The following is a 257,569-nucleotide window of genomic DNA, read 5'->3' as shown; positions in this document are numbered from 1 at the left end:
GTGGGCTGAAACCAGGACAAGGAAAGGGAACACAGTCACGCCTTGTGTCATTGCTTTTGGCAGTGTGTGTATTTGTGAACAACTGTTTTCAAGGATGCAAAAATGAAATGAAAAATGAAATTTCATCAGAAGTCTGACCAACGTTGACAGAGGCAGAGGTCAGTGCTGTGGCAGTAGATGTTGAATCTTCATGCCAGTACCCGTTACATGTTGTTGCTGTGTGACAGATGGCAGCAGAGGGGCAGTCTGGCAGAATGGCATCTGATGTGGAAGTGTCTATGAAGCAAAGGCGTGTCACTGAATTCCTCCATGCAGAAAATATGGCACCCATTCGTCAGTGCTTGCTGAATGTTTATGCAGACCAACAAGTGGGTGTGAGTGCAGTGATGCAGCAGGTCGCTTCTGCTGATAAAAGGTTTTATGGGAATGGCATGCAGGGTCCTGTTCTCCCTGATGAAAATGCAGAGCTAATAGTGGTGACTGTGCTGAAAAATGATGTTTTGCAGCTGAGAATTTGCTCTATCAAACAGTGTTACTGTACTTATTGTATCTGTTGTAGTTTCCATGGAAATCAATGAGTGGCATCATTTTTTGGAGCAAAATAATGTGCAAACCAGACAGTTCCTCTTCGCCCACTGTGACCCAGGTAAGCGAAAGGGTTGAATACCCATGAAGTATGGCTGTGTGAGTTCTTGAAATGTGACTTGATTTGTCTCAGTTCTTAGCTGTTGGCGATGCTGGGGGTCTTAATCAAAATCAATTTATCATCATCTTCAAGTTATCAGTTCTGGTCTGAAGACAAAATTGCAGGGATATCATGCCATGATTTCTGGAGTACCATGTAAACTTGCAAAATACAATGTGCTTGGGTGTTCAGGATATTCATCAGAAGTCTTCCTATTTAAAATATACAATCTTTTTCTTAAATGGTGGTGCCAATATGAAGTCGTTCTTTTGTAGTGGAAGAACAGTATCTCACTAGAGATAGTATAGATATATGTTCATTTTTAAAATGTTCGCTCTTCAGATCATGGAGTAATTTCTAGTAAATCTATGCAGTCTTTACTAATTTTGTATTCTGTTCTAAATACAGTTCTGCATTCTTGAAGTTGATACAACTTTTGTATTAGAATTTTATTCCAAAGATGCAAAATAGCTTGCAGTATTAAGCAGAAATCAAAGTAGTAGCCATTTTCCTACTGAGTGTTGTCTGGTGGCTTGTGCTCATTGCTAGTTTGGTGCCATCATAGAATAATTGAGGAAAAAGCAATTTTTTACATCCTGCTAGCAGTGTGGCTTGCAAGATCTCATTGTCATAGAATCAAGTAATGTTTGATCTTGGAAAGGGTGTCAGATCGAACTCCCCCTGCTCAAAGCAGGGTCAACAGACTCACAGAGTCAACAGGAGCAGGTTTCTCAGGACTTTGTGTAGCTGGGTTTTGGTTACCTCCAGTGTAGGTGAGTCCACAACCTTTCTTGGCAACCTGTTCAATCATCGTTATAGTGGGAAAAAAAATCGTGTGTTTCTCTGATTTTTGTTTTCTAATAAGAACATATATTCAAATCATTATTTAGATTATTACATGCTCACCGATGCTTGCATTTATTCATCTTAATTTGTTACGATACAAATAATATATACATATACAAATAACATATACAAATAAACATATCACATTGATGAAGCTGTTGTTCTGGATGGCACAAGTAGGCCAAACGGTCAGAGCATGTGAAAATGAGAGTGAGAGTCACTCTGTTGGAATGAGCATTCAGTGCTAATTATAGAAGTGCTGTATATTCTGGCAAATGGCGAGAGGGCAGAACGTATGTTGGACACCCTTGACCAGCGTCAGAAGGGGAAGCTGCGGTTGTGTGTGTACCTGCATATGAACGTGTTCCTGCTTAATGTTTGTCTTCTGTTTCACGTCTTCATTCTTCTTAATTATTTTATGGCTAATGTGTGACTTCCTGCCCCACATCCATCATTCAATTCATCTCAGTCAGTTCCACAGTTAGGACAGTTTGTATTCACTGTGCATTTTCCCTTCAGAATACTAGTTTTAAAGTAATTTCTTCTGTTAGCACAGTGCTTTCCTTCTAGAACTTGTTCTGTTTACGTTAATTTTAAAAGACAAACTGCATTGCTGAGTTGTGTGTCGGACAGCTTCTGTGTTTCTTTTCTGCTGTACCTTTTATAAACAGAAGGTGGCAGATATTTCTTTTTTGTTCTGGAAAATATGCTGACTTCTGCAGTGTTTAATGATTCAGCCATTGTGCTTTGGCATTCTTGCATAGAATGGCAGTGAAGGCTGCAGTTGGGTTGAGGATATTTAACCTTATTTTTCAGATTATTTTTTTTTTTCCTATATTTAGTGGAAAAAAACCACTTAATCATAAGGAATTCAGTCAGGTGGCCTTTCTTTCCCATCACAGGGCAAGTAAACAGGAAAGCAGTTGGGTTTGAGTCTTGCTCCTGATGTTTCAGAAACTCTTTATGATACCTGCTGATGAGTGGTCCATGTGTATAGGGAGTGCTGCATTTGCCCTCCCTGAAGCCTGTGTGTACACCGCTTATTAGAAGCGTGAGTGGGAACACAAAGATACTTTTACTAGCCTTTTAACATGGATGTGCTTGCTGGGCTACCTCTGGGGCCTTGCTGGTTGGAATGCTTTTTGGAATGTCCCAGGCTCTGAGCCCAACCCCGCCCTGGAATGTGAGGTTAAATGTTGGCGGTACAAATACAGAGTTTGAATATTGAAATCCTAGAGTTCTCCAGCGCTGCAATTTCAGAAAGCTGGCAAGTGAACCACATGTCAGCTCAGCTGCTCTCTGATTCAAAGAGTAAGCATGCCTTGGGTTGCTGGGGGAAGAGGGGGGAGGTAGGATGTTTTTTGTTTTGGTTTGGTTTTTACTTACCCGTTATGACCTGCAGAAGGGCATGCTTTGCAGACGTTAACTGGCAAGATTGCAGGAGGTCCCAAACAGGTGTGAAGTTGAAAGAAGCCTTCATTCACAAAAGTGTTTTATCAACACTTCTTTAAACATGTGTACTCAGAGCTGTTGCCTTATTAAGAAGTCTGCCTGTATTTGAAAGTATGTTTCTGAGATGGCCCACAAGGCTTGATTCCATCTGTACAACAGTGCACGAGGTCAGCGTTTCAGACTTTTTATTCTGAGACTGTGATGACGAAGCTGATGAAAAACATTAAAAGCAGCATGCGAGCCCTTTGGTGAGGAGGGAGTGCCTTGTGTATTGTTAAACAGCAGTTGCCTAGGTCAATTAAGGAGAAGAAGTGATGAGCTCCAGGGGGAGCCTAGTCTAGTCATCCTTACTCAAAGGAGTATTAACTTCTGTTTTTACGAGAGGAGGCTTAAAAAATATACACATTTGTGGTGTTCACTTGGCTTCCAATTGAAATTCTGCTGCGGGAGTTAATGTGAATCTGCCCATTAAATATCCATTAGGTAAATAAATAAATGTTTTTCCCTTGCTCTGGCATGGTGGGAGAGTCTCTGCTTTCCTTTTTTAGAAAGTTGTTGTCTGACAGATATCCTCTTGCAGGAGGATACAAAGCACTGGAGTGCAAGTCTGACATTTTACTCATATTGACTTAATTTTCCTTGATGGTCTCCATGTATTTGTTGGTACTTTGGTTTGAAAGTTTGTTTGATCTGTACAGTGGGCTTCCTGCTCAAGTGTTTGGTCAGTGATTGTGACTGAAATAGTTTTATTTTATCCATGGTTGTAAAAATAGATTTTTGATCAGCGTTCTGTGGGGTTGAGCTCCCAACTGAATCTGAGTGCAGATCTTCTATCCTGTTAAACTGTTTTGAAGTTATTTAAACATTTTGCCATTCCTATGAAGTTTTTTTTTGTTGGTGGTGGTTTGTAAAGTTGCTTCCCTCTGTGATGGTCGGATGCTGCATGTGCCACACATGTCTGTGTACTTGCCACTGCTGTGTGCAGGTGTTAGTGAGAACTGTTAGCATATCGTCATCGGGCTGTAAGTGAAACTTCTGATAAAATGCTTTCCCTCAGTGACGTTGGAGAGAAGCCAGTCACAAAGATATTAAACTGAAAGTTAATACCTCTTCATCTTTTTCAGTGTTGGAAAATATTCTCTTTTAGAGTTAGGAAACAAAAGGATGCTGATCAAGGTTCATTAAGAAGTTTCTCAGTGTCTCACGTTACTTGATTCAATGTGTGCTTATCTACTTAAGAAATTAACTGCTACAGTTGTCAAGTTTCTCATGTAGCAAAGATTGGAATACCTCTTAGTACTTTATTGTCTCAAGTAGCTCTCTGAATAATTATAAAATCTAAAGCAAATATTTTGGCATTTATGTATCTGCTCTAGTTGCATACTCATATAAGTCCCATGCAGCATACAAAAGTTGAAATCATAATTGTTTTCTTCTCACTGTGCTGAAATAAAGCAAATCCTGGACCCTAGACAGAACACAAGTAAACATGTCTGGGTAGATGTACCCATACGAACCACAAAACCCATGAGATCTTAAGGGTGTTAAAAACAATGTGGGACAGTTTCACTTCAGCAGTAGCATACATATACATATATTCTCTCCTCTGTATGGCACAAAATGCCTTTTGGTAATTTTTCAGAGGTTAATTGAACATTAAGCATTATGGTCATTAGGTGGGAGGGAATGGCAGATCAAGTCTTTCATACTGCCATAACAATGGTAAGATTTCAGTAAATTCAGGTTTAAGCAAGTAAATCACTGCTAGACTGTGATGCCTACCTGTCATATCAGTGAGTTGTTTAGTATCTTATTGCCCTGTGACATTATCTTATTACAGCTAACACCAGCCTGCATATTTTGCGCTGCCTGAGCATGGAAAACAGTTGCACTGCTTACAGTGTTTATAGTGCTTAGGCTATATAAATGCTGAGTTGTGAATACTGAATTAGCAGAGATTTAATGGACTATCTTCTCTCTTGTTAAGTTTTATGAGTAAGCCAAATGTTACAATATAGACTGTAAAGTTTGTTGTGGTTTGTTCACCAGTATAGGTGATATATGGAAGCTGCAGCACGATCTGCGTTCACATCCTACAATGGCAGTTGTGCTACCAGAAGTGAGGAGATGAGTAGAGCAAGTAAAAGGAGAATGAGTCATAGGCATTTCACTGCACAGTACGCACAGTTCAGTGCATTTACCTGTAGAGTCTGTCTTCAGAACCATTTTCTTCATGTTCATATTCATTGGAATGGAACCATAGTGCAAAGATTCTCCATCCTTTGTTAGAAACAAAGATTCACATTTCAGATTATGCCTGATGTTACTGTTCTATGGAAGCAAATGCAGCTCCAAGTATGATGGAGGACAGCTTGCATCTTGTTGCTTCTTGTGGAGAGCCACTCTAAAGACAAATGGATTTGCTTCACCCTCACTTGGTGTGGTTTTTTCATACATTTTAATTTAAAAAAAGAAAAGAAAAAAAAAAAAAAAAAGATGAAAAGGAGATTTTCCAGAAAGGGCTGATGTATTTCCATGAAAGGAAGAGCTAACCTCATCCTGTTAGAAAACATCTTGCATTTTCACCTATCGCTGCTAGATTGCCATGGTGCTTACCATTTCTCTCTCAGCCCAGCCTGTGAACTCACCAGATCACCTGGTCGGAGAAAACATTTCGCCCACACAGTTCACACTGTTCTCACTTCCCCTGTGTTTTAGAACACTACACGCAAGCTGTCGTAGTGATACCCTACATGGCCCAGCAGAACAGATGTTTCTGTGTGAGTGCATGTACAAGAAGGGAACTCTCTCCTATACAAATTTCACTTTTTGGGGTGGAGTCAAATCTAGTCCTCAATCCATGAAATTTCTACAGAGGTAACATAGTATCTGTCCTGTTTTAGGCTGTTCCAATCCTTTAATTGTATCCTTGCAGAATAGGTACCTGGGGACAGTGGAAAATGTTTCTGTTCTGAAGCCAGAACTTGCACCTAGGTCTGTAATTTATCACTCCTGGTTGAAATGTTCTTTAACGCATGTATGGCCTAGTCTTTTCCTCCTCTCTGCAATAGTTTTCCCCAGTGTGAGTGCATGACAGAGAGTACCCATGAACAAATAGGAGGGATATCCTTACCTTAGTATGAGGTGGTACTCTGCTTTTGAGCAGCCCTACTTAGAAGGACTTGAGGATCCTGGTAAATGAAAAACTTAACACGATCCAGCAGTGTGCACTGTTAGCCCAGGCCAACAATGTTCTGGGCTGCATCTGAAGAGGGGTGGCTGGCAAGGAGAAGGAGGTTGTCTCCTTCTGCTCTGCCCTTGTGAAGCCCCATCTGGAGCACCACATCCAGGTCTGGGACCCCAGCTCAGGAAAGCAGCTCACTATATTCCATCCTCCATTAGTAAGTTTGGTTGTCTTTTCTACAACTGTGACTTAAAATGATTCTGGCTACATACAGCCCAGCCTTTAGACAAAAGTCTTTTGTACATTTTTAAGATTCTTTGGGATACTGATAAAAGCTGCTCTTGGGTTATTGAGTTATTCTTCACTCCAGTTAGTGTGGGACTGGGAAAGGGTGTCCTGGAAGGGTAATTCAGAATAGTTTCTGGTCTCGGTTGTTTTCTTAGTTTCACTGAGGTGAAGTTAGCTTTTGTAAATACCATTCTTTTTTCCACTTCAGTATTTAGAGAAGGCATGTCAAGCTCAGCAATGCTTTTATCTGAACATAAATAGTTACCATGTTAATCCCCAAATTTCCATTGCAAGCCTTTCTTACATCCCTGGGTGAATGAAAATGAATATTGCGCTCAAGTTACCAGTGCAGTACTGTGCAGGTGTTGACTTCTGTTCAAGAAGGCGTGTAGCTGGGATGATGAGCCAATTAATCTGTTGGCTTCCTATCTTTGCTTCAGTAAGATTGCTTCAGTAGTATGTATCAGGAAACAGTACAAATATCTCTTCGGTTTTTGTCTTGTACCACCTATTAAATTCAATTAATGTTGGTACCAGTTGTCACAATGCTATTCCTCTAACAACTCCATTTATACATATGCAGACAGTAAAGAGGTTTTAACTGCAGTGGAGTAAGATGCTGGTTACAGTCCAGTTCTTAGCATGAAACATCCTGTTGACAACCTTAGCACAAAGATCAGTAGCAGAGAACGAAAAAAGCAATTAAAATAATAATAGTCCTTTTAGGTACAACATCTCCTGTTCAGCACTCAGAATTAAGTGATACAGGGTCCTGTGGAGTTTGTGTGTAGCTGATCTCCTAAAAGAATGCAATAATTTTCATACTTTGACAATTCTTTGCCATTTAGCACAGACAACAGAGAGATGAGAAGGTACAGACCAACTGGATGTGCAGTTATTTGGTAAGGTTCTGTATGAATCTTGGAATGGAACTGAGAAATACCTTGTATATTTCTGCCTGGTACACTTCTCATCTATTTATCACTCAGTATTTTGTAGTCAAGTTCTTAACTTTTGCACAGCTGGTAAAAGCTATCAGATTTATTCTGTTAATTTGTGTAGATTCTCCATTAAACAACAATATATAATATCAAGCTCTGTTAGCAAATTATATGTGTATTATAAACACATCCACAGTACATAATGAACTGCTGTAGTTTTACACAAAGTGAGCACCGGGAGGATCTTCCTTGAGAAGTGAGGAAGTTGCATGATCTGTCATTAGCTTCCTCCTAACGAGAAACAACTATCTTCAACCACATCTTTTAACTCCCACACCATTGTGGATATTGAGATACTAAGCTTGGTTTATTTTAAAGGTCATCATGCGAGATCTAACACACAGTTTCCAAACTATAAACAAAACATAGCTCCACAGGAGGAAAATGCAGATTATCAAAAGTGAGTGAAACTTAATACCAGCATCTAAAAATAGCTTCTCTTTATGGCTTAAAAACCTTAGCAATTATGCACAGGGTTTGTTTTTGTTGTTGTTGTGAGATAAAGTTAGGTCTGTGTGAAATGCAGTTTTATTTTTAATATAATGGCAACATCCAAAATAGGCCAAATGCTAAGAGAGTACGGAGCATTCACTGTGAAGAATTTACTGTCTAAGAGAATGAACATGAAAGGCAGAGCAGGCAGGATATACTATAAACAGAGGGTAGAAAACAGGGAGGAGTAGAAAGGTGCCTGACCCATTTTTCAAAAGGGTAGAGGAGAAGATAGAATGCATCTGTTTGTGTTTTTTGCTTTCCCTGTGAAAACAGAGGTTGGATGTGGAAATAGGCAAGGAAGCTGTGGTACTCAAGAATGGATTCATATCATGTTGGAAGGAAGAAAATATGTGTGTATAAAGCTGCTTAAAGAATGTATTGTTGGATAAAGCATTTAGAAGAAAGTTGAAATCGTCGGGGATCTGGAAATGGGGTTACATGAAACAGTATCAGTGTAATGGAGTAATGATTTAGTGTTGCCCTGAATGCTTGTACTGGTGGTTTAAACATAGTTCTGAGATGTTGGTAATATCCTGAATTCAGTTCTACCCACTGCAGTAATAGTGACATCGTTTCTTTTATATGACTCCTCACAGTAGGTTATTTCAAATGGAGATCAGCTTTGATTCAGGTTTCTGCTAGCTGTAAAGCTTTAGATTGAGTTATTTAGGAAGTCTGAAAGGCTGTGTAAATTAGTTGGATTAAAGTAGGATATTTTGGGGCTGGACTCAGTGATCTCTGGAGGTCCCTTCCAACCCCTACAATTCTGTGATTTTTGGATCTAAGTTCTCACAAATTTAAGAGCTACTGAGGCTTGGAATTTTGCCTTAAGCATTTTTTTTTCTGTTAGAAGTTTTAAAATTCTATGCTTAAAAGAAAGGAACTGGTTTCCAGTGCTTCATGGAGACTGCAGAAGACTGCTTATGAAACATTTTATACTTTACTGTGATGGGACATGAACTGAGGGATGCCAAAAAGGAGTATTGAATGACCATCAGTTAGGGAAGTTGCCTTCTGTCCTTCAATCTTGTGTACTAGAATGACAGTGTTTGAACTACGCTGCCTGTATGTTCCTATGAGTAATTATTCCAGGAAAAAAATAACAACACACACTTCTCAAAGAAGCTTAAAGCTACTAAATAAGCAACTGTAGCATTTAATTCAAATACACAAACACTTTTTTAGAAAGAGAAAAATGTGGAGGCAAGGGGCTGTGAAAGCTGACTTGACATCTATTCTGAGCTCTCTCATTGTGCTATGCAGACTCACCAACAGTTTCACCCCTCTACTGTTCCATTCCTCTGATGCCATAGACACACAGAATGCTTTCAAGGATCCCATACTAGGTTATGGTTCAAGGCAAATTATCTTATCCTTGCCTTTGGTTTCTTAGTGCAACTTCTCATGCTCTTCACCACTTCCACTGCACCAGTACAGATGCTTGCTATGGTTGCTTTTAATTTTCAGGTGAGTCAGTCCCGTGGTCTGATTCACTCTGGGACCACACAAGTAACTGTAGTGGCACAACAGCAAGGATGGCACTTAGGCATGAAAGGGTGTGCAGTAGCAGAGAGTCCCTTATGGGGGAAATGAGGGACTGCTGGAGTCAATAGGCATCATCTAGGAAAGATCAGGACAGCCACAGCCTCATTATTCTAGGCCCAGAGAAGCGTCTCTCATTGGCCTAGCATTTGTACATCTTAGCTATGTGCAGGGTTGTGATTATTCAAACCAATTATAATTCTTGCATCAAATTATTGCTACAGATACTGAGAATCGTGGCAATAAAAGCCCTTCCAAACAAGAACACTGTCCATTGGGAAACAGTTTGCTCTGCAAATTCCTGAGAACAGCTATGATGAATGTTATTTCCATGTCATTGAAGTTCCATTGTTAAAAGTGATTGGCTACTGTCAGATCAGCTAGGCCAAAACAGGCTTCAGAGCCAGACTAACTTCTCATGTTCTTTCTTCAGTTTTGTAGGACATTGTGCACCACTGCTATGAAATATGTGCTGCAGGGATTTTGCCAGCAACAGCTAATACAGCTGCCTTGTAGGCCAGGCTGGCCATGCCTGCATGAGCTATAGCTCTGAAAATGCCAGCAGCGTGCATATGTTGTAGTAGTGGGAGAAACGGATGGGTCAGTATCTTCATTACCTAATAGCAAAATAGCTGTAATTCCGAGAGAGGATACATCTGCTTTGATGCACGCACATGGCAGAGGTCTGAATTCAATGGAAATCTCCATTTCTGAGGATAGATTGTGATTTTGGGGAAGGCTGTATCATTTAAAGCCCAGACATGTTATTGCTTCTTGTCAGCCCACAATAGGAATCACGGCAGCTGAAAAACTATCTAGTCAAATATGGTATCTAAAATCAAATTATTTGTTGGGTTCTTTTTCTTCCCCCATCATCTCCTGAGAAGGAAGAATATTTTCAAATTGTTATTGAATGAGCAGCACATTGTATAAATTAGTTTAGGGAATAAGTGCTTTGGAAAAGGTTTGCATCAGTGCTTCTACAGACTGAAGTTTCAGGTACAGCACAGTCAGTTTTACTGTTGTCTTGCAGGGTTGGTTCTAGATAGGTAACCCTGGGCACCTCTTTCTGCTTCCACAGTCACCCTCTTAGTTTTGCAAGTGCATCTGTGCACAGCTGTTTGACTGCTTGGACTGGGGGAGGGGGGAGCTGCTGTGGGCTAAAAGCAAACCAGCAATATAGAATGTTCTTGTTGGGTGGATTTTTGTGATAACAGAGGGCCACTGCCGTCAGAAGTGCTCATACTCTTCGTCCACTGTGACTTTGAGCCAGGCTCTGTAGTTCCAGGGCTATCCAGGGCCCCACAGTTCACATTACCAGATACTTTGGACAGTGTCTCACTCCCCAATGAAAAGATGAAAATAGATACTTTTTCAACACAGAAGTGGCAGCTGTAAGTATTTAAAGGGTAGATATTGGCAACTATAAATGAGCTGTAATGGGAGCTAAGTGGATACTTGCAGGGCTAGCAGACAAATAGCATTCTTGCATAAAGTGAGTTTTCTTTCCTGGTAGTAAGGCAGTCAGAGCTGATTCTTGACTGATTCATCTGTAACAGATGCTGTGCTATTCTATATGCACATAAGGTAGCATATATAAACATATAAAATTGTTGCAGGGTTAGTCTGTGACAAACAAAAGCTGTAGCAATTCAAAATTTGGTTAGGAGATTACATTTGTCTCTTTTTTGCAGCAGATTCTGAGTTAACTGGTTTTAATTGTAAAAGATTATTTTAAAAATAGAATTGCCAGAGGCAGAACTTTACAGATCATTAAAATATAAAGACTTTTTTCCAAATGGTCATCAGTTTTTCTCTTTAAAGAGACTGCTATTCCTACCCCTATGGTATTCCTTGGGTTTCCTAAGTGAGATTTTGATCCTTTTTTCATTAGCTAAACCGTAGCATTCATTCACTTTGACTGGGGTATTAATAGCCATGGTAACTGTCAGTGAGAACTCTATCCAGTCTCTGGAGTAACAGGAGCCAACAAAAAGGAACACTTTTCTTTCATTACTTTCCAATGGTTCTCTGATCATTTGCCACAAAAAGCAGATTATTTTGACAGAACCAGGTTAGGGAGTGGCTGCATTTGTAGTCTGACTGGCAGATCTGAGAGGACTGGCAACTACAGGGGGGTGTGAAGGAGTTCTCCTCCTAATACTGATCAGCCATACAAGTCTGACCATGACACTGAGTTCAGCAATGCTCCTTGCCTGTTCCTTCTCAGATCTTGTGATCTAATCTCAAGATAACTTGTAACATCAGTTCTTCTTTCAAAAAAGGAGGCCAAATTTTCAGTTTATGGTCCATATGATTTCTGAATGATGAATGTGATGTTCTGATAGCTTCAGACTGGCAAACAAGCTGGATCCTTTGCTGTACTTGGCTCCACACTGAGCCTACCCAAAAGAGCATGAAGGATGGAAAAATGTGAGGAGAAGGCAAAGGTTCACTGGAAAGTATTGAAAGAAAACTTGTTCCAGGATCCACAGTAACCACTCTTCAATTATCTCTGATGCTCCTCCTGAGGATCTGTTATTTTCTAAACTAAAAAAGCAGTGACATCTTCTACAGTATCTTTCTGATGATTCCAGGTACTTCTTAGAGCTGATGAGATAGGTGACAGGTAAACTAAATGTTGTTATCTCTGAATCATTTAATGTATATCTGAGAAAGTGTATAAACATGATGACATTATTCAGTCTAAAGCTGTGGGGCAGATTGGCAGAAAAAGAAAAATTAAAAACCAAACTCTACGGCTGGCTCCAGTCTCCATGTTCCGACCACATCAAAATAAGCCCAGATAAGATAGAAGTTCCTTTAAAAGGATTTATATGTTTTAGTTTTCATTTCTCTCCTGGCTCTGTATTTTTTTATCTGGAGAAGTAAAAAAAATAAAAACCAGCAAAAATTAAAAGCAAAAAACCAAGCATGCAGGATGGCCAAGAATCATTTGTAAAGGGAAAGATTTGGGAGGGAGGAGCAAAACAAAAGTGCCTCTCTGTTTCCTAAAGCAAAAACATATTCTTTGGAAACTCTTTGACAGCATATAAGTTGATCATTGTGTGAAAGGTACTCTGTCTAGTCTAACTGCTCTTTAGAAAAATTAACCAGGGTCTGGCAGTATCACCAGGGAAGTGAATATGACCTGTAAACTGATCAAGAGTTAGGGATTACCTCCTCCCTTATTCCAGAACAAGTACTGTATTATATGGAGTAATATCCCAGCCCAATATTCATAAAAGCTGGGAATAAGCAGCTGCTTAACAGTCCTTTTCTGAGTCTTTTAGAGCCTTTAAAAATCTGCCTATGATTTTTTTTTCCCCTACAAATGCCTGTATTGTGTAATCTGGTTTGGGGATAGGCAAACATACTGGATCTTGCAAGTCTGGAAATTTATGTGTGGTTATAAAATAGTCTGCATATTTTAATATCTAATTTTCCAATGAACTGCAAGAGTCAGTAACAATGAGCTTGTTCATAAAACTGCTGTATGCAACTGCAATACCATCTGAGGTGGGAGGGAGAAGGAGAGACCCCCTTGAAGAAAGAACTTACTGCATGGTGAGTTCAGCTGCGTGTGAGTCCTTTTAAGTGGGCATCTCTTTGGTCCTCATAACAAGAGTCTGAATTATAGGTGGATGGGGTTGTGTTGGGTTGTTTTTGTTTTTTGAAGAAAAGGCAACATTATGTAGTTTGTGCACAGAAAAAAAATGCAGCAGATTCCTCAGGGAGTTTTGAATACACAGCACTGAGACATCTGTCATCACTGCTGACAAGAGGTATTTGTCAAACAATGTCCTATAGATATTTACTAGCCAGTTGACTTGGATGTCTTTGACATTAGACTTCTCCTGAGGACAGCTAGACCAAGGAAGTATTAGCCATACCTGTATGTATACATAGCTGTATGTATGATAGAGCATATTCTTGGCTATAAAGCGCTATTTCTCAACACTGTCACTGCCACTAGCCATGTGTTTTTGCCAGCAATGAACAAGAGCCTGCATGCTGAGCTCGTAAATATCTGCACCAGCAGAGGTGACCACTGTTTCACAGCTGCTGTGATGGTGGTGTTGCTAGGAAAACGTTGCCCACACAGTCCTACTTTCACTGTGCTCACGTTCACTCTTTGGTCTCCATCTCAGTTCAGCATGCATCAGTGAATGTCAATGGGGAATAGCAACTTCTTAGGCATGGAGGAATTTGATTCTTCACCTTTGCTTCATACACATTTCCATGAAGCTTCATTTGCAGGTAATGCTATATGAACTTGGTCGTTGATTAAACCTGAGTTATTTTTCAGGTTGTTTAGGTGGAGCATTTTGGGTTAGTGCTTTGTACCTAAAAATCAGAAGTTGTCTCGCATGTTGACTATAAAATAGAAACAGTGATTTCTTCTTTAGCTGCTGTCTGACAATTTTACCATCTCCAAAAAGGAAACGTTATAGAATTAGTGACTCAGCTGTAATTTAATTCATACTGTTTTAAAATAAATCCCTTCTGCTTTTTTAACTAATAACAGTAACAATTCCTGGTAAGGGCTCTGAATTGCACGCAGCTTTTCAGTTTTCACCAGAATTTCACTATACCCTACCATTGTCTTTTTCAGTAACAAAAGACAAAGTCATTTCACATAGGATGTCTCCCTCTAATCTTCTATTTATAGGCCAGAATTTTCCCCCCACAACTTCTGAAGACAAAACACTATGTGAGAAGTTGACTACTCTGATCATATTCCAGCTGAGAACAGAAATAAAAGTGCCAGCAGCATCACAAATAAGCCTCTTTCTCACGAGACTTACAGCACTTATTTCTTGACTGAAAGCATTCAGATGAATCTCCAGGCTCTTAGATGTTTATCTGAACTATACCCACATTTTTTAACCTTCTGTAGCACTTATTTCTATCTGAGACCAAAAAATACATCTATCCAAGCCATGGCTTAGAACAACAATCATCCCTAGAGGGACACATTGTTTGTTTTCAGTTAGTGATATGAAATGTGGGGAGGGGGCACATTTCTGAATTCTTGTTTAAGTGGTTTAAAGACTCCAAAAGGGAATACAAACTTTAAGTAAGTTTCAATCTGTTTTTCCTCATGATTTACAATTGCTTATCACTTATTTCTAACAGTGATCCACTGAAGTGATTATCTTTCCCTTTACTTGAATGCAGATTGTACCTCTATAACGAAGGCTAACATGAGAAAATCCAGTACCAAATATTTCAATTGCCCTGGCTTTGTCACTTGCAATAAGGTTCAGTATTTACTTTTCAGACTTGCTTTCTCCTAGTTCCACAATCGATCAATCTCATCACCTTTTTTTTTCAGAAGTCACACTGTAGGAGTGTATTTGCAGCATTTACCTTGAGATAGCATCAATTCATTTGTAAGCTTGTTCATAGAGACTTTTACTGGCATTGGTGAAGAATATGGATGCATCAGCAGTGTGTTGGAGCATTTCTCTTGAGCTATTGCCCCTTGAGGGCAAAGCGCAATTCCTGGTACTGTTACATTGCACAAAGCATTTGGCAGCAGTACTAACTTGAGATGTCCTTGGTCTGCCTTGCTTATGGCAGCCACTGCACCACCCCTGGACAGCTGTGCTGACACAGCTCATTGTGGGGCCACACTTTGGATCAGATCATGGAACTTATCCAACATTGACAACCTCTCTCCACCAAAATAAGGAATGAAGCTGGGCTTGTTCCTTGATCTGGCTCACAGGTGGTCCCACAAATGGCTGTGCCAAAATAGCTGAGCAGATAACATGCTTCCATGGTGCAGTGAGACCAAAGAAGCCATTAAACTGGTATTGCCTGACACCATATCAACATGTTCTGATTAGTCTCAAAGTACAAACAGATGTAATTATTAAATTTATTTCCTAGCGCTTGTAATTGCAATTGACCTTAATGGCTAGGTTGGTGATTTTACGTGACTAAAGGAGGTTTTGAGGCTTAGATTCTGTACTTTATCATTTAGTCCACATTCATTCATTCAAATTGATTGAATTGCAAGAAGATCAGTACCAAATATATCCAGTTGGCACTAATGACAGCCCGATCAACTGGTGCGGATCAAACATTGCCTCTTTTGATAATTATCTGTTGATTGCTAAGTTAATATCATTTTTTGTTTCTAATCTGGTGCAGTAAAGATATGTGTTTAAAACAGCAACAAAGGTCCTGCAAATTGGGTCGGGTCTGGCTCTGTTCCGTAGATTAGAGTATGCTCTGGCATTCAGTCAAACTGAACAGATTCCAGTGATTTCTGCACCGTGTCTGACTTGTGCTGGCTTCTCTTCTAAGCCTTGTAGGTCAGAAACCTGTGATTGTGCATTTGCTGTATACAAAGTCTTTCATACGTCTGTTGTAGCATCACTGAAAAATAGGATGAAAGCTCCAGCACACACCCAAAAGCCACTACTGAGAACTGGCTCTGGGGTGCAGGCGGGTGAGTTGGTGAGGACAACCGAAGTGACAAGTTATAACCACGATACAGGTTCCATCCTGATTTTCAGTGTAGATATGTGTTCAGAGGTAGCTAACAAAGATCTGCTGATTAAGCTGTCTGGGCTATCATGGCAGATTTTAGCTGCAAAGGGAGTGTTGCAAGCTGTGTAGGTGGCTGTGAGAGGCACCCTGCTCACCCAGCCCAGCAGCAACCTGTGGGACATGCACCCAGAGCCCCAGAGGCGAAGGCGGCAGGCTGAGCTGAGCTGAAAAAACCTGCTGCTTCCAAGGGAAAGTGATCCCATTCCCACCCTGCACTGCCTCCAGCAGAAAATTAACATAGCAAAAGTAAGTGAGACAGTTTTCATCTGGTTTTGTAAGTGAAGTCAGTTGTCTGATGGCCATTGTGGGGAAGGTGAGCAGAAACCATTCATCCTGTGGCACAGAAGTGTAAGGCCACTGCAGCTAACTTACTGCACCTTTACTTGGTCCGTTTTAACCAGCAGCTTCTAATAAGTCATGCTGGGTGATTTGTGACTTACAGCTGAAAGATGTTACTGTTCCCTTCTCAGAGGTATCAGATTTAGTGAAGTTTTATCCATTTAATTTACTGGCTGCCATGGACTCTAAAGCTAATTATAGTTTAAGTCACCATTTAGGCTGTGAACAGCGGTGCTCATATAAGATGGTTACCAGTGACTGTTGGACAGCTGGTGGTCCCAGGGATTTTGTAGCCCCTTGCATCAAACTTGCGTGAAACTGAGCTCACTGAGGTCCCTCCCCTGTGCCACTCATGCTACCAAATAATGAGCCAGTTCAGGGAACAGAGACAAAAAGTTGCTTTCTTTGGAGAGCTGCTTTTAACTGGCTCAGATCCCTGAGCTGATTTCCTGCACAGTGCTCACATCAGCACAAATCTCTGAGCAGCTACAGGGAGGGTGGAGAGTCAGACTGTGGCAACCGTGCCTTAGGTTGGCTGAAGGTGTAGGAATACATCCTAAACTGAAGCAGGAAAAGTAGAAAATCTTTTCTTTAAAAATACTGTTTTAATGTGAACTGCAGAGATGTTGAGTACAAATAAATTTAAATCCTGCTTGACTTTACTTTAACTTTTGAGTCATATTTTGTCCGGTTATATTGGAATAGATTTCCCAAAAATAAATTCTTCCCACCCTTCCATTTAAAGACTGGCCATTCTGGTGATGTTAGGGGTTAATTAGTTCATTTTCTCAAATGTATTTCTGGGATATATTCCCTTTAGCAACTTCGACCCATAACCTCATGTTCTGAGAGTTACTTAACCTTTGGTCTCGTACCATTTACTGGCAGCCATTCCTTTCCTTTTAGGATCTTTCTTATTTGTGATTCTTTTAGCAGTATTAACCACATATAGCTACTGTTTCCTACCACTAAGCCTCGGTGAATTGATGTTACACTTAATTAACAGAAGAATTTATCTCACAACATTACTGACACCAGGATCACTCTATGTGAGTTCTAAATGTTGACACAACATATTGTAATATATCTTGTAATCCCAGATTAAACTCCTATTAAAATATTCAAGAAGTTTATTTTCTAACTAAAGGATTGCTACAGTAAAGAGTTAACTTTGCCTGCGTATGCTGTATGAGGTTCTATGCCTTAACGAGCTTGGATTTCTTTCAAGTTTTACTCTAACAGTAACGTTCCTTGGCTTGCATTTGTTTTCTACTCTAAGTCATTTTAAAGCTTAATTTTAAACTCTTACAATCAATTTTATAACAACCCCAGTATAATTTGTCAGGGCATTCCCAGTGGCAAGAAGAATTAAAAAAAAAAACAACACAAAGAAATCCAGTAAGACTGTCTTTAATACTCTGAAGGTACATAAATATAAACTTTGAAACTATTTTTAGTTTGATCTTTTCTCCGATTCACTGGTACGTCCCAATTGTTTTGTACCAAGCACAGTCAGAGCCTGGTAGCCAGTTGAACTGGGTTTACAACTCTGGAAGCTGCTAGACAAATAACTTTCATGTGCTGTCTTGACTGGAAAATATTCATTTCCAGTTTACGGCCATACTGTAGCAGACACACCCGTCCCTTTATGATAATAAATATGAAACACTATTCTTTGAAAAGCATCTTTAAATAGTGACTTTTTGGAAGGTTCTACTGTAAAAAAAATAAAAATTAAAAAAAAAAATCACAAGCATGAATTACACTTTTTCTTAACGTAGGTAAAACTTGGTGCAAACAGTTTCCCGTTTGGTGCCTCTGGTGTTTCTGAAGGCTTTTCCTTTTAATGGTCCTTGAACAACTGTATAAACCCAGAGGATTAGAGTCTGCCTGCAGGAGAGCACCAAGAAGGGCAGCTGTTGCTCTCTTCAGCATTTTTTTGCTGAGCGAAAGCATGTCAAAGCCATCAGAACAGCTTAATGCTACTGCATGCTACAAAAGTCATGCATTACAGTGATTGTGGCTGCATACAGTACTGCTGACTGCTTCCTGCTGAATCCCTGCCCAGCAGAAACCACTTCATGGCTGATTGATTGTTTCTTGTTTTTCAATTGAGCAAAACTGGAGAAGATGTATATGTTTAAATTCAAATGGAAAACTAGCTAGCAGATTCCAGAAAGTTTGCCTTTTCTTCTCTGTGGGTACATTTAGTTCAGCAGAAGGGTTTAGTAAGTTAATGAAGAAACTTTCAAGAGGAACCAGCACCTCCCTGTATTTTATACTTTTATATGTTAGTTTATAAATACTAGAAGTAATTTTTCCAAAAATAACTTTGTCCCATCCTTTTGTTTAGAAACTTGTCCTTTTGGGTGGGTTTATGGGCTAATTAGTTTCTATTTTTAACTGTATTTATGGGACATTTTCACTTAAGTTGCTTCAGCCCACTGCCTCCTTCTCTAGGAGGAACTTAACCAAAAGCACACTATTGCTCGCTCACTGTTGCTAACAAACACATTATTCCTCATGAGCCTCCCCTTGATTGAAACACTTTTCTTTGCAGAAAACATTTTGGACTGTTCAGGACTGCAGACTGAACAAGACTTGGAAGAGATACATGTTTGGTTTTATTTCAGTAGGAAATAGGCTGATACTTATTATGACTAGTTGGTGTCCTGTAACCATCCGGTTCCAGTGACCAAGTTGTAGTCATTACTACTGTAACCTTATGAAAGCATGTCCTCTTTTGGCCTACCTTCAATTTCAGAATTTCTGATTTTACCTCAGTTCCAGCTGTCTCAATGGCTGACCAGATAAAAGTCTTTATATACGGCACCTATTTTCTTCCATTTATTTGCCATGGTTCTATGGTGGGCACTTTTGGCATTGTTTACACACAAATGTATTTACTTGTCTCATTACATCACTCTCCCTCTTGTACCATTTTCCTCTTCTATAATCTTTACTCACACCTTTCCGTTGTTGCATTAAAACCCTTATATTTACTGTCTGTCTATTTTATATTTACAATAGGATAAAAGGTAAATTCTATACTAGCAGCAGATAATTTAAGCTGGAAAAATCATCCATCTTTTTAATAATGTTTTGTTTGGCTTTTATTCTATACAAATTCAAAGACTAAAGAGAGAAAAAATCAGCAGAGCATTGATCTTCAAGCTTTTTTTCCCCCCTTGTACTTAGATGAATTCCCAGCTGCAGCATCTTTCTTGCTGTCTTCTTTATTTCTCTCTAATGGTCAAATTCCTTTATCCTGATTTCCACCCTAACATATTAAGTCTATTAAAAAAAAAAAATATATATATATATATATATATATAGCTTTTAAACCTTGTTATGTCCCTCTCAAAGAACACTTCCCTCTTTGCCATGGAATATTTCTGAGCTTTTTTTTATATCTTCCCCCATCTTGCAATCTTTTTCCTCCAGATAGATGCTTTATAGCAGCTGTGGCTAAAACTCTGGTTTGTGTTAGTCCTCCATCTGTAGAAAAGGCTTTGAAGATGGTTTGCAGAGTACATGGCATCTTTTCATCTTCAGGTTCATGGCTGAAGCTGTATCAAATCCATTCTGACCAGTACCTCTTTCCAACTACTAGTTTAGCAGTTAGTCAGGAAGCATCAACGGAACAGAAACACCTCTGGTACCATCATTGCAAATGTCAGTCTCCCCACTACAGAGTATCACTGGAGTTCATGGAGTAGAGCCTGGGTTCATCCATAAGTGGCTGCCTGAACCAGAGAGTTTCTGCTTTTCTTTGGTGGTGTTGACCTGGCATTCTTCACAAACCAACCCTATTTCCCTCTATGTTTTAAGGAACTTAATTTGTGAAGACCAACACGTTTTGCTGTGCTGTGTTCCCTCGTGGATGTTATGTATATAGTATGTAGAGATTTTCTGATAACTTAGTTTTGGTCCAATTTTGCACCAGTAACAGCTGCACAGAACTCACAGAATTACTTAACCATCCTATAGTGCATTGAATTCAACAAATTTAACATCTTCTCCTACCAGTTCTCTCTGAAAATATCAGTTCTGTAGCTTACCATTAATTACTGACCATTGATATACTGGTTCTTGGAGTACAGGAGCACCAGGTCTGGCCTCCAGAGGACTTTGCAGAGGTCAAATATTAATTTTTGCATTTGCAGACAGATGATTTGTGAGACGCACAGTGAACCCAGGCTGCATATTCAAACATTTATGGCCTTTTTGATAAAAGCAAAAAGACTGATCATATGATTTGTTTTTATCCCTGACCAGGTGGCATCCTTGGGATAAAACTGCCAGTATGAGTATGTGTTAAAAATCCATTTTATTTGAGCATCCATTAAAGCTCAGGTTTTCTGCTCAACGTAAGTTAACAGTTAACCCATTCTTATGCATATATGAGAAATGAAGACATAGCAACTGCAAATACAGCAACAATAAATTTATGTTAAAAGCATGAACCTTTACCAAGTAATATTCTTCCGGACCTGACCTTGCTAATTGAATGCCTTTTTGTCCAGATTGGAAGAATACTAAGTATTTAATCAGTCCTTGCTCTTTATTTATTTATTTATTTATTTTATTTTTATTTTTTTTTTTGCTTGTTCTGCTTTCCATTCATTTTTAATATGCAGCAGTATATCCCACAGTCCAGTCTTGCATGTAAGGAGTCAGAGGACCCACAAAGCCTACTCCTGGGAAGGGGTTATGGTAGAAAGCTAAGGACCGGGACTTGCAGCCTCATATCTGACAACTGCTGCATTGAGAATTGATTCTGAAACCAAATCAAATAGTTAAACCTCCCGACCCGTGCTCGGTCAAAGAAGCATCAACCCTCTTACATGCAATCTGGTCAGCAAACCAGGCAGAAACTCAATCAACTCAAAACTGACTGTCAGTCCTGCTTTTATTCCAATGCAGAGGAAAAAAGCTAAATGCAAACCACCTGGCTGGCCTGTCTGACTTCATACTAGCATGGATAACAGCAAAAAGACACGCAAGCACCTGCCACAGCTGGGACATGGCAATCCTGTTCAGCACCTGTTGCCTCTCATCTGAAAGCTGTTGTATCCAAATTAAGATTCTGGGTCAGAAAGCTCATTAGGCGCAGACCAAGCAAGTGGTGCGTGCATGTGACCTGATGACTGCAAAATGAATCCACTTCCACAAAGCTGAAAGCCAGCAGTCCAAAAGCCAAACTGTCAGTGAGCCTTTAAAGCATTCTGTGCATTAGAGCCTATTGTTTTTTGTTGGCTTAGTCTGACCCAAGTCAAGGACAAAAGTAATTTGCACAAGGTTGACAGGCCCTTTCGCTGAAGAATGAGCCCTGCAGGCTTCATGCAGGCAGTACACTTAGACCAAACAGAGCCATGTCATAGGATTATCGTATTATGTATAGATCCTATAGAGCTAACTAGAAGCTCAGAGTCTGGGGTAATTTTGCTACGATAGTTGTGTGATTGTCCAGTTTGGCTGCTTGGCTGTTCAAGCAGCATTTAAGAGCTATTTCAGACTTCAAAGTTCTTACGCAGAGGTGTGTGCAATCTAAATAAAAAGAGAGGGTACAAAAGTTGTGCTGTCCTTACCTTAGAGGGGAAATAAGGCAGTGTTTGTAGTGAATATACAGAGAGCAAATTACTTCTGTCCTTTGGGGAAGTCTGAAAATTAGCCTATGAGAAATTGGAAGGTTGGAACAGTACCGATATTTTCTAAGTCCCAGAAACAAGAGAACTGTCTGCTGGCTGACAAACATTCAAAAATCAAAGTTGAGATATGCAAGAGTAAGTAGAATGCCCCCCTAGTCTTTGTATCAAGCCTAAGAGCTTTTATGAAACCTCATTAGAGCTTCCACAGATATTTATCTTCTGCAATCATCACTGTGCATTAAAGGATTTTGTTCTTTTTCTGGTAGCAATCTCAATTGCCATCTGATTTCACTCACAAACCACTTTAGGTTTAGCAGTAAGACTCTAAGGTACCTGTGAAAGCAATCACTTCAGAAGCAAATACCTGTGCCTGGAATGGCCTTATGTCTTAATTCCAGTAATAATGCTGCTGGTAATTTTATTTTTCTTTCACTGGATGATCTGAAAGCAAAACACTGTGAACAGAAATTCTGTGAGGAGAGCCATGCAGCCAAGTGCCAGACTGCCAGACCCTCTGCTCTTTTTAATGTGTGCATGATGGTAACTGCCAAATGAGACTCCAACTATAAAACTATAGAAATATAAAGTGGCAGAAAACTTTATGAAGCAATGTGTGCAGAATGTTAAACAAACAATAAAGCAAAGCAACGATCGCTCAATGTGAAATATATATTGAAGAAAAATATACTGCAGGGTGCTACTATGACTGCAGGAAGTTGAGGGGAGGAATGAAACTTCTTGGGGTAAACTGTAAAATGGTTAAATGAGACTCTATGACCTCGTTAAATTTTTACGTAGGTGTTTTTTTGTCAACACACACCTTGTAGGCAATCCTTTCTTTCTTCCTTTCCGCTTTGAAATCTTGTTGTTACAAATACCCCATTGATTCAGTGCTGAGGGTGAGACTGAGGTAGGAGTGCTGCAATCAGACAATCGAGGCACAGTGAGTCTTAAAAGGATGACTGCAAATTTTCCCCGAAAACTTCAATTTATCCAAGTTTGGTCACACTACTCCCTTTTACTCTGTTTTCTCCTATTGTGTATCTGATGCCTGCATAAGGACAACTCCTAATTTTCCTACAAAGCTTTCCAGTGCTCTGCAATCTACTTTTGTTTTTGTTTTCCTTTTAATTCCCCGATGGCAGAAGTTTCACATTTCACCCAGGCACTGGTAATTAGCCAAGGAAATTATTCAAAATGCCAGATGTCACATATTAAATATAAATAACCTATGTGACCTTGTGTGCAGAATGCAAGACCCTTTTCTATATGGCTGCTGAATTTAACTGTCCTGAACATTGCCTGCTTACTGAAATAGTATCTGTCTCCTACATAACACTCCTCTGTGTGCTTAAAAAATGGATTTGCCTTGCTAGCTGTGAGAGAAATAAAAGCTACACTATTTTGTTTGGATGTCATTTGCAAATGAATGCAAGTGTTTAAGGATATATTTGCAGTGGTTTTATATATACATATATATATATATAACATGTATATATATCTCTCCTTTCCTGTACTCATGCTTTTTTCCAATATTAGCTGTAAAAAGCATGACCATAGATGCAGCCAAAGAGCACTATCTGCTGATTCCAGGAGTCCTTCTCTGTGCTTTCTCATCTGCCCTTTCCTTGCCACACTGGCGTGTGTGGCTTCTAAACAGGTCCAGATCCGACCACAGAAGGGAACGAGATCAAGCATCTGAAATACAACCTTATGCGTTATATTCCTAATTCGAGGCTGTTTGGTTTATTTAATCATGCAGAACAAATGCCTGGCCATGCTTCTTCCAAAGCCTATTCTGGCTACAATTGCACAGCTGGGTTTGATTTGCTGCCCATAGGAAGGGGGAGGAATCCCTGCTACTCCAAGACAAATACAGATCTGGGATGTGGCTGCAGCTCAGAATTCCTTGCTATACAGCATAGGATGATGCGTGGAAAATAAAACACAGCACAATGCAGCCCTCAGGTTTTTGAAGCAGAAAGTCACAACACGCCTAGAAAATAGCCCCAGTTTGGAAAGGATTCAACTACCACAGGAAGCGTGCTCTTTCTTTCCCAAGGCACGGGCAGTAACTCCAGCTTCTGAGCACATCAAGGTGTATCCCCATCTGGATGCAGTAATACAGCCAGAAAGCAGCGAGGAGAGGAACCCTCCTATGCATATGAAACAAAGGAGTACACAAAAGCATTCCCTCCACACAAAACCACAGTGAAAGGAGGCCTCCCTGGTTCTGCTGCTGGCTGAGCTCTGGGCAGAATGCATGTGCCAGGTTGGCCATCCGTGCCGTGGCCTTCAGCGTGGGGCTGACCCAGGTCCCTGCAAATTGGTGCAAACCCACGTCAGTGCGCTGAGGGCCGCTGCCAATGTGGTCATGCCCCGATTACTCTTTGGCTGCATGGAGAGGTTTGAAGGTGTTTTAGGTTTGGGGAATTCAGAAAGGATATGTGTGGTGGGGCAGCAGGGGGAGAGAGTGAAATGAAAGATGTGGTGGAGAAAAGACAAAGGACTGGCAAGAAGCACAAGTTCTGAACTCAAAGAGCCAGATATATCTGACTTTGGAGTAGAAAGCCTCATGGAGATCATTGTAAATAACCATTAATTGCTTAAAGTGCAGCCTTACTTTCTACAAAGCCTGTAAATTGCTCCTCTTGGCTCGATGGTCATGAGATAGCAGATTGCTCTGCTGTATTTCAGGGTATGAAGTCCACATGGCCTTTTTCCCCTATTACTGACAGCACTCACTGATGACCTGAAGCTACCACTTGTTTCTGGATACCTGCCTCAAACAGGAGAGAAAGGATTTGTTTTGCATCTAAAGGAAGAAGGCAGTATTTTACATATTCAGCATGCTGATTAGAACTTCACGCAGAGCATCTTATCAAGGAACCTGGATTGCATTCACATGGCCCCTTACAGAGAGAACAAATTTGGTTGTATTTTTCTCCAGGGACATGCATAATGAATAATCTCCTGGTACAGCAGAACAGGAAACAGCTACGGTTACTCCACGTGCTGTAATCTGACACAACCATTATTTAACAATAAGATGAATTCTGATATATCTGCCTTGAAATTGTGAGAGGTTGCCCAAAAATTTTCAGAGAAAAATCAGCTACGAACAATTTTATATATCCCACATCATCCCAAAGTGTTCATTGCAGACCTCTTTTCATTCAGGACTGCACGAGGAGTTTTTTTTAACCCTTGGTTAATCCAATTACACATTCTTTTCCAGCCTGCCTTGCTGCGTGACCTTGGCCTTAGAGGTAAGAGGAGGCTGCAGCCAGGGCTGAGCTTATGGTGTGGGGCTGGGCTTCCTGCAGGAGGCACCCAGGTGCACCCACGGCCTCAGCAACGAATGAACAGCAGCTGCAGCCCCACTTGCATTTTATGGGAAGGAACAGCTATTGCGTGGAGAGCAACAACATAAAGGATGCTGCATTAGGATAATAAGAGAAAGAAAAACACGCGTGTTCTTCAGTGCAAATCACTGAGCTTCCCTCTCTCCACACCAGCTTTCTTCTCTGTCTCTCTGACTTGTATGTAGCCTACAAAGAGAACATCCAGTGACAAATGCAGGAGTGGGGCTGGCACAAATCTTATTTGGATCCACCCCAACAGTAACAGAAGGCAGACAAGATTGCTGGAGAACCCAGTGCAGAGCTACAAAGATGATGGGGGTCTGCAGCATCTCCCATACATTAAAAGGCTGAGAGCCCTGGGGCTGTTCTGCCTGGGGAAGAGGAAACTGAAGGGGGGATCTCATCAGTGCTTGTTCATATCTAAGGGGTGGGAAGTCAAACGGATGGGGCCAGGCTCTTTACAGTGGTGCCCAGCGACAGAACAAGGGGTGACAGGCACAAAGTGGAACACAAGGAGTTCCAGATAAACACAAGGGAGAATTTCTTTACTGTGAGGGTGACTGGAAAACTGCAGAGGTCCCTTCCAGCCCGTACAATTCTGTGAAGATCACAGTCTGAAGAAGTTCCCGTGCACTGGAACACGTTCACTTTGTTATTTGTGACCGAGACGGCGTGATTAACGAGGTGGTAACAGCCAGACCTTTGGTTTCACGCGGCCGTGCGATCACAACAGCGGTTCTAGTGAACTGATTTTAGAAGTTGGCAGCGGAGCCTGGTTCCTTAACGCCTGAAAGGCACAGCGGGGCTAATTCCGGAAGTTTATCAGTCTCTAACGCAAATAAAACTGCGAACACCCCATAACTGACCTTCAAGACCACACGGCTGGGTACGAGCAGGACTTGAGTTCCCATCCGTACCTACAGCACAGACCTACAACCTTCCTGATGAGAAACTCAGAGCGGAGCGACACGTGGCAGCCCGCCCCTCACTGTCCCGCTGGGCGGTGCCTCGGCTCCCTCCAACCAACTACATCCCCCGTCGCTCCCCGCGGGGCCGCCGCCGTCTGACGTGTCCCGTTCCCCCCCATTCCCGTCCTTCGTCGCCCGCTCGTTGCAGCGGGTCACGCGGCCGCTCGGTGCTGCCCACGTCACGGACAAACGCCGAACGAGGGGGCGCGACTGTGGGAACCGCCGGGACGGGGCGGGGCGGGGCGGGGGCGGGGCCGGTGTCGTCCCGTAGCGGGCGGCCTCCGGCTGTGAGTGACACAAGGCGGCCGAGCCGAGGAGCAGCCGCTCTCGCCGCCGCCTCCTGCTCGCTTCTCCCCCCCCCGCCGCCGTCTCGCCCCCTCCCCTCAGCCCCGCGCGGTGCCATGAGGCGGCACTGACGGGCGGAGGCGGCCACAGCGCAGCCCGGCGGGGGGAGCCCGGCGCGGCCCTGTAGGGCGACGGCGTCCCGCTTTGGCTCGGCGGCCAAACCCATGACTACGGCAAATTGCGGAGCTAACGACGAGTTCGACTTCAGGCTGATCTTCGGGGAGGACGGGCAGCCCGGGCCCGGGCCGCCGCTGGGCCCTGCAGGTGCGGAGCCGGCCGGGACGGGACGAAGGGGGGGGCGGCTTCCTGTTTTCCTCACGGCGCGGCGGGGGGCGGGGAGCGGCCGTACCGCCCTCAGCCATCGGGACGGGACCGGCCGGTCCCACCGCCGCCGTCATCGGGAGGGGAAAAAAGACCCCACAACTCGGGCCGTGCGAGGCCGCCGGGTCCGGAGGGCGATAATGCGGAGCTGCCGGCCGCGGGACGTTGTGTCGGTCCGCAGCCATGTTGGGCCGCCTCCCGGCTGCGGTAGGAAAAGCGCTCCGCTCTGATCCCGCAGAGTCGGCTTTTCCAGGAGTTAATTCCAGCTTTTTTTTTTTTTAATGCTGAGTTTTATCTTATAGATCCCTTGGAGAGAAAAAAATAAAGATTTTCCTTCTTTATTTCCAGCTTGATGGGACAGGAACATTAAAAAGCAGATGGTGCTTTTGGGAAGGAGAGCTGAGTTTTGCTAGCCAAAATAAATGTATAATAGACCAGATGGGCAGGATGCGTGCAAGTCAAACGGGAAACAGTGGGGATGCTCATAAATTACAAAGAAAGAAATAATAAATTTCTTCATTCCAATTTCTGCTCCCTTTTCATATGATGTTCGTACTCTAAACTGTGTTACTCAATGAGGGATCGATGAAAATGAGAAAATACTGCTTGGAAGACAGGGCATTAGAGCAGGCACGGAGGTGATGGGTCAGGGGTCCAACTTGATGATCCTGGAGGTCTTTTCCAAACTTAACGATTCTCTAATATTTGTATTTTGGTAGCACTCCGTAACAAATGGTTCAGGTCCTGCCCTACACAGAGGGGAATCTTCATGCTTGATGTGTTATGTCTGACTCTAAGGCAAGTTTGAAAACATGGCAGTCGTAATTCGTTTGCTGTAGCAGTCAGTAAGAACTCGTGTGCCTGCATCCCTGGCTGAGGAGCTCAGTGGTTGGTGGTTTGCAGGCATGGACTGGAGGTGGAAGGGTTGGGAAGGGTTGGGATCAGTCATTGCCTCCTGGAAGAACTCCTAGAGTTCAGCTGTTGATGCTCCCTGTGTGTTGAGGACTGGATTCTGTAAGAACCAAAGACCCCAATTGGAAGTCTTTCATTTTCCCTTCATATAATATATGAACAGAAACTTTATATCTCCTGAAAGAGATTATCTAGACCATATATTTCATAGCCCTATATCGTTAGCTCCAGTGATGATGGCAGTTGTGTGGCAAGATAAGCTTATAAGGGTATGTTTTTCCTAATGGAAGGTCATATTAAAACATGGAGGCCACAAGGGAAGGTGCTTAATTTGAAATAAGTAATGTTCACATTGCCAGGTCTCTTGGGGTCACCTGAAGACAAGTCTGTGTGCTTTGTGCTGTGTCTCTGGATGCTTGGATCGCATCCCTGTGAGAGAAGTGTTGGGTACAAAGTTCTTGCATAAATAGCACAGAAATCAACATTCATGCTGAGGCTGCTGTAGTGTTAACTTCTAATTGTTCTGGGTGTATATGCATTTATAAGGTGTTTTTATTTTTGACTTTTTGATCAAAACTAAGAAAATACGAAAGGACAGCTCACGTAATGTACTTCTGATTTCTGAACCCCTGCACAGATGCTGATCTCAGGCTGGAGATTACCTTATTTTGGGACTTCGAAAGGAGAGAAGGAGAAATTAAAGCAGCCTGTTTTCCATGTTAATACATAGAGTAATTTCATTGCTTTTCAGGACACTAGAACCAGAGTAGTTAGTTTTGTGCTAAGGGGCAGAAAAAGAGATGGGTGTTGTGCAGCAGTGCTTGCATGCTCAGTCTGGAAGTTGCAGTTTGTGCTGATGGGGGAGAATGCATGAAGGATGGTTCAAAGGTGCTTAGAAGTCTGAATTCTGATGCTGCAGTATCATCCATGCTTCCTTGAAGATCAGAGGGATTGCTCATTTCATCTACCTTGTGTGCTGGAATACAAATTTGGCTGTGTTCAGAAGCTTCTCAGGTAATTGTAGATGGTGATAAGGTACTGAGCACCTTCTGTAGCACCTTCCTCTTTGGTAGGTTAGTTGTCCCAGAGTAGCAGTGAGGGTTTGCTTTCATCTGGCAGCTCTCAGCAGCCAGCACAGGTGGTGGAGTTGTGGGGATTGATGAGCTTTGTCTTCCTGCCAGAAGAATCCAGGCCTTCAGTCAGTGATGGAGCACACTGAACTGAATCCCTTTGCTGCAGAGCTGTTCTCTTAGTTGCAGGAGCATCTGATTGCATCTTGTCGTGTTCTGTCAGTTGCACTGAGGTCCTGTGCAGCCTTATACAATAGACTGTTGAGTAAGTGGTGAAAGAATTCTTTCTGATGCCCCTACCCTGCTCGCCCCCACGATTTCAATGCAGTTTGGTGTAATTTTGAGAAGTTCGAATTTGGAATTTATTGGGCACTAAGCAAATAAGCACAGTGGTGGTGTCCATGCTCCTGTTAAAGGCTCATCTTTGTTGAGAATGAAGTTCACTGTTGAAATACTGAGCTGTGCAAAAGGGAGCAAAGACAAGTTGCTCTGATGTTTCTTTAGCTGAATTTGTGTTTTTAGAGTTTATCTTCTGTTTCAAAAACTTGGGTGTTTTTTTTTTTTTGTATGAGGGAAAGGCTCTTTAAAGAACTCAGGGTGTGTAGCACTGAGCTGGGAATTCAGGGTCTTGTAAAGTTCTGTACCATCCAGAATTATTCCTTGTCGGTACGTGAAATGTGTGGTGGTTTCAAATCAGAGGCTGCAAGCTGTTCAAGAAGCAGGAAAGGAATTACTCAGTTAGGAAATACAGGCAGCTGAGTGGTTGGTACTGCAGTTCAGAGCCCTGAAGAAGCTCTGTCAGAGTGAGAGGCAGGGTGAGGCTTTGGTACCCGGAGGGATGGAGCAGCATGGCTCCCTGAGCCCTCAGCCTGTTGTTCTTCAGTTATGGAGGCAAAGAAATTCCTGTTACCAGCTTGCTCTCCATATAGGTAGTCATCCTTTGTTGCTTTTGGTTTATTTTCACCGGATTTGATTGCTTTACTGCAAAAAGCAAAAAATTTTCTCCTTGGACTTTTTGTTCATAATATCTGTTTGATTTCCTTGGAAACTGTGAAAAAAGCTGGGAAAAAAAACAAAAAGAGAAAAAAAATTCTGCATATTTTCCGTGACTTGATATTTGGTTAAGTAACAGTGTTTAGTAATCTTGTTACTGGTACATTATTTCTCACAGTCCTCCTTACCTCCCGAGAAGAAAACAGACGGAGCTGTGGGTTGTTTGATTTATTTTGTTTGTTTGTTCTGTTTTTGTGTCCCAGTTTGGAGATGAATTTAGTGACAATTCAGAATGCCTTTGTTAGCTGGAGCCTGGCTCCACTGGGGGACACTATAACTGGACTTGGCTCTTCTTGTTTCTGTGCTACTTCTCGTCTAGCTTAGAGCCATTAGCTTAGTGGTTCAAGGCTGTGCCCAAATACCAATACATGTTATGCCAATGTGAATATTAAAGTAATACCTTATTTTCTTTTTGAAGGCTTCTGTATTTGTCCTTCTTTCCCTGTGAGCACCTTGGAGTTCCTTGGGCTGCTCTGCAGGTCCTGTGTGCTGAGTGCTCCAAAGTGGTGTCTACCACTGGCCTCAGGAACTCAGCAGTTCTCTGCAGCAAAAGTGTGCACTACATGAGAGTCTCTTAACTTAGAAAAATATCAGAACTGATGTTGTACTGAAACTATACTGTAATACTAGTCTTTATAGCTTTGCTTTGATCTCTGATATCTAAAGTATCCTCCACTTCTTCGACGTGTATTTGTGACACTGCTGTCAGAGGCTGTTGGTAGAGAGTAGGCGACAGGCTAAAATGTTTATAGAAGTTTGCAGTGTGCTTGAACTTTGTGTTCCTTTCCCTAAGATGGTGTTTAAGGTAGGCAGAGCTAAGAAAGTCAACTTGTGGTAGGAAAGAAAATGGTCCCACAATTAGACGGGGTGGAAAATGGAGGGCTGAATGCTGGCAGTCATTGCACACTCAAGGTGTGAGCCGAGTGGCAGTTGCTGTTGCTGACATCCTTTCTGTGACTGAGAACTTGTGGCCCAGAGCTGCCACAAAATCTGCTTTCCTTCGCCAGGAGCAACTCCTGGGATGTGACCTGCTGAAGTCTTTTTCACAGAACATCTTTCTACACACCTGTAAAGCCCTTTTAGTCCATTTAGATTTGGTTGTCTGTGGGTAGGGGAGAAAGTCTTTGCACAGGATGGTAACTCTGAGGTTAATGGCTATAATTTAAGCCATCCATATAAATACAGCAGTCCATGTGGGTCTGTAAGTGCTTGCTGTACAAAAGCGAGCTCCTGAGTTAATGCCAGCATCAGCTGGTGCAAGAAAGAAATGAATGAACAAGTAGCTTGAGTCTGTTTCTTTTTTCCCCTAGAGGTAAACCAAAATATTTGTTTATTAGATATTGAGCACTAAATGTATTTCAGTAGGCACCATCAATTGAGGGGAAATGTAATTACTGCCATGGTTTGATTTCACAAGGTGGTGATTTCTGTGATGTACACGTAGCCGGCCGATGCGCGGGGCACGATGCAAATCACGCATGGGCTGCGGTTATATAACGTGCTGGTGGAGGGCAGGGGAGCCAAGCAGCTGCAACTGGCTGAAAGCATGAGGGTCTGTGACATGGAGATAGCAGAGAAGTAGTGAGGAAGCACCCAAGGAAAACTTGCATTAAGATGAAGTCTGGTATCAATTAAGTCAGAGTTGCCTGGGCTACACTGAAACAATAATCATGGGAGGCTGACACATTTGGATCTGTTGCTGCTTTTCTGTGTTACGCTTGCTATATTCTCCCCTATGTGAATGAAGCTTGACCAGAATGAGGCCATTCAGCAGACTACCCAATTCTCATGCGTGCTATTGCAAGGCAGTTGTAGTTGCATGTGGTCTAATGCCATAACTCTCATGGTTTGGCATATGGTTTGGCTCACTGCATGGTGCATCAAGGCACGTTAATGCACAAGTTTCAGAAAGATCACTAACTTGGCCAAATGTCACTTATTTCATGTGAGCATTCATGCTCATGTGCCGCTCTCTGTTCCCCTTCCTCCCATCTGGGTGCTGGGCACAGTGCGAGTCAGAGCAAATGCTGAGAGCTGGGATGCAGAAGATTGTCTCGGTGTGAAAAACATTTGTGCCAGTGCTTGTTTCTGTAGGAAATGCTGGAAATAAATGTACTTTCTTTAAGGAGAAAGTAGCTCTCTACTTAAAATGTGACTGTCTTTTTTCCTTTTATTCTTTCCTGCTGCAAGCAGTTGATCATATCCCACTAGAGGACTAGTTAAGTAATGTTGCTGTTGAACAAGTGAGAAACAAGAGTAGTTTGGGCCCTGGTCAGTAGTAAGCAGCAGTTTGGCTGTTCACAGCAATAACGTAAATACAGGAGTTGTTGCCTAAAGCTGCCCTAGTGGGCCAGGGAAGTACGTGGAGCAGTGCTGGCAGTCAGCCCAGCCTGTAAAGCAGCATCCAGGTCCGTGCATTTGCCCAGGCATGCCGTGTGGGGTTCAGATGACAGTGGAATTTAAGATGAGTGAAACGATCGGTAGGGCTGGGTGAAATGGCAAAGCAGGAGCAGGCTTAGTCCTGAGTCAGAGTTCTGTTCTGCCTTTAGAACACCCATCTGTATGGGTTTTTGTGAAAGGCTGGGGATGTAGGTTGTACCAAACCTTGTAGAGCTGTTTGGTCTGAGGACATGCCAAGCTATCGGTGAGCAGGCTGGCTGTGTGCTGGCTGTATGCGGGCTGTATGCGGGCTGTGCTGCTCGGCAGTTCACTGCACAGCTGAACTTAATCATCTACTGCTCCTCTGGCTGAATATCCCACCGACATCGTGTGCTGTGGATTCCTTTCAGGCAAAGGATGATGGAGTGATGGAAATTATTTTCCCGAGGTTTTGAGGAGGTTTAGTTTTTGTTTTTAGGCACTTGGGGAAATGGGAAGAAAAAGAAGTCTTGTCTGGTTTGGTGTTTTTATGTTCTTTTTTAAGCAGGAACAAATACTGCGTAAAAAACAGTTGCAGGTGAACACATGGGCAGGTACCTACAGCTGATTCACCACCCCTAGAAATGGAGAATCTCCTTGTTAGCCTTTGTTTAATAAATTGCTCCTTAGGTTATTCATCGCTTCTAAAAGAGAGAAAGACTTCTAAAAAAAAAATTGTTAGTTGAGGTTGAATTTTCTGAATCTTTAGCAGTTTTGTTGAGGGAGGAATTCAGAATATTCCTTTACTTTTAGGTCCCTTCTAATCTAGATTTTTGTTCTTTAGATAAGAGCTTATTCAGAACTGCAAGAGGCAAAAACCTTACATTGGTTACTTAACAAGAATCCATGCTCTGTGACTGTGAACTTTCATTTTGAGAAGCCAGTGCTGTGGGAAGGAGTTTCTTCTTTTTTGTAAGTTGTTTTGTATTGTTTTGAGCAAACAGAAAAATGAGAAGATCACTTAAAGGTAAATGCAGCAATGAGCAGCCACTGTGCTGTGCCACAGGGAATGCACGTTGTGATGGGGTGTTACCTTCTATCTGAATCGGTTTACAGAGTTCTTGCATCACCCAAAATGAAACCTACCCCAAAAACAGAATCTCGAGCTGATGGTGAATCCAGGATGCTGTTATTAACTGTGACAGTGGTTTGCTGCTGTGGCTGACTGCATAAAGGGCTGTAATAATGTCTATGATCATTTATAAGCACGCATATGTATTTTAAGTAAAATGTAGCAGTTCCATAAGTCACAGACACAAAGGAGCAGCGGGGATGGAGTAGCGACACAATTACAGAAGGCTTTAGTGGAGTCATTTGGGACTGCCGTACTCAAGCGACAATGCCAGAAGGGAATGTGTGGTTTGAACCACTGAGAAAACCTGCCAACATTTTGTATTGTGTACAGCTTCTTTAAATTAGATCAGAGTTCCTGTGTTTCATGGGTGTAAACTATCAGGTCTAGGTGTTCAAGCAGCAGCTGCTGGTACCTTTTGTATTGCTTAGCATTTCTGCTGGCGGGGGGAGGATTTGTTTTTAAGCTGATTAGGTGCGGTGTTTGGTGAAGCCTTCCCTCCTGCTCGAATAAACACAAGTTATTTAGGACTCTACAAATAAATATGTAAGTTCCAGGGTTTGCGTGTGGCACAGTTCTCCTGTACAGTGTGGGCATCACCTGGAATTTTGGTGTTCTTTCTCTGCCTCTGTGTTCACGTGGCTGTTGGGTTGGCTTCACCTGGCTGTTCCCCTGAGCATGTGCTGGGCTGTTAGATTCTCATTTCTGCCCATTATACCACATCAGTTGGTTAACAGTGTGAATTCAGGGGTTGCTAATTCTTCACTGTTGTGAGCGCTTCTCATTCTAGCTTGTTTCAGTCTCTCTTTGAGATCTGCGTATGCAAAGTTTGCATGTTAGTGAGTTGAAGCACTGAGTTGTCTGTAGGGTAGTGTTGCCTGTGGTGAAATGAAAGGGTTTGCCCTCTGTAATACTGCAGGACAGCTGTAGAAGTACAGTGTGGCTTTGCTGAGGTGTGAGATGTTCCCAACCTAGTTTGCTCAGATCCCATCAATACCAATCTCAGCATCCATGTCGTGCTCTGTTTGAACAGAAAGGGACATGCCTCCAGTTCTGCCTCCCCTTCTTGTACTGTATAACTTAGCCTCTCCCTGCTCAAACTTTTTGCCTTCAGTTCTTGTGTTCTTTTCCAGCAAGCTTTCTCAAAGGCCACAACCTATGTCATTATGCTGTCCTGTAAGCTAAGATACTTGTGTTGGGTGTGTTGTTTTTATTTTGCTGTGGCCTTACTTAAGTGCTCTGGTTCTGAAAAGTCAGCTTCTCTGCAGTGCTTGCTTTGGAACTGAGGCGGACAGTACACCTGGAAGTCTCAGTATAGATCAGGCTGCTGTCAATAAGCTCGTGGATGTTAGAAGTTGATCAATGGCCAATGCAGTCACGCAGGCAGTTAGGTGATAATTTCAGTTTCTTGATAGAGCATTCACCCTTTATGAAGTCTTTTAGGTTTGCCCCTAGAATTGAGTTGTGTTGTGAGTGATAAATCAGGTTATAATACCAACAACCCGGACAAACCTTTAGCCAGCAGCTATAGCACATAATTCCCTTTTTCTCCTCAGTCACTTACTGTCATTCTGTCTTTATCATCACTCATTGTCATGTGGTCAGGCACTGTGCAGCAGTTTTGGGGTGCTCAGTTTTCTCTTGGTCCACACATACCAGATGCTCAGGGACTGCAGGGCTGAGTTCTTCCACAGCATCTGGTAACTGAACAAGTAAAATACTCTACTTCATCTGGAGAAGTGCAGTAACAACTATGTGTTATTAACTACTGTGTGGAGGTACTGTGCCATTTAAAGAGTCTCTGAACTGCTTGGGTCTTGTCGAGCTGACTTTCAGTCTAACACAGGATGATGGTTGAGACTTCAGACTGAAGAGCAGCAGCTTCCTTTGAGATGTGAGGATCTGGTGCCCTAAAGCGGGATGTGCTCTTGAGTGACACACCCATGGAGAGAAAATGGGAGGCAAAAGGCAGCCATGGAACTTGGAGATTTTTACAGCAAGAAGTAAATATTTTTCTTTCACCTGTTATGAATATTAATGGATAGTCCTTAAATACTGAATCACAAACTTTAACAAGCTTTCACTTAAAAGCTTGCTTCATAATCAGCAGAAATACCAGGAGAGGTTGAGAAGGCACAGGTATAAACAGTGCCTCGCTCTTCCGGTTTCTGTTTTCTGTTCTTGTAACTGAGAATGACAGTCCTATTGAAGCTTACTGCTACAAGCTGGATTTTCTTGCCTGCTTTTTACATTGGTCTAATCAGCATCTCTCAAAGCACTTTGCAGAGAAAGATTAGGAAGACTTGTATTTTAAAAACATGGAAGAAAATGGCAAACTGAGTTAATCTCAGTTGAGAAACAAGTATGTAACTTTTTGGAACATACTTATAGCTTAAGTATAGATGCATTTTATTTTGTGTTTATTTTAGTCTTTCTTATGTGCCAAATAAAAGTTAATGACTTGTTTCCCTATTTGGAACTGAATTCTGTTACGTTAGAGGGAGGCTTGATGTTTGTTACTCACATGGGCAGCCATTCCAGGTTCAACGTTGTACCAGGCTGTGGCCTAAGGCTTTGACTGCACGTTACGCCTGTATTTGGTAGTGCAGCCACCTGCGGATCCTGTCCTGGTTGCTTGTTTCTCCATATGTCCTAAGGCTTAATGTTACTGCACTGTAAATCAGATTGCCAAAATCATCTGGGTTAAAAATATGGCTCTTCTCCTTGCCCTTCCCCCTTTGTGTGGGTGGGTGGGCAGTTACTGCTGAAAAAACCTAAGGTGGAGCTCCACCCTGCCAGCCTGCCTGTTCTTTTTTTAATGCAGTGTCAGTTGTAAACATTTGATACGCTGTATGATTCTCTTGCTTCAACTGCTGCAGCTTCGTTACTGTCCTGCGGTTCCACTGAGGACAGCTCATTCTCATCCACACTGGAATTTGGAAGCTTCTACTGTAGAAAGGATTGTTTTTCTTTCACATTTCCATTGTCCTCGCTTAACATGAGAAGATGAGTAAAATTGGCAAGTGAAGTTTTGATGGCCATGACAAAGCTGCCTGTGGCGTATGTGACTGACAGAAGTACATTTATTTTTGTCCTTTTTGAGTAATCAGATATGCATGAAACAGAGCACAGAATCATCGAACAGGGAGAACTCCTTTACAAAAACGAGGTTGATGTAAATCATCTCTTTCCTGAAAGCTTTGCACTACTGTTCTATGTGTTTGTAAGCTCGGAGTGCAAAGAGGTCTTTTCCGTCTGCTCCGCATTGTCACTCTAATTGTTTTAACAATTTATGCTTTTTTATTACCATATTTGGTGGCTTACTAGTCAGTTCTGCTCCTTTATAAACCAACACGTGGCTGTGTTTCTCAGGGTTTGTTTTTTTTTGAGTTGGGTCGTTTTTAAGCTGCCTGCTAGAACTGATTAAGCTTGTCAGAAGACAGGAATTGTCTCTGGAGAGCTAACAGGTTGCAATGGAAAACTGGAATGAAATATCCAACTGTAGAGATTTAATATGGTTGTGTACCAAAAAGAACTCTGATCAGCTCTGGTTTTAAGTGCACAATAGGAAAACTGTGGCTCTTGAGTATTTTTGGTTCTTTGTGAAGATTGAGACTCTTCTTTCACCCCAAGAAAGAAGATGCAACTTAGCAGATACTGACGTTTTAGAAACGGAGCTATATACATTTTGTGTTCATTTTAGCAGCTATTTTTGTGGCATCATTGTAATACTGTAAAGTTTGAAAAGAGATGGTGGTGCCTGACTTTGGCAGATCTGTGTAAGGGAAACTTGATCACAGCCTGAACCTCTAATTAACCATCTGAGGCAAGTGACGAGTCAGCTGTGGGAGCACAGGTGAAGGTAATTCAGCTGTGCTGCTGGAAGGGGGGAGCTTGATTCCACCTCTCCTAGATCCCATTTAAGGGCTGACCACCACTATGGCAGCATCTTGTTCTGGGGATCACTCCTTTGTGGAGTTTTTGTGGTGAGCATCCATCTTGACTGAAAGCCTCATCGTTGGTGAGTCTTTCTTAGGTACTTTATGGCTATTTACTCTGTAATTACAACTATACACTTGTGTTATTCCAACTATACAACCTGAAAAACTGAAGAGGTTATCATTTTCTTTTTGAAGTTTGGGAACGGAGATTATGTGACTTGCATTAGAGCACAGATGATGGCTGTGGTGGTGCTCAAGTCTTTCCTAATACTATTTAAAGGACTCGATTACTGATCCTGTATTCACAGTGGTATTTTTATAAGACCTAGGTCGTGTTGCACTTGCTTAGTACCTTATGACAACTCGTATTGTCTGAAACCTGTTTGTTTGTGGGCTTACAAACCTAGGATAATGAAATGGTTTGAGTGTATTTGGCACGGGGCTTGTGTTCAGACATTTGATGGCAATTGACCTTCCTTCTGTGGAGAAATCTGGCTGGTTTCACAGCTGCACATAAGCTGTGCCAGTACGTGGCTGAGCAATGAGCAACTGGTGGGCGAGCATAACGAGTCCTGAGCGTGCAGTCTGATGCAGCAAGCAGTGAGCAAAATGCACTTCAGAAACAGTTGTTCTGGGTATTATTTCATTATATTCCCTGGTTATGTTGAAGCGTAGTTAACAGCTTAGTCAGAAATGAGCCATTGGTGTTCTAACACTGAATGGAAGCTGCCATGCACCAGCCTGCTTCCAGACGGTCACAAATGTGTGCTCTGACTGACAGCCTGCCCGGCTCCTGTCGGTGAGGGGTGGCACAGACACCCGATGTCGGATTGCATTGCAGGTCTGCAGCTTTATATAGCTGTTGTTCGATTCGTGGATGGGGGAGATATGCTGCCTTTTATGTTCTCTGTAGTAAATGTGTTCTCAGCAGGGTGTAGAAGAGGGCTTTGCTGTACTGCTGAAGACTCCCTGGCTTGTGTGTGTGTGGCAGTGTTAAATGCCTCAGTAAGTTCAAGCAAAGCTGAGCTGCCTTCTGCACTGGCTGCCCAAAAGACCTTCCATCGTAAAACAGAATTAGTTTGACGTGGTTTTGTTCCTAACTGATGCTGACTTCATGTTTTGTTTCCCTGTCTTCTTTTTAAATGCTAACTGGAACAAATTACTCCTGTAACTGAAGTTACACTGATTGGTCTGTAGTTCTTCAGTGCTCTTTAACCTTTTATTCAGTCCAGTTTTCTTTACCCTGTATTACTATTAATTTTGCTGATTTACTTGATTGACTTCATGAAGACAAGACATTTAACATCTGCCCTTTCAAGGTCATGGCGGACTTCTGATATGGGTGGCAGTGCTTTTTTTCAGTCTTTATGTGCTGCTGTATATATCTACCTATCATCTTGTCCCCGTGTGTTTGTGGTATTTTTTAATGCTCAACTTTGCTAATGTGATTTATTTAATGTTTCTTGAGCAGTTCCTTCATAGATTTTAATGTTGGTGAAGGCCTCGTGACCAGGCTGACTTTCACCTTGCTCCCTTATCATGATTACTGGGATGCAGTAGGTCTCCTATTAAGATTCCTAATATCCATGACTCCATTTCTGCTTTGAGATGCTTTGTGTTTCCATTTTGCCTTATACTTCTCTTTTCTGAGACTTCTGTGAATTTGTTTATTCTCTGCTTTCTTGAAGCCCTGCATTGGATTGTTTTTCTGAGCTATTGTCTCCATTTTATGGATTGTCAATCTTTCTCTTCCTCCCCACCCCCAACTAGTTTCTTTTGCCCAAATTGTATTTGTCTTTGTAGGTTGACTTTCCTTTTAGTTAAGGGGCTCATCCAGATCAAATTCTCCCTACAGTTAATACGACCAAAGGAAATTGCTGGTAACTCATTCAGTGGAATTGATGAGACACATTGTGTAAGTCCTAGTGTTGTTGCTTTTATAAGCAACTAACAGATTGTTTTAACACACGGCTATAAGGGGAGAGTTGGAGGATGGTCCCAAACTAAGATCAAGCTGCCTGTTTATTGATGTTGTCTGTAGTGGTGACTATAGACTTAAAAATACATTGTTTCCATGGTCATAAGGGTGCTGTTGGTGGGGGTGTCTGTTAGTTTCATAGGCCTTAATCCAGGTTTCTGGCTTCCTGTTTTTGGAGCGTGCACATGGGGTAATGGGAGAAGTGGTGCCAGCTCAGTAGAGGCAGTTTGTCATGGAGCAGGAGCAGCAGAGCCGGGCTCAGGGACACACCTGCCTTTCTCCTGAGGCCCTTCCCAGCCTGCAATGATGTTCCTGTGCTCTTACAATCTTTCCACCTCAGCTCTGTGAAATGCGAGTTCTGAATGTACCTGCGTGTTTTGTAAATCCCAGTGGCACTGGAAGAGAAGCCTTCTTAAATATTGTGAGATTTCTTGATTGTTTCTGCAGGAGAAATAATTAAGGCTCTTTGCATTGCTGAGAGTTTTAACCCAGCAATGTACTGCTGCTGTCCCTAATGCGGTTTGTGACAGTAACACACAGGACTGTTGTTTTCCTATAATGTTTTTAATATTATTTCAAAATTTCTTTAACTGTGTGTTTCTTTTCTAACTCTCAAGTAGCTGTGTAAATGCTTACTAATTTAAGTCATCCTTCTATCGGGATTGCCTTTTTTCTTTCTTGGCCAACTGTCCTAATACTAAATTAGGGAACAAAGACATCTGTGACCCTGCATATGAATATACCAGTCAATGTGGAAAATCTGTGACTAATTACTGTTTGCCTTTCATGTTCTGTGGTGGGAAACAGCAGAAGATTTTATTTTTCTTTCCTCCCAAATAAATTTAAGATCTTCATTGTGGTGAAAAGATAGAGAAGTGTCGTTCTGACAGTGTTCAGTGCAGTGACCTTTTGGTAATTATTTGTGTGACAGGCAAGGCAGTCCCTTCATAGTGTCGTGATGCTGTTAGTAAATGCATATTCATAAAGCAGCACATAATAGTGTTGTGGCTTTTTTTTGTGCTCTTAGAGCACGTAATAATGGTAATGCCATAGTTATATAAAGAATGTTACGTATGACTATGTAATGTCACATCTAAAATCACATAGTGCTGAATATTACTCTTAAATGAGTTTTTGTGCCTCTTTCAGTATACAGAGTTACAGTCTGTTCCTTGGTAGCGTTGTGCTTTGTCTCCACTTGAAAATGCTTTCTTCTTGTCTCTGAGGAAATGCTTTCTTGTGTTGTTTCTGAATAATGTCTTTTAGTTAATTTTATGCTGATTGCTCTAAATGAAACTTAGAATAGAATGACTTGATTAACATCCTACATTTTTCTTTTCATCATGGAGAAGGCTAAAATACATGGCTTCCTGTCTGGGTACTTTATTTGATTGTGAGAGTAAGTGTATTTAAAATCATCTTCATTTCAAGTTGCAAGGCAGCAAATTGAGGGGCAGTATTAAAACATCTAGGGTAAATGTGCATCTTTTTTAATGAGCAGAAATTTCTGCTGAGCTGTGAAAAAAGAGTTGGCTGGAGGGATCTTTTGCTTGATGATAGCTTGTAATGAATCTTCAAGTCTGAAAAGATTGGGCAAATGTTGATATCCTACTTGGAATCCCTTTCACAAGGGAAAATAAATGAATATAGGTGGTCGTGAAATTCCTCTAAGCACTTCTGAGACAAATGTCTCATTGGCACTTAATACTGGGAAGCAGAGCAAGAGGATCTGCTTTGGTTCTGTGAGACGAAGCTGCTGAATCCATCGCAGTTGCGTGCTTTCCTTAGGAATATTTCCTATGTTTCAGTTAAGTTTGTGAGAGTTGAGACTCTTCTGCCTTTTTTATGCTGGATGGCTTTTGCTCAAACTTTATGAGACTTAAAAAAAAAAAAGCTGGTCTGTGAGATGGGAACCTGACAGTTTTCTAGGCAACCAAGAAGACCTTTGGGATGAGATTCTTTGTACTGTATTTAATAACGTTTCTTGCTAGGCCTTGTTGTGTTTATCTGTCATCTCCATTGAAGTTTGAGTCACTGAAAGATGCTTTCTGATGTTAAGAGAGATAAATCTTATGCATGTCCTATTCTGGTGCTCATAATTATTGATGAGATTGCAGAAAGTGTTGTATTTGTTCATATTCATGTTAAGATGATCAAGCATCTGATGATGATACAAGAATTAAGAAGTGAATAAATTTCAAATAGTTGTGAAAGATGATGATTGAGATGAGCATTCCATATTAGATCGTTTCAGGACTTTAAACCTGTGTTCTGTGTTTATTACATATTCAGCTACTGAAGATGCAGATAAATGGCAGAATCTGGTTGAAAGCAAGATTTATGAAAGAAAGCTTAAACTGTTGTATAAATATATAAATGGGATGGGTCTAAAATAATTAGCTTTTTTTTTTTGCTCGCAATGTAATGAGTAATGACTAAGGTGTTGAAAGCAAGTCGTGTCTGGGGAACAAAAGAGTTTCGTAACATTTTTCAAGTAAAGTATTCTGATTCAGCTCTTCTTTTATATTTTTTTTTCAGATCTTGAGTCTGATGACTGTGCATCCATATACATCTTTAATGTAGACCAGCCATCATCTTCTGTAAATCAGCCAATTTGTATTCCTCGCCATGGACTGCAGTCTCACTCCTCTCCTCTGTCACCACCTACAAGACTTCAGAGTCATAAGAACTACGAAGGAACTGGTGAGGTACCAGAATCCAAATACAGTCCACTAGGTGGACCCAAACCCTTTGAGTGCCCAAGTATTCAGATTACTTCTATTTCACCTAATTGTCATCAAGGGATTGAAGCCAATGAAGATGAATTGCACACAAATGGCACAGAAAATGAGTATATGGAAAGACCTTCACGGGACCATCTCTATCTTCCTCTTGAGCCATCATATAGGGAATCATCCCTTAGTCCAAGCCCTGCCAGCAGCATTTCCTCCAGAAGTTGGTTTTCAGATGCTTCCTCTTGTGAGTCCATTTCCCATGTTTATGATGATGTAGACTCGGAGCTAAATGAAGCAGCTGCTCGATTTACCCTTGGCTCTCCTCTGGCCTCTCCTGGTGGTTCTCCAAGAGGTCCTAGCGATGAATCTTGGCAACAGCCCTATGGGTTTGGGCATGCCTTGTCACCTAGACAGTCTCCCTGTCATTCTCCTAGAACTAGCATTACAGATGAAAACTGGCTAAGCCCCAGACCAACATCAAGGCCCTCCTCAAGACCTACATCCCCCTGTGGGAAACGACGACACTCCAGTGCTGAGATTTGCTATGCTGGTTCTCTCTCTCCTCACCATTCTCCAACTCCATCACCTGGTCATTCTCCCAGAGGAAGCATAACAGAAGACACGTGGCTAAACACTTCCATCCATAATGTGCAAGGTCTTAATTCCGGCCTTTCACCGTTTCAGTGTTGTACAGAGACTGATATTCCTCTTAAAACAAGAAAGACCTCAGAGGATCAGACTGCTACTTTGTCTGGAAAAATAGATATCTGCCCTGAAGAGCAGGGCAACTTATCATCTTCCCTTGAAAATGCAGTAGATGACTGCTCTGGTTCACAACACAGCTTGAAAAAAGATTTGCCCGGAGACCAATTTCTGTCTGTTCCTTCGCACTTTACTTGGAACAAACCAAAGCCTGGTCATACTCCTATATTTCGGTAAGTTGTAAGAAAATATCCAAGTCCTTCAGAAGGTTTCTTTCCAATGCATCCTACGTAGGCATGCTAATGTGCTTATATTTCTATGATATATAAGACTTCTAAAAGAAGACTTCTTGGAGGCAGATAATTAGAAAAAAGCGAGTTGGGACTTTAAATGTCCTTCTGTTTCTTTCTTTAAAAGAGTACAGTAGATACACTGTAACATAGGAACTGAATTTACTTAAATACAGGCTGTTTTTGTTTGTGCACAGAGCCCAGCTAAATAAAATGACTGTAGCTTTTGTGTGTGCTTATGTTTTAAGTAGTTGCATCTAATCTGAACAGTTAGCATTTTAGTGTGACTGGGGTGCATGAAAAAAAGCATGGCTAGCAGGTTGAGGGATGTTATCCTCCCCCTCTGCTCTGTTCTGGTGGGACCACATCTGGGGCACAGGGTCCAGTTGTGGTCTCTCCATTTCAAGAAAGAACTGCTGGAGAGGGTCCAGCAAAGATGGGCCTGGAGCATCTGCCTAATGGGGAATGTTGAGAGCCCTGTGACTGTTCATCCTGCAGAAAAGAGAGCTGAGAGAAGGTCTTATCAATGCTAGTAAATACCTAAAGGATGGGAGTCGAGTGGATGGGACTAGGCTCTTTTTGGTGGTGCTCTGTGACAACAAGGGGCAGTGGGCACAAACTGGAACATAGGAAGTTCCATGTGAACATGGGGAAAAGCTTCTTTACTGCGAAGGTGACTGAACGCTGACACAGGCTACCTCGAGAGGTGATGGAGTCTCCTTCTCTGGAGATATTCAGACCTGCCTGGACACTTACCTGGGTAACCTACTGTCAGAAACATGCTTTAGCAGCAGGGTTGGACTAGAAGATCTCCAGAGATCCCTTCCAGAGCCTACAATTCTATGATTCTTAAAAGAAATGTTACTGCTCATTTTATAAGTCTGTGACAACACAAAAGAGGTGGAGGTTTCACTTTCTTTTATTTTCACTTGCTTCTTTGGGTTGGTGGAATTCTACAAATTAGGACAGAGAAAGTAGATCTGCATGTCATGCTGAGTGCCAACTAGAAGGAATTCCTTTCTGAGCTTTGACTCCAACGGTATTTTCTAACAACCTGGTGCTGAGTTAGTCAAGTCTTGTCCCAGGTTACTTTATTATGCTGATTCAGTAGAAGGAATTAGTTCAGCTGGAGGAAGAATTTACTTTCCCTCCTTCCCATTCTGTTATTTTTTTCGGTGTAGCAGGTCTGTGAGAGAGCTTATAGGACCACAGTGCAGTGTAGGTAGGGTAGAAATGAGAACTGAAGTAGTATTGTTGCTGACTGGGTAGCTATTGCAGTCACTCAGCTAAAAATTATCTGCCTTCTTCCTGAACCTTTTTGTTGCTTTGCTGGGTTTGAAAAGCAAGGGGTAGAGGGGTGCTGGAAGATGAAGCTATCCTTCTGGTTTTGTGTAGATGTTTTCTAATAATGTTAGGTTAGTGTATGTAAAACAATTATCCGTACAAAAACACGCCATAGGCTTAAATGTTGGTGTTCCTTTACTAATGTGTACTGATTTGAAAATAAGGGGTTGAAATAATGTCATTCTGTAGAGGCTGTGCTTAAGATTAGATCTTCAGGGATGTAGTAGATGAATATATCAGTGTAGTGAATGAAGCAGTTTCTTAGCAGGCAAAGAAAGCAAAAGCAAGAACTAATGATCGATTTCATCCAGAATGTCAGAATTTATTTAAAAGCTGGTACTTGTCAAAAACATAAAATAAGCACGCATGCAGAAGAAGGTAAAGACCAAATCTCTGGACAAGTAAACTGAACAAAACAAGCTGTGTACCTTTGCTGCTCAAAATATACCCTGATTATTGAATTAGTGGAAATGGTTACATTAGCAGCTGTATCCTCAGTGAAATGTTAACTACTTCGCATTTGCAGCCTGTTCCACTGGTGCGGTGAGACTGTGTGACTTCAGGATATCCTAATGTTTCATCCTAAACTATTTTGATTTTGATGCTCACAAAGTAGGGAAGCTCATTTCACTTCTGTTTTATGAATAAAAATGAAATGAAGGGAAATCTCATTGAAGTAGTCTATGATAGTAAATAAAAGCAGGCACCTCAGTAGTCATAAGTTAGATACTAATTGCAATTATGTGCTTATATATTGCACCTAGATAGCTCTGAACGTCTATTCCCATTTATTTCTGTGAAAGCTGCAGCAGATAGAGCACAGTAACGCTATTGGGTAGAACAGATTGTCAGCTACTAGACATTGTTTTTCAGTATAGTCACCAGCATTTGCTGTGCATTGTGACCTGTGATGAACAAGAGCCTGCATGCCACGCTCATAAAAACGTACAGAATGTAAGAGAATATTGGTGGGAAGGTTCTGTTGCCATATTACTAGCATCCACCTCTGCTGTTGTGGGCCAACATCATAAAATAGGGGGCATTACTTTCAGAACGGTCCTTACATGCACTATGCATGGCATGATATTAATTGTAATAAAGCTTGTAAAATATGTAATTATAAACTGAAAAATTGCAAATGGACAGTTAGTAGGACATCAGTGAGTCATGCATTTTTTTATTTAAAACAAGTTCAGGATAGTTCTCTTTGGTGGTAGATACTTAATGGCAACTTGAGAGTGTTTACCTGCACTTCTGTAGCACTTACATCTGAAAACTACGATTGCTGACAATGTTACCTACTTTTTCAGGAAAAGAACCTGTAACAGTAGTGGCAGATAGTAAAATACTTGCAATAGTCAGTTCTGTCCCCTAAACATTTCTGTTGTTGGTCTGGGGTGGAGAGAGGAGGAGAGGAGTTGGGTTGCATTTTTAGCATAACTATTGGGATCTCTGTGATTCTATAGAAGAATAAATTTTCCGGTGTGAGTGGACTGCAGGCAGACTTACTCTGTATGTAGTTATCCATCTGTTTATTGTTGGATGGAGATAATGCTAGTTGTGCTGTGATAACAAACCTTTAAAGTGAAAATGTTTGTAATATGGCAGACTTTCAGGATAGATGCCCACTTAAGTGAGGTGAGCAAGAAGACTTGAAGCCACTTGAATTTGTAATAAAGGAGGCTGTTGCTTTACTGTTTACACACCATTAATAAATCCAAAGAAATTCACAGAGACTTTAATATGTGACCTCTGTGCAATACATATGCTTCAGCTTTCTACTTTGTTCTGATGTGACAGAATATGGATTTTACTTGATGGTATGCTGTATCAATACTCTAAAGCACATTTAACTGTTGGTCTGCTAGTAGTAGAACAGTTGAGATCCCAGCGTGTGTCTTTAAAAATTTATTACTAGGATTTGTGATTAATGAGAAGCAGGAATATATTCATACTGAGTTGCTAAAATGAGCTTTTATTCCACCTGTATTCAGCAACTTTCTAGTCACGGATGCCAGCAGAGCAACAGACTAAAACTGAGCTAATCACACCTGTTTCAGCTGAGGGAGAAAGGTTAGCAGTTGCTGTCTGCACAGAGCCCCAGCTGTCTGTCCAATGAATTTCCCAGGAAGACCGCTCCAAATGGAAGATAACCATTTTAAGGTTTTAATAGAATTATTTCTTATGGCTGTCACTGGCCCCAGAACACTGCATGTAGGGTAGAAGGAGAAATAAGGGGTAAGTCAAGTGAAAGCAAGCAGTCTTGTTTCTAGGGTTTGTTTCTTCCTATGCAGGAGAGGCACAGCCCATGCTGAGCCCTGACTTCTGTGGGTGTGGAAAATGAAACGTGGAACTCGTGTGGTTGTCCTCATGATGAACATGAGATGTTTGTTCAGTGCATGCAGCAAGAAGCAGTTCTGCTTTAGAAATTGTGACTGCAGGTGAAGAAGATGTTGACTGAATTAGTATTTGAACACTGAAGTGATCATTTTGAATGCAGCGGCTTTTGCTGACAATGCTACTGAAGGTTTCCTTCTTCTGTGTTTCCTTTAATAGCAACTGTTCCCTAAAGCCTTTAATCTTGATGTGATAGGAGTATGAGCTTTTGGAGACTTGCATTAATCAGATTATGAAATTCTCTAGGTATTACTGGTAGAACGTGTGCAGGTTTACAGAATGGTGCTCTCTCAACAACACACTGAGATTTGGTTTGAAGCATCTGTATTCTGCTGCATGTGGAAGATTGATGCAGCACAGCCTCTAAGTCTTAATGTCATGTTGTTTGTTTAGGAAATTTTTGAAGGTTTCCAGTCTTTGTTGTTGTTTGCTTGTTTTATGTTTTTGGGATCTGCATGTGCATCTGTGCTTAGTCCCTCCCTCACTTGGACATTTTGTTTGCTTTCAAGACATGACAAAATCTAGAGACTTTATTTTCTTGAGTCTGTTTGTTCTAGTATTGCAAATATTTCTTTCAGGAGATAATGGGATTCTGAGGCGGCTTGAACTATATTTTTACTAGTTAATTGCAGAATTAACTTCTCTGAGAGGTGTGGTTATCATTAGCAATGAGTACATTTTCTTGAGTGAGTTTAATATGTAATTCTCACTATAATATCTCTCAGTAATTGGTTTATAGTCTGTGGTGTGCACATTATACCAAGCTTTCTCTTGGGGACCATATCTGTTCACTGTGCATACCAATCATTTTGGCATAGTATATTTGTTGATAGGAGAGAAAAATAGTTTCAGAAATACTAAAGAAAAAATTCTTGCATGCTAAAAAGTAGTTTAGTATCTTCTAATCCTGACGTTTTCTTTCCTTTTTCAGACTGAAGACTTGAGTCCAGTTCTCCTTCAGTAGCTATAAAAGTGAATGGCAAGGTCTAGTTGATAGCCAGTAATAGCATTTAGGCAGTACACCTTGGCCCTATGGTAAGTAACTGGAAGGACTGGGCTTATACTGCGTTCCTGTGTTTCCTCTTTTATTGCTGACATCACTGGTCTTTTCCCTACCCAATAAATACTATTGCTGTGGAAGGACCAGTCATCAGATCTGTGTGCTGGGAGAAAGAGTCTTTGCTATACACTGAATGCTCATGGACGTGATTTACTGCTCACGTTTCTTCCTTTCAGTATGAAGAAAGGGAAGTTCTCCTGTTCCCCCTGACTCCCAGAATGGGACTTCAGGAGATGAGGTTTAATTTACCAGGTGAGCTCTCTCCTGAAGCACACACTAGAAGTACTGTATGAAGCAGCAGGCCAGCAGCTTGTAGGTTGTCCTCTCATTGGAGGATGCCAGCAAGTGGTGCCTTTTCTTCTCCCCCTTTTTCATGCCTTGTGACAGTGATGTTTGCAGTAAAAGGTGGATGAATGCTGCCACAGGCTGAGCCCAAGTCCATCCAGATACTTACCTGACGGATTTTTTTTTTCCTCCCCTTCAATCCAAATGTTATCACCTTTTCCATCTGTGGGTATGTTTGGGTTGTAGCTGAATTCTACAGAAGGTAACATTTATCTTTTATGCATCTGCAGCTATTTGTGTTTGTGGAAATGTGCATGGTTTTGGATTGGCGGTGAGGCTTTTCCTGGCGAAGGAGAAATGGAAATGAGCTTTCTCAGGCAGTGATACCACGCAGTATCTGTCCATCTCTTTAGAACCTACTTTGCTTTACCTGTTGGTCAAAGCATGGTAGTAAGAATTATTTTTCTTGTGTATGTTCTTATGTGATGCACAGCACTATAAATGTTTACTTGCAAATGTTTATAAACTAATTTGCTCTCTCAGATAATTACTGACTTGAATCTCACTGTTCTTATCAGAATAAGTATGTGAATTAATGCAGGTAAAAGAATAGGTATGAAAAAATTGACGATATTACATGGCTTGTTTTCTTTGAGGTTTTTCCATATTACTTTGCTGCGTTTATTGTATTTTTTCTCCTTCCCTGGAGCAACGTTGCTACTGGATGTAAGGTTACAATTTGTGGGTAAATAAAGCATGCACTTCAGAGGTAGCCGTTGCAGTAAGTCTTTATGCTTAGACAGGACTACTGGTCTTAAAGAATGGAACCATCATATAGTGTTTTCACAATAGTGAGCAAGGTGCAGTGCTTACTAACCTTAGCAAAGCAAAAAAATATCTGAAGATAACGATGGAGATTGTTAGAAATGACTTACAGATTGAACCTAGATTGTTTCCTCTTGCGCCATTTGAACTTGCTTGTTGGTGTACTTGGGGACAAAAAATTAATGGCATTAAGGAACAGCACTGGTAATGGGAGGCAGGGAGTCATATGGTATCTTTCTTCTAGTCAGGTTGGGAAGAAAGAAATACAGCACTAACAAGCCCACAATATTGAAGATTTTAATGCATCAGTAAACTTTGGGAATTTTTGAGTAATAGTGTTAGGCTAATAGCTTTTCTTCTTTGATAATCATTTGTTCAGAAAGTGACATCACGATGTTTTGTAGACAAATTGTTTTGATACCACACTGGCTGAATGACATACTTCATTTAACTGTAGTGTTTGTGTCGTGATTGCAGCACGTCTTCGTTGCCACCTCTTGACTGGCCTTTACCAAGTCATTATGGGCAGTGTGAACTGAAAATAGAAGTCCAGCCTAAAACTCATCACAGAGCTCACTATGAAACAGAAGGAAGCAGAGGAGCTGTAAAAGCATCTACTGGAGGACACCCTGTAGTGAAGGTAGGATGTCTGGCTTTTTTGAATCCAAGATAACTTTATTCTATTAAGTACAGTTACTGGCATTTATGATGCTGTGGACTGTTGCCTTCTGTGAACCTCGGATTCCTTTCTGGGTAAGATTTTCCTCTGCATGAAACCTGTGCAATATAAAAGTTAGCTTAGATTTGGACTGTTTATCTGTAACAGCAAGATTTGTTCCCCTCCTCCCCCGCCTTTTGTCTTGTCATTATTTCCATTGTCTTAACAGAATCGAGCAAGCTTTATTGTCTCTTAGAACAGCTTATTTTTTTCAGTAGTGAAACTCATGTAAATACAGCAGTGCAGGCAACAATTCTCCTTTGACTGAGGGTGGTGATACACTACTTGTTTTGATACCTAGTACTGGCCATTAACTGCTGTTTTGCCTGGCTTCTTCCTTTCTGCTAAGTGTTCTAAATGCTAAAGACATCTGAAGTGTAGTATCTGTGTGCTTTGCAAACACCAAGCAATTGTTGCTGAGATCAGAGTTAGATGTAAGGTCCTGATAAATTTGGCTTGGCTTTCATATGAAAGTAATCTTTGAAGGGCAAGATGTTTGATGCTGTGACTGTAAGCAGGTACACAAGCTGAGATGTGCTCCCTGTGAGGTGTGTAGCTCCTGTGTAGCTCCCTGTGAGGTGCTCAAGCTCTGAAGCTGTGTGTATATAGATATACTAGTGGAAATGAAATCTGTTGGACTGACTGTTTTCTTGCAGTCTCCAAACTCTTTCTCTAATGCATTTCTCAAAGACTGACACTTAGTCATGTTCTCAGGGCTCTGTACACAACTCTGTTTCTTCTGATAGCTTACCTTGATATTTTATTTCATTTTTCCTCTTCTTCATCTTCCTACAGACTTTTTCACCTGTACCTTTCCTTGTTCTCTCTCTCCAAAAAGGACTGGATCTTCATTGCATCTTTTCTTTCTTGAATGTCTTTCATCACATATCTTCTGCTGTTCTTCCGTTTCCATTCTTACTGTGAGCTCTTCAGCCATTTTTGTTTTGTGGAGTTCCTCAGTGTTTTCTTCCTAGTGATGATACCATGACCCACCCAGCTCAAACCATGCTTCATTTCTTAATGCAGCAGAGACAACAGTCAGGTGCTCAGCAGGGATGTCTGTGCTGAGTGCTTGAGAAAAGAGAGGATACCTGAGCTAGGCTGGAATCTGAAAGTGGTTAACTGGGAACATTTCTGGTGGAGTGTTGTTTTGCTTTAGTCAGTGGAGGGTAAGTAGACACAACTTTCACATGCCGAGGTAGCTGGCACTGGAGTTCAGTGCATCATTAGTAAGAGCTGAATCTTGGGAGATTTCAACTGACAAAATAAGTCTCTGCTGAGCGTTTGGAAGCTACTTCTTTATTTATTTCTTCTCCCCTGGGTTCTCGTGTCTTGTGCTAGTATTTGTGTTAAGGGAACTAGCTTTGCTGATGTTTTCCAGACTTGAGAATTACACATGGGATTTCTTTTGTTCACAGAACTACTCAATGCTTCTGTAGCAGTGCTTAGAGCTAAGTGAGGAAAAAACAGCTCTGTAACCTGTGTGATTTATTATTGTCAAAAGTATTTATTCACATAAGAATTGTGAAATACCTCACTGTGAAAAGAATACTGTCTTAAAAGTAGGTATAGTATTTATGGTTGTTTCACAGTCTCGTGCTTAAACATGTGCATTGTGCTGTGCTGCTCTAAAGTAAAATGAACACAAATGCAAATCAATATTCTGTTTTGCAGTTTGGTCTCTTCCATCTGGATTAGAAATTAATTGTTGTGCTTGATGGGAGAGAGGAAATTGTTATGAAACAAAAGAAGGATTTGAATTAACCTTTCATTCACTGCTGGTAAAAACAGTAAGCTAAGGGCCAGGTTTGGTGAAAAGTAAATACTTCTGTGTGCAGACACAAACCATTTAAATACAGAGGTGCAGTCTTTTCTAGCACTTTTGGAAGTTCACTGCACGACTTCAGTTCATGACGTGCATTACAACTTCACTTTTTTCGTTCTCTTGGCCTTACACCATTTAGATCTATGTGTGTGATCACTGCAGTAACGTACTCAGCATCTTCTTGTGTTACGTATCTATATGTTAAACCTTGTCAGGGATGAGGCAGGATATGGGTCCCTCTGCTCTTTCTTGCTCCAAACTTTTTGTTGCTTTTGAATAAAGCTTTATAGAAAGAGCATTTAATTTCCCAACTGTGGAGCTTCTGTAGTTCTGTATGTACAGCTGATGTGTTATTTTAAATAAAGATTAAGATAGCACGTAGCTTCAAGCCATTAATCTATTAGCACATGTCATTAATCTATTACTAATACTGTACTATACCAGTTGCTAGGAGACTAAGCTTCTGACAAATTTGGCATCATCTGTTGTGAGTACATTTAATCAGCTTATTGCCAAATGTGAGGAAATGAAATGAGTTGAGTATCGTGCTTTGTTTTGTAAGTTCATTGACTTTACAGTAGTAATTCTGTAATGAAATTGATGTCTTTTCAGCTTTTTAGTGGCAGAAGTTCCTAAATAGCAGATAAATGTTGCTTTAATCTCTGCCTGTCTGAGGGTATGTTCCAGCTAGTCTGTGTAATTTGGTATTATTTATTCTACCCGAGTAGAAAAATCCATGAGATTTTTCTTGCTGACAGTTTTCACAAGGAAGAAATAAATACCTTGGTAGCAAGACCAGCAAGGGGAAAGGTGACATCTTGAAATTCTCATGCTAACTGTGTGACAATTCTGTTTTGCATCATCGGCACAGGGAGCCTCAGAGAGCCTCTGCCTTTGCCTAACTCAGTGGGTTAAAGTACTTGTTTTTTCATCTGTGTCTTATGTGAATGATCATAATGCCTTGAATTTCCCACTCTTGCCCCAAATCATATATACATAATAACATGTTTGTTTTACAGTTTGTTAGAATGAGATGTTCCTGTTATCTAAAGCGGTTGGGGTTTTTCTTGAGTCCTCACGTTTGTAATGATTTAGAGCATTTTAGAATGGGCAGAAACAGTATGCATCTCTCAGGAATGTGTCTTTTAGCCATAGTACAATGGATTAAGGGGTAGAGTCTTTCATCAGTTACTCTGCCATGTGCAGAACTCTTACAGTAGTTATATGGGCCAAAACAGAGGAGGGGGAGCATCATGTGAAATCTGTATGAACCACTTGACAGTGTTATAGTTGAGGAAAGATGTTGGATTAAAAAATTAAAGAAAAATAGGTCTATGCAGTTGAAGTCACAGAAACTTCTTACCTGAGACCTCTGAAGGAGGGACTGAATATTTAACATGATCATAGAGCTTGAGGGTCATGACGGAGGGGCTGCAGGAGGAGAAAAACCATACTGATTTTTTTTTAAGTACTTGATAAGTTCTGAAACAGGAAGGTGTTCTCTGAAAGCCTATCAAATTCTAAGTTCAACTTCACTGTAACTGTAACCTATGTGGAAGGATCTAACTGAGAAATGTCAGAGATGGTACAAGAAGTTAATGAAAGATTAAATAAATGTTTGCTTCCTGGCCTGTAATTCTGTGCTGACACTTTATTCCAGTGCTCTATGCGACCAATTTGTGTAACTTCTTGAGTAACAGGTATTATTATATCAGGATTCTGCCTGTTGTTTTCAAAGCCCAATAAACAGCACATTTTTGTGTCTCATAATCCTTCCTGTTCCTTCTGTCTATATTTTTCCAATTCTAATGGGTTTTTTTGGTTCTCAGTTCTTATTATCTCCAGAAGGCCGGTTGCAGCCCAGCTCTAATTGTTTAGTACTGTTTGGTAACAACCTGCAAATTTATGTAGAGGGCAGAAGGTAAGTAATTGTCAGCCTGTGTGAATCATGTAACTGGCTGTGTTGGACAAAGCAGTGACCTTTGGGTGAGATTCTAAACATAAATATGTTTCTAAGAACAGATATACATCTGCTCCAGAATCCCCCGAATAGATGGTAAAACTCATAGTAATCTCTCTATCTAATGTATGTTTGAATGCTCAATCTAGAAGATGCTTGAGTATGGAAAAAGAAATAATGTGGCATACTGGATTTGTAATGGCAGTTGTCTCTTTTTTGTGTCGTGTGGTTACTAAGATGTGGAGAAGTAGTACTTTTATTTTTTCCCCAAAGTCTGATTGTGCTTTTTCTGTAAGGAACATGGGCTTTCCCTGAAAGGCTCATCTGAAAAACTAACTGTAGCATATTTTGGCACTGGAATGTGGAAGATCAAAAATAATGCTATTTTGGGATAGCATAGAGCAAACTGAACGTGGGTCATGTATTGTGATGGCCAGTTTGATGTAGCTAGCAGTTCTACACTGTATGAAGTTGAGAGTCCAGCAGAGGGCCACAAAGATGATAAAGGTCCTGGAGCATCTTCCTTGGGAGGGAAGGCTGAGCAACCTGAGTCTGTTTAGCCTTGAGAAAAGAAGACTGAGAAGTGATCTTATTAATGTTTATAAATATCTTAAATGTGGGGCTCAAAAGGACATGGCCAACCTCTTTTCTGCGGTCTGTGGGGACAGGACAGGGGAAGTGGCCATAAAATTGAGCATAGGAAGTTCTGCATCAGGAATTGATTCCTTTGCAGAATTCCATCTGCAAAGGAATTTTTCCATAGTGAGTGTGATGGAGCACTGGCACAGGCTGCCCATTGGGGTTGTGGAGTCTCCTTCTCTGGAAATACTAAAGACCTTCCTGGACTCCTACCTGTGCAGCCTTATGTAGGGAGCCTGCTTTGCAGGGTGGTTGGGCTCGATGATCCATAGAGGTCCTACAGTTCTGTGATTTTACTGCTATTTTAACTATGAGTTGCTTTCCTTTTTTTTGGTAGCATAGAATGGGACAAGTCAGAGCTGAAATATTCTTCAAAATATGCTTGAAATTAGTATTTAAATTATCTGCAATCAGTGAGTGTGCGTGAGATTTCAGAAATAGGAAATTGAGCTTTTTAAACATCAAAGGATGTTCTGTACACTGTATGACGATGTGGTAGTATGACCAGTAATGCACTGGCATTTTCGTTCTGGTCCTATGCAGAACCCATTTGTCTTTGTGATGACCTTCAGAATGCTTTTAAACTGCCCTTGTGCCGCAGTCTAGTAGTTTATTAACTTTGTCCTTTCATACTTCTTTATTTCCTATTTGTCTGTTCTGAATCACAGAGGTCCGTATTATAAGATCTTTAAGTCAAGTCTACTTACTGAATTTATTAGCAAAAGAGGAAGGAGGATGCTTTTCTGATGTGCTTGCTGTTCCTTCCTACATCAATTAATCAGCTGATTGTAAATAGTACCACAATTCAGGAAGGGGAAGTAGATGTTTTGCTCTAACATTTAATTTTAAACTAGGAATTTAACTTTTTGTAACATTAAAACCTTTGCGGGCACAGAATGAAATTTAAACAATAACTTAAACACTTCAAAGTCCTTCTGAGCCAGTGGATGGGGGCATCGTCAGAGAAATCTGGACGGGGTTTCCTTGCAATGAATGGCTCCTGTTTCATGTGAACAGTCCACAGGACCTCATAGGTCAGCCCTTACTTCTCCTCTGCAAGGCCACGAGGCATTGATTGTAGTCACTGACTTCTAGTAGCTTCCCTAAACTGTTTTCTTGGTTTTGTAGGTATAACTCACATCAAGCTGTTCAAAATGCCACTTTTGGTAAATTTCTGGAAATTGTACCACCAGTGTTAGTCATTCTGTTGCTTCTTGGGTATTGTTAGCCAGAGTATGGCAAGCCTGTTGGTCACATCTCCATTGTGTCAGAGAGCAAAACATCTCAGAGGCTTTTTTTTTCCCTCTTTGATATTACTGTGGTGAGGTCTGGCAGGTTTTGTTTGGTAAAAAGCTGTTTGAAAGTAAAGTAAAACGTGCGTAGTAAAAGTTTCTTTCTTTTAGGGTTGTTTAGATATCACAATGAATTATACCATGTCTTTATTTATATAAATGTAGAAAGTAAAAATACCTAATATGAGAAAACAGCTTTGTTTTTCTTTCCCCTTTTGCCTTCATATAATTGAACCTTTTCTTCTCTTTTGACCTTACTGTGTAACTTTGGAGTTGTTCTAAGGAATGCAGACACCACAGTGATGCATCCAGCTGTCAGGAGACTGTCAAGGGAGAAGCAACTACTACTTTTGATCCTGATTGGAAATGTCTCATTACCATATTCTTTTTTTACTTGGTAAAAATTGCTATTGACCTGCGTGAGTTTACTGTGTGCAGTGTAGTTAATGAGGCTGGAACTGCTTTGGCGTGAAGCTCTTCTGGCTTATCCTGTTGTGACCTTCAGTCTTTAGCCTTCCAGCTTTAGTTTAACTTACGCATGCACTGACCTTTGCTATGGAAACGATATAGAAACACAAAAGCAACTTGGCTGAGTTTCCTCTGCAAAGCAGTGGGTGGTGTATCAGTATTCTGTTACAGAGGAGGGTTTCTAGAGGTCAGGAGTGACAGTGCGCAGTAACTTATTAGCTGGCTGCAATGCGCTGCTTGCTACTCCTGGGAAAGTGGTAGATTTTTTTTTTTTTTAAAGTAATATTTTTTTTGGTAGCACGCAGCTGTAAGATTGTGTGCATTCCAGCATTTATTCCATTGATATGCACAGGGAGAAAAACAAACCAAAAAAGCCTTCTGTTTTTGTTAGTCTTTCTGTGAATGACCCATGACTGAATCTCACGTAGGCTGATATTGGAGCAACGTCTTATAATGGACCTTCATTGTAGCAATTCTGCAGCACTAACCAGAAGTTTGTGAAACAGTTTGGTTTTGATACCTATGATCTGTACACAAATGTTATGCTCTCACTGTACAAATCATGGATTACTACAGTACGCTCAGGCAACAGGTACCAAAGCTTCAGTAGATACTGGAGCAAAATGTGCTATGTGTTTTCTTAGGCCATGTAGGCATTTTCATTGAAGGAAAAATAGCATGTTTTTTGAAGAACCGAACTTAAACGCTCAGACACAAAACTGTGTGGTGAACAGCCCAACGCAAACAAGCAATAAGAAAGAGTAACCAACTCTGCTGTCATTAAATTAACTTTTCTAAGAATCAACATGTTTTTGAATGAAAACCAAGCTGTAGTTTAATGCATTTTAAATTCCCAAATATGTCATTTTTTCCTAATGTGAAGTTGACTGTGTGTAAGGCTCTATTATTGCATCAACAATGGTGATTTGGGATCCAGATGCCATATTTCCTTTGGGGGAGAGCTTGTCATGTTGCTAGTTAATTCGGATTCCTTACTTCTTCAGTCTCCAGTGGGGACCAAGGATGGTGGGTGTAAAGGTGTAGAGGTTCTGTCATCAAGCTTATTCTTGTACTGATGTTATGTTCATGCTCTTCTGCATACTGCTGAACACAGCTACGGCTAAATAAAGCAGAAGTGCTTCAAGGTGAATTAACGAATTAATCCAGCGTTGTCTGCTGTTCTCAGGAATGATATGAAATAGGCTGTATTTAATTGGTGTGGTGCAGGAAGAGGGCTGTGAATGACTCTAATCTTCATGTATATGCTCATGGAATGCTGTTGCTACTATAATACTGTATTTGGACTTACACTGTGACTTTAGCTCCATCGTTTAGTTTCAGAAGCAGCAGCAGTGGAAGTTAATGCAGTGGGCTGTCCTTAATAGCGACCATAAACCAAAGCAGTGTAAAAGAAGTGGCTATTCCAAGGAACACATGGATTGTATGTTTTTAGAAGTCATCTTCAGGCCTAATAGTAAGGGAGATTAATATCGTATTTAGTGAATAAAAAGGAACTTGTGCTTTAAATGCAGAACAGCTCTCGACCAGAATTATAGATCTGTAGCTGATCCTGTCACAATGCGAACATGAATCACGATCACAGATACTGTAGCGAAGTAATTGAGAAATAACTATTGCTCTTTGTGACTAACCCATCCTACTCTGATCTTACCTTGAATTTCCTGCAGAACCAAGAAATGCTAAAAAAGATAAATACTATGGGAAAACTTGATCAGAAAAACGTCATTCAAGGGAAATGTGCCATTGAGCAGAGCAAGAGGAGCAGCAGACTCTGGAAATTGCCGTCCCTGTAAAACAGTTCATTTTAGCCCCCTGTAGTCTCCAGCTGCCTGCTTACCAAAGAGGTGTGGGCATCTTTTCCACATGCTCTCATCTCATTTTCTACTAATGCTTTGACTCACTGTCCCCCAACAGAATCTTCTCAACAACACTGTGTAAATTTGCTGGTCTACTCTTGTGGGATCCTTGTAATGCACACCTAGACAAGAAAAGGGGAAAGTGCTGAAATTTAAAGCAGCTCTCTCCAGCTACCACAAGTTTTCAGCCCATGTATGCAGCTTCCATTGGCAGCTAGGTTTGCCATCTTTTTTGCTGTAGGAAGCATGATGTTTAAACATGAGAACACTTACCTGAGCTGCTCGTTGCTTGCTTAGAAAGGGTGATTTTTGTAGCTCCTGTTTCTGTGATCAGGCCCTGAGTTACGCTCTGCAGTGTATTAGACTTTAAAGTTATTCCTTTTCTTTTCCACTGCCCAGCTTGCTTAATTGTCACACTTACTTGTACACATTATTTATAGTTATAGCTTAACTTTGTTTTCTTTTCACATTGTTGTCTTTTAATTTTAAACGTTAAATAAACACAATAAATCACTTTAAGGAAAAGTGAAATTTTATGAAGTCTCTTTTAGTTTTCCATCGTGTTATTACACTGCCTAACCATATATATTCCAGTACCTTTAACCTTTACCATGGGTGCTTTACAGCAGCACATGAGAAGGCCACAGTGTAAGTGTCTGATTAAGGCAGCTCAGTGGTGCTGGAGGGAAGTTTGCTTTTCTTTTGAGATTGGTTTAAGCTTGCATTGCTTTTCAGCATGTATGTAAAGTTCTTAGGGGATTGTGTTAATGTTATTATAGAACACTTTTAAGCATGCAAAGCCTGATTTATATGTTTTGGATTTGTAACATGCATAGGTTTTCTCTAAATTATTATGAGTGCATTCTGTTTTGTTGCAATATTTTTCCTAGCAATGTTGTTGGAGCGCCCAGTTTCACATTCATCTGTTGTTTAATCTAGTATATATAAACCAGGAGTACAGTGCATACATACAAGCTTGTATTACAAGGTGATCATTCAGAAAATGCACTTGATAACTTGCTGATATAACACACATCTGTTGGTGGGATGGGGATTTTCTTTTTGGTCTGTCTTTTCTGCCACTTTCCCCTCTTTCACTTTGCAGAATAACATTTAGGAACTCAGCCCCTTGCGTCTTCTGCAGCATATGCGAGCTAAGCATAGAGGGTGAACATTTGCTCAGGAATAATGGAAGTAGTGTTAGAAGCAGTTCTGAGCAGTGCTCATGTAGAGTGCAGCCATGCTGCCTGTGAGGCTGTACCCCTGCAGCTGCTGGCACCGTGTATACTTTGCTAAATTGAGTTGAGCTCCTGCTCTGCACAGGCTTCTGTAGGGTCTCTGCTGACTGGCACAGTGTTATGAGTCTGTCTCTCATTGCTGTTATCTCTAGAACTGTTGTGTATGTATCCATTGTTAAGGAAGGTGGAGATAGCTTTAATTGGAAATCAGCTTTGTCACGGTGACCCTGCTTGGAAGTTACTCAAGTTTTTGAATAGGTCTGGCTTGTAATTTTTATAGTTCCTAGTATTAAGAGTGAATACATTTCACAGTTCCTACATTCAGCCTGTGTTTCATCATGTTAAGACTGAGTTTTTGCTGGGGAAGATGGATGGGTGGAGTCACAGTGTTGAGAATCTTGGAAAAGAAGGCTGCTGTAAATGCTGTATTAATACATTTACTTAAGTATTCTGTATGTATTATTTACTCTAAGTATTCTAAAACAATAGAGATTTATCCAAAGTGTTTTGGTATTACAATAAAATATTTTGTGAAGATGGAGTCTTGCATCAAGTAGTGAAAGGAAATTATCCTTAATTAATGAGTCCCTATGTGTCCCCCTTTCAATGGGATGATAGAGTAGAATGTGTTGTGAGCTGGTTGTGTTGCTGTAATTAATGAGTGACTTAACAAATGAAGGGCAAGAAGCCTGTCACAACACTGATGGTCAGAGCAGCTTTGTCTGTACTTTGACATCAGTAAATGCTTCAATCTTGCATTTATTTACATGGATATCAACTCTGGTAACCTGGACTCTATTAGTGACTGAGGTTTTAGGGTTTTTTTTTCTCCAAATTTAGCTCTTTGTTCTGAGAACTCTAGTGAGAACTCTAGTGAGAACAAAAAGGTTTTACACACTTGAAAGAATATCAGCCTATCAACAGTAGCAATATGTATATAAATGCAAATAAATGAAAACCTTTAAGAAATTTGATGGAAGTTAATTATAGGACAGAATATTGCATTTAATAAAGGCTTCTGTGACTTTAAGTTTTCTGTACCTTTAGTGACAGGTACTTTTCCTTTGCTGTAACAAGGATCTGAAGAGGTAAGGATTGTTCAAGCCATGGGAAGATGTGACTTTTTGATTTAGCATTATTACATCTGTTTTTCTGCTTGTCTGTGCACAAGTGAATTGCTGATGGTAGCTGGAGTCAAGGAGGCAGAATTTGAGCTTCAGAGCTGAAGCTTCTACTTCAGTTATGTACATTTTGTGGTTGAAGTTGGACTGGGCTGACCTTTCCAAGGTAAAGGAGATCTGGGGACAACGGAATCCAGAATTCCTTCTTTCCATCTCTGCAAAGCAGCATAGTTCCCTTGCTGTTGTAATGGCCCGGAGGTCGCTCAGCCCCAGACAACAACAGAAATTCCAAACTGCTTCCTTTCTCTTTCCTCTCATACTCCCACTCTAAAAAAAACCCAGGAGACTGAACAAGCATGCAAACTGAGTGCTGCTCTTTCATACAAATGCAGAAAAAATCAACTCATTTTTAATACATCTGTGTTGTTGTTTTTTTTTCATCAGCTCCTGGGCTACAGCGAAAAGCCTGTAAACCTGCAGATGTTCATCGGAACTGCAGACGATCGCTACTTGAGGCCTCACGCGTTTTACCAGGTGCACCGAATCACTGGAAAAACTGTTGCTACAGCAAGTCAGGAGATAATCATTGCCAGCACAAAAGTTTTGGAAATACCACTCCTTCCTGAGAATAATATGTCAGCCAGGTACTTTGCAGCTCTTCAGTTGATATGTCTTCTTTTTTTTTCTTTCCCATTTGTACCAAAGAAACGTCTACTAAAACAGCACAGTTGTGATTCATGATATAAGTGTCAGCACTCAGAAATAAGTCTTAGGGAAGCAGGGAAATAAGGAAGTTCATGTGATTGATGGGAAGATGGACAACTTGGGGTTTATACTTTCCCAGCTAATCTGTACGTATGACCCCACGTTCGTGGAATTGCATGTGAACTATAACTGGCTGGTAGAGTTGTATGTTAATGTAGCTCTTTTATTTCTAATGAGACTTCTGAGTTACAGATCTCAAGCTACTTCCATCATATGCTCTGGACCCACAGTAACAGCCCTCAGAAGCTTCTGTGTTATTTGACTGAAGTACTGTGTGGCTTATATCAATGATCAGTAACCACACAGAATGGTAGCTGGGATGTGACAGCTGCAGTTCTGTCATTTTCTCTTCTTAAGCTCAACTAAATATCATCTTCGTAAATGTTTACAGTGCTACGTAGCTTACTTGGAATAACGCTAGAGGTACAAACTTCTAGCTGCTGAACATATAAAATCTGCTGACATTTGACACTAACATCTGTTAATGGAAACATTTAAAACAGCATAACATGGGGAAAATTTGAATGTTATTCATTCTTTAAAATAAGGGCCTGCAGAGTATACTTACTTAAGCAAAAGTTTGATTCATTTTCTTCCATTTCTCTTCTAATCCATCCTTCCTCACCTCTCTCCAGTATCGACTGTGCGGGTATTTTGAAGCTTCGCAATTCAGATATTGAGCTCCGTAAAGGGGAGACAGATATTGGAAGAAAGAACACCAGAGTGCGACTCGTGTTTCGTGTTCACATCCCACAGCCTAGTGGAAAAGTCTTATCCCTGCAGACTGCTTCCATACCTGTTGAATGCTGTAAGATGGCTTTATGTGTAATTCATACCCACATTTCCTGCCTGTGTCAGTAATAATGTCATTCTGATGTTATTTATGGTCAGAATATCTGTAATGATTTTGTGTAGAAAGTATTGTGTGTAAGGAGCTTAGTTAAGGAAAAAAGTGATACCTGCTTAAGGATGGTACTTAGCAGTAGGTAACCTGAAGGTTCTGAGGAGCAGTGTGTTTTAGGCTTTAAACCTAATACTGCAGTCGCACAGTTAGCAGGAACAAGGAAACAGATGCGTCACATAAGAAAGTAACTTTTGTGTGTTTTTATATATATATATATATATATATGTGTGTATGTATGTATATACACACAATATATATATATATTATATATTATAATTTATATATTATATAAATTTAAATTTATATATTTTATAAATTACATTATATAGATTTATAATTTATATTTTATATATATTTATATTTATAGATTTAAAAACGCATTTGCTGTAGCAGTAGAATCCGTTGGGTTTTATGGCTTCTTGGTCGATTTAAGAATTCTGTTGATCTATAAATAGAGCAAACAGGTTGAATGATGCACAACTACAATTTATCTTCTTAGGTATAATATAAATATATTTGTATATATCTATAGGTGACCGTTATAGTTTCTGCTCCAGTTCTACAGTTTATGGCTGTAGGAGAATTATTGTTCGCAGTTGTGACAATAGCAGTAATATTTTTCTTCCTTTTTTTGTTGTTTTAAAGCTCAGCGATCGGCTCAAGAACTTCCTCAGATTGAGAAATACAGCATCAATAGTTGCTCAGTCAATGGAGGCCATGAAATGGTAGTAACGGGATCTAATTTCCTTCCAGAATCCAAAATTATATTTTTTGAGAAAGGACAAGGTAAATGATTCCCTACTCTTATTTCTTAGAAACAAAACAGAATCACTACCTGAGCTTAATTGTAGGAAGAAAGGATGTTCTTAGAAATGAAAAAGTCAGTCTGAAGTAGCAATTTGAAACTTCAGTTTGAGCACGGATCTATAGGTGGTGGTTGGCAGTGATTGCTGAGAACAGCACTTGTGATTTGGGAAGGCAGCTGCAGCATGACTGGCTTTGAATAAAGATGCAGTTGATGGATCATACCCTTTATTTTCTTCTCTTTCATATAACAAGAAAAGGTGAAAAGTAAGCATGGGAACTAATGGGCATATAGTGTTTTTATTGATATTTTTGGTGTTACTTCATGTTTTATCATTACATGGAACTTTATTTTGCTTGGAGGCTTTTGGTTGCAATCAGAGCTTTTTCAAAGGCGCTAGCTTAGCTCTCCTGTTATTTTAGATTAAAGTTCTAATATATGTATCAATGAATAGATTAAAAATATATGATAAAATATATATTATCACAAAACCTGATATTAAAACTGGGTGAAAAGTCTCTTATTCTTCAGAGCTGCAGTCTGAGGGATAACTTTGTTTTGGTGGTTGTATCACAAACATACAGGCTTAGTTCTGTGTTTAAATTCCAGCAGTGATTATTTAACTTGTTCAAATGTAATGCTTTCTATACTAAAAGGAAGATTAGGGAAAGAGATGTCAGTGTGGTAGGACACCTAGTCCTGAATTTTCAACTACTTTTATGGGTATTAATTTAAGGAAGAAGCACAAAGATAACAGTGCAAATCCAGAACAAATACAAAACCAGGAAGGAATGCTGGATAATCCAGCATCTTGCAGTAATGTATGTATATATGCATGTTTGCACCTCTGTTTATCACTAAACAGCGTAAGTTAAAAGGTTGCAGCTAAGTCCAAGACTTCCACATCCTTGTTGTTCTTAAATATTTAAATAAAAGTGTGGTGTTTGTTTTAATTGGCAAACATAGCTTAAATTGTTTTTTTTTTAGCATATTATATATTTTGATATCCACATTTTTGGGTAGCCCTTTTGAGGAATCGTTGCTGCTGGACAGTAGATTAAGGATGGCAGGTTATGCTAGGTCAGAGCAGGGAGGAGGTTCACCAAGCTGCAGTGACTTCCCTCACAGCACAGACAGTTGCCACATAGTTGAACTACAGAGCCCTGGTTCTGCAGCACGTATTTGTTTTCAGTGTATAACCTTTGGATATGTACTGGCAGATACAGTATATCTCATATGGTGACTGAATCTGTAAATCTGCAGCATGTTTATGTGAATAATCCTAAGTAATATGTGTTATTTATCTTCGTTTTTAGAAATGATTTGGGAAAAAAAAAATCCCTCCAACCACACTGCCTCCTTTAGAGCCAGATCCAGCTGTTTGTAATCAGGTTCTGTTAAATGCAGCTTCACTGTGTCTGGGCAGCTCCAAAGAATCCCTATGTAGTGCAATCTGTTTAAAATGTATCTCTCAGTGGATGGCTGCTTTATGACTGACAGTAAATGCACTTCTCAAGTATTTAAGTGTTTAAGGATTTTAGAAAATGCTTTTTGCTTCAATTATTTGTTAATTTCTCCCAACAGATGGCCGACCTCAGTGGGAGGTAGAAGGGAAAATAATTAGGGAAAAGTGTCAAGGGGTGAGAAACTTTCTTTTTTCTTTCTTTAGAAATTATGTTTAAAAGTGAGGAACAACTCATCTTCATTGTTCTGAAATTTAAACTTCATTTAGCAAAGCAGATCATTGGCTGATTCAGACAGACAGCTGGAGACTTCTAAATGGCCTTGATTCTTTACAATGGCCATTAAGATGACCTGCTGAAAGAACTGGAAGTAGCGTGCTTGAGAAAACGTTGCAAAAAGAAATTCAGATTGGAGAAAAAGAAAACTGAAGATAAATTTTGTAAGATGACGAGTAGTTTCCAGTGCATTAGAATTGTTCTTTTAAACTGAAGTGATCCAAAGGGCGATTCTTGTTGATTCCTGTTGTATTTTATTCACTGGAATGTAAATGAAGCATTATTAGCTGTGTCTCTTTAATTGCAAGTGTTACCTTCAGAATGCTTGGGTTTAGGAAAGAAAAAAAAAGTCTCTGGTTAGCAGTTTGTCAATACTACTGCTTTGATATGTCATATAGGTATAAATGTGAAGTTCATCTGTTGTGGAATAGCATTTTGCTTTAGTTTTACTGTAGAACTGTTTTGGTTCTTCTGTGATTAACATATTAAATTTGCATTTAATATGTAAAACTTTCTTTTTAACTTTCTAATAGGCAAACATCATACTTGAAGTTCCACCATACCACAACAAAACTATTACAGCTGCAGTTCAAGTGCAGTTTTATCTCTGCAATGGCAAGAGGAAAAAAAGCCAATCTCAGCGCTTTACTTACACACCAGGTACTAAATGTAAATAAAAAATGAAAAACTGCATTTTATACATTTAAGGTATATATAAAGGTACATTTTGAAAGTAATAATCCACAGTGCTACAACTACAGCCAAGTATTGCTTTGTTATGTTTTCAGAGTAATTTGCATTTTACCATTCTTTGAGGATGATTATAAACCCCAGAACTTGCTCTTCTCATTGATCAGTGATGACACAGCAGGCAATGAGGTCACACAATGTCAGTTCTGTGCATTTTTATTTTTTTCTTTCCAGACACAGTGCAGCCTATTCCAAGAAATTATTTTTGAACTTGAACAGAAGTGAAATCTGTGTGTTTTATTAATGAGAAAACTATTAAGATGTATAAAGCCTCCTGCTTTGGCTGCAGCTTCCTTGCTAATAGGAAATTTGTGCCCATTGAGAATGGTCACACTTCACAGGGGACAAATGATGAATCCAGATCCTTTACTGCTGTTGACTTGAGGTCAGATACCTGAAGGAGTCTTTTATATGAATATTGAAACAGTCTTCAAACAGTGCTGGCAAAGAAAGCTTCCATTAATTTACAGTGTTTAAAATAAGCTCTGCTTGCTGCTTGTACTCTAAAATTACGGACTTCGTGCATAATTTGAGCAGTGTTACTAAAGTATGTGGTACACTAGGTCTACATTGGTTGTGTTATCAAATATCTGATGCTATTTGGGAGAGTATCAGCTCCCAAGGTAATTACAAAAATATCATCTAAGATGCATCTTGTGTGAGAAATCCACATTCAAAGTGGAATGAAGTAACGAAATGTGCTATTTAAATAAGAAACTATTCTGCTCATAACTGCAGCTATAGTTGTACAGATATTTTAAACACCCACTTATTAATACATTTAACACTTCAGCAGCAATGTAAAATGTAGAATAGCAACCAAAATGTAAAAATAAGTCATTATTTTTCTACAGTTTGTTCTTAAAATCTGTTTGTGTGCCTACCTGTGGCTTCAAAACAGGAAAAAATCAGAGACCAGTAAAAGTGGTGTCTGGTTTTAAAAGAAAAAAAAGCAGTTTTACCTTGTGCCTCGTTCTGAATTCTTGTCTGACTGTTTTTAGCAAAGCCTGTTAGCAGTCCCTGCACACCCACCCCTGGTGAGCTGCATCTCATACTACTGGACTTATTCTGGCTGGGTTGTGATAAGAACCGTGCACTGCTTAGGAGGGTAGTTTAGAACGGAGATAACTGCCTTTGAATAAATGCTAGAAGGATTCTTCTCCCTTTATGCCTGTAACACTAATTCTTGAAGTCAAAGAAAATGAAAGCAGTGCAAAAGGAAAAGGGAAATTAGAATAAGGATATTAGCAGTGCTATTGTGGCTGTTAAATGACAGTTAGTGCATATTTTCATCCCGTGATAAATGAATTGGAATTGTAATGCACAATTTTATTTTTCTAGTTATAATGAAGCAAGAGCACAGAGATGAGGTGGATTTGTCTACTGTTCCATCTTTGGCACTGCCGCACACAAGCAATGTCCAGGGCCTGCATTCAATCCGAACTCAGTTGCCTTCACCAGAGCAAGGGCATCCTCATGATAACTTACTGTCTACATCACCCAGGAGCCTTGTGTGTCCAGTTCAACCACCATATACAGCAATGGTGACCTCAGCAGTATCCCACCTGTCGCATATGCAAGGTAGAAACCTTAGTCCAAGTGAAGAGTGTCATGTCTTGCCCCCTGCTGTGGTTCAGTCTTTTCAGGTAACATCAGCACCTCCTGTGAGGCCTTCCTATCAGCCTATGCAGTCCAATGATGTGTACAATGAACAGTCTGGTCTTCCCATGAACTCTGCCTCCAGCCAAGGATTTGATGCTATTTCATTTCAGCAAGACACAGCTGTACCTCATCTGATAAATCTTAGCTGCCAAGCTCTACCACCAATGCCGTTCCATTCTTCAAACCCAGGGTCTGTGTCAACGTCAAGTACAGCAGGGCACCCGCTAGCACGCTCAGCACATTCAGGACAGTCATCTTCACACCTGTCATCAATGGGATACCATTGCCCAAGCACTGGGCAGCCCTCTATCCCTTCTGCAATGAGTCACTCCCTTGGGCCATCTTCTCCCCAGCTGCAGCAAGTCCCATACCATTCTACAAACCCAGCGTCCACTTCCCCTTCCCCAACAGCTTCCCATCCTTTGGTCCATTCACCGCTGTCTGGACCGTCGTCACCCCAGCTACAACCTATGCCTTACCAATCTCCTAGCTCAGGACCTGCCTCATCTCCCCCACCAGCCACTGTAAGTCAGTCGGGACAGCACTCCCCTCAAGCACATAGTCCTGCACTGGGAGGTCTTAATGCAGCTTCGTCCTTAGTGCACCACGCCGTGTGCGATTCATCTCCGTTTTCACCAGATGGGGCAGCTATTAGCATTAAACCAGAACCTGAAGATCGGGAATTGAATTTTCAGATAGGACTACAAGACATCACACTGGATGATGGTAAGTGGATTTAATACTTTAATACTGGGGTATAATTGCATTAAACCAAAACTTGTTGAAGAAAAGGGTTATTTTGTTTAGATAACACTCCTCTTCACAGAAGTATATTTGTACTATCAAAATAGGTCATATTTTTGCATCCAAAGCAATTACTTATTTAAAACTAATAGCAGTCACAGAGTTGACATAGTTAAGCACACAGTTTGCCTGTAGCCTTTGTTTTTAGTCATAAAACAGGGCCAGAGAATTAACTCCTGTGTATTTACACTTGATATACAAGAAATTAATTTGAAACCTCTTCCAATTGTCTTTCTGGCATATTTCAACATATGTCTGAGTTACATAAAACATAAATGTAGTTCAGATCATGGTTTCTTGGAGCTATCCCAGTTTTTGCTGAAAGTACAGCACATGCATTTTGGCACCATCTTAGTCACTTTGTAGATGTTCTGTAGGAAAGCTGCCATCATTCAGCACCTCTGCTCACTGTAGCTGTTGGCTTTCTCCTTACCACTTTGGCTACATTTTTGAGAAATTCACCAGCTTACTGTAAACAGGGACCTTGGTGGGAGGCATTCTGGTGTGAGGGCCAGACCATAAAATCCTCAAATACCTGGACAGTGTTAATTTACAAAACCAAGTGGAAAGTAGCAGTTATCAGGTGCAATGTATTGGGAGTATTTTAGGTGTATGTGAGAAGGAATTTAAAGAACACGTCAGACTGAAGTGACTGAAAGAGCAGAAGGCCTGACCTTAAAAGGTATGTAGAAGTTATTTGATATTAATGATGGGCACCTTACTAGTAACTGTTTTCTACGCTAGGTTTAGATGTACTTTTTTAGTTATCCCTTGCAGTTATTTAATTACAGCAGCAGTAACAATAACAAAGGCTAAGGGTAGGCTATTTGTTAAATATCCACATCAGTCCCATTTCCTTCAATAAGTAGTGAAAAAATTAAGTAAAAAATGCCCTTAAAGACACCACATATTGGAAGGAAAAAAAATGGGAAAAAAAAGGTAGTACAGTTGGACTTTCAATTACATGGCAATGTACTTAAAACCATGCTTTTAGAAAACATATTAGCATGCAATTTACAAGCTACACATCAACCAGTCAGCTTTCCTCGAATTAGGAAGGAAAGAAGAGACCGATTCTTTCCAGGACCCACAGAGAGGAGAAGAGGAAGGCTTTATAAAACAGAATATTTAAAATTCCCACTTCCGTGCTAGAGGAGTCTAATAGTTCTACAGAGTGTCACATCAGAACCTGCCTCTTTTCTTATCCTACTTCCCTTCACACCCATAAAAATTGAAATTGAAAAACAAAACCACCAACCATAAACAAACCACCGAAATATTGTAGTTAAACTCTTCACGCTGTAAGCAGAAGCATTTAGCATTTATGTGCAGCTCAGCTTGGAAGTTCCTGTCTGGAAGCTGGAATGAATGCACAGTAGAGAAAAGAAAGCCAACTTTTTTTTTCCCCTATAGCACAAATTGAAACTTCTAGAAACCATTTCTGCTGCTTAACAATGAAATTATTGAATTGTCGCTATGCTGACAAACATCATATTCTTTTAATAGCAGGAAAAGCTGAAAGAGCCATGCTTAAAGTGTACCCATTTGCTAATATGTTAGAGAAATGTAATCAACATGCAGAAGACAAAAATGACCACAGTTTCAATAGTTATTATTCTTTAAAATAATGCTGGCTCTGGAAGTTCAGATCTTATAACCCGTGACTACTTTATTTACTTCTTAGATCAAAAACAGCGCATTTTCAAATGCTACGCAACCCCCTGGCATCAGCTGTACATTTACAGGTGCCGAAATGTTGTTCAATATTGCTGCCATTCAGTGATTGAATCACTCAGAAGCAGAATTCTGAGAAATGGAAAACTGGTGGGTTTTACTCCTTTTCTATCTGCCAGTTCAGGTTGGATGCAGAGCCTGAAACTCACTGTCCCAGAAGTCTTAAAGAGCACAGTGGCATGAACTGAGCTGCTCAGCGTTCTCAACAGGAACACATACATCCTCTGTTTAACCAGGTTGTAGTTGAACAAATGAAAAGATGTTTAGACAGGAACTTTTTTTAATGTACCTAATGTTTTACAGTGGTTTATGAAACGATTAGGAGAATTTGCTTTTGTTTATTATTGAGTTTGAGATTCCATACAAAAGTGCTAGACACAAATTGCAGATGAATTACTCTAATGTTATGAAAACTAAAAAAAATCCAAACACAAGTTCACATATAAATAAATGCTAATACGGGGTGTTCTCCCAAGTAATGTATCATACATGAAAACTATGTTTAGCTGGAAAATGGGCTTTTAAATAGGTTACCAATTAAGGCACGTAAATTGCCCTCAAAATAATTCTACACCATAAAATTTAAACAAAAAATTAAATTGGTTATCTGGACTAGTGCTCTTCAGTATTGCACTCAGTAGCTTAAAACAAACAAGAAGTCTGACAGCACAAATAATATTCTTTTAGTAAGGTGCGCTATTTTAAAATCAGCGTAGTAAATGGTTTCTTTGCCAAGAAAATAAAGTACTGGAACAGAATTTGAGTGCTGCACAAAATGCTACTTCTAATTACTAAGCTGTTTAGTTCGCCAGAATAGGATTTTATTTATTTATTTTTAAATAACTACTATCCACCTTCATAATTATGTAAATTCCTTTAAGCAAGACTCCCCAAAGTCTTCAGTGCCCCTTCAGCCAACATCCAGGCTGCTGCTTCAGGACACATCCCTTCATCCCCCAGAAATCCATAACTTAGTGTGGAAATGCAGAGCTCCTCCTTTCAGTCTTGATCCAGCACCTCATAGAAGGTGCAGTATCTGGATTCACTCTTTTCAGATTTTTTGCAGCATCACAAACAGTTGGCAGTGACCAGAACAGAGCGCTGTTTTAGTTCAGTTCTGTTCCTTTGCCCATAGCACGAGTGAGGCCCTCTTCAAACTGAGTGAAAAAAGCTTTCAGAATTGGAAAGCAGATCATTTACCTGGATTACACAAATTACAAGTAACATGTATTTTGGGCTGCTACATAAAAGGCATTATGAAAACATCTTTTCCTGCTAAGGACTTTCCAGTAGTCCTTCTGCACAAGCTGATGGCACCGCATAAGAGCAGCTTCCTACACTTTATTTGTCCCATTCCCTTCTCCACCTTCTCCCCTCCTTCCTTTAGCAGCCTGCATTAAATCCTTTCTCTGCCCATCTTCCCAGGCTGACATTTCCCTGGATAGGTAGCAGAATATTTAGGGCTGCAAGCAAATGTAAACAAGGAAGCTGCAACAGTTGGTCGTTTCAGCCCTTTCCTGTATATGTGGTCCATTCTGTGTTCTGTTGTGGAATCATCTAATAGAGGACCCATTTCTTTACAATGAGAAAAACATTAGTCAAAGTTGCCTTCAATCTCCTTGTCTGATGAGGCCCTGTTAATTTTTTCACTTTAAAACACAAACAAAACAACCACTGTGGTAGTTTGCCTATCACACTGTCGAGTTCTAGATTTCAAGCTATTCTAATAGTGATGATCTTCCAAGAATGTAAGTTTGTTTTACAATTTAGGAGCAGTTTTACCTTGTATTTCATGGCTTTTTCCTACAGAGATGATATGTCTAACAACCATATTTAACCATTTTAAGGTATTATGTTAGGCTGTATTCAGCAACTCAGGATGACCTTCTGCTAATCCTCTAACATTCTGTTACTCATTACATCTCCGTTACTTCAAGCAGGAGATCAGAACATCTAGTACATGGATTTATTATAAATCATAAGTAGAAATCCTCTAACAGCTTTGTGTACATAAAGCAATGATTTGGCTCTGTCAGATGTGTGCCATGTAGAATTCTAAGCCACTTGCATTCATTCATTATAATAGATCTGTTATATATCTCTAGTCAGTCAGCTCTCTTGCTTGGAAGCTCAGACCAAAGATCTTCTGGTAAAGGCCAGAATAGATCATTACAGGTAGCTTTTTGCTTCAGCTTAACTTCTGTACAAGCTGTAGTTGAACCTTCATAGCAATAACTAGCAAGGAAATTTTGAAGAATGACTATGATAGTCCTCTATGTCTAAATAAAACTTATGAATTAACAGTTATTAATTTAAGCAGCTTCCTGCACAGCAAAGCAGTCAAGGTCTACAGCAACACAAGGAATACCAAATGCCAGAACAACCTGTTGCATTTTGCAGCATGCCTTGACCTGGGTAGTTGTGGCAAGAACTGCAGCCTGCAATGTATGCAGAGCTCACAGAATGCTCGCAGTGCTAAATGCCATTCAGAAAATTACACTAGTTTATCAAGGTTGTGTTTAAATACCATCTTTCCTTGTATTCTACATATTAGATACAATATTGCAATAAAACGATATACAGTTCTACACAGGTTGCTCTGAAAGTAACGCCTCCTTTAGTTTTCATGGAAGCTACAACTGATACAAAGAGCACAATAACAGTATTTGATAGAGCAGGTTCTCAGCTGCATGACACTGCTGCTCAGCACTCACAACCATTAGCTGTGCATTTTTGTCAGCAGTGTGCAGGTGCCTGCATACAATGCTCATAAAAACGCACCAAAGGAAGTGAGACACTATTGCTGCTGCCACTGCTGAAAAGACATCACCCACCACCTCACTGTGCTCACATCCTCTGGTTGGTGTCTGTGAGTATTCAGTGAGCATCAGTGAATGTCACCGAGTGCCATTTTTTTCTGTATGAAGTAGGAATTCAATGGACACACCTTTGCTTCTTTTACACTTTCACGTCAGATGCCATTTTGTCAGGCTGTCCCTCTGCTGCAATCTGTCACACAGCAACAAAATGTAATGGAGGGTTCAGCCTTTACTGCCTCACCACCATCATCTGCCAATTACCTTGTGGGCTAATGTAATAGGAGGCATTACTTTTGGAGCAGCCCTCAGTCCTCCTCATAAGCTTATGGACTTCTTCAATGATATCCTGGCGTTGAGCCAGACGGTAGGAAAAAAAACGTATGGAAATGTGCTAGTTTTAATTAAGAATGAAAGGAAGAAAGATCCAGACAGTATTAGATTGAAAGGAAAAGGTTGGAATGATGAGGGAAAATGAAAGGATGTTGTCTGTCTGTGGTTGTCAGCAGTTAAAGGATGTTATGGCCATATATCCTACTGGAGTTGTTAACTATATTCATGAAATTGATGGCAGAACAGTATCTTTTTAGATGATCAGTTATAGACTGATAGTGCATTAAGTTGTCTGGATAAATCATTAATATTGTGAGAATCCTCCCATGTGTCTCAGATAGCTGCAAGATGCCTCATAACTCATGTAAGAACACCTAATTGTATCACCACTAAAAGGTCCCCATTTAAGAATAAGAAGAGGTTAGAAATGATGCTGACTGTATTAAACTCATTTTCTTGCTTGAAAGAGTCAGTCATGTGACATATATCATAGCAAAGCCAATTCATTTAAATGCAGAGTGTGACATAACCATGGCATGCACAGAGATTCTGTTATTGCACAAAGTAACTACAACTTGTACTGTGAGTGCAGGCCAAAGGTGTGTGCACACACTGTACAGCTGTTATGTGCCTGTGAAGGACTCTACTCTTCTTAACACTTCTTACATCCTGGTTAAATAAGTTTAAGAAGAATCACTTAGTAAAGCTGGTGTTAAACCTGAGATTTCTAAAGTGAGCTCATTCTATCGCTTGAAGTAGTAACACACAAGGCAGCTCACTGTGCCTTGGTAGTTTGCTATTCCAAACGTGTGCTTCCATGTGCCTGTCTTTGATCACAAACCAGAGTCACAGCTGGCTGCTGCACGGCAGGGAGGGCTGAGGGTTAAGTATGGCCTGACAGCTGCTTTTTGTTTTTCTGGAGGGAAAGCTGACACCCTATTACTTGCTGGTTGTGGGAAGTCTAAATGAGGCTCCATACCCAGCACTAACCAGTATGATGTAACAGCTGATCAGAAATGCAGCTGATATCTGGAGTTGACAAAAGGCAGCTTATATTCAAGGGAGCATGTGCTGCAATCTGTCTCTAATGTTCTTTGAAGTTTACTGAAGCTCTTTCCATCTGTAAATACACCAATTCACTGACTTGTCTTTGCAAATACAAACTCATGGGTAGATGCAGCAATGCTACCAAGCCTAAGCAGTTTATACAGTCTGCTATAGACAGGCTTCCTTTGCAAAGAGTATAAAGACATCCAGTCTGTGCTACTTACAGCAGCAGCACTGCACAAACCAGTCATACATTTGATAGCTTTCGGGATCTACAGTTCTAGAAACAGCACTGCCCATACCTCCTTTCAGTTCATGGTGGTAAAGCATATATGAGCTTCTAATTAGTGCTACAAAAAAAAAACTAAGCTGCTTGACACCTGTAGGAAGAGATACTGAAAGGCAAATGGTAGAACTCCATATACTTCCTGGTCTGCCTGCTTCTACTCATGAATGGGTGCACCTACAATGCATCAGTCTTGATTCCATTTAAATTGAAAAGTTTTAAGTCCAGTGTTATGTTCTTCACATACAAAATACATTCTAACATTATTTAAATACAGAAAACCCTTCTGAAATGTTCATAAAATGATGAGATAGAAAGATATTTCTAATGTGTGTTTGACTGGTACCTCAGGTTCTGTCTGTATGCGATATTGTGCACTTTAACAGGCTCTTGCTTCGTGTACCACATTTCACAAGTAACAAGTATTGAGGCAAAAGCATGCTCCATTCCAAGTGTGTTGGCAGGAGACTTGTTATGTGTGCTACCTGCAATGCATCTCGTCAGGAATTTCTTAGAGTAAGAACTCAGAACTGTCATCATTTTTGTTAGAACACTTAAATAACTTGAAACCTTCCTGTGCATTAAAATAATTAGGAAAAATTTACTTAGTCATCTTTCTCTGCTAGAGTGACAGACAACCCCTGTTGTACAAACTGTGACAACTTTAAGGCGCAGATGCAACTTAAAGACCTAATTAATTCCACTGTTAACTGTGTGTTTATTGTCTGCTCCTTTTAAAGCCTGAGCTTGAGAAGATTCTTTGTACAAGTTAATTTGTTTCATCCACAGGCAATTTACTGCTTATCTCCCTGGATTTATCCGATCTGTATTTAAATGGCACTGTCCTGCTGGTTCCACTAGAGTCAGTGCAAAAATACTCTGCTTAATATCCTGTCCTTAATAATGGCAGCGGACATTTCTTCAGAATACAGATCAAGCTTTCCACTTCCTCTCCAAATATATATGCAACTTTATGCTTTAAACACCTCCTTAGTTTCTCACATTGCCTCTGTCTGCTAGAGCCACCTACACAGAGATAACACTTTGTTTTCCTGCACTTCAAACTTTGCGACCCAGCTGACTGAAGAGCAACACCTTGAGCAAAACACTCAGTCTGACAAGTAAGGAAAAGCTAACAGCTGTTCACAGCAATGAGTTCCTTCGCTTAAAGGATAAGAGAAATAAAAACAAAGGTTTTATTGACTAGCACTGTTTTGCCTACCATGTTCAGCAGAGGTGCTGTCAGGAGGCGTAAGCGCTGTTAACTTCACCACACTAAGTAAAGCAAATTGAGAAAACTGCAAGAGGAATACTCTAATGCAAATACTAATTGAAGTTTATCTAGTATAACATTAGGCACACATGGAAAAATATCTACATTTCCTTTATGGCTCTGGCTACAAATTGAAAAATAATGACAATTGACAATTTATAAATAGATATTTATGTCAACGTATGTAGTAATTGTGGATGAAACTGGGTATTGAAAGTTAGTGATATTAAAAGAAAACTGAACATCACTTCCTGGTTGAGTGAACTGTAACTTCTTGGTTTAGTCCAGTCAGTAGTTATGTCTGTCTTCTTCTCTGACACAGACAGTTTTATCTCTGACCTGGAATACCAGCCATCAGGTTCAACAGAGAAATGGACTCAACATTCAGCACTCATGTCCAACTCCTATGTGGAAAATCTAGAGGGTGAGTCTGCTTATGAAAATGCTTCAATGTTTAAAATTGGAGCACAAAGAAGAGGGGAAAGTGTTTTAATAGTCCTAACACATGCAAGTGAAAAGCACAATGTAGTACTTCAGTATTGCTATCACTGGACACATGCACTCTGAAATAGCTGGAAGTCGTGAACCAGGAGTACGCTTAACAGAGTAAAAGCCTCCACCTGAAGCATATTTAGCTGCCACAGAACTTCCTGAGTGCTGTAGAATCTAGGAAGGTAACAGAAGGATCTGAACATTTTAAGCCTAATAAAGCCAAGGTGGTAGAGTGGCCAGATCAGCTAACTGAGAAACTTTGTGTGTTTCTCCTTTATTTTATAGATACAAAGCAATGTCAGTTTAAGTAGATGGAACACAGTGGCACATACTACCAGTTTAAGTACCAGAAATACAGATTTTATGGAAAGAATTCTAGTTGAATGTGTGCTGCATTTGGAATGATCACCTGAATTTGCTTTAGGATGTCATCAGCTTCTTCATTTCACATATAAACAAGATGATTATGCACTGTGACTTAGTAGTGATATTAGAAATTGACGAGTAGCTTACTGATCACATTCGTGTCTATAGTCATTTTTCTTAAGTGTTTTTCACCTTATTACAAACATGCCCACAATGCCAAAGAACCATCTTACCCCTTTAAATAAATAAATGCACGTATATATATGCATGTACACACACACACAAACACATTTTCCCCAAATATTTTAAAGGTTAATACCTGTAAGTGTACATTCAATTTAGGGCTGTTAACACTTGCTGAACCTGGGGTAATCTTAATAAGACTCTTACACAATTTACTCTCAGAACTCAGTTCTGCATTACTTGTTTACTTGTCAGAAAGCAATCAGTAAGGTAAGTAGCTACAACTCAGAGTGCCAAATGGAAACTAGTATTTACACATGAATGTCAATAGAATGGTCTGTAACTTAAGGAATGCCCAGTGTCAGATAATTGAGCAATCAATCAGCGGGGTGGATGCTTGCAGATCCTGCTTCCAGCTTTAAATCTGAAAGAGCATAGCTTCAGAATTACTGTGCTGAACCCCGAACTACTAAAAGGATGGGAAATTATGGGAGTGGGAAGAGGTGAAAAGGCAAAACTGTCCCTATTCCATATAGGCAGACATCTTGTCATTGAACTATTTCTATATAAAGCAGCCTTAAATTCAAAGAGGACATTTCTATGAACACATTCACGGTTCTATTATAAGGATGAGTAAATGCTAGGAACGATTATGAAATGAGCAGAGAAGAATACACTGCTGTGTAAACTGTGTGCCTACATCTTGTCCCCTTCTGCCCTCTCTGGTGTCACACAAGAATTAGATGCATACACTTGTTAGGAGCATTTCAGCAAAGATCAACTAGACCACTCAAGGATGTGGAACGGAAGCTAGAGTGAATCAGTCTGGCTTTCTGGCCAGGAGAACGAATGAGGGAAAGGAATAGAAAATGACAGAATCAATGGTTTGAAAGGGTAACATAAAACATCATCTTGGGAAAGCAAATGACAAAAGTGTTCACACTACATAAAAAAACAAATCACATAGCAAGTCCAGTGCCAATAATTACAGTCTGAATGGCTGTATGCAGTTAAGCTTCAGAAGGGAGATGCTTCAGAATGTTGTGCATGTCAGAATTTTGCACAGACCCAGAAGACCACTGCGATTAAAATGCAGATAGAATTGCTAAGCACAAAGTACACAGTCTCTGGAACTCCCTAAGGCAGACACATTTTGGAGCCTGGAGAACACTGTGGGGACACATTACTGTGTGTTTATTCCTGTTTTTCCCTTGGTCTTTACTGTTGCCCTTTACATTAATAGTTCTTAATCTGAACTGGTTTCCTGATAGTCCTCCACAGAAGTATTTTTGACCTATGAAGACCTGAAATGCTTGGCAACCGCTTGTTACAGAGAATGTCTTGTCCTACAGACAGTATGGATGCCAATCCCAGATTACCAGCTTCCTGCAGGGGAAAGGAGGCTGCTTGCATTGTTAGCAGAAAGGCCTTTACGGTCCAGGAATGATTTGCTGTGTTCCTGTACGAAACATTTCTCTCTCAGCACTCACAGAAATCAGGAACTGTGGTTAGAACAACTTAGGCAGGTGCCAGTTTTTGGCTGACATTATATCTAAAGAGAATGTGATTACACTTCTGATTATGGCACTGAAGACACTTGTCTCAGGATTTACATCTAAACGTGTTGCATTACCAATAAGAAGCATCCTTAGTAAGATGGTGCAGGTGTGCCATAAAGTGATGCTGTAAAACTGACAGAAGAAAAGGGGGGGGATTGGGGGGGGGGGGGGGAGGTAGACCTTAAAAATATGTTTAAAGGACTGATTTCTTCTCTTTTGAGAACTTGTTACTGTAATTTCTTCAAGATTGTTTTAAAAAAACTCATCCAAATGCACAACCTGTTCTTAAAAAGTACTTACTCTTACACTATTGCTGTGTTTTGTAACAAAAGAAAATCCCTTCTGCTCAAACCAGCTGATGCAGATGATTTTCAAAGGTGAGAATTTCTCCTCTGACGTCAGTACAGCACACAGGACACATCTGCATGGGAACAGCTGTAAGCATTACTCCCCCTGGCTGTGTGTCATCGCACAATGGGCTGAGCTGTACAACTTACATTTAGTTTATTTACGAATTCTGGATTGCAAATTGCAGCAATTTAGCACATCTTCATTAATGCTCTGGCTGTTCACACAGCTTACATCTGGAGCAATAGCTTTTATCAGCTGTCCCAGTGCAGGTCTTCAGGAACCAAAACGCAGTGCATTTTGAGCCATGCTATATTTGACAAATGAGTTATTAGAACGCAGTTATCACTTTGGTAGTGCAAATTGTAGTGTGTGCTGCTGCTCTGTTTGTTTGTTCTAAGTCTGATCCAGTCAGTACTCCAAGACCAGCAGTGTAGATTGTTCACGCACACAAGAGTACTAAATATTAGCTGGATTCCTATAATTATTTATATGTAAACTATTTCTAATTCCTCATCTTTAGTGAGCAGAGGTCTGGATTAGCAGTCAGATCACCAGGCAAGAAACGTACCAAACAGGCAAAGCTTCATTCAGGGGAAAAAAGGTAGTTAAAAGGAGAGTCAAGGTCCTGTTCCCTGCCATATTAACTCTCATGAGATTGGCCCACCTCAGAAGGACAACAGAATTGTAAGCTACAAACCATATGTGAAGCTGGCAGACAGACCACAGAACTTTAAGAACATACTTGCGAGCACTATTGCTGAATCCTGAGTGAGCTCAGCAGCCTTCCCCAGGAAGCTTTTGTTGGAGGAAGAAAGGAAATGTTATTAAAAATAAGTGCATGTGTTTAAAATAATAAACAAACCAGCGTCAGCTCTGGCCTCTCTCTGGACTGACAGAATAGCCTTCCCATCCCAACTGGTCACATAAGAAGTTTTAGTAGCCAGCCTTATAGAAAGTCTGTCGTTACACTCCTGAATGTAACGTGTTCAGTTTTAATCACGGACAAGTAAAGGTTCTGTGGTAACATTGATTCTCTGTGGAGGAAGGCAGCATATCATGCATCTGAATACTGACCCTTGGATAACTAATTTAGCCTTAAGCATTTTCTCAAAAAATAATACAGAAGGGAAGCACGGGATTTTTACCTTTAGTTCTGTACATTTCCGCACAGACTTCAGCTCTTCTTACTAATTACAGGATTTGCCTTTTAAACTGTCTTAATTCATACTACTGCACAGTTAGGCAATTATGATTGCCTACAGGAAAGCTAGGGAAGGACTTTCTATAGGGGCAAATAGTGACGGGATAACAGAAATGGCTTTAAACTGGAAGAGTGTAGATTTAGCCTAGATATCAGGAAGAAATTCAGTACAGTGAAGGTTGTGAGATAGTGGACCAGGTTGCCCAGAGAAGTTTTGAATGCTCCTCCATGAGGCTGGAAGGGTCTTTGATCAACCTGGTCTAATGGGAGGTATCCCTGCCTACAGCAAGGAGGTTGGAACTAGATCTTAAAGGTCCCTTCCAACCCATTCTACGATAATGCCATGTAGATATAGCTGAGTATCTCATCATTTGCTGCCCTGAATTGTACACATCTTCAGTGAGCCATTCCAAAGGATTTCCAAGCTCCCTAATTCAATATGACTTCTATACAGTGATAGAGTTTTTTGTTTGTTTTTTTTAAATGAGGCTTCTAAAAACCAGCCTCCTCTAGAAAATCTGCTTTCCTGATTTAAATGCCCACTCTTCCATCTAATAGCCAGCATGCTGGACAGGGACTCCCCACTGTGCCCATTCAACCCTTGCACTACTCAAAAGCATGCAGGGCACAGCCAGCATGGCAGCAGCCGTGTGCCTCACTGAACCCATCAGTGTACAGCTCCCAGAACAGCCTCACCTGGTTGCCTCAAACCTGGCAGCCGGGCTGCTGCGCTGCAGGCCAACATGCTTTGACCTCTGCTGCTGCCTTCTGCAGTCTGAGCCATCTCTGAAGCATTTTTACCATCATATGTACAGAACTGAAATCGCTGTAAAGACTTGGGAGTTTGCAGGCATCCCCTTACCCCTTTGTCCCTTACAGACAAATCTGTCTTGGCATCAAGCTAAAAACTGCCAAAAAGTTCTGTAACAACAAGATATGAAACATGACAGAGCTATCACACCTAGATTAAGGAAGAGGTTAGTGTAGAAACAGATCATGTAAAAAAATAATAACTACAAACTAACCAGTAACTTTAATACTCTATGTAATGAACCATGCAGAGACTTGGCAAATAACACTCCACGTGGCCAGTTAATGTTTTCATGATATAATGCCATTTCCAGAAAGCTTACTACCATACAGCCACATGTTATTCAGTTAGCAAACACTGCAGGAGCTACAAGGTGTTTTAACAGTACAGACTGCTTTGTTCTGATGTTGCCTACCATATATACACACACACACACACTACATAGAAGATATATCAAAACATGAAGTAACTTGAAGCCTAACAATTTCCAAAGATAAGGATTCAGCTGTGTTGCTTGTTGTTGGAACTGAACATTAGCTGAACATCTGCACTGTTTGATTTGTGCAGTAACTAATAGCTGTTGGGGTCCCTTGGGGCAAGCCAACAAGTGCCCTGGCAGAAACTGATGGAGCATAATACCTTTAGGTACAAAAATAATGTCCTCTTACACTAGGAGTGGTCATTATTCAACAAAAGGATATATATATATATATTACACGTATGCTTACAGACGAACCAGATTCATACCAGAGGCATTTCTTCTATTACAGTAACTTGGTGTATTCTATTTCTTGCTGAGTGAGAGATATTCTACTGTGACACAAAACACTGAACTGATGTGCATATTAGTCAGTATTAATCCTTCACTGTAGAAAAGCTGACCATTGTTGTTACTGCAGCATTAGAAACACAAACATTCAGAAAACTGGCCAATTAAATCAGTGTGTAGTTTAAAAAATAATAACAAGGCATTAACAGCACCCAAGTTCTGAGGAAGTTCTTTAAGTAGCTTTAGAGAGCCTGGGGTTGGTAATTGTGCCTGTAACTCTATCAACACAAAGTACTAAGGAGCCCATATTAACCTGACCTGCACTGTGCCTTTATTGACCTGGTTCTCATGAATATACATTTGCTGGTTTTCTGCAAGTGTTACAGAGATTCTGACATGGATTACATCTGTGTTTAACCATTACCAAAGTTGGTGTCCTGATTCATCCTGTTAATTTACTGCATCAAGGCTTAGCATTGCAATACTTCTTCCTAAACGGGATGGACTGATAAGTCGTGTGCTTTGAAAAGCATAAAGACAGCCTTTTTTCCTTTCTTTTTTTAGTAAATGAGATCATAGGAAGAGATATGTCACAGATCTCAGTGTCACACGGAACAACAGTGGCCACCCAGTCTCCACGTACGTGCCCTGGATCTTTGGAGACAAGAATATCTGATGGAATCCAGTAACAGATAAGCTTACAGCTAAACATCCATGAAAACTTCAGTCTCTCTGAATACTCTTCATCCTCTTCCTCTTTAGACTTACTGTGCTTCCAACTCTGTGGCCTTTATGAACTGGAACAGTGGATCCTTGCAAAGCCCTTTTAGTGGGTTACATTTTTGATGTAGAGACAGAGCATTTATAATTATAGTTCATCGGATGCTGTAAAGAGACTTCTTAATACGGACACAATCTACACCAGATACTTTTAACTGTTTTAAAGATACAAATAAGCTTTGCTTTTTGCATTGAAATAGAATACTTTTATAAGTGCTTCAAATGTGTGGAGATGTTAGTTTGCTCTTATAATATTCACAGTACTGAATGTGGAGAAAGATTTAATACACATCTTCAGTGTGCTGCTTTCCCTTAGAGATAGCGTAGTTTGTAACTGATGATTTGTTAACACCTTTTGGTCATTTTGGAAAGCCTTTAAGCTTATACTGTTTAATTTTATTTTATTTTTTATTACGATCTTCCAGTGGCAGATCATACCTGTCATCTGAAGCCAATGCCATGGAAGCCATTGTGTATACAAATACTGTAGTGTTTTCTTTCTTAGACTCATAGGAAGCAAAGCCAAATGTAGATCTGCACTTGTTTATAAACTGAAAATGTTACTTGATAGGCTGCAAAAAGACCATTCCATCATGAAAGTGTTGGGATAGAAACGACATTCCAAAATTTAACTTTTATAACTTTGTGGATAATTTTCCTGTACTTTCTTAGCACAGGCTCCTTGAAATAGGATTTTCTTAGAAAGTTACATTTGTAATCAAATTTGAAAAGTAGGATTTTAGGTTAAAGAACAGCAACATCAAAGCCATGTTAGATAACAGGAGAGATTTTATGTTTGCTGAGGATCCAAATGTTCCTGGTAACCCTGCAGAATATGTTTTTCAAGTCACCAGTTCAGTGGCATTCAAGTTTTCCATGCAATAAATCATTTGACCACATCTGTATCTTTTACGTGCTGTAGCCTCACCATGCCACTTCACAGTCCTAAGGAGAGAATACCGTCCCTTAAACTGTTTGTAAACTCAGTCTGCAAAAATGTAATTTGCTGTGACTAGTGAGGAAGTAGCATCACTTGCCCGCATTGAATTGTAGATGTGTAAAGCATAAGCTACCAAAGAAATGCATAAGACTCTGCAGCAGTAAATGGTGCTGCACAAAGGATACGCCGCCCTCACCTACATTGTCTGATACAGCTGAAACAATCTGTTTACATAGTTATTAAAATCTCGAGCCTCTATGATTAGGAACCTAGGAGAGGATCTGAAACTGCCTGCTTAGGCCACAAACGTTCCCTCCCCCTCAACACACGGTAGTTTACAAAGCTTTCTGATATGGAAAATACAGGGTACAACAATCACAGCCAAATAAGATGAGAAATGTACTGAATCTCAGATGCTCAGTGGACATTTTGTCAGCTCATCACACACGGAGGATGCATCTCCATTCTCTACATTATCACAGGCTCTTTAAAAAAAAAAAAAGTATATATATATATATATATATATCACAGTGTATATATATATATATATATCACAGTACATTTTAAGTCTTAAAGTCAGCCCCAGTTCCAAACTGCAATACCCACAGCCAGAAGAGTAAATTCAGATTCCCAGTGTTGCATTTTGCTGGAAAACAGCAGAAAAGACTCTGAGCCTTTTGCGGGCAAAGCATTGCATCCAGATTTTAGTCAGCACGCAAGTTCTAGCGTTAAACTATAATCACATCTTATTGAAAGCTGAATTATGTACTTTTTTAGACCATTCACTAAGCAGGTGCAGCTGTAACTCCTGTCAGTTCCCTCCTGTTAGAGTCCAGCCTGAAGCTACTGCAGTGGTGTTTTGTAGTTACTTCAGACAGCTGAATGCAAGGGCACTGCAGGGAATTAAGCGTCCCCCTTGTGAATGAAGGTATTGTTCAGTGATGCAGATCTTAAGAACTGAAGTAAAAGATTGGCAGGGCTGTGACCTGAATGGTGCGATGTTACACCTGTCCTTTAGCGATGGTGCTTTACTCCATCCTCTACTCATTTGTGGTAAAGATCCCAGATAAGGGGTGACGTGCTCAGAAATACATCTACTTTTGTTTTTGACATTCAAAACGCACCCAAACCCCCACGGTAAGCTATGCAATTGTCTTCAGACTGTGTGCTGGTGGCAAGGCATGTTCCAGTCTTCAATCATTTATCGGGTCTTTTGCATTAAGCATTGTTTGTAGGAAAATTCTAACTTAAAAGCTTTTCATACTGTATGGGATTTATACTCCTTCATCCTACTGGTACAGATTCTCCTTGCAAGTTCTCCAAGTAAGTAGCTGGAATTCATACTGTACCTAAAATACAGGAGCCCATACAATACAGAGTTGCTATGCACTAAATTTTCTGATGCCTTTAAATACCTTGATGCCTGTAGACATAGATGCTTTCCTATTTAAAAACGAAATGAAAAAAAATATATATATAGCTTTGGATACTAAAGCAGTTTTGTATTTGCCTTGTAAAAGCTTCAATACAAGGGTCTTAATTTTATTTTAGCTTGTGTGATAATGTAGGTAAAGACTGTTTATCTTGTATAATTTTAGTGATATAAAAAGCACACGATCTCTATTGGACTATGCAAATTTAATTAAACAGCAGAACCTGGCAACTGTTGATGTTTTGTTGGCATCCACTTTCTTGCCCTTAAGTCCTTTCTCCCTCCCGATTTCTCTTCCAAAACTTGTGATTTTGATTATCCTGAGGGAAAGCCTTAAAGATGAGGTTGCTTTTCTGCAAGGAGGGTCGAAAGAGATCGACATTAAAGAAATAAAAGGGATACTATTGTAATCCATGGGGCAGGGAGTTCTGTGTTTGAAATAACATGAAGTAGCCATTGCTTCTGTAGCGAAACTTTACCTTGTCAGTGGAACTGCCATCCTTTTAAACCAAAGAATGAAAAGAACACGACTGTTTTGTCCTGATACAAGCAGAGCTTTGAAACTCTATTTTTGATACTCAGAATGGATGTCATTCCTCGAGGTTCGGAAATCATTCAAATTGAAGTTTTATATTTAAAAATATGGGACAATAAAGATTAAGTTCTAGATGTTTACAGAGCCTTGTATTGTAATTTCATGTACATTTTGTATTTTAAACATTTTTGTAACTTATGATTGCAGTGCTACTTGCTGAAATAAAAGGGAAGAACTTGCATTTAGGCTCCTAAATCGTAGTGTCGAAATAAATAAAAAGAATGCAAATATGGTGTCATTTATTTAAATGCAGCCCTGTCTGTAGAGCGGGGAGAACTCCCTTCTTGCACTGCAGCAGTAATGGCTGCGCTCACACACGGCAAATGAAATGAAGAACATGTTGTATTATTTCTCTGTTAATGGTGGTGATTTTGAAGCAGTGCGTGGGGCTCAGCAGCTCATCCCCATACATGTACAGCAAGTGACCGGCTGCTTGGACAGAACCAGTTTCCACAATTCATAATGACTTCCTATTTGCAGGCATCATAAACAGTGAGGAGATATCACAGATGTGATAAACTGCTTCAGAAATAGATGTTAAATTCCTACAGACTGTCTTTCTTTATGTATTTTCTTTTAACCTAAGGTTGGCTTATCAAGCCATTTGCAGTGACACCGTGCCAGTTGTACTGCAGAGCAGAGGTAGTGGGACATTATTCCACGTGTTGTGAAAACATCAGTGATCATTTGCAAAGCATTTCTCTGTCAGATCAAACAAGCAGGGAGAAGCAGCGCCCTGTTAAAGTCAGTCCTTTTGGTTTGGGACCCAAACACAAGATGCAGTGCTGGCAGAAGTCACAGTTATTTTAATTACTGTTATATATATTTTAATTATATATTTTAATTACTGTTTCCCTGTCAGTATCCCACAGCATTACTTTTATCTGCTTCTGTCTACTTGTCTTCAGGCTTCTGACCCCCATCTCTGCTGTCTCTCCCCACCCGATTCACACTCAAAGCACAGAGTGGTATTAAACTACAATGAGCGCAGGGAGGGTTGAAATCAGAATTTCTCTTATCACAAGGAAACACACAGTGTACAAGAAAGCTTAACACCAAGCTGCCTGTGCCTGTTAGCAAGCCACATTAACTCCTGTTCGTGGTCTTTTTAGCTCTCACTGAGGATGTATCATGAAGGATCAGTACAACAGAAGCATTTGACATACTAAAAATAATTCTTAAAAAGGGGCAAAATCTCATTTAAGTGAACTTCATCTTTGCTCTGTTGTCTGACTCGGGTTAATTCAGTCCTGACCACTTAAATCACTGCAGAAAGGGAGCAGCCTTTGTCCATGAGCTGTCTCTTAGAACATCCCTCAGAACTCACTTGTACCCATACGGTGCTCTGAAACTAATGCCTCCTTTTATTTCCATGGAAACTACAGCGGATACAAAGAGCACAATAGAGCACAATAAAGGTATTTGATAGAGCACGTTCTCTGTTCCTCAACTTCGAGGACTCAGACAATCAAGACAATGGTGCATGGTTGTGCAGTGCTGAATATTCAGGTATCACCTGAAATAAGCAGGATGGAAAAAGGAACATTCTGCTCTTTAAAGCCCTTCTGTCAATCCAACGAGCTGCACTAAGAGGATCAGTTCACAAACATTCCGCGGGCCCTTAGGTGCCCTCACCAGCCAGGTCTTTCTCACACTGCTTTCAGAAGTAGGAAATAATGTACAAAAACAGATTTTTCCTGTCTTTTGACTCTTGAGTAAGTGCCCTCCAAGCCCTGTGCAGCCCGATCCAGAGCTCTGCACTGCTGTGATATGGCATTTAAGAAAAAGGATCATAAAGAAGCAACCATTCACAAAGCTGAAGCAATTTCAGCTCACAGCAGATCTGCAGATTTCTAGTTCACTGCCATTAACTCAACATGTTCTCCATGTGCTTTACAGCAGCGTCTCTGACATGCTGGTTTCTCACCCTGTGCCATTTACTTGGCTGTGTCACAGTAGCCAGATAAGGAGTGCGAGTCATCAAACCAATGGGACAAATAAGGCAATCCCGAAACTGAATTAAGTGCTACTATGGGATATTTTTTTCTAAGTATGGGGGGAAGGAATGGAAAAGTTATGCCAAGAATGTAATCATTGCCATCTGACTTCACCACTGACAGCAGTTATAATGGAAAAGTTGCACAAGCAGCGAAGGTAATGAACAATCCAACACCAGCCACGTTCTGGGCTGAATGACACGGCGGTTTGGAGGCACAGACATGAATTTCGGTGGCTGGGAGCACAGTTTCACTTTAACTCTAATACACTGACCGAGCCTAAACCCTTTGGAAATAATCCAGCTGCTAAAATGACACTGGAGACCAATGGCATTTCCTTAGCTAGAAAGAATACAGAGCACGCATGCTAAGAAGATTTGAGTAACTTAGCAGGTCTGTCTTCAATTGCAGCCTTCACTGCTACAAAAGGTAACCTCAACTTCTGCCTTATAGCAGAGAAACCTCTCACAAATACCTTTGTGACACTTTCTAGATGTTTATGTTGTACAAAATATCCCTTAGATGGTAAGATGTTGGTCGCTTGCTGGTTCCCACCGTGCAGACAAACTGAGCACAGACCTCATTGAAACTGTGCTCTGTGGTGTCCTTCAGAAAGGGGAGGGAATTTAATACTTCAGAGAAGAAAAGGGATGGTTTAGTAAAAGACCTGACACTTAATATGTGGAGGCATATTCAAACCAGCAGGGTGGTCAGACTGCCTCCTCAAGAAAAGCACAGTGTGTGGAAGCAGGGGGACAGCAAGAGAGATTTAATTGATATAAGCCCCCAAAGACTGGAAAGAGAATGTTGGCTCTTAAAACTAAAGGTACTCAATCAGAAAGGAAGAAAAGAAAGGCTAAACCTTTAAGTAGTTAACCAGGGCTTCAGAACACTTCAGCAAGTGATGCAGGTCCCCATTTCTGTTAGTTTCATAGAATAGAATAGAATCACCAAGGTTGGAAAAGACCTAAAAGATCATCCAGTCCAACTGTTCACCTATTACCAATAGCTGCCACTAAACCATGTCCCTCAACACAACATCCAATTGTTCCTTTCAACCAAGTGTGTGAAAAAAGATCCTTCCCATTCAGTCAGAGAAGCAAAAATAGCTGCCAGTCAGACCAGAGGCTCCATGGTGGGCAATCAGTTACTGGGTACGTGCTTGGATCCCAAAGCTCACAGGGCAACGCATCAGAATATTGAATAAACTTTGGTAAAATGGACAGAGGTGTCAGGATTTGCCATGTGTTCAGTATTGCTGTATCTTAAGACTGCTCATCCTGTAATTTTGTATTTAATTCACTAAGACAGAAAGCAGCATTTAATGGTAACCATAGGAAGTCAAGACATTAGGAAATATCATGGCTAGCTGAAATATAGACAAGTTTCAAGTAGGTGTGACATCATTACCTGAATTTGTGTAGAACACTCAGGTAAATCATTCTCCTAAGCAGTATCAAGCAATCACCATTTGAATTCCATCAGGCTACTTTTCACAGCATCCCACAGAGATAACATGAAATCTGAGGTACCGTGACACTCAATTCCAAGAACTCGACATTTGGTTGACATTTCAGGTCATGTCTATAGAGCATTTTAGAGCCTTATCAGTTACGATGTGCACCTTTTACAGTCTCAGTATTTGTCAGCACACCACGTATCGATCATGAGTTGTTTCATCACCTGAATTTCTCGTAACTCAAACCTGTACCTGCTCACAGCTTTCTGAGGGATCTCTCCCCATTCCAGATAGATTCAGCATTTAAACCCAAGAAAATTCAAGGCTTAATGAAAAGATAATTGCTTCTTTTCCCCCTCCCTTATACCAATTAGTGAATCCATATCATTTAGGAGAGAAAAAAGACCCTCCAACAGACCCTCCCAGTTATGAACCCTAATTCAAGAGCCAGCATTAAACATTAAGTGATGGACTGGCCGTGACTCCCCAGCTCTCCCTGCACCCACCAAGCTGTAAGGCAGCAAACGTGTGGGGATGGACTAAGCTGGGGAAAGAACAGGGCTATTCAAGTACTTACATCTGTATCATAGATCTACAATGACAGTAATGCCTCCTGCCTACAGTTAGAGCTGTTTGTATTATCTCACTCCATTCTGTTGCTGTTCTTTTATATCTACATTCTTTTTTCAGCTCTCATTTTTTGCTGTCACTCAAAGGTACTCAGGTTTATCTAATGCCTTATTTACATCCTATCAGCACATTCATTTCAGTAACAGATGGTGACTGACGAACCCTAGAAACTTTTAACGTGTGCTTCTCTTGTCAGTTTCATTCATTTAAAAACCAATCAATAATTTATACATAAACAATTCAATGTTCCTGGTATTGTTCCTCCATCAGCACAGAACCATCCAAACCACAGGAAAAAAGTGCATGCTGAGTAACTGCCCCATGTCCCCACCAGAACAGCAACTACCTGAAGGGCTGCGTAACACAAATGGTTGTTTTTATAGGTCAGAAACATAAATGGGGAAAAGACCACATGAAGGTGTGTTTATGAAAGGCAGCTTTAAAATTTTCAGGATGGATCCCTGGTATCCCAAAATTTACCACATACAGGTCTCATAAAGCAAGACAAAATAACACCGACAGCAGCACTGCAGAGGTTTGCATGGAGGAAATCTCCCTTATGAAATAACAAGAAACGCAACCAAAGGGATTCATAGGCACGGCCAGGTACAACTGAGGGCTCAGCGAGGACTTTCAAGAGAAACCATTACGAAAGAGAAACACTAAAAAGCTTTATCCTTCTGGATCAGGGTTTCCTGCTATCATGGGGTTAAGAGGAAATCTTTGCTCAATGTTGGGACTGCTCACATTATTTTCTCTAAGATCTGCATAATTAAGGCTGGCCTCGCTTGGCCTTCCAGCAACTACTGCAGCCACTGCTGGTTTCACACAGCTGGAGCAATGTTTACAACATCTGAAGAGCTGAACTCTTCTGAGAACGTGGTGGGTGGGCTGGAACAGTAGGCACAGAGTGTGCTCACACTGCACAGCAGCAAACTGCTGCACCAGCATCAGCACCATCTCTGCTCTGAGCTGGTTAGATGTATTTAAAAGCCAAACTGCGTACCTCAGTTTGTCAGACATCCCTTGATATCTCTATAAATATCTTCCCATCAGCAGTGCGCCCAGAGACGTCCATTAGATTACTCTTACATCGGTGCAGAAAGGACTAATTATAAAGCTCCACACCAGTAATCGTTCAGTGGATGCTACAGTAAGATAAAGGCAAATGCATTTTTTGAAAAGAAGAAACGTTTTCCCATCATGAAGAATTATCAAGAGAACATTATCTTCAATACTTTAAAGCATGTGAGTCAAAAGATTACGTGTGCGGTTTGACATTTGGTCAGAAATGGACTGTGTTTGCCTAGAAAGCATTTTTAGAGCTGGTTCTTTATGTCTGTAAATGAAAGCCTGAGCAATTCACGCAGGGAAAAAAACCTCAAGAAATTGAGGGGGAAAAAAAGCCACCCAAGTTCATATTCAAGATCATATTCAGTGAGAGACTGCGTGACAGAAGTCCTGATGAGTGTGTAAAGCAGTTCTGAACTAAGGGTGATGTTTAAATGTACCCAACTTCTAAAACAAAAACAAGTCGAGTTAATTTTACAAATGAAGCTTAGATTCGTGGATTATCATAGGAAACCCGGCCACGCCGCCTCTTGCTTTGAGCAGGAAGTTGGCCTGGCCTGGGTGTGCAATCCACATGGAGAAAGGTTAGAGAAAATCACGCAACTGCAATGATAGTAACCTCTGCATAGCAAGCAGGTTTATAAGAGCCCACTGTACAGAAGCAGGGTGTATTCTGAAGAGGGAATATACAAAGCACAGGTCAGAGAAAGGCAAGATCCTTACACCTGAAACACAGCCTGGGGCTGTGCCACCAAGTTCTGCAGTTTGAGGAGCTATTCTGGGCATCAAAGCCAGGACAAAAGCTTTCCCTTTGCACCAGTTTTGGTACAGTAACCTTAGTATAAATTGCCACTTCAATTTTTGTATCAAAACAAAACCAACCAATGAGCTCTTTACTCCTTTTAGTACTGAAAAGCTACCTCAGTGACAGGAGCACTTCAGGCTCCACATCCTTCATGGTCAGCTATTTGCAGCCTAACCACTGGTGAGGAATAAAACACGTTCAGTTCCAGATCTTAGATTTCATTTGTCATTCGTAAAAGACATCTTGTAAGCCCATGAAATTTGATGGAAGTGATTGAAGAGCAGCAAGTATGAAGTGTTATATAATTCCTATAATAAAAGGATGCCAGCAGAATCCATCTAAGAGAAAGAGTGAGTAACTCTATTCTAGCACTGCATCTTCCAGAGAAGCAGACTCTCATAGCAGTTACTCTCCTGCACATCACAGCTACTCACTCACAGTGCTCACTAAACAACACGCATCTGCAAAGCACCTTTTGTTGCTTATGTCAAGGAAATTACTGAAAAGCTCCTCTCTTCAGTATCAGTTGATTTGGAGGACTAAGAACAGAGTGTTTTCAATAAAGCTCAAAAACAGCCTATGTTTTATGTGGGCAAAAAAATAGAAATGAATGATAAACCACAGTCTTATTTTTCCTGGGTACACTGAACAATAGAGAAGAACATTCATGTGTGTGGGGGGAGGGCAGCGGTTTAGAGCATTCGGGGGAAATGTAAGTCCTCTTACACAAAGAGTTGGAGTTTTAGTGGCACAGCCTGTTAAACAGCAACCATCTTTGCCATGTGTTTTGCACAAGTTTATACCTATAGCTGATGTGAGACAGCATTTCTGGGATTAGTAACGAGACAGGAACAAGAAGAACTCCTGAAGAGACGCACTGTGCTGGCCAAATAGAATCCCAAAGTTACTCATTAATTGTAACAGCTTTTGTAAAGACTTTCTGACTCAAATGGCACAGTTATAAATGTAAGGGTGCTTCAATCCAAGGCTGTCTGGTTCTTTACCAGCTCCATAATTACACCTCAAGCAAACTCATGTGCTTTTACAGTGACCTCAGTACAAATATTACACGTTCCCTCTTGCTAAATAAGCTTTGTTTTGCAGCTATGAAAACTGCAGCGCTAGCACGAGAAAAGTGATTCCTTGGCCCTTTCTTTGTACTCCAAATACAATTTCCCATTTTCTATCTGAAGTCTGAACTTTCTTTTACGCTCAATGACAGACACGGCCAACAAACCATCATCATATCCCCAGCAATCCTTACCCAACATGGCTTATCTGTACTGTCTCAAAACATCTAGAGCCCATTATCTTATAATTGTGACTGCAGCTCATGGGACCAGCAACGCGAGCAGAACCACCTCTGTCCTGTAACCACATCCCTGTCTGACCAGCTGCTTCTTGACTGAACTACACACAGAGCTGCTGAGGCTGCGGTGCAAACTGTTCCAGACCTACCTGGCTCAGAGATCCTGCCCAGAGTGTTTGCTAAGTCTGCAGACGGCATCCTCAGCATATTCCTAACCTGCTTTTCCTGTTCAAAACAGGTCAGGACACAAAGCACAGCACTTTCTAAGTCCTTAGAAGACAGATGTTAATCTCTGTATCATTAGTCAAAGTAGTCTAGTCATTACAGATCTCCCAAAGCCACAGCATACAGAATTGAACTTCCCCAAGACAGAAAGGCCTTAGGTCCACTTTAATTACAAGTTACTACACTGTAACGTCACCATTCTCATTCCTCAGACTTGTCATATTTGAAAACAAAATAGCTGTGTCACTGACCAGAACTGACCAGAACAGGAAGAAAACCCTCAATATCGTTGTTGCTGCATCCCAAACTTCCCCTGGCTGTTATTAGCACACTGACACTGTGATGCCATCAGCAGCACCATGCTGTAATCTCTCACTCTCTGATCTCTTTTAGCTGACAAAGAGATTAAGCTCAGAGATGAGCAGAAGTTGCATCTCCTTGAACACATGGAAGCTGCCATTAGCGAAAGCTTTTCCCTCCTTACAATCAAGAGAAATGGCCTGTTACTCACAGGGCTGTAATCAGGTGTATCTACTTACTGCGTGCTCAGGATGTGCCTGCAGATCATCATCTAATCTGCTTTTCAGGTTGCATTACCAATATGATGCTCATGAATTGATTAGTCATTTTAGAAGGATTTAAGAAGTAAATACAATACAATTATAGGTGATAAGTGTAAATACTGCAGCATATCAGCGATTTTGCAACTTGATACTCAGACATAAATTACATCACTAAGTAAAGGCTAAGAAAAATTGTCAAAATGGACATTTTAAAATTGATGCTTCTGTTACAACTAATATTAAATGTAATCTGTGTGGATTTTCACAGTAAAATTACGGTGGCAGAAGGACCACATTTCATTAAACAGAAGACAGTCCCACCAAACCCAATGGGAATAAGACCCGTGTCTAAGAACTCACTGCATTGAGTTGCAGCAAAATACTTTAGACTTCAGATGAGACCCGGCCTGTCCCTTCCTCACTTCATCCCTCACACTGTGATTGGAGACCAGGAGGCACCTACAGCCAGCACATCCCTTCCCGCGGTTCAGTTACACCTTGGCTGTGGGAGAGCAGCAGAAACTGTGTGTACCTGCCACCCTCAAAGACGGAGATAGGAAAGACACAGCCCTAACAGCAAGTAGTACAGAAAACATTAGGAAAAGCATTAATGTCAGCAAGAGTGAGACCTAAGCACTGACTTTTGATGTAACCAAGAAAGGCAAGTTCTCTTGTTACTCCATAGCATAGAAATATGCTTCCCTCATCTTGCTCTCACATACTTTTCTATTAAAAACACCCAGACTAAGGATTCTGAAGCTCTATGCCCCCAAATAAACATTTTCTAAAAGCTCCATTTGCATCCATTTGAATGTTCCGAGTTGTTTTTCCAAGGGAAGATACACTTACAAAAACAACATATTAACTTCCCTCCCTGCCAAGCAGAAACTTCAGTGCCAGTAACAAATGAGCATTAAAAGCAGCAGTCCCAAAATAAGGGAGCACTAGAGGAAGGCTAAAAACCCGTCCTATTCTTTACAACCTCTCTACGTGATGCACGCAGTGCAAACAAGTCACCTGCTTTTTGGTTGGTTGTAGTTTGTTTTGTTGTGATCTTAATGATCTCGGATTGTAAGAGCAGCAGGCACGGACACTGCATCCCCGTTTGCACTGCTCGCACAGCCGGTTTGCTGGCGCCCCCTGGCGGCAGAAAACTTATTATCACGGACTTCGCCAAACGCTCATCTCTATTGACAGGATGCAAGCAGCCAAACAGCAAAAGTTCTAACTTATAGTTAATGGACCGAAAAGATACAAAGAGTATTTCAAGAGGAATGGATTTCCACTGGCTAACATTCATGCAATGCATCTTCATTAACAAAGTTTGCTCTGCAGGTGAAGCAGTTCTAATTCAGAACACCTGATCCAGCAGCACAGCTGCAGCCACTCACACTGAACTGCCCTTCAAAGCTCCCCAGCCTCAGCTCGTCTCAATCTCAAGTAATAAGCACACGCCATCTTCTCTAAAAACTGGAGAGAAAACACCAAGGAATGACCAGCATATCAGTAATTCCTGTGTAACACTAACAGTGTCAAGTGAACAGGAACACACAAGTAAAGGGTTGCCTCAAAGCCAACATTATCAGAAGCACAAAGTTAGGAGGCAAAGAAATACAGAGGGATGATGATGTTCTTTTGCAGCATAACAGCACTGTGCTGGCTGGGAGCACCAAACGTGTTGCTTTTGGACTCCTTTTGGAGCTGAACATGAGTGAAGGCTGTGCAGGTAGCAGAGCACACAAGTCACAGTTCTTGTCTGAGCCCCACGTTTTCCCTCTCTGGTAAAACAATTAAAGTTCAATATTTTTCCATGCTTTTCTTATTCCACCAAACCACGCACACACACACAAAACAGTAACCTCCTCAATGCAACCTCTAACACAACAGGTCTAAAAACATCAATTGCAAGGAATAAACAAGCGCATTAAAGACAGAAAACATATCCAGGCCTTACCGTGAGTTCTCCAGCGCTGAGTCGCCACCCGAAAGCACTCGAGGAAAGGCCGTGTGTCCCACAAAGCTCTCGGTCTGAATGCGGCTGCTCAACCCCACATGCCCATTCGCTCCAGCGGCCCCTTGTAGCCGCCCCCTGGAGCTGCCTGCCCCGCACACAGCTGTAACACGGCGCCCATTGGGCCTCCTTGACCACCAGGGCTGTGCAAGAGCTTCACGTGCACGTGGAGCGTTGTGGGCAAGGAGCGGAGGGAACAAACGTGCACTGGAGGGGATGCAGCACGGGGAACCTGAGGGCAATCAGCTCAGCCCGCTGCAGCCCCTCGAGGCTCCTCTCCCAACCCCACCCCAGGGCAACCAACACGGAAAAGGGGTTCCAAGGAGCTCAGGCCTCCTTCTCTTTTAATTTCATACGGCTTTGGCCGCATGGCCCAGGCCAGAAGGAGAACGGCGGCTGGGAGCAGCAGAGAACCGCCGCCAATGGCGCTGAGGGGTGCAACGACCACAGCTGCCTCCCTCGGCCCCAGGGGGATGCGGCTGCCGAGGTCGGGGTGTGTAGGAATAGGGGAAGGGGCTGTAAGAGAGGAGGCACTCCCAGGTAAATGGAGCATCGCTCCAGATAACAGACAGCCACGGGTTTAATGCAGGGCATTAAGAGAATAACAAGGCTTTTCAACTGATGTGGTCAACTGTAGCGTGGCAAAATGTAGCAGTGTAATAAACGGTCTGCTAACAGCATCATCTCTTCTCATTGGAGGTACAAAGAAAACTGTAATTATAAAGACACAATTCTATCTCCTATGAAAGTTCCTCTCAGATCTGTTTCTGGCTGCAGGATTTGCTGCTAACGGCCTCCATACAGCACCGAACAAGTATCAGCTGGCAGCAGCAGTGCTGCACCTGGGAGGTGGTAACACTGAAAGAGCAGCTGTGGCATGAGATAATTGGGTCAGATGTTCCCCTTCCCTCCATTTTTCTCCTGCAGAAAGGATACCGAGCTCTGTCATGAGAAATGCAGCACTTGGTGACCTGCAGAAATTGTGTGTACTTCTGGATTTCAAGTTCAACACTTAATTTCTCCCGGCAGCAGAATGAGAGCTAAGCATACAAACAGTTACTACACACTCTCTGAGCAGAGTTACGCTGTAAAAGACGTATTTACCATTCACATTTCTTGCTTACCAGAACACTTAAACAACAGAAGCCCTTACATATACCCTCTGAAGTCAAGGGGGAGCACAAAGGTTGGTATAAGTCACTTTCAAAAGCCACCACACATCATAAGCATCTCTTTTATTCGTTGTAATATAAAGAAGCATACATCATTCAGTTCCTTTAAGTACAACACACTGTACGCTAACAAAACAAACAAAAAAATCAATCCAGACATCCATGAACGTGTCACAAAAGGACTCATTGCGTTTTGATCTGCTGGTATTGCACTTGAGATAGTTTTGAAGTAAGGCACGGTAAAAACAAAGTCATTTAGTGCTTCTACAGCAGATGTCTCTTTTTTAAACACATGCTACATGACATAAAGTACTTCTTCTAGCTTATGTATATACACACAAAAAGAAGAAAGCATGCACTAGAGAATTTAGATTTCAACACATCTTGTTGTTTCATAATATACAAATAAAGTAGTTTAAAGATGTAAACAAACTGCATGCACATAAACTAGAGCAAAATCTTTAATACAGTATTTGAAAGCTATTATGCTTAAATAAAAAAATATAACTTATTAGTACTCAGGTTTATGTGCCATTTTTGTCCTGTAGAGAGTAAAAATTTGGGCTCAGGGCGGGGAATGATGGTTGGGCACGGAGGATTTTGCTGTTTTTGCTGTTGTTTTTACTTTTTGCTTTATGTATTTGGCAGCTGTACACTGGTAGGAAAGACAAATATGGCTTTTGCAAAACAACATAATGAAAACATGAGAAAGCACAACCATATTTGGGGTCCAGCATCCTGGTGTTTTCCAATCAAGAACAACAACGAAAAAAAACCAAAAAAACTAATAAGATCTATGCTTTGAGTTGGGAATGCTACACATTCCAAAAGCCCTTTCTTTATAAAGACATTTCAATTCTACAAAAAACAGACACTTTGCCAAGTGTAAACTCTTAGTAACTAAACACAGAAGAATCTGAATGACTCAAGCTTCTCTTTCCACTTCAAACGCTACTGAACAGGTGAAAGGTTTCTCTCATGGCTGTGACAGATGAAGTGCTATTAGACCGTCTTCAGAATTAACAAGTTGCCAATAAGGGGTTTGCTTATTTTCAAACAAGTACATCAGAGAATAAGTAAATTAACTGCATACATTTTCCTGTTGCTTTATCTTTGGCATAAAACACACCCTTTTTCAAGTTAAATACAGGACATGTACCACTCCACATTCCAACACAGCACGTTGAAAAGGCACATTTGATGCTGCAGGGGTGGCAAGGGAAGACTCCTTGTATTGTAAAAGGCACGGTGTTCAGCGTGACATTCCTTCCCCATGCCCCAGAGAGTGTTTAGTTAGACCAGCAACAGTTCTACACAGCAGCCTCCCAGGAGCTGTCCATTTTTCTCAGCCACTGCTTTCTTAGCTAGATCCAGGCTTGGAAAAGTCACCAATGCCTCTCCACTGGGCTGGCCACTAAAGTTGTAAAGCATGAGGATGGAATCTTTGTGGAGCTGCAATGGTACAAGACAAAAGGAAACGTGCTATTAAAACCAGAGATGACTTCTGGAACAGCAGTTTTATTTCATTCTGTGTATCAGGTTCACTCCACTCCTGTGTTTGCAGTGAAGAGATCCTGGATGCAAGAATAGGAAAGAAAGAGGAAGGACCAAAGATTAACAGAAATCTGCTTTCAGCAGCAGCTCGTACTCTGCTGGTGAACTGAACAGAATGGTGTAGACATAATTCCATACAGAGTTTTTGCTAGAGAAGTAATTCAGCTTAAAGGTTGACCAGAAAGATTTGGATGTTAATAAAGGGTTAATGGAGCAAGAAAATCCGGGCATTCAGAAAGTAATTCTTGTAATACTGAACTACTGGCCAAGTGACAAAGGTGAATATTTGCATGCAAAGTTTAAAAAGAAAAGAGACAGATGTAACAGAGTGATGTGTTGGGAAGATCAGCTGATCTCCACCCAGGTTTACAGAGCAAGACAAGACTGCTCAGTGAAAGGAAGACGAAGTACTGCACCAAGTCTTACTGAATCAAGGAAATCTTTATAATCATTTGAAGGAAGCTAAGAAAAAGACAGGATAATAAATCAAGCCAGTTATTTACTGTAGAGTACACATGCAATTCCTGATATGGAAGACAGTTTCAAAATGCTGAGTTTGAAAATGTGTCTGCCCCCCTACAGTACCCAGCCATTTCTTACAGCACTGGAAACCTGTACAGGTTAAGCTCAGAAGTCCCATTTGCACACCTGACAGAAATGGATCTGGGTGAAATTTCAAAATCAAAAGACTGAAGGATGAAAAGAAAAGCCCAGCATACAAGATCAGTCGGTTACAGAATTCAGTGCCAAACAAAACACACAAGCTCTGCTGCAAGTCCAACCATTTTAGGACTATTTGCCTGACTCAAGTTCATGTGACACATGCCCTCCTGAGCTCATGAAGGGTCAAAATACTTGAGTTGAATAGAATGTATGCCTTGCTGTCTGAAATGGATACTAGACTTCTCAGTTATTATCAGAAGAAGTTTTTGATCAGCTTTACATTCAAGCATAGAAAAATAAAGCAACACATGCCAGAGCTTCACAAACCCAAACATTTGGCAGGCAATAAAATCATTCTTAAAGACAGAAGCAGCAACATACTTGAGAAACTGAAAGCGCATATAAGAACAGCACAGATTTCACATCCATTTCATTTTATAAAGTTAGCTAAGAAACAGCATGCAGAAAGAAATTCAAAGACAAATAAAACATCCTATCTAAAGCCCAGTTCAGATTTAGAAATAAATTTAGTTTATTTCATAATGACATTGTGCTGAAAGAGAAAAGCTGTACAAATATGAGATAAGATAGTCTGCTCTAAAATAGCTCTTTACTATCGATCCTCGTAACAGCAAGTCATTTTCCATTGGTTTTCTATGCAAGTTAAATAATGCTGTTAAAAAAAACAGTTGAAAACACACATGGAGCACAGTTAGACTGCTGAGCACAGAAGACAGCAGGAGTGGGATCTGTGATCTTTGAACTGTGTAGAATTCACATTGAGCTACTCTACAAATTCTTTCCTAGTCGTCGACCATTTTCACCTAACACACAGTAGAACCCCATTGCTTGTTGGCTTTCCAGAAAATCTGGGTGAAATAAGAGAGACAAACAGATCGTCCAAGTCTATAAATATGAAAATGCTCCAAGCAGTAACAGGTATTCTGCACGACACCAGGAAACACAGCCTCTACTCCACTTTCCCCTGAGCAGATCTAATAAAAACACTTAAAGGCAAGTAATTTGAAAACAACTGAGCAGACAGTGATTATATGTAAGTAGTTATGTTGATTATGGGAAGGCATGAACATAATGCTATTAAGGCAAAGTATTTATTAAGGCAAAGTATTTGATTACCCTTTTGTTGCACTGAAACTTTCGTTCTGTTTTGTTACACCCTCCAAAAGGGGGGGTTGAACCCACAGTAACTAATCAGTAGCATTTTGAGTGGAATACAATAGCAACTGGAAATGATTAATTGCACCGAGGTATCAATGACATTTCTCTACAAAGCATACATTAGTACTAAAAAGTTTGCCATTAGCAAATGTCGTTAGTTGTATTAGAAAGCCACTATACAAAAAAACCTCTCCTAAAAACAAAAGTAGTAATAAACAGTTCACATTTTCTCTAGTGAGATCAAGAGGGAGAGAAAAGATTCAGAGGTTTGGGAATTTTGAGCACACATTCAATAGTCATATCAAGGAAAGAAAAAAGACCAATTACCAGTATGTCAGATACTGGACTGAAAGCTTTACACAAAAACAAACACTTCTGGAAGGCTAACACACTGTCTGAGCAAAACCAGGCAATCACAGCACCTCCACCACAGCTAGTCCACCAATTATAGATCACGATCAGCCTTTTTGCTTAGGTTAGTAGATTGTTTTTAATAGGACAAAAGCAAAAGATTAAAGCAAGGATCCCAACGCAAGCTAAGAAGGGGGGAAACAAAAACTGCATCAAGAAGCCCTGCTTTCGCTTCCCATACACCACTGGAGATCCAGTTTCTTCAAGTTGCATCTTACCTTCTTTGGAAGTTACAAAGAGTTACAAACAGACCCACTCTTTCGGTGCTTGTAACACACTCCTTGCTTGTTCGCTCAGCTGAATAAGGCCATTGTAGTCATCAGGTGCATACTATAGTACAAGTGTGACATATGATAATCAGCAAGAGAAGGAACAGTTCTGGCACAGCAAGCCACACAGACTATCATTTGCAACCATAATTAAGAGCATCAGCTATAACAACTGGCAGGAGACAGTGAATTTGACAGGTGCTATTTTTAAGCAAGACTGAAAAACAACCATCAACTGGTTGTAAAAATGGAATTGAAGTAAAAGCATGCGGGGAATATTCTGAACTGCATATTTGAGCTGCTCCTAATTAACAAAAGGAAACAGTTTAGACCATGAAATATTCCTTTTCAACTCATACTCATGAGACAGTAGCATTACTTAACAAATCTCTTAAGTCTGCACAATCACACTCCAGTAATGACTCTCACTGGGACAGCTAAGCATCCTTCAGCATGCATACTGGGATTAGAAGCGTACAGATCTCATTCAGGTCTTCTATGCAGTCACGGAAATAATCTGCAGCTTCTCTAGTGTGGTGTGATAAACACTTTAGCTGCATAAAATGTTACAACACATAAAATGTGTTTTACAGACTTCATCAGCATATGGTGTTCCAGTACAAATCGGATTCTTCCAATAACTTTTTTTGAAAGATTTTATACTAATATACAGAAAAGCTATACCATATAACTGCATCACAGTAGACTTGCAGTAGAATATTTCAAATAAAACTGCAAAACTTCAAATAAAACACTGGCTGCACTGTACAGTCACACCCCTAAATAGAAGATAAAACCCCCACATATGTGGGTTTTATTTAAGAAAAACTTGAGATCCTGAATCTGGGCAGTTATCATGCACACTGCTGGGGAGCCTGGAACAAATAGGAGATCTGTGGTCAGGAAGATTATCTTGGGAAATATGAAACATTGTTCTTAATCTCTCATTGTCTCTTCAAACTGACATACCCTAGAAAAGGACTGAGCACACTTGCATATGCTACAAACACTACTGGAGTGGTTCCTGCAATTCAGATGACAACATGCCTACCATCACTCAAGTTACAGAATAAACTTTCAGTGGCAAGGAGAGTTTTCTATGTCCCCGAAAATGGTTTTGCATTAACATTTTTAGAAGATTGCCAAATGCAAACAAAGTACATGCACTGCTTTCTTTGATATTTCTATAATACAAGAAGTCTCCTGCCAGCTTAGGGAGGAAATGATGTTACACTTGGGTGTACAAGACACACTGTATTCATCCAAAGTGAAGCTGAAGAAAAAAAAACAAAACAAAATCAACCATTACAGTACACACCTTCCACAGAGAACAAAAACCAAGAGCCCAGAGAACATAAAAGAAAAGAGCCTCTCAGAATTTTTACTACTGTTTCTAGCCACCTCTTACATCTAAACCCATGCCATTAAGTAAGACAAATATAAGAAGTATTTGCCAGATAGTCTCTGCCAGGGCAACCAGAACGTGCAAATATTAGATTTATCAGTTCCCAGACCTGCCCTTGAAACAAATCTACAAAATGTAAGTTTACTCTTTGGAAAGAATGTCTCAAGATAGTACATACTTTAGATTATCAGTAGATGTACAGTAGGTAAAGGTCTACAGTTTCTAGTGAGGGAGAGTGTTCAAAACATAAGCAAAGAGGAAAACACAAAAGTAGGAAAATTATCCTAGTGACAGGCCTGAGAAAGAAAATGGAAATAAAAATACCTCATGACAGAAGTAACTTTTAATCACAGGAAGGAAAGGTGAGACTGCATTTAATTAAAGCGTAACTTATGGAATAGTAAATTCTTCAAATTTACATGTCACAAAAAGCAGTATTGCAAACCAAGACAGGAAACAGAAGTGGGGGAACAAAAACATGAATGAAATAGAAACTACCTTCGGTTGCCTGAGGAAAAACACAACCATGATCACTTCTGATTCTGCTCACAATTTAGAAACCCAAGTAAAATAGAAACATAGAACAACTCAGGATGAGCAGTGTAAAGTCCAGGCTGAATCTATAATCCCAGTGCTCAGAATGAAAATACTGTTCTGCTGGTGGCCAAATTCTGCTTCCATTTAGATCTGAGAAATTCCACCCAATGATTTAACCTCCTCATATGACCAAAGTTCACTGAGCTAGGTTCTAGAGCTGCTTGTTTCTGCCATATTACTGAGACAATATGAAACTTCAAATTCTATCCTCAACAGACAAATAACCTATAAGAAATACTGCAAATACTGCAGAAGTTGCAATAAAATTAAAAGCAGACCTCACTGTTCCTGCCTCCAGTATCCTCTCTATCATCTCAGTCCCACCTTCTTTGCTTCTCTGAAACAAAGCTTCTTTCCTTGGACTGCTGCCTTTTCACCTTCTGAGCTCATGACTCTTGGAGGGCTGGGCTAAAGTTGATGTAAAGGCTTCCCTTCCATCCAAATGATTAAGAGGCTTCTGCTTACTGCATCAAACACAGCATTAAATATAGCAGTCTACTGGAATAATGCAGTAACATTATTTTTTTTAAGCAATTACTTAATCTAAGAAATAAATTTCTGAGAGTCTTCCTCTACCCAGTTTAATAGGATACGATGTTAATCTTCCATTATCAAGTGAGAGCAGGAGAGAACTGTTTCCCCAGAATTACTAAAGGAGGATACAGATAAATCCAGAAAAAGCAATTTCTCCCCCACACCCACTCAGTGGGGACAGGGGCATGCAAGATGGCAGAAGAAATATCCATACACACTGAACAAAAAAGTTCATGGACACTGACAGACAGCACCAAGAGCTAAACATGGCTTCCTGAAGAACATGCTGTTTCTTAATAGAGCTAGTGAAGTATATCCACCCTTCTAGATATTAACATTTGAATTGGCAGAGACATTGCAACTCATGTATATTGAATAACATTATAACATTAATTAGCATATATTATAATAATCTTTAATAATATTAAACGGCTGATGTATATTATAAAAAAAAAAAAAAGTAACAAACACCAACTTTCCTCTCCTAAAAGAGATGACCAAAATCACAGCTTGAAGAAGGTACCACCTTACTTTGCTGCAGCAAATGCAGGAGGCAACTGACAGAAACTGTAACCACTAATTTCCTGGTCCTATGCTCACAGATGCTGTAACTAAGTTTCAGAAGGAAGCTACACTTAGGAACAAAGCAAAACAGAATGCTATGGTGAGATGCATGGGAGTAAACATGTAACACCTACGCTGTCACCTAACAAACTAAAAGTAAGTGGGATTTCTCCATCACATTCTCTTATTCTCTAGACCAAAGTGCTGGGCCAAGAATTGGCACACAGACAGTGGGGCATCCCTCCCTGACTATGAAGCATCAGATTTCGAAAGGAACCCAATGGAAAGAGAGAATAGTTCTTTGTTCAAACATGCATTTCAGAGGAAAAAAAATAGTCCTTAAGAAGTCTGTAACAATGAAGCCTGCTGTCCTGATACACGGGAAAAAAGGTTGTTAATGCTCTTGGAATTTAGCCATCCATCCTTCCCCCTCCACCTCCTTATTACTCTAAGTACAACTCCAGCAAGTCTTGAATTTTGGGTCTCTGAAGAGTTGGAGGATTAATGCACAGCAAGTTCTTTACAGCTGCAGATTAAAGGCATTTAATCCCACTACAGCTTTAAAGAACCTTATTTCCACTTATAATTATTTAATTATTATTAAATTTATTTTTTTTTTTACTTTTAATCATTAGCACTTTTGTTTGTTACCTCCTCCTCTCCAAGCATCTTGTAGCCATGCATCCACCCAGTACATGACTGGGGTGAAATCACTGGCCCAGCTACAACATAATACAACTAAAAAAACCCAACAAAACAAAACACCCAGTTTAACAGAGTAATGACCAAACCAGAAAGTTTTAATACTAGCTATTTTAAATGTTACAGCGCACTACAACATTATACAGAAAAGTGACTGGGAAATTTACTATCCCCAAGATTTGCTATTAAAATTAATCACAAGCTTTCTAGTACTGTTTAATGCAAGATGCACTAAACACATGCAAGCTGGAAGGAATTTTCAATGGTAAAAAACAAAAAAGCATAACTATAAGAAGAAATCAAGCCAAAGTGAACCACCCAACAAGAGAGTTGTGCTGATAAAATAAGTGAAAATGGAAATGAGTGATATAATGCTGATCTGCAGATATTTGTATTATTCACTATTAGAAGCATGTACTGATGTTGAGACCAGCTTATTGAAGCCCATTACACACAAAGTCTGTCTTTTAAGAGGCAGGTCTGGTACGGAAGGTGTTTTCACTTAAATAGCAATGTGTGCATACATGCAATACATGGAGCCCATGAAGACTGAAGGAAGGAAACAGAGCATAAAGCAGGAACTAAAACTTAAAACTCGTTCCTTTCACAAGGACATACAAAGAGGAAAAAAATAAAATCACCCTCCAATTTCAGCTTCTCCAATCTGTTTCCCAAGCCCATTGAATACCAACATCAATTAGTTATGCAGAGATTTAAACCACGCCCCAAACACTGACAGTTATTAAGGGCTCACTTTATAAATGACCAGAAGCATCGAGCAATACATCCTTGGGCAGCAGCAGTAAGTGAAATAAATAACATGAGGAACGCAAGGGAAGGAAAAAAAAAAAGAAAAAATTAGTAATTCCTCCAGAGACTGAATATTGTCCCAATAAAGCAAGTCACCACCTCAGTTTTCCCCTAAAGGAATGTGGGATTATAAATCTAGCATTACCACATGTGGGATCCCAAGAACAACTCAAAATAATTCCTTGGCTCCTTTAAGATGTTGAACCCGATCTCATTTGGACAACATCTTCTAAAGAAATCAGAGGTGACCAATTTAATAAAGTAACTGATGATGACAGGAGGCTGCAGCAGAAGAACACAATAGCTTTCACATTGTGGTTACATCTCTATTAATCTCAAACATTTAATTGTGCAATCAAATGCTACAACCTACTCTTTAAATGCAGAAAAAAAGTAAAAGGACCCAAAGTCCAGCTTCACTAAATTGATGATGTGGTGGATGATAGTGCTACTAAATATTGGACATTGCTGACTTGTTCCATTCCCAGGATAGGACCAAGTCCTTTTTCAAAAGCACCCTTACACTTCTAGCTGAATTTCAGTTTAGGAAATAAGTCTGTCCTGACTAAAGGGTTTTAATTCAACCACTGTTCATCCATCAAAAAAACATCCAGTCAGATGAAAAAGAGCAAAGTATCAACAGATAAGAAACAAATTATTATCACTCTATTGGGGAAGAGGTTTAAAAAGAGGGAAAGAATAAACCCATAACTGAATTTGCTTTAACTCTGCAGGCACCCTGTTGAAGAATAAATCCCCAGTAGAACTAAGTTGAGTATGTTCCTAATGAGTCAAAAATTCAGCACACCCGCTACAAATTGACCCTCACATTTTTCCACTGAAAAAACAAATATGCAAAATTATTTGTGAACATCAATGTAACATTTTAAGAGATGCCAAGAGGCAGTACCTCCCAAACACCTAAAACTGAGAAGTTCTATATTTAAGCACCTGTCCACAGTCTGCATGTATTTGCATAGCAAATACCATATCTGCTTCTACAAACTAAAGCCTATTGTCCTTCAGGAGGAAAAAAATATATATAATGCCTGAAAATTTAATGTTAACTGCTGCTATATGAAACAAAACAAGCAAAAAAACCCAAAAGGCCAGCATTCCAGCCTTTACCAATACCATTGTTAACCAACTCACTGAATTTTCTAAGAGAAACTCATGCAAAACTTGCCTTCTTTCTATGAGTACCACTTTAACAGTGGCTTCAGACACACCACGCACATTCTAAGTCAGGGCTTCTGAATAGTACCAACAGGTAAGCTTTGGTATTTGTGCAAATGGTGTTATTCAAACAAGTTAAATACTCATCAGATTAGAATACACACCACACTCATTATCTTCCATTTTAATAAGTGTGTGATGATAAAACATGGATATATGTAGATACAATATCCTCAGAGATGAAAGGAGGAAGACATGGAAAGACCCTTTCCATGAATTCAAATCTATACTACTGGAAAGAAAAGTGTTTCCACATGGTGCTTTTTCTTTTTTTCCTTTAATTTTCATCCAGAAGATAAGCGTCCGTGTGCTTGCCCACTGATACAGTATTGAAGCAGCAGATACTGACTGAAGTTACCTACAGCAGCACTTAGCGTACTTGCCACCAGGATAACCTGGGTTGGAGAATACAGTTTTCTTTGGGTTGCAGTGCAATTATAATATCTGCAATGCAATATGTTGCTGCCTATGAGCAAAATAAACAGCCCTTGCAAGAGAGTCTGACACTGGCATCTCTCCTCTTTTTAACCTGGGTGTGGTGACTTGCATTGCAGCCTATTAAATAGGACTTTGCTCTGTGCAGTCTTTAATGCTGAAGTCTCTCGTGAGAGCACTACACCATTGCCTTCAAATTCAGTTGTGCTTATTACATAAAAACATAGAGCAAATTTTAATACTGCACTATGGTCTGTCAGTTAAATAGAGAACACTGAAATTGTATACTTGATGGTCCTTTTCCAAAAGCATACTCTTGCTCAGTTTGATAACTACTCAAAGGTATAAGTAAAACATCAGGGAGGGAGAGTGACTGCACACTAACCTGGTATCCCTGGAAGAAACTTAAAATCTCCTTCATTCCTGTGTTATATGGCAAACCCTGCATACGGACTAATGCTCCAGGCTGGGGTAGAAGTGGAGTGTGGGTGGCAGTGGCGGCAGCAGCAGCTACAGCTCCTGGAGGAGCTGCAAGATATCCCACTGTGGTAGGGGACACTGGAGGACTGTAAGAGAGAAGAGGCAAAATTGTCATGAAAACAAATTACTGATTTTAGTACCTGGAATAGGCAGAGAGAAAACTGAAAGTTCAAATATGAAAATAAGTGGAAAAAAAGATGACAAAGTCATCCATATCAAGGCTGCTTGTTAACTTTTTTAACTTCTCTTCAGCAATTGATGACTTGCAGAAGGGATGTAAAGGGAAAACAGCCAGCATCCCTAGTTGACAAGGTAAAAGAACAGATATTCCATTGGAGAGGAGAAAAATAGGAGCCGCAGACCATTTCTTTTAAGATCACTAACAAAACCATAGAGATAGAATGGGAGAAAAATTGTAGAATGAGAAGCAAGCAAGGGAAAAAAGTCTGGTGCTTTTATGCCACACAAAAAGTGAGTAAAGTAGCATCTTCATTCAAGGCCATCTAGCAATTTACCATGTGCTATGGCTATTTACATGTCACAAGGCTAGGAATAGTCTATTCTAGGAATATAATATTTCCCCCACAGATCCAACAACCAGACTTCAGTGAGCCATGATGATAACATCAGTAAGGAAAGAAAGGTGGAGATCACTTGTGTTGCATACAAACAAAGTGTTCTTTGGTCTCACTGATATAAGATTTAAATTTGTACATACCTATTACAAGCCTTTCAGTATGAAAACAGTATTCTAAGGACAACATCAAGCTAAGAGAAGATGGTAGAGCCACAGCTTTTCATTTAGCCAAGAAACCGCCTTGATGACATCTCATCAATGCCAAAAGTGCTGTTAAACATTAGAATAACATCACTGCGAGATTCAACCAGATCCAATAGAGAAGGGGGAGCATCATTAAAAGGCCACAGAGTAGTTTAAATGGCTACTGTGTCCACTGATCAAAAAATTCTTAGGTTTATCTACAAGAGATATACAAATTAAATAGCAATTGAAAGGTAACTACACAGTTACTTAATCTACTGCAATAAAATGACAGGAGCTGAGTCTAGTGGATACCTGGGATAGTAAGCTGTGTAGTTCATATAAAGCTGAGCAGCCTGAGCTGGGTAGTAGGTAACAGCTGGAGGAGCAGCAGCCGAGGCCTGGGGAGTCCTGGCTGTTGGCAAGAGAGCTTGTGGCTGGTAAAGAGCTGCTTCTGCTGGGATCACAGCTGCTGTCTGAAAAGCAGCATAAGCTGGTGGAGAAAGACCTAAAAACAAACCAGGATGTGAGAATAAAAAACAATGAGAACAGATCCCTGGCTTTATGAACAGAGTTGTTCATCGCAGTGAGATTAATAACATGTAGGTATGATTTATGAACACATACAACAGACTGCACTCTAGAATCTCCCTGTGCCACATTACCACAAATGAAAACTGGCATTTGAAGTGAGTTGTTCCTAAGAGATCATAACTCCAAGAGTTGAGCACCCCTGTCTATATGTAAATGGTAGGTAGGGAACTTTAGAGTTATTTAAAGAAAGCATAAAGCCATGTGCATAGAGAAAGCAGGCGTGCACACCAACACACCCTTTCTTCTTTCTAACAGAAGCTGTACTCTGTGGGATGACATAATTAGCTATACCCAAAGAGTACCTTCTTAATGCTCTAAGGCAAGACAGCAAGAGCACTCATTGACAGCTAGAATATAGAATTTTTTCCCTTTTAAAAAATCCCTCTAATTCCAAGTAGATTTCACAACAAGCAAGTCCACTGCAGAGCTCAGAAGAATAGTACACCCATAAAAAGCAAAGTGTGCAACTATTTCACTGGCAAGGCCTTGCTGCCCTCTATGCACCACCGAAAATTCAATAAAAAAAATGCCTCCAATCAGTCCCATTATTGCCCAAAGGGAACAATTCCAATCTCAGCATGTATATAGATGAATGATTATTGATCATGGCAAAACCCAAGTCAAAAGATGAAAGGCCACAAAGCTTCAGCACCTACCACATATCAGCCTTTAGCAGCAGAGAGCAGAAGAATTGCAGACTTACATGGTAACTTACATGGCGGTGGGGATAAGCCACTACGATTTAAAGTGCCACCCATTAAAACAAAGTTCATCTCCTCTCCTGAACACTGGAATACTTCCACGTAACGGTCCTTCATCATTTTTTTGTGACATTTTTGAGCCACCATAAAGGCTTTGTCAGCAGATTTCATTTGGATAAAAGCATCACCAGATGGTCGCCCCTTTGGAAAATTAAAAATAGTAAGTCAGTGTGTGTTATTTGACCATTCAGAACACAGGAAATGCAAAAAGACTAAGATTAAATACCTACTTATAGCCTCTGTATCTAGTACTAATAAGTCAATGATTACTTTTAGAAGCAAAAAGGCAAGACTTGAGTATCCAGCACCCAGTTAGCTTAATACTACCTCATTCTGCAGAAGATAAAAAAGACTAGAGCTAACATTCACACTACATCAGGCCACTTGTGGTCTCCTCTATTTGAATTTCAAACATCCCTGGGAGATGAAGATGGTGTAGATCTCTCTTATTTATTTACATAAAGATTAGCATCTCAATGTTTCTGTGGTCAATGGTGCTTATTCTTGACACAACAGGACAAGGAAAAAAAAATATCCTCGCATCTACACCAATAAAATATATCCAAAACATAAGCTTAACAAGCAGCTTCCTTTAAACTCTGAGAAGTCTTTAATTGTTTTAGGAAAAAAAAATAAAAATAAAAAGTCCAAAAACACCACTCAAGCAATGCAGCTTCCACTGAGAACAAAAAAAGTCATTTCTACTTTGTGTATTTCCAGAACCTGTCCGAAACACAAAGGACTATTTCAAGGCAGCCTCCAAGACAGAGCTATTGGTAACAAGTCCTTCCACAAGCATCGTCCTCCCCTACCTTAAGCATAGGGGTATAGAAAGAAAAACAGGTGTGTATGTAGAAAGGAGGGAGGAACGTGGGAGAAGAAAAGGCAGATATATTGAAGTATTTTCTCAAAACTACAGGAGACCTAAGGCAGGGCAAGGAATAGGTAAGGTACCACAACTTCCAGTCACCTTCAATAACCAGAAAGTTAGCTTTGATCCAGTCTGTTACCTGTTGATTAAGGACCATATGGACTCCGTGAGGCTTTATATCAGCTGTGGCATCTCCCATGAAGTCCAGGATATCATCAATGCCAGCAGTGTAAGGAAGGCCTCTAAGCCGGACACAGTCCCGTATGCTACCCGTGGCAATTGTATATGGTGGGGGTATAACAGGAATGATGGGAGTTGGGAGGGTGGGAATAAGAGGTGTTGACATGTACCGATTAAGTACCTGTATGGAAAAAAACACACTGATTTACACAGCATCCAATTAAGCACAGATCAGTTTACACAGCACTACACTTAAATAAATAAACATCATACACTTAAATAAATCAATTTCCAACATCAGAGAAAAACATCTTCTTAAACCAAATTTCTGGGCAGCTTTCTCTTGGACATTTAAAATTTATAAGCCAGAAGTAAGATAATAGATCTGATATATTTAACCTGCTAGACTCTAATAACAGACTTTTCTAAGTTCATTACATTAGAAAATAACAGTTAATTTCTGACCAACCCAAAAAGAACCATTTGGAAACAACATATCAGTACTGCCACTTGTATTTTTTTCTTAGATTAGGGTAAATTAAAACCAGCCAATTTAAAAGAATCAAGACCTGAAATATACGACAAGTAAAAAGAGTAGCTCTAATTCTTTCATAAAGCTAACAGGTTAACAAACAAACACCCTTGTTTAACCAGAAAAAACATCCTGAAGCACAGGGCTTCTGAAATGAAGGTAAGAGCTACAGGAGACCTTGATCTCAACATTGTATTTTCTCTTGACTCACTCCCATGTGACAAAGGGAGCAACGTACTGTTGGGACCTATTGCTGAAAGATGTATTTAACAGTGATTATCAGAAATACATTCCACTGAAAGAGGCACCAAATAAAGAGATTAACAAAGCCTTAGCTTTGTCAATAATGATTCAGTCTATGGAATTCCTCTCAATAGAAGTCTTTTTTCAAGGATCTGTTCTCAAAACACATTTCAGGCCAGAAATACATATGAATGTATATAAATGGCTACATAAATACAGCTGATGTTTTCTCGAAGGCCAGATGAAATCTTACAATAGTGCTTTTTGGCATCGTTACCCTAGAAATACTCTGTCAGGCAGAAAAATTTAGTATGTGATTCAGTACGAAGTTGGTGGTGCCAAAATAAACTGGAGTTTCACTCGTTTAAGACAACGATCATAGAACTGGTGAAGAAAAGGAGAAAAAATGAAATACATTATCTTAGGAAAAAATCTCACTTCCCTTTGCCAGACATCAAATACATGCAGGTAACTCTTAGCATCCAACAGAACAGTCATAGGAAAAGCTATTTTAATGTATCTAGATTTGAATCTTGCATGTAAATCTGTGCATGGCAAATGAGTTTAAAGACAATCCTGCCGTGCACCAAGAAATATTACTACAATGTTATCCATTTCTAGAACTATTTTTCAGATTTCAGATCATATCTTAATAAAAAATCCAATAATTTGTACTTTATGATCTGAGAAATGTGGCAGTAAAAAAGAAAAAAAAAGAAAAAAATACATTTGCAAAATTTTCCTTGCCAGTCAGTAAGCACGTTTCCCTTCCTAGAACTTAACATCTTTAGTATATCAGACTTCCATAGTTGTCCACAGCATGTTTGCATGCAAATACCAAAAGAAATTTTCAACAGTTAAGTTTTGAGTTTCACAGCCAATAGTTACAACCTGCTGAACTTCTGCTGCTGTGCTCCTGAAGAGCTCAATGTAACGCTTCCCAAGTATTTCTTTGTGCTTTTTAAGTGCATTCTGTGCATATTCTTCACAGGAAAACAACACAAATGCATCTCCTGTGGGCCTGCCATCTGGGTACTTGACAAAGAGAAGTCCTTCTTTCCCTCCTGTGACTGGACACTCTGGCCCCAGGAATCCCAAAACATCCTCCTGAGTAGCAGTGAATGGAAGACCTCTCATCCGGATGATAACTTGATTCTCTTTAGATAAGAACTGGGCCACTTCATTGGAGGTACCTAGTACAAAGATGATAGTGTATGGACAGCCAATTCCATAGGACATAAGAGCAGAAGCACATAAGAACAGAGTAACACAGCAGAAAGTAGCTAGCAAGAAACCCATAGAACACCAGAAGCACTACTTACTCCCAGCAATCTAGTTTAAAGTGGACCTTCTTATCCTTTAAGTTGTTCATATTTTAATGCAATTGCAACAAATAAGAGACTACTGTGATTTTTCTGCTGCAAAGGTTCCTGTTTCTCTTAGCCAACTGAGCCTGCTAACATCGCAGTCAAAATGGTCACAGGTCTAAGCCAACCAAATGAAAGCAAAATTTCACAGGGTCAAGGATTCTTAGGAAGCAAAACAGGAAAAGCTACTTCAGTAACTACTCGTGTCCTCAGCCAAGAGAAAATCAGAAATACAACAATTCCATGAACGTGAATAACACTGAGTTCCAGGATCACTTACCTCCTGCAATTTTTAAGAATTCTTCCCCAGTTGCTTTGTAAACCTTAAAGAAAAAAGGAAAAAAAGTACACATGAAAATTACGACATTCAATGTATTTTGCTTACTTTGAGCAACTTAGGAGCACACCTTGTTCTCATACAAAACCATATTCCAAAACATTCAGATTGCTTTTCAGAGATTTGTTTCAATTTGTTACTTTTTACCTCAATGTATCTGCTACCCATGTGATGCTTATGTCTTTCCAGTGCCAGATCTCTCTGTTCAGAACTGACAAATCGAACTAATGCTTCACCATTTCTTCTTCCTTGAGCATTCAGACAAAGGGCCACACCACCCCTGAAACGTAAAGCCAACAAATTAAGAAGTGAGATGTTGGATCTCACGCTGTGTGTCACCTTCTCAGCTTCTGCACAGGGGAAATATCAGATGGATGGACTTCTAAGAGAGCGTGCACTAAATATAAAAACATATGATGTTAAAGAAAGTGATAAAAGCAAAACAAATTCTAATCCTCTTACTTGGCAATATTGAGTCCTTTGAAAAATCGGGCAATGTCTTGGTCTGAAGACTGCCATGGCAAACCTCTAGCACGTATTACTGTCTCACTATCCACTGTTTCTGATTTGCTGCTGCACAGGAAGAAAAAAAATATGTGAAATTAAGCTTTTTCTAAGTTTCCCATTACCTTATCAAATTTCCATTTACAATTCATTTGACTTGAAAATCTAGAGTATCTTCACAGCTGAGATTCTTCAATTCTGTTCATTTCAGTAAAGAAAACAAAGATAACTTGTATAATCACTTCAGATACACAATACCCAGGATGCACTGTGTTGTCATCACATTTAGTTCTTTAAGAAGAATATGAATGTTTCAAAGTGAAGTAATAAGGGACTTCCACATTTTATTTAGAAGACCTAACAATCTTTAGGTTTTATTCTAAATCCTGTAACCACTGTTGATAATTATAAAGCAGCCCTAAATGTGAATTTATTTTATGCTTATGTTTGATTTTACAGTTCAAGAAGTGTATATGAAAATTAAGAACTACTCTGTTTGTTGTCTGACTAAACCAAATTCAATTTAGATGAGAAAAAAAAAAAAAAAAAACAGAAGGGGAAAAAGATCACAGAAAAGCAGAGCTGTCTGTCTAGAAAACAAGCAAAACAGCAAGAGATCTGTGTACAGTCAAAATGTCTCCAAATTTGTAATTCAGATCAATATATGGCACAGGGAAATGCCCATTTTGATGAGCCCCTGAAGAAGCAGAGCAGAAGAAACACCTGCAGCTGGGTAAGGAACACTTCCTCTCCTCAACAGCTTTCACTTTGACACTTGAATGAAGAACAAACTGAAGATATAAAAATATATCCAGGTATGCTTTGGCTAGACAAATAATTAACATCGAGGTTTCTACAAAAGCTCAAGTGATGCTTCTGTCAGACAGAAAAACCCTTCAAGAACTCTCTTGAAATAATTTTCTTCTCCTTTGTTTCAGCCTCATAGATAATTGTTCAGAAGTGTTACACAGTTCAGCTCCATATAAAGTGCACAAGCCCCTGTTGACACAGGGAGAGTTCACAAATATTTTTTCACCATTGGTTAGGATAAGTCAACCTCAGTCCCATTCAAAACAGAAACCAAAGCATTTCACCTGCTGTGGCTTTAAAGGCAGACTAAAAAACAGAATTCAATACACCAGCTATGGTCTCTGCACCAGACTACTGAATACACTGTTTTCTCAGGAGCCAACCTACTTCCATAGTGACAGCAGGGAAACATTTGCAAGCTTTCCTTGCTGTAGATGAGACTCAGTTTTGATTGTAATGAACTGTGACAAGGGCACTTACCAAGGACCTGTTTCGTACTTGTATTTCACAATTTCAGGGTTGGTAAATATGTGATCTGCAAGAAAGCAGGAAGTTTGAACACAACCAGGGTCAGAGATTACTTAAGAATGACAGTTCTACTGTCCATTCATCAAGAAAGACAGAATTTCAGCATACTGTGTAAATAGATCACTCACCACAATTTTCAGAGAGCATGCTGAAAATGATAGCCACCATTGTTTTTACTTGCCACACGCCGAAGTCCTCCTCTGCTTCATCTGTCCCTAAGCCTAGATCTGAACAGGCAATTATAGAAAATAACAGTCACACAAATAGTTGTAAACAAGCCATAGGCTTTCCTGTTATCGACACAAAATTGATAATCAAGTGATACTGGTCTTCACAGGGACACATGACCATCAGGCATTTGTAGTCGTGCTCACAAACTGGTTAATATTCACTTTCACAGTCAACATTCTGAGAACCACTGATAGCGCTAACAGCTCAAAAAAAAGTAGAATAAATTCCTATCACTTCAAACATAATTGAACTTTAACCACATTCTTCTGGGGCCACAGCATTACTCCTAAAACGTAGACAGAGTAGTGGTTTATTTTGTTCGGTTTTTAAATTAGTCTTCTGTATTAAACAAAACAATCAGAACAATAATTGTCTGCAAACACATCTTGGTCCTGAGAAGGCCCACTGGTAGCTAAACCTTCCTCCATTATCATCAAATACACACACACAAATGATGGTTTTGCGTAGCTTAATAAATTTACTAAATATGGCCTAGATTTCATTATTAAGGACATAAGTTAAAAAACATTTCAAACACACCCTCCCACACATACACTCACACAAACACTTCAGAAAACACTGATCTAATTTTACAACCATGAGATTTTTAAAACCCACCCACCTTAGTTTGAGAGAATAAAACCTGTAACAACCACAAGGATAAAACCTAAAGAAGTGAAATCAATTCTCTTGCAAAAGCTGCAGCAAAAGGATACATTCTGCCATGGTCTTGATAGTCTGGTCTTTCACGGCGGCTGAACTAGGGTAGCATGTGTGGAATTCTTTGCGCAGATCATAAAAGGAATAGAAGCAGTCTGACAGCAGGAAGTTCTACAAGGAAAGCAAAAAGGCATTGTATGCATTGCTTTACATTCTGATCAGCATTTTTGGACTGAATGATGCAATCTCAAGAGCCACATAGTTGCACATCATCAGCCTGTCTAAGATAGACCAGTTGTTCGTTTTTTTTCCCCCCTTTGGAACAGTCCAAACACTGCAGTCTTACAGAATTCTCTCTGTAAATGAGCAAACCCAAGTAGTTGCAGAGTTGTAGACATACACAGAACAACTCTAAAAGACAGCTAGAAAAAAAAAAATAAATCACAAAACCCTCCAATTTTTTTAAATTTAATTTTATTTATTTATTTATTTGTTATATAAATTCTTCCCATTCTTCTATTTTCTCTTTTGGGGTGACAATTAAAAGCTATGTTGTACCAAGACATGGGAACAGTATATATAAATATTGTCAGAATGTGGAAAATATCTTCATCAACTTTAAGACATTCCTTCTTCACTGCTACATATTTGTTAACAAGTTCAGTTATATAACATTATTAAACAAATGTTTAAGCATTCTGTCATTCAACACTGGCTCATGTTATAGACCAGAACTAGTTCTGTTAATATTTTCTCTCTTACTCTCCTCAACTGTTTCACTTCACAAAAGTCTGTCTTTGCTCTGGAAATAGATAATTGAGAAAAATCACAAAGTAGCCCTTGTTAGCAATTGCAAGAACCAACTTCTGAGGCTTAAGAACATTGAATGTTCAGGAAAAACTGAACTGCAGCAAATGAAAATGCAATAGAAGGAAAAAAAAAGAGAGAGAGAGAAAAGAAATGCAGTACTGGAAGATTAAGAATGTCATCGTGTCCAATGCTTGATCTGATACGGGCAGTTCCAGGATGCTTGTTTGTTTCTTTTTGTTTGTTTCAAGACAGATGCAAAGAATTACCCACAATCTATATAGCAGGATGGCATATTAAAAGAGAAGTGAGCAATTCTAGCACATTTGAATACTAAACATCATTGTTTCCTTGTTTCATTCCTACAATAGCATGTATTTTTATGAAAAGACACAATGTTATGTTTTATAATCCAACACGAATGCCAAACAAGTACTTGCAGAAACTCAGCAGGACCAGTACGCTTATATAGAGAAGAAAAAAAACACAGCTGATCAGCTTCAGTGTCAGCTGCTCCCACTCCTGTAGGGTTTCTGCAGACCCTGTCAAGCAGGCTACTCAGCAGCCACCACCCCACACAAGGGAAAGATTCTTCTTCCTGTGCAAGTCAGGCTTGATTGGGAACTGCTGCTTCATGTGGGATAGAAAATAAGCTGTAGTACTACTTTTTGCTGAATAAATACAGATGGGAAACAATTGCCATTCTCCAGGACAAGTCAATACCTGCATGTTTACTTTCTACGGGACACTGACACATGGCTCCCACCAATTTCAGGTTTGGTACAAACACATAGCCCTGCTCACGACCAATGACTTAATTCAAACCTAAACAGAGGAGTACTTCTCCTTCGTGTCCACTGGGATTAGACCTTTGTAATCATGCCCTACAACACAGAACTCAGGCAACTTGAATTTCTTCTTTTAAATTGCCTTTCCTTATTTTCTTCTCCATAATGCTTCTCTGGGTGTCCTCTAGTACTAAAGTAAGCATAGCACACAAGTTGTCAGCAAGGAGGGGTTCATCAGAAGTGTTCCTGAAGCACTACAGTTCCTAAGGTAGAACTGTGTTGCTCACCTCAAACTCAGGTTAAGGACATCAGAGAACATAGTTAAACACAGTAGCACTCGTCTATGTCAGTTCTGATCTCATACCTTCTTAGATGTTTCTGGGTGGAGGACCTGTCGAATGAGTAACTGTCCATCACTGCACAGGGTGTAAGAGTTCCTTCCAAATACTTTCAAATCACTGGATACCAGCTGAATAAACTGAAAAAGAAAGAGAACTTGGATCTACTGACTGATACGCATCATGAAATAAAACAGTAACTATTAAAACTGTTTTTTCTTTTTTTAAAGGTAAGAAGTTCAATAATTCATAACAACTTTTGTAAGAACATGACAGAGAACAGACGTGAGCTCCTAAGTAAGTAAAATGCAGGCAAAGAAAAAAAGATTCCTTTGCAGAACAGAAAATAAGAACACCAGAAATGAGTTTAAAAGGACAACTAGGAAGAATTAAGTGACCGCATAAAGGAAGTAGAATTGTAGTAAGGTTCAAAATCTGAACTAATTACTAAAAATCGCTGTGATTGACCCCTCCGAGATCAATCACAACACTAATTGTGTGACAGTCTTTCTTCACCTATGACACCTTTGACAACAATTATATCTTTAATATTTGGCTTTAATTTAAACATCAAAACAAACAAAAAACCCAACCCATCAAAATTTACTGATGTTTGTGTGCTAAGAAAAAGAAACAAACTTTGGTCTGGTGCCTTAAGAACTGAAATCATAAGCCAAAACGAAGTTATTCCTTGTGTGTAGAATGGATTATCCCCAAAAAGTTTAATTTTCAAAAGGAAAGGGTTGCATCTGTCTCACTCAGTGCTATTTTCTGTCCTTGGACAACAGCTTCTTGCCTTTTATTAGGTTATCAGGATTAAATTCTCTGTTCCTAATTCTCAACTAACACAGTATACCTCCTACATTTACAAAATCAGTACATAGGAGCTCATTAGCTAACATTCAAGGGGAGAAATATAATTATGCTAAGCTTCCCTCTTGATGCTACTCTCTCCCAGGAGAGCATCACATCACAAACAAAGCAATAATTAACATCAAGATGCAGTAGCTACCCACTGCTCTCAGCTATAACCTACAGCTGAAAAACACCTCCCCTTTAAATAAGAATAAATCTGCAATTGCAAAGATATAAATATATTGCCTTTTAATCTGTGTATGTGGAAAATAACAGCTGGTTTGTTTTATTATAAACACATGCGACATTTTATATAGTTACAATTACTGCTTTCTAAAGACAACATCCTAATGATCTATTCTCACAGCTACACAATAACTTCGAACAAACATAGCAACTATGTCCCAGAGGTAAATATCACAAGGGAGAAATCTTATATTAGACACAGTAGTAGCAGCAGAGACAAGATTACCTAGGCTTTAATTTGAAGTAACTGCTTAAACCCAGCTTGGGTCTGCTTTTTAGGTTTGGACAGCCACCTCATGTTCTTTTGCTGCATTGCTGGCTATTGCATGCCCCAGGACAGAGAAGCAAGGGACAGAAGTGAGTAAGGAAAGCTATTTACATCAGCATCTTGTGCAACTTGCCTAATTTGAAGATAATAAGATGTATAATTTGAAGATAAACCTACTTATGTCTGTATGCAGGTCACACTGAAAGTAATGTGTCCTATTTATTCCCCATGGAAACTACAACACATAGAATGAGTGCAATAACACTACTTAATAGAGAAAACTCTCAGCTACAAAACACACTTTCTTAGTTTTCACCACCATTAGCATATTCACCAGTAACAAAAAAGAGCCTGCTTATCACACTCAGACACCTACAGCAGCAGAGGTGAGCCACTGTTACTGTCACCACTGGTGAAACACATCACCCTCTGCCTCCCTTTGCTCACATCCACTGTTTGCTCTCCATATGTGTTCAGCAAACATCAATGAATGTCAGTGGGTGCTATTATTTTCCATCTGGAGGAGGAATTCGGCAACACACCTTTGCTTTCTTTACCCCTCCATGTCAGAAACCATTCCGTCAGACTGCCCCTCTGCTGCCACCTGTCTAACAGCAACAAAATGTAATGGAATATTGGTGGAAAGGTTCAACCCCTACTGCCGTATCACCAGCATCCACCTCTGACATTGCAAGTCAACATGATAAAATAGGAAGCATTACTTTCAGAGTGGCCTTGGTAAATTTACCTATAATATTAAATAATTTAATCTTATATAAAAACAGAAGACAATTGAAACTTTTTAAAGGGTGAAATACCTCCTCTAATCCTTTCCAAAGCAATTCTTTGCACACTATCAAAGCCAGCAAACAAACAAACCACGAGACGTTCTTGCAGGTCACAATGCCAATTTCCTCCTGACTGGTAGCCCAGGTTCCTACTTGAAGGCTTGGAGAACCTGAGGCTATAAAGCAAGTCATTGTTTAGTAATGATTTAAGTCAGAAAACTGAGCTCCAAGAGTGCTCAAAATACCTCAGCTGATATGTAAACACCAGAAAAAGAAGAAAATTCCAAGAGCTCAAAAAGAACCTCTTCAGAAATGCAGTTATGGGGACTGCCACAGCCACAGGCCGCAACAAATACTCTTGCTATAACAAACACAGTAAGAACTGCCTTCTTACTAAATGCAACACCTTTTTTCTGCTTTAACTGCTGGGCACAATAAAAAGCAAACATTTGTAAGAAAGGATTGGAAATGGCAGTAGGCATTAGCCTCCAGAAGGTGTACAGGAGCTTTTGTTGAAACTTACTGATGAGCAGTAACAAAAATCAACTTTGCACCCTGTGCTTCTGAAGATGCACAGGAGCCCACATAACTTGAATGCAATTGGAGAGTCGATCTGATCAGAAGCAAGAAATGAAGCAGGAAATGCATGCAGCCTCCTGTTTATTTGTAAAGCAAGTAGCCTTCACAAAATGTCTTCAAGTTAGAAAACAAGAAGGGAAAAATGTTTGGACAAGATTGGAAGCACTTATGCCAGTCAGTAACTTATGACAGACATAAACCAAATAAAGTATATCAAGATAGCAACAAGACCAGTGCTAGATTTAAATTACAGTTTTCTTTTCCACATGTTCAAAAACTCGTCCACAATTCTTTCACTTTGTAAACTCTATCAACTTCCCCTTAACTCCACTTAGAAAAGCCATCTCAGCTATTTACCTCTTGTCACCCCCTTCATGCTGCTCTCCATAGCACTGCCCCAATTCAGCATGCAAAGCTGTCCCACATTGAGACTTCCTCCAAGCTCACACACCCTGTGTTCCCTATTTACCTAGTAATTTAGTAGCAACTGAGTTAAAGAGCACTAATTATTGCTGTTTGCATCTCGCAACCAGTCCTCATTTAGACTGCAGGAGCCACAGTGTACAGGTATCTTCCTCCACCCCTTATGGTTGGTTCCACGGCTCAGTTTCTGCTAGCATTCTGATGAACCACTCTGTCTTTAAAGGAACACATTCAGTAATTCAATACATATATTAAAAATCAAACATAGAAAAGAGAAAAATTAAACAAGTTGTTCTATATGTTTACCTCCACAAAACATAAAACATTTCTCAAGGAAAACGTGCTGAGAGGGAAGGAGGGAGTCTGAAGACCAGTTTGAAAAACTGGCTAAACAGGCTTTTGGTCATGTAGAGAGTACAAAGAGAGTGCAGAGACATGTTTCGCCAGCAGCAAAGCTGGATGAAAGCCAGCACAAGCTGCTGTGTTTCCACAAATGAATCCCAAGTGGCTGAAATGACACAGCCCCCTTCGTGGAGCCTTAACTGAACAAAGCTGTAGATCTTAGAAAAACACAAAGATTCCTCAGAGCTCTTTCAATAGTTACAGTGCACTAAAATAAACCTCTGGCTATTTGGATATTCCCATTTCCCTAACTAAAAATAGCTCCCATCCTTGAGAAAGGCCACTGCATCTGAGCTGTCTGTGGCTGGCATGGTAATGAAACAGACGTAATTCAGTTGCAGAAGCCACCCATGCTGACAAGTGAACTACAGACCTACCAGCCACACCTCTGTGCCAGAGAAGATCATGGAGAACATCCTGCCGGACACTATAGTAAGGCACATAAAAGAGAGGGAGGTGATATGGGATAACCAGCACGGCTTCACCAAGGATAGGTCCTGCCTGACCAATGATGCTGCTTTTTATGATGGTTTATCTGTATCAGTGGACAATGGAAGAGCCACCGATGACATCTACCTGAACTTCAGTAAGGCCTTTGACATGGTTGTCCATAATATGCTTCTCTCAAAATTGAGAAGATATGAATTTGATGGGTAGACTGTTTGATAGATGAGGAACTGGTTGCAGGATCACACCCAGAGAGTGATGGTCAACTGCACAGTGACCATATGGAGTCTGGTGACAAGTGGTGTCCCTCAGGGGTAAGTACAGGAACCTGTGTTCTTTAACATCTTCATCAATGACATCAACAGTGGGACTGAGTGCACCCTCAGCAGTTTGCAGATGACACCAAGCTGTGTGATGCAGCCAAGGGATGCCACCCAGGCAGACCTTGACAAGCTGGAAAAATGGGCCCATGTGAACCTCACGAGGTTCAACAAATCCAAGTGGAACAGCTTGCACGTGGGTCACAGTAAACTCCACTATCAGTACAAGCTAGGTGAGGTAAGGGTGGAACACAGCTCCATCGAAAAGGACCAGAGGGGTTCTGGTGGATAGCAAGCTGGACATGAGTCAGCAATGTGCTCTCACAGTCCAGAAAGCAAACTATATCCTGGGCTGCAACAGGTCAAGGGAGGTGACTGTGACCCTCTACTCTGCCTCACTTGAAGCAGTGCATCCAGATGTGAAGTCCTCAGCACAGGAGAGAGGTTGACCTGTTAAAGTGCACCCCATAGCTGAAAACTGATCCAAGGGATGGAACATCTCCCCTGTGAGGACAGGCTGAGAGCTGAGGCTGTTCAGCCAGGAGAAGAGAAGGCTCTGTGTAGATCTGACAGCAGCCTTTCAATATCTAAAGGGAGCCGAGAGAAAGAAAGGGACAGACTCCTTAGCAGAGTCTGCCACAATAGGGCAAGGGAAAATGATTTCAAACTAAAGGAGGGGTGCTTAACACTAGATTAGTGTTGTTTTTTTTGTTGTTGTTTTGTTTACTATTATTATTTTGTTTTCTTACAATAATGGGGGTGAAGCACTGGAACAGGTTGCCCAGGGAGGTAATGGATGTCCTGTCCTTGGAGACATTCAAGGTCAGGCTGGACCAGGCTGTGAGCACTCAAATGAGCTTCAGACATCTCTGTTCACTGCAGGGGAGTCGGACTGGATGACCTCTAAGGGTCCCCTCCAACACAAACAATTCCATGATTCTAGATCTAAAACCAAGATAATCTTCAGGGATTCTCCCTTTCAATCACCTCTGAAAATTAACAAAGTTTTGGCTTCTTCTTACTTATCAGATTTATTCCTAGTAGTTCTTCAAAGCTGGATCATTTCTGTCTATAACACTGTCTGCTTCACTCTGTTGTCCCTACTGACCCAACACAGCTAATGGAACCAGGCTAAACACAAAATTATTCACAAAGCCAGAGAATTAAAGGTCTCTTTGCAATTTAATTCTGGACAAAAATCAGCCCCCCAGAAAGAAGCCTAGTTATGTCCTGCATTTAAGCTAGACATGTATCCATATCCCCATGTAGAAAGATATGGTACTGGAAGACTTATCAATGTTATTTGCACAATTGAATGGTCTTCACCACAGAAGACCATCGTTTCATATCAGTGATTTCATATCAAAGGAATGCTGCTCAATTACCTACAGATTATAATTTGGTGCTGAATTCATGTGGATAAATGATTAGTTTTCCACCACATCATCTTATTAAAAAGTGCTCATTTTGACTTCTATGGCATCTTTAGACCACAGGAAGTCAAGTCACACCTGGTCCATATAAAAATTAAGACTGTGACACCAACAGGTGACACTTGATTTAATAGGAGGCCTATAAAAAAAAGCGTAACAGGCTCCATGTTCTAGATGGCTCCTCTGCAAAAGAGGTGTGGAGCCCCATTTTTACACACACATACACGAATACACACACATTAGTGTCTGTCTCTTCCACAGGCCAAAGATTCCAACTGTTGCTTTGCCAGAGAATATGCCTAATTAAAAAAAATTACTAACAACAAAAACCTAATACAGGAGTGACATCTTTTGGTCATTACTAAAAGGAACATTCTCAAGAGTAACTTAGAAAAGAAAGTTACTCTAGCTCACCTAGATCCCTATATTCCAGTACACTCCCTTGAACTTCAGTTACTCATATACAGCTGCCCACAAGAAACAGCAAAGATACACCCCACAGAATTTTATGAACCGCTATTTGAGATAAAAAGTTTTATCTGAGTCATAGTAGTTGAGCTGCTTACATCCCTTTTGCTAAAACCTGTAAATTAGATGTGCCCTCCCTCTCTCTTAAGCCCACCCCCCATTATTTCTAAGATATTAAGAATAATATCTGTGATTAGCACACAACCTTATGCAAAACAGGAGCTTAATATCTACTTTAGGTCTCTTTCATGAAGATATTCTTTAATCTTTTATCTCCTCCTTGCTAGAACGAGGGGTAGGACAGCATAAGCTCCATTACAGGCATGTGGCTCTTACATGTAAGGATCTGTCTTTGTCTAGAATTACACATAGTGACAAGTTAAATTAGGAAATCTTATCAGATCAGTTGAGCTTTTGTATTTGCATATCTAAGAACTTAGGCTTTCTAGATTTATGAAACAGAGGTTTCTGAATTCCAGGTCACTACTTCTCAAGGCTTTGCTTTAGGCTCCTGAAAACTAACACACTTTCATTACATTTTACTGGCATTATTAAACTGGAGAACTACAGTTTATTGGACAGGTTGACAAATGGAATTTATCTACCTCAACGTACCAGCAACACTAAGATCTATTCAGACTTGCACGTATAGCAGTTTTCTATTGTAGAAACAACTTAAATAGCAACTATAAAGTGTTTTTCTTTCAATACAGAAACATCAGAGTTCACTTTCATGTGAACTCTCCTTCTCAGACACATGCTCTTGGTCAGTTGAAAAAGATACTAAACCTTCCTCCTAATAATAGCTCTCCTAGCACAATGAGACCACATACTTCTTCATTGCAAAGTGGTGACATGCAGCCTTAATGTGCACCTCATATGCCTCAACTGAAGCCAGAGTATTCATCACCACATATGATATTCACACTCATGTTTAGAAAAAAATACAAAATAATCATTACTTAATACATGCTACTGTAAGTCACAACATAGAGCTTTAAGCTGTCTTTTAGGCCGTTGGTGTGGGTTATCCTTTGATTGTAGCACATATCACAAAACAATGATGTGTCTTTTTCCTGCTAAGAGAAGCACCAAACACCAATGAAAAACCAAAACACAACTTCTCTGAAGATGGTCCACTACATCTTCAACTTCAATAGCCAAAGATATTACAGGACTTTGAGACTGATTTCACAGACTGCCCTCTACCATTTATCACCAGAGAACAGCCTAAACCAAGCATATACTTGTAGTTGCAGTTCCTGGAATGAGATCTTCATTGTCTGCACAGTGAACTTCTAATCTGTCCATCCTTGGAGATACACAAGATTCAGCTGGACACAGTCCTGGGCAACCTGCTCTAGCCATCCCTGCTTTAAGGGGGTTGAACTAGAAAATATCCATAGGTCCTCTCCAACATCAGCTATTCTATGACTCTGATCTCTTTGGGCTCTTTGTCTTGTCTACTCTGCATATACATAACTACTCTGCAGTTATGCAAGAGATTGTTACATCAGTATCACCTTAGTACATATGTGGGGTTTGTGTGCATCTTGAGAGGAGAAATGAGATGCAACAGTTGGATAAAAAGAATTGTTCTACAACCAAACATAAGATTGGAGCTGTAAAACAAACATCCAGGCAAGTAACCCTAAAGACTTAAAGGCTTTAATACAGCATGAGAAATCTCATGAGTAACAACTTATCATTTTGGTATGCAAAGCTTGAACATGCACAGCAAATCCGTGTGTGATATGATGACTTCGGAATATGTTTTCACCTGGACTTTGTGCCTTAGACTCTACACCCAGAACGGTTTCACATTTGTTTACAATACTCTTCATTGGCAGCTTTCTACTCCTTCACTCTCCAAACCTGCTTGATAATGTCAGCCTTACCTATGCATTGGTGGAATTTAAAGCATGTCAGTACTACTGGAAAGCGTGCAGGCTGCTTTTCAGCAGTATTTACAAGTATGATAACCCTTTATTGCGCTAGGTAACTTTTTAAACAGCGAACCCTATAGTAAGCCCTTCCCTTTGTTCATCTGCTAACTGCTATTCCACATGGCTGATAATGGATACATGGTGACCTTGTACTGAAACTGCTGTATGGAGAAAACACACTTAAGCCAACAAGGCGCCACTGATTTTTTTCCTTCTCTACCTCCTAGTAACACAGAAGTTACTACATTTAGATACCATTTAAGCACGAAAAAAGAGAAAACTTGAAGATGACACAAGCAGCCCAGGCCCAGTCACTGGAAATGCTAGAAAACAATATTGCCGGTTTGATTTTACTCCCTTCAACACTAATGCCTGAGATTACTCAATGACTGAAAACTAGCTCAGACAAAGGTGTGGCTCTCATTTCTAGTAAGCCACAGATGGTATAACAGTGCGCAATACAATCACCTATAGTATAAAGGTACTAAAATGGTATCAAATAACTGAGCAATCAGTCACAGTGGCCACCATAGGGATACCTGAGATAGTCCACCATTGGTCCTTATATAACCCACATCCGGTACAGTTTCCATCCAACTTTGTAATTCCAAAGTGTAAGAACAGGTTTGCCTATCTCAGTCTTAAGGAGCTGCAGGAAATGGCACGCAGCTGCAAGCACTGTAAACTGGCTTCTCTTCAAGTATTTCCTGCAACTTCTTGCTAACCTTGTCATTTTGTATTCTTTCCTCAGCAGTTTCAACAACAGCAAACCAGGTACCAAACCTCCTGCTGCTTCGGATGTCTTTGCAACACAGTTTCATCTACACTTAGCGTCTGCATAGACAATAACTCTTCATGTATCCTTTCTCACATTCAAAAAGTAATACTTCTCTATACAGGGCACAAGCTTCTACCAACAAAGACAGTGGGATTAAAGCCTCCATCAACTTGGATTGAACAAACTGCCTGGAGTTGTGCCATAAATTCCAAACACAGCAAGCCTTCAAAACAACAAGCAGCTAATAAATAAATAAATACAGGATATCTATTTTTAAAGCTATTTGAAGATGCCCATTTTCATCTTTTCTCTGTTGCTGGGAATCTGAAATTTCAATAAATAATACCACTCTATCCTCACTGCCATCACACTGGTCACCATAGAGTTCTAAAATCAGGAAGCTGCACAGCCACATATACCTCTTATTATGATGCTAAGAGTTCAAGGGAAAAAATTCAAGTTGATTACACTCTTCCCATTAAACAAATACTTAAAAATTCATCATATTCTTTCATAGTTACATGGAGAGGTTGTACATTTGGCTTAGATGAGGCTAACCTGCCATTGGTTTTCTGCATGAGAACCTTTCCTTTCTTCTTCTTTTTCTGCATGAGAACCTTTCCTTTCTTCTTCTTTTTCTCCTTCTTAAGACTGGCTCAGTAACCAGTAGAATACAAATACAGAAATAAAACAGTGGTTGCCACACAATGCCTGTCCCAGGGACAGCTTGTACAGCATCAGAAACATTCCTCTACTCAACATCATCAGGAACTTTACACATTTGAAACAGTGTATACCTTATTTATTTATTTGCCTCATCTTAACCAGACCTGGGCCTTCATGCTACAAAGTAAACAACAACTACCTAAAAGTTTAGTTTTTCCAAGGAAAGAACGTCCTCTGCCAAGACAAAGACCTGTCCAACCACTTGAGGATTTTATGACCATATTTGATTAATTATTTCTCAGATAGAAGTTTGCAGCACTAGTTTGTTTGTATGCTTTCCAGCCACGGTATCTACAGCATCTAATTCAGGTAATGCATTACGCATAAAAGGGGAGACCGTTGTTCAGGCCACCTAAATGTCACAGCAATCAGCTCACAGCTTTTATCTTCAAAAGCACGGTCTGTTTTAATAAGAGAGTGCTGAAATGTGCACAGTGCTCCACAAATAAGCCACCAGAAGTTAGTCTTGTGTGAGACAAAAGAAGCCCAGTCCAGCAGCGTAAGAAATGTGCTTTCTGGACTTACTTTACAACTGTATTATGTGTCAGGGAACCAACTAATAAGAAATACTTGCAGAGAAAAAGCAGGTTGTTTTCCTGTTTAAATTATGGAAGAGGCCACTAGAAAGCAGTTAAACAAAATGCAGAAAAATTACATATCTTGCAGATAACCTGAGCATGTGTCTGTGTGGGTTACTCACGAGTCTGTCTTTATACAAAATATAAGATTCAGGAAACTCGGAATAAAAGTCCATATTCTGTCAACCTTTTACCTATATTTCAAACAGGATTACAATGATGCCTCACACACCTCATAGGCTGCTGGCTGTCAGTTCAGCTCACAGAGCAACTCACTACAGCCTGAAAGAAAATGTTGAATAAACCTCCTCAACTCTAGGTTTTAACATGATGAAACCAGTATTTCCTAAATTCTTTATTTAAGCACAGTATAGAAGTGCCTAGCACATAGAAATGCGACCCCCACCCTCTCTCTTACCTCTGTTTCAAGGACAAACTTTCAATAGCAATGTGATCTTTAGCACTGGCTCTATTGACTGTAATGCATGGTACCGCTCTATTTACTCAACACTACCTCATTGTTTGTAGTGCAAGCTTAACCAGTTGTAGAACAGCCAATGCCTTTAAAATTAAATGTTGTTTTCTGTTTTATTTTCCCTTTTCTTTTTCCAAGATTTTTGTTTGTTTGTTTTTCCCCAGTAACATCCAAGGGAAAAAAAGGAAATATAAAAAGAAGGCATCCATATTATCCACAATTCTGTTTCCTTCAACATACTTTCAGTCTCCTGCCTCACCTTCAATAAAGAATGTAATACACTTTGACTGTCCTGAATAATAGGTTTGAGATCCATTAAGTATTTTTGCTTATAAGAGAATCCAAGTAATCCTTGCTCAAACTTACAAACATGAGCAAAATAAGTAAAACTTTTATGAAACTGCTCCAGGTTTTCCCTTTCTTGTTCAACATGCCATTATGAAAGCAAAAATGAGAAGCAGATCTCTAAGCCAACCAGCCTCTGAAATGTGAAAGTCAAAGACTGGAGCAACAATGACATGCTTCAAATATTGATAAAGTTTGAGAAAAGGAAAAGTGAAAATAAGCAAAATCATTCCCTCTAAGATTTGAGCAGTCCACTTACATTGGGCTTTCCAAGGGATTCAAAGCTACCCAGTACAGAACAAGAACACGAATGGTGGCATTATGCAGATGCTGCTTAATCTTAGAGATCTGCATCTCTTTCCCAGGTAGCTTTTTGTTTATTAAACTCTGTGACTGAGAAGACTTGAATGGAATTATATAGAATATGAAGCAAACCACACAGCTCCTTGATATCAGTTATTTCTGTCTGAGATTTGAACAGAGCAGTGAGAGACTTATGTTCTCTTGTATTTCTTTATGTCTATCACAGTTGCAGCAGCTTTCTTCTGCCTTAGATATTTAAGTAATCTTCAAAATAAGCTGAAGTTCATCATGTTACAATCTGTGCTACAAGGAGTAACAGGAGTCAACACACAACAATCAAGGAGATCCCAAAGTGCTCTTTCTTTCAGTCATATACTTGCAAGTGCAATGTGTCTTCCAGCTCTCAAACACATATACCCCCACACCAATCCATTCAAGATATCTGATGTATTATACATCATCTTGTGACTCCCTTCAGCTGCAAAGGACTTTTGAATTAAAACACAATAAAATCTACTTAAAAGGATAGTTTCCATAATGGTTTTTACATTTCTATTTTCCTGGTTGCATAATATAGCAATACTTTTAGTTCAATTCACTGCAACAGAATTACTTGTCAGGAATATCATTCCAACTTAAAGCCATCAGCTTTTTCCTGTCTCATTTGAGGTTACTAAAATGGCCTCAGATTATTAAAACTTGCTTCAGTAACCATTTTATCATGCAATTTTAAATAATATGCCAGCCACAGAGATCCGCAGCCACTTAGATTCCATGATGCTGTATCTTAAATTATTTGACATTCCATTTTCCTAATTAGGATCCTGTCAGCTGTAACAATTCCACTTGTATGCAGTACTTTCATTTTAGCCTGGTTTAGCTGGTTGGCTTCTCCAGAAAGACTGCCAAACAGATGGAGGAACAGATAGAGGAATAACTCACATTCATAAACTTTAGATGGTAAGAGTTTACTAAGGAGATGCCACAGATACAAATGTGAGGAGAAGACAGAGTTTCCATTTATGTTTCTAACTGAAAGACACAGAAGCTCCAATTTTAATCATAGGAGCATAAAACAATACAGAGCTGACATTATGTAAATAGTCACTTCTGAACAAATCCAATCACAATCAGCATTTTTGTAGCACTGGCCACAGCTCCACTTTGCTAGCAACATAAACTCCTGTCAGCATCTATGTGTCATTCTTAAACCCAAACATTCAGCAGAGAAGTACTGCAACACGTAGACAGAGGTGCTGACCTCATTTGGAAGCACCCAGCCACACAGGACCTGCTGCATATTAACCTAAGGGTGCTTTTGTTTCAATAAAAAGTCCATGCAAACCAACACACTGATGCAAGAACAGCACAGCCCTCCCACAAGCTGTGACAAGAGCCAAATCAAGTGCCAGTAAAGGTGTGCAGACAGTAAAAGCATCCACAATGAATTTTCTGAATTGCTTCCATGTGTAAGGACTGGTAGAACCACTGTATGCTGTTTATTATTAAAACAGTAGAATCCAAATCCTTTATTCTTCCTCTATTACCCTTCTGACAGTTTTGAAAGCCCTGAAAATAGTTCATTAACACATTTACAAGGGTTTTTCCAGTAACTACTTAAAGCAAGCTACAAAACAAAGTTCAAGAATTGAGGGGATCACATATTGACCACCAGCAATGCTTTTACTAACAAGCTCCTATCCTGTGCTTTACCATCTTCCAGAGGCTTTTTAAAAGTTGCAAATACAATTTCAAGAGAAGTTCTGGTATTTGGTATAACATTACAGCAATGAGGGCACCGCAGACTGCTGGCGATACAACTCTAAACATTGAGCAAAATCAGGCTGCTCAGAATGGCTTGAAATGCCTTTCTCCACACCTGTCATAGTAATGTTCCTTTTCTATACATGCTAGTCCATCTTGTCCCAGAGAGAGAATTAATATTCATGTTTAACTTCACTGGAACAAGCAGCAGCATCCAGTACCACAACAAGCCTGCTCAGGTCAAATCATTCACCTCTAATGAATATTGCTGTCTCCCTTCATTTTAAGAGAAGAAAGAAGGTAGCCTGTCTGACTGGGAATACCACATTTTTATGCTTTCAGAGAAACTAATACATAGCTTTAGACAAATTCCTTTATTTAATTCCCTGGTCATTCTAAAGTTAAATGCACCTAAACATAGGAACAAAGCAAGGTTTAAATACTCCAGGAATTCAGATAAAAGTTGCAGTCCTCAGATATGCTAAGGTTAGATTCTTTTTTTCCATAAAAACCAACAGAGCACAAGTGCTGTTATTAACAAATGCATTCACATTACATACATATATATAGTTACATGTGCATTATAGATAAAAAAAACACGGAGACTTTCTTGTATTAACTCTCAATTGTTCAGAGAGCAGATTTTAGTGCTTTAATGATGACTTAAGGTAAACAAATAGAATTACTAGAGCTCTTTAACAAGAGCTTGCTATCCATTTTCATTGCTAAACAGAAAAACTCTAAATTGCAGAGGCCTGCAGCTATAGGAAGCATTACCACACCTTTACTTCCCCACCATAAAGACTGACAGTATTCCAATATTAGGTGTCAAATCATTTAACTAATGTTCAGCTAAATTTGGCATCCAATAGCTTCCTCTTTTGTCTGATAACACACAGTAAGAACAACACGTGAGACCGCAGAGCACTCTCAGCCATCCTCCAGGAGCAGAGCTTTGTGTCTCATCTGCTCTGACAACCTGAAGGCCACCTGTCTTTCAGGGGATCCTCATCACTTTCTGCTGACACCAAACCAAGGCCACACTACAAACTGCTTGGTGTCCCTCCTGCCTTAAAGCATTTCTCTCATTTCACCCACATGCTTGCCCACACCTTGGCACTGTGGCTGTCCTCAGCAGCCAACTACTTATCTGCCACATCTCACCAGACAGAGCAGCTCCAAACCAGAGCTAGTATTCAACTCAGAACTATGTCCTGCTCCATTTGCAGTCCCCAAACCCTATGCTATGTACTGTCAGAATGCAGGGGCGAGAGGTCCACGTGAGAATCACTCAAGTGAAACGTGCCACAAAGTTTTTGTGCAACTGCAGCTTGAGAAGAGAAATACTTTAAGCTGGCATCACCATCAAACATGTTGGATCATGAAAGCAACTAGAGGGTGTAGTTTCATGGGATGTAAGCTCGGACAGCAAAGCAGCTTAGAAGATCCCACCCAATCTGCTCATCTCAGTGACCCTGATCATAGCACAGCTTCACAAAAAGCTTTACTGTCACAACAAAAAGGATGGCAAATTATGACACGGGGAGAGAAGCAGCTGGCTTCACTGCTGAAGCCAAGTCTTGTGAAACTACACCCTAAATATTTGCTGTGGAAAGAACAGCCTGCTCAGTAACACTTGCCAAAGGTTTCCCAAATACTTGCTCCAAAACTTCCAAACTCAGACCCAGCATACACCGAAATACAGACTATCAAGTGTTACACTGAGCCAACATTGTCACCAAATAATCTCAGTCTCGAAGACCAGACACAATACAAATAAATAAATAAAATTTAGGTTGTAATCAGTTCCAATACAATACCTTTGAACACAGAGAAACATTTATATGCCACTTAGTTCTTGAGTTAGCTAAACTTAAGGTGGTCAAATAGCAAAACAACATGAATTAACCTTCTAATCCAGGAGAACAGCACAGCATTACCACTAATATACATACGAAACTCCTTTGTTTGTACCCTGTATTTTTTGGGTTTGTATTTATTTGCCTACAGATTGGCAGCCAGCACACATTTCCAGGCTTTTTCCTCCAGTCTGAAGCCTAAGAGGTGCATTAAAAAAAAATCACTTATCCAAAATGAAGGTGTGACAGCTGGAAAGAAGGAGCCAAGAACACTTTCTGCTATAGCACTTTGTGAAGAGGAGGCTGCAGAACAAGTTTCTCTTAAAAAAAGTTGTAACCGGTTTATCAGGTTAGAGGAATTCAGTGGTTCTTCAACCTCTTCCCCCATTTCTTTCCCAATGCTCACCTAACCAGCTTGCTGAATTTCTTGATACCTCAAGAAAATAAAACTGCTCCTGGTGAACTATCAGTAGGCATTCAAACAGGCTTGAGAGAACCAGTACCTTGTTATCATCTGCTGAAGTGACAGTCTCACACTATTTTTAACTTCGTGCATATTTTAGCGAAGAGGGGCAAAATGAACAGGTTAGTAATTTTGTGTTGAAGAATCCAAATCAAATGCATCACTAACATATTGCACCTAACACAAAATGTGATGAAAGATCAGCAAGACTAGGACAGTCTTGCAGACAAATTTTCATGCTCAAATATCACTCCATAGATGAAATTGGGATGCTTCCAATGGGCCCCAAAGCAGACTCAGCTCTCATGAGAAACTCTCCCTTTTCATGTACATTGTTCAAAGTAAGAAGGTAATTACAGCTAAATACTGCAGTCAGATCTTCAAAATTGTTAGCTCTTCTGAGACTGTATCCTTTGTCAGGGTGACATGCAAATAACATCTTACAAAAGGAAAGTAATACATCTTAAGGCAAACCATGCTGATTCAGCCAGGTTTTCTGCATGGGAACGATTAAGAAATCCACAACACTTTCAACTTCGTATTCCATCTTTAACTTAAGAATCCCCATGGCTATAATATGAGCAGCATTTGAAGATGTCAGCTTTTTTACTGACAAAATCATGGGGATGAGAGAAAGGCAAAGTTCATTCTGGTTTTACTCCTTTAAAGCAAGTTTCCAATCCTGTAAGGTTGCAGAGAGCAACTTGAAAATATTTCCTCCCCTGAAGCCTTTGAAAGTGGGAATCCATAACATTCCAGTAGTTATTCAGAAAACTCTAAATCACATCCTAAATAAGCCAGCATTACGATTTGAGATTTGACCAAAGTAATTTAGCAAGGAAGTCCTAGTAATGCAGGAAGCAATGTAGGACTCTGCTCCTCTACAGTAAGTACCGTAGGTAACGTGTGCTTAGAGGCTTACATCACAGGTTTGAGACAGTTCCAGATATACACCCCTGAACTTGAGATTTCCTACCTTTTTTTTTTTAAACTCACATTTTTTCCTACCCAGTAGCATTTTTCACTTACAACACCACATTTCAGTCAGCAGTTATATGTTCACCATTTGCGGCTCAAAAACAGATCCAAGTTACAACTTTCACTTTGAACTAAACACAAGCAGACTGCTTCCAAGGTGAAACTATTACCCTAGTATTTGTATGTCATGAGGATTCCCTCTTCCCCAACCAGAACAGCCATCTAAACATTGCACACCACCTGCTAGAACATAAAGCCGGACCCCATAAGTGCACGTGTGGAATCAAACATTCGTGAACTTGGACAAAAACAGTATTTAAAACCTTGCAGCAAAACGTACACACACACTGCAATATAAAACCTGCTTATTTAGGGTGAAATATGATTCAGAATATCCCTTTGTGAAATTATACCAGGGAAAACAACTATTTCAGAATACTGAAGAGAAATCCAAGTAATCCAAGTAAAGCTGTGTCAGATGCAATGCTGCAAGAACATGAAATGCAACTGAAATGATGCAACATCTGTGGAAGTGCTTTGTTGGGAGTACAGACTTTACCACAGACTATAGGCTATTGGTAGACTCTATCATTCCTGGAAAGTGAACTAAAAATTAACAGGTCTTCCACAGCCAGTGGAAAAGCTCCAGGCCCACAGAAGTTCATCTACTGTTTATCAGTTATGAATTGCCAAATCAGAATCAAAGAGTAGTTGAGATTGGAAGATATCACTGAAGTGCAGACAGAAGTTACAATGGCTTTATGCTTGGAGATTCTCACTTCCCTCTACGTGTGGAGGCTGAGAACCCATGGGAAAAGCCAGAAGCAGGCACCGAAACTTTTATTTGTAAGGTTGAGTGTTCAAATGAGCAATTTGCAGCTGCATCATCAGACTCTACCACAACCCAGGCAGGGTGTGGAAAGCTCATTTCACATACTCTACAACATTATCTCAAATCAAGGTACAAGTTTATTTCCTTTTCCTCCTTCTTTTCAAATAATCAGTTCACCTACTTGTGCTTTTCCTAATCAAAATACTTAAATAAGGGGAGGGAAAAAAATACCTAGGTGTGCCAATAAACACCTGAAACGTCCTTAAAATACACAATGGAGGGGCAGGGACACAAACTGAGGTGTGGGGTATTCTATCTAGGAGTCCCAAGAAAGAACCCGCTGCATCACAACTGGCATCCAACAATTAACAGCAAAATCACTGGTTGCACAGATACCTCCAACAAACAAAAGGGATAAAATCGTTGTTTTTCAAGAGTCTCCACCACACCTACACACAAAGCTAGTATTTCCTTTTACTTGCTAACGCAGACCCACCTACGCTGCAATTTACAGCAATAAGATACAATCTCTCATAAAGTATTGAGTATAATTAAAGTGTGTCTGTTATAAAGGTAAACAGAGTGTACTAGGCTACGCTGTTCCAGATGTCTTTAGTGCAAGATCTGGGACAAGACCAAACCTGCATCTGTGCATTTTCTCAGGGGTTATTTTGAAGCTTTAAAAAAAACTTCTTAAAATCACCTCTTGGTCTTAGAATCTGGCAAAACGTGTAATAAATAAATGGCATCCGTGGCTGATGTCAAGAAATTCTGACATCCTGCAGTTACATATTTCTGTTTTTAAAGATACCCACTCCAGAGTGAAATGTTAGCCGTTCCATATCAAAGAGGGTTAGGAGCCAGTCTGCCAAGCTATCTCTGTGTCACCAGAACTTACAGCAACATGAACCTGTTCTACTGCCTAAGCAAGTTTCTTGCCGAAACACACCTACAAGTGACTCAGACAAGGTGTGGAAAGCCAGTCTTATATGTTCCACAAAAATGCACTATTGTATTTTTCCACTCGAGCACATTTTGTATGTATAAAAGGGAAAGAAAGTAAAATCTCAAGAACTGAGTGAGCAACAGTATTCACATTACAAGTTTTTAGGTACCTTATGGCCTATAGAAGCGAAAGGATCACAGATATTCACAGTTATTGTTAGCATAATGTAAGTCAGAATAAAATACAGAAACTGAAGAAACAATCACTAATTAAGCTCATCAGGAAGACTGATATAGAACAAAAACCACTGCTTTATGTAAGATAGTTTTTAAAGAATTCATCCAGTCTGAAGAATAACAATTGAGAGAAGACACACATTACAGCAATGGGCCCATAGATTAAAACTTGCCACCTGCATTTCAAAAGCTGAAGCACTACTGCTAATATCATTCTACTTTAACAAAGAAAAGTCTTGAACAAGAGAAATTTGAAACACAAGTGTGTCATCAAAATAATCAGAAGCCAGAGCTTCTGAGAATCAGCTGGTGTTGAACACAACTCTTTCAGAATTCAAGTGTTTCAGACCGTGTTTAGGTTAGCTTTGTCACCAACACAACAACTTGCTAATGACTTCAAAGTGAAAGACAGTTGGAGCATTTCTTTTACCAAATAGTTGGGGGTTGTCCCCAGATTTCACCCTGAAGAGCCCCCTGTTCCACAGAGCAGCACCTCACCTGTTGAAGAACCCGGTCCAGAGGCTCAGCTTTGCCCAGTCCCTCTGGCGTTAAACCAGTCACTTCACGACATTGGTCACTTAACTCCAAATTGTCTGCTTTCACCAGGGATTTGTGTAGCGTCCCTACCTAAAAACATTTAAGAAACGAGGGACAAAAGTGAGGAACAAACGAAGGAGCTCTTTGTAACAAGGCTTTCAGACAGCAGAAAAATCAGAAAGGTGCAGTATCACTGCCCCGCTAACGATCACAACGAGGAAAAGCATTTGTCGATTTCACAAATCGAAACCTTTCGCCTGGGTTTCTTCCCCTCCCACCCGGGAGAGCCACGCTCTGCTCCGGGCACCAGAGCTGGCCTTCATGGCACGCCGCTTGCACTCAGAGGGAGTTGCTCAACGTAAGGGGAAAAGGCAGCTTCCCAAATCACTTCACAAAATGGATCGTTTTATCAAGGCAAATGCGTTCATTTTATCGAGCCCTTTATGTCCGGGGATTCTTAGTCATAATAGGTTTTTTGGTTTTTTTTTGGGGGGGGGAGGGGGGGTGGTGAGGGACGGAACTGGAACGTGTTTTCAGATTAGCATAAAAATTAAAGGAATTTAAGGTTCTCCTAAGCGTTGGCCAAACATTGGTTAAAACACAACAAAAGGCTCCCGCTGCTGCAGGCCGCCCCGGGCCCGACGGTTACGCCAAGAGCTCCCGGGGCAGCGTGCGCGCTCCGAGCTCCAGCGCAGCTTTGTGTTCTAAGGCTGCGGCACACGGCCCCGAAGTGGGAACCACCGACGGTTCGGGAAGGACGGGGCGCGGGGCGGTGGGAAACGGCCTGGATTTCCTTAAAACTTATCTCAAACGGGACAGAACCGATAAGGACGGAAGGGCTTTGTGGAGGAGTAACGCGGTGAGCGAAGGGGCCGGGCAGCCCTCCCCGGGGTGCATTTGTGAAATGAACAAACGGCCGCAGGCAGCCGCCCGCAACGCGCCCTCGCCGGGTGTCGAAGCCATACCTTCTTGCTGGGGAGATCCACAACTTGCCACACCAAGAGAATTAGTTCCCTCTCATCCGAACCCAGTTTAGCCCCATATGCACCAGCTGTTGCCCCAAACAACACCACCAAAGAGTCACTGTGCGAAGCCGTCATGACCACAGGGGGAAACAACTACAATCAAAAGCAGAGGTCAAAAAAAAAAAAAAAAGAGAGAAAAAAAAAAAGTAAAAGAAAGACACGCAAACGGACCAAAAAAAAAGGCACAACAAAATCCCGCAAAGGTTCACCCCCTACCTCCAAGTGATCAAAGGGGAAAGGAGAGCTGAGGAGTCACGGTATTAAGAGGAGAGAAAAAGCTGTTCAGAAGTTTGGTCTTCGGAGACCAAAAAAAAAGGAAAACAGAGAAAACTCGCATCTCTACCTGCTCCCGGTGATCTCCTCCTTCCCGGGGCCGATTGGGAGGTGAAATTAGCAAGCTGTGGGTTTCTTTCCCTCTGACATCATGGCAGAAGCCCAGCCTGAGCCTGGGTGTTTTTTTTTTTTTTCCTCCCCCCCCACCCCCCTTCGCCTCCCCTGAGTTACCTGCCCTCGGTGCGGCTCATGTGACTCTAGTCAATCTCCCAAAGGGACAAGGCCATTGGGTCTTTGGGAAAGGTGTAGGAGGGACAGAGGGAGAATCAACGCCTGGCTGATCTGGCCTGATTGGTTTTTGAGGGAGATGAGAGGAAAACTCCCTTCTGCGGTGCTGCCTGCAGGAAGCGCCTCTACCTGCTTTCAGTTCTGCGCGATCCCGGCGAGAGCGCCTGGGGGGCTTCAATAGGGGCTGAGCGCTTCCCCCCCACCCCTGGGCTCTCTCCTCCTCCTCCACTTCTGAGTTTCAAACCTGTAAAGTACGCACGTGTACTTCCTAAAGCACAACGTGTGTCTTAGCTTTGCAATCCTCGAAACAAAAATCGTCACCTGCTTCTAATTAATTGCATCTGTGAACGTTGCTGTGTACGAATTGAGCTATCAGTGCCCAAATTTACGTGTAACAAAAGGTGTAATTCAGCACAGGGTTTCCTTAGTGGATAGCGCTGGCAGAAAGCACTTTGCATTTTAGGCCCTATCTTCTATGAGCTGAATCCTTTTGGTCTTCAGAAAGTGTATCTAAGATGATCCACAAAATAGAAAGTCCTGTGCTGTCCATAGAAAATGGCTGGATTAAGGACTATTCCCTTGGTGTTAATTACAGATCAAGATGGGCAGTTTTTCTCCATCTCCTTTCTGTTTCACAGGTGAGACTCTAATGGTAAATCACCACCTGGGTTAGCTACCACAGATATGCTGCTCTAGGCATTCCTGCTAGTAGGAGAATCCATAATGTTAGAGGCCATGAACATTTTCAGAGACAGTCAAACTTAAATTTCTCTTAGAGCAGAAATAACCAAAAAGCCTCTAAAAGTCTCTGATTCTGCTACTATTTTTTCTATTACAAACACTAATTATTTTCTAATAATTGTTAGAGGGCAAATATTGCAAGTTACACATGTTTTAATTTATTTGTTTAAATAGATTTTTAGTTTGTCATTCATTATCAGTGCTGGGGTGAAATATACTTTCCAGTGACCAAAAAAATGGTGCTGTTGCTAAGCCACTCCTAACACAGGAAAAATGCAGAACTGGACATTTGACCATGAATATTCAGTGGATTTAAATATTAACATCTCATTTTCTTTCCTTCTTTTAATACATTAGCTTTAGAACTGGGCAGTTCTTTATGCTGTCTTAAAGCCTAATGAAGATATGGACCCAGTTTGGTAGATGCCAATTCACATGCTAAAAATATCACTATTTACATTTATTTCAGTGAAAGCAAACTACAGTTCAAGGATACTATCTTGGAATTCAAACCTACAAGTATTTACCTGGTGGAGACCACACGGAGAACCTCACAGCACACAGGTGCAGCTCAGCGAACTTTACAAGGCAGCTGTTAAATGCCTCTCAGCTGTTGACTCTGCTGCTCATGTGCAGCTGAAAAGCAGTCCTGATGATATATCATGGCTGTAAAAGGGGCAAATTCCCAAATACATGGAAGTGAAAACTTTAATCTTTAACATACATATACTTACATAATAAGAATAAAATCAGCAGTGCGTTTTCTGGCACTGCTGAATTCACACAACAGCTATATTTTCTTCCATCAAGGCATGCCTAGAAGTCCTCAGTACAGTAAGAGCCCATTTATGCTCCTTTTGGTTGGATACACTGGTGATGAAGCAGCTTAACAGCCTGTTAATTGTGTGTGGGATGATTTTTATCCCTTAATAAGAACCATAAAAATATATTTATTTCAAGTGTTCCTCTTATCCCAACGTATTGCTCCTGTTTCAAATGCATGTATAGCACAGAGGTGTCTGGGGGAAGGTAGTATCTGTACGTGTGAATTCTCATTCACATAAGTTTTAGCTGTTCACAGGAAAAAAAGTGCTGCGTTTAGCCACAAGTCTGGTACAATGTAACTACCTCCACAAGGGTGCCATTTCAAAGCCTTAACAGGAAACTACTTCATACAAAATTATTGGATCTGTATGGAAAACTAAATACTTCCTATGTTCTTAGACAGTTTGAGATATATGCTTACAGGCATCTGTGGATTGGCACAAAGAATGCCAGCACCTCTGCACCTGTCTTGTAGGATCTAACATGAGGGGGAAAAAAAGAATATAAAAAATGAATATAATTTACTTGAGCAACATGTCGTGTTAAGGAAACCCTATTCATATCAATGCCAAACACCTTGATACACTTTCAAGCTTGGGAATTGGCTTCCCACTCCCCTCCACCCGTAACTCTGCCACGTTATTGATTTTAAAAATGCAGAGGAATGACACCGCATGTCTCCAGAGAACTGCAACAGGATCCACTTCCTGAAGCACCATGTGGTACAAGCACTGTACACTGAGCATTAGCAAAGTTAATTTGTAACCGAGATCTTGTTGAAATAAAGAGTTTATGGCTCACCTTTAGCTTTAATCCCGGCAGTCATGTTTATAGACGTCCTTGTTTGTAGGCTCCATGCAAGGATAATGTCTTAGATGGAGAATAAAAGTTTTAAAGGTGAAGATTCGTCTTTACCCAAGTTTAGCATTTTATTTCTTTTTTATAACAAAACAAAACTGAAAAATAAAACTGCCTTAGGTTACATGAGAAAGCTGAAGAAGCTCATTTAATACATTGTGCTTGAAGTGGATAAATCTGTGACAATTTCATTCTTACTACACATGCTCCTCCCTGAGCTCCATAAATAGAAACAAAGAGAAAACAAAAACAAGGCTCACTTTTACTACAATATTAAAAACACCAATGACTGAATGTTCTGACCACAGAAGTCTTTTTGAGGCAGCCAAATAAGAAGACGATGAAACTTACAGACACAAGATACAGAGTGATACCCTTGCTACATTCAGATCTACAGCAAAACTTGGATTATCTTTCAGAGTAGATAAAAGTCAGTCCTCAGTTCCAAACCTGTACATCAAAAAGTTATTTGTCTTCCCTCCTTCTTTCCAACTCATCAGTTAAAAGGGAGACAATGATAATGAATCTTGTAAAATAGCTTGAAATGCCTTGAGAAATGTGAACTAACCATCAAGTCAGGTCTAACTTCAAAATTGGTCATGCTTAGACTGTGGACAAAATGACCTCCAAAGGTCTCTTCTAGCCAAAATCATTCTGTTTCTGAGAAACCAAGGAGCTAAGTGAGATAAATATGGACCCTTGTTTATCTGCACAATAGTAACAATTTTTTTTTGTGTGCTTCAGCCTCTCCAAGATGAATTGGCAGGGGAAATGTCATCTATAACCAAACATGAAAAGACATTCAGGAACCAATCAGTTCTCAGCTCCTAGATGAGATTATAAGGAACTGTGGCAACATTTTCTGAAGGAGGAGGTTACTGTAACTCCTGAAACACAAACCTGTATGTTAAGAATTTTTTGGCATCCTTTCTTCAGCAGCAAATGAGTGGGAAAGGGCATGGGAAGAACTGCTTAGCAGTGTTCTTTGATTGCTGTCCAGATGTTTTGAGAGATCTGATTTTTTGGTCTGCCAGGTAGGTCTATAATGATTGTAAATGTAGTGTAGAGGCCTCAAAATAATTCCCACTGGGATAATCATAAAAGCTTGGTAATATGCAAAACTGTGTCAGAAAGGTGGTTTCTGATGGATTGGTACCCTGCAGATATTAGCCTCAGCAGGCCATACCAAAAGCATTCACTTACTGCACAAGGTGGAACTTAAATTCCTTTGACTCAAACTAAAATGTAGAATTGAGATAACTAGGCTGCACAAATAAAAAATGAAATTGCTTTTCCTGTTATTTTATGTAGCTTCTTTCCTTTATGGGCTGACAATCAATCTGGTGTCCTAATACTACAAAAGCTGTATTCATACTCAGCTGCCATTTAATTCCAATGAATTCCAATGTACGATGTTGAGTTTCTGCAGACTGCAAGCTTTTGAAGATCAAAGTTCTATTTTTCTGTGAAATTTATGGGTGGACCAAATGTACGTGCATAGTACTGTCCTTCATTAATACTATCATAGTCTTACACTAAAGTTACCAGTTTAAACAGTTTCACAGTAAATTTAGATTTTTGTCTCATTGGAAATCACATTTCCCTTCAAATAAATATTTAAACAGTTTTCTGGAATTGGAATCATTGCAATGTTAGCAGGTAGGGTCCTTTGGAAGTCCTCCTGTCCAACACTGTGGTCAGGGCTGGACTATGCCAACACCAGACTGAACCTACCAATTCTTTATCCAGGTGAGTCCTGAAAACCTCCAAGGACAATGATTCCAAACCTCCAGGAATAACCTGCTCCAACACTGCAACTAAGTTGCTGATGAGAAATTTTTTTCCTACTGGCCAATCTGATCTTTCAAATAACTCACTAAGACTAGTTGAGACAGGATCTTTAAGCTGAGGTAAATTAGACAAGCCATGTGATAGGATTTGTGTTACCTAATGAGATGAATATGCAAGTACTTCCTGAACTGCATTACTTGTGACTCAAAATTCACTTTCTGTAAAGCTTTATTGCCCCTAAAATCTGCCCAAATAAATTCTCATTGCAATCAGTAACATTTTTGATAGAAAAAATCAGCAGAAGATATTATTTCTTAGTTTAATTAATATTTTAGTCTTAGATCAAGACACAAACTGATACTGCATTCTTTATTTGGCCACTGAAAGTATACAGCACTTTACATATCTGCCAGTGTGACACTGCAAACAGCAGTAAAAAAACAGATTTTATGTGAGTTGTTGCTTCAGCTATAATGCAAAAGAAAAACCTCCACCAACTTCCTTGCTGCCAACACCACCACCACAATTTAGTGTAGAGAGGCACAGATTCTGATAACTCTAACTGCAATAGCTAGTAGTCAGAATATTATCTTTCATTCTCTTCTATTTAAATGCAATGTAACACAATAATCCTATCATTGTTATAAACAATAAAATTTTAAATGTCTTCACGTGCTTCAAGTTCAACAGGATAAACTTTATATTCTGTTGCAAAAAGATCAGGCAATTAGCTCCTCTTAGGAGAGAATAAGAATGACGTGATGTCTCCATTAGGCATTTTATTTGGGGCACTTTATGCTTTACTTTCAAAGGCCCAGCTATAAGAAAGGACAGGAAATGCAGTATTCCTTCAACTTTTTACAAGGGATTTTTCATATTTCTTCTTTCAATGAATTGATGCTGCATCACATACCTCATAGAAACACTTTCACACTGTAGGTAAAGGAAGTTCTCAGAAATTCACTGAAACATGACAGCAGCCAAAGCTATTGGAAACAAGGCTTTTCAACTCCAATTACCTTGCATGCAAGCGTAAAACACAATTTGACAACATATGAAATGTAGATGTTACTATCCACATCAGAACATCGTGCTATACACTGCTCTCACATACTCAGAGTTGATAATCAATTCTGCAAGATAGTGGAGATGAAAGAATTCATCAGCAAGTGAACACAAAAGACTTTATACTGGAAGTTCAAATGCTCACTGAAAAACAACAGACCAAATTGCACAACTGATGATGACTTAATACAAGTTACATTTTCTCAGGCTTTACTGACAACTCGATACCAGCCTCATGAGAGTATCTTGGCAGAGAATAGTAACATGTATAGCTTTGGCTTTTTATTTAATTGTACCACAAGCCCTCAGTTGACTTTAAACACCGATAAAAATGAGGGTGTGTTCCTATAATGTTTCATTCCCATTCGACTCAGCTGCTCTGATATTTGTTTCTTCATTATAATTTAATTAAACTTATTCCACACGAAGATATGTTAATGCACATCTTTTTCTCACCAAAGAATAAACAGAAGTAAAACATAAATGCAAAACTTAAGCAAAACTTAAACAGCTGTTGAATCACTTAGGCTTTAAGGATAATTCACTGATGAATGTTGTATAATATACTGATGAATACAGCTATGTGCATCCAAACTAGACACCATAGGCCAGCTGTCATTCAGTGGCTTCTTGATCTTTCATCTTCATTAGGATTATTTTGTTCCAGTCAACTTCATCACCAATTACCACATGGGACACAGGGATTTCAAACATGCTCTGCATCCTATCACATCCATTCTCAAGAATGGAACGATCTTTTCCAGAAAATTGAGTCTCTTACACAACTTTTGTATTTTGGTTTTGACTGTCTTGTATTAAAAGTACACAGTCTTAGACTTCTCTGACTGGTTATTAACAGACTAGCAGAATTAACATGCCATTTTACTTCTACTCTATCATTTATAACTTAGTAAGACAAATACAGTTTTTGCATGTATCCTACTTTCTTCTACAGTCCCTTTAGATGCAATTGCTTGCATGGATGACCCTAGTTAATACTGAGTTGTATTATATACTTACGAGATATAGTCATCAGATTCTCACTCAAATAAATGTCATTGCTTCCATTTAACAAATCATCTGTTCATTTTAACCTCCAAGTATGGATAAGGAAATAGCATTGTTCCTTTGTCTTGATCACAGATTTTATTGTGCTGTGAAATAAATGATGGAAGTAAGATAGCAGTGGCCTTAATATATCAAAATGTCATTAAAATGATGTGAATTTCTGAGAAGAAACGTTGTCAATTACACATACTGCAGTATGCAAATGTATTCAAGAATATATAGACAACATACCATGCATTCATATGTAAACAATAGCACTAAATATGTTCTTCCCTTTTTTGTACTGTAAAAAATTTTAATTTAAGATGTCATCTGATGCAAGTCAGTCCATTTTATCACTTAATAAGCACATAATTGCTTTATAAACATAGATAATAAGTAAGCACACAGCATGCAGGTGAAATGAGTTCTGCCCTTTCTCTTCCCAATTTGTTGGAGTTGTGATAAAATGCTCTGACAGAGCTGTTTTATAAGTGCCAATACTACCACACCTCCTTTCCACTGCCCTCTGTTAATGTGGCACACCCTTGTTTGACAGGAAATATCACTTTGTATTCAGTCTTTCTTTGGTTTTCTCAAGTAACTATTCCAAGAGCAGTGTGACACAGTTATAATGCATTAAGATTTTGTCCTTTTTACACATAATTGTATGGTGGTAAGGAAAAGGGAAAGAGCCCTAGGGCAATCAGAAGAGAAAACTGCTTGGCACAACCTGGGAGTGGCTATGCAGTCAGTAGAGTCAATGTACTGATAATGCTCTAGGATAAGTAGATGTCTGGGACATCACTTGGGCTTACCATCATTCAGCTGCTGCTTCCCATTGTCCAGTGCTTTACCTTATGTGAGTGGGGAGACTGACAAGGCCAGTCTCCTTGTCCATGGTTTACCAGCTGGTTTTGGCTTCTCCTCTGTTTTTGTGTTGTTTTTTTTTTTTTTGTTTGTTTGTTTCCAGATAGATTAAATCCTTATATGCACTATAAACAAAACAAAACAAAACATACCTGCACTAAAGAAGTAGAAATAGGAGCCGGCTGGCCTGCCATAATACATGACAAACTGTGCCCTAAAGCTGTGGGTTTTTTCATAAAAGATGTTTGACATAAATACCAGTTTCAGACATGCCTTGTTCATTCATCCTCAGTTATTCATTCTAATCCCACATTTGCTGTCCTCCCCGATCTTTCAGAGCTACTATTTGTGGGGCTACACCCTGAATTGACTTTGAAATAGCAATCCTGATTCAGAAAGCTGGATACGATTCATTTAAAACTGGTTTTAACTGTTCTGTTCTGTTTGGAACACCACACAAACTCAGTCTGGATGCATATTCCTTAAGATGAATCTATTCCCTCATTTGGTTCAGAGGCTGGTCCCACTCATAGTTATCCTGGCAAAAAGAAGTGACTCATGGGAATAGGAAAATATGGAGGGCACTAATGTATTAGAGTATTATGAATCCATGACCTTAAGGCACATGAAGCCTTTGTGTGGCCAGTAACTACTGAATACCTGCAGCTGTCACTAAAGGCAGACAGACTGGCTATCACTGTAATCTGTTACAGTGAGTCATGTTGGGTAGCACTTTACACCTACTTTGCACAGACACAAATTGTAAGACTGTGAAGATCAGATCTGGTCTCTTCAGATCTTTGGATTACTTTCTATGTTGGTAGGTATCCATGTCTGATGATGTATCTACAGTAGGAAAAAGCATGTTTTTGCGGTGTAGAATTTTGTCGAAGGCAAAACCATCTTTAAATTCTTGCCAGCAGATGAAAGTACCAGCAACCTGCCTCACCTGTACAATTTAAGTTTATGCTATTCATCTTTAATCCCTGGGAAGACAAACATGACAAAGGGTGTAGATTCTGTTTAGTATTGTGTTCTGCTCTGTACCTCTTACTTTCAGTTGAGCCATTCTGTACAGGATGAGAATTTTAGTAAATGATACAAATATTTTCCCTTTAATCACATTTTTGTGACTATATAAATTTAACCTTGTTTTCTCACATCTTGCAAAAACTGACTTTTAAAAACATTCCTCTGCACTAGTACTGAGAGCACTGAAAGACATAATGCATCCAACCCCTGTGAAACTGCTGGATGCAGGGAAATAAGGTGGAGCTCACCACCTACAATCAAAGATTAGCTGCTTTAATCAAAGAGACAGCTTGCATTCTCAGCTTTTGATTTCCACAAAGCTTGTTTGTTTTACTTAAGGCTAGTTTACTACACCCCTGTTACCATGGAATTGCTAGGGAGCTAAGCCACACCTTTATGAACATACTCAGCACTTCCTGCACAGAATAGCCTTAAGAGCAGTCTCCTACATGCCAAAGAGATAATTGGAAGAAAAAGAGCATGAATGACTACATCTTAAGATCTCGGCTAGCTGGCAAAGCCACTGCATGTCACCTGTGTGCTCATATAAAACAGTTCACATAAGGTTTTGCGGAAGTGTTTGATGAGAGATGTATTTTTTCAAATAAATTTGTACTTAGGATATTGATAATATGTTTCCTACCCTTTCATCAGTCTGAATCCAGCTCTTCTGCTGATGGCTGCTTTCTGACTGGAAGAAAACAAATGGATTCCTCTCAAGTCAATATGTAGCCTGCATTACAGTAATGGTAGACTGACAGGATGAGGGTTCCAACAGACAGGATGAGGGTTCATTATAAGGAAACAACCCTCCTCCTCTCAGTACTTTGTGGTATTATTTCTAGTTTACATACATCCTCCTTTTTCTGGTTCACCTGCAATTAGAATTATACCAAAATATGTGTCCGTTCTGACTGATGGTTAGTATTTATATGAAGCTAAGGGTTTTTTTACACTGTAAAGACATAATTTTTAGAATACATATTCAAAACCATAAAAATCAAAGCACAAAACTTTCTGCTGAACCTTAGGCTTCCTGAAGTTGCGTAAATGATGATGATGAATCATCCCAGTTGTTTCACAGATTCTTCCTTTAACCTTCCCTCTGACTGAGGATATAAAACCATCTTTCATTTTATTGACACTGTATACTGGAAATAGGCTAGCAGTACAGTCTGTGCAAAAGTAAAGAAAAGAATAATTGCATATAAAAGATTGGGACATTGGATCATTATTTCTTAGAGTTCTGGTAACATGCTATAGATGACAGTAGCTGCAAATGCTTGGGTGGATAGTAATGATGACTTATACGGTAGTTACTAGCACAGCAGTAAGGTAGAATACCTGAAAGCAATCGTATTCTGTGGGAGTATGATCACTATCATCCAGTTCATGGCCATAAAAGTATTTCAAAATCACAACAGGTAAAAGAAACAACAGAAAATCAACAGTATTATCATGCAAAATTCCTTCATAATTTCTTAAAACAGGAAAATATTTACAGACAACACCAGAAAATTAAAAATTACACTATTACTATGATTATTCTCTTGCTATCATTAGGATTAAACCTGCATTATACATTATCATGATAGAGGCTCAAAAGTAATAGGAAAAGATTTGCACTTTGAATTACCATTTTGTTCCACAGGCCTAGATGCAGTACAGACATGCTGTGCATCTTGGGATGTTAATTGCTTCAAAGCAACATCATTCTCTACCCCATACAGTCACAATGTACTACTGAGAATTGGCAGAGAAGAGGTTGTGAACATACATACACTGCAACAAAATTAGTGAATATAAAGTAACAGCCAGTTTCATTTATTTGAGCAGTTTATCTGTAGTAGCAACCAAAGCCCCAGTATGCAAACAGCCCAGGCAATTGGGGGTGGAGGTATGTAGTCTACAGCCCTGCAAAGATGCCATATGAAGCAATACTCTGGGATTAGCAGATTTCTCAAGACTGGGCTCAAAGGGATTTACAAATCACTGTATGCACAGTCATGGAGCAATTTCTTCATTGTTATATGGGCAATATGCTGCATAAGGCAGAAAAGTGGGGTTTTTTTGTGTGCTCTCAAGTAGAATAGAAGACATCCCTTTCTTAATAGAATCTTAATGGACCTGTAACACAAATTAAGCGGGCAGGATTATACAGTCTACAAAAAAGATAAACCTGTTTCAGGGAAAGAGGTAATTAAGGCAACAGCTCTATAAGTCAGGCCCACAGGTTTCTAGTTCTTGCCAACAAACATTCATTGTCATGTGCTGTTATTTATTATCAGATTTACTTTCCATTGTTCATTTCTTTCCACAGTGCAATCAAGGCTAGATTAGAAGCCTTTCACATCTCAACAGTGGCATTTGCTTAGCTTTGTGCATGATGGCTTATGCAATGGATGAGGAATACTGAAGCAAAGGACATATAGGAAAAAACCTTAAAACTGTCTCACTGAGTGAGACAGTAAATACTAAGACTGTGCTTTATATATGAAGCTAGGGGATCTGTATCTTCTACAGCTAAGAGAGAAAGGATAAAAAAGACGTGCAAAGCTAACTAAAATCAATTTCAAACACTTCAACAGCATCAACCTTGAATTCTTAAGAAGAAAAATGTAAAAGTTCTATTTTCTAATCTATTAGAAATACATTATTTCTGCAAAATACATTATTTCAACAACATAATATTAACATTTAGATTGCAAGTTGATCGAAGGCATCATAGAATCATAGGTTAGAAAAGACATCTGAGATCACCAAGTGCAACTGTCAACCCATCGCTATCATGCCCATACTACATACAGTACATGATCATACACATGGAGCTCTGCTTATATATCCTTCTTCATTCCTTACCTTTGTGTTCCCACAGTCTGAGGGAAAGGCTGTCCCCATTGTCTGCCCCCTTTTAGCCTTTCTGGCTTCCTAAAAATCTTCCTTTAGTTTATATTTTTTCTATACTTTCTCTCAGTGCAGAATATAAACTCAGAATACAGCAACACAATGATCACAAGTCTGTGTATACCACAGTTTCCCACGATAATAGTGAAAATAAAATGACAAGTATAAATTGAATAAATATTAAATGCACTGTTTAGGACACACAGTACAACCTGTCACTCCCCTCCAATGAAGGAAGGTGACACTCCATGAAACACTGTCTTAAGGGAATGAAATTCACACCTGCTACAGTGCCATTATATGCTTAATATTTACTTAATTGATTTGAACATGACTTTTCTACCAGCAGTATGTAGGAGTGTTCTTAGTTATGTTTTTTTTTTTTTTCCCATAATGTTTGCCTAGGAAACAAACACTCCTTCCATTCGGAATGCACCTTCAGGAAACATTTCCTCCTTTCCTATCAGCAATACCTTTATGTTGAGAAGCATCACTCTGATATTACTATTCTTATGCAACAGTTGCTCCTGATGTAGTCCTTGTTTTCCTCTTAGACTGAGCTATTGCTACATACTCAACACAATGTTGTACCTAAAAAATATAAAAAATAGAAAAGAATTTGTATCAGTACAGTAAGGAATATTCAAGAACAGTCTGAGTTACATTACTGAATTTTCAGCATCATGTGAGATTTAGAATTAAATGAATATTTATTTTTATATGTTGATTATGAGCTAAATAGTACAAGTGTAGAATGGACATATATATTTTCATTATCTTCCTTTTTCTCTCATTTCTCCTTCCCATGTGTACATACATGCATACATGTCCAGAACTGCCACAGTCATAGCCAAGAACGGCCACTTTGCTATTCTTGATACAACTGCAGGGTGAACAGAAGAATTCCCTGTGAGGATCTGGAAGCTCAAGATATCTGCTCCTAGTAGTAAAGAGCTTGAAACTGTATTTCAGTCTCAACTGAAGAGGCGTTTGCTTCCATCTCCTCTGGAATGGGATGGAGATATGTTTCATTTAATTAGAAAAATACAAAAGAATTCTGTGGCAGGTTTTAGTCCAAAGCTGGATCATGGCTGAATTTTCCCCAGGACATGCACAGATCCCAGATGAGATACACTTCACAGTCCTAAAAAAGACCTAGTATTTCTTACCGCTGAAACTGTTGCTCAAGTAGAAGCCTGAGTGATGTGACCGATGTCAGTTTGGACGGCAGCATTCTGCACATAGCTATTTTGGTGTGTTGGGGTCCATCTACTATTTCCTGCTAAGCAAACTCAATAGAGGTTGGCAGAAAAAAAGATTCCTTTTCACAGTCTTCAATAATGCAAGGGTGAATTTCTGTTGAAATGTAAAGCAACAAAGGATTCCATTATTTTTAAATACATTAGCTATATTATAGTTACTGGATCCATCTGAGAATGGATCAGGAGCATTGCTCCTGCTGTAGTGCATGCATTTTATTTTGCCATGGTAAGACATGCAGTGAACACAGATATGAGGGTTATTCATAATAGTGAATTTCATTTTGAAGAACTCAAAACATTATGTCCTTTGCCCATTGCCAAGGTGCAGAATTATGCTAATGGAGCTGTCTTTCAACATCTAAATGACTAGGAAGAACAATGCTCTAAGAAGTTGAAATTAGTGAGCAAGATCTTTAAGTGGACATAATATCATGATGCATGTGTGTTCCACCATGAAACTATGAACATCTTAAAAGAAATGCACTGGAAGATGGTGGTGGAATAGTATCCTGCACCAGTGCTCTGCAGTTAGTCTCACATTTCAATCAAATGGTAGGTGCTGTCATCTAAACCAAGACCTAATTATGGAACTCCTCCCATAGTCTCCTATTTAATTAAGAATTTATATTAATTTGTATGAAACAGAAAAACGTAACATTAAGCTGCACCTAGCCTACTTCCGTTGTTGGACCATTGGGCTAATCATACCCTATTCAGATTAGCAAAGTCAGCCTTCAGAGAATAACATCATGAAAATATTTTTTGTTTAGTTGGTTTTACAAAGCACAATGGAAGAAATCTCTGCTCAACAGTTGCACATCCTTACCCTTCTGTTTCTCTTGCTTTGTTCAAATTTATTCTAATAATTCTCCTTAATGTCTTGGGAAGATGAATTCTACTCAATGATTGGACATATGTATGTTCTCTGGATTTACTTACTTTTTTTTCTCTGAAGATTTGTTTCAAAATAAGTAGCTGTATCTAAAAAATATAGGAGACGTTTAAACAGTAATAAGTCTCACACTTCATATGCACTACAAAGAAAACCACAAGATAATAGACATATCCAATTTTAAATATAAAATATGAATGTTTATATATATGAAATATTGACATGTGGGAATCAGATACGAGACTTTCATAACATTGAGGTGATACACAGAAACCTTGAGGAGGCTGTGGGTATTCTTTTCCCATTCGTAAGCATGCATTTTTACTTATAGCCCACCCAGAACTTTGAAAGTCACCTTTGAAAACATTCTTATACAGTGAATCCACAATACAGGCAATCCAAGAGGTCAAATATACTCCTGCTGCAGATGCTCTGCTGTACGGATTGTCTCAATAAGGAGCATTTCAACTTGTTAGAGAAAGACTGAGTCTTTTGTCTTAAATCGTAGTTCTGAAAAAGGAAAGAGGAAAATTTACAGCCCATAGGAGCAATCGTCATCATTAGTGTTTGTTAATTGAAACTCTATCACATACGGTAAATTGAAATGTCAATTTGTTTGCTCAGTTCAGCTTTTATCATTAGTACATTAACCCCTACAGCTGAATGATGTGTCATCCTCTGCTTGAATGTTTTCTAATAATCAGAGTAGTCAAGCTATGCTCTAGAAAGTGAACACAATTAATGACTTAATTCAGCTCTCATGTGATCTACAGGCAATCATCTTTCACAGTGTGAATTGTTGCTAGTTAATACAGAAGTATGAACTAATAACTGGCCAGGCAAAGGTGTTTCAAAGATCTGTTCAGCCTTAAAGTAAGCTTTCCAGACCTGCAGCAGATTACTTCGAACAGTTTTGTCAGCCATAAAACACATTCTATTTACTCGTCAGAGTTTCTAGCCATCATGGTCCTCAGACCAGGGCAGGTACATGCAATTTATAAATCCAATTTATTTCAGTCATCATCTGGTTAGCTTTCAACAGTAAACAAAGGTGTTTTATAACATCTCAGATAATTCTGCCCATACAGTGCTAGAGAGTATTCACATGAGCCTTTCTGCTGGAAACTCCATACGACGGAAAACAAAATGCTATCAGTGATAGCAAATTAAATATGCAGCACTGCCAAGAAAATGCTGGGCTGAGGTTTATTTCTACTTAAGCAGTTTCTTAAACTGATACATTGCTCTGCCACTTACTGTACGTGGTAAGATTACTGCAAACTTGGCTGAGGGATTTGCATCTTTCTAAGTATTCCTTCATTGCACAATATTACCGAAGGAAACAAAGGGAGAAGTCACACCTAAATCTGAAGCCTGAATGGTTTGATGAGGTATAAAAACAGGCTCATGTGATCATCCGCAAGTTTGACTTGAATTCTGAACTTTAATTCTGCTTAGAAAATCTTCAGTTTGACATTTTTCTTTTCAAGCAAAACTTTTCTTGAAGCTAAATATTACAGCTAAGCTGGTTTGACAGCTTGCCACCACAAGTGGGAGGCCCTTCTTATTTTCCCACTCTTTTCTTTCCCAGCTTCATATTTCTCATTGCTTTCTACATACTGTGGTTGTGGTCAGACGTGGGCTGAGCCAACACAACTTGTTAAATCACCACTAAAACATCTTTTAGTCACTGACATGACTTTGTTCTACAGGGTTATTGCCAGAGCCTACATACAAGGAAGGGCACAGTCAAGAGAGAGATCAAACCATAAAATTGTCCAAAGCCACAATACAACATCCCTCACATTACCTACTACACCAATACATATAAATATGTATTTGCATGTATGTGCTTTTAACCTGCAGTATAAAACTGTTTATCATGGCCTTGACCCCCAAAACTATCCTTTAGCTAGGCTGTGTTGCAGTTTCACATCCTATGTCTTTTTTGAGGGTCAAGTTGGGTTTAGCAGAGCTGCATTTGGAAATACTGCTACCAAGATCATGGAATTGTGCCCTAATAGGGTCCTTCAAAACACGTACGTTAGTTTGAGTTGTGACAAGGAACAGACTAAGATTTTATACCTAGAATATTAAGGTACACATTCTCATCAGTTCAGTACAGACCACGCCTCCTTTCTGCTCTAAAGATATAACATTTACTACATAGAAGTACACACAGAAGGAGACAAAGCAATACATTGAGATTACGCAGTGAGCAGCCAGTTCTCTGTTAGTGAATGGGTCATGCTTTCTTAGTTATGCAGCAGTGTTATTTTAAATATCCACAGCAGCCATTTTAGCCTCTGGGTGTCTTTGAAATTACTTATGGAATTTTACATTTTCAAACCTTTTAGAGTGAAAACTAACAGACAGATGAAATGGCTGGTGAAATGGTCTTTTCAACACATCAGAATACAAGTATATGCATTCTGTGTGTTCTCCCTAGGTACTTCCAAACAGATTTATTTATTTATAGCAGTGTGTGTAGACAAACCCTTTAAACTGTTGCTTTAATGACAGTTTTCATCTGCTATGAGATGATTCCGATTTTTGAGAAAAGAATCCAATCTGACAACTGGAGCAGTCATTTTAGGAACATCCTGATCCTATCAGCCAGCTCTGCTCATGAATAAATGCCATGCAGCCAGATTCTTTTCTTCTCCATCCCACCTCCTAAAAACAAAAGCGGCCTCGGGCTATTAAGCCTTCCCCATCACCCGTTAATCCCCAGGAAACAGCTTCTTTCTCAACTGTTTTTGCTTAACTGATGCAACATTTAACACCTCAGATGAATCAACACTGGGCTACTAGTCGGCTTCTGACTTCACTGCCGTTTTAGTTCCACAACACTAAATTCAGGATTTCAGGATTCAGATGACTAGCATTTTGGGAGGCCACTTTGGAACCCACACTTGCCTCTGATACTTTCTTTGCTCTTCTTCCTTTGAATCTGTAACTAGATTCTGGTAAATGCAATTCACTCCTACTGCACAGACCATTCTGGTAACTCATGACATCAACATTGTGTAAGATTTCTTATAAGAATGAAAGTTCTTCAATCAAGTTTTTTTAAGTTCAAGGATTCATATTTACAGTTATTCCTTAAATGACCTTAACATCAAAATGAAATATTCAGTTGATATATTCACTGAAGAGAAAGTTCCAGTGAACAGAAAAACAGTTCTCTTTCTCATCTGACCTTAATAAGAAACTGCTGGATGGCAGAAATGTGAGGACGCAAGAATCAAGGAGAATCCCTATGAATCCTTTCTTCAGTGTGCCTTTATTTTTTAATATATCATATATATTTGTATATACACACATTTTCATGCAGTTATTCAAAAGGATGGATATGGATGAAACCCCCTGATTTTTGCAGGAGTTCGATTTGTTTCTCTGCATATTTCTCCCCCACCTCCACAAGCCATCTAACTGAGCTGAGTGGCCTCTATATCTAACAGTAATAGTGTTAGTAAGCAAGATCTTGTCTTAAGCTGTTAAAGCCTATAACCAGCAAAGGAAATGACCCAGAAATCAGAAAAGGAAGTATCTACTTTTCTTGTTTCTATTCCACCAACTCCTCAGTGTCTCTACCAAGAGGAATGTGTCGTCTTTCAAGCAACTGCTCTAGTAATGTTTTTTTATTTCGGCTGTACCCCTAATCTCGTCCAGCATCCTCACGGAGTGAGGCTACAGGCTACGTTTGTTTAGCAGCCTCTAGCGGTTCACCACAGAAGTTACCAAAGGCTGTATCTTCTCACGCAGCAGCAGCAGCATTTCTGCTCATATCTTGCACGGTGCTTTGCCAGGATGCTCTTAACTACACACTGGCCTATGGACAAGGATGAAGAAAGAAAATAAAAGATAAGCCAATATCACCGAGCTCTGTGCCACAAGAGCTAATCTTTCTCTGAGACATTCACATTTTGGTAATGACTTACTTAAAAGAAATAGATACAATCAAAGAAAAGAAGAAGCAGTAGCCACAATACAAAGCCAGGGTGCCTGATTTGTCCCAGTTGCACTACAAAAGGGGACGTTTCTTACAGCAACATTTGCCTTGGACCATTCATTCTTCAAGTTTCACTTAGAAGCAATAGATGTAAGATTACAAAGACATTCTAATGAGAAACTCTTCTAGAGGTTCCTATTCCATCCCCTACAGATGGTGACCTTAAAACACTCTAGCAAATACAGCAATTACTTATTGAAAAACTCACACACTATGCAAATCCCTGTAGATGTTCTCCCATTTTAATAGAGAAGCAAGGAATTAGAGACACCAGAATCACCAGTCTAGCTAGACTACCTTTTGAGTCTTTAGCAGACACTGGGTGAAAAGGAGGTTTAAGGTGTGTTCTGAAGATCAAAATCAAGCATGCTGACTAGGAAAGATAAGCCCCAGTTGCCTACACCTAATTTCACGCTATTAGGAGTTAATTGGTAATATTTTGTGGGTTTTTTTTTAAAGTGAAAGTGTATCTGACCCGTATTATGGTGAACAACAACGCGTGGAATGACATCCTGAATAGAATGAAGTTATAAGCATAGTTTCTGACTCCTCAGCTATCTGCGTTAAAATACTGCATATATTCCATGCTACTCCTACAGGGAAACCCAGTTTACCTTTGAGCTTTGTAAAGCAGAAGTGCATCTAAGAACTTATCTTTATTTTTCTTCCCGTCTTATTTCCCTCTTTTCTTACTATGGGCAGTAAGATTCCTTCACTTTTTTCCCCTCACTGGCCCAGGTACAGAGCTGTTTCCTGTACTGCTGGTAGGGGAACAAGCCCTCTGGGTATCCAGGTAGTTGATGACATGGTAATCAAAGACAAGGCCATTTGATAAGAAGGCACTGCTATTCCCTGCATTGATAACAGCTCTCTCCAAGCTTGAATATTCTTTATCTCAGCTAATCTCCAGGTTTTAACCAAGCTGTACAGCAGAAAAGCTTCCAGTTGATTTAGATTTTCTGGACAACGCTGGTGAGTACAAAACATTTAGATTTGCAGTGCAAAGTTCTCATCTGTATTTCTTTTTGAGAAAAATAAGATTACTGTAATCAAGTGTGATATTTGGTCCTTTGTAATGGGTAAGAACTCGGTTACTTTTAACTGCCCTTGTGGCCTTGCTGCTGATGATTTAGTATTCTGAACACTAACAGAGCAGCTGTGTATACACATAAATAGGCTTTTTGTTATGTTAATTGGAATTACATTTATTTATTTGGACCTGATCTTCTTCTAAGATTCTTCCATATTAAGTCTGTGATGTAAAAAGAAAGAAACTATTTATTCTCAGCCTACTATGCAGTTTAACTCACTGTAATATAAACTGCCTTTCAAAACACCCCCTAGCCCAGTTGGTATATTATATATTCCATATTGTGAAAGAATATATATTCTTTCACAAAAGCTGAAACTATAGTCTGCTATCAGCTTATCATAGATTTTACCTTTTCTCCTTAGTTAATCTCTCAACTAATGGTTTATCACACTGAAAAATTCTGTCCTCCAAATTCTGCTTCAGAAAGGAATATCACTTAGTTTAAAACAAAGTCAGGAAATTCAATGATGAAAATTCAGTATAAATAGGAAGAAAAACCCCCAAACTGTGGCTCTTACATCAATATAGCTGTGGAATTATGACTAAATCTGTACTGTGAAACTGATGCCTGCCACGAATCTGCTGTGAAAGACAATCAATTAGTGGTACACTAACAGAGCCACATGAGCTACAAACACATATCAAACATATCAAGTTTGTCAGGAATGTACTAATTGGAAAATGCTCAGATGTAACACACCCAGATATTAAGAGCACTTTTTTAGTGAAGCAAGCTTATGAAGGAAGTAGGAACAGGAATGGAAGGACATAAACTGCCTTTAAAATGCTGTTTATTTATAATGCTAGAATTCAGGAACACTGAAAATATTTCTTTTCTATAATGCTGTCCAGGGCTGCAGCTTTCTTCATCAGCATCATGTTATGAGGAAATAGCTACATAGTTTGTTTGATGAGGGAGAGAACAGCTCCACAATCCAGAGGCAGAGCCTGAACTCAGACTAGACCTTCTTAGGAGAAGAAATGCTGATCATCAGAGTGGACCAAAAGGATTTGTGGCAAAACAGATACTAGGGCTTTACCTAGTAAATTCCATGATCTTTGCTCTGTTTAAGAACTGTGAATCACACCAGCTATATAACACAGCTGATGCTGTGTGATGCATCAGCAGACAAGCCCTCGGGTAGTGGAAATGAGACTGAGATGTCCAGATTTCCTTTATTATCTCCACCTCTGTAGTCAGAGAGTTCACAAGTCAAAACTTGTTGGAAGTGATTTTTGATGGTCAGTCTCCTGTAAGTTATGGTGTCTGTGTATAAGCTGTTAGTTATTAGGTTTGCACTGCCCTTGATTGTATTTCTAATACCTTGTCATTTTTGGAATACAGAACACTTTCATACTACTGAATATGAATATCAAATACTATTACATGTAATGACATGTCATAATGACAATTACATGTCATTACATGTAATAGTATTACAGGCTTCTACTCCTGTGCTACTGTATCTCCATACCTGCATGAGCTCACCTTTCCATTGCTTTTCATTTCTACAGTCCAGACACAGAAGTTTCACAAATCAATCACAAGGCATAAGCAAGATCTGCTACACTGAAGCACTGTCACCCCTGAAATGTATGAATATATATAGAGCTGCATGAAGGAAGGGAACCAGTAACAGACATCTTACAACAGAAAGCACAGAGTGCACCTTGTCATTGAAATTACAGTGGAACATTTTGGTAGGAAATGTAATTATTGTACTGGAATTTGGCAGCAATACCTGGACTGATGTTCTTCCTTCATAGCAAATCAGGGATGTTTGATGACTGCAAGCAAGAAAAGTCTCGGTTTTCCCTTTTTCTAAAAAGCTGCCACTTTCATCAAAAGACTGATCCAATAATGTCAGAAAGGTTTGTTCTCCAAACTAGAACATATAACCAAAATACAAACTGGAAAAAGTAACTGCTTGTAATTCTACCAAAGCTGTTGTTTAAAAAATCCTTAAGAACGCTGAATAGAAGAACATGCAGTGATCTCAGGGTTTATCTGAAGGATATCCTTAGTAGATCCGGTAAATAAGTCTCTTATTTCAAAAGAGTAAATTTTAGTGCAAGAGAAGGTCTACTTAATGAATCTTCATCCATCAAAGACTGAAAGGAAGGGAAAGATCAAAGTGTGTTTACACTCAAGATGCTAAACCTATGTATGTTACCTGAACTACAAAGAAAGGCTTCAGCCATAACAAGATAAATAATCCATTCAGAAAGACAGAGATCTCAATTAGTGTCTTATATGGAAGTCTTACACTTTATACAGCACAGCTAATCCTGTACAAAAGGTATTCAGCATAGCAAGGGTATTGACTATATATGAATTATGTAAAACATTATAATAGAATTAACTACTAGGGTTTTTCAATTGTTGGTATTGTTTATAATTGCAAAATCAATTGTAAGGGCATTTTAGTTGTTGCCATTGCTTGTGTTTGTACATGTAAACCTGGTGCTCTGCTTTAACTTTTTGTTATATTAACTTAGAAATTTATTATAAAGGACTTCAGGTTTACACAGAAATTCAGGGTTCTGCAACTTGAAAAACCCAATGTCTATTTCATTTGTGATAATAGAGATACATTAATATTACTCAAGTTTTAACACTGAAGAGCAATAAAACAAAAGCATTGGACAGCAGGGCTTTGGGCTCACATTCCATTCTGCATTGCCCTGCAAGGATCCCTACATAGAGCTGAATGAATAAGGATCCTGTCTTTTAGAAAGAAAAAACAACTAAATTATTTACTTACTAATTACAATATGCAAAATATCATTATTTGCTTAGGAAAAAAAATCAATTATGAAAATAATTAGGAAAATAAATCAATTATGAAAAGTAGTGAAAATTTTTATTTGGGATTTTTATTTGCCTTAGATATCCTACTAATACTGGTATTATTATAATACTACATTAACATGACAGTAAGAGAATGAAACTCAGCACTGTCAAAGGGATAGTTATCTCTCTATTTTAATCTTCTAAATGGAGATAAAAATAATGTAACTTATAAGTTCTGTCCACACAAATCTCTTTCTGCTACTGTCTTTAAAACTGCTGTTAAATTTATTGGGAGCCATACTTTAAAGTGAGCATGCAGCAGTCATGTTATTTTCTAATCAGAATACTTCAGGTGTGCTTCTTTCCTATACACACATCAGAACTGAGAGACCTGAAATTAGAATTACCAGAAGGCAACTAAGATGTCAGAGGGATGCAAGAGCTTAGGATGCTGATGAAAAATTGTTCCCAGCTATATACTTCATTTCTGCCACATAGAGGTTCAGATCAAACACTGATCTACTGTAGTTTCAGAACACCCTGCTATAAACCACAATTTAGGAGGTTATCTGAGAGTGGTTTTGCAGTTCTGACTAACAAAGCAAAGCTTGACGTGTCTCCTGCCCCTGTGCTGTTTTTGGAGGTTCAGCACAGTTGCTTATGAAACAGTCACTGCAGTGCTGCAATTTAGAATCCAACACTCTGAAGAGAATATCACAGATTTAAGTGTTATTTAACATGGTAGGCTCTAAAACACAGAAAAAGTATGGCAAGAAAGCAACTCCTGCATGAACAGCTGTAGCATTCCCAAAGAGCAGCAAGGGCAGTGTGAAGTGTGGGTGTGAACCACAGCGGTGCAAGCAAAGTGTCCTTGCTCATGAATCTCAGTTCTCAGATATCTTCTTGAATGAGACACTTGCACATACACAGGCCTAGAGATGCCATAAACCAGCCCAAGCTTGGGCCCGATCATTAATCCAGCTCCTGAGGCAAACCTGAGAACAGAACCGAGTTATTTTCTTTTCATTTTGTGCACACATGCACTAGTTCACATGTAAAAACTAGTGTTTGTGACAATGAAAAAGGGAAGCTGTATTTCAAGTATCTATTTAATAATTTATCAGGTGACCTGGAACTTTAAACTCTCAAAAGCTGTTTAGGAATTGGACAGAAGATTCTTCAGCTGAATCCTTCAGTTTCCATCAGAAACAAGTAAAAAGGGAAGAGCCAGCTTCACTGCTAGCCTGGCTAAAAACTACTGCTGAAGCAAGACCTTCCTAGCAGGAATTACTCAGCGCAACAGACATGTTTTTACTTACAACTGAAGATCCACCAACCCTGCCCCAAGGGCAGAACAGCTACTGCACCTGTCAGCATGCAAATATGTTTGGTATGTTCAGTTACATTCACAGGCAAGGCAGTGAAACCACTAACAAAAAGATGGGTTTTTATTACACTGAGACACATATATTTTCAAGAGATCAAAACAGTTGCCTAAAGAGACACTCAAAAACTGGGAAACAAAAGATTTTACAATTCTACCAAACACACCCAGAACCCCTAAGAAAACTCTGTGAGCTCCAATGCATCCTGAGTGCAGTCTGAGTGTAGCTGCAGGCTGTTAACTCTCCCTCATCCAAAATGCAAAATTGCTTTTGGGCGACACAAACCTCACACTTTTAGCTGACTTCATAGTGTTTTAAGATCGTTTCTTATAAATCCAGAATCACGTGACCAATTGAAAAGCATTATTTGAGCTGCATTAAAGAATATTTCCGTTGCCATTATTTGCTGTGTGCTTCAAATTTCGTGATATTTCAGGACAGTAAATTGGGGTACTCCATCCATGTAGGAAGTGCTAAGAAATTCTGCCAGCATCTGTGAAACCAAAGGATTAAATATCTGGTTTCACAACTGTAGGATGCAGATGTAACCTGTAAGGTAATGTATGCTCTGCCTGCAGCCACTAGTGCTTTTATTAATTTACAACATGGTAATCCTGCATTCCAGATATTGCTTGGCCGGTGTATACATTGCATACAATGTAACTTAGCCTTATTATATACATTTTTGATCCTATTCTGGACATCTAAATAATGAAGTTATTTTAAAAGATGTATAATTACTGCCTTACAGACTGAATCTGTCTATAGAGGGAATTAAACAATCTATAATAGTCCACTGCTAGATTTAATTTCCATGTCATTTAAGTTCCATTCCTCTGCTGGTGCTGAAAATTAATGGGATGGATCAAACAGAGATTTTTTGTTTTTGTTTAGTGAGAACATTTAAGAAGTATTTAAGAAAAATCTTACAGACATAAACATGACCATAATCTACTTCCTATTTTAATTTAGACTGGCAAATTTCCAAGTATAGTAACTTTCTCACTAGTAATGATTTGTTCTTATGCCCCCTGCCTTCCAAGCCAATGATCTGTTATGTACGATGATAAATAAGCACATGATTAAACTGGAGAATGAACTGGATATAATTTTGATGGTCACTGAATAGAAAGAGCTTGTAGAACTGCACCTGAAAATGTGCACTGTCTATCTGTAATTATGCCAAGAAAACAAACACTATACATGTAATCTGTAAGAAAACCAGGAAAGCAATGTCCCATTCTGCTTCTTTTACTATAATCACCTGACTGATCATCTTGGTGTCACTTCTTCAGTTACATTTATGACCGGCCACTCTTGCTGCTCTCTAGTGTCTTCCATAGAAGCAATAAGGCACATTTTTATTCTGAAAAAGGTAAATGAAAATGAAAACTTACTTTTCAACTGCTTGAAGGAAGGGACTGGCTTCACATTCTGTGTTTTCTGTAGCTAAGTCTTGTTAATGAGTTCCCTGCCCCTCTTCTGGGATTTAGTACAATGGTTTGTACAACTACTTGTGGGGCCGCGTGATGAAACATACCAAGGAACTGATCTGAGAAAAAATAGATAACCATGGGAGCAAGGGTTATTTGTAACATATATCAATTCCCTGGTTTGCTTAAACATGAACTCTCATCAGCAGGGAGCATTCAAGAGGACATAAGTGCAAGGTGAGCAAATGCTGCTAAATGACTTTGCCACTGAGAGAAAAAAAAGTGCCTTCATGCTCGACATCCTTGTTTTCTAAAGCATTTCTGTGGACTGACTGCACAATCAGCTCTTGCTTTGGCAATAAACAAATCACTACTGAAACTAATCAGAACATGTACAAAATAGTATATATGTTAGTCATATGCACATAATGTTTTAAATTAAATCTTTCCAAAATGCTGTTAAAATCAGTCAGTGGTTCTGTTCTGATTTTTTGTTATTATTATTATTTTTTTCAGCCTCAACTTATCACTGCATTTCCAGGCCTCAGTCATGTTGGTCCTTCACAATGGTTTTCTTTTGTTATCCCAGTATTTCCAACCAGATGCCAGTTTCTGCTTCTTGTTTATTTGTTTATGCTGAAAACTGCCTTAACATTATCCCTTAAACCTGGAAAACCCTGCCCAAATTAATTAGTATTCAACTTAAAACTCAGCCCCAAGACATGCATTTACTTTGATGCTTACAGTAAACTGCTATTTAACAGTGGATAGGAAGACTGCAGACAGGGAATTCTGATAATATAAACACTGTTTACTTCCAGCTTCAGGAAGTTTATTAAGTACGCAAATACCTCGACTTGTTGCTCTGTGTTCTTTTGTATCTTTTCCATTAAACTAGTTTGCTAAAGCTATTAAAATACAGTAAATGAGATCTCTGTGTGTTGTATTAATGAGACAGAAAGTAGACTATTGCTGTATAACAGGAAAGAAACAGATCTAACTCAGTAAGATCAATTAAGCTTCACAACAATAAATTAACCAATTTCTACGTTTCACTGCTCAAGAAAGACAAAAGTAGGCAATACAAATACCAATCCTTGAATTTTAAAAGCTGACATTCCATTTATTCCTAATTTCTACTATGTTTTCTGTCTGTACACATTTATTGGAAAAGGGCCACTCCCAACCCCATCAATATAGGCCATATTTTGCTTACTCTCAGAAGAATCTATAGACCTACACACTGTAGTATGCTAATAAACTAAACCCACACTTTATGCTAATAAACTAAACCTCTTCTAAATGTCGTTAGATCAAAACAATTCTTTTAGTACTGTCTTGTTAACGATTAACAATGGAAGCACTGCCAAAGTACATCGGCCTGGAATAGACTGGCCCATAAACGAGGCTCTTTATGCCTTTTTATGTGAATAAACAACTCATGAAATTCTTCAGAATTCTTGCCCTAGAATGTCAGGGATATAAAGGGTATACATTTAAAATTCAATAGACATGAAAACTTCCTTAAAAAAATGAACAGTAGCAAGACTTTTCCCAACATGGTAGGTGATAGTGTACTCAGCAAGACTAAAAACTCTGTTACTACAGTAAGACTGCAGTCTTAAAGGGTGATTTGCAGCTAGTCACAAAGCAGGTTCATTTTGTAGTTAGAAAGTCTTTTCCATTAGTGCATGATATCATATATTAATGAGGATTAGAGGCCTGAAAACAGAACTACAAAATACTGAGCACAATTAATCAATTCTGTGTAAAAGTGTAGATTGTTTTTGAACCGTGTGTGAACCTGCTTTCATTTGCAATTTCATGCTATGACAGAAAGCAAATTTATAGGATAGTTTTACAAGAAACGAGCTTAGCAGAACCTAACTTAATGGCAAATGACTCAACAGCTCAAACCAATAGTTTTATCCATATTCCAGTCTTTTATATTGTAAGCATTTCTCATTTACCACCAATATGACAAAGATGGTGTAAAACGGGTGGGCTTCAGTGACTTGTATGATGCAGCTAAGGAAACAAAGGAGAGAGGAAATGGGAATAGATGCAGGAGAATAAATTTTAAAAATATATAACTGGCAGAAGAGAACGTGTGGGTACAAAGAACAGGACACTGAAAGTATCAGCAGAGCAGCATGATGTACATAACCAAGATGATCTAGTGGGAAAAGGAGCTGCTATAGAATCAGAAAGTCTTGATTATATTTCCAGAGTTCCTACTGTGGTTCTAAGAAATCCTGAAGATGTTACATCATCCAATAAATTCTCTACCAGTAAAATCAGAAAGAGTACTTATGTGATAAGCAACATGGGAATATAAAAACCTGTAATAGTCAGGCCTATCAAGCTTTGTGCAATGAAAATGAGATTTACCCAATTGCTTCCGAGTGCTTTTCTGATTTGTTATGTCCCGAGTTTATAATATTTGGGGAAACTAGAACAAAAATCATTCCTTTTGTTCTTCAGTCAGCCAGTGGGCTCATTTCCATTAGCAGCGCTTCTTTGCGATGGACATAAAAAACTCTTTATGTACTATTTTTTTAAGTTCAAGAAGTAATAATGTGTGATTCCAGTCTGAACTGAGAGATGTAGAAATAAAATGCCTAAAGAGTAGTTGTTCACTCTGCTATCTTTAGCTGCTGTTTCGCTTTGTGACTATACTTCCTTGCTTTTGTTATAACTTCATTAGACTTCTGCAATCAAAAGATAGTATTTTTTTGCATTAATTAGGAGCTTAGTTTTAGATGTGGGAAACATTGTCTGTAAGGGCAATGTTTTATCTATTTATTATATACTTTGTATACTTATCTCTTTGTTCATCCTAACTAAATCCTGAGCAAATCTTAATTTTCAAATTTTAATGTACTACTTTCATGTAACTTTCTCTACTATTATTTGTCCCTTAAGCTTGATTCAGGAAGTCACATGCAAAACACTGTTAAGTTGACTTTCATACCAGATTTGCAAGCTTATCTTCTTGAAATACCAATTCCACAAAAGACAGCAGTCTTTTAATATTTATTTTCTTAAGTATTTTGCCTGCCTGTGTTGCTGATACTTTTGTATCCTGACACTTCTTGTGTGACCCTGAGTACTTCCTTCTACCTTCCATTTTCCTATTTTTAAACTGGGGGTAATACGTAATAACACTGACTAGCATCACCAAAAGCACAGCTTCCAACACTGTGCTGAGAGTTTTTGCCTGCCTGCAGGTCTTCAAGGCAGCATCTGTGATCTCTTCTGACTGTATTTTGAAGCATAACTGAACTTCCAAAGAAATGTTTTATATTAAATAAAAAAACTGATCACCTTGTCCAAAATCATCAACGTTTTTTGGGGAACATGAACTCTGCTCAGAAAAAACAAACAAACAAACAAAAAAAACACCAACAAAAATGTCTTTCTGGATATATGCAGCGGTGGGGTGTAAAAGGAGAGTCCCTCCTGCACTACATCTCACATCCTGAGGCTTTGGGTTGCTTTGTGTCACTGCCTTAGCTTGTAAAACTGGTCATGAAATCACAGCATCTTTAATCTCGTGCCACACCTCTTGTTTCCATGCTCACAAGTAGCTCCAGCTCCCACAGGCCAGTTGTAAACTGAGTATGGAAATATTTATTTACTTTCCCTACCTTTTTTAAGTATGACATCCTCCTATTTACTTTAGGATATATAATGAAATCTCCTAAGTTCTAATTATTACAGCTGTAAAGAGGCAACTTTCCATTTCCTGGGATTCTTTTTATGTGGGTTAAAATTTCTCTGTCTTAAAGAAAAAAAAAAATAAATTATTGTTGTAATAGATTATTTGCTATCATGTAAGCATTAATTCCACATCTGGAGTTAGTGTTTAACCACACCCTTCAGAAAGAGATAAAAAATTGTCTGAAGCAGTTTTATAGAAAAAGAGGCAGGCAAACCCTTATGTTTCGCTATCATTGCATTCTTTAGTAATTACTGTTCCCTCAATAGAGCTCTTTGAAGAATTGAATAAACTATAATACTAATTAAAATATAGGAAATTGCTACTTAAGAGGCTAATCTTTCTTGTCTGATCCAGACGAATCAAATTCCTTTCATGGTGGTTCACTTTGCAAGAGAATAAAGATCTCAGACCTCTCCACACTACAGCTGGAGCCTCTACCCAGGAACCAGAGACTTCATTTCTCCTTAACCTCGAATGACAGTAAGCTATTTCGCATGTGGAAATGGGAAGAAGTGAAAAGAAAAGGAAATGGTTTTGGCTAAAGCAGCACAGGCAAAAAGTAAGCCTATTTTTACATGCAGCCTCCACGTATGAAACTTCACTTTCCATGCTTATAAATACTATATCCCACATGTTCAGTTTTTCCTCTGGGTGTAGGAAACAAGAGAAGGAACTTCTGTGCCATACAGAAAATATTGGCAATGTGGGATATTTAGGTGTGTAAGTGCTGTCACCATATTCTACTCAAACACTGAAAAAGAGGAGGATCAAATATATCTCAGCAGAGAAGGGAGGTCTGTCAAAGGATGGAGCCACATGGGCAGCACCCTGGCATAGGGTGCCAAGGTCCTTCAGAATTGGTCCTTCTGAGCTGTCAAAAACATTTAGGAACTAAGTAACTATTATAGCAGCTGAAGCACAGAAAGAAATGTAATGCAATGAAAGTAAGGAGGGAAAGGTGAAACAGATGATGTGGTCAGATCGCCTCTAGTTAGCAGCCTGTTTAACTCATGTAGCTCCCTCACCAGTTTGTAAAGAAAGGTAGGAAAATGCTCTGTGGGTTATTGAAGAGTTTAATTTCCTCTGATGTAGCTAAATATTCACAAATAATACTAATAAACACCTATCTTTCTGTAAAATTATGTGGCTAAAATATTTGTGTGTGTAAAATTGTACAGAAAAAAAGGAAACAAGCACTTTATAGATAGTATAATGTGAATTTGATGCTTGGGAAATGTATCATTATTCTTTTAAGCAAATATCAAGCATTTTTTCTTTTTTGCTAGTGTGCTCAGGACACAAAATACTTAACTTTATTCCATCAATGGCATCCATCTAAATGAAATGAAATGAAAGATCGTATCACTTGGCCAATTCAATAGCCAGCTTAGGTTATTTAATTATCTGGTTAACTCCAGTTGAAGTTCAGTGATCCAAAACAGGTGAAATTCTTCCTGCAGTTTGTGATAAAATCTTTATGATCAGAACAGTGTATGCTTTTTTAGCTCCTTCTCTTACACAGTTTCTATGTATTTTCAACAGTGAAAAGATTAGACTTAATTTTCTGTATGTTTATGTCTGAGGAAGCAAAATATTCTTCCTGTGTTTGAAATGAAACAGTGGCAAGATTTGAAGACAAAAAAAAAAGCATTGGAAGAAAAAAGGCATTGCATGCAGGAAGAAATCTACAGAGTTCTTACGTTAAAATTCATGAGAGGATAATGAAATATTTAAAAGCATATAAAGATATTACTCTAAAAATAACCAATGTTGACCTAGATGTGCCTGGCAGTTTGGTTCTGCTTTCCTAGCAGTGCTGCCTTAACTTGACACCAAGCATTTTACAAGTTCAGCTCAGACTGCATTTAGACTAAAAAAACTGTAAGATGAATCTCCTTTCTCATTCATTATACTGTTAACATCAGGACATCAGGTGCAGAACATGAAAATCAAATAGGATCTAATTCCATCCCTGAGGAACAACAACAACAAAAAAGGTCAAACCACTGAATGCGTGGTTTGCTGTCACTCCAACAGAGGAGCATCAGATACAGCTTCACTGTTTCTCAAAACAAATATTGCTTGAGCTCAATCAGAGAAAACCAGCTCAAATTCTGTAAACCTGTACACCTACTTCTACAAATCATTTATACTTCTAAGGGCCACTTATTTGTTTTTTGTTTTATATAATTAAAGGAGTTAGTTTGGTCACAGTATTTTCTGTTTCTAATGTGTATTTATTTAATGAAATACAACCTATGCGCAGTGGATGACATCTTACCATTTAAAGTGCAGGCTCTACTGCAGAGAGCGGCTAAAGCTGCCATCTCTTGACTGTACCAGCACATCCTTATTAGCCAGGAGAAGTACTGATGTAACAACCAATGAATTAAGTACTATAAGCTGACTTTCATTGTGCATATGCACAATGTAATATGCACAACAATTTAATTTGCCAATTAATTAAAATAGCAACTGAAGCTTACAGGCATTATTCAATATTTCTTCTTTGATATCTTCATTGTTGCTGAGACTCTACCACAAGTACATCTAAAGTCCTTCAGGACCTTAATTAGCCTCCAGCTGAGAGCTCAGTCCCACAGACCCTGCCTGCAGGTCCAGGAGCCCATATGAACTCAGGCCTGGCATTCACTCCCTGTTTGAGCTCTGCTGTCAGAGTGCCTGTTTTTCAGCTCTGCTACAGTTATGCTTGTGTTTGGCTGTGTACCTTGTTGATCCAGGCTCTGACCCGTGGGTAGGCTTCTTGGTTTGGCCTTGGCCCTGACCAATCACTGCAATTCTGCTTTGTGATTATTGGGCTGTATTTGACCCTTGACAGACCTGACCCTGAACCTTATGTATATATATTGACTTTCTAGCTTGACCCTTGAACTGACCCTGTGGATAACAATGAATAACAGGAGCATCAACTGAACCCACAGAGACTGAACATCCTGGTTTCCAGTCTTAGTTTTGCCTTCACAATACCAGTTAAATTGAGCTGTGAGGTATAGAACGGAAACAATGCTAATTCTTTAGTGTAATGTACAAGGCAAGTCTTGGGGTGGAGCATGTATTTAAGGAGGACATGGGTTGAACCCTTGAATGTATGAACTCTTTTTCCTCAAAGAGCCATAAGTTCTTCAGCAAAATCAGCTTCATAAGATTTTGATCTTTTAAAAAGTAGAATTAGCCTATTAGTGCAATGCTATTCAATGTGACAAATGTAAGAGGATTAAGCAAATCCTTGTTCACAGACTTTCTAAGATCATTATATTCAGAAACTGAACACTGCAACAGAGAAAAAAGGAACGTGAAATTAAATCATGATTATTTTCCACTTTACCTGTAATGCTTCATCCTTTTTTCTTAAGGGTGAAACTTTTGTGTGTTTTTTTTGTCATGGGTGCCTTCAAGAATGCAAAAAACTATTCCTAATTTTATCACAGTGAACTAAAGACCTTTTGAAACATTCTGGGAATACCTTAGAATAACACAGAGCTTAGAAATCAATACCCTTGTCAGGGATGAAATGTGAGCTACTTGAATTCAAGAGTTTGGTTCTAGCTCAACGTTCTTATTAATTACTTGCTTTCAACACAGCTTTTTCAAACTGGCATTTCTTGAGGGAACAGTACTCTGCCAAAGGTTCTTAGCCAGCTTAACTTGTGCACTGCTGGAAATAAATGTGGACTTGAGTTCCTGGAGAGTAAGAGGTGAAACAACTGCATCACTCTGAAATGAATGGGACTTGGATGCTTAACATAGCATTGTGGATTTTGCAAACCTTTCTGCCTCAGTGACCTGAGTCTGAGAATACAGTTTAAAGCCAAAACAACGGACAAAGTTCTGAAACAATGGACCATTGTTGGACCTCACCAGTTCTATCAGAGATTTTTCAATACAAAATTAGGTCCAGTTTTCCAAATAAGAGCCACATGGTGGCAGAAGAGAACAAGAAATGTGAAACGATTGTTATATTAACACTTCTCAATTCTAAAACAGAGCTGAAGGGTCCTGGCTGTACTTAATGATCAAATGGACTTAAGTATAATTCATTAGGGACAATGTTTTAAAAACAGATTCAGCTTTGAAGTTTCTGAAGATAATTCTACAGTGAATGCTAACATTGCAATAACAGTTCAGGTTATGTACTATAGACAGGACATGGAACATGCACTATGTTTGTAGACTGTTCATACTGCCTCACCCCATCACAATATGAGGTGTCTGACAGCTGTTTTCCAATCGCCATTCTTAATTTCTACTCAGTTGACAGTGCAGTGAATTTTGCAGTTCTGGAAGGCATAATCTCAACTCTTACAGTTGTGGGTATTTAATCTGTACTGGAAGACCTTATAACATCCTTTCCATTAATTCCATCACGTAAGTGACTGACATGTTACACATTCCATAAAAATAGCTTTCTTTTGATCCAAAACTTTTCACGTATTTTAACCTAAATTAATGCAGTTAAAAATATTGAATCCTTCCTAAGAACCACCAGTGTAACTGTTAATATAACTAATATAAGGCAAAAGAAAACATGAGAGAATGAAACAGGATATGGAGTCTATTATCTCTCAACTTATCAGTTCAAGAATTCTTTTTAATACTTTCTTAGAAATTGTGTCGCAAAGTTTCTGAAATCTTAGAGGCCATCACATCCTCGTCATGCTCCTGATGTTAACAGGAGCAGTATAAGCCACTCATCCTCTCAGCAGAGTGTGTTATGACTTCATACTGCATTTTACAGTGATATTTTTCTTTAACCTGTTAACAAACAGTGGAGATCAAGCTGAGTTTTCAGATAAAGAACATTTTTAGTGATTACTGACTTTATAGAAAAGCATTTAGAAAAACCTACAACTGCCTTGCAACATAAGTTACTTCACTTCCTTCTCTATTCTTGTATGCTTAGCTTACACAGTCGAACTTCTCAGTTTCACTCTAAGAACATATGCTTCTTTAATCTGAATTGACTTTTCTCTTTTGCTTTTTCCTTCCAACTAGACTGTAAAACTTTCTTACTCTTCTCCCCTTACCCATATATGCAGGAGACAGAGAAAAACTTCACCACTGTTAGTATTTTGCATCCTCTCAGCTATTTATTATTGATTAGGGTCTTGCTTGCATGTGAGAGAATTTGCACAGTGTCCATGATACTTATTCTCTTCTAGGTTCTTTTACTCCCTTCACTCAAGCCCTGCATACAACTCTTTGTCTTGTTAATAGTAACTCTGATAAAGTTCCATAACTATACTCTTTCAGATCTGTCTATAGTTCTGTCTTTCAGATCTCTCTTCACTTTTGCTCTGCTTCTTCCAGGTGAATGTTCCACCAATTTGATTAAAGAAACAAAATTCTTTATTTAGAATCATGCATCTGCCTGTTTTCTGCCTCCAAACAAGGACCTTTAATTTCTTTTGTCAAAAAACTCCCCAAAACTCCACTGTTTTAATCCACACCTCTGTAACAGCTGTTTTACCATGATGTTCACAGAAAACAATAAAAGGCAATAAAAGTAAGGCCTTTGAGACCTGTATTTTTCCTTTGTTAGTTCTTTCTATGCTTGTTGTATATTGGCTATGCATGAACTAAAATTACTTAAGGCTGTCCTTCAATCCTGTTAGTACACGATGAATTCCCTTTATGCAGCATGACTCTACTGCAGTACAATTCCTGCTGTATGCCCAGTTCATCTGGCTTGGTAAGACTTAACTTAGATCTTAATGTTAGAAGATCATTATTTTTTACAAACAAATAAGTTCAAAGCACCTGGAATTTATTTTTCCCTTTACCTCCCAGCACACAGTGTTCTGAGCAGTGTTGCATTGACTCCACATAATGTTCCGTGCACTTCAGTGTAAGCTGAGGTGATTTGACTCAGGTGACTGAAGTTACCCCCACTTAGCTCAGCCTTTCTTCTTGCTGTGTCATGAGAAATAGCTGGACACTGAAACCACAGAGACAGGCTTCATAAACAAGGACCACAGAACTGGGAAGTAAGAAAAACAAGAGGAACTTAAGCAAGATGAAACCTCATTTTTCTCAGACAGAATTTGGAACATCTGAGATACCACTGAGTTAGCTAAGTTTACTATTAAGACTGCTCGTCTCCAAGTCACTGCTTGAAACTGCTTGGAATCAAGGGAAGTTTTCTATCAACCTTCAAATATAATCTACAGAACGAACATATAATGTAGTCAACAGGAGTGATAAAGTATCACCATTGTAAGATGTAGCATTTTGCACCGGATCTATGCCAGGTTTTAGGTTTGGCTGGGATTCAGTATTTTAAGACAAGAAAATCCAATGTTCACTGGCTGAATGGGCCTGTTTTAGCATTCCTGTAGTCCTGTCAGATGTCACATTGGTATAGATAGCATGGTAAAAGTTGCAGCATTGACAGGCCTGTTGTACACCTTTAAAAGAAAGAAGCAGTCAACCGTGTCATCAGCTTATACATCTACATCAACTCTTGTAGATCCACTTACATTACACTCTGTTACCAAATATTACATCAGTGTCTCTTTATCTGTGTAAAACAGAGCAAGAATTAGCTCCGTCTGCTGTGTAGAAAGGCAAAATTAGTCAAGGCTGCTGGTTTAGCATCCTGTACTGCAGTAGGCAGCACTGCACAGACCATGTGTCTGGGCCATAATCTCTTTATAGTTCATCCTGGGTGGGGCATAAGGCATTTAATGTGCAGTAAATGCACCCGTAAGGCTTCTTGAGTAGCAAATGGCACCAGAAGAGACAGATGATTCACACATATAGATGATTAAAGGGCTTAGCCCATTTCCTAGGATAGATGATGATCAGATACAGGGCAGAATGGTAGAAAATTCCACTCAGGTAGTTTGTACTGAAGTTTATCTCAGGGTTTTCCCAGCTGTAAGTTGTGAAGTGCTTGGCTTCCTGTGGCCTGGGACACTAAGTTATTCTGTTTTTGTGTTATTATCCCTTCCTCAGTTCTGTTGTTATTGAATAGAGTGACTCAAAAACATATTAGGAAATATACCTTTGCTTTTTTATACAGTAGGTAACAGAAGTTGCTACCATTATTACAAGGTACTGCTATACTTAATATGCTAGGAGCAATTAAGGAATAATTGTTGGGGTGAAAAAAGTGGTAGTTTCACTGGATTAAGTTTAAAGGAATTTCATCTGCTTCTTACTTTGCTGTAAACAAGGTCCTGCTGAAGTTTTTTCTCTTTTAATCCCAGTGAGGGCATCCAATTGATGGAAAGTCAATGGTGTGGGAAAGTATGGTGTGGGCTTCCTTGTCACTGAGAAGAAAAAATGCCTTTTTCACAGAAAGCAGGAATCACAAATACATAGGCAAAATGATTAGAAATATTCTATTAACATACAAGGATTTTATTTCCCTGTGTTATTCCAGTTCACAAGCTAAATTGATATAACTCAGATTTCCTTGTCTGTTAAAGAATTAGCTCTTGAAAATGAAGTTCTAGTTAGTCCTCCACAATTTCTTTGTAAATATGAGTTACAAAACTATTTGCAGCCGTCCAAAACACAATCTACAGAATACTACGATAGCAACAGTAAATCTTAGTAGTCAGTAGTTATCTTCATCTTACTACAAATCATTGATTAAAAAAATAATCAAAAGTAAGTATAAAAAATGGCAAGCACAACAGAAATTAAAAATGCTCATTGTAAGTAAACATTTGGTGCCACACAGCCTTTTCACATTTTTGCATGCACAAAAGACAAGTAAATTCCTTGCAAGTCCTAAATTTATTTGCTTCTTTAAAGCAAGTTCTACTCTATTCTATAAGAGGAAAATAAATGCTTTTATGTGCAAGGAGAAATTCTCAGGGCACTTTCTACTACTGCCATAACATTCTTACATGTAAAACAATCTCAGCGATTTCTCCTTCCCCTGCTGTAGGCTATGATTAAATTCCTGCAGAACTTTAACAGACATCTTGTGAGCGTAACTGAGTCAAACTATTTGAGAATACTCATAATATGAATAGATATAGTAGATATATCAATAGTTTAGTTACTATATAGATATAGTAGATATATCAATAGTTTACTATATAGATATAGTAGATACATCAATAGTTTAGTTGCCACTAAATTACGCAATTTAAAATTAAATCAAGTAAAGCATGAGGTCTGTAACTGTCATGAAACACAGATTTCTTGTATGCCATACCTAATACTTTACGTAACATTAACATAAGATTCTTCTGTAAAGAAAGCTGTATAAACAAACAACCCTTGTTACTTTTAAACATGAATGAAGTCCTGTATAAAAATACCTCTGTTTTCCATCTACCCACAAATGTTATGTGCTGCTAATTATCTTGAAATCCATTCTTATCCATAATAAGAATCCAAGCTTGCTCACTTAGAACTTCAGATTATATGTCTCTGTGATTTTTTGACCACTTCAGGTTTTGCTCCACAAAAGCAATTAAGTTTTAAATTTCCAGATGTGGTTTTCCATGTAAATGTTGTTTGTTTTCTAAAAATCATCATTCTACTGCAGAGTAAAAATGCTGCATTCCTTACACTTCAAACTTGCAGCCACCTTGATGAGGTTCTCAGCATCGCTGAAGTGCCTGATTTCATGTTGTGGATTCCAGCTTAGGAACCAAACAAGGTTGTTAGTGACACCTCTTTTAAAACGTACAAAACTGTAATAACATTTACTTGTCTCTACATGTAAGAACTACTGGGTGGACGCCCCAGAGCCCCATTATTAACTAAGTTGATGTTCTTTGTTAGAGATTTTCCATGCCTACTGAAACAGTCTCTGGTTTGGCTACGGAATGACTCTTTTTCTTGTCTTCATCTGTCACAGTCTGACTCATCTGTTCAAAGAGCTTTGATATCTTGGCAAATCTCAGGTGATTCTGAAATTTCCGTGCAGCAAAAGCATAAAGTAGAGGATTAATGCAGCTACTGACAAACACAAGTGCTCCAGAGATATACTCTCCTATGTCTATAATTATTTCCAGAGTCAAATACGTTTCCTCAGAGTGCTCTATCTCTATTAAAATAATATCTAGGACGTTGAAAAGATGGTGAGGGAACCAGCATAAAATGAATGCCACCACAATGCTGGCAATCAGCCGCTCTGATCGCTGCTTCGATTGGTAAGTCATTTTGCTTATTCTTTTTGCAACACACACATAAGAGATGCATATAATTAAAAAAGGAATTACAAAACCTACAAGAGTTTCCAGCAAAAGATATGACACTTTCTGTTTAATAGAAGAGTAGTTGCGACACGTGCATTGCTGTCCACCATTGATTACGTCCGTCTCTTGAAATGGAATAATAGAAACACCAAAAGCTATAGACAGGAACCAAATGAAGACCATGATTATAGTAGTCTTTTCCTTCGTTTTGTATCTTTGAACAGCAAAAGGGTAAAAGACAGCCATTAATCTCTCCAAGCTCAGTGCTGTAATCAGAAATATACTAGCATACATGCTGCAGTAAATAATGAAGACCAGTATTTTGCAGAAGATGATTCCAAAAACCCACGAGTCAGCAAAGGAGTAAATCCAGATAGGCAAAGTAATGAGTACGAGGATATCTGCAATGGCCAGGTTCAAGATCAGCAGGACTGAAGGAGACACTTGTTTCATTTTAGTACAAACAGTCCAGATGACAATGCAATTCCCAGGAGTCCCAATAATAAATGACAGGCTCAGTATCACGCAAACTACCAGCTTCACAGTGTTCCATGTCACGTGGATCCTGCTTTCCTCAGCTTGATTCATTCTGGATATTCTTCAGACCTTTTTGGAAGGTAATATCCTGGGCACTTTGAACTCTGCTTTTATTCTGACGATGCAAGCAAGCTACCACAGACAAACTTCCCTAACTGATATTATGTAGTCTAGTAAGGCATGTGACCTCACATCCTAATGCTCACAAACATCTCACCACACACGTTTCCGTTGTTTAGGACAAAAGCATGAGTTTTTGCATGCAAAGCAAAAATAAAAATATGGTGTTGTTCCCGGCTTTCCTCTTAATTACGTATCCATCACACCGAGCACATTTTACAGCATGGAGATAGTTCTTCAGAAGTTTTGCTTTTTAAAACAACCTGCAACTTGGTTAAAGCTGCCTTCCTTATGTCAAGGTTTCCCTGAACATTTCACTTTATAAAGAATGAAAAGTTAGAAGAGTGGCAGATAAACCACAAATGTGCATCAAATGTTTGACATGAAATTCCATTCTAAAGCATGAAAAATTATAATACTCTCTGTCTTCAGGTAATCTCTAAAAATTCAAGGGAGAACTGTTGATTGTGCTTTAGAAACATGCTGACATAAAGAAAGCAGCTTTGGCAGTGAGAAGTACAATAAAGTGAGAGGCAGTTGTTTTTCTAATATCCTTCAACCAAACAAAACCACCAGCATAGTCTGCATGTAGAGATAGGAGGAAACATTCTGCTTCTCAGAAAAATACATGATTTCATTGTAGTGCTGTGCCATCAATTTGCTATGACATAACCCCCTGGGAAACTTGCTAGTTAATGCAGTATTCAAATCTTTTGTGAATAGAAGTTCTTCACTGTCTAGACAAAGAATATCTAAGAACTACTTTCTTACTATGATGTCAGAACATTTTATTTTGAAGTCTGGTTCCAAATAATTAAATGAGGAACTAAAAGAGCAGTACCAACAAAAAGATACAAGTCACAGAAGTGAAACTAGGATGGGATTTTCCGTAAAATAAGCAATGAAACAAGGAATTATGCATACTGTGTGCTACTGAAGACTCTGATACAGATTATTTCCTTAAATACTGAGGTAGAATTTTACCATCCCGGCAAATATAGTGTACAACATAAAGAAGTATCTTCCAGAATGGAAAAAGGATTGCAACACCTCCTCCCAGCGCCAATCAGATTAGCTGTTTTCGATCTCATAAGAGTATAATGAGATCAACAGCAAATCTAAGAGTAACTCCACTGAAGTCAAGAATTACTTTACGCTGGGTGAGATTTCAATTTACATTTCATCTGATACATAATGCCAGTTCCTTTTATTTTTAACTGCATTTATTACGTATTGGGTAGAGAAAAACACAAAGTGTTTGTTTGAATTCTAAAGGGGATTTCTGAAAACCATGCTTAAAAATCCACCAGTGAAAGGAAGTGCTGGGCACTGTCTCTTCTTCTAATGAAATCACTGTTATGCATGTCATTATTGCTCCAGAACTAACTTCGGAAGAGCCTTTTATTTTCTTATTGCCGGTGGTATGTCTGTTCTGTACTACACTGCAGACACTTATTATTTAAAAAACAAACAAACAAACATTCCAGGTGAGATGCTGAGCATCTCTGTAAGATTTTCCTCTTCAGAAATTTCCATTGGGTGCAGTTGTTTGCAGACATTGACTGGTAGCAACATTGGTGGAGTTCCAATCCAGAGATGAGTGGATCTGGTCCTACTTCTGAAGCACCTGCCCTTACATTTTTCATAAACGTGTTTCTTCTACTTCATTTGAACCCTGCTTTCCAGGTGGACTTTGCCTTCACTTGTATCTTTAATTTAAACAAGAAACCAGATGGATCTTGGAGCTGCAGCAAAAGCCTGAGATTTCTCTTTCATGTAAGATCCCAGACAGGTGTAAATGAAATGCTGAGATTTCCTGAGTACCATTCTGATGGCGGGCTTTTAGATTGAGTAACACAGACATTAGAGTTAACATTAGATGAGGACCATGTTTTTTTAAGAGCTCAATGTGGTTGCTGGATCACTATGAAAACTGCACTCATCTTAAGGTGTATCCAAATGTTCTCTGAAAGTCAAACTGTTATTTTTAAAATTTACCCAAGTAGGACACAGACCTTCGGGAAACATAACAGATATTTCCAATGCAGTGTAACATGTTTAAGAACACACTAAGCGCAGCAGTGGTTAAAGGCATCATAAGTGTAGCCAAACGTGGTGAGATTTTTAATGTTTGAATGTAGAACTGGACTTCTGCCCTCATAAACTTGGTCTAATTGTTTTAGCAGCAGAGAATTTAGGCTGCATTTCTGTGTATTCAAAAAAATCTAAATATGATTTTGTACGTGTGTGCATGCGTATTATAGATTGTTCCTATATGTGGTGCAACAGCAGAGTCATCAGCACAGGAAACTTTAAGTGTGTTACCTTCTGGTTTGAAAATAACTTCTGAAAGCATTCAAAATCTAAGAAAGTCTGTGCTATTACTATGAAGAATTCTAATTGAATTTGCAGTGTTTGTAGTATGAGATGCTTCATCCATCTTTCAAATTGTTTGGTTTTCTTTCTAGGCACGTGTTTCCCTCTGGTGGATATTTTGCACTTTGCACCACCACTGAACATTTTCAGTCAGCTAATGGTTTTGGACCAATGATCATTGGTAAATGATAATTTGTATTTCTATCTCTAGTCTTATAATTTCACTCCCCAAACTTTTTAACCCCACTTTCTGGCCTAACAGCCTCTTCTCAAAGCACATCCATCTTCCCATGCAGCAAAAGCACATCTGTAACAACTTGCAGAATAGCTGATGCACAGGAAATTCGTATCACATGTAACTGATATGAATAACTGTCCCAGAAAGACTTTCACAATTCTCTCCAACTGTTTTCTTCAGAACAATCCACTGGATATTCTGAGAAACTGATGATTAATTAATACCAACTATCATGTATCTGCTGAAATGCTGGAAAGCAATGTTAGCAATCCTGATTGCTTGCTGATACTAAAGGAAGTTACTAGTCCAAATCTTTTCGCTCGTCAGCCACTGGAAGAAGATAGTATTTGTACGACTGACAGCTGTCTCACAAGAAACTCAGATAAATGGTGTTATAAATGGCTGTGTGAAAATCACACATTATTTGTTCAGAAAATTAGTCTGTAGAGAGTGTTTTTTACAGCTAGTTAGCTGAGAAGGGTCGTAAACATGGTGCAGTTAAACAAGCAGCCATACCACCTGCAAGGACAGCAAGAACAACAGGATGCCCTGTGATGGTGAGAAACTAGCCATGGTTTTGTGAACTCAGCAAGGGAGTAACTTTCAGGATGATAACAACAAGTTGCAAAGATACTTGGGGATGGTATGTAATTGGGAACCAATGATGAGCTCCGCTTTTGCAATATGTATGAGCTAATTATCTGTATTATAAAGGTACATGCAGCCAAGGAATAACCGAGATTAGCTGATCATATGTCAATGACTGGTGTGTTCGTTTGCTTTTCTCCCACCGTTCTACAACATTAGTCCATCTTCCAAGCTAGGGTAAGTTGATACCATTTGTTAGTGAAAAGCTCCTGTAAACATTGCTTTCTTGCTTTACTGATTACAGGAGGATCTCCTATATAAATGTGATGCACACAGCAGCTAATAACATCTTTTCTCTGTAACTACTACAAAGGAAAGCACAGTGCAGGGAAAGACATATACAAGACTTTTCTAAGTTCCTGCAAACACTGCCTGCAATAGCCTGTGATATAGCGGAATACTCTCAGTGCTTCCTTATCATTGGGAAAAACATTTTAATTAAGAGCAACCCAGAGATCAACTCCAGAATGTAATAAAAGGTTCATACCTTGCACTATTAACAGAAAGTTAGCAACACTCTGCTGTACTGTTGTTAATTGGCTTTCTAATAATGATATTACAAAATAAAATGCCCCTATCTAGCTCAGTAGCCAACAGTTTTGTATGGCTGGACAGAGAAAAGAATTCCTGTGTATTGTATTCAGGAAAGCTGCTTTAGAACTCGTGATAGGAGAGGTGCTTATAAAGGCACACTGTACGTGCAGCCACACATGCTTACATGAGAGTACCTTTCTTACTATAACAGAATGACTGCGAACAATCAGATCAGCAGTTGAGATATTAAAGTTTATGTTGAAACACTGTGCTTGTACAACCAGACATACTAGAACTGTGAGAGTAGAGGTGTTAATTAAGATAGTGGAGATCTAAATTTATGATTCTGAATACAAGCAGGAATATGAATAGAAACTATGTAGAGATTTTTGAAAAACTTTAAGAATTTCTTTATTCAACATTATGAAATAGTTCATTATTCAGAGTACAAGCTTTCAAACAGTAAGTGTATACATTTCCTACAGCTGAAGGTGAGAATTTGGCTTGTTCTTACAGTAGCTGTCAGTAAAGTTGCTATTTGTATGTACACAAAGCATTGCTATCCCAAACCTTTACCTAAGCATATCTGGCATCATAATTGCTACTGGGTAAATCAAACACAAATGAATTGTTTATACACTCTTCCTCATGTGAGTAATAAATTACTGATGACAAATACTGCCTGGATGATTTGCTGCCAAAAGTTACTCAATTTTTTCTTTTTCTAAACCTACTGTTATTATTGTTATTTTTACCTTGTTCATAGTTTCATGAAGATACTGTGTTACTGTAGCATTCAAATCTCCCAAATTAAGCATTGCAATGATCAAGAATCTGCCATATTTAGCTATACATATTAAATATACATATTATTTAATATGTTTTTATGTGATTAATTATTATATTAAATATACATATTTAGCTATACATGCACTGCCCTTATGAAAGGGGATCTGTCCATGTAGTTAAGTATTTTCAACAGAGGGCAGCATTGGGGAACCATTTATTGGTTCCTCACATAAAACTGCAGATGAGGAAGGTATAGCCACTGACTGTACGTGGTATACGAAGTTCAAGGCTGAGACTACAAAACCTGTTCACTTTCATAAAAAGGTTAAATAATTGCAACTTAAATTTAATCACTGTAGATAACATTCTCTAGATAGGCTTCCTAGATAGAAATCATTGTTGTTTCTACCTTGCAGATAATTTTATTTTTTAGACATTCTCATAATTCTAGCCTAGTACTGCTTTGATACATAATCATTTCCAATGTTATAATATGTAACTAATAGAAGGGCAGCTCTGTCATGAAAATAACAGCATCTGAATTATATCTCCGTGCCTCTGAAGCAACAAACTTGGAAAGGTTGGCAATATGAACAACGCTTCCTTTTGTGCAATTTACACGAGTATGTTCCTAGTCTCTTTGAAAAGCAGACTGAATTGTGCTCTCAACCCTGCTCAGCAGATCTGAGCAGATTAAGGGTCTTATTTAACTCATTTAATACATAAACATTGAGCCACCAGGCTAGATATGAAGCCCTGGTTTCGTGGCCTTTTGTCAGGAATCTTGTTAACCGTGCTGAACGTAGAAAGACTATACTCATGAAAAACACAAAGCTACTCTCATGCTCTATAGCAGCCACCCTTGGGTATGCAAAAGACACGTGTAGGGCAACAGTGAACTCCCTCAGTCACTCAGTAATTAGCATACCTGGCATGTTGTTCTGCATGGCCGGAGAGAAGCTAGTGTGTCCCGCTGTGCCACTGATCAGAAAGATCTTGTCCAAACATTCTTATTCTGAAATAAAAAGTAGTCAAGATTGATTCTGAGATGCCACACGGGTATGGTTACAGCTTTTACTGAACACACACATAACACTGTATGGAAAGCATGTAAGATATGCCATCTTGAAAGTCAGTTTTAATTTCGTAAATTATTTTTCTTGGCTTTGTGTCTCAAGCCATGCCTGTGCAGGATGCATTTAGTCCACAGTGGTACTGAATGGCATCTCTTTAATGTCTGCTTTATTCCTACACAACAAATAATGTATTACTACTTTTGTTATAATTGCTTCCTTCCTGTCTTTTGACTTGCTGCACATTGACCAAGATATGTGGTGTCTGACCACATTATTACCGAATCTATTGCTGTAGCTCCTTGGTTCTCCTCTGTATTAGCTGGATGTACTGCAAGATAGCACAGCAAAATGTTTGCTATGTGCAACACATCCTGATACAACATCTTGGCCTTAGTACAGGGCTGTTACTGAGTGAACAGAGCACATAATGGGGAAATCACAGGTAGGAAACCACCCTAGTCACTGCTACTGAGTATCAACTACAGCTGAACAAAGCTCTGGCTGATGAGGGTTGTCCCTACCAGGACAGTTTTAAATTGCAAATTGCAGATCCAGTCAAAAATATTATCCAAGTTCTAGCTGTCAGATTCAGAACTTGAACAACGTTAGGCTGCATCTACAGCTTAGGAGATTGGCTTAAGTATTGGTAAATATGTAATACTATATTCCACAAAAGGTTATGCAGACATTAAGAAGTTTACTCTGAAGAATACAAAAACAGAATTTAAACAGACTTTTAAAAAGAATTTAAAATGTTAGAATTGCTAGCCTGTGTTATCTGAGGATAGTCATTTTATCTGAGCAAAGAATAAAGTCAAAGAATAAAGTCAGTATAGTTCGGCAGCCTTCTAAAATGAGGAAATACCCAAGACAAGACAAGATAAGCTTTGAGAGAACCATTTTCTCCAGCGCATTGATACATCTTTGCAGCCCAGAAATAAAGCAAAACTGTGTTTGCGAGCTTTGTCAGGATGAGGTTCAAGCAGGAGAGTTCAAATCCCCTCAGAACAATGTATCTTTTAACAGGAAATCATGAGACTAATTTATCTGCCATGTGAAAGCTCCTATATTTCTTGCTTTCAGCAGAAAATGTGTTTTTATGTCACATGATAACAGTATCCCCTTTCTATCACTGCTTCAGCTTGTAATTTGAATTCTTTGGTTTCTTCACTTCCAGCTGTCAAACACCAATAGCTAAATGACCACACCATAAGAAACTTTTCAGAGTGCTATTCTAGTAGCATATTTGAAACCTGGCATAACAACAATATTTAAAGCTTCTCAAGCCACTTACAGCATATTCATTAAATATCATTCTACTGCATCAGTTCTCTCAAAGCATTATGACAAGGCGGTCTTTGGCAAGGTTCCCCCCTTTATTAAACATGTCCACAAATGGCTCTAAAGTATCACTTTGCAGTTTACAACCTGACAATCCAGTTCACTGACCCCTCTTCCCGTAAAAAGGGAGTTTAAATGTGGAAAGTTATTAAAATTGTCTGCCGTTGGAGTTGTGTAATGTTTCAGGTGCTGAACAGCACTGTAAAACTCAAGCTCATAATTGGAACTGTGCATTTGTGGTGATAACCTTTCCTATGCTGAAGAGATCAGTGGGAAGAGATGATGTTAATCTGAGGACAAAACAGAACTGTGATGTGAAATATCTGTGCTTTGGCTTCCAAGGTTTGTACATATAGAGCATTCTATTATATAAACTTAACCTACATTTCCACTTTGATGCTAACTGCTGCTGTCAAAATTGCGAGAGGTTAAGCCTTTGTGCAACAGCAGGTTGTAAGATTGGGTCATTTTATGTTCTTGGATCATTGTTCTTGGCCATTTGACTAGCAGGGCCAGCAGGATAACTGTCCCAATCTAATTTTGATGCTAGCTGTGGTCGGAGCGGAACGATTAGAACAATGACTTCAAAAGTCTGTCAGAACTTAATTTTCTTACAATGATATTTTCACACTGACACAATGTGACACAAAGCTACTCACTGTGCTGCTGATTAAGCCAGTTTCCCATGATTAATCATTCCCAGTTGCCTATTTCCCTCAGTCCAGAAGGGAACTGTGTTCTTACAGGAATCATCAAGCAATACTTTTTAACTTAGCATTCCCGAGAGATGGGAAGGTTGGTGCCTGTGCATAATTTGGATGTGTTTATAGGTTCTCTCTTTCCTGGGAAAGTGGTATAAGCAAAACATAACAGATCAGGCATTTATTTTTACAAATTGACAGTCCAAACTCAGATCTGAACAACTCATTTTGTTATTCTGTTTATTTTAATGCCATTTAAGGTGCCTCAGTAAAATCTGTATCTCATTTTATTTAATTCTTGGCTGTAGCCAGTTTTTCTACTCCTGTTTCATGTTTAATGTGATAAACTGGACTAAAAGAATACAAAATAAATGGGTAGTCTATGTTACATCTCCATATCTAAGGCTATTTTACAGATATATCTTTCAGTCGGAATATGTGTTTCAGACCCAAAGAGCCATAAGATAAAATTAAGATTAAAGAATAGGTATCTTTAAAGCATCCCTTAAAAACTCAGTTAAAAAATCTCTCTTCAGTACATTTTTAAGTACTCACTAAAGAGGAACTCTCAAATTGTTTTCTATAGGACAAACTGAATTCTCAGAAAGTATGATTGATCAGCCAGACGTTTTTCCATCTGTCAGTGCTTGCACAACTCGGCACTGAAAAAGAGTAAATGAAACCTTAGTGAGGTTAGATACAGACCAACGTGCCCCTCAGTAAATTACTAAATGACCAATGGACACCACTTTCAGTTCTTGTGTTCTTGTGTTTCCAGAAATGGAATAACTCCTGTCAGTAATCAGCTGGATCTAGTAGTAGTGCTTCATCTTTTCAGAAGCAACTTTGAGTTAGCAAATTTCTGAAGCCTTGTATTTCTCAGTAGCTTCCCCGACTCCCAGACCTTGTGGGACATCAATCAAGGTGTAACACTACCTGAAATTGCTTATGAAATAGAAGAATGGTCTCCTTGCCTTTTCATTACATGAGCTAGAATCCTGAAATGCTACTGTTTGGCTCATGACACATAACAAGCAAACAGAAATTCTTTTGTTTTCTTTGGTAAGAATGTCACCATGTTCTAGTCATTCTCACAGTCTTTTAAGACATGCCAGCCTTACAAGAGCAGCTGTTGAACTTCTGCTTCTTTTCTCCACTTCCTCCATTCGTCTGTAAAGTATCTTGCCTGAAGATTAATACTGCCTTGTTAGACCCCTTAGCTTTTTACCTCCAAGAGCAGAAAGTTTCTCTGCACAGTAAAAACATGTCAGACTCTATTATTCATGCAACATGTGCTGGGAAATTGCCGTAACTTAGAAGTTGTGCAAGCCATAAGCTGTCCCTGAGGGTTCAACCTACTTAGTTTTCATCACACCATAGATTACATTTTCAACCTTTTATCATATATTCCTCCTACACATAACTGTCCTCCAATTTCAGAATTCTTCAGTGGTCCAACCTGGAGCAGGTACTCTGAGTAAATCTTAAGTAAAAATCCCAGTACTTCAAAGCCCCAGCACTTCTGGGCTTTCTCACTCACAGGTCCTAGCAGTTCTCTTTAACTTAGCAGGGGTTTTGCAATTATCAGCATCTCAGAGTTTCTTTTGCTGTCTTGACTGGAACAAAGAATGCAGTAATTGAAGGACTGAACTGTAAGAGTCAGTCACACTTCATGATCATAATCTACGAAGATTCATTGGATCCCAGAAAATGTGGAGCATTTTTCAAGAAAGTGTAATCTCTGGGTGCTGTCAGGGAATGACATTAAGAGGTTCAAAGACCAAGGAGATAAGTATGATGTGTCTACTTTGCGAAACTATTTTATAGATACAGGTTTCCAGGACAATCATTTCTTGTCGATCCCAAAGAGGAGTCAAATCAGTTTGGAGTGTAAGCTTGGCTGTTCTGTTCAGTTGTTGCTGCTTTCAGTGCTGGGTGCGTGAACTCCTGCAGGCACTAACTAGAAATAGAAGTTCTGAAGTTCATTTGCTTTCACAGCTACATACATTTTACAAATATTATTTTTCCTTATCACTGAAATTCAGTAAACAATCTTGTGATTAAAATACCAAAAGACAAATTGTTTATTGTGTTTAATCCAATGTGATGGCTATGAGACATCTGTGAATCTCTCAGCATCAGGAATAAAAATCAACAATATTTGTAACTCTGTGAATACCGGGAATGGGTAGTTCAAGTTAAAAATGTTTCTATTGTAAATGTAATTTTTTGAGTAGAACTGTTGTCAAGGAGTACCTGCTACACTGGGCCAAATACTAGGATTAGACTGGAAAGCCTCTAAATCCTTACAAGTGCAAGGCAAGTATAATAGGCTTGGATTACTGAATGTATTAATGAAGTTCTCTGTCACATTTTGCCTTAAAAGTTTGTTTTAAATTGTTTATAATATTTCCTGATTAGTAACACATCTGTGCATGACTTTATGCTGATTTTACAGCAGACTGCTCAGAACTCGGGATCATGGCAGGCTTGTTAGCCAATGGGTGCTACCAACGTACTGTGAAGCTCAATTACATGGATCGTTTGCAAACACTAATTGATGTGCTTTAGAAAGAGTAATATGATCACCTTTATACAGATTAAAGGTTTGAAGATAGGAGAGATGACAGTGACAAGATATATTAATCACGTACATCCTACCTTGGCAGAAGACTAAGCTCTGATGTTCTAGACTGATATGCTCATAAGCCTGCACTTCTGCAACTACACTGCCCCATTCTGCACTGTAAACAAACTCATCATAAGGATACTGAGGAACTTATCTCCAGTTATGTTTCCTATCCTGATGCTAATGAGTAGCAGCATGAAGAACAATATGGAAGTGAATATGAAGTGCTGAGGAAGCAGGGGAAAAGAAAAGGAAGGGAAAGTAGCTTTGCAGACCAGGTTCAAATGCATGTCACATAGTGTTCTGGGATTACTGTGACTGCATATAGAGCTGGAGTTTAAATTGCATTTAGTCAGGAATGGCATTCTAAAATGTGTGCTAACTTGTATAACAATGGATAAAAAACAAAACAGGTTTGTTAAAGGTAAGGAAACAACAGCCTCTTCAGTAAGAGCAGAAATAAAACCCACCTCTGGCTGATCTAACGCAGAAGGGCCAAGAGGTGACCTGAATTTCTGAGATATTTATGGATTCTTCCAGGCGTAGCTACACTCTGAAGAAATGTTACTAAAAAAACTGTATTGCTAAATATATTGCAACATATATAGACTAGCATAGACGTATAGCATGTATATAATAGTTACTTAATAGCAAACTAAAAACCACAGCAGCAGCCTTCTTCCAGTGCATTCTACAAGCTCTTGAGAAAATGTTTATGACTGTTCCCCAATGAAGTCATCTGCAACACGTAAGAATTGTTACAGGTCAGCCGAACCTGCACTGAAACCAGAATACGTTGTCCCAGTATGACTGACTTCAATTGAACCTCAAACTATTCTTGACAATACATTGTCCCAGTATGACTGACTGACTTCAACTGAACCTCAAACTATTCTTGAGAAGGAGGGAGAAGGCTTCCTAAGCTGTTTTAAGGCCTAATATTTGTTTCAGGAAAAAGACAACTGTCTTGCTTCATAGATAGTGAAGAAAGAGCCTATCAGTGTTGTGTAATGCAATTTTTGTGCTTCTTTTTCAACTAAAATCACGTTTAAACAACAGTCAGGATTCCTACCAATGCAGAACAATGTAGGAGGGTAAATCTGTTGTGCCAAGGAGCTCTAGAAATCTTCAGACTACAGACAGAAGAATTACTAGGAGAAAAATCTTTGCAGCCTCCTTAAGAAAACCTTTATTTTCTAATGATGCTTGAAAGTGGACATGTGTGGTGTTCTGAAAGTGAACCTGATGGAATCTGAATACTTGTGGCAAACTACTAAAACATACCACTTTAATCTTCCTAAGTCCATCATGCCAGTGTATATGTCTGGTTCATAGGCCTGGCTTCTCCTTCTTGATTCCTTCCTGGACTCAGGAATGAGTTCAAACTTGTGAGAATGAATGTAACTTGTTTAAAAAGCAGAACACCTGAACTAGTCTACGATGTTTAGCTGTGCAGGGGAAAAGAGACATCATGGATCCTATTACAGTATTTTCCAAAGAAAGAACAATTGGGGAATTCAGGAAGGGATGTTACAGCAATGTCTGCAGGAAAAAATGAAATGAGCAGCAGATGTTGTCTGTATGTTCAGTAATGAGGAAGATGAGTAAAGCAAACCACTGCAGCACACCAAAGTATTATTTTTTCTGATAACAGGCATATAATTAAATATTTAAACTTCCCTTTTGACTATGAGACTTTTGATAATGTCCATATTCTACTACTCTCATTTCCATTAAGGTGAGACTCTGCATCCCAGGGTAGTTTTTACTGCTGCAAATTCAACTGCAAAAACTAGGGTGGCTGGTAAAACCTTGTGAGGCAGTAGAACTTAAAACAGCATGTTTCTGAAAGTCCTGAATGGTGAAGGTTTTGTTAATGTACTCTGAACTTGATAAATTTGTCAACGAAACACAGTAATAACAAAGAAAGTATTGACACGGGTCTCTGCCCACAGTGTAGACCTGTGCCAACATCTTGGTCACCTTCACATCTTTCTTTTAAAATCACCCCAGTTGTAGGCAGTTGATAATGAAGATTTTTATTATGTTAATCATTTATTTTGTGTATTCCTTCTCCAATTCTGCATTATCCTTATTTGATATGAGCGTGCATCCTTGGGATAAAGTTGCTTTTCTAGTAGCGTGTCTAGCACAGTGCAATCACGCTTGGGGAGATCTGAGCCAATACAAACACTACTTAAATGCTAACGATCAGAGGCAAACAGGGAATTCTGTTCAGTCACATAAAAGGTGTTTAAGTAAATAGGAGGTTTCTGGAAAGGATCATTTATTTTAAATAACTAGTCTGCAAACTCATATTCAATTCACCATTTTTGTCAAGCTGCCAGTCTGAGCCCTCAAAGAGTCTTAAATAAAGATAATGGTACTGATATTCTCCCTTTTTCGGTGCTTAATCTAGTTTAATTCTGCTATTTGTTTGCAAAGAAGTAAAGAATACTTTCAATACTAATTATACACATCAAAAAGAATTCTCTATGGTGATAAAAAAGTGGTCATTGGAATATATATTTTTTCTCATATAAAGGTGATAAAGGCGTGCTACTGCTTTCACAAATAGTTTCAATTCTAACAACTTTCCTTTTCATGTCCAGACAGCTTTTGATATGAGGCATGTGAAGGAAGCGGTGTATAGTATTGTACCTTTTCCAAAAATAAGATTGCTGGCCCTTCACTGTCAGTTCAGACTTGTAGTTGGCTCTGATATTTATTACATTTTCCTTGAATTATTACAAGTAGAATTCTGCTGTGTGAGTGTACAAGACCATGGTCCCAAATTGTTACTCTGTAAATATCCTGCTGTCAAGCCATTCTTTGTAGAGACAGAGGAGAACTACTCTTCCGAGAACTCTCTACTCAGAAATACCTTGCATTGACTTATTTGCAGAGCATCATCTAATTGGAAAGAAACTTTAAGAGGCTTTGCAGATGGTCTTGGTTCCTCTTATTTCTTAGTATCAAAGGAACCAGCATACAGTGTGAAAGCACAAACTTGCTGTTAGTATTTAAACAACCTTATAAAGACAAGGAGCTTTGTTTGCTTTGTTTTCCAATGTTAATAGTACTGACCTCCAAAAGGAAGAAACAAAAAAGCAGCACTTCTAACAGTACTTGATTCATCAACTGAGAGACTGTTATCTGAAGAGCCAGGGCTTGCACAGAAGGAATAGCAATTATGTGCTTAGCAGGCTTTTCCTGGAGAAAAATAAGAGGAGAAGGTGAGGATACTCCCAACTGTTTGAAGAGTGCAGGGATTCATAACAGGAATATCAAGACTTGTCTGAATTGAGTACAGAGATATCTGTGTGCTGCCATGAGAAGAATTAATAAAATAAGGGCCACAAACACGACACATTTGATAATCAAGGACATAAAGAATGATACGCTGTTAAACACTGAGGAATGAGGTGATCAGATCGAGATAAAAAGGCCTGTGCTCTCAGAGGCTTACAGCAGAAATGGCTTATCGGCAGAAATGCTACCCTCTGACAATAGGATGATGGCAACAAGGTTACAGTAAGTCATAGGTGCCATTCCTCTTTGTGTTAGCTCAGTAGTAGAAAAAAAGTATTCATAAAGATACTTCAAAAAGAAGAAACAAATACGGCAGGCAGTGAGCTTGGTCAGCCTTTAGAGGTTGAAATAAAAAGCTAAGACAAAATAAATAAACAAAAGCACAACAAAATAACTGCATTCCTACAGGACACGGCAAATCTGTTCAAAAACTGCCTCTGCTGCAACCCAAGGGAAGCCAAGAGGGGGAAGAGAGGATTTGACAGGTGGCATTATTTGAACCTCGTATTACAGCACAAGTGATCTTGGCCTGACTACTTAGACATGTATTTTGGTGCTTTGGACTGAACATAATAATATGAGAGAAGGACAGAAGGACCAAGTGATTGAAATCAGCTTTCCTTAAATACTGCTCTACCTTTCCTTAAGGTTTTGCACTGCATTTTGTAACATTTAATTCCTACACCAGGATCAGTGTTGCAACCAGCATTACAGTCTGTCATACATACACACCCTGTAGTTTGTTTTAGTAGGAGGTCATTTCAAGTCACCACTTGTGCGGTGACTAAGCACCTGTCTCAGGGACAGACCAAGGCCTCTGCTTGTATTGCATGTTGTCATCTCTTCCCTTAGCACAAATATAACAGGTGTGGCAGCTGCCAGGAAGAGCACGATCCTAGATTTAGACTCGGCTTTAGCTTCCTCGAGTGATTCGTTGCATTTTCTTCCTCTGTCTTATTTCAGGAGGAAGGATGTGTCCTTCTCATTCCATGTTAATGCCACACCATCCCCAACCCCACCCCATTTTTCTCAATTCCAGTCAATAGGCTGTTTGTCTGTTTTTCGTGTGCATCTTTTTGGTGCCTCTTTTTGCAGCAGATACAAACGTTGAATGCTGGTCAACAAGGCAAGAACAGCTTCATTTTTCTACCATATAATGCATGCAGCTGGTTGAATGACACAAGGAAAGTAGTTTCCTACACTGCATTTCTACATTCTACATCTACAGGTTTCTGGTGTCTCCCGCTGATTTCTTGGTTTGTGATACTGATCACATCAGTACATAAACCATTCAAGACAGGCATATTTCAGTTTAGCATCACACTGGGGAATGCAAAAAGGTCTGAAGCAGACTGTGGTGCCCTTGTTGCAAATAGACCCCAGCAGCTTTTCCCTGAGCAGGAAGCAATAACACCCAGCTCAGGACATGGAGCGGATGTTTGAGTGAAGCAAGGCAGCTTCATCTAGTTCATTCCCAGGATTACGGTTGGCTATGAGTGATCACAGTGATTCTGGGCACCATTTTTCTGCCCTCTGTTCAGTTTCTGTTTCTATGGGCACCCTTGCTCCTCTGCACAACCACCAGTAACCAACATGCACCTCACTCTGAGTGGGCAGCTTCCACTAACTGCTGTTGACCAGCCACAAAGACTGACATCCTTCTAGCTTTAAAACCCAGTAATTACAAGTCTACCTGCTCTTGTTATACGTGTGAACGTCTAATGGTTTTGAGTGTTGCCAAATTTCAGGCCTCAATGATACCGTGAACCAATTAGCCGCTGCATTAGCCAGGCATTGCCTGAAGCACTGCACTGCCCATGAGCTTTTATACTGGCACTCATCCCGCGACTCTGCAACGAGAAAAGCCGCAGCCATCCTAAGGTTTATTTGTTTTTCCTCAATCCATGCAGACCGCACCCCTCCTGCGCTATGTTTATGTATAAATCTGACACGAAACGCCCCTTACTGCACCCCTAGGAGCCACCACGACAACACAAGCGCACAGAGGCATGAAGCTGACGCACGGCCCCGCAGCCGTCGGTCGGGAGCTGCGGGGCCGTCGTGGGGCCGCTCCTCGCTACCAGCGCAACCGGAGGAGCAGCAGCTCAGCTCGGCAGTGCCCACTTGGTTCTGCGCTCGGCTGGTGACGCCTGCTGGGGCGGGGCGGCTGCGGCCGGGGCGGGGAGAGCCCTTTTCAGGCCGGGCCGGGCGGCGGGGCCGCACTCCGGCGGCGGCACCGACGGAGCGACGGGTAAAGGAGTGGAGACAGTTGCGTGGTTATGCGCTGGGGCGATGGTGCCGCCGGCCGGCGCTAGGCTACTCCCGCACCCGGGCAGGAGCCCCCTCCTCAGCATCCTTCTCCTGCTGCTCTGCTCCGGCGCTGGGTGCCTGCCGCGCCGCCGGCCCGCGGGGCCGCCCGTAGTGCTGGGTAAGAGCCGGGCGGGGGCACGGGGCGGGTGCGGAGCAGAGCAGTGCCCGGTTGGGCGCCGCGGGGCACAGCGGGCTCGGGAGGCACCGGGTGTCCCTGTCCTGCGGGGGGGTCCGTGGGCAGGGTGGGGAGCGGCGGCTGAAAACAACAGCTCGGCTCACAGCGATGCGCAATGAGCGTTACCGGCCTGTGCTGCCGTCCGGGAACACCCGGTAATTCACGGCACATACACAAGATCTATGTGTCTGATCGGTCCTGCGGAGTTAAACCTTAGCAGCTCTCTGTGTCCATGGATAAGCATCGTAAATAAATTAGGGCTGTTTGAACAAGTTGTCTGCTGCAGATGTAGTCCCTGAGCAGTCCCATGTCCTGGACAGGTGCATTTGGTGACATTAATGTGAGTGGTCAGACCTGTAACCATGTTCTGCGTGCTCTGTGCTCTCATTGCATGAATAACAATGATGATAAAGATAGAAGAAAATGGTAAGAAAATAGGAAAACATGCTGTTAGCATAAGGCTCTGTACATATACAACTGTTCAGGTTCTGTTGTTGACTGTGTTACTGCTGCTACAAACTTCTGTCAGGGAAGAGTAACTGCTGACCAAGAACTTCTTTAAAAGGTGCTGTGTGTTTGCCAGGCACGCTGTGTGTGAGCTCACAGCAGCGGTAGATGGCTGAGCAAGCTGAGAGAATGTAGAATCGGAAGAAGAATCAGGAAAGGATTTCCTCGAGGCTGGGACTGAAATGTGAGCAGTTCTCTGAGTGCTGTCCCTGAAGGCTGGAAGCAGCCTTTTATCCCATCTCTCCACTGCGTAATGCTGGGTTTAGCAATAAGCCTTGGTGCTTACTTTGGTGGCAAGCTTCTTCCTGACAGAGGTGAGAGTGTTTTTGTTGCTGATCCAATATTCAGCTCTAGCTATGAAGGGATCAGAGAAGATTTAGAAGCAATTGGGATAAGGGGATACTGAATATAGCAGCGTGAAGTTACTACTGATGAATGAATTGTAAGCTTATACATTACTTAAGATTGGTCTTAAAAGCAGTGACCGATCTATGTGTTCGTACGAGAAATTCTGGCTAGTGCTGTGTGATTGAGTACAGACACTTCAGTGAGTGGATTAAAAAACAGATTTTCTTGCTGTTAAGAGTGAGCTTTTATCACACAGTACCTAGCCTAAGTTACCTAACCTGCATCTTCTACTCCTCTGTGTCTTAAAAAATGCTCTTCTCTGCCACCTGGTCCTGGCCTGTCCAGAAAGCGAAGCTTCAGCGTTTCCAACCAGTATCATTTCTTTTAGGCTTCTCTGTGTATTTGAGGAGAGTAGGCACTCTTAGGCAGGGACCTGCTATAACTTGCTACTGCAAAATGCATGAAGTTTTTGATGCATACAAATTAAGGTCTTTGTAAAAACAAACAGCAAACACCTGCACCAGGAGCTTAGTTTCAATTGGACATGATACAGCAAGTGAAGGTCAAGCAAATAAAGGAGGAGAAGGAGTGACTGTCGGTCATGTTTCCATCTTGATTCTAGTTTGCTTTTCACGACCTTTTCTTCACCTTTCTCGTGTCTGTGACATGTTATGTTGAGATAAGCTTTTTAGGAATTACTGTGATGAGGATGGTAGAAAGGTTTAAGAGAAATCATTTTTAGGGAGGCATTCTAAGTGCTGGCTTAACAGGTGTTTGGGACAGGGGTGAAAAACACGCACTGTGCTAGAGAGCCAAATGCAGAGGAGGCTGATGTACCTGCAGGCTGTGTTATGTGGGCAGCACAGGCCTGAGGTGTTTCTGAAGTCACTGTGAGATGGGTATGTGGAGTTGATCCTCTCAGTTTACCAGGCTGGCATCTAGACCCTCAGTTCCTCACATGCCTTCAGTTTTATGCATAACTTGTAGTAAATGTGGTCTCATGATCTGAGTAATTCCTTCTTGGTCTGCTTGGGTGTTTTGAACTTTTCTAAGCAGAAAAGGGAGTAGAAGTTTTGTCTTACTCTGTGGCAAGTCAGCCATCTGATCTTATGGCCTAAAAGAAGGCAGGAATGCTGTTCAAAGGAATGTTGTCAACATAATGATTGTTTCATAAATATTTTAGACCTGTGTTGGTCATAAGACCCAGTGCAACTTGTTCTCAACATTTTCCTGTAATGACCCCACTTGCAGCTGCAACCTGTGCTTACTCAAGTAATGGAGAAGGAAGTAGAACCACAGCTTGTAAATATGGGTCACTGTTTTTATATGGGTAATGTTTTACTCTCCAGGCAATGTTAAATTTAAAAACAACAACACCAAGCATCTGTGAGCCTCTCTAATCTGAAAGCAGACAAGCTGTTCGGATATAACCTTGTAACAACTGGCTGTAGCTACTGAGATATTAGTTCCTGAATTGCCAACAGATCTCAGATGTGTAGAGCTACCTAACTAGCCAAAGCGAGCTTCTGTGAAATAGCTAAGCCAAGTTAATAGCTCATTAGTGCTCTCCCTGCTTTCATTGTACGAAGTTACTGGTCATTTTGTAGTCATCTGTCTGCTACAGCACTAGAGAACTAACAAACATGCTGAGGAAGAAGTAAGCAATTTTGCAGTTTAACTGCCTTAATGGAAAAGGAGCTGGTACAAGGCATGTGGGCAGCAGCAATGCTGTTTGGATTGGGAAATGCTGGCTTGCACACCATCCAATGGTGCCTGAATAGCAGGAGCTGATGTCTGCAGAGCGTGTTTGTGCATATGAAAGTAGAACACGGACCAAACTGATCTAAGTAGAAAGCAAAATACTCTAGGGCAATTGCTTGTTTTCTCTCTGAGATTTAAATAAAGCATTGAAGGTTATTCACATGGTAGTGCAATAGAGAATAAACATGATAAAAGTCAAAACCTTACTTCCAGAGTCTTGTTTGAAAGCTCAGTATCCAAGACAACATTGATTAAAATCTGAGGTGACAGTCTTAGAGTCCTTCCCTCAGGTGTTTCAGGGAACATGGGGCTACTTGGCATGAAAATAATTTGGGTATGTTTTTCCTCTGACTTTGTATTCTTCCAGGACAATATTCATACAGGGAAATGGGAAAGAAACAAGATAAACTACCTGACACCTCTGCTCTATTGACAGTATCGATCTCAAAAAATAAACAAACCCAAAAACCCGACAACCAAACCTATGTGCAAGTGCTTCTAGAGACCTGCTTCATGTTTACTGCACAATTAGAATCAATCTTGCACTCTTCTTATCAGTTCAGTTATATACTTAACCCGCTTCTAATAAGAAATATTTCTTCCATTTTCCTATTAGGAAATTCTCACCTCGTTTTCTCATATAGTATGCAGTGATGGTAGATGGCTTATCTTACACCTTATCAATTTTGGGGGCCAATAACCTGTCCTTATAAGATCAGCAGTGGATTCACTGAACTCTTTACCTTTTAGAGCTGACTATATCAATGTTCTGATACCTTCTGCAAACAATTCGTTAGGTACTTGGCTAAAGTTTTCTAGAAAGATGCCTAAATGAAGTGTGTTAATAATTGATTTACATGCAAAAGAGGTTTATCTGAATTCCTGCTGACTGCTAATTGAGGAGTGTGTGTTTGTGTGGTCAGCTGGCTGGATGTCAGCAGTGATTTAACTGTTTATGCCTCATGTGATCTGAGGTATCTAGAAGTATCATGTGAGATCTTGTTTGCTTTCTTGTTCCTAATTTTAAACACGGGCCCTTTCTACAGCACTATGTTGCTGACTCTATAAGCAACTGAGACATTCAACCTAAAGAGAAGCAGTCAGTGTTTTGAATAACTTTTCAGGAGAATGTGGTTTGGTTTGGTTTGGAGGAGGGCAACATCTAGAACTAAAAGCATGGCAGTTATTTGAGGGACGTCTTAACCCATGAGAAATATTTGATAGCTGATTTTTATCCAAAGGCATTTGCACTTCAGATAAATGCCAGAACAATATACCAGTCAGTGGATTATTAGCCCTACAGACAGACTTAATATTTTTCAATTATTATTCAGGTACTACTTTTTCCCTAATTTTCCAGAGGGGTATTCAGGCAAGTTGTTTCCTAGACTGCAGTTTACTTATAGCTTTCTAATGGGAACTGTCAATCAGTCACTAACTCTTCAATACAGGTATCTGTATATCCTAAAGCTAATTGTTTTAATTCTGAATTTGGAGAAGTTGTAGCTTCTTCTAGGCTCTCAAATCTGTACATATGCTTTCTATAAAGCTTAATCAATGAAAATGCATTCCAGAAGGAGACATAATGGTAATATTAGTGCAGTTCAGGCAAACAAAAAAGCAACACAAAAATGAGACTTTGTAATATTAAAGTGAACTGGGTTTGTCAGTGTATCAGGATGGGTTCTGTTGGGATTAGTCGTACTGAAAAGCAGGATATGCAGAAAGAGATCATCAAATCTGATGGAATTGCTTTGTTTCCAAGTGTAGCAGTTCATTAGTTAACACATATACTTCACTGTTGCAATCTAAGGACAGCGGGTACTGTTAGAGATCTTCTCTTGGGCGCTTGATTTTTAACTTGTGGTGATGTATTTTGTAGGATTTCACTTGTAGTTGTTTTGTAAATGTATGGAGTCAGTCTGCAGACTTTAAAAAGCAAGGACTCCTGTCATATCTTTGTAAGAAGACCTAGAAACTGTAGGTACTGGTAGATGTGGGGATGGAGAAAACCTGCTTTGCCTGCAGGAATTTTGTGTATGGACTAAAAGCAGAGAGAAATGTCCTTTTTCTACTGCTTGCAAATTCTATCACAAAAAATGCAAAAAAGGTGAGTCCTTATCCCACAGAATTCATCTTCAGTGTGATCTTTTCTAACCTGTTACTTATCAAAAAGTGATTAAGTAGCTCTTCAGCTAAAATGTAAATCATTAACACCCTTAAGTTGCATGGGGAGAGGACTGGAGATCTTGCGTGCTTGTTTACATAATTTGGAAAATCAAAATTTGTACTTTGTTCCCTATAGCTTCATCACAAATCCTTTTTAGCTTGCAGCATATATATTTGGAAATAACCCACCACTTGTGAGCTTACAGTGATCAGTTGCTTCACTGTCAATATGAATATGTGAACATGATAAAGACACTGGGGTTAATACCTGCTTTATAAACAGACCATACCTTTTCATGACACTTGAATTGCAGTATTATATCTTTGTGCCAGTGCAACCCGTCTCTTAGCTTTTGTTAAGCATTACATAGAAGTACCACTTTTGTTAACCAACTTTTGTTGACATCCCTTGAGTTAAAAACTGGGATGTGATGTTTCTCATTTTTTTTTCCACTGGATGCATGAACGCAGCCTCTTTCTTTGAAGCTTAAGGATAAAATATGTTGACCAAATTAATCTTGCAGTTAATCTAAAATCACTCCTATAAGTCCAAGGGAGACCGTATGCAGTTTCCTGCTTTCAATGTTCTTGTTTATAGTATATTTATAATAATCTTCAGAGTTGGGAGCCTTCCTACTCCAAGCAGGTGTGCTCATGACTAAGTGCTGTTTGGAAACGTCATCTTCTTAAAATTCTAAATGTTATTGCAGGTGCTTATCTAAGCTTTTGAAGTATCTTTGCTGGAAGAATTTGATTTTTACTGAAACAAATGAGTTCCACGGTAAAACAAAATATCACCTGTATAATTTGCTTTGCTTTGGACCTGAACACAAAATCTCAACCTGTTTTGTCCTTGGCAGCTCTGCTGCTGGAGCTGGTCAGCCATGAATGATTGATATAAATAGAATTACATGCCGTTCTTCCTGTAATTGAGAGTGCTGATACAGCAGCCAGAACAGGCACAAGATTGTGGAACAAGCTGTTGCCTTATAGTTCTACAAGCAGTAACTAAACAGCTTTTTCTGAGGTTACACGACTGAACTTCAGTAAACTTCTAGAGTGTGATGCAATGCTATAATCTTCCTTATTAAGCTTTCCAGTATATCAGTGTCCTTGAAATATGACCTAAAATAAACTGTGGTCAGCTACTGGACCTTTCAGCATTTCACTTAAGGCTAAAGAAATAAAAACACTACAAACCTAATGAAAAGGTGGGGTAGGCAATGGAGGAGTCCTGAGGTATATCTTCTCTGGTGGGGTGCAGCCTGGGTGGCTGAAGGTGAGAGGACTATTATCTCTGAGCACTGTGGTGCTGCGTATAAAGACTGCAGTGATACAATTTGTTTGTCATACTCTTACATTTTAGTGTAATCTTTTCATATTTTTCAGTTCCAGGGGACTTAGGCAATCAGTTGGAAGCAAAATTAGATAAGCCATCAGTAGTGCACTATCTCTGCTCTAAGAAGACTGACAGTTACTTTACGCTGTGGCTGAACTTAGAATTGCTCCTGCCTGTCATCATTGACTGTTGGATTGACAATATCAGGTAAGACTGCATCTGTTGCTCTTTGTATTTATCTCTTTCCCTTAAGACTGATACAGCTGGTACACTGCTTCCACCTTAAACTTTCATATTCACGACCAGTGAGAAATGACTAGCGAGTTCTGCTAGGTGGTCTAACAAGCTGAACTGGAGGATGTGGCTTTTGCAACTGTGTGGTAGCTTGCCATCAGTGATAAAAATCAGACTCTTAGTTTCCTCCACCTCCCTCTGCCACCAGTTACTATGTGCTGGTTTGGGCACTTAGCAGACTTCCGTAGACTTATCTAAAGTGGAACATTTTCTGCTGCTTTGAGTTACTGAAGTTTTGATGAGGTAAGTGGGAAGGAGGAGGTACAGTGAATAGCACAGAGAGGAGAGACTGGAGGAATAAGAGCTTGTACTTCCCTTGGCAGTCATTAGGAAGCAATTTCCATGGGCAGCTGAGATGTGTGGAGTCCTTTAAGTGCAGTTTGGAAGTCTTTCCTTAATTATTTTGTTATACAAATTTAGTCAATGCTCCTGGACTACATTATTATAAAAACTGTAAATAACTTTAAGAAAACAAATAATGTTTAGCATGTGCAATTAAAAAACACTGTACCTGCATGTTATATTGGATGAATGTATTCAGCTTAGTGGCAGTTGAATTTTAACCTATCTTTACAGACTTTCACAGTCTTTAATAATGTAGTTATGAATTTGACAAACTTATAGCACACAAAAGACACTGACATGAGACTGGAATCCTAAATCTCCTTCTCTTTTTTGGGTTGATAGTGAAAATCACAGCATAGCAACTAACAATTAAAAAAATCCTTCAATAATGAAATTAATTGCTCTAACTTTTTGTAGTATGGGCAGTGTAGCAGTGCCTCCTCAAAAATGCTGTTTTGCTCCACCTGGTTAGGCAAAATCCCCTGCAAATCTTTCCTGGTTTATGAACAACCATAATGAGCATATGAGGAAAGCAGGATGTGAAAAACATGAATACTTCAAAGAGTAGCATATGAACACATTCAAAAATGCAGTGACATGAATGTGTTTCAACATGGCTGGGAAAATTCAGGAGTCAAAGCATGTCTCTGATTGGCTGTGTCTAGGATTGATAAGTGTACTTGTTGGAGGTCCCAGGTTGCATACATTGCAGTATTAACTATGACATGAAAGGATGCATTTCTTTTATTAAGATATATAGCATAAATTGATCTAGATGCTGCTTTTCCACTTAGTCTGTGTGCCTTGACCTATGTGCAAGTAATATTTTTGCAATAAGCAATTGTTTTTCTGTAATGGGAAACCATTCCATGTTACTCATTTTCCAATTTGAACTGTGTGTGGCTTCAAAGTAATTTTTGATCCCAGCCTTTTCTGAGTAATGCTACATATTGAGCAAATCTCTGCCTGTAGCTTTCCGAGTACCAAAAACATATGGACCCAAATATATTTTGTAATATAAATAGAATGCTGGAGGGATATGCCGCTTGGTTTCCTGGCTGAAAATATTTTAGCTTATCTGTGTTCCTTCTGTTAAAAGTAGCATCTTGTAGCTTTCATAACTAGCTTTCATCACATAACTATGCGCGTATAGAAAATGGACTCTATGTTGCTAATTAGTAGCAGCTTAGCGTTTTCTGTTGAAAGAATGAACAGATTGATCAAATAAAGTAACCAAGGGTTGGGGGGGGAGGTAGATGGGGGAAGAACAGTAATTAAAAATCTTCAAATTTGTGGGCTGCTGTAAAATGGATCTTAAGTTTTAAATTCCATTTCTTACAACCTGCAGTGTGTAGAGGGGAAGGAGATGTAATAATTCCTCTGCTTTACTTTGTGTGTGAGATGATTTGAGTATCAGTTCAGATTGTAAGACCTCCATCTGGGGATAAGAGCCAGTACTCAGGAACTGCAGTTGTATTGATAAGGCATTAAAACAACTAAGCAAAACCCCAAACCCTCCATGATCTTCCTATTTCAAGAGGATTTTTCAAATACTCACAGAACACTTCATACTTCTGTTTCCTGAGATTCCAGTTCTTATCAGTCATGAAATTTCAAGGGCTTCCTTAGTACCTCATGGGGTCTCTTTAAACAGACATAAATTATTTTAAAGTAGGAGACTTTGTCTAATAACTGATTTCTAGAAGTATGTCTTCTAATGCCACACCTCCATTTTTACATTCTTAACAACTTTCTCCATTCTGTGGCTTGATGCACAATGAAATGGTGTAGAATTATTCTAAGTAGCTTGTACTGTTCTAAAACTGAAACCCAGCCATAATGCTATATGCCCTGTTTTACAAGGAAGATGAGTCTTCTGCATGCAAGGCATAAAACCTAAGTAAAATAGCTGTGTTATGACTACTTAGCCACCAGACTACTTATGTTTGGTTTATTTACTTCTTGTTAATAGCACTTAAAGCTTTTGTTACTGCACTCAGAATGTACAGCCCAATACAGATAAAAGCTGTCATGTGGTAATATGATGTTTCATGTTATGTCTCTTCTCCACCAGGCTGGTATATAATAGAACAAGCAAAGTAACAGAACCACCAGATGGAGTGGATATCAGAGTCCCAGGTTTTGGGCAGACATTTTCCTTGGAATTCCTTGATCCAAGTAAAAGGAGCGTTGGTATGTAGCAGCTGTGTCTGAAATCTTTGTCACTTGTAGGATTTTATGGTATGTCCTTTAATTTGAAATCACATTTCTGTAGCTTGTTGCATAGAGTTCTGTTTGCAAGTAGAAATAGTTTTTGCAGTAGAGTAGCATGTTGCTCACTTTGCTTTTCAGTCTTTTTGTTGTACATCATTTTGTCTCTTGTTTAGTCTGATGAATTGAGATAAGAAAACTGCTCAGTCTTGTGTGAGATTGAGGGCCTCTGTATGAAACTTACATAGGCATGTTCAAGTCGCTTCGGAAAGTGGGATGAATGCAATAGAAAATCCTGTGACTTAAGCTTGGCAAGCAAAATACCAAATACAAGCACCGTTTCTGCCTAGTTCTGAGCAGTGTTATTTGGTGTCAAGTATGAGTTAAAGGATTTGGATGGAAATAGGATCATAGAATGGCTTGGCTTGGAAAGTACCTTAAGGAAAATCTAGCTCCAACTGCTCATCTCTCTTGTTGGCGTGTCAGAATATTTACACAGTTAAATTTGTGCTGCAAAATATTTCTGTGTCATTTTGTTTGCAGGGTTCTTAGTGTTGCGTTTTACGTCAGGGACTATATAAGCAATCAAGACTAACAAATGAGGCATTGTTCAAAATGTTAAAATGGCTGTGATAATCAAGATGTTTTGATGCTTCACTTATGCTGTTACTAGATCCATTTTAACTGTAATACTTGCATCCTATGCTTCAAAACCTGTAATATATACTTAGATTCTTACAGCCAGTCTGTGTTTCCGTTTTTGCTACAGAAACCTCCCATCTCTGTCCATCCTAACTGATGAATAGATAAATGATTCTGAGTGGTTCCAGAATTTTGCCCTTTGATACACTTCAAGCTTTTATTGCTCAATTCATTTGAATGCTGGCAAAATCAGGGATAATCTTTACAGATGTATTACATGCCATAACTGAAACTGATCTGCAATCAAAGGCCATGACTCTATGGTATTTCTTAGTGTTTTTTAAACAGTTCAGTGGTCAGACATAGAAGGGTTTTTTTTTTTCCCCCCAGTAATGCTGTGTTTAGTAAGTTTTGTTGTGGATTGATAAGTCAGCAGTTAAGAAGTTTTAATTTTTGGAGATGGTCAGCATAACTCATTTTGCTTAATATGCAGGATCCTAGATTGTCAGATTTGTAAGATTAGGGCTTTAATGTCTGTATATATGGAATCAGGTGTAATGAATCCAGGCCTCTTTTCATAATGCTAATCTTTTCATTGTTTTTCTTTTATCTGATGTCTCCAGGCAGTTACTTCTATATGCTGGTACAGAGTTTAGTAGACTGGGGCTACAAACGTGATGAAGATGTGAGAGGAGCACCTTATGACTGGCGAAAGGCACCAAGTAAATAATGTCTTGTTTGTACAAAACTTTCTTGACACTTCCAGTAAGCAGATAGTTTTGGGTCTCTTTCCCCCATCCCAGCTATACAACTTCATTAAAACACCAATTTTGAGTTAGCTGTTGAGGACTGGGTATCCCTAAACCCACATAAAAGCTCTGTGGTAGGATTCTTTCAGCTTGTGAGCTTATACTGAAGAAATAGTATATCTATTATTAATGACAATATTCTAGTATCAAGTTTGCCTTGGGGAAAAAAATGAAGCATGTAGTCCTGGCATCCAGGAATGCTGCTTGAAGAAAATCGACAATGTGGACTTTTGCTATTGATGCGACTACTTCAAAGTCATAATGCAGTTGTTACACTGAATTGGTATCTTATTACAGGGCTACGGAAATGGGTTTTTTATTGATTTCTTTTTTCTTTACTTTTTTTTAAAGCTCATTTAATTATATGTAATAGAGACGGAGTATGTTGTGCCAGGAGGAATCTGCTGGAATTCTCACTTAAGTTAACCTTGCTTATAGCAATTATCTACAACATAAGCTGGTAACTGGTTTATGTACCCTTTATAAGAATAATCTAGTAAGTTTTATTTCATCAACTCAGGAGTCTTTCTGGACCTGTTAACTTTATATCATTTTTTTTTTTAGGCAAAAAAGCAGCTCCTAGGGAATGTGGATGGATTTTTGTGGGAGAACAGTTAGTGTTCCATCAACATGGGACATTTCTGAGGAAAATTTGGGCTTAAATTTATTTTTAAAGATGAGAGAAATTGGAGAATCTTTTTCAAATATACTTGCTTCAGAGAAGTAGGAAATGAATGATGTGTTAAAGACTCACTGTTTCATAAACCAGTGATGTAAAGAAGCATTGTTTGGGTTTTTGTTTTTGATTCTTCAGAGTATAACCTTGTAAAGAATTGTGCCAAAGGACAATATCAACCATTAGTGATTATAACCATGTAATGTGTATTTTCCATTTAGATGAGAATAGAGATTATTTTGTGGCCCTTCGCAAGATGATAGAATTGATGTATGAGCAGTATGGAAGTCCTGTTGTCTTAATTGCCCACAGCATGGGTAATATGTACACCCTGTACTTCCTCAATCATCAGACTCAGGAATGGAAAGACAAATACATAAAAGACTACGTGTCATTAGGTGCTCCATGGGGAGGAGTGGCCAAAACTCTCCGTGTGCTGGCTTCAGGTATGTAATTTGAGGGTTTGCAATGTGTTTTATTAATAGTGCACGATACTAAATGTGGATGATACTAAAAATGGAGGCTGAGAGTTGAAGATAATATGAAGTTAAAAATAGTATTCTTTAAGTGACCGCGCCTGAATGTTTCACACCCTTTTTACCTGACTGTCTTGTTCATGGAATTGGACAAAGCCTTTATACCCTCTAATGATTAGCTGTGTGCTTCCTCTTGATCTCTCCTAACTTCTTTACAGCAGATGACACAAGCTGCTGTTTGGCCTGGTGCCTTCTATTTCTGTCACTTCTGCCTTCAGCATGATTGTTCTCTGTTCAGTGTTGCTTATCCAGCACTAACTGCAGTTCGTTCAATAGTTCCCTTTGATTAAATATCACACAGCTGCCTGAGATGAACATAAAGGGAAACTTACAGATGCAATGATGAAGTGGTGTGCTGCCCACAGCACAGATGCCTGCCTGCTGAACTTCAAGATTTGCAGTAAAAGGAAATGAATCTTTGAGCTCTTAAGTTTAGAATACTGGATATGCCCTTGACTTTAATATGGGAGAGTATGTTTCACCAAGCAACTCTAGTAACGGAAACTTGTTTACCGCATGATGTAGATCATGTAATACCATAATTATTTCATGGCAAACCTGTATTTTGTACTTTGCCACCTAAGCTTTGTTGTCTGAATTATGGATTGCTTCTGATTTATTAGCTATGGTCTTCCTTCCCAAACAAAGCTGACATCACGAACTGGACTTCATTAAAATGCAGGGCATGTGGCAATTGCCAGCCATGCATGGACAGATCAGAAGAATGCTTTGCTTAGCAAAGGAATTTGATTCTGAATAGGAGTGCACAACTCAGTTAATGAAAAGCCCAAAAACTTAAACTGAGTGTTTGTACAGATTTATACATTATTAATTGAATTGCAGTGCTTATAACAGTTCTGTTGCTAGTAGTAAGGTCATTCTTTTCGCTCCCTGGCAAACACATGCAAAATTCAATGATTCTTTTCTCTGGTTGCCAGCTTGGGATGCTAACTATGTTTTTTCTTTAGACCTATTATTTCATACAGTACGATGTCAATGCCTGCTGACTGAAGTGTGTTATTTACCATATGGTACTTTTCTCCTGAAGTGCAGAAGTACAGGACTTAAGTATTGATGAGCTGTTCTGAAAGAAAAAGCTGGAAGAGGGTCAGGTTTTGTACTTATTATTCTACAGGAATAAAGTAAACTTGCTACAGATTTTCCTACTTTTTTTTTTCTTTTTTCTTTTTCAGGACTTGTTTGGTTTTTGTTCTTTTGCTGAGAACTTGCTAATAGTGTTTGTTAACTTTGAGTGTGCGCAATTAAGTATTTGTACAGCACAGTAATGTGAAACAAATTTTTAGGATGTTTTTCATTTTTGATGTGAGTTTCATCTTTAGCCATTTCATAGGATTATGCTTGTGATGTCTCCATGTCCTTCTAGAAATGGTAGTGAAGACTGAACTGTATGTGAGGTCTTTTTGCTTGAACCAATAGTGCCACCTTATGGAGCTGGAAAATACAGTTTGGTGCTATTTCAGGAACAGTGACTTTGGTTTTGATATTTCAGTTTTTGTAGTGTAGTTGATCTGAATTACTGCCTAATAACTAAATAATCTGCCAGCAATTGCAGTTATGGAGAATAAGTCTGATCAGCCAGTTACCATGAAAAAGAAAAACTCTCAGTCTAAAATAACTCCATCAATATATATACTATGTATTAAATGGCTTTGTCTTATATGGAGAAAGACAAGAGGAATGGTTAAAATCTGAAGGAACTTGGATATAAATTGTAACTTATTCATGTGTTTAATTTGAGCCATCTCTGGAACCAAGTGCCAAGGAAAATGGACAGTCTTTATATCTACATAATATCTTGTTCTTAATTTTAAACTGTAGTTATGTATTAAGTCTAAACTGGGTAAAATATTCAACTTTGTTTACTAAGTATATGGTAACATAAGACATTTATTGTTCATAAAGTTTAGCTCTCTAGATTTAGACTGAATGGTCTTAAAGCTTGACCAGGTGAAAACTTTTCTCAAGTGTAGTAGTTACTAACTGGGCTTTGAAGTATTGTTTTCCAAGGCAAGATACAGTTCAGATTATCAGAGCTGCTAGAAAACAGTAGTGCTACAGTGTTACAGAAAACCTATATTTTGAGAAATACAAGTGTTTCAGCAGTTGTCTTGAACTGCTGACTGCAAGGGAAAATGCTGGTATCAGTGATATGCCATGCTCTCCCCCAGATGCTAAGAAGTATCAACTCTTTGCTAGCTGTAGAACACAGAGTTCTTACTGGATAGTACACAGCAGAGACAAATTCTTGCTTATTTCTTATCCTTTTTAGATAACTATTACAAGAATCTCCTGTTTTTCCTCAATTGTAGACATGTACACCCTCTGTAAAGCAATCTACTAGGACATGTTAAAATGCTCTGTGCCAAGTGGCAGAAAAATTACTGTATGGTTAATAGCTATTCTGAATGAAATAATACTTCTCTGCTTGTTTTGAATTTGCAAACCTGAAAATGTTTTGTTTAGCCCGTAAGACCTCTTCATGAGTTACTACAGGCCTAAGAATAGTAACGTTTCTTTTCTTTCAGTATTGTCACAGAACATAATTCTAGAATTAACATTTGAAATAAAACTTGCAATTGGTATAATTCCTAGGAAATGCTGATTTCTTACATGATTAATACAGGAAGTATTTTGTCTTTTCTAAATGAGTCTATTAGAAAGGAAGCAGTACTCTTGGTTGGTCTGTCAGGCATTTATCCACTAAGTTTTATGTAAACTTCTAATTTATCAGAAATTATTCTGCAGAAGTTGACCACTAAGGTAGTCATAAGTGAGAAGCTTCTCAAACTTTCACTGTAAGCAAAAAAGAATAATTACTCATGTTGCCACTGAGTGGTACTAATTGCTTCTGCTCACAAGATCCATGCATTGTTTTGTGTATAATAAAATTCTTCCTTTTTTTAAGGTGACAACAATAGAATACCAGTCATCAGTTCACTCAAGATTCGAGACCAGCAGAGATCAGCTGTTTCCACAAATTGGATGCTCCCCTACAACTACACGTGGCCTGCAGACAAGGTCTTTGTAAGCACACCTACTGCTAACTACACCCTGCGGGACTACAGGAAATTCTATAGGGACATTGACTTTGAAGATGGCTGGCTCATGAGACAAGACACTGAACCCTTGGTCTACCAGATGATACCACCTGGTGTACGCATACACTGTCTTTATGGTACTGGTGTGGAAACACCTGATTCCTTCCATTATGAAAGCTTTCCTGACAAAGAGCCCAAGATTATTTACAGTGATGGGGATGGTACAGTGAACTTACAGAGTGCCTTGCAGTGTCAAAAATGGGTGGACATGCAGAAACAGGAAGTGGTGATATTTGAGCTTTCAGGAAATGAACACATTCAAATGCTATCCAATGATACTACTATTTCATATGTGAAAAAGCTGCTTTTTAATTTGTGATATGTTGTGTTGACAGTTGTTTTCCTCACCTGTGATGCCTTCCCTTAAATATGGGAGAATGCCTTTTGATCTGTTGATATTTAGATATTTGAATTATTTATTTTGTTTTGTTTTTTTTTAAAAAAAACTACGTTCAAGGAGTTGGTTGGTGTCCTAAATAGTTGTTTGTCTCTGATTTGTGTCCATGAAGATTCATAGTATTTTCATAATCTAAGAACTTGCTCAAATATGAGTTTTGTTGCCTCCAGTGTTGTCCAGTATTCACAGACTTCCATTTGGAGACTGTGCAGCCCCATGCACGTACTTTATGATTTTCTTTGTGGTCTTTGAAGGGTTTGGAGTGGGAGGGCTGGGAAGCATTGCAATCTGACTCCCATAAAACAAGGGAAGGATATTAACAATTTAAGAAACCCATGAAAATTCTTTTCAAAGGATTTTCTGTATTCTGATCCCACAGCCCATTAACTTAGTTTTCAAATGTATATATCTACCAGGTAAAATGGGTGTGAGGTCTGTCTGGTACTGTACTATTTTTTTTATCATATCCACCCTTGCTTTTGTTAAGGTTTTTCTGGGGGGAACAATGGTGTCTGAATTATTTTAAGCTTATTTTAGGTACCATATAGCTTTAAAAAAGAAAAGTTAGCTTATTGAAAGCCTGATGACTTAAAATCTGGAGCTTAAGGGATTTTCACACTGCTTTATTTTTCTTATGAGGGGAAAGAAGCTGAACTGTGGTCAGTGCTCTGCAGTGCCCTTCCTCTTCTGTGTAGAGTAGCATGTAAATTAAAGCTGGTAGAGCTGAATACTGGCAAACAATGCATACAGTGCAGGATTGCAGTTTTGGGTGAAAAATGATCATCTGAAGTAGAAATGGATGGTGAGTATTCATGAAAAATGAAGTAACCTTCCTGAACTGGGGCAGGGAGTGTAAACCAGTGTAATTCAGTATGAAATATAAACCTCATTGTCAGTCAAGTAATTAACCTCTAATTCATTTACCGGTTAAGTAGTGATTGCATTTTCAGGAAGTTGAGATACACTGTTCCTTAAAGGTGTAGATAATCAAACAAGTAACAGTTAAATTCCCACAGTACTGTGTTTTCAATGCTTAGAAAAACATGTTTCAGCTTTGAACTCCACAGAAGTAACAGCCTAAGGGCCATGGCATGTACAACCATCGGAGAAATAATTTCACTGGGAGATTCTCTTTTGCTTGCTACAAAACCAGGCATGCAGTTAGAATGGACTTTTTTAGAAGAGAACTTTCAATGCTTTCTAAATGCTGGGTCCTCCAGGAAAAATGGCTTAATCTCCGAAACTCATTGGAAATATTGAGAATTCATTTACTTAAGAACGTGAAGTTCTCTGAAAGGTAAAATTATAACTGTTTTGGTGAAATCCTTGCTGCCATCACATATAAAACTAATATTTTTAAATGATGGGTTTGAACTCCTGTTGTAGAATGCAAATATTTTAGCACAGGAGGTAGCCTTAAAGTTTCAAACTGTAATTCAGAATTCATTTGTAAGTCTAAAAAAAGAAAAGTCAAGCTAGAAACCTAAATAAGCTCAATATCTTCCTAGGTTTGTAATTGCTTATTTAGCTTTGCTTTTTCACTTCATCTTAGAAATGAGGGTCAAGATGCATTTTCCTGATGTTTAAAAAGGAATTGTCATGTCATCGGTTGCCCACTTCAGCACCTATATTGTCTGGACTTTCCTAGAGAATAACCATGCTGTCCCAAGCCACTTGTAACTGGTTACTGCTGAAATGAAGAGGGTTGCAGGGAAAGCACACGAGTCCTTTAGCTGAGTGTTCTATGTTATGCAGGGCTGTCAGTTGTGTGTTCCAAGACTGCTCAAAGACAAAGCTCTTCCTGTGGTCTGATTTTTTTTTTTTTTTTTTATAATACACTACTGGCTTGTAACAGAAAGAAATTACTGACAACAGCCTTTCAGCAACCTTTCTTGCTGAAGAAGAATGCCTGTCAATAGACACTCAAATGAGTAGAGTTGAAAGCTTAACTGGGGGCTGCCAGCATGGGCATGAAGGGCTGAAAGCTGAGAAGAGTGTAAGCAAACATTTCTTAACCTGATCTGGAGAATGTTTCTAAGTTTCATTTAGATCCGTATCACTTTAGTTAGTTGCATTCTCAGTCTCAGACAGTGAGTTTAGCATGAAGATCCAAAGGAGGTTGTTTCAAAAGATGCTTATTAAAATTTCAGTATTTTTGGGAGGCACAAAAAGAAACATTCTTCTCTGATTTTGGGATCTTGTGCTGTTTGACATCAGTTAGCTGCATCTCTTAACTGATGGTTTGTGAACAATTAATCTACATTTATCTTTAGCTGTCCATGAGGAGATAAGCCCAATAGTCTGTGTTTAAGTAAACTTCTGTCTGCTTTCCTGATTAAAAATAAGTTTTTTCAGGTCTCTGTAACAAAACACACATTCTCAGACAACATGGTTTTACAGTATGTGATAGGGCAAGTACAGTGCTTCTGGTGAGAGTCTGACCTGATAATTTCACAGACTATAGTTTCATTTTACATCTACAGATTGAGATTATTATTTTTTTTTTCCTACTAAACCATCTTCAGCCACTTCAGTTTCAGTTTCTTGCAAATCAGGACGGAGTTTTCATTGTCAAGGGAAATGCAGCAAGTTCATTATTCTGGTTACTGAAACTGAATGGCTCAACTCAGCCCTTTGAAAAGTGCTTACCAGGTAACTGAGGCCCTCCTTTGAAAGGCAAGAGTATTTAGCATTATTTTACAGGCCTGTCAGAGCCATAGTATTTAAGCATTATAGAATTTTGTGGGGAATTAGTGTTCTAAGGCCTTATATCCTTAAGGAAAGATGGACAGGCGCCAATTACTCACAAGGAGTAACTCAGGTGCTTTGCCATGCTGCATAGTTGACATCTTTGAATTTACTGACACGTCTTTGTTGTACCTGACATGTGGATCATATCTCTTTCTGTAACTTTCACTTGGTTTTATTCTTCCAGAATGTTTTTAGAAACCAAAAGCAGTCTTGAGGACCAAATATGTTTCATTTAGACTAAATGTACAGAAAATGCTGGAGGGGCTTTTATCATAATACTTTGAAGAGGCTCAGAGTCACTGTGTGATTCTGTTTAAAAACAGAAAGCTTCAATAACTAGCAATAATTGCAAAGGACTTGCAGACCAAAGGAAGGAATGTTTGGTATTAAGGTAGTTCTTGGAACACAGTGTGTTCAAGGCCCTCTTAAATTCAGGGAATGTTTGGCAAAGACTTTGCTGCTCTACATTTAACAGTATTTTGTATGGAACGTATATTCTGAGACCTAGCATTTTATATTCCCCTTTTTGTGTATGAATGCAGTCGATAGATTTTTGAATATTTTATTGTCATACTTTGATAACATAATAAAGTTGATCTAACAGAACTTGTAATGTTGTGAATGGTGTCTCGCCTCTCAGATGCAATGTCAGCTTAAGAAACCCTGGGCAAAAAAACTGAAGTGTCTCATTTTCTCACAATTGTTTTTTAGTTAATTCCTCAAATGAATCTGTCTTTAGATGTTATTCCTTTCCCCTTTTACTACACTAGAAACTCTCCTGTTCATAAAGCTATGAGGCAGAGATTACTCAAGTCATTTTTTGCTTTCTTTGCTGCTTGTTTTGCATGCAGAAAGCTCTCAGAGTGCTCCACGCTTGTGTACAGGTAATTGTTTTGAAGCTGGGATATTTAATTCTTGATTCAACATTCTTCAGGCAAAAGTAAAATGCAATATGAGCTGAGGAAATCCAAGATTCATATACAATATTTTACTCAAAATATTGGTGTTCAGATGGCATTAATTGTTTGTCAATGTTCAGGCTGCTTGGCTTTTGCAGCTAAATAGAATCTCCCAATATTACCATCCCTTCCTGCTCATGGAACTGGTGACCACTAGTTCTGTGTGAAATAATCTGACAAGGCCCATTCATTTAAGGGTTAACTCTTGAATTCTCAAACAGTTGAATTCCCTCAGAGCCAGCAGACTTGGAAGCAAGAAACAAACAGTGCTATCACATCAGCACTTGGAGAACTTCTGCAGGTTGTAGTTAGTGTTACCAGCTCAACCCTATCTTACCACTTTAAGCGCTCACAAAGTGCAAACAGTACTTCAAGGTGCTTGATGAAGATGAGTGTTGCTCTCAGCTATGTGCTCAGAATGTAATCTTTGTTATTTTTAGAGCAATCTGAGTACTGGACTAAATCCTTAAATTTAGGTTTTAACCCAGGAGTCCATGGCATATTACAGTTATCTGTGTTATGCTTTGAGCAGATCGTGACCATCAGTTTCACTTTTCTCCTGCCACCTGTTCATCAAGGCTATTCTAACTCAGTGTTTGTGCTTTTCTTCAGAACATACTATTATATCCAAACACTCAAAAAAAAATCACAAATTCCTCAACTCTTCCAGCTGTATGTAGTTATGAAGCTTGCTTGCAAAGACTGCATTTGTAACAAAAGAAAATGGCATATTGTCAAGGGGCAATGACTTTTGAGCTCTCTGTATTTGTTCATTTAAGGCTTTTGTTTTACTGTAAGGGCTTAAAAATACAGTGGATTTGAATTTGGGGGGGAAGGAATTACCAAACACTCAGCAACAGCGCGATTGTGAGGCTGTAACTGCTTCAACAAGTTCTCATGGATGTTTTCAGTAAAATACTTCTACTCTGCATGGAAATACCTGGGATTAGAATTCAGACATCAGCAACGGTATCCAGAATTGCAGCCTCCCTCCTGGGATACTCTGATGCTTGTATTTAAAATTGAATGCCAAGGACTCTTATGCCATGAAAATCAGCGTTCATTTTTCTTCTGGGAATGAATAGCAAGACTTCAAGAACCTTTTTTTTCAAGATGAACAGAATGCTGTTTTTAGTAAAATTATGCTCTGGCTTTGTGGTATAAATACAGCCTCTAGAGGGCGTAGTATCTCCAGAAATGTTTAGCAGAGTACCCTGGAAATCAGAGGCAAGGCTTTGTTGAGCTAAGGAAAGTGAAGGTGAAAATGTTCCCTTCCCTTGCATGACAGAGCCAACAGAAGTTCCCATCTGATCTTAACCTAATGTATTTTACTGAGAAATATATATTGCTTCATATCTCAACTTCCATCTTCCTACTCCATTAGAAAAAGATGATACGGGAGTATGCAGGAGACTTTCCAAGTATTGGAAGGTGCAAGCAAGTCTGAAACTGTCCTGTCCTCCAGAAATCTTTCCTACACAGAAACAAAACTTCAGTTTCTGTGGACCTGAACTAAGAGCTTAGTTTCTTCTGACATTTGCCCTGGATATAAGTAAATCAGTTTTACTAATAAGACACAGTGAAGGAAAAGAGTTGTGTACAGCCTTATGTTTCTTGCTCCTTACCAGTCAGTAGCATTTGAGATTTGTGATCCTCACTGATAATAATGAGGCATTAATACTAGTTATAGTGGCATATATATATAAAATCTGTTGTGTTTTTTACTTATTTTAAATACTTATGCTTGAGCACCTAGAGCTGAGGAATGTACTATTATTTCTATAATGAATGTAACATATATTTTTTAATGTAGTTAGGAGTTGGCAGATGGGAGAATTCATGAATACAAATTGGTTTATGATGAACTTGGTTCAGATACACTGTGATTTTCCTTGCAGATCTTCTAATGCATCTTGGTTTACAGCTTTGCTGTACAGGTGGGCTGGTTAAAACAACCTTAGAAGAGTTTGGACTTTACAGAATTTACTATACAATAATTTATTATAATACTTTACTAAAATTTACTATACTTTGGGGCAGCTTTCTGGTAAATCTGTGTGTGAATTACTTTGAAATCATGAATCAGCCTGGGGAATAATGTCAGGAAATGTAGATATAGTTGATATAGTGCACAAGTTTATAATTAATATTAAAAGCACAGTAGAGGGCAGTCTTATTTAAGTTTGATAATGTTGAATGGCTTACATGTTAATTTCACTTGAGAAGTTCAGGGTTACACTGAAAAGAAGATTTAAGATCCACAAAATGTTTCCTATCCTTGAGTACTTGTCCGTACATAGATCTTGCTTTTAGGGGAACTTTAAGTAGTTAGGCTGGCATTGTTCTACTCAGATGAAAAAGGCTTCAGGTTGATTCAAAACGAATAAAAGAATGTGAAGCATGAATTTTGTCCACTCCCCTTTACACACTCAGATTAAATAACAAGTGTGTGATTTAACATGTGATTCACCAACAACGGAGCATACATCTACACTATAGAATTTTTAAGATCTTGTCATTTAGGCACCTATTTCCCTAACATACATTCCTTCTAAACAACTAGAGGGAGTTGTATATATTCTCAGTATACAGAACTGCAAAGTAGAAAAACAGAGCAGATAACTTAAAAAACAACATATTGCTATTTTTTTATTATCTGCTAGATCTATTTTATTACCCTGCTGCTGAAAAACAGACAGACCTGAGTACCTTAAATTTTTCACTTAATTTGTAACCACTGACTCACACCTAACAGCATTTCTGGGAAGGCAGAATTATTGACCAAACTGTAATTGCACATGTAACTAAAAATGTCACTCGATGTGAGTAAAGAATCCATAATCATCAGGCCAGAAGTCAAATTCAGTTGCATGGAAGCCCTACAGGCTGGGTATTTTCATCACTATTGTTATTTTTAAAACTGCTGCATCTGAGGTAGTCAAACAATGATTGTAGTATAGGTTTTAGCAGTCTAAACAAACTGAGCCAGGAAGACTGTTATTTTATCTTATCTGTGATAGCGGTCTTTGTACCTATATAAAAAACACAGGATGAAAGAAATCTCTTTAAATACTTAAACTTAGCCCAAACAAGAAGACAATTTTTCCTCAAGTGACTTGATAGTGTTTTCTTTACACAAACAGTGTCAAGATATGGCAGGAGAGCCAATGCTATTTATTATGAACATGATTCATCACGCTGTCATCCTAGATACGTAACAACAGTTCTTGTTTTAAAGTGCAAGATGCAATTAAACTGAGGTTTTGTTGGGTTGTTGTTGTTTTTTTATGGTATCTCTGTGTAAATGTGTGTGTCCAAATCTGTGTTGTGTAGTGGAAATGTTAAGTCATGGTCTGAAGCAGCAATGGAGCACCTGGTGGAAGGCAGGGCCAACCTGGGGGAGCTCAGGTGCATGCAATGTACCTGAGTGAGCAGAAGGGGTCAAGCCAGAATCCACCCCTTCCTAGACCTCATTTAAGTGCTGGCAGTGGAAGTGAGAGTGTCTTGTTGGAGATCCCTGCATACCTCGGGCCTTTCTAAGATAAGCAGCTTTTTTTTTTCCCCTTTGTTTTTGTGGCTGCAGCTGCTGCATTTGGGCTTGTCCTTGTTTGCTACAGCCAAAGACTTTGCCACGCTGCTCTTACTGTTGTACTTTCCATTACATTACAGTGTTACAACATGATGTTTTGGAAAGGGTATTAATTTGTTGAGGTGACAGCATTTTCTATACCTTGCCAAGGCTTCTTACCACAGAAAACTATACTAGACTTTTACAACCACACTGCTGACATATCTGCTAGTACTTACTATTTTCTACTTACATTTATGTCAGAGATTGAATGAATTCTCACGTAATTCAGTTTTGGTGATTTTAAAAATCCAGTGACAAAGTGTTTTGACTCTCTGGCATTTTGGTGCTATTTTTACTTGCTGCCTCCTTGATTTATATTCTGCCTACAGTTTAAGTCACTGAAACACTCCCCTCTAAAAAAGCAATGCTGCTGTAGTTCAAGTGATTTACTTTTTTTAGCTGCTACCTGGAGTTTACCTTGAAGTGATAGATGTACGGATGTGTGTGGATAGTAATGGAAGAAGAAGGAAGGCTGCTCAGTTGTTGCAAAGCCCATCAAACTGCAGAGCCAGCAAGACTGGCTGCCATACTTGGAAGAGGTATAAAGAATTGGATACATTTCCTAATGCCACACTTGAGGAAATAGTGGGAGGTATCTCAAGTGTGCAAATAAAATCAGTGACAGTCCAACAGAACTCTAAGTAGGCACTTCATAGCTGAAATGTGATTGTTGAGTGGGTGCCATTATTTGGAGGCAGCTTACTGTTGTTAGAATTTCCCTTGTTCCAATGCAAATGGAGATTAGTAGGTACCTTTTTTTAGACATCTGGTCTGGTTACCCCTGTTTTACAAAATTTAGGTGTTCGTAAGTACTATTGGATGGAGAAATTGTGAAACAAACGTTCAAGAGTTTTGGGTGAGGGCAAAATAACAAAGCAAATAATGTCAATCACTCTAGGTGAGATCCTTGCTTCAGTCGTGCCTGCTTAGGTCTTGTAATATCTCCAGATGCAGGGAAGTGATGCTGTTCCTATCTGACACAAAGACACAGATAACTTGTTTGAACTCCTCTAGCCAGAATCTAATTGTGTATGTTTTTTTTAAGTTAGTGCCTTCTCACTGAACCATCTTTGGCTTGTTATGATGAAGTACCAGTAACCAAAACTCATAAAACCACAACAGGCCTACAGAACAAATCATCTGCTAGAGAGTAAGCACTAAGGTGGTATACTCTACTTCAACCGAGAAAAGAATATTTGAGAAAATGTGTGAATGAATGTATTTTCTGTATAATGTTTTTTTTTTTTGTTTTTGTTTTTTGGTTTTTTGGGTTTTTTTTTTTGCTAAAGTAACTAATCCCACACAAAGTAATACAGTGTTGATCAAACCTCAGTTGAGGTTTGGCTCCTAATTCTGTCATCCAAGAACCCTCTTCCCAGGCTTTGATTCCAGCCTTTCTGACTTGGTTCTTGTCAATGAGCCCTGGCTTTTTTCCCCCTTTCCACTACTTAAATGGTTAGCAAAATTTCAACATCTTAAGCTCAAATAAACCTTCCAAAGACAAACTCTACCTGAAAGTCCTCCACACAGACAGAAGCAGATAGACAACAAAGATTATACAAAGTTTCTTTTTGGATAGAGATGAAATGTTTCATTAAAGACAAACACAGATCAGAAAACCTGTACTTCTTTAGCAGTATAAGGTGACAATAATGAAAAGATGGTAGTAAATATCCAAAAGATTATTTACAGGAAAAACTCACCCATATGGAAGCCTTCAGTCTGCTGGGAACCACTGAGACCATCTCCACCAAGGAGCAATCTCCAAGAGATGCTGCCTTAGTGGTGGTCAGCCCTTAAATGAGGTCCAGAGGAGGTAGAGTCAAGCTCCACCCCTTCCAGGAGCACAGCTAAATTACTCTCACCTGTGCTCCCACAGCTGACCCAACACTTGCCTCAGCTGATTAATCAGAGGTTCAGGCTGTGATTACCAATTTCCCATCCAAGCAGGGACAGACGGAGTTGCAAAGAGAGCATATGCAAAGATAGAATTCAGCTCAGAGCTCAAGGGTGCTATGAAATCAGAAGAGAAAGATATGTTATTTTAGTGTCAGAAAAGTAAAGTAGGAGCAGGAGCTGGGAGGCTGGGCTGTACAACAGTGATGTATTTGCACTTAAAATATACATCATTGGAAACAGAAAGAAAACTCTGACTCTCCCAGAGATGAGGAAAAAGCTAGTAGCTGGCTGGAATGCAGTTACTGTAACTTGACTAGACTACATAGAAATCTACTTTACAAGTGCTAATTTAAAGCTCTCTGAACTCTCAACTAAAAAGCCCTGGCCAGCAAAGACTGATGTTGGACTGACTAACATAAAGACTGCAGCTGTCTGAGAATATTTGTGTTATCAAATACTTCAACATAAATCAAAATGAATCTAAAGCTTAATTCTGGAACTTTAGTTATCTTCAGAGCATGCAGTTTATACACGTATAATTATCCCTATTATATATTTTTCTTAAACTGTTACTTGCCTGAGGAGGTAAATTCATCTTTTGGGATTATATTCTATACAGATTAAGTGACGAATCACTTGGATCCAAGGCAAAAGAAATCATTGTGGTTTTGTAATTGTTGTTGTTGTTGTTTATTTTGTTTTGTTTTAAGAAAGAAATGAGGTAAAACTGAAGAAAGCCCCCAGTTTTTCTTAGTTCATGAAATAATTCAGACTTGTCAAGGAAATAACAATGGTTGTCACTTGCAGGCCAGGTATGACAAAGCAATATCATCATGCAACGAGGAGCACAAAAAATACCGCTGTTATGGTGCCTTACTTGTATCCCTCCCCACCAGTTTGCAGACTACAGAGGTATTTAGTTTTTCATCTACATAGCTTTTGTAATGCTTCTTAAGGTTTAACGCAATGTATTCCTTTACAATGAAACAGAGATTTCTGTACGGGTGCTCTTTGGGATAAATACTTAGCATCAGGCCCTGAAGAAGCAGGATGCATTAATGGATTAAAGTAAGATAGCATAAGCATATTCCCTTTGGGAAGATTTTTGTAAATGCTAAATGTGTTATTTATTTTTCAAATGTTTCAGATCAGTAGAGGAGGAAACAATTTAATTTGTTATCATTTGTTCTTTGTTTCTATTTCCTGTACTCCAGTTAGTAAATTAAGGAATTAAACTGACTTGTCTAGTTTCGTTAATCAGTAGAAGGCAGGGCCTGGCTGAGGTTGACTTCTTAGTAATGCACTAATGTGACACATAAAAAACTACTTTTGTGCAGAAAAGTGGCAGGGTGAAAACAGGAAGGGCTGTATTTCAACTGCTGGAATTAGACAAGTTATGAAAGCCTGTGGCTTTAAACCTGTCCTTACATTCTACCTGTTTAACAGCACTGAACCCCAGTTGTGAACCAGGAACCTGGTACACAAATAGACCTGAAAACTCCAGCTGCCTTGAGCTCTGACTGGGTGTCAGGAATACGTTCCATTAGAATAGATCAGAACCTCTGGGTGTTTTCAGGAAACAGGGGTTAGCATCTCATAAGACAGAAAAATGACTCGATCAGCCCAAAATACATACGTTCTTAAGACTCATCACTAAATTGTATTGAGATACTGTTAATTATTTCTTCATGGTTGACTTATGTCATCTTTACTACTGTTATGAAGTTGTTGCAGATAAATCTGTTTTCTGCTAAGCTCCATCTATGGTCCATCCCAGTAGTGGCTCAACACCCAAACATGTTTAACTTCACTGGACAGGCTCCTTTGCAAGTTACTTGTTTCAAAATACAGCATCTTTCCAGTCCTGAGCACAACATCACCTTTCCACAAACTGCTTGTAATTGGTGCACCAATGTGTCTCAATAACAGGTTATTGTCAACCGACTGTATTTGCAGTTTGGGACATGTCTATAATACTTATTAGCATTTCTAAATAAGGGACCCTATTTGAAAAGGCACGTAGGAAGCAATGCACAAATGTAGTCAGTAGGAATTTGTATGCTAACCTCCCACACTGCATTAAAATGTCCTGGACCACAGGAGGTGGTATGTAGGAGTGGGTAGGCAAACTTTAGAATAGAGAAAGGTAATGAATCACTTGAAAATTCTCTTGCTCTTTATTTATATATTCAATTACTTGTTCCAATTATTACCTCCTAAGCGTTCTTTCTTTACGGAGCTATTTCAAGGCTGAGTAGAAGCACTACATTCTTGATGCAAACCTTTCTTTACTCCCACTTCCTCTTGTCTTTAAATTTAACAAACAAAATTGTGCTGAAAGATGATGAACCAGCTCCCAAAACAACTCAAAGCTCACAGTTGTCAGTTGCTATCTAGAATTCATTAAGATGTCCAATCCCACTACAGCTTAACTGAAAAATATCTGCGTTTTACAGTAGACCAGCACAACTTGATTCACTAGAAATCACATAGAAGAGGAGAAAGAATAAAGAGCAGAGGAGATCATGTATTTGAAACATGACAAAGAAAAAAAAAAAAAAAAAAGGTAGGGGTCAATAGAAAAAAAAGGTGATTTTTTTTTTTAATTAAAGGTGAAAAAATGGGTATGGCTTTTGTGTTTTACACAGGCTGCAGTAACTACAATGGGAAAAGCTGTAGTTCTCAGGAAGAAAGTAGAAATGAGTACTATAGCAAGTAGGCCTTGAGGTGGTAACAATGACTAAAATTTTATCAGAATTTATCCCATGAGGCCCAACTTTTCTTCCAAGAATATAAAGGTGTGATAGAAGCACCTGAGATCCGGAAAAACAGGATATGAATCCTACTGCTGGGCAGCCATAGAAGAGGAAGACAGCTGTGTGTGATTCTAAAGCATCAGGGCTGGCCCTTTGGACTGACAGTATTCATATCCTGACTGATCGCTGCAACTTGAGGAGTCGCAGTTGATTGCACATCTAAGTATTTATTTTTACACAAAACTGAAACCTCAGCTTACTACGCTTAAGTCTTCCCATTAGCTCTGCTATGGAATTCTGTTCACTGAGTAAGATTTGCACTTAATAAGCTATATATAAAAGAAAGCATAACTTACAATGGGACACTGAATTATCTATTTCTAGCAATTGATAAAATTTCTGCCTTAAATAATTATATTTACTACAGAGATTTATTACATGATGCTTTGAAATTAGCTTGTGGCTTTAAATGGCAGTTCCAGAATGGCACTGTTTGGTCACAGATGTTTCCAAAACCAGTAATTACACTCTTAATAAGCCCCTGATAATATCCTTTATAATTGGATTTACAAGGGATATGCAATTATTCCAAATACATTAGAGTGCATGGATACTGGCTTATCTACAAGACAAACATTATGGGAGAAAAACTTGAATACTGTAGAAGCATTTGCTTGTGCTAGATGTTAAGTAACCTTCATTGTTTGTTTTATTCCCTAAAATCTTTGCACATGGCCTGCCTCCATTTATTTCAGTGCTGCTTTAACAATCTACAGTACAGTTCTAACCTACAATACATCCACGAAAAGCAGAGTAGCTCCATGGAAACTAAGATTCCTTTTGGGACTGTTTTTTTTATATATATATATATATATATATATCAGTTAGCAAATGATCTCGCATAGCCAATGCATTTGATTTAGACATGCTGAGTATGCAGACAATAATGCATGTTTCAAGTTTGCTTTACAATTTTGTTTACATATTTAAGTGGTACTAACATCTTCTGCACTTGTAAGATGAAATAAGAAAGCTACCAATTCCATATTTTATTTCTATTACAGTAAATGTGCTCGAGCAACGAGCAAGTTCACTGATTTTGCTGCAGAACTGAAAGCAGAGTTGTGAAATTCTTAATTACAAGTTAAACTTGGACTCCTAGGGCTGAATAATGATTGGGTTCTTCATTTTTAGATAAAAGTAAATCACATCCTGGAAAAATCAGCAACTGCTTTGCTCCAGCTCCACTAAACTCCAAGGCAAAAAAAAAAAAAAAAAAAAAAAGACTAATAATGCATCTGAGACTGACTTAAGATCTCTCTCTCTGAATTCACATCCAAGTTCAAAACATCACATGAAACAGCCTTCAATCAGATACAGGCTAGGCTTGTCTTCAGGAGGCTTGTATTCTTTAGAAATAACATTACAAACAGTAAGAAAGTCATTAACTAAGTAGTCATTTAAACCTTGCAGGTGGTTATCTATTATGCAAATATGTCTTGAAATGCTTGTTAAAAAATACTGTAAACTTCCAAGACAAAGTATTTACAACAGCTTTAAATACTAAGGAGGGAAATTTTCTTTCATTTACAAAGCCACTTCCACTTCAGCAGTGGTCTAAACACTGAAAGCAGAAAATGTAACTCTTTTAATGTACATTTCATTTAATTCTTTTCTTTGGTATGAAGGTAAACCTCTAGCAGTTACTGAGAGACATTAGAACAGTATTAATGCTTTTGGTGTACTGTTGTAACGCCCTTTGAGATTTGAGGATCCATTATTTTTGCAGTACAAAATGTTAACAAGGTCTGAATGAAATCTAGGAAGTGATTAGTTTGTAGAGGAACTGTGCAGTACATTTAAATGGGGGAGCAGGAGGCAGAAGGAATCTTGTCTGAGATCAGTGTTTATATTAGGTGTGAATCTAGATCTAAACCCCTTTTTTCCTAGAGAATGGAATTACACTATACCAGTGTAAAACCTGTAGAAATGGCCATTAACTTCTACATATTTAAGCACAGACTTGTTGTTTTGTGTGTACACACATATATATACATATATTTATATATATTAATAAATAATAGTACCTTTGAACCAAGGTGCCCTCCTGTTTGCAGCCTTTAGTTGTCCTGTGACCTTTGCACTTCATGGTTTACAAAGCAGTTATTGAGAAAATATGTGGAAAACTCATCTGTAACCCACCTGTCAAAGATTTATGACATGCAGTGAGGTTAAAGTTAAATAATGACATACAAATGTATCTCTGAGAATTGAAAATCTGCCTATATGCTCTTAGTGTCCAAAATTTCCTGCCTTATGTAGGTATGTCCTGCAAGGTTGGCAAGGAGAAAAAAAAACTCTCAAATGTGTTTAATTTACATGAAGGTAACTTCTGTTTCTGTTGCTATGAATACTCATTTCCTGATTTAGCAGAGAATTACCTAGCATGAAATGCAAAAGCTGAAAGACAGATTTTAACTAATCATCTGCTGCAGGTTTAGACAATGTACACAGACTGTTAAAAATGATACTAATGTGGGTTTTTAGAAAACAAACAAAAACACCTTAAAATTATTACCAGAAAGCCAACTTTGCTTCCTTTTAACACGACTTACACAAAGGATTCTGATCACAAGAGTACTTAAGCTTCCCCTGTTTAACAGGAACATCAATACACCAACATCCTGCAAACTACAGTGCTTTTCTTTTTTCGTTCAGTAATTCTATTCATAAGCACATTGTGTGGTAGTTTGAGGCCAGGCTAAAGTTAATTGGCAACCCACAAATGTTTCGTAACGAAAAAAAAGGGTTCTTTGCCACCAACTGTTTAAGGGGAAGTATAGCAGACACATGCTTTAAAAAAATGCATATCACAGTTCTTAGAGCTCGTATTTGTCAGAAAGCTGAAGCAGGGTATTAACATCCAATAGTCTCCATTGCCATAGCAACAATGTGCTTGTCAAATCAGAGCTGATTTGATGCAGGTACCGTCTAGGCAGAAATAATCTGCTAACTCTTTTAATACAAATCTCCAGAATTCAATAGGATTTTCATCTAATTTCTTTTAAAAAGGTAATATTGTTACACAGTGCAAAATATACATCTCAAGGTACACTGTATGATCTCCATCTGTACAACCTACTCTTTACTAAAGCAATGTTCCCAGGTATGTAATGGATACATTAAGAGGACAACCCTGGCTACAATTTTTTCATATGGGAAATTGTAGATAAAAACAATCTGATCTGGGCACCTAATTAGCATTTATGCAATTGCATATAAACTCTGTATATCATATTGTTCCCTTTGGGGTCAAAAGAGAATCTGCCCCCTTTATTTCAGGAAAAGCAAAGCTTTGTTCAACTTTGACCTATGGTCAAGTCAGCCATAAGATAAACCATAAGGTAGCATGGCATATACAGATTGACAAAGAGAGATTTGCAGAGTTCTGTTTTATGCGATTTTACATAGAAAGTTGGCAAGCAAAGTACTGTTATGCAGCTTTGAGTCTGTTATTACTAAATTACAATTATTACATACTCAATAGTTTCTTTTCTTTCTTTGATTAAAATAAAGAATTGCAATGCAAAAAGCTCTCATCTAACATGGCACATTCTGAGGAATTCATCACACATCACTACGTTTGCTTTCCCCTGCACTACGCTGTGGTTTTGAACCTTTGCATATTTCTAATAAATCAAGCGTTGCTACATTCAAAAGTGTATGCAGATTGAAATGTTAATGTTTTGGAAACTGAGAAATGAAACTGCTTAAGTGTAAGCATGAAGTATACACAATACTGAGTTATTCATGCTTTTTGATTGTTCTTTTCCTTCTAAAATTTGCTCATTCCTTTACTGGAGGACAAATACAGAGATTTCTATGGAAATATTACCTCAGACACAGAACTACATTGCAAATTGCTAGAATCAACTTGCATATACATGCTCAGTCTGTAGTATAATCTGTTTGTAGAGCAAATTATTCAAAACTCGAGTCATTTCTAATAATTTCTGAAATAAGAGATGGTTTTGCTTCCCACAGTTATAGATTTCTTTACATTGATCCCATAATTTATCTAGTTTACCACAGTACTAAGATTAAAAATATATATTTATGTTGCTTTGTAACCCTTCTTCAAACACGAGCAGTCAGTGTGGTTTGCTTTGAACTAAACCATTCTGTAACAAAGATCCTTCCTTCAAATACAGTTAAATACTTTCCTGTTTAAACTTCAATGGTAGGTTTAAAAAAAAATTCTTGTAGCACTTGCTGAAAGATATTTTTCTATGAATCTGATTCTCCTATGGCTGATTAAGCCATTAGCAGTACATATTTGAGATACTGAGATGTCCCACAGAGAATGGCAAACAGCGGGTAACCCAACAAGTCACAGCAGGTTCTTTTCACTTTATATTAAGTAGCACTACTCACTCATTTTGTGTTTTAATCATTATTATAAGGCTCATGATGTACTTGGACTTACAATGACTTAAAATATTTTACAATGTTTATTCGTATCAGGTGGTTTGCAGTCACCTGGGCATTGGCTGCTCAGGGCAAGATGAGAGAGTTTCTCACAGCTGCTGTTTTCTGGATCCCTTTTATTAAAGCCTGCCAGACAACCTCTTTCCTTTTAAACAAGGCATTTGACAAGAGTACAGTAAATACTTCTTTAAATCTAAGCTACTATTTACAATACTAGTTCTTCAAATGTTTCAATTTGCAGCCCAACTGCAATAAGAGCTGTAATTATAAGTGAAAATCTGTTGGATTTATCAATCTAAAGGTGAATTCACAGTAATCCTTCAGCTTGGAACTCCGTATTTGTACGAGTCTCACAGTATACTTGACGCTTTTTAAAATGTGATTAAATTACCTTGGAAATGTTTTGCAGCACTCCAAGCAGTTCTTCATTCACTCGTTGTTTCTGGGACACTTCATCTCAGGCTCTTTCTTGGTCAGTGGCTAAAAAAAAAAGAATGTATATACACAGGTTAGAGGAAAAAAATAGAAAAAACCAAGAGCAACAAAACACCAATCCATAATGCTCTTTAGTCAAATAAAAATCCTTTACAGAAAAAAGAAATTCATTAAAAATGTTAATGAATCTCTCTACTTCAAAGAAAAGTACTTAGTTATAGACAAACTGTTAAGCACCACAGCTACTGTGCCTGGCACTGAGATGTGGTGGTGGGATACAGTCTAAGACTGCAATTCAGAACACTAAAAAGCCAGTACAAGGAAGTGACAGGAAACACACATCTCCTGGTCTCCCCTGGTAATGAGCATAGATAATATCCATCTAAACTATCCATAGCGGCTACTGAAGTTATTTGGTTTATAAAGGTTTATATCTCAATAGATTCCAGTTGTTATAAGAGTCTCACATTTAACTACAAATAAAAAGATTTATACCAAAACTAATTCCTAACTGCTATGAAGGTACACACAAGTCCTGTCCTCTCTTCAGGAGGTATTACAAAAACCAATTTATCACTATTGCCTTGTACATACTGAAAGAATATTATCATACCATCTGAAGCTTGAAGCAAAGAAAGAGTCTCTTACTCTTGTAGATTTCCCTGTGACAAATGTGGTTCCTTAATTGATACTGATGAGGGGGAAATGAGTGCAGCAGTACTAGTCAGAAAGCCATTTAACCTGCTAAATATGCATTAGCATGACTGCTATCAATTGTAACACTCTGCACTGGGGAGGTGCAGAAAGCTTTAAGCCTTAATAAACTCACGTATGCTGTGATTTTACAGTTTTACTTTATCCTTCTAAAAAGGCAATACAGAGTGTATTTCAAAGTACTGTAGAGACTGAAAGCATCCAAAACTGTTACATAACATCAACTAAAAGGCAGGAAATTGCAAAGCCTCATTAAAGATTAGTTAATTACTTCACTATACTCACCTGGGAGAAAACAATATGTTTTTTTGTTATTGGGTTGTTTTTTTTTTTGTTTGTTTTTTTCCCCTCCTCTGCAGCTACTGAAAAACAAGTGCCTGTTTTGCAGGGTAAAATTGAGAATTCATAGTTTCTGGGCAGCTGCTACACTTGCATGAAAACACTCAGCTTTTTGAAAGAGCTGGAAAAGACATGGAGCTACAGCTGCGCTGTATTCAAGTAATTCAAGCATGAGATGGCTGTAACACACCACATTTCCCACCAAAATAAGAAGGAAAAGAGTTGGTATAAAATTCAGTTTTTGCCCTCTAAGCACACTGTGTTTTACTATGTTGATTTCTTTTTTGCTGGGATTTTTTTTAATCTTAGAATTTAGACCAGAAATTGTTAAACACATTCTGCATTTCCACCAGAACCTCTCATTAGAATTCTAGTTTCAAAACCCAGTCACTGTACTTACCTTTTGAAATACCCAATATAACCTTTTCAAGTAGGTAAAATGACAACGGCCTCTGCACTGACCATGGAGAGAACTTTTACAAGTAAAAGTAAAGTAAAACATAAGAATGTTTCTTCTTTTAAAAAAATATTGTGAAACCTCTTAAAATGCATATTTGATTATGAAACTGATCTATGCTTGTAAATCTTCTGTCTTTAGGGTTGGCGGTAATAAATGAATGTATTTCTTCCTGAAATTATAGTATGTAGGTTGCTTCCAAAGCAAAACTTTCTATTTATTTCCATAGAAACTACAACGGATACAAAGAGCACAATAACATTACTTGACAGATCAGATTCTCAGCTGTAAAATTCTGTTTCTTAACAGAGTCACCATCACTAGCTCTGCATTTTAGTCAGTGATGAACTAGGGCCTGCATGCTGCGTTCATTAAAACCTGCTCCAGTGGAGGTGACCCACTGCTGCAACACACCAGCCCACCCACTGTTTAGTCTCCATAAACATACAGCAAGTGTCAATGAATATCAATGTGTGCATTTTTTGCCCTGCATGGAGGAATTCATTTCCACACCTTTGTTTCCTACAGGCTTCCATGTCAGTTGCCATTCTATCAGACTGCCCCTCTGCTGCCTTTTGTCACACAGCAAAAAATGGAATAATGGTGGGGACATCCATCCTTTCCTGCTGTACTGCCACCATTTGTCTCTGACACTGTGGGCCAACATAATAAAATAGAAGGCATTACTTCTAGAACAGGCACATATTGAATTCAGGGTAAAAAAGGATACTGGGCTGCTAACTGTACATACAGGACACCATCTAAATACCAATGTAATGTATCTGTATGTTTAATCACACAAAGGATGTGCATGCAAATGTAATTCAACTTGCTATACTTACATACCAACCCTGTAATACGACAGCAATGTTGCTATGGGAACAGGTTCTCAACAGAAGCAGATCACTAAGCAATGACACATGACACGAAGCACAGATTTGGATCCTTTCTGCACACATTAAGGTGGAGATCAAACATGCCAAAAAGCTTAAGGCTAACTGACATAGAAGAAGATTCTTGCAGGGATCACTCTGCATTACACTTTCAGAATGGTCTCTACAAAGCACTACCTGTTTATGGCTACTGCCTTCCAAGGTGTAAGAACTTTCCCCCCTCATCTGAATACTATTTACTTTTTATTTATAATTTCCTGTCTTGATAAGTCTTTCCATTTTTGCTTTGTTTCCACATAAATGCATTATAAGTGCTAACATTTCTTTCCATTGAATGCCTCCCCTTCTCTTTCTCTTTGTGTAAATTTCTTCTATGACCTTTCAGTCCTCTTTTGCACATTATGCAGCCTACCTTCCCTCAGAGCCATCCACCGACAAAACACAGTGTCTACACACAACTCCTCCTACAGGGAGGCCTCCATAGGTGCAGAACCACAGTAAGATTGGCATTTTCATTCAAGAAAAATTTCTTCTTCCCATCTCCTCAAAAGCCAACAAGTCTCTTCCCTCATGAAAAGCAATCTCTGTCTGCTCTCAAAGTCAGTTCTGCTCTCCCTGCTTTATTTTCAGATCCTTAGTACAACATGCCTGGCAGAACGGAGGCCACTGTATAGGAAACCAAATCACTTGAATCAGCAATTCATCATTAACAGCAGATACCGTGTAGTGTTGTATGGAATATGGAGATCATCATCTTTAGATGAGATCTAAAGAGAAAGGGAAAGTGGGCACTTAGATGATAACATTATGCAAGGTTGGTTTGGGATAGGTTTCTATCACTCATAAGATAATTCTCTTAACTTAACTGGTCTGTCAACTGAAAATGAACATCAAGATGTGCCCTGGGTGTTGTCCCACACCCTTGTAACAAGCACTGACAGTAGACATGGCTTCACCATTCTTAGCTGCAAGTTACAAAGTTGTCTATCTCCAAAACTGCTATTTTTTCTGAATGGATGCTGTGCTGTCACTGCTTTTTGTCCCACACAGTAAGTGAACTTTAGCAAAATGAAGTACATTCTCATTTGCTCTTTCAAAAATACTTAAGAAGCTCCTTCCAGTGTTCATTTTTCCGGCCATGTATAGTAACAGGATGCTTTACTTAACTGATGCTGTACATAAGCTGATACAATACGACCCTCACATCCTAGCACAGCATTTCAACAGCTCTGAAACTCTAAGGTGCACAGACAGCCAGGAGGTAAAGAATAGCCAGAGGACAGTGCTAGAGTAGCAGCATTCCAGACGTTTCTTTCCTTAATTCCTCCCTCTGTCCATTAAAATTTTATTCTACATTTTTGTAGATATTTCATGTCTGCTTTTAGTTTTGAAAATTTAATATGCATTGAAGTCTATAAACTCACACAAATAGGATCCCATCTTTAGGCCTGGAAGCCATATTGTAGTCTATCTGACATTTCAAACCATTAGTCAGACATTGGCAGTGTCAAGAAAACTTCATTTAAAGTAGAAAGTAGCATTTCCAGTATTCTAATTTCTTCTTGTTCCGTGATTATTTCTCTGCATCTCTGGAATTTAAGTCAAATATAGAATTTTTACACTGCCAATAGCTCAACTTCCATCTGCAATCTGAACAGTCAAGCTGAGCTCCTTCTGCTGCACATAATACTTTCAGCACCATTACTAATAAATATTGTGAAATCAGAGTTCTGCAGACATTTTCTAACATTCTGCAGGCAGAACAGAACAATTTGCTCTTTCACACTTTCACTATTACTCCAATTATAACTTTCAGAAAAACTAATTCTGTAAGGTAACAGTTTTAAATCTCAGCGAGACTAAATGAGAGACTAAATTAATACGTTTGCATAATAAATGTTTAAGAACTGTGAGTGTAATGGCACGTCCATAGGATTATCCACTGAACAGGTGAACAGCACCAGTTTGGCATAGCCACAGCTGCCAGGACTTATGATTCATTTTTTGGCTTTGCATTATGCAGCAAATAAGAACTTCTGGAAAATTGTCCCAGCAAAATCACTTTTCTATGAGTTATGGACACTCCAGTAAAGTGCTCAGTTCTCAGCCTCTACCCGGGCTTTACAAGCAAAGCACAGTCTTCCACTTTGAGCAAGAGTGGAATTCAGCCCAAACACTTAACGTATGAGAAAATCCACTGATTATCCAAATGTGTTGATAAAGCTGGTTTTGTAATTTCACAGTGCTTTGCTGCCTTTGGGAGATTTTACACTAGATGGCATTCCACACCACAGAATGTGTAATGGAGTGTAAGCAAACTACATCAGAGCAGTCATTTAAAAAGCTTAAATCAACAGAGCTACACTTCTGTACCCGTTCCTTCTCTTCTTTTTAAAAGATACTTTTGTTTTCCATGTCTGGCTGAATGGTACGGAGGAAATATAATAGTAGAAAATCCAATAAGTCAATCTCTGAAAAACAGCCTTGGAGAAGGAACGTCATAAAATATTCATAGGTAGACATTTCTCTTCGGCTTACCACTAAATGAATTCAATCTGGTTTGGAACACCTCCCCTCCGAGGACAGGATGAGAGAGCTGGGGCTGTTCAGCCTGGAGAAGAGAAGGCTCTGGGAGATCTGAGAGCAGCCTGTCAGTACCTAAAGGGAATGTAAGAAAGAAGGGGACAGATTCCTTAACAGGGTCTGCTGTGATAGGACCCTGTAAATGGTTTCAAACAAAGGAGGGGAGACTTCTGCTGGATATAGAGAGGAAGTTTTGGGGTTTTTTTAATATTAAGTGTGGTGAGGCACTGGAACACATTGCCCAGAGAGGTGGTGGTGACCCATCCCTACAGACACCCAAGGTCAGGGGATGGGGCTCTGAGCACTGATGGAGCTGTGTGTGTCCCTGCTCAGTGCAGAGGAGCTGGACTAGATGATGTTTAGGGCTGCCTTCAGCTCAAATGATTCTAAGGTATATTAAATGTCTATTGCATTAGCTGATGAAAAGCTATACAAAACATTATTGTAACTCACGATTTATAGCACTGAACATAACTACCGAAATTAGAACTCAAAATTGATCGCAACACTGTGATTTTTTCATACTAAAAATTATTAAGGCTATAAAGTTGAGCTGCAATCTCTAGGTTTATTGTTTTTTTCATAAATATTGAAAGATGACTTATAGAAAAATAAATCAGAAAAGCTCAAAAGCTAAGCATGCATCATTTTCAAGTGATGCTTCAATTAATTCACATAATACAAATACTCAAACTCACTATAGGTAATGGCCTGAATGTCAAGTATAATATCATACGCATTGTAAACACATATTTTGGCACTCTAAGTAAGTTTTTCACTTTAGAAAGCACACCAGAAATTATCTGTACATCAATTAAATTCACCATATCATAATAGACACACAGTGATTCCTCCTACCCAGTAACCAAGTGTTGGTACCTCCAGCTCCTCAACTTACTGGTCTTTATTTATTTCTTTTTCTTCCTTCCTTCATGAAGGAGCTGAGATTTCAGCCCCCAAAATGCAGATTTATTTGTGCAATTGTATTCCGGATGCTGTGACTGTGCACTGCAAGCACAATTTTTAATTGCAGCATTTTCAGATCACAGTGATTCTTACAGTGAATGCTTTACTGCTTGAGGTTTGGAGCTCTCTATGCCACCAGTATAGGCCCCTAGTAAGTGTATTTTTTGACCTGCAAATAAATACCTATGATTCACCTATGTACTGTATTTGTGATGCAAGCTTGCAAATAAATAAATAAATAAATAAAATAATATATATATATATAAAATTTAAAAATATATTACATTAGATCTGTATTTAACATGCTCTTGGAATCATTAAAGCAGGAACCTGGCAGGTAGGTTATTTCTAAGCTATCCTTTTGTCCTATGTACAAAGCCTATGCAGGACACTCAATGAGTAAGAACTAAATCTTTTAACATCTACCCTCAAGAATAAAAGAGAGCCCCTCCTTTCCAAATGGAAGATCTTGTAGGGAAATAATTTGGTCAATCAATCAGTGGAAAGTAATCCTTACAGATACTTTATATAAAAGCAAGAAAACAAGTGTTGGGACATATGACAAAATGCTATTTTTTTCAGTAGAAGAGAAATAGATGTCTAGAACTCAATTTCATCTATACTGAGACCAAAACCTACAATGTTTTAAATAACGCTGTAATTGCAAGACAGAGAAGTTATACTGTTGCCATGGCTGCCTTCAAATGCCTTTATATTCTTTCACTTCTTCATATCTAATCTCACCTCTGAGCTAACTCTGAATTTATCTGTTACTGCCACATTGGCCATTTTTAGTTTAGATTGCTTAATCTTCTACACGGGTAAGGCCAGATAGTCTTGGTATAATAAAGCTCACTGTTCAATACATCAACTCAACATTTTACTCTTTCCTATCTTTGTTTTTGACATGTACTTTAACACCCAGTTCCATATGTGATGCAAAAATAACTGTGGTTAAACAGTTAAAACTATTCATTTTCTTAACTTTCTTCATTTTCTTCTTTCTGGGTAGATACCCAGTCTAGAATAAGTCTCTAGCAGTACATCCTATTTTTATAAACTAACATAGGCAAAAAGGCCCATGGTGTTCAAAGTACAGTCAGGCAACTAACATACAAACCACAGCTATTTTGGTATCGCATCTTACTGTATTGCTCAAACAGTCAAAAATAACTTTCCCTCAAACACAATAATCAGGCTTGTATTTGATGTTGAAATTACAGGTGGTTTTGCACTGCAAACAACTTTGCGGCAGTCTGAAAATACAGGCTTTTTTAATCCTCAATACACACATGCTGATTTATGTTGTCATTTTGGTAGAAGGAAGTTTCCTATGTATTTAAAACAAAACTACCCTTATTAAAATGTATTGGGACTCTGAAATTACAAAGTAGAATCTGGGATAACATCATCTAAAGATAACCTTACTCCTGTCATAATTCTGTGGCTATAACCAGTGTAGATTACTTGAGTTCTGATATTTTTAGAGAAAGATGCTGCAGTGTATTGCCCATCAATGGGATTCAGTTTCCAACACAATTATGCCCTTGTTCAGACAGACGAGAACATGCTGTATTTTTCCTGTAACATGAAAGCCAAAATGGAAGTTTGAAGACTGGTCAGCTTCTTCATGAGTATCTGATGGTTGGAAGGGTAGTAACGAAAGGGCAACATTGCCACAGTACTATGGTGCTTTTCCCATATTTTGTATAGAATTTTATTTTTTTTCATTTGTAGCTTTATTCCGTAAGATTGATTATAAGGATTAAAATACAAATGATAAATATAAGGGAGTTCTATCTCCAATCTTAGCATCCAGATAGACGTGCTTACATAAACTGATAATGATCAATCAGTTTGGAAAGCCTTCATTTTACTGATTTTATTCCAGTTACTGAACATGTTTAATGCACAGCACCGTGACGCTATCAATGAAATCCACAGATGCAGAGACTCAGAGATAATACCTCTATTAGTGACATACGTCTATACCATAAGGACAGTGCAGTAGACCCTGAGGAGAACTACTGCAAACTATTCTAAGATTACTTTAGTATCAATTGTACAGTACAAAAATGTATGCAAACTTTAAACAGTTAAGAAAAAAGATCAGGAAATCAAGAATGACCAGACAAAAATACACTTTCAAACACTATTGAATCTGTTTATTTCCTACTTTACCATTTCAAACCCAGATCTTCAGCCCCCTGTTAGCAATTAAGTACACAATTACATGGTGAGATTTCTCAAAGAAGTCAGCAGTTTCCATTTAGGACAGAAAATTAAGCAGCTAAGTCTCCTGAAGTGCTGATCAACCAGCAAGTTTGAACCAGTTTATGCATTTTTAAAATATCACCGTTTCATGTCAGGGCCTAAATATGAATTCAGCTACTGTAAACTATGCTCCTTAATGCAGTGTGGAGAACAGCTATTACAGTCCTTTTTCCTTTAAAACATAGTTGTAAGCAACAACAGCACAACAACCTCAGTACTGTCACCTGGTCTCTTACTGCCACAGTACTGCAATCACTGCTCTACTACTGTACTTGTAGCAACAAAAGCTCTACAGACTTGGCAACATAAAAGCAGAATCTTGTTGGCATGCAAATTAGGTGCTGTCATTACCTTTGTATCATCCTTAATTAAATTCTAGGTAGCCAAAGAGCTGGCAGATTTATCCTGACAATACTGATTTCTCTCTTTCATTGTAAAGGGTGTATTTCTCTTTAACATTCAAAGTGTATAAAGCAGAAGCTGGAATTATTGATCACAGCCCAAAAGTAATTAATGAGGAGATAAAAGGAGGCAGCGTACCTGACTGGATAAGAAATCTGTCTTAAGGAGTAGAACACTTTTCATTGAGTGAACTCCAGATACCCAAATCTGACATTATGGCCTCAAGTTGCACCAGGGGAGATTCAGGTTGGATATTAGGAAAAAATTCTTTTCCAAAAGAGTGTTCAGGCACTGGAGGGGGCTGCCCAGGGAGGCGGTTGAGTCACCAACCCTGTGGGTGGTCAAGAACCATTTAGACGTTGTAGTGAGGGACATGGTTTAGTGGGGAAATATCAGTGGTAGGTGGAAGGTTGGATTGGATAATCTTGCAGGACTTTTCCAGCTGTGGGGATTCTACGATTCTATGACACACCTGAAGCCTTTCCCTTTGCTTGCAAAATAAACTCAAATAAACCTTGCTTGCAGCATGTTATGGAGCCAGAAAACAGACTTGGGTGAAAATATTTTCAACATGTACCTACATGAACAAAAGAACAATCGGCATTTGGATGGTACGGGACTATGGAAAAAATGAGTTTCTGAAAAGTATTTTGCTATTCACATTCCAGCAGTGCTGCTGCCCTGAAGATTTTGTCCAGATCAAAGCATCTCAATCTCATGGCATCGGCTCAAGCTCCTTACTATGCTCAAGCTTCTTACTATCCTACACTGAACACTGCAGCTGTCATTTCTTCTCTATCATATCTGAATTTATCTTACTTTTCTGAGGAAGTAAGCTAGAGCAGACAACTACCACTTGACTATAGTTCATGCAGCTATAAAATTACTAAGTATTTGCTTTTAGTGTGTTTCAACTTAACCTTACAAATTGTGCTATTTCTGCACTCACTGCACACTACATATTTAAAACACATTATATTTTTCCACTAAATGATTACTTGCTCTTATTCCTTTTCCTAAAATAAAGTTAAAGTACATTATTACGGATTTCTAGAAAAGAAGAACACATAGATCTAGACGTGTTTTTTGAGTGTTATTTTCCTATTTAAGCTATTCATCATAACTTAAAAGGTTTCACTCTGGAATTTGCTGAAATACATCACTATGGCAACATTAGAGAAGTTGGTAGAATTTTTGGAAAGCTTCATTATCCAGACGTTTTGCAGTATGACAAGCTAGCAGTTCAGTTCTGGGACTCATTGCTGCTTACCACCATCAAGAATTAGAGATTAAAATAGCAGTGTAAGGCACTCTGCTGGGCACCACGGATACTCACTAGAAACCAAAGGTAGAACGCTCAAGACTGCAATGAACAAACTGCCAGTATCTTTTTCTCTTTTCCAAAACACATGTCAGTGAACTCCCTTAGCTTAGAACAGCAGGCAATGGCAGAAGAAAGAAAGATTGTGAAGTGCTCAGATGTTGTAAACTCACAAAGCAGAACCCACAAAACAAAAAGTCCCACAAGATTTTATCACCAGAGAAAGTCAGTCAGATTGGACATTATTTGATTACAAAATGAATTTGCAGGCAACAGCGGGATTTGCATTCTGCATAGCAAACATTTTCTAGTAACTCAAAGGTTTAAGTTTAAATAAAAAGGAGCTACTCGTTCAGGAAGAAAGTGATCTGTAAGTGCCAAAAAAAGACCAGTATCACAGTATCCTCAACAAAATGCAAATGAATATATTTAAATATCTGATACCAGATGGAGAATTTACTTAGACATATGTCTACTATACCAGGCTTGACTGAATAGCATATGCCACAAGGACATGTCTTGCATTCATATGCACATGCAAGTAGTGCAACACTTTGGTTGTATTTGGATTTGGGTTTTTGTTGTTGTTGTTGTTGTTGTTTTCAAATTAATATTTTAAAGGGTGTTTCAGAAATGGTGGAGCAAGGATGAAGATCTGATCATTAGTTATATTAGTCTTTGGCACTCTCATTACTTCTAGAAATTCTTTCTTATTGTATAATTGAAGAAATAGAAGGCAGGACTATGGATAAACAAAAGTATAAGGGAGATTTAGAAATGGAATCCAATTGAAGTCCTGCCAGATCAAAGCCACTGTAGACTTCATTTAAAATTCATGTGTTTAAAACCACAGAATGTAAACTTCCAGTTATACTGAAAGCCATGATATCCAATAGCTGTTGGGACTCAAAGGAGGCTGTAAATCTCTTATGTGCACATTTTAGAAGCTGGCACAGCTGCCTTGCATATTGCCTTTCCTTTCTACACCTTTGGGAAACTGGAACCACAGTTTTGCACTTTCTGTACTGAACTTTCACTGTACTTAGTCACCAGTGAAGGCAGTCACTATATACTCTCTTTGCACAGTTCCATGCCAAAAGACAGAACTATTTATGAACCTTTGTAGAAGCAGAGGTTAAACAGGGATACCAACAGGAACTGAAGGTGTCTTAGAATTCAGGATCTCAAGCAGAATTCTCTGGGCAGGATGGTAAACATACTGTTAGTCCTAGACTATCATATCCAGCAGAATAACATAAGCTGTGATGGATTCGATTCGATTTCTTTTATTTTCCCAACAGAAAACTAATTTGAAAAAGGATCCTGTTTTCTGATTCCTTTAATGATTTTCCATACCTATAAGTTCATTTAAGGTCTTCCCATGAAGAGAAGTGTACCTGGATTTTTTTCATGTTTCTTTTTGAAGCATCAACAAATAAAAGATAACATATTTGCTTATCTCCCAATGCAGAAAGAAGCCCTATCTATGATGGTATTGTAACTGTGATGATGTAGAGATACAGGAAGAATTACCTGGCTGTTACTTCATTAGATGATGGGATATAGTTAGAAAGAATTAAAACAACCAAACAAGTAAGATTTCACATAGTACAGACATGTTTGATGGACTCCAATATGGACCTCCTTCTGCTTCCCCATATCACTGCTACCTTTTTAGATGCATACTGTCCAACTCCAGCCTACTTACAGAGCTGCAGTCCCACCATTCCACAGACACTCTACCTTTTCTTTAAAATTCTAAATGAATACTGTACTTAGGTCACTGAGAGCAACTTTCTGCTGCCTCTGCTTCACATCTGAGGAGCTGCACCCAAATTGTTGCATATAATATTTACTATATATAAAAATACATATAATGCATGAACATACACATAGATACTTTGGTAGAAATTTCTTATAGGTTTATGCCTTGTTTAGAATCTTACAAGAAGCTGCTTGGACCATGTTTCCTGTTAGATCTTTCTTACTTTTGCCCAAAGATACATTGACAAAGTGAAAAACTATGTTACTTACCAGAAGCGCTAACTTGGTGAATACTTCCAGTACTTCAGTGAATAGCCTTCATTCGTACTGTGTCTCTGACCAGATTAAGAGGCAAAGAGAAGGTCTGAAAGCTGCAATAGTAAATGAAATTCTGTATGGATGCAATAACACAGTTGTAGAATTTCCAACTTAAATTGCACTGTATTTCCTGGTATGAATTTAAATCTGTAAAATACGATTAATACAACAATATACATTTTATTTTATGATGCTGCTTTTATGTAGCCTAAAGACTGGGGGAAAATGTGCCCAGCAAACAGAAAACACTGTAAATAAAGTCAAATTGGTACGTAATGCTAATACCTCGCTGTTTATTTTGCCTTCATAAAACAGAAATTACTTATCCTCATCTTCAGTTTACTACTCATTACTACACAATGCTTGTTAGTACAAAGTAATAAAGCTCTACAAGACTCTACAAGAATATTTTATTGATGCATGGTTGTGTGTGGGAATCAGTTCTCCTGGTTAACAGTCAGTGTGATCTTTCATGGTTTTATGGTAGGAAAATATCTGGCTTAAAAAGCAAAGTGTACTCACTAGTGTTTGCAACTTATCCATATTTAATGTTATATTCTTCTAAGGATCTCATTATTAGCCACATTATGATTTGCTGAATTCTAAATTGAATTGGAATTTGGAAGATCAATGCAATACTTGCATGCCTATTGTAACCTTAACTCTTTTTTCACAATGTTCTTTTAGGTCCCTCATGCCTTTAGCATTGGCAACTGAAATGCCAAAGTAATTGACAAATAATACGTTGTTTGAGTTGGGTATATTAGCTTTTAACTGGAAAAAAAAAAACTACCAGAAAAGTACAAATGAACATTTCTCCACAAACAAACACACTGAAGTGAAATAACTAAATAACTGTAAAAACGTAATCCTGTAGCTGGCATTCTGAGAACAGCACAAGCTGCAGCTGTTTCTGTTTTTCTCCATTCCACACCAACTGCCTTGGTAATCTTTTATGCTACTTCTATGTAAGAAGAATTTTCATGGGTGTAAAGGACATACACATAAAAATCATCTAAATCAGAATAAATAACGCACAGGTAGCATAAACAGATTTCACCATTTTTCTGCCCAATAGGTCTCACCAAGTTACAAACTGAAATGTTGTTGTGAGCTTTAAAGAGAGTTCTTTATTCCATTTGTGCTTCAGAAAAGGAACTGTTAGATGGACTCAAACTATTGCTCTTCTCAAATGAAGAAGAACACTCCATTCTTTCTGTCTTGTTTAAGCAGTTTTCCTTCTTGCTCTGGTGACAGTAACATAATCTCCTAATTCACATATGATGTATGATCTCATAATGTACAAGACTGATTTTGATATAATTGATTATATATGCAACACAAATCTGGACGCTAGAAATACTTAGCACTTTAACTCTCACTTATCTTTTCTGCTAAGCTCAACTGAATCCTCTTAGAAATGGAGATAACATTACTTGTATATTTCAGACTGGAACAAAATACTAAAATGAAAATACTGTTGGTTTTTTTTTTTGTTGTTTTGTTTTGTTTTGTTTTGTTTTTTACAGCAGAATGTCTGATTATTACTGTAACTGTGGGTACAGGAATAGACCTATTTCTAAGTTTAGTATACACAATATAAAAAAGTTTTAAACATCCATGTATTAAAAACAAGTCAGTTAAACCAGCAATCTAATTTTGGACTTAGAAAGGGATGTTAGATAGTCTGATGTCCTATTTTGTCCTATAAAATAGTGAAATACCTTTAGAAAATAAGCTGGAGGTTAAACACTTTTCTAGAAGGCCTGGTTACCAGAATTCCAGACACTTCTGGAATTACAATCAGTGATACTCATTACCTTTAATTTAAAAGAAGAAATCCTGTTAGTTCAGGATAGTTATTAATGACTATATATCAAAAAGAATATCATGGGACTGAAAAGCATATTTTAACACAGAGGTAGAATTAAGTTCCTCGTTCTTTATCTGGTCATGTCTGCCACATGTAAGGAAAGGCCAACAGGCAGTGGATTACTGTCACAGCCCTGAAGCCTTAGGTAGCTTGAAGGGATATTCTAATAATCCTTTACTCGTAGCAGAGATGATCCTAGCTTCAGCATTGGTCATAGGAACATTCATTATGCAGCATATATTGAATAAAGAGGTTTGGGGTGAGATAATTATGCAGGGAGGGGAAAGTTTGTGAATTATTTAATGCTTGTGGTACTACTTCTCTTACTAAATAACTGCACAGTTAAACATGCTGTATCTTTTGCACACTGAAGTTATTTGGAAATGAAGCAAAACTCAAAGGGAATGCTTAAGTCAGTCTAAAGAACTCAAGAGCTCTGGTCTCCTGACTGGCCTATATTATGGCATTAATTAACATTCATAAAGATATATCCAATTGGGATTGTGAAACATTTTGCCATAGCTTTCCTGCTAATAAGCAAATTAACTAGATCAATGTTAGTTTGGATAGTCCCAAAATTCTACAGTATAATAAAAACATCCATTGAATAATCTCTGAATGAGTTTCATTAACGTAAGTGCTGGAAAGTTCTGAGAATGTCTCAATGTGCTTTTGCAAGCAAAAGCTCAGAATGGAAGACTTTTCTCACATGATACTGTTAAAAATTTGACTTAAGCCCTCACTCAGTTTCCTTCTTTTGTTTTTTTAAGCTTCTACTTAAAAGATTAATAACCAGAAAACAGCGCTGAACTGGGTGTCTGTGTAACAACACTAGAGCCAAAGAGCAATGCCCCAAATTGAAAGCATGTTTTTGTTACTCGTAAAGCGCATCTTACCTTCATTTTTGTCATTTATGTGCACTCTCAAATGTTATTTTGTGTGAATTGCTGCTTCCCGTAAAACTACAAAAAATAATAAAAAAAAGAAATGGTCACATTCTATTTTCTTAAGGTCATACGATAAATTGTCACTCGTGTTACCATGGAAACAGAGTGGATTTCATCATTATAATGCATGCAGCGATAATTGTTTTTATTTTAGTCCATGGATAGGTAGTTAATGGTGCCAGCTGCAGTTCACACAGACACAGATTCTTGTCATCTAAGCACAAAGCTGCTGTCGGCTGTCACTGTGGGCTCCTGTAACCACCAGCAATTCATAGGGGAACATTTGGGCAGAAAGAAGAGCTGTTAACAGGCCTTAGATCTGTGGCTGAAGTAGATTTCCCTGCAGGAATTATGTTTTCATATGAAAAAGAAATAAACAAGCTACAGCAGAGTTCTTCACACTGTCCAGTCAGGTCACTGCAGAAAAACAGTCTCTTTATGGCTGCTTATAATACTTACTTTCTATTGATAAGAGGATCAGCTGGCATCCTACTCACAATACCATTTTTCTCAAGAATGTACAGTTAGATATTATGAGGTTGCAGCTAACATGGGTCTCTATGCAACTGCACACTTTAACCTTAGATCAACAGGTATTAAGTGAATGAAAATACTGCAGTTCTGTGAATTTAGAGCCACTACAACTACGCTCAAATTGATGCTTATTTAAAACACAAAAGTAGTTATTAATATATAACAAAATCATATATGGAAGCAATATAGGATAAGGGATAATATGCGGTATGGGATGACCTGGGGTCATCCAATCCCCACTTAAGAACAGGTTGCATCAGTTTTAAAATGAACAAATTCTAATATAAGCAGTGATGCACTGAGGGGCCATTAACAACAGGTAGGGAACACTGGATTTGGATGCCATCCTTCCTAAGGTACAAACAGGCATACTGGTCTTTTTCTTTATTCTGTAGAATACTGAAGATGAGTTTTCCCTAAACTTAGAACATGTATGACACTTTCAGTTCCTCTGGAAATGTATTTCAAAGTGTTACATAGTGGTTGGGTTTAACAGGGACCTCAGGAAAGTGTGGTCCATACCCTCAAGCAGAGCCAACTCGAGCAGGTTGCCCAGGACCATGTCCAGACCACAATTCAATGGTATCTTCATAGATTCCACAGCTTCTCCAGCCAGTGCTTGGTCACCACCACAATAAAATCGAAACAAAATTAAAAAATAAAATCAACAACAAAAACAACCACAACAAAAACCTCCCCATGATTTCCTTACTTTCAGAGGAAATCTCCCGTATTTCACTTTGTGCCCACCACCTCTTGCCATCAGGCAGATCAATGTAATATTTTTGACCATAAAAGAGTCTGAACAGTGGGACAGGAACATCTTACATGAAGTATGACAGATGGCTGGTTGTGGAATCTCAATTTATGGATATACTGCAAAGTCTTCTGGCCACGATCCTGCTCAGTAAGCTCTAGGTGACACTGCTTGAGCAGAGGCAGCTGGACAAGATGATCTCCAATGGTCCCTTCGTACCTCAACCACCTATTCTGCCCAAATATGGGCTAAGCATCACATGAAGCAGAAGCAAACCAAAGCCTACTGGAATCAGGTGTCTAACGCTGTGAGAGAAAAATGTTCTTCATAATAAATGTCAGTTAATTCCCTGAACTGGCTATTGTAATTTTCAAGATGATCTGAGGAACAGAAACCACATGTTGCAGCTCCTGGCACTAGACCAACTTACTTCTACTCCAGTAATGTTCCACACAATTTGCTGAGCAACATGTGAAGTGTTCTTTCTTACTACATGAAAAATACTGAGAAACTATCAAAGCTGTTACTTTATATTAAAAGTTCCATTATTACTTTCACTAAGATTTGGCTTGCACTACAAAAGATTTATTACCAGTTATTCTCGGTTCATGTTAATTTGGTTATAATTAATGATAGTTATGTGGAAGATTATCTCGTCCTTGTAAGAGATACAGATAATGTGAAACTTAAATATTAATGAGCTTATTCTTTATAAGGATAACTGCAAAGCTTAATGTAAACTATTACTCAAGGAGCCAATTATTTTTTCCTAAACTTTGGGTACTTCAGATCAATAGGTTTAGAGGCCAACCATAAAGCACCATCTTCTATGCTTAGTCTTCCTCACTCAACATGATAAGATAAATCACACAGGATTGTATTTCCCTCTGACATATCCCTGTGCAACACAGTTCTGAAACAATCTCCTAGAAATCAACAATTTTATATGGAAAGCATTTGGATTTTCTTGACAATTTCCCCAATTTAGAACTGACAAAAAATGCTGTAACAAATTAAAACAGTTTCAACAAAAGCTGCTATTTATGCAAGGATTCATATTTATGAATCATGGCTAGAATTACACTTGGAAATGTCTGTTTAGAGGTCCCATCTGTGAACACAGCAAATTATAACAGACAAAGTATTGATGGTAGTATAATTTTTGAATACCAAAAATGGCAATAAATGTTGCTCAACAGGTAACGCACAGCAGTCACCAACTTACACAGTTCTTTCACTGATCACTCATCCTCAGATCCCAGGAACTGTGATGTATGTATTCAAAGCCATGAGGTTTTACACAGCATCTCCCTGCATGCCTCCTATTATTGAGGTTTTCCCAACTCCTTTGGGATACCTCACTCTGTACATATGTATCCTACTTATTTTGTATTTAGGTCACATCAGCTATGCACACACAGCAGCACCAAAGAGGTCACCATATGTCCAAGAATTCCAGATATGTTTGTTATACACGTGCATTCTGAAATGTATTTAAAACAAATGAGCATATGTATATTTGCTCAGAAATATAGTAATCACAATTGTAATTCTACCAATACATCAGCTACATTGTGCAAACATTGTTTCGGGAGAAACATTAGATTAATTGCATAGACACTCCATAGTGCATATACGTAGACAGCCTCATAGTATATCTCAGGCAAATATGACAGTTGTATATTTTCTGAATGCTTTCCAGGTGGACAGCCAGACTGGAAAGTTTCTGCTGCAGTCCTATAAGCTATATTTGGTAATAACTCATTTCCCAGCAAGTATATATAAAACTATGCTGGATGGAAAAACAAGTTTCTAATTCTCACCCGATTGAAACAAACTCAGTAAAAAGAAAACTGAGAGGGTTCTGTGCAAATGCTGCCTGATGCACAAAGCTGGCAATGACTGCACTATGATCCCTGCTCTTCTGACCCCAGCACATCTGCCCACAACCTGGACTATTTGCTGAGGCCGGGCACTGAGCTGGGGCTTGGAACAGAAACAACATATGATCAGTGGGGTGGTGTTGGCCTGTTTTATTTTTACAAATATATGCTATGAGCATGCATAGATAAAATGAACACCCTGTAGAAGGAAGATTAATTTCGACATATTTCAGCTATCAGCTTGACTCCCATAATACTTTGTTATAGGTTAAATACTACATGTTCTAGTATTAATTCTAGTGTGACACAACGTTGTGTTCTAAGCTGAAGTTTATCAGTACACACTGCATGGCAAAGATGGAAAACTAGATAAGAAGAGATAGATACAGTGATAAGAAAAACAGTACTACAATCAGAATTTGGACAATAAACAGGTATCAAAAGTGGCATCCTTTTCATTTTACAAATGGTCTATTTTGAGCTCAATACCTTGATTTTTCCCTAGGAGTCCGCTTAACTACACACTTGTAAGTACAAACATATAATATAGAGCTATCCCTATAACAACAGCAGGAAAAGGATCTTTCTCCAAAAAGTACCAGAACTGAAGCATGTTTAAAAACAAATAAAAAATCAAAATAAGATAAAACAAAACCATCCTACCAAGCAAAATGGCGATCTATGTAGTTACGGGTATGTTTTGATGCATTATAACATCACACAAGGCTGAACAAGCTCAAAGACAAACTATCTGGAAAAGGGTCACTGGAAAATACCCCTGTAGCTCATTCTTGAACAGCCCATGTGGGGCTGCATGCTGTAATTTCTGAGAAAGAAAGTAGGGGGGGTGGGGATCTTGGTCTTTAACAAGGTTAAACATACACAACTCCAGAGAGATTATCCAGACATCTGCCATCAGCTCCCTCCTGCAACATGGAACACATCAGAATGGTAGAGAGAACTCTGTTACACTACTATCTTTTGTGCTTACACCAGCACAGAGTAATGATTTAAGGTCTCAACTGGGAAAGAATTAAAAATAAATGAATCACAGTTATTAAGTCAAACAACTATTCAACAAATTTATGGTATTTACACAAAGGTTACTTTATGAATAGTGACCGTTTGAAAGTCATCTTGACTTTTAGAAGTCCTGAGTAAGCCTTCATGGAACAGTGCAGATAATGCCAGGCAAGAGTCAGCTCTCCATGAAACTCAGAGAAATTTTGCATACGTTTAATATATAAATAAACAAAGCAGCTTGCTTTCTTCCAAGTAAGCATTTGCTAATTTTCTTGATAATTTTTTATGCTTTCATTGTATTTTGCTGTGCATGACAGGGTAGGAAATATGGATCAAATTCACCTGGCCATCTAGAAAAACCACTAGCCCTTTTCTTTTCACCTGGGGTTGGGGACAGGGCCTGCTGTACCAGCACTGCTCCCACCCTTATATTTCTAACACTTTCACTTCAAGCTGTTTTCTTTCTTCATTCATTCTTCTACCAGTGTTAGCAATAGGTGAGTTTTGGTTACCAACATATTTATGCTTTACCTCACAAAGCCATAAGCAATCACCAGTGACTTCAGTAGTTACTGCATTAACTTGCCAACAGCTGGAAACCAACAGAGCAAATTGCACTTACATGACTAGTGTGACTGATCATCTCAAGGTGCAGTTAAATGGGGGATAAACATCAGTTTATACACCCCCGTCTCCTTTCTATTCTATAAGTAAACTTGAGAGATCACTATACATATACATTTTTAGACAGAAATATGGAATATTTTCATCCACTCTCCTTTTGGATATATGTGCTGCTATTGCAGATGGTTTGGAGAGATGGGATATTATTTATTAACAACACTTTAATGCAGGCTGTCTAGTTCAGCAAAGTAAATTTGGTGTGGGGAAAGAAATTCTCCCCACCAGCTCATATAAAGATGCGGGTAATATTCTGTCTGATCAAAAGACTAGTCAATTTACTTCTGACCACATCCTTCTCTGCCAGTGAATGCAATGAAATATAAGCCTGCAGGCACATGCTGGAGTAAAAATATTTTTAGATTTTCAATCCCCTGGCTGGATACAGCCATATTAAATATAGATAATCTTTTATGACTACAGATAAAGATGAATGAAAGAAGGAAAAAGTCACAGAGTAAGAGAGAAGCGCAGCAAGGAAGGTATATCACATAAGCTGTAGACAGTACAGTATAATGCTAACACATATGATCATCATATGAAGCAGAATAATAAAGACTATATTTCAGGGGTAGATTTTTTGTTAGCAGTCATTTATGAATGTATTCTTACCCTAATTACATGACTGACCCATCCTTAAAATTGCAATGCCTTGTTTGTAAAAGTCCTTCAAACATTATGAGATGCACACCCAGCAACTTACACTTACATGGCCATCCCCTGGGATATGGAGAATATTTAACACAGTTTTTCATTTTTCAAGTTGCTGAACTTGTAATTTTGAGAACTCAATGTTATTTGCACTAACTAAGCAATACTTTGGTTCCTTTGGCCAGGCAAGCAAAATGAAATAGTACTATTTTGATGAAGGATTCCAAGTACAGCCTATTATTTTAAACAACATGAGAAGTTGATGTTCTATTTACATTTTCAGTGTATTGGTACAGTCAATAGAGCCTTCCTGTTATCAGCTTAGGTATGTTTGTGTTTTTTCTTATTGAGGCTTCATGCCATCTTCCTTTGCTACAGATAAAAGTTAAACTTCTGGCAGTGTATTTGCCTGTAGCATGAAACTGCAAATCAAGTAAACAGCAATACAACTTCTGCTCTGAATGAGTTGTCATGAAAGAAGTGGGATGAAACTGTTCTGCTTTAGTGAGTGACTGCTGGGAAAAACAAGGTGCAAATTGTTTGACTGCACACTGAACACTTCAGCAGTATATGGGGAGAAAAAGAGTAGCCCCAGGTTTTCTCACAGAGCCTTGCTTTGAAACCTTTCTGTCTGCAGCATATTGCACATAGGATGGAATGAAGAAAGAGAAGCTGTTCCAAGCAATGGCTCACAACATGCTACTTTCAACGGAAGTAGCAAACCATTCCCACAGAGATGCTTCTTTGACTAGTCCAGCACCTAAATTTACCAAGTCAATCTAGAAGCCTCCTTTCATTTATAAATCCAAATCCTTTTTTTGTATACAGTAACGATGTGACAAATTAAAACACAATGACACAAAGAAAAGAATCCAGCAAAGGTCCCCCGCTCTTTAGACATTCACCTGCAATACACACATCAACAATCTCTTGCAGGAAGAGCTACAGCTCATACTTCCAACACAGCAGTAATAACAAAGTGCCTACCTAGACAGCCAGTGGGATGTGAAACGTACTGTATACCAAAACCAAACAAACATACAGCATTTATGGCACTCTCCTGAAACACCAACAGTTCTCAGGTGGGCACAGCTCCAACTAGAATTTTCTACAGAATCAACACCACAATTTAGCAGTGACTGGTTGAACTGAAGAGCTCAGCTCCAAAATAATGCAGTTTGTGCATTGCATAGAAACAAAAAACCATTCAAGTTCAATATTCTTCTGCTGCTGAAGTTGGGCCATTTGGATTGAAATTCTATACTGAAGATTAATGTTCTTTTTTGTAAAGGAAGAGTCATTAGACAATACTGAAGCATCAACTGCTGCAGCCACTAGCACTGCTGTGTAAAATACTTCTAACTCATGGTTCTATTTCTGGCTTCTTTTTTTTTCTTCTTGTTTGAAATTTTGAAATTGTTCACAGCCAAAAGAGGAAACTGAAGGAAGCTTTTAAATTGTCTGAACAGAAGAGAGATGGCCAACTTGTGAAGATCTAAGGAGTTAAGAACACTGTAAGCATACAAAGCCTGTTTGATTACAGAGGAACCAAACTGCCTGTGATTGATCAAGTGCAACAAAATCTCAAAACAAAAAAGAACTTTCTAACTCGTGGAAATTTTCAATGTCCTGTAGTATATAGGATATAGAGTATAATGCTTCAGTTCTTGTAGTAAACTTTGCAGGATTTCTCTCTTAAAATGTCTTTATTACATCTTCATTTTGGCTAAAACAGCACGCCAGATGCATCCCCCCAGCTTCATCACACTTTCAAAGAAAACAGGTCTCAGCACAGTAAAATCCTATTTGCAATGGCCTCTGCCTGGCACTGACCTCCTTGTTTTAGGTTTTTCCTTCCCTAAGACTGTTTTGTTATCCCTCCTGTTATATTTGCTACCAATGTCTGCCTGACAGGAGGTTCATCTGAAAGCCTTGCTGGTTACAAAGACGACACAATCCTGTTCATCTTCAGCACTGGTATAAACCAGCTGGAGTCAGTAAGCAGGCACTGCCTCATTCCGGGGCTGAATTTGATACTTTGTGTTTACATTAATTGTTTCACCATTTGAAACAAATGTTTATTTAAAGCTGATTGAGGTAAGAGCTGACACAGTGCGCCATTTACATCATCAGTGACTTTGCCACTCTATCTCAGCAGGTTTTACTTTGAAGAAGCAAAAATAGCTTCATCAAACACAGAAGGAAAATCTTATAGCTCTGGTTAATCAGCAGCAGTCTGTAGAGAAAACAGCAAAGTAATGAAATCTCCACTTCTGAATAATTTTACTTGGGAAGCAGTCAGATTTCAGCATAAATTAACTCTAAGCATCCAGCTCTGTTTTCAGCCAGAATGCTGAATCAATCAAGTGCTGAAGCTAAATTCACAGCTCCTCCTGGCAAACTCTTTAGGGCAAGGCACTGACAGATACAGAGCAGATCCATTAGTTCTAGAATAAAAATTGTTGTCACTGACATAGGGACTTTTATTACCCTTAGCTTCTTGGTATTCTAAATACCAGTAGTCAGTACACTGGCAGGCTTAGAGAGGCAAATACATTTAGATATTCCTTGGCTTTTTATTTTCCCTCTCCATCTGTCAGAACTCACAGCACCAGAGCATTCCTGCAGTTTACATCCTGACTTCGCCCACAATCAGAGTAAAAATGAATTGTCTAATTCTTATCTGCTCATTCTCATCTGTTAAAAATGGATTTTAGCTACATTACTGCAGCCATTTGTGCAAAACAAAACAAACCTACAACAACCCAAAAAAACAAAGCCCACAGTATTCTTTTAAAAGAAAGATGGACAGTTATTAGAGCAAATGAATGTTGTATGCTCCCCAGTGCTTCATAGCCAAATTTACCATTACGCGCTTTTATATTGTTTCTAAGGTAACTGCTGATATTTTTGGTGTATTTCCCTCCACCATCCCTGAAATCTCACAAGAATGAGCCAGTTGCAAAAACCTCACTATAATAAAACAAGCTTTTCCAAATTCTCTACTAACCAAATCCCGAAGAGTTACTCATAAGCACCTTAAATGACTTGCCTGTCTAAATTGCCAAGAATGACAGCTGTATTAACATCAGCAAGCCTATGAAAATGATAGGCCCAAAACCACCACTTTAAAATCATTCCATTCTTGGCCAGCAGACCAGGCAACATGTGAATTTACTACTTGTGGCACATAAGCATAAATCACCAGGAGCAACAAAAAAACCACTCTTTCTTGAGACTCTCACACCTGAGAAAGATACAAATTGGAAGCCCACCCCACAGATGAATACCCTTGGAAAGACAGCACACAAAGCACGTAAAGCAAAGAAGTGGTTCCTCAACATTAGAACAAGAGACAAAGGTTACAGACAGTGAGCTTTCTTCTGCTTGTCTGAATTTTGATACTCTGGTAGCTGTTGCTAAAACTCATAATCCTACAAATTGATCCAGTATTAACTGAGAGTTTGGTGGTATAAAACAGAGTACAGCTTCCATTTCTCATCCCTCCCTGAAGAAGGATGATTCCATTTTTTTCTTGCTTCAGAAGCTGAAAGCTCTCTGCTCATTCATTATGACTTCCCATGAGATCAAGGGAGAAAGGGATTACACTGTCATGACTGCAGCTCTCAGAATGTTTTCCTTGTAATCACAGCACCTCAGATTTCAAGTCTGTTGTTCAATGCTCACTGGTGACCCACATGAATGCAGTTCAAAGAAAGCATAATTATATAAAAGTCACTGCGGAGTCCAAATTAAAGAATTCATAATTGATCTGAATGAAAGGTCTGTCTACAACAGGAGGCCTGAATTGCAAGGTGCACTTCTTCAGTAACCCTCACTCCTAAGGGGAGCAACCCTTACTGGCTCAACAAAGAGTAACATTTTTTTCACTTAAAAAAATAAAATTCCCAGCAATCCCAGCATTTCATTATGGAAAGTGCCAGCTTTTATTACAGGGACGGACAGTACATTCTGAACCAGAAAAATAAATTTTAAACAACTCCAAGAAATCTGGGATTTTAATTGCTGTCTTACTGCCTGCACATATACCACAAATCAAAGCATATGATTACTTAAACTAGTAAAGAAAACAAAGCAGTAAAACTACTTTTGCATACTAGAAAATTCTACTAACTAACACAGAAATTTTTTCTCATCAATAGATAACCAGAAGTCAGTTTCCATCAAGCCAGACTGTGGTGCTTTCAGCATAATACAGTGCTAGTCAAACTAATTTCATAGTAAAAAAGATTGCAAAAGTTTAAACTATCCAATGTCATAATCAACATAGGATTTTGGCTCTTCTAAGATGGGACTGAGAGGGAACAGCTACCCATTATTGGACCACGTACCATAATAAGAAAGATGTCATATCACAGAATAGTTGAGGTTGGAAGTGACTTGGGATCATCTAGTCTAACCCTACCATTTCAGGCAGGGTCACCGAGATCACAAGGCCCAGTATCACAGACAGGTGAGTTCTGAGCATCTCCAAAGAAGATGCTCCAACACCTCTCTGGGTTCAGTCAATGAAGTTCCTTCTCACGTGCAGATGGAACATTCTGTTTCAGTTAAAGCCTGTTGCCTCTTGTCCTGTTGTTACACACCCCAAAAAACAACCTGGCCCCATCTTGTTGATATCCTCCATTAGGATTTTTCTAAACTTTAATAAGGTCTTGTGTAAGTCATCTATTCTCCAGGCTAACCAGGCCCGGCTCAGCCTTTCCTCATAGAGATGCTCCAGCCCATCAATCAATCCCATACCACACCACAGATGTTATCAGAATAGATAGCAAAATCCCATGACTGAGACTGGCAAACTGTAGCAGCTGGCGTTGTGATAATGCCAAAGTAAACAAGAACATAATCTTGCTCAAAGTATTACTTTCCACCTTTCAAAGCGCTATAGCAAAAAAATCTATTGCAGCTGAGCACATGAGCTCAGCAGCAGGGAAGTATAGCTCTGTCGAGGCTACACATGCCACTTCATGGACCTTTGATACCTTCTCTAAGGTTTGAGTGAAGTTTTACCTATGTAGGTCAGAGCAGTACACTACAAAAAATGTCTCATTTACTTCAGTTACTTCAAGTTAGGAATGTGTTAGCTAAAGCATCATGACACGTAAATGCAGCTCAACAACTGTCAGTGCCAAGCCAGTCTGAACTGACTTAGAACTGGTACCCAGCAAAGCACAAAAATGTAATCTCTCAAATGATATGGAAATGCACCCTCATAGGGAGCTATGACAGGACTTCAGCATCTTTGAGCAGTTTAGAGAGAAGGATGTGGTGGGAGACCATGACAAAGGCCTTGCAGAAGTCCAGGTAGATGAGATCAGTTTTCTTCGTTCATTAGCTCTCATCATCAATATTATTTTCCTAGAGGTTTCTACTTTAGCAAATAATTGTCTGTTTCACAAGTCTTGTAAAATTTTCTCCTTACTTTTCTTTTTTTTTTTCTTTTTTGCCAGACAGGCAGCATATGGCTTCAGTATGGAGTAATACTTAATGAATGCTGTTTTAATTAACTCCATGCTCTGTTCTAGTTACTCATCTATGATCAGATCAGTTTTTTTTCTTGAAACAATCTGATATTCAAGATTAATCTGACAAACTGAAGTTAAAAATTAACTAACAACTTCCAAACTATTTATGGCAATTATTCAATATTAAACTAGCTTAACTTCAAAGCCATTCTGAAATTTTCCATCCTGGATGTCCAAATGTAGGCAGCTTGATCTATATTTGATAACCAAATTAATGGTCTGGTTTTTAAATGTATAAAGTAATTATTTTTGTTGTTAATTTTTTGCTAAATAAGGCATAACCAATTACAGCTTGAACAAATCTTGTATTTTTGAAGGGCTATAAAAATGGGTTTTCATTTCTCAAATATTTCACAAAAAGAAGAAAGATATTTTAACATTCTTCTATTAAGGAGTAATAAAGTAAGAGGCTTTGTACTCCAAAATAAAGAAAACATGGAAAAAAAAACAAACAAAACTAAACTAAAAAACAACCTAAAACTCTTTTGCTCCACCTATAACATCAACAAACATCTAATTCAAATGAATAATGAAAGAGAGCAGCACAGACTTTATGCTTTCAATATTTACTTACTGATCATTTAATTTCCTCATAGGGCTAATGTGGAAACTGGAAGCTACTACCATACACAATCAATAACTCTCCTACAAGTTTAATGTGAGACTTTGGAGACACTGGCAAAAGTAGCCAGCCAGAAATTAAATCTCCCCCATACTTTTTCATTTTTGTATAGAGAAAAGCAATATAAACATCCCCAGAATCCCTTCTTAAGCTTACTAACTCTTCCTGATGAAGGATGATGTTGCAACCCTCAGAAGCTTTGTTTGACTGGAGAAGTTTGACTGGCTAGAACTTATTAGCACAATTGGAACTCAAAGGAAAAGCAACAAATTTATTATTTCTGTGGAGGGGTTGTCATAACAGAAAAGAGAAAATTCAGCTTATTGCTCCATACTCTTTTGTTCCCAAAAGAAGTATGAATCATTTTGTCCAAGGGGTACAAAAAATTACCTGGTTGGGTTAGAAAGTGAAATTCCAATAAAAGATCACACCTGATAAAAGGAACATGCATTTGTCCTAGGAACAGCAAGAAACAGAAACAAGATTTAGATATACAAAATGCTACATATTTTAACAAGTGTTCTTTGAGGATGAACATGAATATGTGTCCATCAGTCAAACTGGATCTCTGTGAAATATGAACTACAGAGTCCAGATAGTCATTTTCAATTTGGGTAACTTCAACCCAAACACCAGAGAGCTGTTCTTCTAGAAGTGATCCAGCCTGGCTCCTTAGACAACATCTCTGGAGAAAGATCTGGCCCACCACAAAAAGTTGCTCTAAAATAGGTGGGATCCATAAGAATGAAAGCATCCAAAATCCTGAACTGTAACTGGAAATTTAGTTCTAGTTCTTTTTTCAGGTACACAAATAAAACTGGTTGGGGCATCCAATCAGAAGTAGTTTTCAGAGAAGTAAGAATGCAAAATGTGAATTCAGATATTCAGATAGAAGTTTTGGCCTTCATTAGCATTACGTGGATGACTTCTGGTGGATTAGTTACATTTTATTGACCCTTTTTCAATTGATTAGTTCACTTCAGCCCTATTAGATATTTGCTCTCTTCAAGGCTACTGAGGGTTTAAAAAGTCTCTGCACATTTAGAAGTTGTCTCAGAACAATGGAATATTCTGTTGGGATCTCACAAATACAGTTTTTCCCTAGAACACTCACACTGTTCTCTGGCACAGAAGTTTCTTGTGATACAGTCATTACTCAGATTTTATTCAGGAGCCATTTTTTCCCCTTAAAGTGTTCCTACATTCCAGGTATTTTGCCTAATTTATGCTTTGCTGTTTAAATTATTTTTTTATTTCCTCTATGTTTCACATCATAACCTATGTCTATCCAAAATGGACAGCACTGTGCCTAAAATGCAGAACTGTTCCTCTTCCTTCCTTCACCCAGTGGCCTGTCTGCTCTCCTTTTCTCTTTTTCTCTTGAAACTAATCCTGCTGCACAACACCGTCTGAGATACAAGTTCCAAAAGTTAAACCACCGGAGATTTTGAAAAGATGTGAGGGGAAGGAAAAATTATTTCATAACCAGTTGACAGTGAAGGGCTACTAGTCTGAAATGGCTTTGATGACACATCACAAACTGAATCTTAGTATTTGTTATTTCTCTGGGCAAAAGTCAAACGTGTCCTTTGGAGGCAACATCTTTCATATTTTTCTCAGATACCCACACCACAGGAAATATCTTTATGAAATTAGTCATTCACCCCACATAACTTTAAAAAGCTTCCCATCTGGTTAATCATTTTACAAGACATTCATTATATTGTACTATATTAAATTAGTTTTGAACATTCTGAATACTTTCTCTCTATGATGTCACCTTAAGTTCAACATCTGGGCAGGCTTTAGAAAATAATAGAAGAAAATTTTAATTAAGTCATGCTTTCTCACTAATTTCTTGGAAATGAACAACCTTTCATGGAGGTTTTTAATGGAGATTCTGCTGAACCACTTAAGAAAATCATCTCAGAATGAACACCCATCATTTACGTGATTACCCAGAAGAGTATTCTAAACATCTCACAGACAGAAGCTGGTAATGTATTCCAAAACAAGAAGCTTTTTACTGATGGCTGGCAGCAAAGTGTGTTTCTCGATGCCTATTTTAACACTGATGAAAATAAACTCCAAAATATTGAAAGAAACAACCTAACTCAGAAATCCATAAAGATTAAAGACTTCAGAACAATTTCTCAACAGACATAAAAAGCCAAGGAACTCCTTCCTTACAGTATCTGTTCTGCTAATAGACCAATTTGTAGAAAATAACTTCTTTTACACCCAAATTTTCCATATTCTCACCTAAATTTCCATGTTATTAAAGTGTACATATTAAGTACTGAGAGAGAGATCTGTAGGTACATGCAAGTTTTTCCTACCACCAAGTTAACCAGAAAACTAAATATTAAGTATCATTTGGAGAACATGAAAGCCATATGCATGGAGAAATTCATAAATTTGCAGCTAAATTAATTTTATTTTATTAATTTTCCTTATCTTTCATGTTATTTTCTCAAGCTTTAAGAAGAAGCCACGAGTATTTCTTCTGTCCACCAGGCGAATTCAAAAACTACAACCAAAGGACAGCAATCCTTAAAGCTTAAGCCCCCAGAAGTCAGTAAGTTATCTTGAAATAGCTATAACCATTATAACTTGGCAATACTTCAAAGCAGAGAGAACAGTCTAAAATCAAGTTACTATACCACAAATTCTATGCTACTAATTTCAGATTAAGAGGGAAGCCCAGGATTCAGGACAGAACAAGCAACTCAAAAAATCGTTGTAAACTAACAATCACTCGGAAGTACAAAAATCTCTAAATTTCATAGCTGATCTGTAGGAAACAGTTCAGTACACTGGAAATAAGTCAATTCTGTTTTTTTTAATTTTCTGTTTTTTAAGCTTTTATATGACAAACTCCCAGAGAAAGAAAAAGTACAAGAAAGTTATTTTAATGATGCTGCTCTTTATTCTAAATGTAAGTTACTTGACTATACTCAATATCAGGGCAGCACTTCAACAATATACTGCTTTTTTATTAAGCAACTTGTAGATAAGAGCACAAAAGTAATTAAAATGAAGTGTCTGGTGGTGCTGACAAAGGTTCCCAGTGGCAACACTGAAAAGTGTGGGCTTTTTGTTGTTCATTTTCTCCCCCTTACCTTGCAATACAAGTAACCTGTCTTGATCAAAAAAGATTTCAGATTACAATTACTGCATTTTTTCTAATGCCGAAAAATAAAATAAAATAAAATCTCATCCACAGCCATTAAAAAAATAATAAAATTCTCCCCATAAAACCTAGGCAGCCTCAAGCTAACCATAAATACCAAATGCTGACTTCATGTCTTAATCTATGGCTATCTGCCTTCAGGTTATAGGGTCCAATAAGTGACTCAGAATCAACGCAGTGAGGCTCTAGCAGTGCCTTTTAGTACACCACAGGCCTTCAGGTCTTGATGGCAACAGCTACTCTGCTGTCATTCAGATCTAAGCTACATTGAAAGTCAAGGTTCATCAGCATGATTTTGACTGTACATTCAGGTAACTGAATTAAATAAAACTTTTTTTAAAGGATTTGTTATTTAACTGGCACATACATTTTACTAAATTATAAGGCCATGTTTTCCTGCCTTTCAGAAACTGTGACTGAAATGCCACTTCACTAAAGAAGTTAAAACTAAACACACAGCAGAAGATTTAAGTACATTTGCTTTCTCTGGATCTTAACAGTGAAGTACCTGTTTATCAGTGCAACACTATGAATAAAAAGAATTCCAACTTTCTTTGTGTTATGAATTCCTACTCCTAATCATAACAGATATATTTTAGACATCCTGAGTCCCCTAACTCACTCCCAGCAGGACTGTTAAGATAATCAGTTCTCTTTTCTTTACACACAAGACAGCTCCCTTATCATAAACACGGTTTTTCTCTACTATCAAAAATATTTCTGACTTCAACTTTTCATTCTTCACGTAGACTTCACAATGAGGGTGCCATAAACCTCAATGTGGGTAAATGAAAGTATATATGTATATAAGTATATATACTTATATTTATGTATGTATATAAGTATAAATGAAAGTATAACATTATATCATGGCATTACTCAAAAACGTATCTCCATGGCAATGACATGGCAGAACCTACAGGCAGTAATTCCAAGACATACTCCAGTGCCACAACTTTTGGTACTTTCTATGTGAACTAGAAGGTCTATAAAGGTATTTAAATACCAACTACTTAAGGGAAGATTAAGGCTGTCTCTAAGAAGAAATTATTTTGTGGTTTATTGTGTTTCTGAAAACTTAACATGCTTTACTTTTTATATATCCTTTCAATTACATGAGGCTGTTATTATATCTGGCTGTGTCATGTATTCTAGATAAACCACTTGGCTTTTTTTTGTTATCAACTACACAGAGCTTCTTTTATTTTTTCATTTTATTTCTTTGCAAGGCAACAAAAGCTTTAACCACACGTGGTTATAATTTACTGAGAATGAGAAAATTGAGAAAGTGAGGATGAACTGTGACATCTGCTGTTCTTTCAAGTAATAAAAAACAATGACAACCATTAAAACTATAGTTGGGTAACCCTTAGAATGATCAGATATCCTTCAGAATATATAATTAAATGCTTACTAATCCCATCAAAAAGAGTTTGGATGTACAACAAACTGAAAACAAGCAAAGCATTGAGGTGTCCTTAGAAAATAAAATCAGTAATCTTTTTCTCCTGTTCCTTCATAAGATTTATTTTTCATTCCTTCTCCTGCTGAAATAAATGACAAAATTCCACTGAATTTGGGAAGGAAGTCAATCTTTCTGGCTTTCTCCGTATCCATTTTTCATTCATGCAGGAAAATGAGAGTTGCGGTCTGCAGGGTAAGCAGGCTGGTTGCTGCTGACAACAGCACACCACAGCTGCTGTTAGCAGACAGCAGGATCCATGCATTTAGTTATTCAGCTGTACTCAAATGCCTCATGATTGACTACACAAGGCCTTAAAAAACTTTTCTTGCTTGATTCAGGTCATTCTATGTTTACTACTGTCTGCAGCTACTTGGAATCCTATCTTATGTAGCACAGGTAGACCTAATTCCACTTTTAACAGTAGTTCTCAAGGATTTTTACACAAATTCAGAAGCAGTCATGTTTGTTCTTCAATTTCAGCACCCAAAATGTTATAGTTCAGGACTATAGGCAGGAAAGAGGGTGAGAAAGGTGAGAGATCTGAGTTCTAACTTACCTAAGTTGCCTGCAGTACATACAGAGTTGCTCACACTAAATCCTTCAACTGTAAGATGATGTGAACTGTGTTACTATTTGAAAAAATATATGTTACTGTTTTAAATAATACACTTAGATCCCAATACTATTTTGATTATATTTTGGACACTTCTTTCAAATCAACCATTTCAAATAGTTACTGCTTTACTAGGGCCCTGTCAGCTAAAAGCAGAAAGATTTCATCAGGGTCACAGTGCAAGGAAATAAAGCACAACCCGAAGGAGTTTGCAGTGGGCCTTTTCTATATAAGCAAATTCAATGGTGCTAATTTGTGGTCCTGTGATTTGTGATGCCTTATAGCTACACAGACACCTGAAAGTATTCCTCACCTACACTGTTTATCTCTGCTAGGCTCTCTATCATTTCAAGATCCTTGTACACCCTTGCTCCAAAATACCACATGTCCACCTCTGAGGACACTTGTTCTGTTGTTATTTGAATGTGCAGGAAATGATGAAAGGCAAAAATTCTTCTTTTTTTCACAATTTATTTTTGACTATACCCAAAACTCACTTCTAATAATCATGAATCATTATTCAAAGGAAAGCATTTCCCTTGTAGTTCCATAAATACTTCCCACACCTACCATCCCAAATGGAAGTTCTAATAGAGTAAATACCACTTTCAGCTTATTAACTACACTTCACCACAAATGCATAAAGATCAGAACTTCAGGTAGGGCACTGGGAGTACAGAATTCTTATTGAAGTTGTGAATACTCTGCAATAAGCTACTTTAGGAAGTAACTTAGCAGTTCTAATGTAGCAAAGATCAGGATCATTATTTACGCATCTCACGCTTTACTTACGCTATGATCCAGTTACTACATCAGTTCATATAATGCAGCAGGAATCCACTACAACACAGCTCTAACATTAATTTGAATCTAAAAATCACTTTGCAACATGTAATATCAGAGTCTGTTCCAGCTGCTCACCTGTTACATGGCTGTTCTAAGAAATATCCTAAAAGCATAAGGAAGGGGAAATCACTGTTTCTTTAAAAATGTGAATATTGCAAACAAACAGTAAATTGAACATTTTCTACATCACTAGCTTAGAACAAAAAAGAGAGGGATTAGGATGACTCCAAGGAAGGTTTTGCTAAAATAGGATAAATAAAATATTCTGCTTAGTTTAGTTCACTTATCCAAGTTCTCCTACTTGGTAGCTTGCAGTACAACTGCTAAAATCTACCTCCTGGATACCAGCGATGGTTGAGTATCAGTTTCTAAGTAGCAACAGCAGGGGAGGGAACATGACCCTAACCCGAGAATTCTAAGTTCCTCTCCACAAACAGAAAGCTGAAGCAACACTTAACATCCTCACCTTCTAGCACAGCAAAATCCTGGAAGGCAAAAGAAAGCTTAGAGAGCGGCAAAACAGAACCTTCAGTACTGGTGAAGTCAAGGTGAAACACTCAAACTTCTGAATCAATTTGTTGGCCTGTAACTTCTTTTTTGAAACAGCTTTTGAAAGATTCTGTCGCAGTCATTACAAAAAGCCCAGGTCTTCCAATTAAAAACATGCTCAGTAACCACTTCTTTAGACATGCAACTAAACAAATTCTGTTTGGAAACAGTGTCGACTCATTTGTAAGGTAACTAATGACATCCTGCTTCATAAGATGTATCATAATACTCTGAAGAACCCTGTATAAACACTGGTGTGACAGTTGCCTTTTTGAAAGGCAGATGCAATGAGGTTACCCAATTTTTTGCAACGTTTTTGTAGAGCTTTGCTTTCATTAAAAAGGCAGTGTCCTGACCTTGTTTAGTTGCTTTTTACACATATTTTAAGTTATAAACCTTGGTGAGAGAGAAGAGTGTCTGGGAACAAATACAGCCTTCAGGACTTTTTCTGGCATCACAACAACTATAACGTTGCTTATTTTTCCCTAAATAAATCCATGGAAGAATTCTAAGATCTTAGACTTCTGATTATATATATATATATGAATATATATGTGTGTGTGTGTGTGTGTGTGTGTGTATATATATATATATATATATATATGATTATGCGTGTGTGTGTAAGCGTATATATGTTTATTATTCTATTCATTTTATTTATTTATTTATTTATTTTTTAAAGCCTTCTAAGAGGCAAGAGCCGCACACTGCCCACAGACGACACACCAGCGAGGGGCGACCTCGTCCCCGTTATCGCCGGCCGGGAGGAGCGCCGCTCAGAGGCAACACAAAGCGCAGCTACGCCCGGCTCCCCATCAAAGCGGCAGCAGCAGCCGCAAAGCCACCGCCCCTCAGCGAGCCTGGAACCCACCGCCCCCTCCCGGCGCGGCACCTCCGCGCTCCGCACGCACCGAGACTACAACTCCCCGCAGCCCCCGGGAGCGGGGC

At 39.0% G+C, this 257,569-nt stretch overlaps 4 protein-coding genes and 1 long non-coding RNA gene across 18 annotated transcripts; 2 read left to right on the top strand and 3 right to left on the bottom strand.

Annotated features, from left to right (window-relative positions):
- The first annotated feature begins 26,484 nt into the window (after nt 1-26,484).
- NFATC3 (nuclear factor of activated T cells 3) lies at nt 26,485-84,891 on the top strand. Of its 5 annotated transcripts, none has more exons than XM_015873798.3 (11): nt 26,485-26,989; nt 42,029-43,160; nt 49,606-49,768; nt 60,711-60,910; nt 61,667-61,839; nt 62,581-62,721; nt 64,325-64,380; nt 65,013-65,139; nt 66,571-67,617; nt 75,507-75,608; nt 81,481-84,891. In XM_015873798.3, exons 1-11 carry the CDS (start codon nt 26,890-26,892, stop codon nt 81,603-81,605), a joined length of 3,366 nt encoding a protein of 1,121 aa, XP_015729284.1. In that variant the 5' UTR covers nt 26,485-26,889; the 3' UTR covers nt 81,606-84,891. The 5 variants fall into 5 exon arrangements, 3 of the variants coding, with proteins under 3 accessions (XP_015729284.1, XP_015729285.1, XP_085407892.1); XM_085551766.1 differs by lacking the exon at nt 26,485-26,989 and adding an exon at nt 38,224-38,353; XM_015873799.3 differs by lacking the exon at nt 75,507-75,608.
- Nucleotides 84,892-95,953: 11,062 nt separating this feature from the next.
- ESRP2 (epithelial splicing regulatory protein 2) lies at nt 95,954-144,398 on the bottom strand. Of its 8 annotated transcripts, XM_085551007.1 has the most exons (19): nt 143,937-144,398; nt 140,004-140,072; nt 138,905-139,043; nt 137,016-137,168; nt 136,012-136,140; nt 117,082-117,195; nt 115,179-115,293; nt 114,360-114,458; nt 114,184-114,238; nt 112,852-112,962; nt 112,537-112,669; nt 112,333-112,375; nt 111,577-111,878; nt 109,870-110,091; nt 108,802-109,000; nt 107,820-108,012; nt 106,650-106,830; nt 99,931-100,042; nt 95,954-97,357 (listed from the first exon to the last, which is right to left on the bottom strand). In XM_085551007.1, exons 4-18 carry the CDS (start codon nt 137,148-137,150, stop codon nt 99,953-99,955), a joined length of 2,121 nt encoding a protein of 706 aa, XP_085407133.1. In that variant the 5' UTR covers nt 137,151-137,168; nt 138,905-139,043; nt 140,004-140,072; nt 143,937-144,398; the 3' UTR covers nt 95,954-97,357; nt 99,931-99,952. The 8 variants fall into 8 exon arrangements, 6 of the variants coding, with proteins under 6 accessions (XP_085407133.1, XP_032302880.1, XP_032302879.1 ...); XR_014947468.1 differs by lacking the exons at nt 138,905-139,043; nt 140,004-140,072; nt 143,937-144,398 and adding exons at nt 104,538-104,571; nt 137,419-137,523; XR_014947469.1 differs by lacking the exons at nt 138,905-139,043; nt 140,004-140,072; nt 143,937-144,398 and adding exons at nt 104,538-104,571; nt 137,419-137,523 and having other exon boundaries at nt 112,852-112,959.
- Nucleotides 144,399-150,014: 5,616 nt separating this feature from the next.
- LOC146760531 (uncharacterized) lies at nt 150,015-235,493 on the bottom strand. 2 transcript variants are annotated; one of them, XR_014947470.1, is made up of 8 exons: nt 235,391-235,493; nt 223,364-223,452; nt 220,572-220,686; nt 180,720-180,806; nt 161,608-161,762; nt 151,279-151,433; nt 150,971-151,012; nt 150,015-150,125 (listed from the first exon to the last, which is right to left on the bottom strand). It is a non-coding gene; the product is annotated as an uncharacterized LOC146760531 (long non-coding RNA). The 2 variants fall into 2 exon arrangements; XR_014947471.1 differs by lacking the exons at nt 220,572-220,686; nt 235,391-235,493 and having other exon boundaries at nt 223,364-223,453.
- On the bottom strand, nt 173,996-175,270 carry LOC107319047 (leukotriene B4 receptor 1-like). The gene has a single exon (XM_015873558.3). It carries the CDS (start codon nt 175,135-175,137, stop codon nt 174,130-174,132), a length of 1,008 nt encoding a protein of 335 aa, XP_015729044.2. The 5' UTR covers nt 175,138-175,270; the 3' UTR covers nt 173,996-174,129.
- On the top strand, nt 191,047-209,845 carry PLA2G15 (phospholipase A2 group XV). Of its 2 annotated transcripts, none has more exons than XM_015873556.3 (6): nt 191,047-191,278; nt 197,510-197,666; nt 200,173-200,291; nt 201,575-201,673; nt 202,658-202,882; nt 205,899-209,845. In XM_015873556.3, the coding sequence occupies exons 1-6, from the start codon at nt 191,143-191,145 to the stop codon at nt 206,408-206,410; spliced, it is 1,248 nt and encodes a 415-aa protein (XP_015729042.1). In that variant the 5' UTR covers nt 191,047-191,142; the 3' UTR covers nt 206,411-209,845. The 2 variants fall into 2 exon arrangements, with proteins under 2 accessions (XP_015729042.1, XP_015729043.1); XM_015873557.3 differs by lacking the exon at nt 191,047-191,278 and adding an exon at nt 192,081-192,156.
- Nucleotides 235,494-257,569: the final 22,076 nt, after the last annotated feature.

This window comes from Coturnix japonica, chromosome 6 (genome assembly GCF_054131305.1).
Source record: "Coturnix japonica strain WE chromosome 6, WE-NBRP24, whole genome shotgun sequence".
Taxonomy (NCBI): domain Eukaryota; kingdom Metazoa; phylum Chordata; class Aves; order Galliformes; family Phasianidae; genus Coturnix; species Coturnix japonica.
Note: the sequence above shows the minus strand (reverse complement) of the source record. Positions and strands in the feature narration are given on the sequence as shown.

What these genes read in the sequence shown, in the direction of transcription:
- NFATC3 (XM_015873798.3), top strand. Translation starts at nt 26,890, where the DNA reads ATGACTACGGCAAATTGCGGAGCTAACGACGAGTTCGACTTCAGGCTG. An exon ending in GGTCATACTCCTATATTTCG is followed by an intron (nt 43,161 to 49,605) that starts GTAAGTTGTAAG and finishes TCGTGATTGCAG; the next exon opens with CACGTCTTCGTTGCCACCTC. An exon ending in TTAGGGAAAAGTGTCAAGGG is followed by an intron (nt 64,381 to 65,012) that starts GTGAGAAACTTT and finishes ACTTTCTAATAG; the next exon opens with GCAAACATCATACTTGAAGT.
- ESRP2 (XM_085551007.1), bottom strand. Translation starts at nt 137,150, where the DNA reads ATGACGGCTTCGCACAGTGACTCTTTGGTGGTGTTGTTTGGGGCAACA. An exon ending in AAGTACGAAACAGGTCCTTG is followed by an intron (nt 112,963 to 114,183) that starts GTAAGTGCCCTT and finishes CTTCCTGTGCAG; the next exon opens with CAGCAAATCAGAAACAGTGG. An exon ending in GTTTCTTCCAGGGATACCAG is followed by an intron (nt 100,043 to 106,649) that starts GTTAGTGTGCAG and finishes CTTGTACTATAG; the next exon opens with TATGCACCTGATGACTACAA.
- LOC107319047 (XM_015873558.3), bottom strand. Translation starts at nt 175,137, where the DNA reads ATGAATCAAGCTGAGGAAAGCAGGATCCACGTGACATGGAACACTGTG.
- PLA2G15 (XM_015873556.3), top strand. Translation starts at nt 191,143, where the DNA reads ATGGTGCCGCCGGCCGGCGCTAGGCTACTCCCGCACCCGGGCAGGAGC. An exon ending in TCCAAGTAAAAGGAGCGTTG is followed by an intron (nt 200,292 to 201,574) that starts GTATGTAGCAGC and finishes TGATGTCTCCAG; the next exon opens with GCAGTTACTTCTATATGCTG. An exon ending in TGACTGGCGAAAGGCACCAA is followed by an intron (nt 201,674 to 202,657) that starts GTAAATAATGTC and finishes TTTTCCATTTAG; the next exon opens with ATGAGAATAGAGATTATTTT.